The sequence below is a fragment of the Prionailurus viverrinus genome, chromosome B3 (genome assembly GCF_022837055.1).
Source record: "Prionailurus viverrinus isolate Anna chromosome B3, UM_Priviv_1.0, whole genome shotgun sequence".
NCBI classification, from domain to species: Eukaryota; Metazoa; Chordata; class Mammalia; order Carnivora; family Felidae; genus Prionailurus; species Prionailurus viverrinus.
The window spans coordinates 772,061-1,045,321 of NC_062566.1; the positions used below are offsets into that span (position 1 = coordinate 772,061).

General features: G+C 52.6%; 14 protein-coding genes and 3 long non-coding RNA genes across 57 annotated transcripts in view; 7 read left to right on the forward strand and 10 right to left on the reverse strand.

The window, feature by feature from the left end:
* The first annotated feature begins 6,315 nt into the window (after positions 1-6,315).
* Positions 6,316-21,699, forward strand: FURIN (furin, paired basic amino acid cleaving enzyme). 3 transcript variants are annotated; one of them, XM_047862558.1, is made up of 16 exons: positions 6,316-6,427; positions 13,679-14,018; positions 14,407-14,505; positions 14,617-14,712; positions 15,063-15,191; positions 15,301-15,377; positions 15,649-15,737; positions 16,254-16,426; positions 17,116-17,328; positions 17,729-17,829; positions 17,950-18,053; positions 18,142-18,259; positions 18,342-18,521; positions 18,957-19,081; positions 19,202-19,312; positions 19,527-21,699. In XM_047862558.1, the coding sequence occupies exons 1-16, from the start codon at positions 6,420-6,422 to the stop codon at positions 20,114-20,116; spliced, it is 2,553 nt and encodes an 850-aa protein (XP_047718514.1). In that variant the 5' UTR covers positions 6,316-6,419; the 3' UTR covers positions 20,117-21,699. The 3 variants fall into 3 exon arrangements, with proteins under 3 accessions (XP_047718514.1, XP_047718516.1, XP_047718515.1); XM_047862560.1 differs by lacking the exon at positions 6,316-6,427 and adding an exon at positions 9,151-9,201; XM_047862559.1 differs by lacking the exon at positions 6,316-6,427 and adding an exon at positions 9,865-10,049.
* A 723-nt stretch (positions 21,700-22,422) lies between these two features.
* On the forward strand, positions 22,423-33,107 carry FES (FES proto-oncogene, tyrosine kinase). The gene is made up of 19 exons (XM_047862561.1): positions 22,423-22,692; positions 23,179-23,394; positions 23,588-23,761; positions 25,156-25,252; positions 25,381-25,564; positions 26,974-27,111; positions 27,186-27,305; positions 27,459-27,581; positions 27,695-27,881; positions 28,003-28,086; positions 28,879-29,088; positions 29,343-29,465; positions 29,832-29,885; positions 30,563-30,681; positions 31,002-31,096; positions 31,177-31,300; positions 31,532-31,689; positions 31,789-31,911; positions 32,749-33,107. The coding sequence occupies exons 2-19, from the start codon at positions 23,188-23,190 to the stop codon at positions 32,889-32,891; spliced, it is 2,463 nt and encodes an 820-aa protein (XP_047718517.1). The 5' UTR covers positions 22,423-22,692; positions 23,179-23,187; the 3' UTR covers positions 32,892-33,107.
* An 11,204-nt stretch (positions 33,108-44,311) lies between these two features.
* On the forward strand, positions 44,312-63,533 carry MAN2A2 (mannosidase alpha class 2A member 2). Of its 2 annotated transcripts, XM_047862742.1 has the most exons (25): positions 44,312-44,466; positions 44,724-44,925; positions 45,776-45,925; positions 46,474-46,731; positions 46,802-46,946; positions 47,063-47,234; positions 47,679-47,806; positions 48,005-48,178; positions 48,585-48,771; positions 51,034-51,211; positions 51,528-51,730; positions 51,938-52,120; positions 52,279-52,393; positions 52,621-52,688; positions 52,838-53,003; positions 53,524-53,760; positions 53,984-54,106; positions 54,427-54,541; positions 54,785-54,918; positions 55,088-55,229; positions 57,256-57,389; positions 57,684-57,758; positions 59,596-59,790; positions 59,955-60,065; positions 60,905-63,533. In XM_047862742.1, exons 3-25 carry the CDS (start codon positions 45,794-45,796, stop codon positions 61,055-61,057), a joined length of 3,528 nt encoding a protein of 1,175 aa, XP_047718698.1. In that variant the 5' UTR covers positions 44,312-44,466; positions 44,724-44,925; positions 45,776-45,793; the 3' UTR covers positions 61,058-63,533. The 2 variants fall into 2 exon arrangements, with proteins under 2 accessions (XP_047718698.1, XP_047718699.1); XM_047862743.1 differs by lacking the exon at positions 57,684-57,758.
* Positions 63,038-69,679, reverse strand: LOC125167883 (uncharacterized). Its single transcript, XR_007152978.1, has 2 exons — positions 69,575-69,679; positions 63,038-63,318 (listed from the first exon to the last, which is right to left on the reverse strand). It is a non-coding gene; the product is annotated as an uncharacterized LOC125167883 (long non-coding RNA).
* Positions 69,680-69,816: 137 nt separating this feature from the next.
* Positions 69,817-74,475, forward strand: LOC125167316 (protein shisa-like-1). Of its 3 annotated transcripts, XM_047861280.1 has the most exons (5): positions 70,872-70,908; positions 72,263-72,403; positions 73,208-73,374; positions 73,579-73,789; positions 74,282-74,475. In XM_047861280.1, the coding sequence occupies exons 3-5, from the start codon at positions 73,272-73,274 to the stop codon at positions 74,457-74,459; spliced, it is 492 nt and encodes a 163-aa protein (XP_047717236.1). In that variant the 5' UTR covers positions 70,872-70,908; positions 72,263-72,403; positions 73,208-73,271; the 3' UTR covers positions 74,460-74,475. The 3 variants fall into 3 exon arrangements, with proteins under 3 accessions (XP_047717237.1, XP_047717239.1, XP_047717236.1); XM_047861281.1 differs by lacking the exons at positions 70,872-70,908; positions 72,263-72,403 and adding an exon at positions 69,817-69,905; XM_047861283.1 differs by lacking the exons at positions 70,872-70,908; positions 72,263-72,403 and adding an exon at positions 69,817-69,897.
* On the reverse strand, positions 70,195-71,818 carry HDDC3 (HD domain containing 3). Its single transcript, XM_047861284.1, has 4 exons — positions 71,673-71,818; positions 71,306-71,361; positions 70,955-71,195; positions 70,195-70,649 (listed from the first exon to the last, which is right to left on the reverse strand). The coding sequence occupies exons 1-4, from the start codon at positions 71,782-71,784 to the stop codon at positions 70,519-70,521; spliced, it is 540 nt and encodes a 179-aa protein (XP_047717240.1). The 5' UTR covers positions 71,785-71,818; the 3' UTR covers positions 70,195-70,518.
* A 95-nt stretch (positions 74,476-74,570) lies between the features above and the next one.
* Positions 74,571-88,591, forward strand: UNC45A (unc-45 myosin chaperone A). 2 transcript variants are annotated; one of them, XM_047861259.1, is made up of 20 exons: positions 74,571-74,662; positions 74,888-75,049; positions 75,283-75,319; positions 75,622-75,797; positions 78,334-78,426; positions 78,885-79,052; positions 80,281-80,449; positions 80,737-80,907; positions 82,053-82,224; positions 82,824-83,124; positions 83,935-84,029; positions 84,260-84,401; positions 84,783-84,923; positions 85,126-85,253; positions 85,440-85,506; positions 85,920-86,033; positions 86,251-86,366; positions 87,216-87,333; positions 87,440-87,595; positions 87,747-88,591. In XM_047861259.1, exons 1-20 carry the CDS (start codon positions 74,657-74,659, stop codon positions 88,002-88,004), a joined length of 2,790 nt encoding a protein of 929 aa, XP_047717215.1. In that variant the 5' UTR covers positions 74,571-74,656; the 3' UTR covers positions 88,005-88,591. The 2 variants fall into 2 exon arrangements, with proteins under 2 accessions (XP_047717215.1, XP_047717214.1); XM_047861258.1 differs by having other exon boundaries at positions 74,588-74,707.
* Positions 88,592-89,224: 633 nt separating this feature from the next.
* RCCD1 (RCC1 domain containing 1) lies at positions 89,225-124,984 on the forward strand. Of its 12 annotated transcripts, none has more exons than XR_007152756.1 (10): positions 89,225-90,608; positions 90,699-91,095; positions 91,252-91,373; positions 93,561-93,659; positions 93,981-94,148; positions 94,662-94,691; positions 95,285-95,370; positions 114,934-115,013; positions 121,863-121,960; positions 124,553-124,984. XR_007152756.1 is itself a non-coding variant. In XM_047861274.1 (10 exons), the coding sequence occupies exons 1-10, from the start codon at positions 90,428-90,430 to the stop codon at positions 121,873-121,875; spliced, it is 1,101 nt and encodes a 366-aa protein (XP_047717230.1). In that variant the 5' UTR covers positions 89,225-90,427; the 3' UTR covers positions 121,876-122,150. The 12 variants fall into 12 exon arrangements, 11 of the variants coding, with proteins under 11 accessions (XP_047717230.1, XP_047717224.1, XP_047717232.1 ...); XM_047861274.1 differs by lacking the exon at positions 124,553-124,984 and having other exon boundaries at positions 93,981-94,025; positions 94,101-94,148; positions 121,863-122,150; XM_047861268.1 differs by lacking the exon at positions 124,553-124,984 and having other exon boundaries at positions 121,863-122,150.
* On the reverse strand, positions 114,745-140,167 carry PRC1 (protein regulator of cytokinesis 1). Of its 7 annotated transcripts, none has more exons than XM_047861262.1 (15): positions 139,995-140,167; positions 130,824-130,956; positions 130,467-130,589; positions 128,222-128,455; positions 127,974-128,144; positions 127,377-127,526; positions 126,430-126,577; positions 125,536-125,672; positions 124,993-125,088; positions 122,474-122,620; positions 122,150-122,260; positions 118,817-118,927; positions 118,051-118,227; positions 117,691-117,732; positions 114,745-115,573 (listed from the first exon to the last, which is right to left on the reverse strand). In XM_047861262.1, exons 1-15 carry the CDS (start codon positions 140,003-140,005, stop codon positions 115,520-115,522), a joined length of 1,845 nt encoding a protein of 614 aa, XP_047717218.1. In that variant the 5' UTR covers positions 140,006-140,167; the 3' UTR covers positions 114,745-115,519. The 7 variants fall into 7 exon arrangements, with proteins under 7 accessions (XP_047717218.1, XP_047717216.1, XP_047717223.1 ...); XM_047861260.1 differs by having other exon boundaries at positions 114,745-116,145; XM_047861267.1 differs by having other exon boundaries at positions 118,128-118,227; positions 139,995-140,162.
* Positions 140,168-144,934: 4,767 nt separating this feature from the next.
* Positions 144,935-162,869, reverse strand: VPS33B (VPS33B late endosome and lysosome associated). 2 transcript variants are annotated; one of them, XM_047862966.1, is made up of 24 exons: positions 162,747-162,869; positions 162,028-162,270; positions 160,646-160,726; positions 160,223-160,284; positions 159,048-159,097; positions 158,527-158,594; positions 153,945-153,990; positions 152,839-152,933; positions 152,455-152,559; positions 151,952-152,048; positions 151,653-151,730; positions 151,145-151,218; positions 150,780-150,866; positions 150,500-150,590; positions 150,041-150,115; positions 149,714-149,778; positions 149,537-149,591; positions 148,257-148,303; positions 147,592-147,724; positions 146,924-146,997; positions 146,065-146,166; positions 145,800-145,875; positions 145,589-145,705; positions 144,935-145,310 (listed from the first exon to the last, which is right to left on the reverse strand). In XM_047862966.1, exons 2-24 carry the CDS (start codon positions 162,121-162,123, stop codon positions 145,231-145,233), a joined length of 1,854 nt encoding a protein of 617 aa, XP_047718922.1. In that variant the 5' UTR covers positions 162,124-162,270; positions 162,747-162,869; the 3' UTR covers positions 144,935-145,230. The 2 variants fall into 2 exon arrangements, with proteins under 2 accessions (XP_047718922.1, XP_047718921.1); XM_047862965.1 differs by lacking the exon at positions 162,747-162,869 and adding an exon at positions 162,399-162,508.
* Positions 162,870-167,151: 4,282 nt separating this feature from the next.
* Positions 167,152-173,072, reverse strand: NGRN (neugrin, neurite outgrowth associated). The gene is made up of 3 exons (XM_047862977.1): positions 172,784-173,072; positions 172,309-172,419; positions 167,152-168,255 (listed from the first exon to the last, which is right to left on the reverse strand). The coding sequence occupies exons 1-3, from the start codon at positions 172,945-172,947 to the stop codon at positions 167,652-167,654; spliced, it is 879 nt and encodes a 292-aa protein (XP_047718933.1). The 5' UTR covers positions 172,948-173,072; the 3' UTR covers positions 167,152-167,651.
* Positions 173,073-173,183: 111 nt separating this feature from the next.
* On the reverse strand, positions 173,184-185,424 carry TTLL13 (tubulin tyrosine ligase like 13). 8 transcript variants are annotated; one of them, XM_047862957.1, is made up of 16 exons: positions 184,706-184,882; positions 183,823-184,093; positions 183,427-183,467; positions 182,589-182,707; positions 180,991-181,121; positions 180,604-180,760; positions 179,612-179,755; positions 179,156-179,241; positions 178,624-178,855; positions 177,955-178,139; positions 176,154-176,339; positions 175,676-175,856; positions 175,220-175,399; positions 174,317-174,635; positions 173,693-173,955; positions 173,184-173,581 (listed from the first exon to the last, which is right to left on the reverse strand). In XM_047862957.1, exons 2-15 carry the CDS (start codon positions 184,080-184,082, stop codon positions 173,699-173,701), a joined length of 2,478 nt encoding a protein of 825 aa, XP_047718913.1. In that variant the 5' UTR covers positions 184,083-184,093; positions 184,706-184,882; the 3' UTR covers positions 173,184-173,581; positions 173,693-173,698. The 8 variants fall into 8 exon arrangements, with proteins under 8 accessions (XP_047718913.1, XP_047718915.1, XP_047718912.1 ...); XM_047862959.1 differs by lacking the exon at positions 184,706-184,882 and adding an exon at positions 184,963-185,424 and having other exon boundaries at positions 173,184-173,955; XM_047862956.1 differs by having other exon boundaries at positions 173,184-173,955.
* Positions 185,425-187,699: 2,275 nt separating this feature from the next.
* On the reverse strand, positions 187,700-197,691 carry GDPGP1 (GDP-D-glucose phosphorylase 1). Of its 9 annotated transcripts, none has more exons than XM_047862976.1 (5): positions 197,533-197,691; positions 196,895-196,970; positions 192,734-192,905; positions 190,472-190,528; positions 187,700-189,059 (listed from the first exon to the last, which is right to left on the reverse strand). In XM_047862976.1, the coding sequence occupies exon 5, from the start codon at positions 189,048-189,050 to the stop codon at positions 187,890-187,892; it is 1,161 nt and encodes a 386-aa protein (XP_047718932.1). In that variant the 5' UTR covers positions 189,051-189,059; positions 190,472-190,528; positions 192,734-192,905; positions 196,895-196,970; positions 197,533-197,691; the 3' UTR covers positions 187,700-187,889. The 9 variants fall into 9 exon arrangements, with proteins under 9 accessions (XP_047718932.1, XP_047718929.1, XP_047718928.1 ...); XM_047862973.1 differs by having other exon boundaries at positions 196,841-196,970; XM_047862972.1 differs by having other exon boundaries at positions 197,211-197,691.
* A 58-nt stretch (positions 197,692-197,749) lies between these two features.
* Positions 197,750-201,736, forward strand: CIB1 (calcium and integrin binding 1). The gene is made up of 7 exons (XM_047862978.1): positions 197,750-197,947; positions 198,090-198,124; positions 199,392-199,500; positions 200,633-200,783; positions 200,930-201,048; positions 201,125-201,213; positions 201,479-201,736. Exons 1-7 carry the CDS (start codon positions 197,897-197,899, stop codon positions 201,498-201,500), a joined length of 576 nt encoding a protein of 191 aa, XP_047718934.1. The 5' UTR covers positions 197,750-197,896; the 3' UTR covers positions 201,501-201,736.
* A 1,681-nt stretch (positions 201,737-203,417) lies between these two features.
* Positions 203,418-242,409, reverse strand: SEMA4B (semaphorin 4B). 2 transcript variants are annotated; one of them, XM_047862955.1, is made up of 15 exons: positions 242,274-242,409; positions 228,821-229,074; positions 214,732-214,895; positions 214,481-214,543; positions 211,912-212,010; positions 211,196-211,307; positions 210,782-210,895; positions 210,495-210,646; positions 209,236-209,417; positions 208,947-209,097; positions 207,836-208,046; positions 207,639-207,754; positions 207,210-207,376; positions 205,322-205,407; positions 203,418-205,096 (listed from the first exon to the last, which is right to left on the reverse strand). In XM_047862955.1, exons 2-15 carry the CDS (start codon positions 228,957-228,959, stop codon positions 204,354-204,356), a joined length of 2,499 nt encoding a protein of 832 aa, XP_047718911.1. In that variant the 5' UTR covers positions 228,960-229,074; positions 242,274-242,409; the 3' UTR covers positions 203,418-204,353. The 2 variants fall into 2 exon arrangements, with proteins under 2 accessions (XP_047718911.1, XP_047718909.1); XM_047862953.1 differs by lacking the exon at positions 242,274-242,409 and adding an exon at positions 229,648-230,928.
* Positions 242,410-255,683: 13,274 nt separating this feature from the next.
* Positions 255,684-262,775, reverse strand: LOC125167999 (uncharacterized). The gene is made up of 4 exons (XR_007153018.1): positions 262,644-262,775; positions 262,008-262,166; positions 260,070-260,188; positions 255,684-255,892 (listed from the first exon to the last, which is right to left on the reverse strand). It is a non-coding gene; the product is annotated as an uncharacterized LOC125167999 (long non-coding RNA).
* Positions 262,776-267,132: 4,357 nt separating this feature from the next.
* The window catches only part of LOC125167384 (uncharacterized), a 7,061-nt gene continuing 932 nt past the window's right edge, over positions 267,133-273,261 (reverse strand). Inside the window, exons 2-3 of the long non-coding RNA XR_007152775.1 lie at positions 271,288-271,474; positions 267,133-267,594 (exon numbers count right to left, since the gene is read on the reverse strand). This is a non-coding gene — a long non-coding RNA (uncharacterized LOC125167384). The remainder of the gene's footprint in view (positions 267,595-271,287; positions 271,475-273,261) is intronic.

The following is a 273,261-nucleotide window of genomic DNA, read 5'->3' on the forward strand; positions in this document are numbered from 1 at the left end:
CACTGCCCGAGTTTGCATTTGTGTTTATGATTGTATTGGCATCCAGCAGTCCTTTTTAATTGCTGCTGGCTAACAAGAAAAGAACAGAGGCGGATTTAATGCGTCAATGATGCGTTGAAGCCAAGTGAGGGCCAAATGATGTAACAGCCCGCTGTGTAAACAGAACCACTGCAGTAATTCAAATAGAGAAAAGTAGTGGGAGAACTGAGTCACGCCCAGCACAAGGCGGCGTCCCCTAGGCATGTCACAGCCGTGAGGAGGCCCGCTCTCATTGGTCCGTCCCACGTCCCTGCAAGCGGCCATTGGTTTCGGCCCAACGACATCATCCTTCCCTTTAGACTGATGTTCATTCTGAATTGTATTGGGTTTGTAGACTTGTTTATGTTTATCATGTGAATTTCTCCAGAGCGTATATCGCTAGATAGAAAACAAATTGTTATATGCTACCTTTTGATTAAAAAAAAAAAAGAGTACAAGCATACATATGGAGAGAGCGATAAATGTGTATGTATTTTTTTTTTTCAGGAAGAAAACACTGGAAGGATAAATCGGATCTAGTCAAAATTGGTACTCGGGTGTGGAGGGGGACTACCCAGTAGGGGCAGAGGTAGGGTTGCTTTATGTGTATTTTTCTGTACAGCCTTGACCTTTGAATCATTTTGGATTGATGGTTGCATAAGAACTGGGAAAAGGAGGGGTGCCTGGGTGGCTCAGTCGGTTAAGCGCTGGACTTTGGCTCACATCAGGACCTCACAGCTCGTAGGTTCGAGCCCCATGTCAGGCTCTGTGCGGATGGCTCAGAACCTGGAGCCTGCCTTGGATTCTGTGTCTCACTCTCCCTCTGCCCCTCCCTCACTTATTCTCTCTCTCTCTCTCTCTCTCTCTCTCCCCACTTCCCCCACCCCAAAAAAAGACCTGGAAAAAGGAACATGTACCTAATATAACAAAAATAATTTATCTCAGTCACCACTGGGGAGGCTGCAGGAGGGTCTGTCCCAGGAAGGCAATGTGCAAGGGCTCAGATTGGAGGCGCGATGTCGGTGATAAAGATCCCCGTTGCTTCCCAAGAGAACGATCTTCCTAGAATCCTATCTGGAAGTATTTCTTCTCTCTCAACAACTCGCAGGTCAGGAAGATCAGCCCCGGCAGGACTCTGATGAGAAAGCCTAGAAAGCACGATGCTGCGGCCGGTGCGGGGCCATGGTCTCTGAGGGGCAGCTAGCGGTCTGGCCCCCATGTGGCCAGATTTCCAGGTGCCCCCTGGAGAGCAGTGCCCGCTAGTGTGCCTGAAACGGCCTCTACAGCCCCCAGCCCCCCAGCAGGCATCAGGGTGTGGAGTGGCACCTGCCAGCAAGGCCCGCCGGCCTCCCTCAGCTGGTCCATTCGCCCCAGTGGGCTGCCCGCATATTCTGCGGTCCAGAAGCACTGCCTCACTATCCGCTGATCTCTGGCCTTGGAGGCAAGAGGTCAAAGGAGTAGGTGGCTTATAAAATGGGTACAAGGCACCTTGTGAGCCACCCGGGGACCAGACCACACCAAAGGCTGCTTTGAGCACAGACAGCAGTGTGAGGAGGCTAGCAGCTCTCCTGGCTAGGGGAGGAAAAGGTCATCTGTCAGCTCCCAAAGAAGAGCTGGGGTGAGGGCAGAGATTTCATCCCCAAAAGCCTGGTTTGAGGCCCATGTGGAAGCATCAGGAAAGCATTCCTGGGGCGCCTGGTGGCTCAGGCGGTTAAGCATCCGACTTCGGCTCAGGTCATGATCTCATGGTTTGTGAGTTCGAGCCCCGCGTCGGGCTCTGTGCTGACGGCTCAGAGCCTGGAGCCTGTTTCGGATTCTGTGTCTCCCTCTCTCTCTGCCCTTCCCCCACTCGCGCTCTGTCCCTCTCTGTCTCAAAAATAAATAAACATTGGAAAAGCATTCCTGCCTCGGAAGGAAAAAGGAGGCCGCTTAATCCCAGCAGCCAGTGCATCTGGCCAGATGCTGTGCAGAGCACTCTGCAGGCGTCACCTGATGAGCTGGGTAGATTTTTGTCCCATTTCACAGATGAGGACACTGGGGACCCAGAAGGTTGCGTAATTTGCCCGGGGGGCGTTCAGAGCAGGATTTGGACTGGTAATCAGCACACTTGGAAGGTCTCCTGCAATGTTTGTGTGTAGGGGCGAGGGCAGCTCAGTAGCGGTACACACATTCCAGAAAGAGCCACAGGTACTACGGGCAGGATACAGGCAAACGGGCCTCGTCCAAGAAAGAGTCAAATGTGAATCACAGCTGAGCAGCCCGCACCACCACGCTCGAGGGAACCAGCGTCTGATTCAGCCATGGTTCACCCTCTTCTAGAGGCAGATAGCTGAGTGGTTTAAGTGTGGGGGCTTTCCGTTACGGGTCCCCAGGTTCAAATCCTGGGTCTCCCTCTTCTTCACTGTGACTCCCAGCAAGCTGTCTAGGCCTGTTTCCTAACCTGTAAAACGGGCATAATAATAGCCTGCCTCAGGGTCGTTCTGAGCAGTAAATGAAGCAATTAGCATAAAGCACTTAGAGAATCAGCAAATGAGTGCTCTGTAACTTTCCAGTGTTAACCCAAAGAAACTTTTCTTTTTTTTCATAATTTTTTAAAAATATCTTTTTTTTTTTTTTTTAATGTTGTTGTTTATTTTTGAGACAGAGAGAGACAGAGCATGAGCAGGGGAGGGGCAGAGAGAGAGGGAGACACAGAATCCGAAGCAGGCTCCAGGCTCCGAGCTGTCAGCACAGAGCCCGACGCGGGGCTCGAACACAGAAACTGCGAGATCATGACCTGAGCCGATGTCAGACCCGTAACCAACTGAGCCACCCAGGCGCCCTTTCCCAAAGAAACTCTTGTTGCCAAGTCACCTGCTAGGATGCCCACGTAGGTATGGTTTAGGAGGCGGTACCTGAACCCACCCAAGTAGGTGGGCAGTGGGACCCCAGGCCTAACAACCCTGGCCAACCTGCCTAAGTGCTGGTTTCTCACGGTGATGAGTGACAGACACCCCGTCTTTCCCAGGCTTGCACCGGAGCCCACAAACCCGCTTACTGAGTTACGAAAGTCGCTCAAATTCCCCAAGGCAGTCCCCGACCTCACAGGTAACGTGGGAGGGTCACGGACAGTGCCTCCTGGGCTGGGCTGTTGTGGGGCTCCCCCTCTGAACCCCTATGTGGCTTCTGTCCCCACCATAGAGAACCTTTCAAAAGGGTAAATTAGCAAAATTCTCCAAAATCTGTCCCGTGCTCTGAGAATTCAATTCAATACCCTGACTAGCCCACCACCGGGCTCCATGACCCAGCCTGGCCTCCCCTCCCTTCTCATCTCTTCTACTCTGACTGCTCCCACTGCACCAAGAAGTGTCTGCTTTCCAAGCGCACGAGCTCATGTCCAGGCCTGTCACCTCCTGGTTTCCTTGGCCTGGGATGCCCTCTCTCCAGATCTCTACATCACTGTGTCTTTCTTGAGCCTCGACTCAAATATCACCTCCTCCAAGAAGCCTTCCCTGACTACCCCAGGGACAGCAGACCACCCCCTCCCCCAGGCACTACCGCATTACCCTTTTCATTACTTGTGTTCCAGAGTTTATGCTGCTCTGAACTTCTCTTGTAAGTGCTTACTTACCTGCTGTCTGCCTCCCTCACCACAACTGGAGCCCTGGAGGAGGTCCTGCACCCAGCACGTCCACAGTCACCATCTGAGGGATAACTGAATGAAACGCCTGGTGCACAATCAACCCTCCACACACAGGTCTTTACAGTCCCAAGAACTTATCCCCACCCCAAGCCCTCTCCTCGCTCCCTGGCCTCTCTCACAGGCTCTTGAGAACCTTGCTTGGAGGTCTCCGTCAGCTAAAAAGCCTCTCAAACTGTCAGCCAGAGGCCCCTCACTGTTTGCCCCCCACGGCTCTCCCTCCTGGGCATCTCCAGCATCTTACCCGGCCAAATGCATCCCCTCGGGCATGAGCCCTGGTGCCTTTCATGTGCAGCCGCCCCCATAACAGCTCTCGGCTCCCCCGGTGTACCGTGTGCCCCAGGGAGAGATAGCACCCACCCTCCTGCAGGTATTAACTGACTTTTTCTGGAGCCAGTGTTTGCTTTAGGGATTAAAGTTAGTGGAGGAGCCTCATCTGCTGCCTTCCTGGCAGCCAGCGCTAAGTTTGTTATTTTATTTCCCAAGCCCCTGATAATACGGTTCCAGACATGTTGGTTTGAGAGCATCGTCCAACAGAAAAACCAGTGCCTCCTCTGAGCCAGGGGACAAGCTCTAGCTGACTTCACGCCGGCTCTCCCTCCTTCCTTAGGCCAACCTTGAGGCCCGCGATTGTTTTCTCCTTTTTCTCTGTTTTCTTCTCAAGAGCTGCATTGCTCTTAAGTACCCCCCAGTTTATCTGGCACAGTCAAGGAACGGGCTACTGCACATTAGTCAGTTTTCCAAAATAATGCCTTTCAAGCCCTGAAACTTTAAACAATGAAATACATTTTAGAAGCAGATTAATTGACATATGATTGGCACACGATAAACTGCATGTATTTAAAGTGTACAACTTGATCCATTTTGACGTCTGGGTACACCCATGAAACCATCAACGCGATCAAGGTAGTGAACAGATCTGTCCATCACTCCCAAACTCCCTCTCGCCCCTCCCTGCCCCTCTTCCCCAAGCAGCTACCGATCTGCTTTCTAAACACACATTGAACGCAAAGCTGTCTCCCCCACCCCACTTCCCCACCTTAGTAAACAATGCGATCGACATTGTTGCTCTCCCTGCTCGGCGTTATCACTAACGTTCCTGAAAGCCACGGTGCAGAAATACCTGGGACTGTTCTGAGCACGAAATGACCCCATTGATGCATTCCACGCCGGACGGTTCGGGGTTTGGCAGTTTTCTCCCTTGCTGCCTGCTGTCTCGGGGTGTAATACCCACGGACAAGTCCCGCTGCCTTGCCCCCGGAACACCAGCTGGCTCCCGTGCCAGCTCGTTCCTAGCTCTGGATCCGTGGCTGTCTGCTGGGGGGGTGACTCTGCCCCTCAGGTGACCTTGGGCCATGTCTGGGGATGCTTTTGGGGTTGTCATGATGGGGTGGTGGTGCTCCTGGCACCTAGTGTTTAGAGACCAGGGATATTGCCAAACATCCTACAATACACAGGACAGTCCCCGCAAAAAAAGGAACGATCCGGTGGCCCCAGGTGGAAATAGTGCTGAGGTTGACAAATCCGATTCTGGATGACAAACTAATTGGAAAATTCAACAAGTCATGAAAATTGTTTGTTGGTGTTTTTTTTTTTTTTTTCAAATTTTTATTTAAAAAAATTTTTTTAACTTTTTAAAAAAATGTTTATTCATTTTTTAGAGAGGTGGGGAGGGGCAGAGAGAGAGGGAAACACAGAATCTGAAGCAGGCTCCAGGCTCTGAGCTGTCAGCACTGAGCCCAACTTGGGGCTCGAACTCATGAACTGTGAGATTACACCCTGAACCAAAGTTGGACAATTAACGGAGCCACCCCAACAAAAACAAACTTTTTTGTTTTTTCAAGAGAGTGCATGGGGGAGAGGGGCAGAGGGAGAGAGAGAGAGAGAGAGGAGAGAGAGAATCACAAGCAGGCTCAGCACCGAGCCTGACTCGGTTTGATCCCATGATCCCATGGGGTTTGATCCCATGATCCTGGGATCACGACCCGAGCCAAAATCAAAAAGTCGGATGCCCAACCAACTGAGCCACCTAGGCTCCCTCAAACATTTATTTAATTTCTAGTTAGTTAATTGATTGTTTTATTTTTCTGGACCAAGAGGGAGAAGGAAGGGCAGGGATTGGTGGCGACTGCAAAGCCAGGGTTGGGGGGCAGGGTGTAGATTCTTGAAGATGCTGGTGCCCTCAGGCACCTCCTTCTAACCCTCGCAGATGTCACTGGCTTCCTGAGGACAAGCTCTAAGGGACTCAGGTGCAAGGCACCAGGGCCCTGCATTCAGCAGGTGCTCAATGAATGTCTGCCAGACTAGACTGCATCCAAAGCACATATTGGGTGCCCAATTGTGGGTAGCATCGGCTGGGCACTGAAGACAAGGAAGAAGACACAAAGTAGGCAAAGGGAAGCTATCAAACCGGTAAGTGACTTCGGGACATGGCAGAGCCACACAGGCAAAGGTAAGCGCAGACCCACCCCAATAACTGGGAAAATGAGAAGGGCCGGCCATGCTGTGATCCTGTCCCAGCGTGACCAGATATGTCACCAACAAATCGTTTCCAGCTCCTCCCCCCACCCACAGACACCCTGTTTGCCACCCGTCATATAAAGGAGGTTTTCCCAAAGTGGTTTAGCCAGAACCGGATAGGCCCTGCCCTGTGACCAGATAGGAGGAACCTGGCTGTTGCCCTGGCAGCGTTCGAGATGGACCCCAGGTGTTCTGGCGCTAGATGGTGAAGTATGGGCATGCTTTATTCAGTTTTTCATGACTTAAAGGTTTAATTATTTCATTATAAGAAGTTACTGGAGACATTTCTGAAAAACGCAGGTAAGCAGAAAGGAAGAAAACAGAAAGCTCTCAAATCCCGCCCTTTCAGAGAAAATACCAATTAAATTTTGTCGTGTGCCCTTCCGTGTATTCTAAGAATGCGGTGTGGACATCTTGATTAAAACCAGGTGTGGGTGCTGCTGTCTAAGGCTTTGAGGTGCCTGAGAGTGGGGAGGAGGTTTTGAGAGGGGGGGACCCCCAGAGCATTCCAAGGGGACATGGGCGAGCCTGGGTGGGTGCAGCCAGAGGACTGAGGTTGCCCTCCAGGAGCCTGGCAGATTAGCCCCAGTTGAAAGATGAAGAGAGGCCCGGCTGCCTGCCCCCCTCCCACCCCGGAAGGTGCAAACCCGTTCACAAGCCCCTTCCTCGCTCAGGCCTTACCCATCAGGCCCTGTTCCCCCTCCCACCCCCTCCCCCACCCCTCCCAGGCCTTCCTGCTCCGGACTGCCGTCACATGGTGCTACCAGGTGTATAAACTGATAAACTGTGACCCAGAGGCCCTTGGGCTCTTAAGGCCCTAAGGGGGACTTGGGCTTCAAGGCGCAGTTTAGCTCCCTCAGGCCTCGAGGCCTCAGATAAATGGTTGGGTGTGATAAAAAGAACAATACTTGCCCCCAGAAACTTGTTTCGGGGAGATAAAGGGAGAAGTGGGCTAACAGTCACCAGCTGAGACAAGCTGGGATTCTCTCCCAGAGGGCTCTCACTCAAGGAGAGTGGCTTCTTTTTAGCGAGAGGACAGTTGTACGTGAAACTCCCAAATGCGAGGGGGACTAAGGTAAAGATGCTGGGGGCGACGTAAGAACAGGTGCTCACTGGCTCAGTCCTCTCCTCCCTCCGCCCCCAAGTGATGCACCTCTGAGCAATACCTCAGGGCCCAGGCAGGGTAGGAGAGGCGGGCTCTGCAGCCGCTGGGTCCGGGGCCAGCCCCTCCTCCCCCCTCCACCCCCCTGCTGCTCCCCTGGGGCCAGCCTCCAGGATGGGTGGGGCACCCAGAGGCGGCCGGCGTTGCTTGGTTTCTGGCTTGACCTTTCTTCTAGGCAGGAGGACAAGTGGGAAAAGGGCACCACACTGGGGGACCTCAGAGGCTCCAGGCTACCCGGGGCCAGCCCTGTCCCTGTTTCCCCTCAACAGGGTTCTCTTGCTCACAGACTGAGGAAGAATCATGACTCACTTCCTGCCTCAGTCTGACTGCACAAGTATTGTTCTCCCAAACGTGGCTGGTGCTGGTGGGGCTACCCCAGGGTGGCCCGGATCAATCTCAGCTTTTGGGGAGGGAAGTTCCCACTCCGAGAGGGAGCCAGACAGACAGCTCCCGGCCCGACTTCCGGGACCTCACGTTCTAACCCGAGTGTCCGGTTTTGGCAGCATTTGCTAGGGTAGCCGAGTGGCGCCTTCGCGCGTGAATTGAATATCATCTCCATCCTACGGAGGTCGAGGAGCAGTCTCTGCCCATCCCTCCCTGCTCCCTGTGAGATTACCTGGTAGCACAGTACATCCATCCCAGTAAATGGAGGCTCTGAGAATTAAGGAACTCGTCTAAGGTGGCGTGGCATAAAATGACTGCTGTGGAAGGGGGGGGGCGGTGGTGGCGGGGCGCCTGGGTGGCTCAGTTGGCCCAGCTTCTGACTTCGGCTCCGGTCATGATCTCACGGTTTATGGGTTCGAGCCCCACATCGGGCTCTGTGCTCTGAGCGAGGAGCGTGCTTTGGATTCTCTGTCCCCTCGCTCTCTGCCCCTCCCCCACCTGCACTTTGTCTGTCTCTCAAAATAAATAAATAAAAACTTAAAAAAAAAAAATAGTGCCTCAGGGATCTGGACCCAGGCTGACATGCCACCTAGTTACCTTAGGGATATTACTTGACCTCTCTGGGCCTCAGTTTCCTCTTCTGTAAAACGTAGACAGCGCTACATAAAAGGTGCCAAAGGAAGATGTATTGTACCCACCTGGTGGGGTTGGTGGTGAGGAAGAAATAAGTTAACACATGGAAAGAGCCGAGAATAGCACCGGGCTCACAGTAAGCGCTTGGTGGTGTATCTTTTCGTCATTACCCACCCCCCCCCACGCACCCCCCACCGTGTTCAGGAGGCCATGGGGTGACACTGAGCTGCCAGGTAATCTCAGCAGGAATGGATGGGCAGAGGCTGCTCTTCGACCTTGAAATAACCCAGCCTGGGGAGCTCTTGGCCACATTTCCCCTCTTTTCTTTCTCAGCTCAAGCAGTGGCGGCCTCAGCCAAGTAGCACAGACGTTTTCTAGGGCAGGGACCCAGGGAGGGAGAGAAGCCGGTTGGTATATTGCAAAGTAGCTCGGTTTCAGGCTCCACCAAAGCCCCAGATCTCGTCCAGGCTCTGGGGCCTGCCAGCTGGGGGCAAATTATTTAAACTCTGTGCTCCTCAGTTTCCTTATCTGTAAAATGGGATTACCAATGTCGGCCTGGAAGCATTATGTAGATTAAATGCTGTACGGAAGGAGATAATAATGTAAAGTGACTGTCCTGGTGTCTGGCAGGCGGTTGGTGTTTGAAAAAAAAAAAAAGTTAAAAAAAATTAAAAGGCGTGGGCTGACTGGTTCAGCTTATCCACCTGTCTATATAGATGCAAACAGTCGTGACTCTTCTAACAGTAGGCCTTGGGAAGGTGTGCCCCATCTCGGTGAAGTCTGACCTTAGGGGGAGCTACCCCAGGTGGGTCACCGCAGGACACTTAACCGGGTCATGCCCAAATTCAATTCGTGGCTCAGGAATGAGGCAGTCGTGGCGTGGGGGGTGGGGAGAGGGCCAGCTCCCCCACAATCCAGCCGAGACCGAGCTCCGCGTGCCTCCTCAAGCCCGCGGCAGCCCGCGCCCAGGGTTCCGAGTTCGGGTCTCCGCGGCCGCCTGCGCCTGCCCCGGGAGCTCGTGGCGCGCAGAGCCGAGCCCGGCGGCGGGAGCGCGGGCGGCGGGGCCGGGGTTGGGGGTGGCGGGGGACGCGCCCGGCGGCCGCCAGGGCTTTGGGATCGCCGGCTCCACTTCCTACCTGCCCCTACCGGGCGCCGGAGGCAGCGGCCGCCCCAGAAGGCCGCAGGGCCTGGGCTCGGGGCCCGGGGCCCGGCGCCCTGGGCGCGCGGCGCCGGCGCTCCGCACGCGGGCCGGGGCGCGGGCGGCATGGGCGGCGCGGCGGGCCGCCGGCGGCGGCGGCGGCGGCCCGGGAGCGCGGAGGTGGCGCCGCGAGGGGGAGGGGCGCGGCGGCGGAGGAGGAGGAGCCCGGGCCGCCGCAGCCGCTGACAGCCGCCGGAGTAAACAAGCCGCGCCGCCGCGGCCCGGCCGCTGCCCCCGCCCGAGCCGGAGCCCGAGCCCAGGCCGAGCCCTGCCCTGGTCGCCGGCCGGGCCGAGGCCGCCCGCCGCGCCTCCCCGCCTCCGCGCGGTGACGCTGCTGCTGGGCGCGGGGACGGCGCCGAGCCCAGGCCCCCGCCGCCGGGCTCTCCGCTCGGCCGAGGGGCGCCCGAGCCGCCGCGGCGCTCGCCTGGAAAAGTTACCCGCCCGGGCTCCCTCGGGTAAGCAGGAGGGCGCGGGGCCCGGGGAGGCGGCGCGCCGGGGCGGCCGGGGCGGCCGGGGCCCGGAGGGAGCTGGCCGGCCTGGGCCGCTGTGCGCGCGGAGCGGGCTCCGCGGCCCCGGCCGGGGAGGGTCGGGGCCGCCCTGACCCGGGCCCCCAGGCCCCGGCCGCCCGCCCGGCTTTCGGAACTGGCTCGGGGGCCGGCCCGAGGGTGGAGCCGCGGGGAGCAGGAAGGGCGCCGCGCAGCCCACCTGAGCGCGCCGGGCCCGGCTCGGCCCCCGGCCCCCGGCCCCCTGCCCGTGCCGGTACTTTTCCGCTTGGGGCCGGGGCGAGCCCTCTGACCTCAGGAAGCGTCTGCGGGGGCCCCCGCTGGGGGCGGGATGGGGAGAGAATTCCAGAGGCGCCGGGTGCTCCCGCCTCCCCGCCGGCCGCCGGGGGCCGCCGCCGGCTCGCCCACTCCGCGGCCCGGGAGGGGAGGAAGGAACAGCCGGGGCCGCGGGGACCGTTCCCGGCCCGGCCCCGCCGCCGCCCGCGCACCTGGGCGACGGAGACTCAGGTGCGGGTTCCGCGGGCTCCGGGAGGCCGGCTCAGGTAGGTTCCGGGGCTCCCTCCCGCCGAGGCCTGGCCCAGGCCCCTGCTGCCCCCGTGGGGTGGCTGGACTGCGGGGCCGCCCGCTTGCCAGACAGGTCCGACAGCGGTCACTGGTCAGTACCTGCTGTCCCCGAGCCCCTGGGGGTGCAGACCCTCGGCCGCGGGAGGGTGTTGGGATTCTGTGTTTGATTTGGGAAGTGTGAGGAGAACCCAGGTGCTGTGGGCCTAGTGAGGGCTGGGCAGCTGCGGGCCAGGTGTGTGGACAACAGCATAGGAGGGTAGCCAAAGCTGGCCGCGGCTCAGAGCAGAGCAGAGCAGCCCATATTGGACTGTTTCCTATATTGAGCTTCCACATAAAATTCGATTTTCTAAAATGGATTATATGGCTTTAAAAAAAAAAAAAAAGTTTGTAAACCTCGGATCTAGCAGTTTTTACCACCAAGGAAACTGAGGCCCACCAAGGAAACGGAGAGAGAAAGTGACTTGCTTGAGATCACACAGCAAATGAGTCGTTGAGCAGGGACTGGAAACCAGAATTTCAAGAGAGCCTTTCAAGTTGCCTGTAACAGGCCCTGGCTTGGGGTCTCTGCTGGAAAAGAGAGACTGGATCGGGTTTCCCAGACAGCCCCTGTCCACGCCAGAGCCTCAGTGCCTGAGCACCAGCAGCCCTGCCTGGGGGGTAGGCTCAGTTTGATGCTTCAGACTGGCTGTCTGTGTCAGAGGTTCCTGGGACCAGAGAAAGGGCTTTGCCTGAGACCACAGCCAGAAAGAGCACTCCCGTCTCTGTGGCCACGGCCCAGAGCCGAGTCCCATGTGAGAGGGCATCACGGGAGGCTAGAAATACAGCAAGCCTCTGGGTTGAAGCTGAACTGGGACTCATAGGGTGAGTCAGAGTCTGGGATGGGGGTGGGGAGAAGCCCATTCATTCATTGTTCTCAGCGCCTGCTGTTTGGGGAGGGGGGATCTTCCCTTCATCCAGGATGCTGAGCTAGGGCTGTCTAGGGGCTTGGGGGCTCCACGGGGAGCTATATCCATCCACCCCGTGACGAGGGATGCTGTGCAGAGGGAGGCAGGCCCTTTCCTGGGAGATTGTTTGGTTGTGCCTGAAGCCTGCTTTCTTTTTGGGTGCTGCAGGGTAATTAAATAGTTGGTTAATCACCTCTAACGTCAGCCAGCTGCAGCCCCATTCACCGTGTGCTGGAAGCTGGGTCTTGGTTTGGGGGCTTCAGCAGGGCTCACGGCACTGTGGTCGGGGGCAGCTCCACTTGCCATCTGGACCCAAGAGGCAGCTCTTGCAACGGCAAGAAGGGGGAGAAGAGGCCTTGTTTCTATCTGGCTCTGCCCCCCGCCCCCTCCCCCCATCCTCTGTTAAACGAGGGGCTTGGGATCCCTTCACATGCTGGGGCCTATGTTAGGCCACCCCACCATTGCTAAGACTGGCTTTGTGGAACTTGGAACTCCAAGGCATCGTGGGTCTGTGGCTTCCAGGCCTGTCCTGGAGCCCCATGGACTCTGCCCGGGTTGAGGAGGGGCTGCGTTGTGAGTGCCCCCTGCCATCAGCTGTCAGGTTATTTTTGTGTAAACTGAAAATACCCTGGGAATTGTGTGTTGAGTCCCTCCCAGCCTGCAGGGTGGGACTGCAGGGGGACCAGCCAGGGAGGCCAGTTGTGGCAGAGGGTAGTCAGCCCCTGGAGAACTGAGGCTTCCCGGTGGTGAGGGTGGTGAGCGAGTCTGCCCCGCTCCCCACGGCCTGGGGGAGCTGTGGGGAGCTTCCCTTTTGCCGCCTGGCAAGAGTGGCCTCCTTTGGGGCTGGGAGTGGTGGGGGCATCCGGGACCCTGTGGGCAGGCTCTCTGCTCTCTGAGCTTGGCACTGAGACAGGATACCCCCAGCAGCCCTGCTGGGGCCTCCCCCAGCTTCTCCCCACCCCAGGGGCTTGGCTTCTGGCTAGTCAGGGGCCCTTTGTGGGGACAGTTATGTGGCCCCGGGCAGAGAGGTCCCGCTGTCTGTTTGCTGAAGGAGGAAAAACAACACGCAGACTATTGATTCAGCCTCACCTTGGCGCTCCTGGCTCAGCAGCCAGTGTTTGCCCTGGCTGCCTAGGCTCGGATTACGCAAGGCCGGTGGGCGTGGAGTTCGAGGGGGCTGCTGGGGGGCCTCTGCGCCCAGGCCTGGGCAGGGCTGGGCGGCCCCAGCGTTCCCCAGGAAACAGCCTGAAAGGAGTCTGGGTCCCCGGTTTTGCTGATGGCCACCAGTCTGGAGTCTGTCCGTGGAGGGAGGTGAAGCCACTGGGATCCCCTGTGCTCAGCCCCCAAAGCCCCATCCCTCCTGTGGTCGCCCACTGTTTCTTCCCAGGGGCTGTGGGGCTTTGCAGGTAATTCTTTGTGGCTGGGTCTGCTTTGCTGAACCAAGAAACCCTGGTGAGCCGGGTAGACACCCCCCCCCCCATTCAAAAAGTTTGAAAAGCCAACATTTTATTTCTTTGTACAATGTACCTAGGTAATTTGGAAAATCTACAATGATACAAAGAAGAAAATAACAATTACTTGTAACCGTCACCATCTTGAGAGAATCATTGTTAACGTTTTTGCATGCAGCCCTTCCAGATTTTGTTTTGTGGTTCTATATAAATATACGCGTATAAATAGTTATTTAAAAACAAAATGGGGTCATGTGTGCGTACTGCTTCATAACCCATCCTTTTCGCTTTGATTGTGGTGAACATTTATTCAGTTGTTGTTTCTGATTCTGAGTGACTCAAGCTTGATACACTTCATCCCACTTCCATATTCTTGTGTGGAGAGAGGCTGAGGAGGTGTGCGCGCGTGTGTGTGTGTGTGTGTGTGTGTGTGTGTGTGTGTGTGTGTATGGGGGGCCCGTCTGGCTGGCTGGCTCACCGACCTTGGGGGGCTGGATTTTCACCCCTCTCCCCTGGGCCCCTTTTCAAGCCTAGATTGTGCCATGGGGTGGGAAGGCAGCTTTAGCACATGGCCGGGGAGGCACTGACGGTCTTCCCCTCTTCCTCCCTTGTCCCCCCTCAGGGCCGGCAGCCCTCCTCCCCTGCCCACAGCCCTGCCCTGCTCGGCCCCATGCCCCCGCCAGTCAGCCCCGGGCCACAGGCAGCAAGCAGGCACGTGGGAGCCGAGGCCCTGTGACCAGGCCAAGGAGACGGGGGCTCCGGGGTCCCGGCCACCTGTCCCCCCCATGGAGCTGAGGCCCTGGTTGCTATGGGTGGTAGCAGCAGCGGGAGCCTTGGTCCTGCTGGCGGCCGATGCCTGCGGCCAGAAGGTCTACACCAACACCTGGGCTGTGCACATTCCCGGAGGCCCAGCCGTGGCTGACAGCCTGGCACGAAAGCATGGCTTCCTCAACTTGGGCCAGGTAGGCGCCCTCACTGCCCGCTGGCCTGGGCATACGACACTGCCGGGGGTGGGGTCAGTGAGGGCAGGGGTTCAGGCACTGGGACCAGGAACTGTGGGGCTTACCTGGGTAGCAGGCGTGTTCTGGGTGGCGAGGGGGATGGGAGCGGTGGCTCGTCCTGCCTTTGGGCTTCTGACATAGGTTGTTTGGAGAGCCGGGGTATCCCAGGGAGATAGAGTCCCTCTCTGTCCTTGCACCTCCTTGCCGGGTCCTGGGCAGGCAGCAGATGCCCTACCAGCCCCTGCCGCCGTGAGCCTCCCGTGAGCAGCCGGTCATCCACCCCCATCCGCTCCCTCCCCGGGGGGCTGACAGATGGAAAGCCCAGCTCAGTCTCCCTGCTCTGTTGCAGATCTTCGGCGACTATTACCACTTCTGGCATCGAGCGGTGACAAAGCGGTCCCTGTCGCCTCACCGCCCGCGGCACAGCCGGCTGCAGAGGGAGCCTCAAGTGAGTGCGGCCCCAGCCCTGCTTGCCTGCCACCCTTCCCTTCCTGCTCTCTGGAGCCGCTCCAGTCCTCCGCCCACACCATCCCTCCCTCCCTGCCTCCCTCCCTCACAGGTACAGTGGCTGGAGCAGCAGGTGGCAAAGCGAAGGACCAAACGGGATGTGTACCAGGAGCCCACGGACCCCAAGTTTCCCCAGCAGTGGTACCTGGTACATTGCCTCCTCGGGGCCTGGGTCCTCCTCTCCCCACTGCATCCATCCAGCCCCCGAAGGGTCTCGTGGGAGGGCAAGGCTGACTTTGAAGCCTTCCCTCATTCTTCCTCCTCCTCTCTACGGAGCACTGTCTCCCTAGCGCTTCCTGCTGAGCCTGGAGTTTGCCCTTCCAGAGTTTTTTACGCTCCCATGGAGCCCAGACAGCCAGTGGCAGTGTTTCAGGAGAAGGGGGCGGGTGGAGAAAGAAGTTTTGGGGGTGGTGAAGGGATTCTTCGGGGTACCCCTAAGCTCACACGGCCAGCCGCGTCTTCTAAGTGCTGGGGTGACGGGGGTGGGTGTCCCTGCAGTCTGGCGTCACCCAGCGGGACCTGAACGTGAAGGAGGCCTGGGCTCAGGGCTACACGGGGCACGGCATTGTGGTCTCCATCCTGGACGATGGCATCGAGAAGAACCACCCAGACTTGGCAGGCAATTATGTGAGGAGGTGGGGGGGGAGGCAGTGACCCCTGTTGAGGGGTGTCTCGGGGCTGTCCTGCTGTGCCAGTGCGGTCAGACCATTCCTGACGACGGCCATGTCCTCTCCAGGATCCCGGGGCCAGCTTCGATGTCAATGACCAGGACCCTGACCCCCAGCCTCGGTACACACAGATGAATGACAACCGGTAAGAAACGGCAGGTCCCTGGCCTCCGCCTCAGTTCTCCTCTCTGGCACTGAGGAGGCAGGGCCGGGCCTGGGTTAAGACACCCCCCCTGAAGAGGCTGAAGTTTCTGTTTTGCTCAAAGCCGAGGTGGCCACAGAGTGGAGAATGTGGGAGGGGACCGTGCACACAGGCAGGACGGCGCTCTTGGCTGGAGGGGTGGGCCGACCCGTCCCGTTCCTGAGGCCTCACCTGCTCTGTCGACCGCTAACATCCTGCTCTTGGCCCCTGACAGGCACGGCACACGGTGTGCGGGCGAGGTAGCCGCGGTAGCCAACAACGGCGTCTGTGGCGTAGGCGTGGCCTACAACGCCCGCATTGGAGGTGGGTGTGGGCCTTGGCCACCCTGTCCTTTGGGAGGGCCCTTCGGGTGGGACTTTCTCCACCCACTTCCCATCTGACCAGTGCCCGTCACCTTCCGCCTGTGGATCCTTTCGGCCACATGGCTATTCCTTAGAGGGTTCTCGACAGCTCAGAGAGCCGAGCTGTGGGACAGGATGAATGTTTCTCGGCCGGGGCCTCCCTAAATCCTCTCCACCCCCTCTGAGTCCTTACATGGCAGGCCTTGGTCACCACACTCCTCCGGGAACCCGGAGGCTCGTTTTAAGCCAGGGTGTGTGGTCGAGGGCAGGGTGCACTCTTTTTGGTTTTTTCCCTTCCGGGTCTCGTCTAGGAGAGGCAGAGAGGCAGGCCAGGGGGTTAGGGGCTTGGGGTTTCCCAGCACCAGCCTCTGCCCTCCCCCTGCCCGTCCTGTGGGCACAGGGCTGGGGGTGCTCCAGGGGGTGCCCCTGGCAGCTAGACCCACGCAGCATCCCTCTCCCCACCCCCCTCTGTGGCCAGGGGTGCGCATGCTGGATGGCGAGGTGACGGACGCGGTGGAGGCGCGTTCGCTGGGCCTGAACCCCAACCACATCCACATCTACAGTGCCAGCTGGGGCCCCGAGGACGATGGCAAAACCGTGGATGGGCCTGCCCGCCTGGCTGAGGAGGCCTTCTTCCGGGGGGTCAGCCAGGTGAGGTGGGGAGGCCAGGCCCAGCCTCTCGGGGGCAAGCCGGGCGCTGTCTTTTCCATAGCTTTCTTCCTGTGTTTTTTGGTTCCTGTTTGTTTATTCTTGTGTCAAATTGTCATTTTTTAAAAAGTGTTCTTTAACGTTCATTTATTTTTGAGAAAGAGAGGGAGAAAACGCATGAGCAGGGGAGGGGCAGAGAGAGGGGGCGGGAAGACACAGAATCCGAAGCAGGATCCAGGCTCTGAGCAGTCAGCACAGAGCCCGATGCGGGGCTCAAACCCACGAGACATGAGGTCGTGACCTGAGCTGAAGATGGACGGTTAACTGACTGAGCCACCCAGGCACCCCCGATTTTAATCTTATACAAGGCGTATTTATTACAACGGCGAAGGACTAGAAGGGCAGAAAAGGGGAAAATGAGTAAAGATGACCCATCGCTCCAGCCTCTGGGATCACCACTCCGGGCACTTTGAGTCGTAACCTGGGTCTGTTTTTCTGCACACAGGGGACATACTTGCATATGTATCTGACCCGCCAGGGATCTCCCAGGCTGCGGGACGGTGTTGGGCGTGTGCAGAGACAGGCCCTTGGGAATGAAGCCCCAGCCTCCCCAGTCTCTGGCAGCACCTTCCCACCAGGCCTCCCTCCCCCAGGCCCTGTCTCCAAGTGACCCTGGCCCGTTCTGTTCACAGGGCCGTGGGGGTCTGGGCTCCATCTTTGTCTGGGCCTCGGGGAATGGGGGCCGGGAGCATGACAGCTGCAACTGTGACGGCTACACCAACAGCATCTACACGCTGTCCATCAGCAGCGCCACGCAGCTCGGCAACGTGCCCTGGTACAGCGAGGCCTGCTCGTCCACGCTGGCCACCACCTACAGCAGCGGCAACCAGAACGAGAAGCAGATCGTGAGTCTCGCCCTGGGTGGGGACCCTGGGAAAATGCTAGCCTGCTCTGCCCCGGGGCCCACTTTCCAGAACTTGTGCGGCCGGGTGGTCGTGGCGGGGGTATCGTGGAACGGGAGCTGGCGGGCTCTCTGAGACTGGGCCATGGGGCTGTCTGAAGCCCCTGAGAAGTGTAGCCTCTCCCCAAAGGTATGCGTTGCTCTTACTGGTCCCCAACCTCCAGCTCCACCCCTTGTTCCTTGGGAAACCGAGGCCCAGAAAGGGCCGGGCATTGGCCTGTTCACAGCAAGTTAGCAAGGCAGCAGCTGGGACCGTGTGTTAGTTCCCAGGGCCTGTGGGCAGAGGGAGGGCAGGCAGATGGCCCCTCTTAGTCCCTCCACCCATCACATTGTCCTCCTGGTAGGTGACCACGGACTTGCGGCAAAAGTGCACGGAGTCTCACACGGGCACCTCGGCCTCTGCCCCCTTGGCAGCCGGCATCATCGCCCTCACCTTGGAAGCCAAGTAAGTGGGTCGGGCTGAGGAGCAACCCTGTCCCCACCAGCGCCCCCTGCAGGGCAGCCTTTGGTCTGCAACTTCTTTCTGAAGAGGCTGAGCCCTGGCCTGTCCCTCCCACCTTTGCAGTAAGAACCTCACCTGGCGGGACATGCAGCACCTGGTGGTACAGACCTCGAAGCCAGCCCACCTCAATGCTAACGACTGGGCCACCAACGGCGTGGGCCGGAAAGGTGAGGACAGGGTGGCCCAGTGCTCCAGACTGGGGGAAGGTCAGGGGAGCGCCGCCTCCCGGCTGACCCCACCTTCCCTGCCCCGCAGTGAGCCATTCGTACGGCTACGGGCTGCTGGACGCAGGTGCCATGGTGACCCTGGCCCAGAACTGGACGACCGTGGCCCCCCAGAGGAAGTGCATCATCGACATCCTCACTGAACCCAAGTGAGGGTTGGATCCTGGCTGGGAGGGGTGGGTGGGGCCCAGGGGTCACAGGGGGTGCAGACCCTCCCTGCTCTCTGCACAGGGACATCGGGAAGCGCCTGGAGGTGCGGAAGATGGTGACCGCCTGCCTGGGGGAGCCTAGCCATATCACGCGGCTGGAGCACGCACAGGCCCGCCTCACCCTGTCCTACAATCGCCGCGGTGACCTGGCCATCCACCTGGTCAGCCCCATGGGCACCCGCTCCACCCTGCTGGCTGCCAGGTGCTTGCTCCCTCCCCTGCCCAGTTTGTCCTTTCTCTCACACTCACATGCGTTCCTTCACGCGTTCACACCCTTCCTGACTTGTCACACAGTCTTAGTGGCCACCACGTTCTTCTCAGTGGGGGCGCTGTTGGCATTTTAGGAGGCCCGGTTTTGTCCTATGGGGCTGTCCCCACATTGCAGGAATCCCTGGCTTCTACCCTTTCCATGCCGGGAGTGTGCCTTCCCACGTGTAGCAAGCACCCTTGCACGTTTCCAGAATCTTCTGGTGGAGGGCATCTGGCCCACTGAGAAACAGCCCCTATGGCCCCTACAGGCATTTCCAGCCCCGTGGGGTCCGCGTGTCGTGTACGGGCCATGTGTTGTGACTTTGGCGCCCCCTGGCTGGGTCTCCCCGGGGCCTCTGAGACAGCCGTGGGCACCCTTCTCCCCCAGGCCACACGACTACTCCGCAGATGGGTTTAATGACTGGGCCTTCATGACAACCCACTCCTGGGATGAGGACCCCTCCGGCGAGTGGGTCCTGGAGATTGAAAACACTAGCGAAGCCAACAACTACGGTATTGGGGATATTGGAGGGCTCAGGGGAGGGGGATGAGGAGGAGAGCTGGTGGGCTCTGGGATTCCAGGTGCCGTGCTGGTGCCCCCTAACTCTTGCCTCCCCGCCAACCCTGGACTAGGGACACTGACCAAGTTCACCCTCGTGCTCTACGGCACGGCCCCTGAGGGGCTGCACGCGCCTCCCGAAAGCAGCGGCTGCAAGACCCTCACGCCCAGCCAGGCCTGTGTGGGTCAGTAGTGGATGCCGTCGGGGTCTGGGGGCCTGGGGCTTGCGGGGGGGCAGAGGGTACCTGTCCTGAAGCCCAGCGCTGGGAGGAAAGGGGGTTTGGAGATACCCGGGCATGAGTATGGTTCCAGGGCCGGAAGCTCCCGGGGGCCCACGGTGACTGCTCGGGGCAGCCGTGTCTGCTTAGCTGACGCCCCCCTTCCGCCCCCTGCCGGCAGTGTGTGAGGAAGGCTTCTCCCTGCACCAGAAGAGCTGTGTCCAGCACTGCCCGCCAGGCTTCACCCCCCAAGTCCTCGATACACACTATAGCACCGAGAACGACGTGGAGATCATCCGGGCCAGCGTCTGCGCCCCCTGCCACGCCTCGTGTGCCACCTGCCAGGGGCTGGCCCCCACGGACTGCCTCAGCTGCCCCAGCCACGCCTCCCTGGACCCCGTGGAGCAGACCTGCTCCCGGCAGAGCCAGAGCAGCCGCGAGTCACCGGAGCAGCAGCCGCCCCGGCCACCCCCGGAGGTGGAGGCCGAGCCCCGAGCCAGGGCAGAGCTGCTGCCCTCACACCTGCCCGAGGTGGTGGCCGGCCTCAGCTGCGCCTTCATCGTGCTGGTCTTCGTCACCGTCTTCCTGGTCCTGCAGCTGCGCTCGGGCTTCAGCTTCCGGGGGGTGAAGGTGTACACCATGGACCGTGGCCTCATCTCCTACAAGGGGCTGCCCCCCGAAGCCTGGCAGGAAGAGGGCCCGTCGGACTCGGAAGAGGACGAGGGCCGGGGCGAGAGGACCGCCTTTATCAAAGACCAGAGCGCCCTTTGACGAGCGCCCACTGCCTGCCCCTTCAAGCCCATCCCCTCCTTGGGCACTTTTTAATTCACCAAAGTATTTTTTTATCGTGGGACTGGGTTTGGACCCCAGCTGGGAGGCAGGAGGGGCAGAGACTGCTTCCCGCCCTACCTTCGGGCCGCCTGGCTGCCTGAGGTGGGGCCCCAGGACCAGCTGGGAGGCAGGGGAGGGCCTCACCCCACCTCCAGCACCTCTTCCGTGTGGAGGAAGCAGTGGAACGTTTAGGGCAGCTTTCCAAGGTCCAGGCCCCAGTCGGAGTCCCTGCGGAGCGAAGCGGGTCAGCCCGTTCGGGCTTCCTGACCCGGGCTGCAGCTCTCATCCCTTCCCTGTTCCTCTAAAGCAATAATGGTCCCCATCCAGGCAGCAGGGAGGCTGGCCTAGGGGGTATTTGAAGGAGGAGGCCACCTCTCCAAGGGCTTTTGTATCCCCGACCCTGTCCCCCACGTCTGGTGAGCCTCTTGAGGAAGCGGTGATCAAAGGAAGGGACCAAGGAAGGCAGGTGCTTCCAGGGCGAGCATGCGTGCACGAGAGGTTGTGTCCCTGTGCCCACCTCCACCACAGCTGGCTGCCCACCGAGCGTGGCTGGCCCGACCAGGCCCCCGAGCCAGCATCCTGACCACCCTACCTTCTCGGGGCCCCCTCCCCTCCCGCCAGGGCCCAAGTCCCTGTTTTCTGAGCCCGGGGGGGCTGCCTGGGCTGTTGGCACTCACAGTCCCGGAGCCCCTGGGTGGGTGGTGGGGGGGGGACGGTGGCCCAGCCGGCCTCTCCCGCCTCCCACCCAATGCTGCTTTCCCCTGTGGGGATCTCAGGGGCTGTTTGAGGATATATTTTCACTTTGTGATTATTTCACTTTAGATGCTGATTTTTTTTTTTTTTTTTTTGTATTTTTAACGGGGGTAGCAGCTGGACCACCCACCTTCCCACACCCACTGTCCACTCTGCTGTTCCCCCGGCTACCCTGGCCCCAAGGTGTGGGGGGCTGCAGCATGTTGCTGAGGAGTGAGGAGTAGTCAAGCCCCCAAGTTCTGAAGAGGCAGGTGGACAAGCCAGGTGGGCCCTAGGAAAGGGGGTCATGGTGGGAGGAGCAGGCTGTCATCCGTGTTTCAGGTGGGGCTCATTGTGCCAAGGGCTCATGGGTCACTGGTTCTCCAAGTGCCAGGGGTGGGCAGGCGGTGGCACTGAGCCCCCTCCAACACTGTGCCCTTGTGGAGAAAGCACTGACCTGTTCTGCCCCCTTAAGTCCCCCTCTTCTGACGTGCCTTTTGCACCCCTCCCATTAGGACAATCAGTCCCCTCCCATCTGGGAGCCCCCTTTTCTTTCTCTCCCCCAGCCTTTCCTGGCACCCACCCACCTGCCCAGGGGTGTCCCCTCGTCTCTCATCCCCCCACCCTTGTGGCCAGCCTGGCTAATTTTGTAAGATACTGGGTTGGTGCCCAGTGATTTTTTTTTTTTTCCTTGTAATTTAAACAGGCCCAGCGTTGTTGGTTCTATTTAATGGACACGAGATAATGTTAGAGGTTTTAAAGTGATTAAACGTGCAGACTATGCAAACCAGGCCCGGTCTCCAGCGTGGTGATGTTCTTCCTAGGATCCTGAGACTGCATCTGGGATGGGGACAGAGAGTGGGGCCAGTTAGACGTCCCACTGGCCTCCTAGCTCTAGGGCCCCTTTTGGGCAGCAGTGGGCTGTGGAAGGAGGCAGCAGCTGGAGACCAGCCCCAGGGCATGGGGGGAGTGAGCCCTAAGAGGAGGACAAGCCAGCCCTTCCAGCCCCGGGGGGGCCTGGTCTCCAGCAGGGAGGAGAGTTAATTCCCGTGTGGCCCCCTTGCTCAGGTTCTCACTTAGCTGTAGGGCGGAGGTCTCCGGTGGGGCCTGACTGAACCCAGATAGATTGCTTCTGCTGGCCCTGTCAGGCTCAGGAAGCTCCATACCTGTCCACTCTCCAGCTCCAGTGGAGCAACCCCTGGCAACCTCCCACCCCCCCCCCCCCCACAACGCCAGGCTCCCCTCGGGACAAGACCCCTGCCCCCCCTCTCTGGGCTAGGGGAGTGGTTTCACCAGGACCTGTGCGCCGAAAAGGAGGCCTCTCCTCGGGGATATTTACTTGGAAATTTTATTCAAATGGAGGCTGGCGCCTGAACTCTCCTTGGGGAATCCGATGGGGTGGGGAGGCCCGGCCCAGGCCTCCCCCTTCCCCTCTGGGCCGCCCTGGCCGCGCGCCAGGCCCCCACCGCGCACCGGCCGCTACCCCGGGCTCCCGGGCGCTGCCCAGGCCCCGAGGGCGCCGGCAGGCGGCTCTCCGCGGCCATTCTTCCCCGGCCCCCTCCTCCCTTCCGTTTCCGCGGCCGCAGTGGCGCGCTGGGCAGGGGGGCCGGCAGGCGTCGGGGGCGCCGGCCCTCCCGCCCGCCCCTTCCCCTTGCAGGCCCGCCCCGGCCGGCCGACTGAAACCGCGGCAGGAGGAAGCCGAATCAGGAACTGGGCAGGGTGGCCCGGGCCCGGAGTCATCCCCCTGAGGCGTCCTCGGCAGCCCCGGAGCAGCTGCCCGCGCGGTAACTCCTGCCCTGAGGCTCGGGGGGTGTTGGGCGGGTGCCGGCGCGGGCGCGCGGTGGGGTGGTGGGGCAGGGCCCAGCCAGGGGTTCGGGGACGGGGGACGCCGGACCGGGTGGGACCTGGCGGAGGGGCAGGGGTACCGGCAGGGCTCAGACCGTGGCTGCCTGAAGCTCCTCCACCCCCACCCCTGATGCCCCCCTCCCCCCGCTCACGGAGCCCCTGGGAAGGGCGCTGGGTAGAAGGGCCTGGGGAGGGAGGGGACCCCTGGCGCCAGGCCTTGGCCCGAGACACAGGAAGCAATGAGGGCCGGTCTCAGGCCAAGTTGCCATTTTGTACCTATGGCTGCATTTCAGCCGGAGAGCACCCCACCTCCTGTGTGTCTGCAGCTCCTCTTCCCCCAGCAGCCCCCAGCCCCTCTGCCCCACCCCTCCATCTCCAGCGGCTGCCTTACCCCATGGTGGGCCCTCTCCTCTCTCTGTCCCCAGGACGGCACTATGGGCTTCTCTTCCGAGCTGTGCAGCCCCCAAGGCCATGGGGCAGTACAGCAGATGCAGGAGGCTGAGCTGCGGTTGCTGGAGGGCATGAGAAAGTGGATGGCCCAGCGGGTCAAGAGTGACAGGGAATATGCAGGGCTGCTGCACCACATGTCGCTGCAGGACGGCGGAGGCCGGGGCACAGGCCCCTATAGCCCCATCAGCCAGGTGGGGTTCCGTGGGACCCTAGTGCTCCTCACCCCCTTCCTGCCTTCGACGGAGAAATCCCCACGGGTGTCCCTTATGTCTGCCTGCCCCCTTCCTTTCCCCGAGCCCACTGGGGAGGGTTGGAGAATCGGGCAGGCCCAGGCTTGGGAGCCATTGTCCCCTTGCTCCCTGTCTCGCCCATCCCGTGTTCTAGTCCTGGGCCGAGATCACCAGCCAGACGGAGGGCCTGAGCCGGTTGCTGAGGCAGCACGCGGAGGATCTGAACTCGGGGCCCCTGAGTAAGCTGGGCCTGCTGATCCGGGAGCGGCAGCAGCTGCGCAAGACCTACAGCGAGCAGTGGCAGCAGCTCCAGCAGGAGCTCACCAAGGTGCGTGCGTGGCCCTGAATGTGTACCACCCAGAGTTTGAGGCTACAAGGGCCGGTTTTGCACACAGGACGCCCTGGATTCACTGGGGAAGTGGAAGTCCCTGACCACAGGCCTACCCCAGCTTCCGTCCCTCCTCCCTGCATTTGGGCTGGCCTGCAACAAGGCCTCTCTGTGCATTTTGTTACCTGACCACATGCCCGAGCAAAGGGCCGGGAGTAAGGGTGGGCCATCCAGCCACCACCTCCCAGGCACATGGGATCTGTGACCCACCTCTTGCCCTGCGCCGGCTGGCTCTGGGGTCTGAGAGACAGCAAGGGGAATCGGGGCTAATCTGTCTGCCCTTGGCCTAGGTGGGCTCCTCCCAAGGCACCAGAGACACCACAGGGAGCAGGGTGGCCCCCTGACACAGCGGTTTAAGACCAGGGCCGCAGAGTCAGCCTGTCAGCATTTGAACCCTGCGCAGCTCCTGGTCTGGAGGCTGTGTGATTGCAGCTATTTGTGTAGGTGCTTCAGCCTCCTGATTCAGTGTGCTGGTCAGCACTGCGGTGCCACACCCCTTCCACCTGCGCCAAACCCAGCCTTACCGTGGACCCACAGCGGCCCCTGGTGGCCAGTGTCCACCTACCGTCTCCCCAGAAGCACACTGAATTCAGCGGTCGGCCCATTTGTGTAGGTACTTTTACTGGAACACAGCCGTGCCCGATTGTTTGTTTTCACATTACCTATGGCTGTTACAGGGCTCTAGTGGCAGAGCTGAGTGATTTCAACAGAGACTGCTTAAAGAAAAAGTTTCATCTGGACTTGACCTTAAGCTGTTACAGGCGGGGAAACTAAGGTTTAGAGGAAAGGGATAGAACTTACCCAGAGGATCCCAGTGCGTACATAGGGGAGCTGGGGATAAGAACTTTGGTCTTGGCCATCCGTTGTTCCTGCACCAGGAACGTGATTTATTGGACTCGGTGCAAAATGAAAATGAAACGCGGGGCTTCTTGTGGAAAAATTGGTAAGAATTTCGAGATAGCATCAACAGAGCATCAGACCCAGCACAGGGCCCTTCTGAGGGTGGAGTTCTGTGCCGTGACTCCTCAGGCCACACGTGCCCACAGCCGGGTCCTGCCTGCCCCCAGACACCCCTCTAGGTCAAGGAGGGACAGGTGGAATCTGCCAGGCCCACCTCTCTGCCTCCCCCAGGGGCCTGTCCTTAACCCAGGTGCTCTCATCCTAATGTCAGCGGCAGAGGCTGGGCTCCAGAAGCTTCCCGGCCCCTCCCAGAGGAAGGACTTGGATGTGCTTCCTGCCTAGACTGCAGGGCCCGTGTGGGGCTTCACCTCCAGCAGGAATCTCCTGTGCCCTGGGGACCTGCCACCCCACACTGGCCTCTCCTCTCTCCCCAGACCCACAACCAGGACATCGAGAAGCTGAAGAGCCAGTACCGAGCCCTGGCACGGGACAGCGCCCAGGCCCGGCGCAAGTATCAGGAGGCCAGCAAGGGTGCGCGGCTTCCCTTCCCGGAAGAGAGGGATCCCCGAGCCAGCCATGACCTATCCACAGGTGCCCAGGGAGTGGGGCGTCCCCAGGCCTCTGGGCCGTCACCCACAACCCCTCTCCTCACCCGGCAGACAAAGACCGCGACAAGGCCAAGGACAAGTATGTGCGCAGCCTATGGAAGCTCTTTGCTCACCACAACCGCTACGTGCTGGGCGTGCGGGCCGCGCAGCTGCACCACCACCACCACCACCAGCTCATGCTCCCCGGCCTGCTGCAGTCGCTACAGGACCTGCACCAGGAGATGGCATGCATCCTGTAAGCCCGCACCCCAGCCCGCCCGCCCCCTTCACAGCCCGAAAGCCCTGCCGCCAGGCCCGGAGGCAGGGTCCAGTGACAGTGGCCGGTGACAGTGGCCGCGTCACCACGGGAGAGTGGGCCCTGGGCTGAGGTTTGGAGCCCGTCAGCTCGTATCCGGATGCCGTTATTCCAGGATCCCTTACTGCAAGGTTTGGTTAAATTTATGGAGCCCTGCTCTGGGCTCTGGGGTACAGCAGAGACCAACGGAGACCAAAAACGTCTGTCCTTTGGGATCATTCGTGTTACCGGAGAGAGAAAAGAAAGTCACTACAGTGGATGGTGTGTGGAGGCAGTAAGTGCTGTGGAGAAAAATAAAACAAGGAGAGGAGTTTGGGGGGCTGGGAGGATGGACAGCTTTCAATAGAGTGCTTTGGAAAAGCCTCCATTACTGGAGTGAACCAGGGGGATGTTTGGAGAAAGACCATTCCAGAAAGAGGGAAGAGCAGGTGCATAGGCCCTGAGGTGGGAGAGTGCCTAGAATCCAGGAACAGCAAGGAAGCCAGCGCATCCTAGGCAGAGTGAGGGGAGGGCAGAGCCGGACGCCAGCCCGGATGGGTCCAGGGGTTGGGGGGCTACTGGGTGACACGGGGTCCAGCAGGCCGTTTTGAGCACTTTGGCTCTGCTGTCTTAAGGATAGGCTTTGGGGCGCCTGAACAGGGCCAGGGCGATGAGGCGGAGGCTGCTGTGGTCATGCAGACCACGGACTGTGGCCGCTGGGCCAGGGCAGCAGTGATGGAAGGGAGAAGCCCTAAGTTCCCGGGTGCACCCTGAAGGCGGAGTGGAAGTGAGGTGTGAGTCGAGGGTGACCGCAGGATGACTCTTGGAAGATGGAGTTTCCGCCACCTTACGTGGACAGGGAGGGGAGAAACGGGTTCAGGAGATAAGAATAGGAGTTCATGTTTCAACTCGCGGAGTTTGGGTGTCTAAGAGATGTCCAACGAGACGTTCGAGCAGGTGGATGGCTGCGTGCGGCTAGAGCCCTGGGGAGGTCCCGGAACTAGACACGGAGATGTCGGGTCAGCGGCACGTCAACGGCCTGTGCATGTAGCAGAGCCCCAGAGCCGCAGCTGTTGGGCTGGCTGCCCAGGACAGATGTGATTGTGCTCGCATTCACTGAGCGCTTCGGTATACCGCCCTCTGTGCACACGCGCTCTCGTTGGGTCACAACGCCCAGCGTCCCCAGTGTCCACATCGGGAGGCGAAGATAAGAGAGACGTTGAGTAATTTGTGTGTGGTCATTTGGCTGGTAAATGATGGAGGGAGGGGTCAACCCCAGGGCTGACTACTCTAAACCCAGTGTGGCAGGTGAGCTTTCCGGCCTCACCCAGCCTGAGGCCGCACTGACCAGCGCTCCTGTTTGGGGACAGGAAGGAAATCCTGCAGGAGTACCTGGAGATCAGCAGCCTGGTGCAGGACGAGGTGGTGGCCATTCACCTGGAGATGGCTGCAGCTGTCGCCCGCATCCAGCCCGAGGCCGAGTACCAAGGCTTCCTGCGACAGTATGGGTAAGCCCCTCCTTCCTTCCGCCGGGCACCAGGGCCGCTGGCCCGTTCACTGACGGGGCACTGTCCCCCTGAAGGTCCACACCTGACATCCCACCCTGCGTCACCTTTGATGAGTCACTTCTCGAGGAGGGAGAACCGCTGGAGCCCGGGGAGCTGCAGCTGAACGAGCTGACCGTGGAGAGCGTGCAGCACACGTGCGTGGTGGCCCGGCACCGGGCCGGGCTGGCCGGGGTGGCCAGGGGCGGACGCCGTCTCCGCGGAGCCGCAGCCTGCCTTGCTTGGCTCTGCGGGGATGCCTCCGTGGGGCACGGGACACGGCTCTCACACGGCCCTTCCTCCGGGCACAGGCTGACCTCAGTGACGGATGAGCTGACCGTGGCCACCCAGACGGTGCTCAGCCGGCAGGAAGCGGTCGCTCAGCTGCAGCGCGAGCTCCAGAACGAGGAGCAGAACACCCACCCCCGGGAGCGGTGAGTGGGTTCGCCCACGCAGCCTCCCCGCCCCCACCTCCACACCCCTGTCCTTGGGCTAGAGGCTGAGCCCCGCCCCCTCTCTCCCACCTCCCACCTGGCCCCGCCCACAGGGTGCAGCTGCTGGCCAAGAAGCAGGTGTTGCAAGAGGCGCTGCAGGCGCTGCAGGTGGCGTTGTGCAGCCAGGCCAAGCTGCAGGCCCAGCGGGAGCTGCTGCAGGCCAAGCTGGAGCAGCTGGGCCCTGGCGAGCCCCCGCCCGTCCTGCTCCTGCAGGATGACCGCCACTCCACGTCGTCCTCGGTGAGCCGCCCGCCGCCATCCGCCGCCGCCAGCCACGCCTGCCCGCCCGGGGCGCGCTCCTCATGTTTGCCCTCCCCCTCCCCAAGCCCGGCCACCCGCTGACGTCTGTCCCTGGCCCCAGGAGCAGGAGCGAGAAGGGGGAAGGACACCCACCTTGGAGATCCTTAAGAGCCACATCTCAGGAATCTTCCGCCCCAAGTTCTCGGTGAGTGGAGCCTCTGCCCCTCTCCACGGGGTGGCCCGGGCCGGGCCAGGGGTCTCAGGCATGTACTCCCTAAGCCCCTTACACCAGGGTGTTTGGGGTTAGTCGCTGGGTTGCCCTAGAGAGGAGGCTCTGCCCAGAGGAGGCTGCTTTTTTTTTTTTTTTTTTTAACGTTATTTGTTTTTGAGAGAAAGAGAGCGTGAGGGGGAGAGGGACAGAGAGAGAGGGAGACACAGAATCGGAAGCAGCTCCAGGCTCGGAGCCGTCAGCACAGAGCCGGCCGCAGGACTTGAACCCACAAATGGCGAGATCATGACCTGAACTAAAGTCGGGCGCTCAACCGACTGAGCCACCCAGGCGCCCCAAGAGGAGGCTACTTTTATCGGGGAGTCCCTGTCTTCCCCGAGAATCTGGGCTGCATACGTCCCCAGATCTTGCCGGCCTGCACCTCCTTCTCCTCCACCCCCCTGTGTGCTTCAGCCTTGTTCCCCCCACCCCCACCCCCCACCCCCACCGGCTCTCCCTGCATTGGGACAAGTTGAGCAGCTGGGGCCTGGAGGAAAAGGCAGAAGCCTGCTTTGAGATGAGCCAGCGTGGGCATCCCCTCCCGGCTCTGCCTCCAAAGTCATTTGCTTGCTTCGGGGGCTCTAATGCCAACAGGTGGTTCATGAGGATGAGGGGCATATACGAGAGAGAGACCCCCCCCAAGCCCCGGCTGACCCCTGTCTGTCCTGGCGGCCTCCCCTGACAATCTGGCTGAGTGACCCTTCCTCGTTCCTCCCCTGCCTCTGCCAGCTCCCTCCACCCCTGCAGCTCGTACCAGAGGTGCAGAAGCCCCTGCACGAGCAGCTGTGGTACCACGGGGCCCTCCCACGGGCAGAGGTGGCTGAGCTGTTGACGCACTCTGGGGACTTTCTGGTGCGCGAGAGCCAGGGCAAGCAGGAATATGTGTTGTCGGTGCTGTGGGACGGTCAGCCCCGCCACTTCATCATCCAGTCTGCTGATGTGAGTGGGGCCTGGACTCCAGCCTTCCCGCCTCGCTACCCCTCTCCGCCCCCCCCCCCCCCCCCCCCCCGCCGACCGCACCCAGTCCCTGCAAGAAGCCAGACACATAAATCCTCTAAGGAGGGGCTGCGGGCCTGTGGCGCAGCATCAGAGAGCACATTTTCTGGCGGCCCTGCCTCCCGTCCCTCCCTCCTGTCCCAGGGCTCAGGCCCCCTCAGCAGTGGGGGCTGTTGACCTTGCCGCCCGCCCCGCAGAACCTCTACCGACTGGAAGGAGACGGCTTTGCGAGCATCCCCTTGCTCGTCGACCACCTGCTGCGCTCCCAACAGCCCCTCACCAAGAAGAGCGGTATTGTCCTCAACAGGGCTGTGCCCAAGGTGAGCCCGTGCCACCAGCGTCAGAGCACGAAGGGCTCCCGGGGTCCTGTCTGCAGACACGGTGCCAAGTGATTCCGCCCTCGCCAGGGGGCCAGCCGCCCTCTAGGCTTGGAATCTCAAGGCCCCTTCCGTTCCATGGGGGACACACACAGCTGACGTTCCCCTAGTCAGGGCACCCGCCTCATCTCCCGAGTCATCTGAGTGTGATCCTAATACCACCCAGCCCCCATTTTTCAGACCAACAAACCGAGGCACCAAGAAACGAAAGACATTGTGTTGGTGGGGGATGATGTCCGGTCCCTTGCAGGGCCCAGCACGCATTCCCCTCACTGACTTCGGCCCCCCCCCAACTCCTCCCTCCCCCAGGACAAGTGGGTGCTAAACCACGAGGACCTGGTGTTGGGTGAGCAGATCGGGCGGGTGAGTTGAGTATTCTACCAGCTTCCTGTTGTCTGGTGTCTCCCTCCTCTAGCATCGCTGTCTCCCAGACCTCGGGCCAGGTCAGCCCTAAACCTTGGCCTCAGGGAACCTTTCTGTCTTCCTGCCTCAGTCTGAGTGCCAGCTTGGACCCCTGATTCTCCACCTGGCCATCGCCACACACCATCCCACAGGAAACAGAGGGAAAAGTACCTACCCTGGAAACTTCCCTGGGGGGTGGGGGGGGTCCTTACACCAGAACCCTCCAACCCTCAACTCCTCCCACCACCCCCAGGCCCTTGTCTCTTCAGCTCGCTCTTATGTGCATGGGGAGACATACTTTGTTCATGTGGGCTGTAAAATACACGCTAAGGAAAAAAGTCACTTTCTTAAAACTCAGAATGTTTTTTCAACCCAAGCGGGAAGTGATTTTTGGGTTTTCTGGGTCACTGCTAGGTGAATGTGGCGAGTCAGAGGTAACCTTCTCTGCCTGTCCCCTGTGCGCCATCTGGGTTCCCCACCCAGGCAGAGAACTCCTAGAGAGCACGACTGAGCGGTCTTCAGCATGGGGACAGTGAGTGCAGGGTGGGTGGGGACGAGGTGAGGACAGGTCCCCGGGAGTGAGGAAAAGGAAGACTGATGGTCCAGGGAAGACTGATAGGAACTCGAGACCCTTTCAGGGGAACTTTGGAGAAGTGTTCAGTGGACGCCTGAGGGCCGACAACACTCTGGTGGCCGTGAAATCTTGTCGCGAGACACTCCCACCTGACATCAAGGCCAAGTTTCTTCAGGAAGCAAAGTAGGTGGTAAAAGAACGATCCCATAATTCCGCACGCAGTGGGTTCGTCTGGGCATGGCAGGGGGTAAACTTGGACTTCGATGGGAGTGTTTAATCCTCACGCCCCCATGCAGATGGGACTCCCCCCCCACACACACACACAGTGTCCGTGACCACCCGAGGTCACATCTCCAGGTCTGCTGGCCTCAGCGGCCAAGCTCTCCAATTCCGCTGCCCTCTCCCGCCCTCCCTCAGTCTCCCTGGGGCTCGGGGGCTCCCGCGGTCGGGGAAGTGAACGTGCCAGCCCCCGAGGCGGGCTCCTAAGCGGCAGTGCCCCCTAGGATCCTGAAGCAGTACAGCCACCCCAATATCGTGCGTCTCATCGGCGTCTGCACCCAGAAGCAGCCCATCTACATCGTCATGGAGCTCGTGCAGGGTGAGCCGAGGAAGCCGGGGTGGAGGCGCAGGGAGGGGGGTTGCCGGAGGCTCACCCAGGCTTCCCCTGCCCACCGCCAGGGGGCGACTTCCTGACCTTCCTGAGGACGGAGGGAGCCCGCCTGCGGATGAAGACGCTGCTGCAGATGGTGGGCGACGCGGCCGCGGGCATGGAGTACCTGGAGAGCAAGTGCTGCATCCACCGGTGGGTGAGGGGCGCCCCCCCCCCCCCCCCGCCTGGCGCAGGCCGTGCTGTCACCCTGCCGCTCCCCTCACGGCAGGCCCCTGCCCCAGGCGTGGAGTCGGCTCGTCCTCGTGGAGCAGGAGCCGCGGGGCGAGGAGCAGCTTGGTTCACGGCTGTGCCTAGAGCGGGGCCGGGCACGGGGGCAGGTGCCGCCGGGGCCCCGGCTCAGTGGCCCTGCCCTGCCTCGCCCAGGGACCTAGCTGCTCGGAACTGCCTGGTGACGGAGAAGAACGTCCTGAAGATCAGTGACTTCGGGATGTCCCGGGAGGAAGCCGATGGGATCTACGCGGCCTCAGGGGGCCTCAGACAAGTTCCGGTGAAGTGGACGGCACCCGAGGCTCTTAACTACGGTATCTGGGCCTCCGGCCGGGGGCAGGGGGCCAGGCTGGAGGGGGCCTCACTCTGGCGAGCAGACGTGGCCGGCCCACCCACGCCTCGCCTCCCCACAGGCCGCTACTCCTCTGAGAGCGACGTGTGGAGCTTCGGCATCTTGCTGTGGGAGACCTTCAGCCTGGGCGCCTCCCCCTACCCCAACCTCAGCAATCAGCAGACCCGCGAGTTTGTGGAAAAGGGTAAGACGTCCCTGCGGGATGGCAGCTCCGGAGCCACGCCCTCTTCTCCGGGCCGCGGCTGGGTTCCTCCAGGTCCCCGGGCCACCCACTGGGGCAGAGCGAGAATCACCCTGTGGCTGCCACGTGTGTGCGGGACCAGCACTGTCTAATTTACTCTTCATAACTTGGGAGGGAGGGGCTTAATGTGTCCCTCTTACAGACAAAAAAACAGGCTTGCGGGGGCGCCTGGGTGGCTCAGTCAGTTAAGCACCTCTCAGTTTCGGCCCAGGTCATGATGTCATGGTTTCCTGGGTTCCAGCCCTGCGTTGGCTCTGCACTGACAGTGCGGAGCCTGCTGGGGATACTGTCTCCTTCTCTCTCTCCCCCTTTCCCACTCTCACCGTCTGTCTCTCAAAATAAATGAATAAAACTTAAAAAATAAGTAAAAAGAAAAAAAAAGAAAACTGGCTTGCAGAGGTCACACAACTGGCACACAGTGGGACTGAGGTTAGACCCTCTGTCCTTGGAGCCTTTGAAGAGTGGAAACTCAAGAACAGTGCATCTTTTTTTTTTTTTTTATGTTTTTTAATTTATTTTTGAGAGAGAGAGCATGAGTGGGGGAGGGACAGCGAGAGAGGGGGACAGAGGATCAGAACTGGGTTCTGCGCTCACAGCAGTGAGCCCCATGCGGGGCTCGAACTCACGAATCGTGAGATCATGATCCGAGCCAACTGAGCCTCCCAGGTGCCTCGAGAACCGTGTCTTAGGCCACTCCCATTGCTCAAGGTGTGTCCCCGGGGACTGCTGGGGTCTTCACGCCTGTTCCTCGCACCCCGTGTGCTGTGCCTGTCCCCACAGGTGGCCGCCTGCCCTGCCCCGAGCTGTGCCCCGACGCTGTGTTCAGGCTCATGGAGCAGTGCTGGGCCTACGAGCCCGGGCAGCGGCCCAGCTTCAGCACCATCTACCAGGAGCTGCAGAGCATCCGAAAGCGGCATCGGTGAGGCCGGCCCTGCTTCTCAAGCCGGCGGCCTCGACAGGCAAGATCGTACCTCCTCCCCAGTCCAGCCCACACTGCCGGATGGCTCCTCGCAGCCCTGGACCGAGCCACTGGCGTCCATGCTGCGGGCATGCATGTAGTTCGCTGGGCTGTGCGGTCCCGCTCCTGCCCGGGGCTCCCTCTCCAGATGGAAATAATAAAACCACTTGTGCCCATTGAATGCTCTCAGCATGTGCGCTCCTCTGGAGGGCAGGTCTTAGGAGTAGCTGGCCTCTGCTGTGGCCACGGGGAAGGCAGAGGACCGGCAGGGTTGACGGGGCAGAACTGACGTGGTCTGGTCGCCACTGGATGTGAGACACGGGGAACGGGGAGAGAGATCAGGTGACACACAGGCTTCTGGCACAGGGCAGCGTCTTGCCTGAAACAGAGTCACAGACAGAGGAGCAGAGCTGCGGAAAGAATGGGTAGTTTGGAGACGTTGCATTTGCGGGGCCTGTGGGGATGATGAAGTTTTGGGGTGATTGGGGTTCATGGGGTCCGGAGCCGACGGCCAACAAGGAACTCCTGAAGATGTCTTTGGTGCAAATAGGTGATTTTATTAAAGCACAGGGACAAGGACCCGTGAGCAGGAAGAGCTGCACTGGTGGGGAGGGGGTCAGGGATAGAGTAAGTCTAAGGAATTTTGGAAGCAAGGTTTCCAGGGCCTTGAGGGGCTAGCTGTTGCTAGGGAAACGCCATTTATTATCATTTAATAAAACCTGAGTCCTGAGACCCTTCAGATGTATATTGGGGGCCTTAAGCTTGGAGTAGGATTGCCAACGTATATCCTGGGGCGGCTGAGATAAAGGAAGTAGACTTAACAGGATCCTTGACCGAGGTTGAATGTTAAGCTCACGTTCTCTTTTGCCCCCAGCAAAGTGTCATCATGGAGACAGCTGAGCTTCTAGAGGAAGGTCACTCTGCCGGTCTCAAGGACCTGTCACTGGGCTGTAGGCAGTAAGGGAATTTCATTTTTCATTTGCCTTAGTTTCCCTCATCGCCGTGGCAAGCACTTAAGCCCCTTTCCTTTGGTCTTGGGTAGCTGGGAGTGTTTGAGGAATATCACATACTCCACCCTCCACCTGGCGGGGGACGAGCGCCAGCCCGTATTTTGCCCTCAGCTTGCCTCATGCTCCCTCCTCAGGGATGTGGGTGTGACAAAGAAGTCTAGAAGCCCAGATGGCAGCAGAGGCTGGCAACTGACGTTTGAAAGTCATCAGCTGATGTTAGGAAGGAGCTGACACTGTGATGCGTGCAGGGGAGTCAGGCAAAGTGAATTTCCCTGAAAGGAGACTGGGGTGACTGGAGAGAAAGAAAATGCTTCCCAGGGAGTTCATCTACTAAGACGACTCTACTGAGCGGCGAGGTAGCAGAGCGGGAGCCCTCACCTCCTCCTCTAATGCTAGAAAGTCCCCCGTGAAATCTATAAAATCATCTGAAACTTCGTGAGCCCCGCGTCGGGCTCTGTGCTGACAGCTCGGAGCCTGGAGCCTGCTTCACATTCTGTGTCTCCCTCTCTCTGCCCCTCTCCTGCTCACACTCGGTCTCTGTCTCTCTCTCAAAAATAAACATTAGAAGAATTTTTTTAATAATAATTCAAAAAAAAAAAAGACAAAAAAGTACAAACTGAAAAACAGTAACCAGGAAAGGTCTCTAGCACCAAAGAACAAAGCAACAAGAACTTTGAGGTAAAACGGCCAACCCTCCAGAAAGTGAGACAGGCGTTGACCTCGGTTTTCAAAGGTGAGAAAAGCACAGTAAGTTGTGTAAACCAGAGGAAATCAAGGGAGGATGTGATTACGAAAAATACTAAGAAGTCAGACTCTATCCATGGGAAGCGGTAGAAAGCAGAACCGAGGCATTTCTGCTCCTGAGTAGGATGTGGTAGGTCTCCGCAGGCCGCTGTTCCCGTTGCAACAGCGAGGAGGAAGTGAGATGAGAATCATCACCTGTGGGAGACTGAGGCGTGGTGGAAGGAATAAGAACCTCATGAGCAAAATATCAAGGACGAAAGAGCCCCTCCAGGGGGAAGTGATGATGGCGGTCGCTTTCTTCTCCGAGGGCCTCGTTGATGTGGGGCCTCTCTGAGGATCAGCATTGCCCTGAACAGGGAGACTCTACTGGGGAAAGAGGAACGAACCATTTCTGGTACTTGTAAGGACTGTGCCCTGGGTTGGGCGCTGGAAGAGCCTGGAATGCAAAGTTAGTTTCCCCCCACGGAACGTTTGCTGAGGTCTGGAGCACTTCGGGCAGCTGAGGGGCCTGGGGGGGGGGGCTGGAAAGGCAGGCCCCACAGTCTCGAGGTGCTTAGAGGGAGGGGGGTGCTGAAATATTAACCGCCTCCCGGCTCAAGACTGGCCAGATTGTGAGCCTGGGTGGTTTGGAAGGCTGAAGAGCTAACCTCAAAATCTCTGAAGAGAATTCAAGGGACTAGAGAGATACAGGCTGGCCAGGCTTTCAACGCCAGATCCAAGAGGACAACTCCTAAGGGACAGGGACAGCCCAGAGGAGGATTGAGTTTTACCAGAACTGTAGCTGTGCCCTAACTCTGCTCAATGCTTGATTCCATCAAGGGGACTGACTCCCCTGGGGTGGGGGGTGGGGGGGTGGGGGAGAGAAATAACATAGTCTGAAGTCCCTACCCTTTTTTTATTTTTTTAAGGTTATGTATTTTTTATTTTATTTTTTATTTTTTTTAACATTTATTTATTTATTATTATTTTTTTTTTTACGTTTATTTGTTTCTGAGACAGAGAGAGACAGAGCATGAACGGGGGAGGGTCAGAGAGAGAGGGAGACACAGAATCTGAAACAGGCTCCAGGCTCTGAGCCGTCAGCACAGAGCCCGATGCGGGGCTCGAACTCACGGACCGTGAGATCATGACCTGAGCCGAAGTCGGATGCTTAACCGACCAAGCCACCCAGGCGCCCCTGTATTTTTTATTTTAATTCCAGTATAGGGGCACCTGGGTGGCTCAGGTGCTTGGGTATCTGATTGTGGCTCAGGTCATGATCTCACGGTTCGTGAGTTCGAGCCCCGCGTCGGGCTCTGTGCTGACGGCTCGGAGCCTGGAGCCTGCTTTGGATTCTATGTCTCCCTCTCTCTCTACCCCACCCCTGCTTGTGCTCTCTCTCTCTCTGTCTCTCAAAAATGAATAAACATTAAAAAAAATTAATTCCAGTATAGTTAACATGCAGCATTAAAGTAGTTTCAGGTGTACAATATAGTGATTCAACAATTCTATATATTACTCAGTGTTCATCAGTCTACCCTTCTTTTATACCCAACATGTAACGTACAATCAAAAAGTATGAAACATGCAAGAAAGGGGGTAGAAAATGGGACCAATAAACAGGAGAAAAAGTAAACAATAGAAGCAGACCCACAGATGATACAGATACTGGATTTGGCAGATGAGAATTTAAGAACAACTGTGATTAATATGTTAATTGGATAAAGAGGCAAATAGCCACAAATATAAAGAATTTTAGCAGGGTTGAATCTATTTAAGAGGGGCGCCTGGGTGGCTCAGTCGGTTAAGTGTCTGAATTTGGCTCAGGTCATGATCTCACGGTTTGTGAGTTTGAGCCCCACATCAGACTCTGCACTGACAGCTCAGAGCCTGGAGCCTGCTTCAGATTCTGTGTCTCCCTTTCTCTGCCCCTGCCCCACTCGTGCTCTGTCTCTCTGTCTCTCTGTCTCTGTCTCTGTCTCTCTCTCAACATAAACTTAAAAAAAAAAAAAGAATTGAAGGACGGGTGCCTTGGTGGCTCAGTCAGTTAAGCATGTGACTCTTGATCTCAGTTCAGGTTTGATCTCAGGGTCATGATTTCAAGCCCCAGCATTGGCCTCCATGCTTGGTGTGGAGGTGTGGAGCCTACTTTAAAAAAAAGAAAAGAATTGGGGTGCCTGGGTGGCTCGGTCAGTTAAGCATCTGACTCTTGGTTTTGGCTCAGGTCATGATGTCACAGTTCAGATTCTCTCTGCTTGGGATTCTCTCTCTCCCTCTCTGCCCCTCCCCTGCTCGCTCTCTGCCTCTCTCTCTCTCTCTCTCTGTTTCTTTCAAAATAAATAAACTCTAAAAAAAATTTTTTTAATTAAAAAAAAAGAACCCAAGGAGCAGGTAGAACCAAATACTGTCATCTCTGAGATTACACGCTCCTTGGATGGGTTTCATAGAGACTCATAGGACTGCAGGATAAAATCACAACCATAGGGATTGGACACACCAGAAGACAGAATTCACGAACTCAAAGATAGATTAATAGAAGGTGTCTAAACTGAGATATATAGAAGAAAAAAGAATGGAGAAAACAGGCTAAGAAACACGAGATTCCAGTATATGAGTGATGGAAGTTACAGGAGGAGAGAGCGGTTAGGACCAGAATAAACTGGAAATGACCCAAATGTGTCTCTAGCAATAAAAGCAGACCACTGATGCATGTACCAACATTGATAAATCTCAAAGACCTGTTGAGTAAAGAAGGCAGATGTGAAAGGGTGCATTCTTAGGATTCCATTTTATCAAGTTGAGGAAGAGGCAAAACGAAGCTAGAGAGCAGTCAGACTCAAGCTCATGTCTGAGGGGTACTGACAAAAAGGGGCGGGAGTGTAGGGGGACAGCCCCACCCTGGTAGCCTTTACAACTTTACACATCTCCATGTAAGTTTTGTAGGTGAAACTTGAGGAGTTTGACTTGAGTCAAACTTGAGCCCGATTCCTCCTGGAGCAAGGGGACAGAAGCAGCCGGGCGAGGAACCTCCCCAGCTCCCGTGTGGGGGGCTACCATGAGGCTATTCCCCTTCCCATCTTTCTAGTTTCAGTCGAGTACAGGGCTTGCCACTGGGCCCCCTCCTCCCGTAGAGTGTAGGCCGCACAACTGCTTGGCTGGAGAAGCACCTGGGTGGCTCGGTCGGTTAAGCAGTTAAGCGTCCGACTTAGGCTCAGGTCGTGATCTCACAGCTCGTGAGTTCGAGCCCCATGTCGGGCTCTGTGCTGACAGCTCGGAAGCTGGGGCCTGCTTTGGATTCTGTGTCTCCCACCGCCCCCCCCCATCCCTCCCCCACTCACTCCCTGTCTTTCTCTCTCTCTCAAAAATAAATAAACATTTTTAAAAAGTATTTAAAAACAACTGTTTGGCTGTAGTTTAGAGTTGGCTCCTTAGCCCAGAGCGACCTACCACCATACTGCGTGTCCCGGTGCCGTTCTGTGGAACTAGGGATGTGAGAAGCTGGCACCACGCTGGTCTTTCTTTTATTGTGTGAATAAAAAGCTGTCTGGAGCCCTTGGAGCTTGTCATTTCCTTACTGTGTGAGTCTATGGAAGTGTGGTGGTCTTTGAGCCACGTGGCTGCAGTCGTGGCCCTTGTGGCCCTGCACTTACGGACTGCATGACCACTTGGCCAATTTGGCACTTACTGTGGGGCTGATAAGGTCACAGTCTCTCTTTAGAGAAGAGACAGGCCTCCGTGGACTGTCAGGTCAAGTATGGGAGAAGAATTATGGTGGACCTAGGGTCCACTTCGTGCTGAGGTGTTTGGTGACACCAGAGACAAGTGGTCTTTGACCATCATCCCCGATCCCAGATAAGCTCCATTGGTGTTTAGAGTTTGGAACCAAAGAGAAAGTTCTTTGCAGGGCTGAGGAAAGCACACAGTGGTTCTTGCTCCCCCTCTTACTGTGACTACAGATGGAACACTACCGGGAATCAAGGGCGGTCACTCAGAAATGCGCCGAGATCCACTCTTACAATGAGTGAGAAAGGAGGGAAATCAGAGATTTGGGCGAAGTCCAGGGAAACCATAGAAGCATGACTCATCTGACTAGCAAATGAGGGTGCTATAAGTTCCACAGGCTTATAAGGAACGGAAGTCATTTGGGTGCTTAACAACTGACCCCACGCTCCAAGCCACCCTGGCCACAACCGTTGAGGCCAAAGCTATGGATGTGGAGAAGGAAAATATAAAGATAAGTCAGGGCTTGCTGCAATGGGCCTTTACAGCTACGACAAAATGGTGGCCTATCCAAAATGAATTCCTGTCACCGGATAAGCACCCTCAGACAGTGTCGGGAGAGGCTATCCCTTCCTTTTAGTCCACTGTACCCTTGGCCTGGATTCATGATGGAGATTGTGAATGGTCAGATAACAAAAAAGTCACCCAGAGTCAGACTGAACGTTTGCGTGACTCCCACCAGGCTACAGGAGAAATGGGGTCTTCTCTCTCTGGAGATGTCTCCAGGAAACTAGTCGGCTACTGTGCAACCATTTTTCTAGAATGGAAGCCTTGGCAAAAGCCAAGAGGATGCACCTTAGGCCAAGGTAGGAGAAGGAAAGACCAGGCCGTTTGGGCCTGGTTATTGTGCCAGGAGGTCCCTGAAGAGGAAGGTGATGATCTTCCTGTGACAAAAAATTCTCTCTCATGATTAGGCTCTGGGATGGCCATGGGACTTAAAGATTTGGGCCAGCTTTTTTCACTGAGCCAGCTTTGGTGTTTCCTGTAGGCAGACAGGAGGAATACCAAGAAAGCCTCGACCTCCCCACTGAGGTTTTGGCTATTTGGACTACAGTTTGACCCAACACTTTCAGCACTATCCCTGACCCCCATCACAGACAAACTGGACTAGGTTGGGGGGCCAAGGTCCTTTCATCCCCAGGGGAGACCAGAGGCCCTATGCAGGTCAAGGTGAATTGGAGAACTGACAGCAACTACAATCCCCAAAGCTGCCCGGCCCTCCTGGACACTGTGGCCCGGCCATTGTGATATCGGGACATTCCTGCAGGCATGGCTGAAAAGCTTACCTTTACTAGGCTTGGAAACAGCTCTCCAGTTGGACGGTGGGTTGACATCGTTTTGGAGTCGGCCCTTTTGAGCCAACACACACCCAAGTGGTTGTAACTAACACTGTTGAATGTATCATGGGGGTAGAGGTTTCGGGTATGTGTGTTACTTCTCTTGATCGTAAGATATGGTCCAGGTGGGAAATGTCACACTTAGGATGGTGGTAATAGGGCAGGGACAAGTGGTCACCTCTTCTAATGTGGCCAAGTGGTTACCATGAAGTAGAGCAGAATAGGGGGATGAGGAGGGGAACTAGTAGATTTAAGGATGCTCAAGGAAATGATATCTCCTTCTAACAGCCCTACGTGGCCACTAAAAAGGGCCACTTGCTGTGGTGACTCACAGATTATTACCTGTCATGGAGCTCACTGCACAGATTGAAGACCCCTGTCATGGGGGTGGTGGACGTTGCTTGCTAATGCCTTTTTAGCTTTCCATTACATCCGGAGGATGAAAATCACCTTGCCTTCATTGGCTGGGGTTACAGTACGCCCTAACAGCGATGCCACAGGACTACCTGAGTGCCCCTGTGGTTCCCCACCAGTCCCAACTCCTGTCGGGAGAGTGTTATGGCCACAGGTTGCGTGGAACGTGTGTCCCCTGTTCACAACCCGTGGAAAGCATAATGGTTATCTTATGTGTCAACTTGGCCCAGCCATGGTGCCCAAGTACATGGTCAGACATTATTGTGGATGTTTCTATGAAGGCTTTTTTGTTTGCGGTTAACATTTAAATGGATGGACTCTGAGTAAAAGCAAATTTCCCTCCATAATGTGGGTAGACGTCATCCAATCAGCCGAAAGAGAACAAAAGACTGACCTCCCCCACGCAAGAGAGAATTCTGTAGCAGATGGCCTTTGGACTTGAACCACAACTTTGGCTCTTCCCTGGGTCTCCAGACTGCTGGTCTACCTTTGAGATTTTTTTTTTTTTTTTTTTTTGGACCTGCCAGCTTCCATGATCACGTGAGTTTATTTCTTTAAATAAATAAACAAACAAACAAATACACACACATGCACACACACATCCATACATCCTGTTGGTTCTTCTTTGGAGAATCTTGACTAACTCAGGCTATCTACGGGAAAAGACCCTTTGATCATGAACAGCAGTGGAACCCACAAGCTGTTTAGAACTGTACCACCCAGGTAAGAACTATAGTCAACTGGATCCATTATCACACAGGACATGGCAGGCCATCTGTGACCCACGGCCTGGCTTATATGCCTGGACTAATATGCCTGGACTGCTAGCTACCCAGGAGAGTGACAGAACTCTGGGGCATGTATTCCGGGGCACCAAACCTGCCTGGTCATGACAGATAGACTAGATGGGTCTCCTACTTTCTGCTCAGTGGTTTTGTTGGGCATTGACTGCCATAGGCAGCTTTTCCCCATCTGCCCGCTAGGTGTGGCCATACTGTTTAAGGACTCCTAAATGGGCTGTGTTGTATATTTGGGTTCTCCAAACACATCCAATTAGACAATGGTGCTGCCTTTATAGCCAAGAGCGCTCAGCGGCAGGTAACTGCCTGAGGCATTTGACAACATTTCATGCCCTGTATCACCAACAGGTGGCAGGTGCCAATGAAAGATGGAATGTACTCTTCAAGGAGAAACTAAAAAAGATAAGTGCACAACCAAAGCTCAGCTCCCGCTGGAGCACACCCTTGAGAAAGGCAGTGTGGAATCTAAATGTGACAATTCCAGGAAAGGGTTGTTCTCATTCAAACGGTGTTTATAAGCTTGAGAGGGAGAAAAGAGGTCTCAACTGGTTATAAGAGACCATATTTAGTTCCGCCGTATTCTTTCTTTTTCCCTCTCGTGCCTACCTCCAGGAAACCAGACTACTGGAATCTACACTTGCAAAAAGAGCTGGGGGTGGGAGATTCTAACCAGATGACGCTTCTCCTACTGCTGTGGTTACGCCTGCGGACATTAGGCCTATACTTACCTACCAAACACTAAGCAGTAGTTTAAGTGGTGATGGACGATTCTATTACCCTGGGCTTCGTGCTGGCCAGTCAAGGCAACATATTCATGGTTGCCAATACCTCTTGCTGCACTTGGATTAATGAATAAGGGAAGGTGACGTGGGGGTCCATGGGTGGCTCAGTTGGTTTAACAATTCGGCTCTTGATTTCGGCCCAGGTCGTGATCTCATGGTTCGTGGATTCAAGCCCTGCATTAGGCTCTGGATCGATGGTGTGGAGTCTGCTTGGGATTCTCTTCCTCTCTCTCTGCCCCTCCACCCCTCAAAAATCAAATAAATAAATTAAAAAAAAAGTGGACTGATCTACTTCTCAACTTATAAACAGAGTGGTTCTAAGGTTGATCCCCAGGGGCATCTGGGACATGGTGGTTTGGCTCCGAGTAGGGAGTCTGGCTGTGGTCTAACCCCCAAGTGAGCCTGACCATCCTACTGGGAGGCAAAGCTGGGTCGTGCTCATCGAATGTTATCAAATAGAAAGGACTTGGTCCAAACTCCCGTCAGTACAGTTAGCTCTCTGATGGAGTGGCTATGCTCCTGAAAATAATTCTTAACTGGACACATGAAAGGCTGGGGTGGCAGGAAGCCTTGTTGTAGGGAACAGCTCTGACACAGTGTCCCAATGACTTGCATAGCTCCCTATAGGCCACGAAAGTCAGGCTTGACCACAGTCCCACCCAAGTTGTGGCAGAATGCATTAGGAGTCCTCCTGCAACATGCAGCCTTCGATTCCTCCTGCAGCACGAGGACATAAGCAGCCTGGTGAGGAGCCACCCTGCCTTGTGGGGACACTGCCACAAGGCCATCTCTCATCCCTCCTCCTAGGTGCATCCTTCAATTGGTCCCTCCCTCCATTAGGGGGCAGCTGCAGGCCACGAAAGTGTCTGCTTGGCTCCTTAGCCACAGAGAGTCCTACCACCACATGGCCTATCATCTGGTCCCTCCAGTTCCCTTTGTCCTCTGACCTGGGAAAGTGACACCATGTTGGTCTTGCTTTTGCTGCCTGTATGAGTAAAAAGCTGGGTTTGCATCCATTGGGGCTTGTGGTCTCCTTACTGGCTGAGTCTACGGAAATGTGGCAGGCCAACCTAGTGTCTTCAGTAGTAACTCTTGTGCCCCTGTTATAACGCCACCATGCTGTGCTTAGGGACTGCTTAACCTCTTGACAGAGGGGAACATTTTGGGGATGATGGGAATTTTTTTTTAATGTTTATTTTTGAGAGAGAGACAGAGACAGAGGATGAGTGGGTGAAGGGCAGAGAGAGGGAGACCCAGAATCTGAAACAGGCTCCAGGCTCTGAGCTGTCAGCACAGAGCCCGACCTGGGGTTCAGACCCAGAACAGCAAGATCATGACCTAGGCCAAAGTCGGATGCTTAACAGACTGAGCCACCCAGGCACCCCAGGGAATGTTTTGTCTTGATCTGGGTAGTGATTATACTAGTGTATACAATTATCAAAACTTATCCAGCTGTAGACTGAAGACTTGTGCCAGAAACTGTAAATTATACATCAGTTAAAAAAAAACTCAAAAAAAAAATCATTAGAGAACAAACGAACTCTTGAAAGTTATGATTGCCAAAACGAAAAATTCAGTAGTAGGGTTGGGAGAGAAATTTCCCAGAACACAGGGCAAATCACAGAGACACAGGGAATGATGAACCTAGCCTAAGTCTAACACCTGAGAACCAGGGATTCCGGTTCCTAAATAAATCTAGAAAAATGTCTGTGGTAATAAAAGAGACAGGAGTGAAAACAATGAGATGACAGTGTAAATCTGGCTAATCAAACAAAAAATTGTGTAAGCAATATTCACCAGTTTGTAATTGACAGCACAATCCTTCGGGGGAGCAATAGAATGCCAAGTATCATCAGGCACACGGGTCTTTACCTTTTGCCCAGGAAACCTCACTGCTGGGACTCTGTCCTAAGACAGTTAACATAAAAAGAGAGCAGATGTGGAATTCATGGAGATATTCACTGCGGTAGGGGTTTTGATGCTGCAAAAGTACGAACCACCCAGACGCCAGGTAAAAGGAGAAACACCACGAAAATGATGTCTTTCTCAAGGGGTGGCAAGTACGCATAGGCATCGTGATCGCACCCACGGGCGGCAGCACCCCTTGGCCTGAGAAGCGTAACTGCATCGGATTAAGGGGACGTGGAGCAGAACAGGCGAGTCCGGAGACCGGACTTCACTGCTCGGCGGATGAAATGGAGGAAGAATGTTTCTACTACTGCTTGGCAATGCGCTCACGCTAGTGACATCGGGAAAAATGAAGTTACGCGCCCCTCGCGAAGGTGTCGCAGCGAGCCGAGGCCGGGCCCGGGCTGCGGCTGCGCACTGCGGCTCCGCTGCCGGCGCCCGGGACCGGAAGCGGGGACCGCGCTGGAGGGGCCGGCCGGCGGGCGGGGCCGGCGCGGAGGAGGCGGGGCGGGGTCGGCGCGGAGGAGGCGGGGCGGGGTCGGCGCAGCTGTCCCCGCCCCGCGCGCTAGTCGGCGGGAGGCGAGGGGGGCCGGCGCGGGGCGGGCGCAGCAGAGCGCGCGGGCGGCCCCCGGCCCCGCGGGAGCGCGGCTACGGCGCGCGGAGCCGGCGGCGACGGCTGGGCGGACGCCCGCCTTCGCCTGCGTCGCTGCCTCCGCGCGGGCCGCCGCCCCCGGGGATGTGAGGGGCGCAGCTCGGCCGGCGGGGCTCGGAGGCCGGCTGCGGACGGTAACGCGCCGGGCGGACCCGTGGTGGTGGAGGGGTTTCCGTCTGACCCCGGGCCGCGGCCGGGGTGGGAGGCAGGAGCGCGAGCGGCGCTTGGGCTCGGAGGCGGCCCGGGCTCCCGCACCCGGCCGTTGTCGTTGCGGTCCCCGGGGTTGGGAGGGTCGGAGAGGGCCTCGGCCGGGAGGGCCGGGAGCGGGCTGGGCCGGCGGGACCCGGCGGCAGGTGCCTACCCACCCGGTGACCCAACTCCCTCCTCGCAGCTCCACCCACTCTGGCCTAGACCCAGCCTCCAAGGGCTAAAAATATTGCCCGGAGGCTCCTGTGCGGAATCAGATCGCGCTAAGTAGGGCAAACGGCGCAGAGGCGACAGAGCTCCTCGGTCCCGGGGCCGGAGCAAGTCTCCGGGGCGGCGGTTCCGCCCACGCTCGGCTCAGCACCTAGCGGCCTCCCTCCACCCAGCAGGCAAGTAGGCTTCCGCGGGCGGTGGTAGCGGGCACTGGTCTTCCGAAGTTGGACCACAGCGGGGCAGCTGTGCCCAGCCTCCCCATAGCCAGGAGACATTCGGCACCAATCACTGCTGGCTTCCCAGGGGGTTCCCTGAGTGCTGTATAAGCAAAGGCCGAAAGTTACCCACTGCAGGAATCAGAACCGGCCGGGAGAAGATGCAGGGCCCTCTTTATGTTAGAAATACAAGCCACTGCTGCTGCCTTTTAAGCTCATTATGTTTTTCTTAATGAGAGAGGTGCTGTGCCAGGCACTCTTTCTGGTGAGTATCAGTCTGATCCAAGAGGGCAGGGAGAAAGGCTTCCCTGTCCGTTTCTTTAACTGGATGCCAGTTTCTTCCTCGGAAACTAGAAGCACGTGGCCAAGGAACCTGGACACTCACCTCCTTTGATTGGCTGTATCTTTCTTGTAGGCAAGCGATGCAGAAAGCTGGTTAGAATCAGGAGGTTGTGAGGTGAACTCTGGAGGCAGAGCTGGAAAGTTTGTTATCCGGTCGTGTTTTTTATGGCATTAGCCTGGGAGACAGCATCCTCTGTACCCTAGGGGCAGAGCTCCCACCAGGACCAGGCAGGACCAGCTTTACATACTTGCGCTTTCTGTGTCTCAGCCAAGAGAGTAGGATCCCGGTTGGGTCAGGATCCACAGCCGGTGTTGGGATTTGGGGCTTAGAAACTTGCTTTTTCTTTGGAGTCAGGCAAATAGGTGTTCCTTGAGAGTAACGCTCAGGCACGCACTGGGGCATTTGGTGGAAAGACCAACAGAGATTTTGTCTGCCGGGGCTGCATATGGTGTCCCTCCCTCCTGCCAGGTGTGTGTGGAGGCCAGTATGAAGCTGAAAAAGCAGGTGACAGTGTGTGGGGCTGCTATCTTCTGTGTGGCCGTCTTCTCGCTCTACCTCATGTTGGACCGAGTGCAGCATGATCCCACCCGTCACCAGAATGGTGGGAACTTCCCCCGGGTGAGTCATGCCTGGTTGCTAATCTCTTCGTGTACCAGTCTCTGAGCTCAGGCTGAGAGTCCGTGTCAGCCCAGGACAGGAGGGTTTCTTCCCAAAAGGCAGATTTTCCAGAAGCCCAGAGATCAAAAACAGTGATGGCAAAAAGAAAGAAGGAAGGGAAAAGGCGAACTGCCGGCTTGTCCTCCTGAATTCTTGGCAGACATTGCTAATGGATTGCAGCATTCGTTCCCACTAAGCCCGGATGCAATCCTTGTCAGCACAGCGCTCCTGACAGGCCACACTGGTTGTTGAGAAGAGGCACGCAAGATGAAATCTTTGCCATCCACGAGCCAGGGAGTGGGGGCACTCCCAACCCCAGCGGATTGCAGTTCTCTGTAGTGATTTGCACATCTTTCCTCACCGGACCACAGCCATCCAGCCCCATAGGCTCGTGGTTCCGCCTTCAGTTGGGGAGGGAAGGACCACAGGCCCTGGGTGGTGGGCCCCATGCAGAGATCCTTCCTGTGGCACAAGGAGCCGTGGGTGATTGCTTTCTGGTCTTTCGGCAGAGCCAAATTTCTGTGCTGCAGAACCGCATTGAGCAGCTGGAACAGCTGTTGGAGGAGAACCATGAGATCATCAGCCACATCAAGGACTCTGTGCTGGAGCTGACGGCCAATGCGGAGGGCCCGCCCGCCATGGTGCCCTACTACACGGCCAACGGCTCCTGGGTGGTGCCGCCAGAGCCCCGGCCCAGCTTCTTCTCTGTCTCCCCCCAAGACTGCCAGTTTGCTCTGGGGGGCCGGGGCCAGAAGCCAGAGCTGCAGGTAGGGGTCAGAGCCGGCAGGGACCTCTGGTGGCTGTGGATGGGCACTGAGCTACTCTCTGGCCTGGCAGATGCTGACTATATCGGAGGAGTTACCGTTTGACAACGTGGATGGCGGCGTGTGGAAGCAAGGCTTCGACATCTCCTACAGCCCGCACGACTGGGACGCCGAAGACTTGCAGGTGTTCGTGGTGCCACACTCTCACAATGACCCAGGTGAGGACCCAGCAGGGCCCCGGGGGCCGGGCTGTGCAGAGAGCTTTGTGATGGCAGAGGAAAGGGAGGGGCAGAGGATGCTGGCATCCTCAGGGTATCCTGTGCTGGTGCCCTAGGCTGGATCAAGACCTTTGACAAGTACTACACTGAGCAGACCCAGCACATCCTCAACAGCATGGTGTCCAAGCTGCAGGAGGACCCCCGGCGGCGCTTCCTCTGGGCGGAAGTCTCCTTCTTTGCCAAGTGGTGGGACAACATCAACGCGCAGAAGAAAGCAGCCGTGCGAAGGCCAGTGCCCGCCGGGGAGGCATGGGAAGGCTGGCCTCTGGGCCCTGGACTGGGGGCCAGAGCAGCTGGGTGCCACACTGTGGGTGGCAGGGGGAGGCAAGGGGAAGCAGGGCAGAGGGGAAAGGGCATGGTGGAGGGGCCGAGAATGAGACGGCAGGGACTGGTGTGATGGCCACTGGGTCACCGGTGTCGGGAGAAATCAGAGTTAGGTGCAGGCGTACGCACAAGCCAAGAGGGAGCGTGGGGCCTGGTCCGGAGAGAGGCAGGGCCGGGACAGCATGGAGGCTGTATGGAGGGAAAGGAGAGTGCCTGTTTGTTCTGTTGGTCCCGGGTGTGGTTGAGCGGGCTCAGTAAGGCCTGTGCGCACAGATCCCCGCATCTTCTGGTTGGCGGGACTGGGCAGAGCATCCCTGCCCCACGCTGAGTGTGAGTCCTTCACTCCAGGCTGGTGGGAAACGGGCAGCTGGAGATTGTGACAGGAGGCTGGGTGATGCCGGACGAGGCCAACTCCCATTACTTTGCCCTGATTGACCAGCTCATTGAAGGACACCAATGGCTGGAGAAAAACCTCGGTGAGTCTGGGCTCAGGAAGGAGAGTCTGCCCCTGTAGCTGGGCCAGGGAACAGCAGGGGCTGGGCACAGGGATCGGCAGGGGGGTGGTTCCTCTCTAGGCCGATTCCACCAGGCATGGGCTCAGTATGATGGCAGGAAAGGAGCGGGGTCCCCAGGACCTGAACCCCTCAGGACCTCTGGCTTCCGTGCCCTCTCAGGAGCAACCCCACGCTCTGGCTGGGCCGTGGACCCCTTTGGACACAGCCCCACCATTCCTTACCTGCTGCGCCGTGCCAACCTGACCAGCATGCTGATTCAGAGAGTGCACTATGCCATCAAGAAGCACTTTGCTTCCACCCACAGTCTGGAGTTCATGTGGAGACAGAACTGGGGTAAGACCAGGTAGGGTGGAGGGTCACAGGAGTAGTGCTCACTGTGGGAGGGAAGGGCAGGGCATGAGGGTAAGACCCACGTCCTTCAGAGCAGACCAGCAAGCACTTGCACAGACCGCCAGAAGTACTGTCCTCCTTCCGGTTACATTGGGGATCGGTCACATTGACCTCTGGCCTCTGCAGAGCCCCCCCGTCTATACTGAGGGTCTGTCCCGGGAACTGTGGGCTCCAGATCCCTCCCTGTGCCCCTTGGCCTGCCCGTCTTCTGCAGCCTTAAGTCCGGTCCAGGCCTCACCTTCTGTCAGAGCTGCGCGTGGCTGGAGCAGATCCCCACCCTCCTGGCATCTCCGTGACCCGCTCCGGAGGCTGCCTGCTGGTGGCCGACTGCCCGGTGTGTCTTCTACAGACTCGGACTCCAGCACAGACCTCTTCTGCCACATGATGCCCTTCTACAGCTACGATGTGCCCCATACCTGTGGCCCGGATCCCAAGATCTGCTGCCAGTTTGATTTCAAACGCTTGCCTGGTGGGCGCATAAACTGCCCCTGGAAGGTGCCGCCCCGGGCGATCACAGAGGCAAACGTGGCTGAGAGGTATTTGCTCCCGGCCTAGGCTGGGCCATTTTCACTCCACAGGGGAGCCAGGAGACCTGGCCTTGGCGTGGGCTCTGCTGCACGGGGGTGCTTCTGGTTGTACCTCTGTAAAATGGCAGGCGGGGGCGGTGGGGCTCAGGTGGTGAGTTCAGGTCCACAGCCGCTAAGGTGGCGGCTCCTTCACTGAGCCTCCCTGGAAAGCTGGAGCAGCTCTAAGGAACCACCTTTTCCAGAATGGTTTTATTTCCCCAAATGAGTGTGTTTCCCAGCGTCCTAACAAACTGCCAGAGCCGGTTGACCGACTCAGAAGTGAATAATTCTTAAAAAAGGTAAAGTTTCTTGTACCATGTGGCCTAATATGCCTTCGTTTACTGCAGGCATCTTGCCTTAGCTTGATTAGGCCAGGATCCCCCAGTGCTTGTGGACCATTCACAACATGTTCGGTCCTGCCCAGCAGCCCCCAGCATCAGAGAAAGCACACCTGTCCCCCTGGGGGGTTGTTAGGGACCCCTGAAGATGTCTCTGTGGCTGAAGTCCGCCCCCGCCTCCGCCCACCCTGGAAAGAACAGATTACCAGTGACCTGAACCGTGGGTTGGCTGGAACCCACTAGCCTTGAGAATGTAACAAGTTGAGCTGGTTTTCATGAGGCAATACTCTGATTTCCATGATGTCCACGAGGTGAAGCATGTGACCAAAAGGGAAAGAAAGTGGTCTTTTGTTTCTGAAAGCCAGAAATCTAAATGCAGATTCCAAGCAAGAATCCAGGACTATTAAGGGGTGATTTTTCTTCAAGCAGCAGCTGTGATCAGATGCCAGCCCAGCTTTGCAGAGAGCAAGTCATGAGAGTAACTTCGTTTTCTCCTTTGAAAGGCTTACAAGGCTGATAAATTAGAGGGAAGTGGTATTCTAGGAGTCCTCTCTTGAGAACAAAGTAGGGAAGCACAAGCTGGATCAGCACAGTTAAGCAGCTTAGGGGCAGGCTGACCTACAATACCTGTAACATGCCAACGACTGGGTTGGTCTAAATGGAGAAAAAGCTTTAATGAGATGCTACAAGGTTTTGGTTCCTATTGATTTTACCAGTAACTTCGATGAAAAAGAAAGTGACAAACGTGTGTATATAGTTCCTACTGTGTACCAGGCGCTAGTCTGAATTTATTTATTTATTTATTGTGTTTTTTTTTTTTTGAGAGCAAGAGAGAGCACAAGTGGGGGCGGTGCATACAGAGAGGGAGACACAGAATCCGAAACAGACTTCAGGCTCTGAGCTGTCAGCACAGAACCCGACTTAGGGCTCAAACTCACTTAGGGCTCAAACTCACGGACCGTGAGATCATGACCTGAGCCAAAGTTGGACGCTTACCCCACTGAGCCACTCAGGCGCCCCTACCAGGTGCTGTTCTAAGTACGTAGCAAATAGTAATTTATTTAGTTCATTTTAACTTTCATAACATTATGATGGTAGGTACTGATGCTATTCTCATCTTATAAAAAACCGAGGCCTAGCAAGGTTAAGTAGCTTAACCAGGGTCACTCAGCCAGTACATGTAGAGCTGGTATAGTATGGTTCTGATTTTAGGTCTTCAGAGCTGTGCTCACTTGTGGGCAAAGTGAAGCTGGGGTGTCAGAATGAGGACCCCCCCCCCCAAAAGGATCAGGATCCCAAAAGATCTCAGTAGGTTGTGTGCGACGTGGGTCGAATCCAACCAGATAGGATTTATCGGATGTAAATGTGAAGTTCCATCCTTAGTCTCAGGAAAGAGAACAGGAAAGGGTCGGGATGGGGAGAAAGGCCCTTGCCGAACCTCTCGTGTGGGAAACCCTCGTGGTGGCCGAGGTCGGCACTGGTGTGACCGTGGGGCTGCCGGAGACGCTCCCGTACACGCACGCGGCACACCGGGCTGGCCGAGGTGTGTGTCCCGCCTTCTGTTTGCCGGTCGGCCCACCCCGGAGTCCCGCATCAGTGCCAGGCCCCTCACCCTGAGGGACGTGGGCAGAAGGGTGGCTGGAGAACCGCTGGTGATGCAGGGGGGGGGGGGGGGGGGGAGGGGGTGCCGGGCTTGTAGAGCCTGAAGGGAGGCACAGGGGAATGCGGCACGTCTGTGGTGTGTGTGAAGGACCCCGGGGCAGGGGCGTGCTGTTGTGCATGGTGTCGGCCTGGAGTCCGGGAACTGCAGCCGAGCATAGGAAGACCCGGGCCGCCCCGCTCCCTTCCTCTGCGCCGAGCCTCTGTGTCGGGCCCCGCGCCCTTCCGCCCGCAGGGCAGCGCTGCTCCTGGACCAGTACCGGAAGAAGTCCCGCCTGTTCCGAAGCAACGTCCTCCTGGTGCCGCTGGGGGATGACTTCCGATACGACAAGCCCCAGGAGTGGGACGCCCAGTTCTTCAACTACCAGCGGCTCTTTGACTTTCTCAACAGCAAACCTGACCTCCACGTGCAGGTGTGGGGGCACGGGAGGGGGGACGCTGAGCTGGGGAAGGGGGAGGCCCACGGTGCTGCAGCCTGGCCCTTCCCGAAGGCGCCGTGCTCCCCGTTCCCGACTCTTGGGCAGGGTCTCCCTTTGGTGTGAGAATTCCTTGCCGGCTCCCGGGCTTGGCGTGCGGTGGGAAAGGGTGGCGTGTAGTGATCGCAGGTGGGGCGCGTAAGCAGAATCCTTGCCCCTGGCACTGGGCTGCAGCACGGTGGCGGGGGAGGGGGGCTGACAGGTCCCAGAAGACTCCGGAACTGATGGAAGCGGGTTTTTGGGGTCCCCACAGGCCCAGTTTGGCACCCTCTCTGACTATTTTGACGCTCTGTACAAGAGGACAGGGGTAGAGCCGGGGGCACGGCCCCCAGGGTTTCCCGTGCTGAGCGGGGATTTCTTCTCCTATGCCGACCGAGAGGACCATTACTGGACAGGCTATTACACTTCCCGGCCCTTCTACAAGAGCTTGGACCGGGTCCTGGAAGCCCACCTGCGGTGAGACTCCGCCTTCCGCCTTCCTGGCTGGAAGGAGTAGAATCGGCTGTGGGATTTAAGGAAGGGCTGGATCGGCTCCGAAGGCCCTAGGAAGGCTTGGAGACCAAGGCAGGCAGAGACGTGGTGGAAAGAAGGGAATGGGGCTTGCTGAGCGAGGGCGGGCCTGGGAGTTGCGTGGGCAGGAGGCTGACCTCTGTCTCTGGGCAGGGGCGCGGAGATCCTGTACAGCCTGGCTGTAGCTCACGCGCGCCGCTCTGGACTGGCCAGCCAGTACCCGCTCTCCAACTTCGCCCTTCTGACGGAAGCTCGGCGCACCCTGGGGCTCTTCCAGCACCACGATGCCATCACCGGCACTGCGAAGGAGGCGGTCGTGGCAGACTATGGCGTCAGGTGGGGGGGGCCCTCTCCTGCTCCCCGTCGGCTCCACACCCTTGCCCGCTGTCCCAAAGAAAGGCCGGGCTGGCGGTCAGGGGGCAGGCCTACCGGTGAGGTGCGCAGTCTGTGGCCGTCTTCTCCATGGTCCCTCTCCCACCCCCTGTCCCCCGCAGGCTCCTGCGCTCCCTCGTCAGCCTGAAGCAGGTCATCATCAACGCGGCACACTATCTGGTGCTGGGGGACAAGGAGGCTTACCACTTTGACCCTGAGGCTCCCTTCCTCCAAATGGTGAGCCCCCTCCTCCATCTGCTCCGGGCGCCCTCGGGCGTGTGCGGTCCCATCCAAGAGCAGTGGTGTGAGGGTGTCGCTCTTCTTTTCCTTCCCTGCCCTGGGGTGAAGGATCTGTGCCCAGGGAAGCTGGTGGTCCACATCCGGGACAGGCAGGGGAGGAGGCAAGACTCCGAGCCAGGCCAAGGCCCGTGATGGTTCTTCCCTTGCCACCCCCTTAACTCCAGGATGACACCCGCTTGAATCACGATGCCCTGCCGGAGCGCACAGTAATCCAACTGGATTCCTCGCCCAGGTGAGCCAGACCAGGCCAGGCACAGAGGCGAAGCCACTCTGGCTCCCGCCACCGTCTCTCCCCCTCACCTGCCCAGATACTCTTGGCCTCTGTTTCTGCCTCCGTTGCCCAGGAAAAGCCTGCCTGGGTGAGCCTGCCTCTACCTGCAGGTACGTGGTGCTGTTCAACCCGCTGGAACAGGAGCGGTTCAGTGTGGTGTCCCTGCTGGTCAGCTCGCCCCGGGTGCGTGTCCTTTCTGAGGAGGGTCAGCCCCTGGCCGTGCAGATCAGCGCACACTGGAGCTCTGCCACTGACGTGGTCCCTGACGTCTACCAGGTAAGGTGGGGGCCCGGGAGGTGGGCCCCAGCCCTCCGTGCTCATCCTCGGCCTCTCCCCGGGGCCTCCCTCTGCCTCGTGACACCCGCCTCCTGCCCTCCTGCCTGCGCCCCAGGTTGGGGACAGCCGTCTTGGGGAGAGGGGTTGCCCAGAGGACAAGCACTGTTGGCATTTGGGTCTGTCCTCGAAAGGCAGGTGAAGTTTGATAAACTATGATAATAGTGAGGATGGGGCCGGGGTGTCGTGTTATTTCTTCGTTCATCAAGTGTTTATGGAAAGTTAATGTGCGATTGCCATTTCATAGTTTCTCAAATAGCATTTGAGACTCCTAAAAGTCTGACCCGAAGCAAGTAATGTCACTTCCACCTTCAGAGGAGGGGACAGAGGCCCCAGCAGGTACAGGGATCTGCTCAGACTTTATCAGTTAGTAAGAAAGCCCCAGGACTAGAATCCCGGGCCTGCATCCAGAACTGGTGCCCGTGCTGTGGGCCGCGCTTCCTCACCCTTCCTGTGCCAGCAGGTGTCTGTGCCCATCCGCCTGCCAGCCCTTGGCCTCGGCGTGCTGCAGCTGCAGCTGGGCCTGGACGGGCACCGCACCCTGCCCTCCTCTGTGCGCATCTACCTGCACGGCCGGCAGCTGTCCGTCAGCAGACAGGACGCCTTCCCTCTACGCGTCATTGACTCTGGCACCGGAGACTTCGCCCTCAGCAACCGCTACATGCAGGTCTGGTTCTCAGGCCTTACCGGGCTCCTCAAGGTAAAGGGCCAGGGCGGGGAGCCGAGGAGGGTGTGCGTGGCGGTGGGGCGGTGCTGAGCCAACACCCGACTGACGGCGGGCCTCGGAGCGGGCCGTCTTGGCTCCGGGCTGAAGGCACGGGGAAGCTGGGCTGGCTCCTTGGGGAAGTTCGTCCGTGCCCTCCCAGGGGGCAGGCCTGACATGCTGGTGTGGGGCCAGGGGTCAGGGCTGTGTTTCTTGGCAGAGCATCCGAAGGGTGGACGAGGAGCAGGAGCGGCGGGTGGACGTGGAGTTCCTCGTCTATGGCACCCGCACGTCCAAAGACAAGAGCGGAGCCTACCTCTTCCTGCCTGACGGGGAGGCCCAGGTACCCTAAAGACTCCTCAACACCCCCGCAGGCCTCGGGAGGCCCCGCCAGCGGAGGGCACGAGGAGCCCCGTGACCCGAGGCGGTGAGGCGGAGGGGCACGGGCCTTTCTCCAGGACGGTGCCTGCTGCCAGGGCCCTCGCGGGGGCCGCCTCCGGGAGGCGGGGTGGCCGAGGAACGGCCGCGGGGGGCTTGGGCCGGCCCAGCCAGGGGTCTCGGGCGGAGGCCTGCCGCCAGAAGCACTTCCGCCGAGGCTGGGCCGGTGCCCCCAGGCTTTGCCTTCCGTGCTATGGCTTCAGCTGCCACCTGCTCTTTCCCCAGCCCTACGTCCCCAGGGACCCCCCCGTGCTGCGTGTCACCGAAGGCCCTTTCTTCTCAGAGGTGGTTGCGTACTACGAGCACGTTCGCCAGGTGGTCCGGCTCTATAACCTGCCAGGTGAGCCCTGCCGCTCGGAAGGTCCGAGGGGCGGCGGGGGCTGCAGGGGTGTGCGCTGCTCTTCCTTTTGCTCACGGCTCATGCGTCTGTTCCCAACAGAGGGATCGTTTGCAGTGGGGTCACGGTAATTCTCTGAGAGAGAAGGTCCTCCAGAAATGCGGGCGTCGCCGGGGGTCTGGGCACAGCCTCTCCCTGCCCAGTCTCTCCGGCCTCTCCATGCTCGCCCTTTGTCTTTGTGCCCAGGGGTGGAGGGGCTGTCTCTGGACATGTCGTCCCTGGTGGACATCCGGGACTACGTCAACAAGGAGCTGGCCCTGCGCATCCGCACAGACATTGACAGCCAGGGTGCCTTCTTCACGGACCTCAATGGCTTTCAGGTGATTTTCGGGGCCCCGGAGAGCACATGCAGCAGGCACTGGGAGCGGTCTGCCCTGAGGGAGGGGGAGGAATCAGAGACGAGAGTGATCAGAGACTCCTTCAGACTGGGGACCCGTTGGTCCCACATGGTGCCTGGATGCCTGTGACCTGCTGGCCTTCCCCTCCCAGGTGCAGCCCCGGCGCTATCTGAAGAAGCTACCCCTGCAGGCCAACTTCTACCCCATGCCGGTCATGGCCTACATCCAGGACGCCCAGAACCGCCTCACCCTGCACACTGCACAGGCCCTGGGTGTCTCCAGCCTGCACGATGGTGAGCGGGGCAGGAGCTGGTACACAGAGTGATGGGCGGGGTGGAAGCCCATCTGTGCCCCCGGCCTCTCCCCTCAGCGGTCCCCACCCCTGCCCAGTCCACATCACCTCCATGCCTGTAGAACCATTAACAGCAAGCCGTTAACTCCCGCCAGTCACACACGGGCATGGCAGGAGGGCAGGCCACTGCCGTCACCCTCGCCCCTAGCGGAGGCAGCCTTGGAGGTGACGTGGGGGGTGGGGGGCTGGGTGCCCCATTGGATCCCTTTAAGAAGCATCACGGTATTGAACAGTTACTCTCCTGGTCAGGGATGGGAGTAGGGACAGTTGAAAAAGTGCATGTGATGTTATAACAGCAAAGAAGAAAAACATATGCTGTTTTTATTTTTTATTTTTATTTTTTTATTTTTAAAAAATTTTTTAATGTTTATTCTTGAGAGAGAGAGAGAGAGAGAGAGAGCATGAGCGGGGGAGGGCAGAAGAGAGGAGGAGACACAGAATCCACAGCAGGCTCCAGGCTCCGAGCTGTCAGCACAGAGCCCGACGTGGGGCCCGAACTCACGGACTGTGAGATCATGACCTGAGCCAAAGTCAGATGCTTAACAGACTGAGCCACCCAGGTGCCCGTATTTTTTTTTTTTTATTTTTTTTTAATGTTTATTTTTGAGACAGCATGAATGGGGGAGGGGCAGAGAGAGAGGGAGACACAGAATGGGAAGCAGGCTCCAGGCTCTGAGCCATCAGCCCAGAGCCTGACGCGGGGCTCGAACTCATGAACCGTGAGATCATGACCTGAGCTGAAGTCGGATGTTCAACCGACTGAGCCACCCAGGCGCCCCCATATGCTGTTTTTAAAAGAGAGAATGGCATTTTTAAGAATTCAAACACGGGCATGAGGAGTGCTGGCCTAGGGCTGGGCACACTGGGCCAGCTGAGGTGGCTCCTACGTCAGAGTAAAGTGAACGCTTTGCTCTTGGTGGCCTCTGAGGCCTTCAGATGGTCCGTGTTTGGGACAGAGCCTTTGTGCAGGGCTGAGCCGAGAGGCTTCGCCCCGGGGGGTTGGTGGCTGGGGCAGTGGAGGCCTGACCCCCTGCTGCAGGAGTGTGGCTCTGATCGCCCCGCTGTCAGGCTCTGCCACGGTTCTGTCTACGCTGTCGACTGCTAGCTGAACCCCACGGGATTCTCTCTGCCTTTCTGGAAAATAGCGTGCTGAGAGATTATTGTTATATACGCACGGGTCCGTTTTAGGACTTTCGGATATCTTTCCAAAAAAGGATTGCTCAAGATACAAATACGTAGGAACTACAGAAGTCAGAATGTCAGGCTGGGGAGATGGTTAGGGCCATCTGAGTGGACGCTCTCAAGAGATTCTTAGAAAAACAGGTGCTGGGAAAAATCCTCACCCCAACATATGTCTGCTTTGCGGCCAGCCCTTCCCCAAGCGTATTTTATGAAGAAAGCACAGGCGGTCATCTGCCATCCCTTTTCCCCAGGGTGACCACAAACGACACCTGATTGGAGCTTCTGTCTGATTTGCCATCTGCCTGTTCTCTCCGCACTCTCCTTGTGACGGACGAGGCGGCAGAGCTGGAGTCTTTCCCAGCCTAGGAGGGTGGGAGGGCGCGGGTTCTAGTCCCAGCAAGCTCTGCCCCAGCTGCCTGGACCGGGGCCGCTGCAGCAAGCGCTGCTGGCTGGCGATGGCAGTTTTGTGTTCGCTGGTTTACTCTGTTCAAGTGGCCAGTGCGGCTGGCGATCGCCGCCCGAGCTCCCAGGTCTGTTCCCCCTCCTCGGGCATCGAGCGTGGGCGGTAAACTGCCAGGGCCTGCTTGCTCCCTCCGGCCTCTTTTGTTTCCTCTTCTGTGATACCGGCCCTTCACTCGGTCCCCTTCCAGCTCCAGGCCCCCGCTCCTCCCCTCCTGAGTGACTCCGCTTGAGGCTGTAGCTCCCCGGGCTTTTTCCTCGGGGCCTGTGGTTGGGATTCTTCCAAAGCCCAGTATCTGCTTGGGGCTCACGGTGAACTTCCCCAGGCCAGCTGGAGGTGATCCTGGACCGTCGGCTGATGCAGGACGACAACCGGGGTCTGGGCCAAGGGCTCAAGGACAACAAAAGAACCTGCAACCATTTCCGCCTGCTGTTGGAACGGCGAACCCTGGGCAGTGAGGTAAATTCTGGGCCTCCCTCCCGGGGAGCCAGGTCAGGCTGGTCCCTTGGGCGGCAGAGCTAGAGGCGGGCGAGGGGTAGCGAGAGTAGTGCTGCTCCTGGGGTGCGGGGGGTCAGTCTGACGCTCTGCTTCTCCATCTCCGGCAGCCTGGCACCTCCCTTCTCCCACAGCGTCCTGTCGCCCGTGCCCCCGAGCCATCTCCCGCCTTCCTCTGTGCCCCCTCCCCGCCGCCATGTTCTCTGACCCTCTCTGCTCCAGCCCCGTTCATCTCATGGCTTTCTTTGCCCCCACCAGCCTGGCTTTTTCTCCAAACTGGCAGCCATGTTTAGGGGCTTGATCTTTCACAGCAGCAGGAGCGATAACCGAGAGGTAAGGGCCAGCCACGGGGGGTCGAACTGGTACTGGCCAGCGGTAGCTGGACTTCGAGCGTGCGGAGGATGGAGCCTGCCACCCAGCCTCCTTGTCTGTGGCTCAGTCCTCACCCACCAAGGAGCTACTGATCACCCGCTGTGCTTTAGGGCCCGAGAGGGACACAGACTCTGACACTGACCCTGCTCTCCAGGACTTCCCTCGGGAGTAGGGGTGGGGGGTAGGCTACGTGCGTACAAATGAGGCAGAAGTAGCTTGGCTGGTTAGTAGCGGGAGAACGTTGTGAGCCAAGGGGATCGAGGACAGGTTCTGGGGGACATGTTGACCAGGCACAGCTGTGATGGATGGGGTCTGATGTAAACACAAGGACTGGGGCGCCTGGATGGCTTAGTCGGTTGGGCTTCCGACTTCGGCTCAGGTCATGATCTCACGGTCTGTGAGTTTGAGCCCCGCGTCGGGCTCTGTGCTGACAGCTCGGAGCCCAGAGCCTGCTTCGGTTCTGTGTCTCCCTTTCTCTTTGTCCCTCCCCCACTCCCGCTCTGTTTGTCTTTGAAAAATGAATAAACCTTTAAAAAAATTTTTTTTTAAAAAAGCACAAACTAAGGCAGAGGGAGACCACGTAAACAGGGAAGAGCAGTGAGTTCACTCAGCTAGACCACAGCCGCTAGTCCAGCGTGGTAGCTTCTAGCCACATGTGGTTATTTAAGTTAATTAAAATTAAATATAGGGGCACCTGGGTAGCTCAGTGGGTGAAGGATCCTACTTGATTTCAGCTCAGGTCATGATCTCAAAATTGTTGAGTCTGAGCCCTGTGTTGGGCCCCACTCTGACAGCATGGAGCCTGCTTGGGATTCTCTCTCCCCCCCTCTCTGCTCCTCCACCGCTCACATTCTGTCTCCTTCTCAAAATAAATAGACTTAAAAGAACTAAATATAATAAGTTCAGTTCTTCAGTCATACTGGCCACATTTAAGTGCCCAGTGGCCACAAGTGGCTAGCAGCTACTCTATTAGTGCAGGTATAGCTTATTTCTATCTTTGCAGAAAGTTCTAGTGGCCGTTGCTGGGCTAGCATGGGGTCAGGGTTCGGTTGGGGCAGACTAGCGGGCCCAGAACGGCTGGCTGTGGGGTCTGGACTTTATGTTGGAGGCCAGTGCAGGATCTGAGCACGGAGGGACGCTGTCGGACTCTGCCCTGAGCTTGTCCATCTAACAATAGGGATAGGGCGGATCTCCAGGGAGCCTGGAGGCAGGTGATACTTTACAGGCTGTTCAAGCGGGAAATGTTGGTGGCTTGAACTGAGCCGCGGGAGGGAAAGGTTGGGGGTGGGTGTGAGGATACTGCCGAGATAGGGAGAGATTCTGGGCGATTGGAAGGAAGGTGGCACTAGGGACAGAAGTCCAGAGGACAGAAAAGTGGCCGCCTTGGGGGAAGTGCAGCTTAGGCCTGTGAGTGTGGCATACAGGGCAGTCACCCAAGCGGCCGCCCCCGGTCGGAACAGCTTGGGGAGCACTGGGCCCGAGGATCGGGGCTGGCACTATGGGTGTGGGGCTGGACCCGGAACCGCAGGATCACTCAGGGTACTTGCCTCGTCCGTTATGGGCACACATCTGTCTGTCACCCGTTCTCCCGCACTGAGGATCTGCGATGGGAGATGGATGGCGCTCACAGGGCGTGTGCTCACGTTAGTGTGAAAGCAGAAACCCCTAAGGTAGAGGAGACATGTCCCCTGTAGGTTGTGGGAGATGGGAGTGACCACACGTGGAGGGTGCTGGAGCCTTCCAGACGCTTCAGGGAAAGCTCTCTGCCCCTTCGCCCACATCTCGGCCGACCTTGCAGGTCCAGGATGGCCGCACTACCAGCTACCCATCCCTCCTCAGCCACCTGACCTCCACGTACCTGAATACCCCCGTGCTTGCCCTGCCCGTAGCCAAGAGGCAGCTCCCGGGCCCCGGTCTGCGCTCATTTCATCCCCTGGCCTCCTCCCTGCCCTGCGATTTCCACCTGCTTAACCTGCGGACACTGCAGGCCGAGGTGAGTACCCCGCCCCGCTCCTACCTCCAGGACCGGATTCTGGCCTTTCCTCACCCACACTCCTCCTGGTCCTGGTCCCGGTGCGGCCTCGAGGGCAGTGCCGTTGCACCCGCGAGCGCTGAGCAGCACCCGCCCCCACCACCCCTTCTGTGTCTGTCACCCAGGACGACGCCCTGCCCTCGGCAGAAACCGCACTCATCTTACACCGCAAGGGTTTCGACTGCGGCCTTGAGGCCAAGAACTTGGGCTTCAACTGTACCACGAGCCAAGGCAAGGTGAGAGGGGCCTGGTACAAGCAGGAACACGGTGCGCCGGGGCACAGCAGGCCTGGGGCTTGGGAGACTGCGGTGAGGTGGGCAGCGGAGAGAAAAGGGAGCAGCCGTTGATGAGTGATTTCAAAGCAACTGAGGCCTGGCTGGGGCACGTTCTGTACAAGGCATGTGCTCCGTGAGTAGGGGCCACGGCCAGATGCAGTGGAAAACATCAGATATAAAAATCCAGGGGCGCCTGGGTGGCTCAGTCGGTTGAGCGTCCGACTTCGGCTCAGGTCATGATCTCGCAGTTCGTGAGTTCGAGCCCCACGTCGGGCTCTGTGCTGACAGCTCAGAGCTTGGAGCCTGTTTCGGATTCTGTGTCTCCCTTTCTCTCTGTACCTCCCCCGTTCATGCTCTCTCTCTCTCTGTCTCAAAAATCAATAAAGGTTAAAAAAGTAAAAAAAAAAAAAAAAAAAAAAAAAAATCCAAAGCCGTCATGCTGCGGCTCTGAAAGCTCTGGTCATGGTTCAGGCAGGCGCTGACAGGTGCCCCCGTGTGCCACAGCCCATGCTGGGCACTGGCGATTCCGGAGTGGACCTAACACAGTCCCTGTCTTCAAGGAGTTCGCTGCTCAGTGCAGTGGTTCCTACCCTGAGGTCTGTGGATGGGCTTTGGGGTTGAGCAGAGTGAGCCCCTGGCCCGAACACAAGCTCTCGTGCACAGCTGGGCACCGTGTTGCCCAGAGGGGCCAGAGCCTCTGTGAGGTTCTTAAAGAGGCAGCAAGTCATACAGAGAAAAGAGCTGTGTCACATAACGTGTGAACACCCAGCACAACCCTGTGCCATCTTTTCTCTCCACAGGTGGCCCTGGGGAGCCTTTTCCACGGCCTGGATGTGGGTTTCCTGCAGCCAACCTCCTTGACGTTACTGTACCCTCTGGCCTCCCCCTCCAACAGCACTGACATCTATCTGGAGCCCATGGAGATTGCCACCTTCCGCCTCCGCTTGGGCTAGCACTTCCTGTGGCCTGAAGAGAAAGTTCATCCACAGAGACTGCCTCTTACATAAGGTCGGGTTGGACAAACCAGATGGGTATCCTGTCCCGATCTACCTCTCAGAACTGTGACAGACTGGGCTCTGCCCTCATTTTCTGTTTCTCGTTGCTTCTGTGTTCGGTGGCAACCCCAAACCCGGTGTTGGGTAGACAGGGCAGATGCTAGTGAGATCTTGGCCAGAGGGTCCTTGGTCAGAGTGGGCGGTGCCAGCCTCTGCTTTGGGTTGTGAGCGGCACCCATTGGGCACAGGCTCAGGCACCCACCTTTCTCCCAAAATGCGATGGAGGAGAAGCAGGGTCAGGAAAGATAGGGGAGGCTGAGTGGGTAGGAGCCCAGCGCCAGGGTCACTGGAGGTGGGAGCTGGTTCTGGGTGGGGGGGGTCCTCTGGTTACGTAGGGACTGGATGTCCTGATGTGAGCGGGAACTGAGTGATGGCTGGGTGGGGACCCAGAGTTAGCAAGGTGGAGGAAGAGGAATCTCCACTTTCTGTGATGACTCCACTGGGAGGACTCCACGCCTCGGCTAGCGGCTGTGGTGCGGCAGGAAGAGACCATGCGTCCCTAGAGACCATGTCATGGCTAGAGGTCATAGCACACTTCAGGTACCAAAACCCCCATCTGGCCCCGGGCGCCTGGTCCGTGTGTTGATGTATGAGATGGTGGCAGGGACGTGGGGGCGTCTTCCGTCCTCGCTGACGCCTCTTCTGTTCCTGTACTCTGTACACCACTGTCCTCGAGCCCCTTCCCACCCTGGGGGCATCTGGTCTGGCATACTTCCTTTCCCTGGAAGGAAAATGAAGCCTCCAGTCCACCGCCCCTCCCCATGAGCGTGAGCAATTTGAGAAGGCTTTCTGCTCCGTCCCTACGGTCAGGCCATGGAGCTTCAGCTGTGGTACATGCTTCTACAGAGGGATTTGGATCCTGGCACAGGGACTAGGGTTATGTAGAGTGAATTAGGAGGCAGTATGTCTGTTCAGCAGCCTTCATTCAGCTTCGATTAATAGAGCAAAGGTTTTGACGGTCTCTATAGATGCCGAAGCAATATTTGGTAAAGTTTAAAATCTATCCCTTGTTAAAAATCTTAGTAAGTTAAGACTACAAAGAAACTCCTAATCTAGATTAAAAATCTCTATCAGAAACCAGCAGTTAATGACATTCGAAAGAGTCAGACACCACAGGCATTCCTATAAAAGAAATTAGCCAAGGACATACTATTATTTAGCAGGGTCCTGGCACCATAAACCCCACAGTAGAGCAGGCGAAGGAGAGGAAGTTACTACTGTCGTTATTTGGAGACAACAGAATGGCAACCTATAAAATCTACGAGAATCAGCTGGAGACCTAAGACCATTCTGTAAGTGGACGTAAATGATAGACATCATGCTCCTGTAAGGATTTCGGTTCTCTCCAAATCAGTCCATAAATTCAGTGTGTTCCAGTGTGATTGAATACTTTTGGAATTTTGATGAGTTCTAAAGTTCATTTGGAAGAGTAAATACATGAGAGTACTAACAAATTCTGAATGGTGGTGAGGTGGGGGTGGGGGTGGGGGCGCCGAGGGGAGGAAAGGGCACCTGTCCCGTGGCATTGCCCCAGGGACTCTCAGGCAACCACACATGGTCCGTGTGACCTGGTGTGGGATCGGAAAGACAGACTGATGGAACCAAAGTCAGAGTCCAGAAGCAGACCCAGGTAGATGGGAATTTAGTGGGATAAAAGGATTATTTGAAGTGGGGAAAAAGATGGGTTGCTTTAAATAGTACTTGAAGTCACTGACTATCAAAGTAAGAGATCTGTAGCTCACAGTTTCCACAGAAATTAGTCCCAGAGAAAGGAACAAAAAAATTAAACTACAAAATTACTGAAGAAAATACAGGGTATTATTATACCTCTGGTGTGGAGAGCTGTTCTAAACATAACACAAAACCTGAAAGATGTAATAAGGGAAAAGATTAAACAGATTTTATTACCAAAAAATACTGAAAGTTTTATGTATGACAGAAAACATCAAGGTTAAAATACAAATGACAACCTGGGAGAAGATGTTTGCCACACCTCAAAAACCGGTGAGTTAATCATTTTGGGTGAAAGCTTGCTTTGGGGTCCTCAGAGAAGGTCCGCTGGGCCTGCTGGGCCCCTACCTGAATATCAAGAGTCCTTCCAGATCATCCAGGGCTGTTGGCAGCTTCAGGCCAGGGCACACCGAATCCTTTCTGTATCGCTATGGAAGAAATAAGATTATTGATGTGAGGTGCTCAGCAGAGTGTCTGATGCACAGAGGAGCTCAATAAATAGGAGCTATGATCTTACTAGTAAAGGATGCTAAACAGTTATAGCAGGTGTCAATTACTCGTATAAGATGGCTTATAATCACATGATAAGGGAGACTGTGTGCCTCCTCGGAAATGAGCAAAATAAAGGCTGTTTATCTTTGGATATCTTAGATGTACCATGAAATCATTTATCTGCCAGGAACAATGTTTAATGCTACACACTGGCCTTTTAAAACGACCTAGCGTTCAAGGTATGGTCCGGGATCACCAGAAATACTTGTTTCAAGTCCGGCTTTTTGGCCTCTCCTCACTAGGGCTGCTCCTTCAGCCTGGACGTAGGACTGAGGGCCTGTGGAGCAGAGACTAAGACTCGCTAAGACAGATCTGTAACAGGAACAAGAAACAAACGTTCCTGTAGAACGTCGAAGAACGTAGAAGGAAAAAGCCGATTCCTGGGCACAATTTTCTGAAGTAATTTCTGGGATGGCAGTCAAAGGATCTACTTTTTTAACAAGCTTCCAGGTGATTCTTTTGCACACATAATTTAGAAATGGGCCTGTGATTTTAAGGCACGCAGCCACCCTTTACCACCACGTGCTGGCACTGAGGCCTCAGTTCTGAGGGTTGTAATCATCATCAGAATCCGGGTGTGACACAGAAGCAACTCAACCACCGGAAATAGCATTCTGTTCCTCCCGGGAACCTTCCATGCACTTAGGACTTAAAATACAAAGTTCTAGCCCATTTCCACGAAGAGAGGACTGTATGCCCAGTTGGAACCATGGAAGGGAGACTGAAACTAAGAACCCAGTCCTCCCATGCAGGTTGAGGCAGGCGCAGGTGGTGCTCTGATTCAGCTTGCCTAGGAGGTGGGCACAGAGAGAGAAACCTGTAGAAAGAGTGACCTCTCTAACCTCCGAGTTCACCTGCCTACCCCACGGTCACCGAGGTCAGCTAACTGCACTCATGTGCTCGCAGAGGGGGGACGTCCCAGTCTGGGTAGCAGGACTGAAGCTTACCATCCAAAATAGAGCACCCTGGAAAATATGTTTGTTTTTCACTGGCAAAAATACGTACAAATAACAAATACCTCAAGGGCGAGAACAGGCACTGGAGGAGGAGACCAGATCCTTCAAACCAATTTTACATAAAGTCCGCGGGAAATAATTCAGATCTTAACAGTTATCCGGCCCAAGTGCGTCTGCGAAGAGTCTCTGTCCATTATGGGGCCTGACCTTGCACCTTCCTAACCGAGAGGAAACCTGATCTGAAAGTCCACTCCGGGCACAGGAAACCCTCGGGGTTGGAGATGAGGGCTTCCCAGCGTTTGGAATGTGACGGAGTTGAAGGCTGAAAACACAGCACCGAGTATGGAAGCCTCGAGAAGCTCTCTCAGTGGAGGGGGAAACAGTGACAGTGACAGTCCCTGTCAGCCTGCCTGGGGACTTGCACTCAAACCAGAGGAGTGAGTGCACCTACATCTGCCTCCTCAACTCCTAATGCCTACGAATGGCAAGTGAGATATTTACAATGCCAAAGCATAGAGTAAAATGGGAGGAACTCTCCTTTGACCAAGAATGGAGAGAACAGCTACAGGCCTGAGCAGACGGGAAGCTCGCAGCTCGAGACAAAGCCCAGCAAAGGGCAGCAGCACTGGCACAGACAGGGCACCAAGACTAACCCAGGAAGGCCAGAACCAGGCTGAGCAAAGAGCAGAGGAAAGCAAAGCAGAGGCTGCCAGCGAAACATGACAAAATAGAAGCGACCCCAAACAATGCTTTATGGAAATACAGTCTACATACGGGATAAACACTAGGTTCTGTGCGAATGGTATGGGGACTTTTGTGGATTTGGAAAACGGAACTAAGGAATCTACTTGACCACACCGCAGAGATAAAAGGAAAACCTAAGAGAGAGGTTAAGAAAGATGGCAGATAGGGGCGCCTGGGTGGCTCAGTTGGTAAGCGTCTGACTTCAGCTCAGGTCATGATCTCACGGTTCGTGAGTTTGAGCCCCGCATCAGGCTCTGTGCTGTCAGCTCAGAGCCTGGAGCCTGCTTCAGATCCTCTGTCTCCCTCTCTCTGTGCCTCCCCCATTCTCTCTCTCTCTCAAAAACAAATTAAAAAAAAAGAAATATGGCAGATAGATTTAGAAGCATTACCGTAATGTTTAGTAGCTCTTTTAGGAGAGACTAGTGAATAGGGAAAAGGAAGCCTTCAAAAGGAAAGCGGAGGCACTCTTCAGAAACGAAGAAAGACAGGTGTGCGTCCTTGTGGTGAAAGTACTCACGCAAGTTCCAAGAAAGGTACATTAAAAAAAACAATCCTCACCTACATATATTACAAATAAATCCCTAAAAATCAACCAGATTTTTAGGAAAGAAACTCCATAAGGAAAGACTATCAGATGACAGCAGACAGTTAGCAACAGTGAACAGGGTACCTGAAGACCAGGAAATAGTACATTCACACTTAGAGAACATAACCACTAACTCTGGATTTGGTATTAGCTACACTGTCATTCAGAGTGAGGGGGAAATGACATTTCAAACATCCAAAGGCTGAGAGTTTGCAGTGTGCAAAACTTCAGTGGAAGAAAAGACATGTACTTGGGGGGAAAAAAATCCAGGGTGCATCAACCAAGGGGGGGTATACCTAATAAGCACTGGCTATAAATTATAATATAGCTTAAAAAGAAGCAGAATGAGAATTCTAGATAGCAATAATGTTAAGTGTTATTCCAGGGGTCCTTGCTCAGAAGAAATATAAGCACACCTCAAGATTCACACGCACAAAGGAATTTTTGAGGATGAGGATGTTCACTGGAGCATTACATGGTGTAGTGAAAAGCTGAAAACAAAACTTAATTGTCTATCAGAAAGGGGAATGCATAAATAAAATACTGTCCATTCATATGGCGAAATACTATAAAGTAGTTCAAAGGATGAGCTAAACACTTATGAGCATCAACATGATACATCTCATGAGCATTGCTAAAGGAAAAGAAAGTTACAGGGGTGCCTGGCTGGCTTAGTTGGTAGGGCATGCGACTCTGGGTCTCGGGGTTGTGAGTTCGAGCCCAGCGCTGGGTACAGAGATTGCTTTAAAAAAAAAAAGGGGGGGGGGGCGCCTGGGTGGCGCAGTCGGTTAAGCGTCCGACTTCAGCCAGGTCACGATCTCGCGGTCCGTGAGTTCGAGCCCCGCGTCAGGCTCTGGGCTGATGGCTCAGAGCCTGGAGCCTGTTTCCGATTCTGTGTCTCCCTCTCTCTCTCTGCCCGTTCCCCATTCATGCTCTGTCTCTCTCTGTCCCAAAAATAAATAAAACGTTGAAAAAAAATTTTTTTTAAAGTTTACAGAGTGATATATACTTAAGATAAAATACTCCAAGTACTATAAAGACCTTCTTTTCAACAAATGGTGTTGGAAAAATTGGATAGCCACATACCAAAGAATGAAGTTGGAAGCTTGTCTTACACCATATACAAAAATTAAAATGGATCAAAGGCCCAAATGTAACAGCTAAAACTATAAAACTCTTAGAAGAAAATAGGAGGAAATCTTAATGAGGAATCTGGCAGTGATTTCTTAGGACACCAAAAGCACAGGCAATAATCCTTCTGGAAAAGATTCACACCACTCTAGATGCCATTAAGAACATGCAAGGTTCACGGGAAGAAAGCAAAATATCAACATCAACAGGATTCCAACTGGGAAATACTGATGCCAAACTCTCAGATGACTTTGAGAGGGTCAGGACTTCCGTGGAGGAAGTCACTGCAGACGCGGTGGAAACAGCAGCAAAAGAACTAGGATCAGAAGTGGAGCCTGAATGGGGCGCCTGGGTGGCGCAGTCGGTTAAGCGTCCGACTTCAGCCAGGTCACGATCTCGCGCTCCGTGAGTTCGAGCCCCGCGTCAGGCTCTGGGCTGATGGCTCAGAGCCTGGAGCCTGTTTCCCATTCTGTGTCTCCCTCTCTCTCTGCCCCTCCCCCGTTCATGCTCTGTCTCTCTCTGTCCCAAAAATAAATAAACGTTGAAAAAAAAAATTAAAAAAAAAAAGAAGTGGAGCCTGAAGATGGATGGGCCTGAGTCGTCACTGCAATCTCAGGATCAAACGTGACTGGGCGAGGAGGAGTTGTTTCCTGTGGATAAGCAAAGAAAGTGGTTTCTTGATATGAAATTTACTAGTGCGATGCCGTGACGACTGTTGAAATGACAACAAAGGATTGGCAATATTACTTAAATCTGGGTTGACTCCCATTTTAAAAGTACTACTGTGGGTAAAATGCTATCACACAGCATTGTCCACTACAGAGAAAGCATTAGCGGGGTCAGTCAGTGCGGCAAACTTCACTGTCTTATTTTAAGAAACTGCCGCAGCCACCCCACCTTCAGCAACCAACACCCTGGTCAGCAGCCATCAAGACAGATACTTCACCAGCAAAAAGATTATGACTCACTGAGGGCTCAGATGATGGTTAGCATTTTTTTTGGCAATAAAGTATTTTAAAATTAAGGTACATATACTATTTTCTTAGAGACCTAATGCTGTTGCACACTTAATATGCTGCAGTATAATGTAAACCTAACTTGTATATGCACTGGGAAACCAGAAAGTACATTTGACTCGCTTTATTGTGATATTCTCTTTATTGTCGTGGTCTGCAACAGAACCCACGATGTCTTCAAGGTATGCCCGTAATCTCAAATGGCTCAGGGGAAAAAGTTCCTTATTCTGTACTTCGAACTTTCAAGTTTCTGGTTGTTTAAAAATACATATTTAACAGATTAAAAAAACAGATACCTACTACATCGGCTCAAATCAAACATCTAGGGAGGCCTTGGACTCATCATCCATCTAGCCCCACTAGCCACTTCAGACCTGATCTTTACCATGTCCAGTAGTTGGAGCTGATCTCAGTGTGGTCACTTTTGTCTGGTTAATAAAGGCCCGGGGCAGAGGGGGGAGGGGGGGGGCAGGGCCCAGTAGGGGGCGTCTGGCTGGCTCAGTCAGCAGAGCAAGACTCTTGATTTTGGCATGGTGAGTTCCAGCCCCATGTTGAGTGTAAGGATTACTTAAAAATAAGTAAATAAACTTAAAAAAAATTTCTAAAGGCCCAGTAGTGTGGCAAAAAGAGAGGGGATTGTGGTCTTCTGTTACTGTCCCTCTATTTGATGGTTAACAAGTCTTCTCACCTCCCTGAGCCTTGCATTTTGTCTCTGTGAAAGGAGAACAGTATCCCCACCCTTCACTGTCTCATGTGGTTATTATAAAGAACAGATGAAGTAACACAAGTTAAAAGGTGTTTTTGTAAAACAGCAAGCACCTTGTGACAATTTACCCCTGCATTCAGTAGGGTGATTTTTATTGTCCTAAAGCCTTAATTTTAGGTCACTTAAAAACTGTAGATTTATTACATATGTGTGTGTATATATGTGTATGTGTGTGTGTGTATAAAGTTTAAGGGAATAAAATTTTTAAAAATCCTGTAATCCTACCCCCCCCAAACTAATTTATTAAAAAACTAAAACCAAAATTCTCCAAAACATACCACACCCCAGTCTGCCTTAAGAGGATTACATTGAACTCTGCTGATCTGTTTACTTGGGATGGTCCTGCAACTCGATTCCTTTATACTTTTTAAAAAAATGTTTATTAAAAAAAATTTTTTTTTAACATTTATTTATTTTTGAGACAGAGAGAGACAGAGCATGAACGGGGGAGGGGCAGAGAGAGAGGGAGACAGAATGGGAAGCAGGCTCCAGGCTCTGAGCCATCAACCCAGAGCCCGACGCGGGGCTCGAACTCACTGACCACGAGATCGTGACCTGAGCTGAAGTCAGACGCTCAACCGACTGAGCCACCCAGGCGCCCCTAAAAAAAATTTTTTTAATATTTATTTTTGAGAGAGACAGAGTGAGAGCAGAGAGAGAGGGAGACACAGAATCCGAGTCAGGCTCCAGGCTCTGAGCTGTCGAACTCGGGGCTCGAACTCAAAAACCGTGAGATCATGACCTGAGCGGAAGTGGGAAGCTCAACTGACTGCGCCACCAGGCGCCCCAATAAACTCCTTTCCTTTTAAAGGCCACTTTGTTGCCCTTCACCATTGTCCCCCCCCCCACAGACACTGCGATGGGCATTCATTAGGTACATAACCATCGTGGTCTAGCACGAAATGGCCTTTGACGTAACAACGATTTCCTCACCTCCCAGGCGTACCCTTTCCGAGGGGCCAATAAGCCCCAACTGCTCAGCAGTGACCAAAAATCCTCCACCGGAAGACCTCTGCCCGCGGCGCCACGAAGCGGCCCGCCCCCTATCCTAAACTCCGCCCACCCCAGGGCTCCCGGGCTGGGCCGCCCCGACCACTTCCGGAGGTGCCCGGAAGTCCATGTCTCTTAGCAACCCAAGGCACTGGCAGAAGGCTAGCGCTGAAACCCGGGATGGGCTGCGGTCTGGGACCCGCAGTCCCCCACCGGTCCTGTCATATTGCTCCTGGGGTCTCTCCAGGGCTCAGCAAGAGCAGCCAGTAAGCAGGTGGCATTCCTTTCCAAAACGTCAGTCATCTCATCCCGTTTTCTTAAGGAGGACGACGACTACCGTTTTTTGAGCGCCTATGTGTCAGGCTCCATCTGAGACGTCACATAATCTAACCCTAATAATTACACAGCCTGTCTCACTGTTAAGGAAACCAGGCTCAGAGGGGTTGAGGCGCTCAACCTGAGGAACCTTTCCCCGGGGGACACACAATTGGAACCCTGCCATGCTGAATCCCGCATCCCAGTTCCCCATTCAGGAGGTTGGGGAAGGAGCAGCAAGAACTTAAAACTTTACCCAAAATGTTTTATTTTCCATAATGACTTATGAGTGTTTATATAAGCCCAAGTCCCGGGTGGGGGGGCGCAGGGTTTTGGCCCATGCAAAATAGCAAAGAGACCCAAGGAGAAGGGGCAGTAAATGCGTTAGAAATGGATGAGCTGCATCTGATTTTCTCAATCCAGGGCTCAGCTTAGTTGGCAGGAAACACTGAGAGATATCTGGGCTGAATAAATCAGGGAGTGAGATCCAGAGGCACCAAAAGGTTGGAATATGATTCCTTTCTGGCCGGAGGAGGCTGAAGTCTGGGCCACCTGGTGGCTGCAAGCACTGCTCAGAGTGTCAGCCCCCGCTCCTTAAACAACTGCTTTAGAGCCTCTTCCAGCTGTCGGTTTGTTCCCTGAAGCCCCTTCACCACTTGCGCTGCCCACTCGAAGTATTCCTGGACTCGATGTTCAGACCATCCTGCATGAGAACGGACAGAAAACTGCTCATAGGACATCCAGGACAGTATTGGATTTTGCCCACTTCCTGGAGGGCGTGGTGCACGGCCATGAGATGAGTGCCTGATGGGATCTGTCCAGACACTTGCTCTGGGCCCAGTTACTGTTATTTCTACGGTGTGAAAGGAGACCAGAGTGGTCTAGTATTAGCTTGGGGAGTCAACAAGAAAACCCAGGCTCTTTTCTTTCCAGGGGAACTGACCAACCTGTGCCTGGGGAAGGTGGGCGTCCCTCCCCTTCCCCTCAGGGCAGGTGGGGGGAGCGTACCCTCTGGGGTGCAGCGATTCAGGTCCCTCAGATTGTACAGCTTGTCTGCCAGCTTCACCAGTTTAGCCCCGGGACTGCTGTGGGGAGCCTGCTCCACCTGCAGCCGCTTTCTCTCCAGCTTGGGCAGAGTCTTGTCATCTGTTACCTCCTCCACCAGGCGCCGCACTTGTGCCCCGAAGTGCAGCTCCACCTCATCCAGGGTGGTGTCTGTGTCCTCCACTGTGTCATGGAGCAGCGCTGCCTGGGGACAGGCTTCCACTTAGCCCTGCGGCTCCAGCCAAGGGGTGCTCAGGGCTGAATGGGGCCCCTGATCCCCACCCTAGCTCCTAGTGGAGGAACGACGAGAGTTACCTGCAACACCACAATGTCAGTGACTCCCGCCTCATGGGTCAGGATCCGAGCCACACCTGACGGGGCAAAGCAGGAAGTCAGAACTGAGGGAGTCCCAGGCTGCGTGTTGTGGATTCTGTAGAGCCAGATGTGGCTTCTCACTAGCCAGATGACCTTGGGCAAGTCCTTTACTCTCTTTGGGTGTCAACTGTGCAGAGGAACAGTGATGCCTACCGCCCCGGGCTGTTGTGAGGCTTAAACGCGAAAGGTGCCTGGCACAAAGCCTGGTACAGAGCAGGTGCTCAATGAGGTGTAGGCCCTCCGCGTTCCCGTCCCGGTCCCCACCCCCTAGACGCCGCTGCGGCTGCTCCCGAGGCGGTGCGCCCACCGATAGGGTGGTTGATGTAGGGTGTCCCTTCGGGGTCCTTCCGCCGCTGCAGTCGGTGCTTGCGAGCTGCGAAGTCGGCAGCCTCCACTAGCTGCGTGGCCTCGGAGCCCATCGCCGGGGTGGGGCAGGCGACTGAGGTCCCCAGAGCCCCTGGAGCCCGGGACGGAGCGTTCACAGCGCCCCCTGGCGCCTCGGAGGCCGGGGGGGGGGGTTCTGGCTCAGACTGGTTCTCTGCAGCTGATATCCAGGCGGAGAGTAAGGGAGTTTGGGAGCTGCTCTCAGCCTCGCAGCCCCTGGCGCAGGCGCTCCCCGGAAGGTGCAGGGAGAACATGGCGGGGCTCCCTGGGAGGCCACAATCTCGGGGAAGGAGGAAGACAAACAAGAAATAAGACAGTGTCCTCACAGTGTGCCACATCCAGGGCTGGAAGACATAGGGAGCTATGGTACCTTGGAGGAAGGGCGTTCACCTAGCCTCTGGGGTCAAAGACAGCCTCTCCCAGGAGGATCCTCTCCTCCCATGAAAAGACAACCTTCAATCTGTCAATGCTCTGAAAATTCTCAAAGTGGTCCAAAAGTGGTTTTCCCTGCAGGGATGGGACTGGTTGCTATGGGCATGGGAGCCTCACCTTTGGGCCTGATCTTCTGGAAATTGGAGCCTACACTAGAAGCCTGCCCAGTAGACTCACAGGCGGCAGTGATGTTTCTGCAAGAACTGTCTTCTTTGTTCTCAGGTGCCTGGACAAAATGTTTGCATTTCTTTCTTGTGCCATAAGTGTTCCTGCTTCAGTCCCCGGGCACCTGCTGTGGGCCCCTCGGGTGATAACTGTTGTCTTGCTGTTCTGGGAGCGTGGCATTGTCAGGCCTCAGTAGGCCCTAGGATAACACTTAACACTGCTGGCTGGTGGCCATCAGCCTCCTAGAGAAATCCCCTGTCACAGCAGATGGTATCTATGAGGTTTAAGGGGCAAGAGAGACCCGGAGACCCTGGAAGAGCTTCTCCTGTGCACTGGGACTGGCTAGTTGTGAGGTACAGTTCTCCAATCAGACTGGTAGCTTTTGTGCTTTTGGCTGGTAGCTGGGGCAGATGAGGGCTCAAGGGAAAGGTTAATGGAAGGACTTGCCCTTGTTCTTCAGCTAGTCTTGGTGGTTGTCATGATGCAGAAGTTAGGGAGGAAAGCTCCAGAGCTGTCACTGAGGTCCCTGGGGCCTGAAATGGAACGATCAGAATTCCCAAGGCTTCCACAACAGCCTGGGAGGTGAGAGTGCGTAGACAGAAACGCTTGTCTGTTCGTCAGGCTCATGGCTCAGCTTCTCTCTCATGCTTGCTTCTGCCTTCTGGTCTTCTGAGGCTTTCCCCCTTCAGCTCAGAAAACCTTAGGCAGCTTGGAGACACAGTCCCCATGTTTTCCATCAGAAGATAGAAACTCAGTCCCTTTCATCTCTCTCTAGAGGTTGGTGACAGAGAAGCTTCAGGTTTGTATTAATGGTGCCCAGAGGCCTTGTGGTTTTGATTTTTATTTCCTTACTGTCTGCAGCCATGGCTTAGAAAGAGAGATATCGGGGTTCCCATGGCCAGGACCGAGGTGGAGGTGACCGCGCATGGACTTTCAGAGGAGGCTGGGCCTTTTGCTCACAGCCCTCAGCACGGGGCTACTGCTGCTTTTCAGCTGGGTGACGCTTGCTCAGCCCATCTCTCTTTCAGGTACAGCGCTCTCCTCTCCCCTCTGCGCGTGCCCCTCTTCAGATCCCCTATCATTTCAGCAGGGGATGGGCTGCTCTGGGGAGCTTGTGGGGAGAAAGGAATCTGCGCTTTTGAGAACGGTCCTTTTCACTCTCCAGAGGGGTCGAAGTGGGGTGTGGGCAGACCATTCTTGCCCGTCTCCAGCCCTCTTGCTCCTCCCTTCAGCACTGGCCCACCACCCCCACTTGTGCCAGACTAGCTGGGATGCTGATGGCCGCCACTACCCCGGTTTTTTCTGTCCTCGGCTGTCGGATACCCCGGAGGAAGCTTACTGCTGTCACCTGCAGGCTGCAGGGGGCTCCTGCTGCACCCGGGCTGAATTCGAGGCCTTGTACCAGGTCAACCTGTCCGCCCTTCCGCCCCCACCCCTCCTCAGGTGAGAACACCAGCCCCAGAGCCACTGGGATCCAAACAGGGTGTTCCAGCATCCGGGGCTCTGTTTTTAAATTCTGGGGCGGAAGGCTTAGTACAGACTAGTGGAGGGGCCGACTTCGAACAGAAAATCACGTGAATGCATGATTACAAACAGTTGTGTGGAGGAAGTTCAGGAGGCTGTGTAAGCGGGTAACAGGGAGCCACTGCTTGCATCAAGGGGCTGGGGCGGGGTGGGACGGGTGTCTAGACTAAGAGGATTTTGTAGTCCGAGGATTACACCCGTTATGGGTGGGGTTTTCAATCCTGAATCCGTCCATGAATGGTTTCACGGCACCTGCGAGCCCTCTGAATTTCTAGTTAGGAATTCTATATTTATCTGGGGAGAGGGGTGTCCCGAGCTTTCTCCGGACTCTAAGGGGCTCAGTAACCCAAAGGCTGCAGCAGTGAAGGCGCGGCTGGGGCCAGCACCTTGATACTCTCGCCTCTCCCACAGGGGCCGGGGTCCGCTCCTAGCGCTGGGCCTCTATACCCTGCTGCTCGTGGCCCTGATGACCGCCGACCTCGTGCACTTCTGCCGCAGTCGGGGAGGGGGTCGGCGCCCAGGCAGCCTCGGGCCTCCCTCTGGGTCCTCTGCCGCGCGCCCCCTGCGGATCTCGGCTGGAACACACTAAGCGCGCCCACGGCTACTCTGCGCCGCGGACCCGAGCCCCGCCCCCTCGCCCGGCGCGCTCTCGCGTTGGCCCCGCCCCTTCCCTGACTCCCGCTCTGACGCAGGACCGGGGCGGGGCCGCCGACGCCAGATTCCGGAGCCTGATCCCACCCCGCCCCAGAGACTGCGCTTGCGCGCGCCTTGGACTCTGGCTCCGCGATGACTGTGAGTGGTCCGGGCACCCCCGAGCCCCGGCCGGCTGCCCCCGGGGTGCGTACCCGTCCCGCCCGCGCCATGGCTACTTCCCACCTGTTCTGACCGTTCCCGACCCTCCATCTCCCAAGTCTTGGCCCTCCATGGGATTTGCCCCTGACCCCCAGTCTCCTCTCTCCCAGCTCCCCGGCCCTGGCTGGAGCCCACCCCCAGTGTTTCCACCCATTCCCTCCACAGGCCAGCTCAGTGGAGCAGCTGCGGAAGGAGGGCAACGAGTTGTTCAAATGCGGGGACTACGAGGGCGCCCTGACGGCCTACACTCAGGCCCTGGGTCTGGGTGCGACGCCTCAGGACCAGGCGATCCTGCACCGAAACCGGGCCGCCTGCCACCTGAAGCTGGTGAGGGAGCCCACTGCCCTTCCTCTGCCCTGCCACGGCCCAGTTTCCCCGTCTCGCTGCTGCTTGGGCCCCGGTTGGGCATTCACCTTCCCAGGCCACCTACACTGGTCTGATGTCTCTTGGGCCTCCGGGTGGTGGTGAATCGAGTGGCTCTAGGGAACTACCCTGCTGCCCCGCTAGTGCTGGGAAAGGGAGATGACCAGCCTCTCAAGCCCCTGAACCTCTTCTTGCAGGAAGATTACGACAAAGCCGAAACCGAAGCATCCAAAGGTAGGGGACTGTGGGCGGTGGTGTGGAGCTGTGGGGCTTCTCCTGGGGGGCAGGGATTCTGGGAGCACTGCATGTTCACATTCTCCTTTTCCTTTGGCCCCTGAAACACCTCTGCTTTCTTTCTTTCCCACTTCCTTGGGCATTTCCTTTTCTGCAGCTACCCTCACCTTTTCTGAGGCTGGATTACTGAGTCCCACATCTGTCCCCCCACCTTCCTCTGGCCCTCGAGATCTTTCCCCTACCGCTCTTGCCTGGAGATTGGTGGCCTCATGGGTGCTGACGGAGCTCCCGTTTGTACTCAGCCATTGAAAAGGACGGAGGGGATGTCAAAGCACTTTACCGGCGCAGCCAAGCCCTAGAGAAGTTGGGCCGTCTTGACCAGGCTGTCCTTGACCTGCAGAGATGTGTGAGCCTGGAGCCCAAGAACAAAGTTTTCCAGGAGGCCCTGAGAAACATCGGGGGCCAGATTCAGGAGAAGGTATGTAAATGACATGGGGTGGAGGAGAGAGAGGTGGTAGAGGGACATTGGCCAATGGATCTGGGCAAAGGGTGTAAACACAGAGAAGAGATACTGATGGCAAATGAGCTTATGGAATGAGGCTCAGTCTTGCTAGTATTTAGGGAAAAGCAAACAGAAATAACAGCAACGTGCCGTTTTTTGGTTGTCTCTTTGGCAAGCTTTTTCTTCCTAATGTTTATATATTTTTGAGAGAGAGAGAGCGCAAGCGAGCGGAGGAGGGGCAGAGAGAGAGCGAGACCCAGAATCTGAAGCAGGCTCTAGGCTCTGAGCTGTCAGCACAGAGCCCGAGGCAGGGCTCGAACTCATGAACCGCGAGATCATGACCTGAGCTGGAGTCAGACGCTTAACCAACTGAACCACCCAGGCGGTCGTTTGGCAAACTTTTTAAGCTTTTACACTCTGCTAGAATTAGGGAGGCAGACACTTAAGTGGTGGGCTTGCTCACCCACTGCTGGAGTTGGTATAAATTGGTACATCTCCTTAGCATATGTCTTAAAATTTTAAATGAGCATATCTGTGATTTAGTATGTTTACTTCTTGTTGCCTTCCCTAGAGAAGCCTTGCGCATGTACACAAGCAGGCGTGTGTGTGTTTATTTCAGACTTGTTTGTAGTAATGAAAAATCAAATTGGAGCTTTGTCTTACCGCCGGCAATAGGGGAATGGCTAAATAAACTGGGTGCTGCCCTTACTATAGACTCCTATGCCGTCGTCACCAAGAATAGGTAGATCCACGTGTATAGAGGTGGAAAGAGGCTACTTGTTAAGTGAGAAAGCAAAGTGGGCTGTAACACACACTGTATGATATCCTTTATGTTAAAACACTACCCCACATACACCCTCAAAATGATACCATGTTTTTTCTGTGGGTCCGTTTGGGTGTGTAAATATGAAGAAAAATCTTTTTAAAAATAGACGTCAGAATGATAACAGCATGACTCCTTGGTAAAGGAGTAGATTGATGTTTTGTTTGAGAGAGTGCGCTCATGCGAGTGGGGGAGGGGCAGAGGGAGTCGGAGTGAGAATCTTAAGCAGGCTCTGTCCACGCTGAGTGTGGAGCCCAAGGTGGGATCATGATCTGGGTCGAAATCAAGAGTCGGACCCTTAAGCGACTGAGCCAGTCAGTTCCCCCCTCCCTCCCGATGGGGTTTTTCAAAGGAGATTTTGCTTCATCCATTACCTTTATGATCTAGGAACAGACATTGTTTGTATAGTACATACGTTTAAAAGTTACCTTAGGAGAAAAAATATCTGAAGACCATCTTGAACAATGTCCAAGCTTGAATTAATCAGATAACGTGATGTTACAACGCTGGCACAGTGAAAGCAGGAAATACCATGGCAGACACCTTACTGAAAGCTTGAGACCTGGGAAGGCACATCGTTATGTCTCCATGCCAGCTCTGTGTGGTCAGCAGGAGCTGCCTAGGGCCCTGTGTTGAGAAGGATTAGGAAGCAGATGGCCCAGGGCTAGCAGAATGTGCCATGACAGATTTGTCCGTCTGCCCTGAATGCAAAGGGGGAAGCCGGGAGTGGTGCACGGGCTAGGTATGTGCCCCTGTCCGTAACCTGGGTGGGGGGAGGGCCTAGGATGGTCTTAATCAGATTATTTTATTATTTCATTTATTATTTTTGAGACAGTGAGCAGGGAAGGAGCAGAAAGAGAGAGGGAGACAGAGGATCTGAAGCGGGCTCTGCACTGACAGCAGAGAGCCCGATGCGGGGCTCGAACTCACGAACCTTGAGGTCATGACCTGGGCTGAAGCCCGATGCTTAACTGCCTGAGCCATTCAGGTGCCCCGATTTCTGACAAGCTTTTTAAATAATCTGATTGAGGGGCACCTGGGTGGCTCAGTCGATTAAACGTCGGGCTTCAGCCCAGGTCATGATCTCACGGTTGGTGAGTTTGAGCCCCGCATTGGGCTCTCTGCTGTCAGCGCAGAGCCTGCTTCAGATCCTCTGTCTCCCTCTCTCTCTGCCCCTCACCTGCACCCTCTTTCTCTCAAAAATAAATAAACATGAAAAAAAAAAAAGAAAGAAGATGTCAGAGGAGAGTTCTGGAGCCACAGGGAGCATTAGCAACTACCTCCTGATCTCCTGGCTCCCTTGCAGCAGGCGTCAATGCCGAGTTCTGTGTCATGGGCAGAGCACCCATGCTGCCACAGCACAGAGGGTAGCAGTGGGAATGGGTTGCCTCATGGCCAACAGGATGCCCGCCCTTCTGAATGGCACTGCCTTCAGCATTGGCGCCACCTGTCCTGCCCAAGCGGGAAGCCGCTCAGAAAGGAAAACAGCCTCGGGAAGTTTGGGTGAAGCTGCCAGGCGAGTCTCTTCCTGCCCAAGGTAGCTTGGTGCCCGCCCTAAACCCAAATGTCCTAGCTGTGCCTCCCGGAGACCGGAGCCAGGCCGTGGGAGGAGCCGAAGAGAACAAATAGGGAATGTGATGTCTCTGGCTAAAAGAGTGATTTCTTCCATGCCTTGTTGGTTTGTCGTAGGTGCGGTACATGTCCTCGACGGACGCCAAAGTGGAACAGATGTTTCAGATACTCTTGGACCCCCAAGAGAAAGGCACCGAGAAAAAGCAGAAGGTATATCCATGTCTGGACTGAGTGAGTGGGGGCTGAACTCCCACTGGAGCTGCCCCTCCCTGTGTGCTGATGTTGGCCCAGAAGCTGCTGCTGTGCCTCTGGCAGCCGAGCTCCCAGAGTCTGAGCGACAGCTTACAGGGCCTGGGGCCTGAGTGTGAGGCACGGAGAGGGAACCTGTGTTCATTGAGCGCCTTGTTGCCAGGGGCTAGGGCCGTGGAGGTGACTGAGGCGGGCTCTGCCAGGGACTCGGGATTCCATTCACTCTAACCATCAATCCCGAGAGCAAGCTCTTCCTTCTACTTACAGAGGAGGAAACTGCAGTTCAGAGAGGTTCAGTTTATGGCCAAGGTCACTCAGGTGCTGAGTGGAAGCAGTGAGGTCCAGAGCTCAGGGTCTCTGCTTGCCCTGGCCTGTGCTGCATGTAGTGTCCGCATTGTGGCGCACTTCCTTTGACACAGGCTTCCCAGAACCTGGTGGTGCTGGCCCGGGAGGATGCCGGGGCGGAGAAGATCTTCCGGAGCAATGGGGTTCAGCTCTTACAACGCCTGCTGGACACGGGTGAGGCCGACCTCATGCTGGCGGCTCTGCGCACGCTGGTCGGCATTTGCTCCGAGCACCAGTCTCGGGTAGGTGGGGCGGAGGGGTGGGGTTGCTACCTCCGTCAATCTGTCTGTCCCTCCCTCCACCCACCCACCCACCCCTCATCGTATTCCCAGAAGAACTGAAGGCAGAGTTCAAGGAGACCTATAACAAGAGAGGAAAAATTAAAATAGCTCGAAAAAGCCCAATGTGATTTGGGATGAGCTGGGGCCTGAAAAGAGCAAAAGCAGCCCACCGGTACCCCAAGCCCTTGCTTTTGGTGGGCTTAAAGTGTGCGGCGGGCTCAGAGATGCCTGGCCCCAGACTCACGCACCGTCCACACAGTGAGAGAAGCTTGGTACCAGGAGAAGGGTCCCTGTCCTTCCCTAACCATCAAACTGGCATTTCCCCTGCGGGGCATCCTCCAGCGAATGATGTGGTCAGTGATGTTACCCACAGCATCTGGACCATCGAGACAGTGACCACATGTGCGGGGCCTGACCCTGAACGGATTCTCAGCATAGACGGGGCACATCCAGTACAGACAGTTCCACAAGAACAGTCCTACCCCGATGAAGTCTGTGCCCTCGCTCTTGCCTGAGCATGCTGGACCCAGGGGACAGGGACTCGAGCCTTGGTTCCTTCCAGAGGCACCCGTGATTCCTAGATCAGGGATGGAGCTGTGGGACATTCTGTGAAAGATGTTTGGGCCAAGCTCAGGTTGTATTTCTGGGTCTCCCAAGACTAAGAGTGGTGAAACCATGCGAATTGCATCTACCTCCTTCTGCCTTCCTGCCTGTGCCAGTGTGAATATCCAGCTTAGAAATGGGGTAGAGAGACCTTGCAGTCTGTTCCACGCATGTCCACATGCCCAGACTGTAGACAGAGCCTCACACTTGGCATTGAAAAGGAACTAGGTGTCCCTGGAGCTGAGTCCCGGAGCTTGTCCAGACTTATGTGACTCCTTGCTAGGGAAACACGAACCAAAGCAGCTGTTCTTGGGGCCACAGTGTTCCTTGTCTCCTCTCACTGGAGCCGAGGAGAGGAGAGGTAGTGGTGGATGCCTCTGGAATGCTTTCTTTAGGAAGCCTTTCCAGCAGAATAATGCTGGCATTACCCCTGGTCACACCCTCAGGCCCACTTTGATTCCACTTGGAGCTGGTCCTTCCACCCAGATGTTTTCTCCCCCTCTGGCCACACTCGCAACTCACACTTAGGGGTCTCTGTAGCTGCCCTTCACCAACTGGAGGCTCTGTCCCTCTCTGTCCCACACAGACAGTGGCAACCCTGAGCGTGCTGGGAACTCGGCGGGTAGTCTCCATCCTGGGCGTGGAAAACCAGGCCGTGTCCCTGGCTGCCTGCCACCTGCTGCAGGTTATATTTGATGCCCTCAAGGAAGGCGTCAAGAAAGGCTTCAGAGGCAAAGAAGGCGCCATCATTGTGGGTGAGTAGAATCAGGTCCGCGGTCCTTTGGGTGTTGCGATCATGGAGGGGAAGGGGCTGAGCCAAACAAGCCAGCTCTTTGCAGCTGCAGGTTGTTCAGGAATGTGGCTTGGGGACAGTATTTCACTCTAGGTTCTAAGCCAGGGTACCTACAGGGAAGGCTGGAGCCCAGGCCAGAGCCCAGGATGCAGGTCTCCCTTTTCTGTGTCTCCCTGGCCTACTGGGGAAGTTCAGGGGCCGGACAGGGCTGGGCCACTGTGGAGCCCACTAATGTCTTTTCATTGCCAGATCCTGCCCGGGAGCTGAAGATCCTTATCAGTAACCTCTTGGAACTACTGACTGAGGTGGGGGTCTCTGGTCAAGGTCGGGACAACGCTCTGACCCTCCTGATTAAAACAGTGCCCCGGAAGTCTCTTAAGGACCCCAACAACAGCCTCACCCTCTGGGTCATTGACCAAGGTTGGTGATCAGTTTTAAAGAAGGACAAAGATACTGAGCGTATGTGTTACATCTTGCTTGGGTGACTGGGCCGAGTTATCCCCAGTGGGGACTGTTCCCTGCCATATGTCTGCACTGAAGTGTACCCTGTGGCTGCGTCGTATCCTTAAGAGAACTCAGAATTAGACCCTTCAGCCGTGAGCATGTGCACATGCTTGTACATCGAGCAGGCGTTGCACGCAGGTTAAGGGGGAGGCTGGACCAGCTTTCTGTGTTTGAAGTTTTTTCAGTGAGTGTAAATTATTTCTATACTCAGAGAAAAAATGCTTAGAAGTTTACTATATAAATTCATACTTCTCAGGGCGCCTGGCTGTCTCAGTCGGTGGAACACACCAACTCTTGATCTTGGGGTCATGAGTTCGAGCCTTGCATTGGGCAGAGAGAGTACTTTAAAAGAGTATTACATACGTACATACATACACGCATATATTCATTAACTAATTCGTACTTCTCTTTTCCCTTAAAACGTAAGTGAGGAAGGTTTGGCAAAGTCCCTGCATGAATACATTTATCGGGGGCTCATCCTTCAGTGTCCCAGTCATGGTGTGAGCCATGGGTGTTATTTTCCCCTTCAGTTTTACAGACCAGGAGCCTCAGAGTCCCCAGAACATTTGGCCCCATGGGTAGGGCCACCATGCAGTCCTCACTTCTTTAGTTTTATTTATTTATTTTTTAATGTTTCTTTTTGAGAGAGGGAAAGGAGAGACAGAGCATGAGTGGGGGAGGGCAGAGAGAAAGGGAGACACAGAATCCAAAGCAGGCTCCAGGTTCTGAGCTGTCAGCACAGAGCCTGACGCGGGACTCGAACTCACGAACCTGAGAGATCGTGACCTGAGCTGAAGTCAGATGTGTAACTGACTGAGCCACCCAGGTGCCCCCATGCGGTCCTCACTTCTGAGTTCCTTCCCCGACCCCAGAGCCGCCTCCATAGGCAGTGGTGGTTAGCTGGCCATGCTCTCTGAGCCTGCTTTGCGTGTGGCTGTCCACGCCCTATGCCCTTGTCCCTGAGAGGTCCCTCTTCTCCGTGCCTCTCCCAGGGAGCATCCTCCCTTTGCCGCTAGGGGTTGGAACTAGCATTCTGCTGCCTAAATAGTGTGTCTTTTCAGGCCTGAAAAAGATTCTGGAGGTGGGGGGCTCTGTGCAGGACCCTCCTGGGGAACTCATGGTGACGGCGAACAGCCGCATGAGCGCCTCCGTCCTCCTCAGCAAGCTTTTCGATGACCTGAAGTGTGATGCTGAGAGGGAGAATTTCCACCGACTCTGCGAAAACTACATCAAGTAAGGGAATTGGCCCCTTGTCTCATTGCCGGGGGCTCCGACAGGAGTCCTGACCCCTCAGGGAAGGGTGGCAGAGAAAGGTTTTCAGCAGGGAGAGCAGCCTGGGGGAGGCCTAGCCGGGGACAGGGACACTTCTTTTCCCAAAGTGGCCTCCCCGGGGACGTTCTATGTTCCGTTCTACGATGCAGCAATGTCCTCGAGCACTCCCTGTGCTTCCTGAGCACTTGCTGTGTATCCGTTCCCACACGGCGGCGCAGCGTGACAGTCCTCCTACCCTTAAGGAGGCGACAGGTGGGGCTGAAGACCCATCATAAACTAAGCAGAACAATTTCAGGTCTTGATGAGTACAGGAAAGGCAATGGACGGTGGTGTGAGCGAGAGTAACCTATGTCAGGCACATAATCAGGGGAGGCCTGAAAGCCCAGAGAGAGAAAATGGGCAGCTGGCCTCCTGGGGAACGTCCTAGTCTTCCCATTGGTGGCTTTTCTTGCTGTTCCCGCCCAAGTGGTGCAGATGCCTGGCCGGTGGACGGGAAGGGGGGGAAGGAGGGTCCCGTTATGTCAGCTTTGGTGTGACAGCTGTCACCCTGTGCCCCTCAGGAGCTGGTTTGAGGGCCAAGGGCTGGCCGGGAAGCTGCGGGCCATCCAGACGGTGTCCTGCCTCCTGCAGGGCCCATGCGAAGCCGGCAACCGGGCCCTGGAGCTGAGTGGCGTCATGGAGAGCGTGATCGCTCTGTGTGCCTCTGAGCAGGAGGAAGAGCAGCTGGTAGCCGTGGAGGCCCTCATCCACGCGGCCGGCAAGGCCAAGCGGGCCTCGTTCATCACTGCCAACGGCGTCTCGCTGCTGAAGGACCTGTATAAGCGCAGCGAGAAGGACAGCATCCGGATCCGGGCGCTGGTGGTGAGACGTGCCGGCCTGGGCTGGGCACACGGGGGGGTGGGCAGGCGGGGGTATTGGGCGGCCCGTATCTCAGGGTGCGGCTCCGGCACATGCTGGTGAAAATATGGGATGTGCGGGGCCTCGTCGAGGCCGGAGGCATGAGCCCTGGCTCCTTCTACCACGCGGCTCATGGGCTCATGGTCCAGTCGGGAGATGAGCCTCTTCCTGAGAGGACTCATGCCGCCCCCTGGAGGTGGTAGGAGAAGCTCCAGGAGGAGATGGTGGAGGAGGAAGAGGACCGCCCGGCCAGGCTAGTCAAAGGGGCCGTGCGGAAAGGCGGGGCCTGCAGGCGGCCCCAGGTGCTGGTGGCTTGAGCACTGGATGGCCTCCATGCAGCTTGGGAAAGCCAGTCCTCCTCCTTGGGGAGGCCTGAAAACCCAGGGAGAGAAAATGAGCTTAGTCTCGGACTTCTCCATCCCGGGAGGATGTTGCCTTGGCCGAGGCACCTGTCTTCTCGCCACACGTGTCATAGCTCCACCTGTAAAGAGCTCTTTGTCTGACATGGAAATGAACAGAGCAAGTCCAGGGGTAGATCTGGAGGGGCTGGGATCCAGGCCTGCGCAGGGGACGTTACGCCAGTCTCTCCAGATGTGTGTCACGTGGCCACCCCCGTAGCTGATTTGCTGCCGGTGCTGCAGGTGGTAGCCTGGGGTGGATGTGCGTGGCCTCCAGAGGGCCGGGCAGAATGTCAGGGAGAGAGCCGGGCTCAGAGGAGCCCAGCTCTGCCTCCATCCCCGGAGACCGACAGCTGGTTCTCGCCGCCTCCTCCAGGGGCTGTGCAAGCTCGGCTCGGCTGGAGGGACGGACTTCAGCATGAAGCAGTTTGCCGAAGGCTCTACTCTCAAACTCGCCAAGCAGTGTCGAAAGTGAGTTATTTGGTGTTGCCATGGCTCCCCACCTTCGAGAGAAAGGTCTGGGTGGAGGGTGGGACCTCCTCATGACCCTGCTCTCCTCCAGGCAGACCCTCCTGGATCCTGCCACGTGAACTGCTTCGTGCATGGAGGGGGTGCACAAGCCTGTGGCTTTGCCCGCTCGGTCTTGGCGGCCCCTTCCCCCAGCCCTTCTGATGGTCATCCGCCGCCCCACATGTCCCTAGGTGGCTGTGCAATGACCAGATCGATGCAGGCACCCGGCGCTGGGCAGTGGAGGGCCTGGCCTACCTCACCTTCGACGCCGATGTGAAGGAAGAGTTTGTGGAAGATGAGGCCGCCCTGAAGGCTCTGTTCCAGCTCAGCAGGGTAGCTCGTGGCTTCCTGTAGTCCTCTGGGAACAGCGTCTAGGATTAGAACTTACCGAGCTCTTTTGGCAGGCCTCGGCCAAAGGCTCTTGTGGCCTCAGATGGGTGGGGAGGGCTGGCAGCCCGCGTGGGTGCTCCGTGGCGTAGACCTGCTGGGCTGCACCCGCAGCGTCAGACAGGATGGATGGTCTCTTTGGAGGAGTTCGGGGGGTCGGGTGTGTGAGCTCCCAAAGTCTGGGGCCAGCTTGGGCCTGGGAGGTTCCCACGTTCATCCCGGTGCCCGAGCGGTCCTGCTGGGGGTAGAGTCGGTGGCCTGGGCAGCATTTGTCCCATGCTCCTTTGCCCCGGGATGGCCGGCTGACCGCCCCTCTGCTGCCGGCAGTCCGAGGAGAGGTCGGTGCTCTTTGCGGTGGCCTCGGCACTGGTGAACTGCACCAATAGCTACGACTATGAGGAGCCGGACCCCAAGATGGTGGAGCTGGCCAAGTACGCCAAGCAGCATGTTCCGGAGCAGCACCCCAAGGTGAGAGAGCCTGAGAGGCTTTGGGGGCCTCTGTGCCTTTGGGACCAGTTGACCTGGGGCATCCACAGCAGCTTAAACTTCCGTGTGAGCAAGTTTCTTTCCCTTTGTACTCCTGTTCATCAGTTTGTGCTGTACGGAGGGTCCCCTTTTTCCTGTCCAGCCAGCCAAGGCTCTTCTGCTAATAAGCTGCCTCCCCATCCAGGACAAAGCAGGTTTCGTGCGGGCTCGGGTGAAGAAGCTGCTGGCGGCGGGCGTGGTGTCGGCCATGACGTGCATGGTGAAAACCGAGAGCCCTGTGCTGACCAATTCCTGCCGAGAGCTGCTCTCCAGGTGAGGCCGCCTCGGCGCAGCCAGAAGCCTCGAGACGGTCCGTGTAACTGCAGAGGAGCAGGTCCCCGGGGCTGCGGGCCTCTGGGAGTGAGGGGCCACTGTGTAGCTTCCTGCCTTCGCTGAGCCCAGACGGTGCGGTGTGAGCCAGAGCCCCGGCCCCCTCCCACCTTCACCCTCTCCCCGCAGGGTCTTCCTGGCTTTGGTGGACGATGTAGAAGACCGCGGCACTGTGGTTGCTCAGGGAGGGGGCAAGGTAAGCTTGCACGCTCCTTCCTGGTGGTCTGTAAAACGTGAGTCAGCGGCTGCCACACTGGAGACGAGGCCGGAAGGCATTACGAACGACCGGCAGGAACATCCTCCTGCCGAGTGAGTGATGCCGACGAGGGCAGGTTTGCGCCCATTCAGGTCCCAAGTTCTCCTCCTCTCCCTCGTGTCACTGACCTGCATGGTCTGGGGCCCAGCACAAGCCGTGGCTGGCCCTTAATAGGTGTTTCCCGAAGTGTTTGGGCAGCTTAAGGGGATGCCTGGGAGACATGAAGAGATCTGAGCAATGTGGTCAAGCCTGGGGGAGGAGAGAGGCGAGCACCCGGTCAGGGCTCAGGGCCTGGTGGTTTGGGCCTGACCTGCTAGGACACATCTCGGACACTCATGGGCTTGTCCCCACAGGCTCTGCTCCCACTGGCCCTGGAAGGCACTGATGTGGGGCAGACAAAGGCTGCCCAGGCTCTTGCCAAGCTCACCATCACCTCCAACCCAGAGATGACTTTTCCTGGAGAGCGGGTATGTGTCCTGCTGCCCCAGCCCTGGCCTCTCCTCCACCTCTCACTGGGTCCTGGTGGCCTCTGACCTGGGCTGTGGCTCCTCCTTGGGACTGACAGGATGTGGCAGCTTTGCTGAGCCCTGGTTTGGGGAGGGTGGCCTTCTCTCTGAGGGCGGGCTCTGCCCCTCAGGGCGGTGGGGGCGGGGCGAGTGGCCCTGACAGGTGGATGTATCACAGATCTACGAGGTGGTCCGGCCCCTCGTCTCCCTGTTGCACCTCAACTGCTCAGGCTTGCAGAACTTCGAGGCACTCATGGCTCTGACCAACCTGGCGGGGATCAGTGAGAGGCTCCGGTAAGGTCCCTCGGGACAGGGGGCCTGGGCAGGGAGGGCATTTACCCCAGGACTGCACTTGACAGCGTGAAGAGCACTCTTGGGTCATTGCTTTATTTGAGCCTCGCGGTGACCTCTGTGTATTATGTAGCTGGGGAGACAGGCCAGTTTTGACTAGGCCAGCGTTCCACGAGTGGGCAAGGCATTGGGCAGCGACAGTGCGAGCTCTAGAGTCAGACTGCCCGGGTTTATTAAATCCTGACTTCACTGGTTACCGGTGTGCAACCTCAACCTCAAACGAGTGCTGCTCTGTGCCTCCGTTTTCCTTCTGGGAAATGGGATGGTTATAGTACCCATAGGTACTACAGGGGTAGTAGCAAGGAGAGGTAAATGAGAAAACGCAGGCAAAAGCACTTAGTACACAGAACGTGGCTCCCAGCAACGTGCCCAGTCAACATGTGTCAGCTGTTACTACTAATTGTGATATTGGCCCCATTATCCACTACTCAGCCTTGGTCTCTTCTTGTGCAAAACAGTTATAATCATACCTGCACCTACACCATAGGGCCGTGGTGAGGACTAAGAAAGATAGTCCAAGTTCGGGGTCAGGGTAGGTGCTTAAATGTTAGCTGTTAGCATCACCATCACCAGCCCCCTGGTCTCCTAACTCCTACTGTAGAGCATTTTCCCCGGTCCCATGCTGTCCCCCAGGCCTGCTTAAGAAGCTGGAAAGCAGTGCCATTCATACCTGGTGCAGGAGGGTCTTTGGATACCCCCTGGGAAATCCTTGGCCTGGGGCTCGATTGTGTGGGGACGCTGGGGTGGGGGAGGTGGATGCGGAGGCTCACCTTTCCACCCTCGGCCCTACAGGCAGAAGATCCTGAAGGAGAAGGCCGTGCCCATGATTGAGGGCTATATGTTCGAGGAGCACGAGATGATCCGCCGGGCAGCCACGGAGTGCATGTGTAATTTGGCTATGAGCAAGGAGGTGAGGGCTGGTCCGGGTGGTCCTGACGGGCAGGCATGCAGAAGTACCTGTGTCCCGCCAGGCTTTGCCCCAGCCGACTCCGTCCCCTCCCCTCCTCTGGCTGCAGGTGCAGGACCTGTTTGAAGCCAAGGGCAACGACCGGCTGAAGCTGCTGGTGCTGTATAGCGGGGAGGACGACGAGCTGCTGCGGCGGGCAGCTGCTGGGGGCCTGGCCATGCTCACCTCCATGCGGCCCTCCCTCTGCAGCCGCATCCCCCAAGTGGTCAGTGCGTCGGTGCGGGAGGGAAGGTGGGCCAGGAACTCCTTGCATGCTGGCGGTTGGTGGGGTGTGGGGGGGATCCCAGGGCACGCAGATGTGCTTCTGCCGGGGTTGAGCCTGTCGCTCAGTGGTGGCACTGCCCTGTTTCCCGCAGACCACGCACTGGCTGGAGATCCTGCAGGCCTTGCTTCTAAGCTCCAACCAGGAGCTGCAGCACCGGGGTGCCGTGGTGGCACTGAACATGGTGGAGGCCTCGAAAGACATAGCCAGCAGCCTGATGGAGAGCGAAGTGCTGGAGATCCTGTCGGTGCTGGCTAAGGGCAAGGAAAGCCCTGTCACAAGGGCTGCCGCAGCTTGCCTGGCAAAAGCGGTGGAATACGGGCTTATCAAACCCAACCAGGATGGAGAATGAGGGGCTGCCTCATGCACACGTCACCTGTTGCAGCAGAGGAGTGAGGACATACGCAGCTTGGGCTGGTGGGGGCTGGGATGCTGCACACTGGCTGGTCTGTAGCTGCCCTTTGACGTCCTCTGCTAAGTCAGGGACCACCTTCAGTCACAGCCCTGCTCTGCCAGCACTGCCTCCAGCCTCACACAGCAGAGCCCTTTTCCTGTACTACTGTAGAGAGCTGGGAATGGGGAAGGTGCATCCTAACCCAGCCTGTGGGTTCCCGGCATTGGGAAAGGGCGCATCAAGCAGCCTCACCAGCTGGGAGCAACTCCCGAGCCTGCTAGCGGGACTGCCTCGACCCTCTACGTATATATAGGAAGTGAAATGTGTGCCCTGTCGCGAGGCAGGGAGGGCTGGCTGTGAGCCTGGCCTGGTTGAGTCTACAGCGGAGCTACACAGCACAGCCCCCTGGACGGAGGGAATCCAATGGCTTCTCCACCCTGGAGGCTGCTGAGTTGCTTTTTAATTCTGCTCGAGGGTCAAGGGGTAAACCTAGGAAGCTAATAAAAATCTTCCGTCGCTTGGGAATAAATGGGTTTGGACTCCTAGATGCTGCCCCTTCAATATTTTTGTCTTTGTATTGAGACTTCCCAGTGGCCTCCGCTCGGGCCTTGCTCTGGATTTGGGGTGGGTGTGTCCTCGGGGCATGCTCTTCCGTCCTGGAAAAAAACCCTTAGCTGAAACAGGTGAGGGCAAGAGCTCCCTGACCTGCCGGGGCGGGCAGTCCGCGAGAAGCCTGCTTCCGTTCTGGGAGCCCAGACTGAGGCTCATTGGTTCGCACAGATGAGTGACAGGTCTCGAGCCAATGGAAGGTTAAGCTCGCCGAGGCTCCCGCCTAGTACGGCTGCTTCCTGTCGGGCATCGGTTCCGCGCGTGTGGGTGAGCTGCCGCGGTCCCGGAGTGAGGGGAATGACAGAGAGCACGTGTCTCCGCAGTGGCTCCTCGCCAGCCCTTCGACTTGGATTCTGACCCGAGTTGCGCGGCCCCGCGCGTGGCTGCGTAGGGCGGGGCCGTCCGACCCGACCTTTGCCTCGGGCCCGCGCCCACCGGAGGTTACCTCGTTCACACTGAGGGCGCAGCGGCCCAGCGCAAGCCCCGGGGCCGGCTTGACGGAACTCGAGCTGGACAGACCGCAGCGCTGACCGCGGCCGGCGAGGTGAGCGCCGCCCCGAACGGGACGTCACCTTCATCGCCGGCGATTGGCCGGGGGAGGCTGCGGCCGCCAATGGGCGCCTCGCTCGGGGCGCGGCTCTTCAAACGTTTCCTCCGCGGCGGCTGTCAGCCGGGTCCTTCCAGGGCCTGGCAAGCCGTTCCTGGACGGCTGCCCTGCTCCCCCGCTTTTGCTTTTCCTCCCTCTAGAGTGCTGGTCGGAAGGAGCTGCCCGAGAGGATGGAGGGCACAGGGTCAGGAACGAGGTCAGAGACACCCTTGGGTTGGGACTACACGGAAGGGATTAGGAGCCCAGATCCGGGTCAAGGAGGTTTGGTCGCAGAAGGGACCCAGTAGCTGACTCACAACGCTTGAAAATGTGAAATTCTGATCAGGCCGAGCATGCTGTACGGAAGAAGCGGCGTTGCTTTTGTAACCACTGAACTGTGGATTTGTCTCCCCTTTATGTGTGAGCTCCTCGGGGACAGACAGCTGTCTTATCGGCCCCGAGCAAGGAATCAATAAGTGCCTGTAGAACGAATAAATGACTAGGTGAGGTCCAGTTGAAATTATTGTTACATAGGTCCCTGGAAAGCCAGTACCACTGGTCTTTTTTAAATCCACTCTAAGTACTGGATTTAATAGACCAATACTTCCCTTGTGCCTATCGCGATATGTGCCAGTACTTAAACCCGTTTTTCCATCTGTTCCACGCAGACGGGGTAGGTACAGACGGCGCCCTTTCCTACCCCTTGCTTTTGTAAAACTGAAGAAACGGAATCGGACTCAGAGAGCTTAATTGGCCAAGGACACAGACACGGCCACCTGCAGAGGCAAACGTGTGAACCCTGGAGCTGGTTGTAACCTGCACAGGGCACTGTCTCCCAAGCGCTCCGCTTTGCGCTGGTGGGAGGAGCACAGTGTGGTTGTAAAGGCTACTTTCTCTGGGAGTGTCCTCTGTCAAATGGGAATTCTGGTTTCCAAGATTACACGGGATAACGTGCCTGACACTGGGAATTTGGAGCTGGAGGTGCTCAGATCCTAGGCCAACGTCTAAGGGAGAGGCCACTTAAATACCTGGTGCCCACTCTGGGCGACGCCGAGCTTGCTTGAGTCCAAGGGAGGACAGGGAAAGTGCCTCCATTCTAGGCAGCCCCTGAATCTGGTAGGATTCCTAACCCTGTCCCGCCGCCCACCCCATTCAGGTGGCGGCCAGCAGAGGGCGCCGCCCGAGCATGGCCGAGGAGCGCCGAGGATCCTGGTTCGGCTTCGGTTTCTGCGGCTTCGGGCAGGCGCTGGGCTCGGGGCGCGGGCGCCAGGTGCACAGCCCCGAGCCGCTGCAGACCCCGGGCGAGGGCGAGGGCGCGGACGTCTGCCGCGTGAGCGCGAGCTGGAGCTACACCGCCTTCGTGACCCGTGAGCGTCCACCCCACCGCGCCCCCCTATCCGGTCACGACCCCGGGTGAGTGGCCTACCCGCTCCCCAGCCCCGTCTCCGTCCCCACAGGTGGAGGCCGGCTGGAGCTGGCGGGCTCCGCGGGCTGCGCGGCGGGCGGCTGCAGGGACGCGTGGGCCTCGGAGGCGCTCCTCCTGGTGCTGCGCGCCGGGCCGGGACGCGGGGCCGGGACGGAGCTGCAGGCCTGGGCGCCGGGTTCGGCGCTGAGCGGAGAGCCCCTGTGGGCCCACACCGTGGGGCCGGAGGCCGAGGGGGAAGACGCACCGGGCGGTGAGCCCCAGGCCGGGGCCCTGCCCCTGTTGCCCGGCGGGCGGGCCTACGTGAGTCCGCGGCCGCCCTTCTACAGCCCTCTGGCCCCCGAGCTGCGGGCGCGCCGGCTGGAGCTGGGCGCCGAGCACGCGTTGCTGCTGGACGAGGCGGGCCAGGTGTTCTCCTGGGGCCAGGGCCGGTGAGTGGGGGGCGTGGCCAGGTGTGGCCCGTGGGCCTCTTGCGGGGGCGGGCGGGGCAGATAAACGTGGCTCCGCGTGGGAGTGACCGTGTGGGGGCAAGCCGAGTGTGATTGCGGTAAGGAAGGGGAGACCTGACCCGGGTCTCCCTTGCTCAGGCATGGACAGCTGGGCCACGGGACTCTGGAGGCCGAGCTGGAGCCGAGGCCGCTGGAGGCGCTGCAGGGCGTACCCATGGCTGAGGTGGCTGCAGGGGGCTGGCACTCCGTGTGTGTGAGTGGTAAGTGACCTAGCGCCTCTCCAGACGAATTCCGGGGCTCCAAGGCTCCAAACCTTTCTTCTTTTCCGGTGTGGGTGGGTAGCCTAGCCGGGCCTCCTTCCAAGTTCATCCTGCGTTAATCAGTTCAGTCATTCGGGACTCCTACATGCCTTTCAAATTCAGTCCCTCTCGGGCACCTGGGTGGCTCGGTCCGTTAAGCATCTGACTCTTGATATCGGCTCACGTCATGATCTCAGGGTTTGTGAGATGGTGCCCGGCATCTGGCTCTGTACTGACAGCGTGGAACCTGCTTGGGATTCTCTGTCTCACTCTCTCCCCCTCTGTCCCCCCCCCCCCCCCCCCCCCCCCCCCCCCCCCGTACAGGAGTGCATGCTCAAGCACTCTCTCCCAGAAATAAATAAAACCCTAAAAAAAAATTCAGCCCCTCTGCCACAGCCATTACCCACTCACACCGGTACTGTGGCAGTTGTTTTCTACCTTCTGTTGTTGGCCTCCCACCTCTCCCATCCCTCCGCCTCCAGGCAGGGCTGCCTTCCTAAAACACTGCACGGGTGCGTGAAGGGGTGAGGGGTCAGCTGAGCCAAGGAGAATGGAGAAGAAAGGCTCAGTGAGTCAGGTGGCCATGAGGTGTGGCCCATAGGGGACGCTCAGGTGCCCACGGGGAGGATGAGGGTGGGGAGGGTGAGCCTAGAGTGAGGACCCTCGCTTCGGATTGTAAGTTCGCCGCCCTGGCAGGGCCCCGGCTGCAGCTGATTCCTGGGGTGTTGGGTGGGGCTGGGAGCAGATCTAGTCAAGGGTCTGCATCTGGGGCTCTGGCTGCCACTTACATCTCCGGGGGTCGGGGGCAGCTGTAACAACAACTTAGGCCTGCACCTCCGCCCCCCGTAGTCTCATGTAATGGCCCTGGGTTGGCAGCCAGACCTGAAAACTGCTGGGCCAGAGGGAAGAGAAGAGAGGAGCTGGATGGGAAGTCTCACACTTATGGGAGCTGGGAGCCTTGTTTCCTAGAGCGTTTGGAGCACAGGTGCTTCAGAGCAGACATCCTTTTGCCCCCTGTGACCTTGGGCAGGGCACTTGACCCGTCCATGCCGCGTGTCTTCTCGTAAATAAAACGGGATGTGGTCATGTGACCCTCTGTAGGGCTGTCACGAGGAGTGAGTGATTATATTTGAAAAGTGCTTGAAACACTGGCATAGATCGAACGCTTGATAAAAGCGAGCCACAGTCGTTAGTGGGTTTTTACAGGAGGGCCATTGCTCCAGCCAACAAACTGTAGTGTTGTGGGAGACGGGGAGGTGAGAGCTTCCAGAAAACGCCTTCAACGGTACCTGGGAGGGGGGAGGGCGGATTAACAAAGGGATGTTAACAAAGGGCTCAGTGGGTTTGAAAGGGAAACGTTGGGAACTTCCAAGGGCACATTTCTGAAGTGTGTGTTGTGGGACGTTCCGTGAAAGGGAAGTTTGTGCAAAATGACCTCCAAAGAAGTTGTGGACCAAAGAAAAGGCCTAGTCCAGCTTGGCGAGAAACAGTTTGTTTCCGGACGTGTGTGGTGGGCAGCTGCAAGTCGGCTGTGACCTCACCTCCCACCCCAGCCCTCGAGGCTGGGGAGTCCACGCCCGCCGGGGACCACCTGGAGGAGACTGAGAATAGTTAAGTGTCAGACTCCTTTCCAGAGCAGATCCAAAGACCTTACGCCCCAAGGCTGTTCTTAAGGGCTCTTGTGTGCGTGATCTAAAAAAGAATGCGTCAGGGGGCTGTGCTCAAGAAGGCTTCAGGCCACAGGGCTGTTGTCATGGCAGGTTTGTCCAAGATGGTGTTAGTCCAGGGGCGCCTAGGGGGCTCAGTTTGGCTCAGGTCATGATCTTACGGTTTGTGAGAGGGAGCCTCACGTTGGGCTCTGCACTGACAATGCGGAGCCTGTTTGGGATTCTCTCTCCCCCTCTCCTTGCCCCTCCCCAACTCGTCTCACTCTAAATAGATAAAAAGAAATAAAAAAGAAAGAAATAAAAGACCAGGAAACTGCTGGGGGCTGAGGGAGGCTCTGCCCCATGCTAACTTGGGCAGGGCAGGCATTTCTTGTCCCCAGGGAGCTAGAGGGTACGAGGGAGTTTGGATGGATTCAGGGGTCCTTGGAGGTTGTGGGGGGTTTATAGTCTATTTGATGGGTCCCCTTTATCTCTTTTTCAGAGACTGGCGATATTTATATCTGGGGCTGGAACGAATCCGGGCAGCTGGCCCTGCCCAGCAGGAGCCTGGCAGAGGTTGGCAAGACCGCTGCAGGGGAAGGTGAGCGTCAGTTCTATGCGTGTTTCTGTCAGTCCCGACTCCTGGCCACGTGCTGGCCTGAGACCCCACGGTGCTCAGAAGGGACACATGACAACGTGGGACCCCAGGCCCCGCTGCAGGACCCTTGGCCCCTAGGGACGGGAGCGCGGTGAGGCTGGTGCGTCAACACCACACTTCCTGCGGACCTGTCGAGCCCAGCACGTCCTGGGGGTGTGGGCGGTGGACAGAAGGTGCTCCGTGGCGCTTTTGTGTGGGTAAGGGGTAGGTCCGTGCTCCCTGTGAACCGCCATTATCCTCATCACGCTCCCTGCTTCCCTGAAGCCAGTGGACTGAAGGAAGACGGTTGTGACGTGAGGACAGCCGAGGGTGAGAGTGGAGGCCTGGCCCCCTTCATAGCCATCCAGCCCTTCCCTGCTTTACTGGATCTCCCCCCGGGCACAGATGCAGTCAAGGCCAGCTGTGGATCCCGGCACACAGCAGTGGTGACCAGTGAGTGGGGCTGGGCGGGCTGGGTCACAATGGAGCAGGAAGTCCCTCTTCCCGGTCCCACACCCGCTCCGGGAAAGAGTGTGATCACCTTAAACACTGCTATTTTCAGGGTCTTTGACGAGTGCTGAGTAGCTGCCTCACTTCAGTGACTGCGGCCCCAGCCCCCGCGGGGCGTCAGCAGTAGGTCCCCAGCCGGCAGGCCCCGAAGGTCCCCCCTCCTGGAGGGAGGCTTGTGTTGGCCTCCTTTGTCTGAGAGCAGGGCCTGCCCAGTCCAGCCTCTGAGACTCCTGAACTCGGTAGCTGTGAGATGTAGCCCCTCAGCTGGCAGAAAGGAAGGTAGACTGGTTCAGCCTGCGTCCTTTATCACCCTGAGTGCCATCACACAGTCGTTAGAGAGTATGTTTTGCTGTGCCCAGCAGAGCTCGTGACACGTACAAGGTGCTGGCTGAGGGTTGTGGTGGGCCGTGTAGACAAATGCCTTGTGACAGCCCCTTCCTGTCTTTCTGGTTGTAGGAACGGGGGAGCTCTACACCTGGGGCTGGGGTAAGTAAGGGCTTGCTCGGGTGATGCTTGAGCCAGTGGAAGGAGAAGGGACTGGGAAGGAGAGGGCAGGAGACGACAGCCATGCAGCCGTGAGGAAGCAGGGGTCTCGGCCTGACCACTGGGGAGTCAGGGACTGAACTGTGTATCCCCTTGTCCAGAACCGGCCCAAGCACACCAAAGCTCAGAGACCAGACAGGAGAAAAAGAGACGCTGTTAGTACTTCCCATTTATCTTTCTGAAAAGTTGTCTTAAGGGAATAGTTGGGCAGCGTTGATGACCCATCTGTTGGTCTGCACTGGGCAGAAAAAAAGGTTCCAACAGAAATCTCTGCTCCGAGTATCTGGGGCGAGGAGCAGGCTGCCCGGAAGAGATTCTTGCCCGGAATGGCTGGTGGCAGCTGCCCCCCTTGGGGGCCTGGGGGTTCGCCTGGCCCTGAGGACTCTGTGGCCTGGTCTCCTGATCTCCCAGAGCAGACCCCAGCGGAGTGGAGGATTAGACCCAGCACTTTGGTGCATGCACTGAATTTCCTTCCTGGAGGGGGGCAGCCCCAAGGTCGAGCGGCGAGGATGGCCAAGGGGCTCGTTTCACTTTAGGTAAATACGGACAGCTTGGCCACAAGGACACGAGCAGCGTGGATCGGCCCCGCCGAGTGGAGTATTTTGTAGACAAGCGGCTCCAGGTAAGGGCTGTGAGCTGTGGGCCCTGGAACACCTACGTGTATGCTGTGGAGAAAGCGGAGGGCTGACGGCTGCAGATAAGGGCATAAGAAACGTACAGGAAATTCTACAGTTAACATCTGTGAAACTCCCACCCCCGGCAAGGAAGCCAGCAGCCCAGATGCCCGCACCCGCCCCTCCCGCCTCACCTTAGGGCCGTGCCTTCCACTTTGTCCTCATGTTAGAAACACCTGGGAGCTTTGGAAGGGAAGCCCAAGGCCAGCACTGCAGACGCTGTGGGATCAGACCCTCCACGTGGGGAGCCTAGGCTGGGGTAGATTTTAAAGCTCCCCCACCTGACCCAAGGTGACTGAATTTAGGGTGGAGATTGGGAACCACTGGGAGTCATCTTTTGTTACTCCCTCCCCTATTCTCTCTTAGAATTGTGTCACCCTTGCGCGTGTCCTTATAGTTTGTCTGCTTTTGAACTTTATGTAAATGGAACCATTCTGCGTATGTTCCTTTGTGTTTTGTTTTTTCATTGAACACGGTATGATTTATCCATGTGGTGTCCTGTGTGTAGTTCGTTCATTTTTATTGTTATGCGGGCTTCCATCATGTGAAGCCAACACAGGGCTTGAACAAACCTTGAGATCATGACCTGAGCCAAAATCAAGAGTCAGACACTTCACTGAGCCACCCAGGTGCCCCAAAACTTTTTACCTATTGAACAATGATTCCCTACTCTCCCCTGGAAACTACCATTATACCTTCTGTCTTTCTGACTCCGACTAGTCTAAGTACCTCATATAAATGGGATCTTATATATTTTTTTGTCACTAGCTTCTATTACTTAGTATAATGTCCTCAAGGTTCATCCATGTTATAGCATATTGCAGGATTTCCTTTTTAGGCCAGAAGAGTATTCCATCTCATGTACATACCACATTTTGCTTATCCACTCCTCAGTTGATGGTCGCAGGGTTGCTTCTGTGTTTCAGCTGTTATGGATAATGCTGCTATGAACATAGGTGTACAAATAGTTCTTTGGGGCTCTGTTTCCGATTCTTTTGGGTGCATACTCAGAAGTGGAATTTCTGGGTCATATGGTAATTCTCTTTTTCATTTTTTGATAAGCCTACATACTGCTTCCCCAGAGGCTATACCATTTCTTTAACTTTTTTTAAGATTTTATATATTTTACGGGCACCTGGGTGGCGCAGTTGGTTAAGCGTCCGACTAAGGTCACGATCTCGCGGTCCGTGAGTTCGAGCCCCACGTCAGGCTCTGGGCTGATGGCTCAGAGCCTGGAGCCTGTTTCCGATTCTGTGTCTCCCTCTCTCTCTGCCCCTCCCCCGTTCATGCTCTGTCTCTCTCTGTCCCCAAAATAAATAAATGTTGAAAAAAAAAAAAAAAGATTTTATATATTTTAATATTTATTATTTTGAAAGAGAACAAGCTGGAGAGGGGCGGAGAGAGAGAATCCCAAGTAGGCTCCGTGCTGTCAGTGCAGAGCCAGACCTGGGGCTTGAACGCAGGAACTGTGAGATCATGACTTGAGCTGAAACCAAGAGTCGGATGCTTAGCCACCCAGGTGCCCTTAAGATTTTATATATTAAAAAAATTTTTTTAATGTTTATTTTTGAAAGAGAGCATGAATGGGGGAGGGGCAAGGATAGGGGGACAGAGGATTGAAGCAGGCTCTGTGCTGACAGCAAGCCCAAAGTGGGACTCGAACTCATGAACCATGAGATCATGACCTGAGCCGAAGTCAGACCCTCAACTGACTGAGCCGCCCAGGTGCCCCAAGATTTTATATATTTTTTAGGGTAATCTCCACTCCCAACGTGGGGCTTGAGCTCACAATCTTGAGATCAAGAGTCGCGCCCTCCACTGAGTGAGCGAGCCAGGAGCCCCGTATCATTTTTAGTTCCTGCAGCAGTGCACAAGCTTCCGATTTTTCCACCTCCTTGCCCGACACTTGTTTTCTGTTGTCCTTGATAATCACCATCCTAATAATGATGTAAGGTGCCATCTCCTTGTGATACTGATTTGCATTTCCCTAATGATCAGCGATGTGGAGCATCTCATGTGCTTATTGGCCATTCATGTATCTTTGGAAAAAGGTCTATTCAAGTCCTTTGGACATTTTGAATTGCACTATTTGATTTTTGTTGAGTTTTAGGAGTTCCCTATGTATTGTGGATATTAATTCCCCATCAGATATGTGATTTGGAAATATTTTCTCCTGAGGGTTGCTGTTTTACTCTTGTGCATAGGGTCTGGTGATGTAAAAAAAAAAAAAAAAAAAAAAAAAAAGTTTTAATTTTCATGAAGTCCGACTTGTTTTCCTTTTGTTGCCTGTGCCTTTGGTGTCCTATTAAAGAAATCATCGCCAAATCCAACGTCCTGAAGCTTTTTTCCTGTGTTTTCTTCCAAGAGTTTTATTGTTTTAGGAGCTGCATTTAGGTCCTTTCTTCATGTTGAGTTAATTTACAGGTCTGGTATTAGGTAAGGATCCAGCTTCGTTCTTTTGCATGTGATTGTCCAGTTTTCCCGGCACCATTTGTTGAAAAGACTGTTCTTTTCCTACGGGCTGGTCTTGGCACCCTTGTCAAAAATCACTTGCAAGGGTTCACTTCTGGGCTCTCTGTTCTGTTCCATCGATCTCTATATCTGTCTTTATGCCAGGGCCACACCGTTGTGATGGCTGTAGCTTTGTGTAGTAGCTTTTGAAATCAGGAAGTATGTCCTCCACTTTTGTTCTTCTATTTCAAGAATGTTTTGGGGGTGGGGTGCCTGGGTGGCTCAGTCGGGTAAGCATCTGAGGATTCTTGATTTCAGCTCGGGTCATGATCTCGTGGTTTGTGGGTTTGAGTCCTGCGTTGGGCTCTGCACTGACAGCATGGAGCCTATTTGGGATTCATATTTTCTCTCTCGCTCGCTCTCAAAATAAATTTTTAAAAAGGCGGGGGGAGTGCCTGGGTGGCTCAGTCAGTTAAACGTCTGACACTTGGTTTCAGCTCAGATCGTGATCTCATGGGCTATTTGCTGACAGTGCGGAGCCTGTGTGGGATTTTGTCTCTCCTCTCTCTCTGTCCCTCCCTTGCTTGTGCCCCCCTTTCCCCAAATAAACTTTGAAATGTTTGGGGAGCACCTGGGTGGCTCAGTTGGTTGAGCATCCAACTCTTGATTTTGGCTCAGGTTATGGTCCCAGGGTCATGGGATGGAGCTCTGGGTCAGGCTCTTTTTAAAAAAAAAAAAAAAAAAAAAAGGAGGAAAAAATTTTTTTGACTATTCAGGTTCCCTTCAGGAATGCATGTGAATATTAGGATGTTTTTTTTTTGTTTTTTGTTTTTTTGTCTTTTAAAGTTAATTGGGGCCCCTGGGTGGCTCAGTCAGTTAAGCATCTGACTTCGGCCCAGGTCATGATCTCACGGTCCATGAGTTCGAGCCCCGCGTCGGGCTCTGTGCTGACAGCTCAGAGCCTGGAGCCTGCTTCGGATTCTGTGTCTCCCTCTCTCTCTACCCCTCCCCTGTTCATGCTCTGTCTCTGTCTGAAAAGTAAATAAATGCTAAAAAATAAAATAAAGCTTATGTATTTATTTTGAGAGACAGAGTGCACTTGTATGCACAAGCAGGGGAGGGACTGAGAGAAGGAGGGAGAATCCCAAGCAGGCTCCACACTGTCAGCACAGAGCCAGATGCAGGGCTTGAACTCATGAACTGTCAGATCATGATCTGAGCTGCAATGCAGAGTCGGTTGCTCAACTGAGCCACCCAGGCACCTTGGGTTTTCCTATTTCTGCAAAAATATCACTGGGATTTTGATAGGGATTGTATTGAATCTGTAGATCACTTTTGGTAGTATTGACATGTTTGCTATATTAAATCTTTCCATGAGCATGGGCTGTATCTCCGTGTATATATGTCTTTTTAAATTCAGCAGTGTTTTGTAGTTTTCGTTGTACAGGTCTTTCACCTCCTACATATTTTATTCTTTCTGATTTTATTGTAAATGGAATTGTTTTTATAATTTCCTTTTAAGATTGTTCATTGTTTGGGTATAGAAATGCACTTGATTTTTGTGTACAGCTTTGGTATCCTGTTACTCTGCTAAATTCATTTACTCTGATAGTTTCCTTGTGGATTCTAGGGTTTTCTATATAAGATCATATTATCTGCAAACAGATAGTTTTGCTTCTATTTTTTCCAATTTGGATGCTTTTTATTTCTTTTATTGCCTAATGACTCTGACTAGAACCTCCAGTACTGTGTTAAATAGAAGTGGTGAGAGTGGGCCTCCTTGCCTTATTCCTGATCTTAAAGGAAAAACTTTGTCTTTGACCATTTATTCTGTTTGCTGTGGGTTTCTCATATGCAGCTTTTATTACGTGGAGATAGTTTCCTTCTCTTCCCTATTTTATTGAGTGCTTTTATCACGAAAGGGTGTCGAATTTTGTCAAATGCTCTTCATTGATTGAGATGATCATGTGGTTTTTTTTCCTCATTTTGTTCATGTGGTGTAATCATCCATCGTCCTTGCATTCCAGGAATAAATCCTCCTTGGTCTTGGTGTGTAATCCTTTTTAAATGTTGCTGAATTCCGTTTGCTTGTGTTTTGCTGAGGATTTTTGTGTCAATGTTTAAAAGGGATATTGGTGTGTAGTTTTCTCGTAATGCCTTTGGCTTGGGTGTCACAGTTATGCTGGCTTCATAGAATGAGTTGGGTAGTGTTCTCCCCACCCCCACTTCATTTTTTTTTTTGAAAAAGTTTGAGAAGCATCGGTATTTAGTTCATCAAATGTTTGGTGGAATTTACCAGTGAAGCCTTCAGGTCCTGGGCTTCTCTTTGTTGGGTGAGATTTGATTACTGATTTAATGTCCTTACTAGTTATATGTCTATTCAGATTGTCTATTGCTTTGTAATTTAGTCTCAGTACGTTTTGTGTTTCTAGGAATTTGTCCATTTCTTTTTTAATTTTTTTTTTCAACATTTATTTATTTTTGGGACAGAGAGAGACAGAGCATGAACGGGGGAGGGGCAGAGAGAGAGGGAGACACAGAATCGGAAACAGGCTCCAGGCTCTGAGCCATCAGCCCAGAGCCTGACAGGGGACTCGAACTCACGGGCCGCGAGATCGTGACCTGGCTGAAGTCGGACGCTTAACCGACTGCGCCACCCAGGCGCCCCGGAATTTGTCCATTTCATGGAGGTTATCCAACTCGTTAGCATACAATTTTTCATAGTATACTCTTCAAATCTTGTTCATTTCTGTAGAATCAGTAGTAATGTCCCCACTTTCATTTCTGATTTTAATAATTTGAGTCTTCTTTTTTTCCTTAGTCCATCTAGCTCAAAGTTTGTCAATATTATTTATGTTTTCAGAGAACCAATTTTTGGTTTTGTTTTTCCCTTTTGGTTTCCTTTATGTGTGCTGTAGTCTTTACTATTTTCTTCCCTCTGTGAGCTTTGGCTTTAGTTTTTTTTTTTTTTTTTTATCCTAGTTTAAAGTTAGGTTGTTGACTTCAGATCTTTCTTGTTTTTAAATGTGAGCATTCATAGCTAGAAATTTCCCTCTTGACACCACGCTTGCTGCCTCCCGTGAGTTTCGACTGTTGTGCTTTCATTTTCATTTGTCTCTGTTTTCTAGTTTGCCCTGTGATTGCCTCTTTGATCCACTGGTTGCTTAAAATGTATGGTTCAATTTCCACAATATTGTGAATTTTCAGTGTTGTTATTGCTTTCTAACTTCACCCTGTTGTGGTCAGAGAAGATACTGTATATGGTATCTTTATTTTTCTTAAGTTTTGAATTTAATTCGAGGATAGTCAGCCTACGGCGGTGTATTAGTTGCAGGTGTACAATATAGTGATTGGGCACTTCCATACGGCACCTGGTGCCATCGTGATAAGCTCACTCCTTAATGCCGCTGCCTATTTCGCCCATTCCCCCAGTCCACGTCTCCTCTGTTAACCATCAGTTCTCTATAGTTTAAAGTCTGGTTTTGGTTTGTCTTTTTTTTTCCCTTCCTTAGCTTGTTTTGTTTCTTAAATTCCACGTGCGTGAAATCATATGGTATTTGTCTTTCTCTGCCTGACTTCACGTCCCATCATATTCTCTAGTTCCATCCATGTTGTTGCAAATAGCAAGAGCTCGTTCTTTTTCATGGCAGAATAATAATTCCACTGTGTATGTACACCACATCTTCCGTATCCATTCATCTGGGTTTTTTTTAATTAAAAAAAAATTTTTAATGCTTATTTCTGAGAGAGAGACAGAGACAGAGGGCAAGTGGGGGAGCGGGGAGAGAGGGAGACAGACACAGAATCGGAAGCAGGCTCCAGGCTCCGAGCTGTCAGCACAGAGCCTGACGCCGGGCTCGAACCCACAAACCGTGAGGTCATGACCTGAGCCGAAGTCGGCCGCTCAACCGACTGAGCCACCCAGGCATCCCATCTGTTTGTTGATGGACATGTGGGCTGTTTCCATAATTTGGCTATTGTACATAATGCTGCAGTCAACTTAGGGGTGCATGTATCCCTTTGAATCAATTAGTGTTTTTGTATTTTGGGGGTAAATACCCAGTAGTGTGATTTCTGGATTGTAGGGTAGTGATTTTTTAACTTTTTGGGGACCCCCATACTGTTTTCCAGAGTGGCTGCCCCAGTTTGCGTTCCCACCCACTGTGCACAAGGGTTGGTTCCTTTTTCTCCCCATCGTGGCCGACACCTGTTGTTTCTTGTGTTGTTGATTTTAGCCGTTCTGACAGGTGTGAAGTGACCTCTCCCTTGTGGTTTTGATTTGCATTTCCCTGACGATGAATCGTGTTGAGCGTCTTTTCATGTGTCTGCTGGCCACACGCATGTCTTCTTTGGAGGTAGGCTGCCTTCTAGTTTTGTTGATTGTTTCCTTCACTGCGCAGAAGGTTTTTTATTTTTGATGTAGTCCCGATAGCTTTTTTTTACTTCTGCTTTTATTTCCCTTGGCTCAGGAGACCTATCTAGAAAAATGCTGCTACAGCTGATGTCAGAGAAGTTATTGCCTGTGTGCTCTTCTCAGGTTTTTTAAGGGTTTAGGTCTCACATTTAATCCATTAATCCAATCTTTAATCCATTTTTTAAGTTTTTATTTACTAAGAATTTTTTTTTTTTTTTTTAATGCCTGTTTTTGAGAGGGAGAGACAGAGCACGAGCAGGGGAGGGGCAGAGAGAGGGAGACACAGAATCTGAAACAGGCTCCAGGCTGAGCTGTCATCACAGAGCCTGACGCGGGGCTCGAACCCACAAACCGCAAGATCATGACCTGTGCCAAAGTCGGGTGCTTAACCAACTGAGCCACCCAGGTGTCCTGAGTTTATTTTTGTGTATGGTGTAAGAAAGTGGTCCAGTTTCGGGGCGCCTGGGTGGCGCAGTCGGTTAAGCGTCCGACTTCAGCCAGGTCACGATCTCGCGGTCCGTGAGTTCGAGCCCCGCGCCGGGCTCTGGGCTGATGGCTCAGAGCCTGGAGCCTGTTTCCGATTCTGTGTCTCCCTCTCTCTCTGCCCCTCCCCCGTTCATGCTCTGTCTCTCTCTGTCCCAAAAATAAACAAACATTGAAAAAAAAAAATTAAAAAAAAAAAAAAAGAAAGTGGTCCAGTTTCATTCTTTTGCATGTGGTTTCCAGTTTTCCCAATGCCATTTGTTGACGAGACTTTTTCTTGTTGCACATGCTTTCCTGCTTTGTCAAGGATTAACAGAGCATGTAATTATAGGTTTGTTTCTGGGTTTTCTATTCCGTTCCACTGATCTATGTGTCTATTTTTTTGTGCCAGTACTGTACTGCTTTGATTACTACAGATTTGTAATATAACTTGAAGTCTGTAATTGTGATGCCTCCTGTTGTGATGGCTTTGGCTATTCTGGGTCTTGCGTGGTTCCACGCCAATTTTAGGATTGTTTATGTTCCGGTTCTGTGAAAAATGCTGTTGGTATTTTGATAGGGATTGCTCCGTATGAGGTCTTTGAGACTTAATTTGTGGCCTAATGTATGGTCTGTTGTGGAAAATGTCCCATGTGTACCTGAGAAGAATGTGCGTGTTGCTCTCGGGCGGAGTGTTGTGCACGTGTCTGTTAGGTCTATTGGTTTACTATGTTGTGTGAATCCTGTTTCCTTCCTTTGGTCTGGTCTGTCCGTTATTGTGAGTGGGGTACTGAAGTTTCCACCTGTTACTGTACAAATGTTTCTCCCTTCAGTTCTGTCAGTTTTTGCCTCCTATATTTTGATGGTCTGTCATTGAGTGCATTTTTTACATATTTTCTTGTTGTATGGAGCCTTTTATTAATAATGTCCTTTGTTGACTCCTGTAACGTTTTTTTAATGTTTAGTCTGGAAAGACCGTGAGCGGGGGAGGGGCCGAGAGAAAAGGAGACAGAGGATCCAAAGCAGGCTCTGCACTGCCGGCAGACAGCCGGCCGCAGGGATCGAACTCACAAACCGTGAGCTCATGACCTGATCTAAAGTCGGATGCTTAACAGACTGAGTCACCCAGGCTTCCCCTTTTTTATTTAAAGTGTGTTTTGTCGGGGCCCTTGGTGGCTCAGTTGGTTAAGCGTCCAGCTTCGGCTCAGGTCACAATCTCCTTGTTGGTGAGTTTGAGCCCACGTCGGACTCTGTGCTGGCGGCTCGGAGCCTGGAGCCTGCTTCGATTCTGTGTCTCCCTCTCTCTCTGCCCCTCCCCCACTCACGTGCTCTCACTCTCTCAAAAAGAATTAAACATTTTTTAAAAAGTAAAATAAGTGCGTTCGTCTCCCAGATCGTGTAGAAAACGAGATTGGGAGTTATAAACCAAAGGTACAGGAATACTAGCTTTTACGTCAGTTTTCTTTTTTCTTTTTTTCATTTTTTTAATGTTTGTTTATTTTGTGAGACAGAGACAGAGCACAAGCTGGGGAGGGACAGAGAGAGAGGGAGACACAGAATCGGAAACAGGCTCCAGGCTCTGAGCTGTCAGCACAGAGCCCGACGCGGGGCTCAAACTCACGGACCGCGAGATCGTGACCTGAGCTGAAGTCGGATTGAGCCACCGAGGTGCCCCTAATTTTCTTTAAATGAATTAGTCTCTTAAATTACACAGACAACAAAAAGTACAATTGCAAGCCAGACACTACAGTAATACGAATTTTTGTCATTGCCTATGTTTACCTTTACTGAGATCTTCGTTTCTTTATATGGCTTCAAGTTACCTAATGTTAAAGACGATGCCTTGTAGGTGATGATTCGCTTCTTTCTCTCTTGCTGCTTTTAAGTTTCGCTCTTTGTCTTTTGAAAATGTGACTGTGATGTGTCTTAGCGTGGGTCTTTGAATTCATCTTACTTGGAGTTCGTTGAGCTTTCTGGATGTTGATGTTTTTCTCCAAATTTGGAAGTTTTCAGGCATTATTTCTTCAAATGTTCGTTTTGCCCCTTCCTCTCTTCTCTTTCCGGGACGCCTGTGACCTGCGCCTTGGTCCCTGTGTTGATGTCCCGTAGGTCTCTGAGGCTCTGGTCACCGTTGCCGAGTCATTTTGTTTTCTCCCCCTTCCTCAGCCTCGGTCATTGCCATCGTCGTGTCTTCAGTACCTGACTCTTGGCCCTGCCTGCTCAGGTCTGCCTTTGAATCCCTCTAGTGAAGTTTTCATTCGAGTTACTGTGCTGCTCAGCTGCAGAGATTCTTCTTGGTTTCTTTTTAGGTTTTCTGTCTCCTTAATATTTCCATTTCTCTTCACGCTTTGACTTTCTCCACATCTTCCTTTAGCTCTTTAAGCACATTTAGATCATTGTTTTATTTACCTATTTATTTAAAAATGTTTATTTTTGAGAGCGACAGCCCAAGCTGGGGAGGGGCAGAGCGAGAGAGAAAGAGGATCCGAAGCGGGCTGTGTGCTAACAGCAAAGAGCTCGACGCAGGGCTCAAACTCACGAACCATGGGATCGTGACGTGAGCGGAAGTCGGACACTCAACCGACTGAGCCCTCCCAGGTGTCCCTACTTTTTCCTTCGAATGATAGGCCATATTTACCTATTTCTTGGTATACCTTGTGACTTTTTGTTGAACACTGGACATGTGAATCCAGTTGTGTGGTAACTCTGGGAATTGGATTCTCCCACTTCCCCAGGGTTTGCTGTGTTTTGTTATTGCTTTTGCTTTATTGTAAGCTGTCTCTGTAGCGAGGATCCCCTGAGGTGTAGACTTTGTCTTCTTATGTCTTTTCTAAACCTTTCCTTGAGCGTGCGCAGCGACTTTCTAATTTTTCCCATATATGCGGATATTTGTGAATGTGCTAGTCTTTTAATGTGTGGCTCCTGAAAGGGGAAAAGTGAAAAACGAAGAGGGAACAAAAGGGCACCGGCCCTTTGAATCACCTGGAAGTCACTTGAACCGGAGTGGGGACAGGCTGGCGACTCTGAGGGGAGGTACCACAATAACGGCTGCCCGCCTCTCTGCCCCTCTGCGATCAGAAGCGGCGACCAGAACACGGACCCCTGGTGTTCCGAGGACGGGTGCCTCTCGCCCACCCTGACTGCTGTACGTCGCGTGCGGCCGCATCAGGGGGTGGGGAGCCGCTACTGTGCAAAGCGCCGAAACCGCCCAGAACCGGTCAGTTTTGACCCTCCGAGCCTTCCCCTGGAAGTTGCAAGCCTTCGGCAAACCCGCCTTCCGAAACTGGCGCCTCGGTGTGGAGCCGGGGGCTTTCCTGCCTCTTCCCGGAATCCTCCCTGCTGGGTCATGTACGTTTCTGATTTTGGGTCAGAAACCTCGCGTGCGCGGGCACAAGTTCATCTGCGCAATGCTCGCGAGCCCTGGGCGGCCGAGGCGTCTCTGCCAGCGGGTCCGGTTCGTCGCGGCCCAGACACCAGGTGGACAGGTGGCCGAGGCCGCGTTTCCCCACGTGCGGGCGATGTCGGGCGGCGTCCGTTTCATCCGCCGTTTGGAGTTGTTCTGTCTTCAAGTGGCTGTTGACATTCTCCTGCCCTTCTGAAGTTTTCTGTATTTTTCGTAGTGACTTGTTTTCCTCGTAAATGTTAGCCGCAAGTCCCTTAATAGTTAGGGGTTCAAAGTGTCTTCCGCCGCCGTTTTCTCAGGCTCCGGTATCTTTTGATGTTAGCCATTTGTTTTAAACATTTATGTGGTGCTACTCTGTGCCAGGCAATGCTCAGGGTGCTTTACAAATACCTTATTTTGATGAACATGAGTTCTTAATGTGCTCAACTTCATCCGCATTTCCTTTGATGTTAATTTGTGTGTATGTAGGTGATTTAAGAAAATTTTCTGACTGTGGGGGAGGCCTTTAAGATACTTTTTTTCTTCTTGTGGTAAAATATACTTACAGATGGTTAAGTGGTAAATCTTATGTGAAGTGTATAATTCACTGGTATTAAATACGTTCACATTGTTGTCCACCGAGCACCGTCCACCTCCAGGGCTTTTTTAAACTCTCTACACAAATTCTATCCCCATTAAACACGAACTCCTGGTACCTGCCCCCCACCCCCACCCCCCGCAACCATCATTCTACCTTCTGCCTCCTTTGTATCTTCTTTCCGATGGCTGGCCCTTGTCTCCACGTCCAGGGACGTGCGATGCCAGCATTGTCCTCTACCTAAGTTCTGTACGTGTTTGGGTCTATTTCTAGACCTTCTGATCTGTACCCCATTGCACCACAGAAGCTTTGTGTAGGATATTTTGTTCTGGTAGGGCTTGTACCCTTCCCCCTCCTGTATGTAGTCCAGCTGTTTCTTAAGTTTTGGAAGTTCTTTATATATTCTGGATACACGTCCTTTATCAGATACATGATTTGCAAATACTTGCTCCTAGTTGGCGGTTTGTCTCTTTGGTCTGTAAGTATCTCATGCAAAGCAAGTCTAAAAGTTCAAGTCCAACTTACCAATTTTTTTTCTTTTATCGATCATGTTTTTGATGTCATAACTAAGAACTTTGCCTGGCCAAATACCATGAGTGTTTTTTCTTCCTCGAAAAGGAGATTTTGTGTTTTGATCTTGGGGGGTTAATTTTTGCTTCAAGAGGAGTGAGTGAGGCATACCTAGAGCTCCCTTTTATTGCATAAGAATATCCAATTATTCAACACCCTCTGTTAAAAACACTATCCTATCTTGTCTTTACGCCTTTTTCAAAAACCATTTGACCATATTTGTGTGGGTCATTTTAGACTCGCTGTTCTGTTCACTGACCTGTTTCTGTCTTTTCACTCATCGGTAGCACAGGCTAGTCTCAGATGAGATAGGGTGATAGAACCAGCCTCCAAGTTGGTTCTTTTAAAAATCCTTTGGCTGTTCTCGTTGGTGTTTCCATATAAAGTTTAGTGTTAGCTTATCTGCTGGAATTACATGAGCTCTACAGACCATTGGGAAGGACTGCTGTCTCACTTTGCTGAGGATTCCGACCCAAGAACACAGTATGTCTATTGAAACAGGTCTTGTCTCTTTCATCAGTAGTTTGCAGTTTTCAGCATACAGATAACAGGTTTTGATTTGTACCTAGGTATTTGTTTTGGAGTTCTTTTAAATGCTCTTTTGCAAATTTTAGTTTTAATTGTTGATTACATAGTATGTAGAAATGAGGTTGATTCTGTAGGTAAACCTTGTATCCTATAGCCTTGTGGAACTAATTGGAGCTTTTTGTAGGTAGGTTCCTTGGGATCTCCACAACCATGATCCCTGTGAATGAAGATGGTTTCTTTTTTCCAATCTGTGTGTCACTTATTTCTTCTTGCCTTATCGCACCGGTTAGGAATTCCAGTATACTATTCAATAGGAGGAGTACAAGTACACAGCTTTGCCTTATTTGTAATCTTACGAGGAAAACATCCAGTGGTTAGTTTCATATGTTACCTGTAAGTTGACTCTGGTAGATGCAATTTATCAGGTTAAGGAACTCTCCTATTATTCCTCATTTTCTGGAAAATTTTATCATAAATTTTGTCAAATGCTTTTCCTACATCAATTGATAGGATCACGTGGTTTTTTTTGGTTAATATGGTAGATTACACTGGTTTTTAAAAATTACACATAATTCACATACTGTAGAATTCACCCTTTTACTTATTTTAAAAAGTTTATTTTGAGAGACAGCACGCATGTGCAAGAGGGAGGGGCAGAGACAGAGAGAACTTCAAGTAGGCTCCGCGCTGTCAGCCCCGAGCCCAACACGGGGCTTGATCTCCTGAACCACGAGTCAAGAGTTGGGCGCTTAACCGACGGAGCCACAAGGTTCAGGGGCTTTTAGTCCCTTCACAATGTTGTGCAACAACCATCACCACAATCGAATTTCAGAACATTTTCATCACCCCCAAAAGAAACCTCTTACCAATTAGTAGTCACTGCCCATTGACCTCTTGTCCCCAGCACCACTAATCGACTTTCTTTTCGTAAGGATTTGCCTCCTCTAGGGGTTTCATATAAATGGAATCCTACAACGTATGGCCTTTTGCGTCAGGCTTCTTTGACTTAGCAGTGTTTTCAAGGTTCATCCATGTTGTAGCATGTATTCCTTTTTTTTTTTTTTTTTTTAATTTGAATGTGTGGGAGCGGGAGAGAGAGAATCCCAAGCAGGCTCCACAGTGTCAGTGCAGAGCCCAACGTGGGGCTTGGACTCAGAAACCTGAGATCATGACCTGAGTTGAAACCAAGAGACACTTAACCGACTGAGCCAGCCACGTGCCCCACGTGGATTCCTTTTTATGCTGCATAATATTCTGGGTGGAGATACTTCATTTTGTTCATCTTTCTGTCAACTGATGAACAGTTGAGTGGTTTCCACTTTTTTGCTATGAGGAATAATGTAAACATTTGTGTATGTGTTTTTGTAGGAACATGTAAAAAATATATATCCTGCCACCTTTTTTTAAAGTTTATTTTGAGAGAGCACGAGTGGGGAGGGGCAGAGGGAGAGAGAGAACTCCAGTCAGGCTGTCCGTGCAGAGCCCAATGCAAGGCTCCTTCCCACAAACTGTGAGATGGTGACCTGAGGCTGAGTCGGATGCTCAACTGACTGAGCCACCCAGACACCCCAAACATGTTTTCAATTGGGTATTAATACCTAGGAGTGAAACTTCTGGGTCCTATCTTACATTCCCAAGCCGGCCTTGTCTTGCTGGGGTAAACCCTACTTTGTCATGATGTATTCTTTTATGTTTTTGGATTCAATTTGCTAATATTAAGGATTTTTGTATCTGTTCACAAAGGATATTAGTCTGTGGTTTGTTTCGTGTTTCTGTGGTTTTGGTACCAGAGTCATTCTCATAAAATGAGTGAAAAGTGGTAGGTCTATTGTTTTCTGGAAGAAATTGCATAGAATTGATGTTCCATCTAATTTAAATGTTTAGTAGAATCCACCAATAATGCTGTCTAGGCCTAGAGTTTTCATTTTCAGGGTTTTAATGATGGGTTAAATTTCTTTGATTGCTATAGGACTATTCCGATTCTTCCTTTTGGGGTGAGTTTGGTAATTTGTGTCTTTCAAGGAATTTATCTGCTTAAGTTGTCAACATTTCTACGCAGAGAGTTTGTAACTGTCACTCATGATCCCTTTCAGGTTTGTGGAGACTATAGTGATAGCTCTTGGGGTGGCTGGGTGGCTCAGTCGGTCAAGCATCTGACCTCGGCTCGGGTCATGATCTCATGGTTTGTGAGTTCAAGCCCCACATCGGGCTCTGTGCTGACAGGTCAGAGCCTGGAGCCTGCTTTGGATTCTGTGTCTCCCTCTCTCTCTGCTCCTCCCCTGCTCATGTTCTTTCTCTCAAAAATAAACATTAAAAAATTTACAGTGATAGCCCTACTTTCATTCCTGATATTAATCTGTTATTTCCTTTCTTTATCACTAAAAGTTTACTTTTTTTTTTTTTTTTTTTTTTAAAGAATCCGATGTTTTATTTATTTCCTCTATATTGCTTTGGTCTTTTCAATTTCATTGCTTCCTGCTCTTATGTTTATTTACTTCCCTTCTCCTTTTCAGGTTATTTTTTTAGTTTCTTAACAGAAACTCATTGCATTGAGACTTTTCTTCTACGATAAGCATTTAATACTGTAACATTTCCTCTAGTGCTTTAGCTGCATCTCAAACGTTGATATGTAGTATTTTTTTTTTTTCAGTTTACAATGTCTGCAAATTGCCTTTGAAAATTCCTTTCCTTTCTGTATCATTTAGATGTGTTACCTAATTGCCAAGCATTGGGGCATTTTCTGAGAGTTTGTTATAGTTAAGTTTAATGGAATTAAATTTTTCTTAAGATTTTTTAAATTCATTTTGAAAGAGGGAGCGTGGTGGTGGGGGGGGGGGGGGGGGCAAGAGGGAGAGAGAATCCCAAACAGGTTCCACACTGTCGAACAGTGAGATCATGACCTGAGCCAAAACCAATAGTTGGATGCTTAACCGACTGAGCCACCCAGGTGCCTGCATCATTTAAAGTTTTTAAAAACTTAAGGTTTATGCCCCGGACTATGGTCTATTTTCATGACTGTTCCATATGCACTTTGCAAAAGAACGTTTCTGCTGTTGCTGGATGTTGTTCTACAACTGGGTCCAACCGGTTACTGGTGGGAATCGTTTTCTCTATAGCCTTGACTATTTTTTATCCAGTTCTGTCATTACTGAGAAAAGAAGTCTAATGGCAGATGTGTCCATTTTTTCCTTTCAGTTCTATCAGTTTTGCTTTGTTATATTTCAAAGCCATTTTAGGTGTATAAACACTTAGAATTGGGATGTCACTGAAAATGGTGTAGGGAACTCCAAGGCTCTGCCTTTCCACAAAAGCAGCGAATGAACTGGTGGTGGAAACCGTCAGAATCTACTTTTGCAGAACTCTAGAAATCTAGTCAAAAACTTCCCACGACCCGGGGAAGAAAGAAGCGGATGCTTTGCGGTGAGTGTGCTAGGACATTTCCAGTTGCCTGCCTCCTACACCGCACGTGGGGGCCGTAAGGACAAGAGCTCACGGTTTTGGTGCGTGCTGTTAGCACCAGCGGGAGGAATATAGTCCTTCTCAAAGCTTCGGGACTGTGGGCTTCAACACATCTGGCACTTGCCTGAAAGACCAGCCTAAGAGCTGGCCTTTGTTTTGCCAGACCCTGTGTTCCCAAGGCTGGGTGGCTCTGGCCAAAAGTGTTCCCTGGCCCTGGAATTGGCTGCAGCAACTTGGACAAGGGACGATGGTTGGGACAAGCAACAGACCTATAAGAAGACTGGAAAGAAAAAGTTGGGAAAGGAGATACTCAGGGAAAGGCCTTTCCGAGCTCCCACAGGCATAATGACGAACTGGGGAAACGTAGCCCATGCCCAGTGCTGATGTACTCCAGGAAAGGCCTGACAAATCACTCAGCTCGCACTCTGGCTCGTCTTCAGGCTCCACACAAGCAGAAGTGGAGGCTGAGGGGCGCCTGGGTGTTTCAGTCGGTTGAGCGTCTGACTGTTGATTTGGTTCAGGTCATGAACCCAGGATTGTGGGATGGGGCCCCGTGTTGGGCTCTATGCTGAGAGTGGAGCCTGCTTAGGATTCTCCTTCCCCAAACTCTGCCCCTTTCTTTCACTCTCTCTAAAAAAAAAAAAAAAAAAAAAAAGTAGAGGCTGAAACAGAGTGTGAATAGCCTGGCTGAGCCATGAAGGAACGGTCCACCAAGCAGAGCCAATTGATTAAGAGGGTATTTTTTCCTCTTTTTTTTTTTCTTTTAAATTAAGTTTATTTCCAGTAATCTCTACACCCAACAAGGGGCTCGAACTCAGGACCCCAAGATTAAGTGTTGCATACGCCAACTGAGCCAGCCAGGTGCCCCTTATTTTTCTTTTAATAAGTGAGTTTAGCAAGGTTTCAGAATATAAGAGCAATATACAGAAATCAACTGTGTTCCTACAGGCAGGCAATAACCAGAAATTATAAGTTAAAAATCTCACAGTGGCATCAAGAAATATGAACTACTTAGGGATAAATCTGACAAAGATGTGAAAGATCTGGATATATGACCTATAAAATACTGCTGAGAGAAGAGCCAAATAAATGAATAGGTCACTTCTCCCTAAATTGATCAATAGATTCAATAACGCTAGATTCTTTTGTAGAAACTGACAAGCTAATTCTGAAATTCATCTGAAAAAGCAAAGGACCTGGAGCAGCCAAAGTAACTTTTACAGGTATAAAATTGGAAAGCTAACACTACCTAATTTCAAGAATTAGTATAAATCTACAGTCATCGAGACCATGTCGTATGGCCATTAAGACAAATGGATCCATGGAACAGAAACTCAAGGCAACTGATTTTTGACAAAGGTACAAAAGCAATACGGTGGAGAAAGGGACAGCCTTTTCAACTAATGTTGCTAGAAACTGGATATCTACATGCGAAGCAAAGGAACTGAAAGTCCTAGCTGGAGCCATATACATGGATATACACAGAGCCAAAATGGATCACAGACATAAACACAAAACCTGAGATTTTAAACTTCTAGAAAACCTTTACCTCTTGGGTTAGGTAATGGTTTCTTAGAACAACAAAAACACAATCCAAAGAAAAACGGAAGTCATCAAACTTAAACCTCTGCTCTTCAAAGACACTGTTAAAAGACTGGAAAGAGAAGCCACAGACTGAGAGAGAATCTTTGCAAAACGGGACCAACAGACTTGTATCCAAAGCATACACGCATGCCTCATCTTATCACACTTCGCAGATACTGTGTTTGTTACAGCTTGAAGGTTCGTGGCAACCTGCATCCGTCAAGTCTCTCAGCGCCATTTTTCCAACACAGTTTGCTCACTTCTGGTCTCTGTGTCCTATTTTGGTAATTCCCTCAATATTTCATACTTGGTGATCTGTGATGAGTGATTATGACTTACAGCCCATGATGGCTATTAGCTATTTTAGCAATAAAGTATTTTTTAATTAAGGTAAGTACTTTTTTTTCCCTTAGAACTAATGCTATTGCACACTTAAGGTTTCACTATCCGGTAGTAGTTTATTAAGTTCTGCATGCTCTGGGAAACGAAAAAAATTCATTTGACTTGGTTTATTGTGGTGGTCTAGAACCAAACCTGCATTATCTGAGGCATGCTTGGATAGAGAACTCTCAAAACTCAACCCAGTTTTTAAAACGGGCAAAAACCGCGACTAGGTACTTGTCCAGACAAGGTAAGGATGGCAAAACAAGCACGTGAAAAGATGCTTGACATCATTAGGGTAGCGCAAATTAAAACTACAATGAGATATTGCCTCCTAGCTCCTAAAATGGCTAAAATTATAAAAACAATACCAAGTAGTAGAGAAGAGGTAGAGGAACTGAAACCTTCATCTGTTACTGGTGAGAACATAGAATAGTTCAACCACTTTGGGAAACAAACGTAGAGCTACCATTCATCTGACCTAGCTGTTCCACTCCTTGGTATTTACCCCCCAAAAAGTACAGCTCCATACAAAGACTTGTACGTGAACGTTCACAGCAGCTTTATTTTTAATAGCCCTAAACCGGAAACAAGCCAAATGTGAATAAACATAAAAAGTGAATAAACTGTGGTCTCCCCATACCCCGGAATAGGACTCAACCATAAGAAGGAAAGAAATGTGGACACAACAGTACGGATGAAATTCAAAATCAAAGTCAAAAGAGCCAGCCCCATGCATAGGGGCACTTGTACCCCAATGTTTATAGCAGCACTCTCAACAATAGCCAAATTATGGAAAGAGCCTAAATGTCCATCAACTGATGAATGGATAAAGAAATTGTGGTTTATATACACAGTGGAGTACTACGTGGCAATGAGAAAGAATGAAATATGGCCCTTTGTAGCAACGTGGATGGAACTGGAGAGTGTGATGCTAAGTGAAATAAGCCATGCAGAGAAAGACAGATACCATATGGTTTCACTCTTATGTGGATCCTGAGAAACTTAAACCCATGGGGGGAGGGGAAGGGGAAAAAAAAAAAAAGGTTAGAGTGGAAGAGAGCCAAAGCATAAGAGACTCTTAAAAACTGAGAACTGAGGGTTGATGGGGGGGAGGGAGGAGAGGGTGGGTGATGGGTATTGAGGAGGGCACCTTTTGGGATGAGCACTGGGTGTTGTATGGAAACCAATTTGACAATAAACTTCATATACTGAAAAAAAAAAACCCACACACACAAAAAAAACAACCCAAAAAGAATATATACTGCAGGATTCTACTTAGCTAAAACTCTAGAAAATGCAAACTCCTCCACAGTGACACAAAGCAGATAAATGGTTGGTAGGGGTGGGGAGGGGAAAACTGTAAAGGGGCAGGAGGAAATTTTGGGGGTAATGGTTAAGTTCAGAAACTGGATTGTGGTGATGGTTTCACAAGTGTGTGAAACTGTGTCAAAATTTATCCAAGTGTACACTGTAAATGGGCATTTATTTTCTAATAAAAATAAAGGCTGTTAAAAAACCAAAAGCCAGGCCTATAAAAGATGTCCTGTTAGGGACAGAGAGCAGTGCAAATGGAAATTTACATATCAGGAATTGGACTTTTTCTCAAGAAATATTTAGAAATAAATGCACAGAACATAAAACCATACTCCCAACAAAAAAATCTTATATTTTCTTTTTAGTCTTTTCTGTTTTCCACAGACCAAAGCAACCAAAAAGTGATTTGGCCGGGGAGAAAAAAAACAATATATCTTTTTGAAAGGTAAGTATACACATTTTAATTTATTTTTAAGAATATATTTATATTTTAAAAACAGGACATGTATACGTCTAAGCAGCATGGCGGACACAGACCAAATCCATGCTGGTGAGTTTTGAGAACCATTGAACGTGCTGACAGAGGCAGACAAGGTAAGAATAAATAGTGCTTTGGGGAGAGCAGTAGTGATCAGTAGGGTAGGTAAAGACGTGGACGCTGGAGCAGAAACAACTCCCCAATACTGATTTGTGCAAAGTTCCAGATCTCCACAACAGAAACGGCCCAACCCATCCAAACAGCCTCCCAACTCGGCAACTGCCGGGGTAGATGAACTCGGACCTAGCGGGCAGAGGGATGGGGGTCTCAACCCAGAGGAAAACTGCAGAAACAGAGTTCAGACAGGCATGTGTTCACACACACGTCCCCACAAAGGGCATTGCACAATAACAGAACTGTACACAGTTTAACAAAGGCGCTCCCAGCCTCCCTGTCACCTCTTTGGCAGTAGGTCAGGCCATCTCCACTTCTGACACACACACATCCTCAGCAGGAGGAAGGCTGTCCTGTGTGGCGGAGACAGATCTTTAGGTGAGAGCAAAGCTACTGTAGCCAGAGCGTTAACTCCGCGTCCCTCAACAAAAAAGATGTTAACTACTAGTGACAGCCTACGAGCCAATATTGCTTCAGGTCCCTACCCCAAGGACCGGCACACTCCTTTTCCCACACCGTGGTGAAATACGACACGCCCTTGCTCGTGCTTCAGCAAGCAGAATTACGGGGTAGAGAAAAATTAGGTTCCGTATGCTAAAATTTGCACTTACTGCTATGAACTAAGTTTTAATGTATTTCTTGGGTCAAAACAAAATCAGGTCTTTGAAGACCCACTAAGCCTATGATGGACTTTGCTCTGTGACACTCATTCACTTCTGTAAGTTAGGCCCGTGGTAGTGGAACCTGTCCAGGTTCCCAAGCACACCTAAACTCAAGAAAAATGAAAGCCACATAGATAATTAGATCTAGTCTAGGCACAGGAAGCCACAGCTGGCTGACCGCTCAGGGCCTCTCAGGACTGGATGTTGGTCGAATTGAGGATTCGAGAAGTAGCATCAGATTTGGAAGCCTTTGAAAGTTCTCGCTGTTGAAAAATAAATAATGTCAGTGGCAGTACTGTCCCTCCTCTGCATGCCCCGCCCTTGTAAGCATGAGTAAATGTCAGCACAAGGTCCCCTGAGGGCTGTTTCTCTGAGACAGAGGTCCCTCTCCAGCACAGGTTGTTAGGAACACAAGATGAGAGGCTCTGAGCCCCGTTCTATTAGTCAGAGATTAAGCGTGTGCACACGTATGCCCGGGACCTCGTCCTTAGCCAGTTCGTTCTGTTACAACCTCACAGAATAGCAGTCCCTCAAGTTTCACAAAGTACTCTATTGAGTTGTCAAGCTAGGCAGGCAACAACCTTTGGTCTTTTGAGCCCTGAATAAAGCAAGGGGCCAGACCTTTATCTACCAATCCCTGGGGCCGAGGGCCTTGTAACCTGCTGGTGATATGATCTCATGCTGGAGCACATGGAAAAGAAGATAAAGCACGAATACCACTGAGAAAGAGGTTAGTAAAGGTTAGTCTACCGGCTTTGGTGCCGCCTGGTGGAGTCTGTTACCAGCCAAAGCAGCCAAAACCAGATTAGAGATAAGCAGGGTACATTTAAGCCCCACGGGGATGATACGGGGCTTGGCTAAACAAGCAAGGAAGAGAAAGTTGGACCCTCTGTCCAGCAATCAGCTAGCCAGAGCAACGTACACTTCTATATATAAAACGATACCAATCACTTAATTTGAAACAAGTGCCATAATATGAAACTGTTTCAATGCTCAAAACAAGCTCTTGCCTTGGGCAACTGCCCCGTTCTGTCACTGCAGCAGTGAGAGCGGGCACCATGGCTTTAACGCCGTATCCCCTCACCCACGGTGAGGAACAGCCTCGCTTCCCAGCAGGAAGATACGGAGGGCAGAGAGAACGCACACTGGTAAGTAAAGGGCACTGCAGTTAAGTGTTAGTAAACACGGAGTAGGTTACTAGGAACTAAAGAGCATCTGGAAGAATCTCCCAATGCCACACATATGCTTTAGCAGCTTAATGAGGTAGAAACAGGCAGAGGCAAGGAAATGAACACTGGCTAGCTCACAGAAGACAGAAAGTTGGCAATTCAGCCCTAAGGGGTTAGTAAGTCATATACTCCAGGAAACAATCAGCACACAGGCCAAGAACCTCATGATGGGCAGCACACAGCTGGGGCTCCCCTCCCCACGTGATGGGGCCTCTATTCTTTCCGGCACATTGGAGGCCTCTGATGTCACAACTGGGGAGGGTGAAGGTCTTCTGTTGTGAAAGACAGGATTAAAAAAAAAAACAAAAAACTTTGCCTGACTTTAGGTAGGGCTGAGAATCCAATTCAAGTCTGAACAAGTTTTCTTGTTAATCAGCAGATTAGTCTCTTGGGACTGAAGTCAGATATCCTTGAGGTCCGCATTAGGACTTCTGCTCCTTTGTCAAAAAAAGGTTCTGTGGTAGTACAGCTGAGATTATTGGTTAGTGTAGCCCCGTGCCCAGACGGGAATTAAGCCAGCAGATGTGACAGGTGAGTTTGGAAAGCGGACATGGGACATGCAGGGGTTGCCATACAGACCTGAAGCCCGACAGTGGAGCTGTCAGAGAGGGACGGATCCTTCTAAGAACAAAGAATTAAGACAATTACCAAGAACTCCACCAAGAGAGCACCAGGGCCGTGATCAGAGGGTCACCTCCTGCAGCCAGGGAATGGTATTTCTGAAGCAGAAGGATCCAGGCTAAACGTCTAGTTGCTGCTGCCAACTTCCTTCTTGTATGCTCCTTAAACCAGCCCACCCCATGCCATGGTCAAGGCAGGAAAGGGATTCTCAGCCTCCAAAGAACTGTCCTCACGGCCTGGGTGCCCTTGGGAAGATACCCACTCTGCCCCAACTGTGTGCTCCCCAGAGACTGGCAGATATTAGAAAAGGTGAATTACCGCAAACTCAGAATAGGTGCTGGCAACAGAATTAATGCTGAAGTTGCGCTGGAGGGGGGCCGAGGCAGGGTACCCACCACTCAGGATGCTGCCGTTGAGCTCCAGGTTCTCCTTGTTGGCTCCATGCCTGCCAGCACGGGGCGTTTTTTTCCCCGAACAAGTGGAAGTGACGACCGGCTGCAGAGAAGGGAAAGAGAGAGATCCGCACACCATCCTCATAGTGACCACACACACACACACACACACACACACACACACACACACACACACGCAAATGGCTAAAGGCTGATACCGTCTTTGTTATTCATGGGCCTATAATCCTCTACTTGTGGTTTCAAAAAATACATGAATTCTTAATGACTTGCAAAATACCTATCTTGAGCATAGTCTGTAAAATACTTGAAAGACCCACTTAGCACAGATTCCCCACCTCTCCTGATGTGAGAGTACCCGATTCTGTCTAGTGATCCAGTGTCACTGGGCTTGAACCCACACACAGGGACCTCACTCAGCAGCAGCTGAAGACCAGGCTTTGCACTGAACCTAGTTACATCCCAGTGATTCCATACTACCGGGGTTCAGAATGACCGCTGGGTGTATTTTGTTGTTGGTGGTTTCTTTTTTTGGCAGATAAGCTGGCTTACAGCATCTCCCTGAAAACCGAATCCAGGGTTCTCAGAAACTCAAACGACAAGGTGGTGCCCCTGGGTAAATGGGCTGGAGGTGTGCTGGGGATGTCCCTTGTACACAGAGCATACATACTAACCTTGCTGCCAGAAGGTGGAAGTCGAGACACAGGGGAGCGGTAGATTGTCCCCCCAAAGACAGGCCGAATGCTGCTGTTGGCCGTAGCGTTGGACATGGTGGTAGTGTTCAGCTAAGAGGAAGAACAGAGATTATGGAGGTGGGGTAACATGCCTGGCAGCCCATCCCTACACTATAGAGAAAGGAGTATGGGAAATAGTCTAAGAAAGATGGGTTTACATGGTTAAGAGCTTTGAGGAAAATTGTGACAAGTGTTGAAAGTATTTCTATCCGGACTGCACTATAAAATGGTAGCCATTTTGTTTGTAATTTTATCATATTTAGGTATTTACCCAAGAGAAATGAAAGCAAATATCCCTACAAAGACCTATACATATATAGAGAGCAGCTTTATCTGTAATAGCCAAAACACTGCCTACAAGCCAAGTGTCCATCCACAGGCAAATGGATAAGCAAATTGTGCAATGGAATACTGCTCGGTAGTAAAAAGGAGTGGCCTATTATACATGTAACAACATAGATGAATCTCAAAAAACCTATGCTAAACGAGAGAAGCCAAACCAAAAGAAGAATACATACTGTATAATTGTATTTGCATAAAATGTTAAGAGGGGCGCCTGGGTGGCTCATTTGGTTAAGTGTCCGACTTTAGCTCAGGTCATGATCCCACAGTTTGTGAGTTCAAGCCCTGCATCGGGCTCTGTGCTGATGACTCAGAGCCTGGAACCTGCTTCAGATTCTGTGTCTCATTCTCTCTCTGCCCCTCCCCCACTTGTAATGTGTCTCTCTTTGTCTCTTAAAAAAAAATGTAAAGAAAAAATTTTTTAAACGTTAGAAATGCAAACTGGGGGCGCCTGGGTGGCTCAGTTGGTTGAACATCTGACTCTTGATTTCAGCTCAGGTCATGATCTCATGGTTTGTGGGTTCGAGCCCCATGTCCAGCTCTGCACTGACAGTGTGGAGCCTGCTTGGAATTCTCTCTCCCTCTCTCTCTGCCCCTACTTGTGCTTTCTCTCTTAAAAAAAAATTTTTTTTTTAAATAAAAAAGTGAACAAACAAAACCATAAAACACTTTTCGTTCATCAACAAAACACCATAAAGAGTAACACAAACTACACAAGACCCAAATGCTGCCGGTAGACATGGCAAAAGGTTCAATTTCCATTAGTAAGGAGGGAGATACAAACTAAAATGAGACATAACTTCATACCCTCAGATGGACAAAGACTTAAAGTATGAAAGTATCACCTGTTAACAACGATCAGAGTCTGACACTTAGGCACTGGCAGCACAGATCATTAATCAGTGCAACTAGGGCTTCAGAAATGTCTGATTAGAGGAAACTTTCAGATTTTATTTTTAAGCAATCTTTATACCCAGTATGGGCCTGAAACTCACAACCTGGAGATCCAGAGCTGCTCTACCAGCCGGGCGCCCCTGACTTCACTCTCGAGAGCAAGGGCCTCTCGCTTCTCTTTCATGCTCAGCATGTAGCACAGAGGTCTGCAAACTTTTAATTAAAACAGATCTTTCTATAATTGATTTTTAGTGTTCTAGGTTTTTAAAAGCTTATCACATTTTTTTTAGGTTTATTTTGAGAGAGAGCGCTCTCGTGCACATGCATGCCAGGGAGGAGCAGAGAGAGACAATCCTAAGCAGGCTCTGCCCTGTCAGCGTGGAGCCCCATGCGGGGCTTAGACTCCTGAGCTGTGAGATCATGACCTGAGCCGAAAGTGAGAGTCGAATGCTTAATCAACTGAGCCACCCAGGTGCCCCCATCACATGATTTTCATAATAAAAAAAACTACCTATTATGGGGTACCTGACTGGCTTAGTAGAGTGTGTGACTTATCTCAGGGTTATGAGTTTGAGCCCCACGTTGGATGTAGAGATTACTTAAAAATTAAATCTTTATAATATCTAATATTGGGGCACCTAGGTGGCTCAGTCAAGCATCCAACTCTTCGTTTCAGCTCAGGTTATGGTCTCATGCTTTTGTGAGTTAGAGCTCATCAGACTTGGGATTTTCTGTCTCCTCTCTCTGCTCCCGCAACCCCGTGCCACTTGCACTGTCTCCGTCTCCCTAAAAACAGAAAGTGGGGCGTCTGGGTGGCTCGGTCGGTCAAGCATTGGAATTTGGCTTGGGTCATGATCTCACGGTTACTGAGTTTGAGCACTGCATCAGGCTCTGTGCTGACAGCTCAGAGCCTGGAGCATATTTTGGGTTCTGTGTCTCCTTCTCTCTCTCTGCTCCTCCCCCATTCATGCTGTCTCTCTCTCAAAAATAAACATTAAAAAAATTTTTTTTAATCAAAAATAAAGTAAAATCTATCAACAATAGGGAACTAGTTTAATAAATGATGGTATGCCAAGAGAATAGAATATACAGCTAATAACGAGCATGTATTTGAAGAAAGTTTGATACTATGAAAAAGAACTACAACCAATACCAACTAGGGGAAAGGCAGAAATCCAAATCATATGTGACCTCTGTTTTGTAAAAATACATTATTTAAAAACGAGGAGAAACAGGGGCACCTGGGTGGCTCAGTTAAGTGTCTGACTTCAGCTCAGGTCATGATCTCATGGTATGTGAGTTGGAGCTCTGAGTCGGGCTCTGATCTTACCGCTCAGAGCTTGGAGCCTGCTTCAGATTCTGTGTCTCCCTCTCTCTCTGTCCCTCCCCTGCTCGTGCTCTCTCTTAAAAATAAGTAAACATTTAAAAAAATTAAAAAGCAGAAAAAACAAATACTCTCAATAGTTCTCTTGGAGTTACACTACAGGTGATTTTTTTTTTTTTTTTTTAAACTCCCTGCAACGCAGGGCTCACATTCACGGCCCTGAGATCAAGAGTTGCACGTTCTCACTGAGCCACCCAGGTGCCCCTGCAGGTGCTTTTTAAAAGATCTATTGGTTATAAATATGAGCTGAGGAAAGAGAAAGGAAATACTGCTCTATTTCATTTATCAAAGGAAAAGTTAAACTATCCCATTTACTAAACATGAAAGGCTCTCACAGAATATCATTGTCACTTGTTGGAATTCTAGGATGAACCTCTGAAGGTCTTCATCATTACGGAATGGTGACAGTTATGGTCTCCCAAGATTAATCCAAGACCTCAACCACAGGCACACATCGAAGCCAGGTCCTTGACTGTCATTATCAAGTTATTACTTGGGATGAAGTACTGCCTTCTGGTCACACTTTCAGATGGACTCAACCTGGAAGGTCCCCAAAGCCCTTTCCCATCTGCAGGGCAGAAGGCGAAAGGTGGCCAAGAGCCCCAGCCTCAACAACCCCTCACAAACGGTGGTTCACAAAGCCTCACGTTCACCTTGCGCACTTTGCCCGGTGTGTTGGGTACCAGTCCTCGCCGCTTGCTGGGGGTTCGGGGAGCACTGCCATAGAGCATCTCTGTCTCTGTCTGCTTCTTGTTCTTTAGTTGCTGTATGAAAGTCAGAAGGAACAGTGAAAACTCCCAGGAAAGGAATAGGTCTGGGATGGGGCAGAAGCTGGGCCAGATATCTAGAGCCAAGTGCCTGAACCCAGAGCTAAAAGAGGTGCGGTGGGCTAGCCCTTCAGCCAACCCAGATCCCTGGGAGAGACCCTGGGCTACTCACATCACCATCGTCCTCTTGCCCACACTGTGCTCACTTACTCTCTCTTGCTTGGCTCGCTCCTTCTCCATTCGATGCATCTCCCATTGTTCTGTCACATACTCCATGAATTTCTGCCCATTCACCACAAATGCCTGCGAATGCTCCTGTTCCCACATTTCAATCCGTGCCTTCAGCTCCTCTTCCAGCTGAGACCATAAAGAAAGAAATGTTAATCACTTCAAATCCTTGGTATGAAGCCCGAATTAAAGTATTCTCCCAAAGGAAGACTCCCGCCCCAGAGCACGTAAGCCTAATTTCAGGTAGCTGGACTCACGTGGGCCCAGGTCAGAGTGACCAGGAAGCAAATCCTAGGGACGATTTATTCATAACACACATGAAGGTGGGAAACAGCAAGAACCCAGAGTCTAACTGGGTTTTGGTGCTTAAAGCTGGAGGCACTGGGGGGACGAGCAACATTAAATGAACAATGTACATTATGGGGCGCCTGGGTGGCTCAGTCGGTTGAGCATTCCACTTAGGCTCAGGTCATGATCTTGCAGTTCATGAGTTCAAGCCCTGCATCCGGCTCTGTGCTGACAGCTCGGAGCCTAGAGCCTGCTTCAGATTCTCTCTTCCTCTCTCTGCCCCTTCCCTGCTCGTGCTCTCTCTCAAAAATGAATAAACGTTAAAAAAATATATATATTAAAAAAAAAAACCACGATGTGTATTAAGAGCACCCCAATCTGGGTCCCAGTCTAGAATCTACCTCTTATAGGCTATGAAAAGTTACCTAAATTCTCAGGGCCTCAGTCTCCTGATGCATAAAAATGGAAATGAATAAAATAGAACTACCCTACAACTCAGCAACTGCACTACTAGGCATTTATCCAAGGGATACAGGTGTGCTCTTTTGAAGGGACACATGCACCCCCGTGTTTATAGCAGCACTATCAACAATGGCCAAAGTATGGAAAGAGCCCAAATGTCCATCAATGGATGAATGGCTAAAGAAGATGTGGTATATATATACAACGGAGTATTACTCGGCAATTGAAAAGAATGAAATCTTGCCATATGCAACAATGTGGATGGAACTAGAAAGTATTATGCTAAGTGAACTTAGAGAAAGACAAATAAATGACTTCACGCATGTGGAATTTAAGATACAAAACAGATGAACAGATGAAGCAAAAATAATATAAAAACAGGGAGGGGGGCAAAACATAAGACACTTTTTTTTTTTTTTTTAATTTTTTTTTCAACGTTTATTTATTTTTGGGACAGAGAGAGACAGAGCATGAACGGGGGAGGGGCAGAGAGAGAGGGAGACACAGAATCGGAAACAGGCTCCAGGCTCTGAGCCATCAGCCCAGAGCCCGACGCGGGGCTCGAACTCCCGGACCGCGAGATCGTGACCTGGCTGAAGTCGGACGCTTAACCGACTGCGCCACCCAGGCGCCCCCATAAGACACTCTTAAATACAGAGAACTGAGGGTTGCTGGAGGGGCCGTGGGTGAGAGGATGGGCTAAATGGGGAAGGGGGAATTAAGGAAGACACTTGTTGGGATGAGCACTGGGTGTTATACACATAGAGGATGGATCACTGGAATCAACTCCTGAAATCATTACTGCACTACATGCTAACTAACTTAGATGTAAATTTAAAATGAATTAATTAAGGGGCACCTCAGTCGGTTAAGTGTTCCACTTCAGCTCAGGTCATGATCTCCTGGTTTGTGAGTTCAAGCCCCACATTGGGCTCTGTGCTGCCAGCTCAGAGCCTGGAGCCTGCTTCGGATTCTGTGTCTCCCTCTCTCTCTGCCCCTCCCCTGCTCTGTCTCTCTCTCTCAAAAACAAATAAATGTTAAAAAAAATTGTTTTTAATAAATTAATAAAAATTAAAAAAAAATTTTAATGGAAATGACTAATTGGAAAATACTTTGGAATAGTATCTGGCATTTAATTCAATAAACACTATTACTATTAAAATAGAGAACAGTAACAAAGCCCACAGCACTTTCTCAAAAGTTTGTCTTTTGTTATAGGCTGAATTGCATCCTCCCAAAATTCATATTTAAGTCCCAACCCCCACCCCCCAATACCTCAGAATGTGACTTTTTTTTTTCCCCCACAAACAGGTAATGAAGTTAAATGATAAATGAGATCATTAGGGTCAATGTGACTGGTAGCTTTGTAAGAGAAAAATCGGGACATAGATACATACAGAAGGAAGACCATGGAAAGATATAGGGAGGAAGAAAGTCATCCTCAAGTCAAGGATGGAGGCCTACGAAGAAACCTACCCTACTGATACTTTGATCTCACACTTATAGCCTCCAGAATTGTGAAAAAATAAATGTGTTGTTTAAGCCAGCCAGTCTGTGGTACTTTGCTACACCGGCCCTAGAAAGCTATTAAGCCTTGATATTCAGTCAGGAGGAAGGCTCAGTATGTACTTATCCTGGCCCAAGCTTTAGAAGAGAAGACGGTTCTGGGGCAAGATGTTTCAAAGCCAAGGATATACAAAAAGTAAGGTGTTTTGTAGCCAAGCAACAAAAACTCTCAGTGGCAGTATTACCTTAGGGAGTATTTTTTGAAGTTTGGCTCGCTGCTTTTCTTCTTTTAGAAGATTTCCTCCGCGGTTTGTAAATCGACTTGGATCTGAAGCTTTTCTCTGTGAAAAACAGATTTTAATTAGAGTAAGCCCTGAGATGGTCAGACCAGTTACTTCTGCTAAGATTCCTTGCTTTCGTAAACTGATCCATACTAAGGAGACTACATACTAAGGAGAGTTCTGCATTCCATCCACTGCAGCAGAGAGAAATGATGGTATTCCAAGGCAAGGGGAGTGGGGTGTGAGCTCCGTGGGCATATGCGAGGTCATCCACTGGGGTGCGGGAAGACTATGGTTCGGTTCCTTTCTAATCTAAGAGTGAGGTAAGCTTTAATATGGAGTGCACAATGTCACTGGCTCCCTTACTTGGTCCAGATGTCAGACATGACTTGTCACCTACAGGGAATGAGGTATTTGGAGGGACAAGGGAGAGTGGACTCTGACTGTCCAGGGCAGGCCTTCTTAACACTTGATCGCACTCTAGGGAAACAGAAGCTAGGGCGGTACCTCAAACTCCAAAAAAAGCCTCCAGCTTTCTTCCCACTTCTGGACACCTTCAAAGAGTTCTTTGTGAACCTCATAGTAGTTTCTTAACCGCACGATCTCGGCATCATGGAGCTGAAGCAGATTTTCTGTGTAGTCCTCTGCAAGATACAAGCCCAGGAGATGAAAAACTTCTAGTGTTTAGTAACCCTCATCCTCATCCTCCTAGAATGGAAATCAATTTTTCTTCCATAGAGTAAAAGTGATACGTGAATAAGCATATATCGTGGATAATAAAAGCCAGCTTTGTCACATGATCAGTCTGGGAGGAGAGGAGGGGCTCAGGGATTAGGGTGCAGGCCACAGCGATGAAGATTCTCAAAGCTCTAGGTCATCTCTTGCCTTGTCCTTGGTTTCCTTCATATTCTTCCTTTGCATCCTGCCCACAATTTCTAAAACCACTGCTGAATTTAGTACAGTCTCGTCTGTCAGACTAGAATTCTGCTGAGCTCTTGGGGACAGGCTCTGTGGGCTCAAATGTGGGCTCTGCTGCCTGTGTGCTGCCTCTGGGTTAAGTTGCTGAGCATTTATGTGCTTCTGTGTGCTCATCTCTTGACATGAGGACTAAGTGAGATAATATCATTAAGGGTTTGACACTGCACCTGGCCCAGAGTAAGCACCTGACAGACTTGAGCCTCACAACCACAGGCTACAGTGATATACTGCTTCAGAAATTGAGAGACCCCTTACTTCCTAGTAGCATTTGCAAATGTCTGTTTATTCAGGAATGGCAACTGATGCTAAATGGCTTGAAAGGGGAGCCATATCTGTTGGGTAGAGGAAACACTTCCCAGCAAACGTCTGCCCTCATAAAGACAAGTGAGCAGGCCACACGAAGACCACCACTTCTGTACGGACCAGCATAGTAAGGGGCAAAAGCCTGTCTCTGCTCCTGGCTGTAGAAACACTGGTCCCAGTACTGAGCCAGCTCCACTCGAATCGCCTCAATCACTTTCTTCATGTTCTGCATCTTCAGTTCCTCCAACCGATCCACTTCCAATTGCAGCTGAAACAAGGAGCTTTGGTAAAGGCGCTTGCCACACATTCATTTTCCCCCAGGAATCCAAAAGCTCCCATGCCCCTCCCCCTTTTAAATAAAATTATAACACAAAGCAACAGAGGTAAATCAATACTCTTTGCAACAATGAGCTCATGGGAGCCAGAAATCTAAGAAAGGCACACAAAAGGACAGAAGATGAGCAGCTGTCACCACCCTCGTCTGATGCTTGTCTTTTTTTTTTTTTAAGTCATTTTGTTTTAATGTTTATTTATTTTTGACAAAGAGAGAGAGACAGAGCATGAGCAGGGGAGGGGCAAAGAGAGAGGGAGACACAGAATCCAAGGCAGGCTCTAGGCTCTGAGCTGTCAGCACAGAGCCCGATGTGGGGCTAGAATTCACGGACCATGAGATCACGACCCGAGCCGAAGTCGGACGCTTAACTGACTGAACCACCCAGGCGCCCCTTGTCTTTTTAAAAAATAAAAATTTTTTTAAACGTTTATTTATTTTTGAGAGAGAGAGCGCGCGCGCGGGCAAATGGTGGAGGGGCAAAGAGCGAGGGAGACACAGAATCCGAAGCAGGCTCCAGGCACTGAGCTGTCCGCACAGAGCCCGACGAGGGGCTTGAGCCCACGAACCGTGAGATTGTGACCTGAGCTGAAGCTGGACGCTTAATCAACTGAGCCACCCAGACACCCCTGATGCTTGTCTTTAAAAACAGGCTCGCTTGAGGCAGGAAGCTGGTAAGGACAACAGACTTGACATTTGTAGAGACTGCTGACCTAGCACCCATTGGATTTCTTACCGCTTTCCTGACCTTGGCCTTTGACCCACTCATAACCGTGGCCACAGCTTCTCTCTCTTCTGCAGGTATTTGTAACCTGTCCCAGAGCTCTCGGATTTGAGCCCGCAGACCCTCACACACTGCTTCATTTTGTGACTTTCGCATTTCCAGCTGCGGGGAGGAGAGCTGACAGTTAGGGCAAAGACAGAACAAAGAAGCCCAGCCCGCTGCCTTCCCACAAAGAAATGTCTGGACTCACAAGAAGTACTCTGACTAGATTGAGAAGAAGTGTATTTTTGTGATTCTGAACACAAACTGTATGGCTGTCATTATGGTAGGATCTCAAACACCAAGAACCAAGAATCAAATTTTTAACTTAAAAAATTAAACACTAAGCTAATTCACAGACGGATAGTATCTCATTCAAAATTTCATTTTCACATTCTTTGAGCTACATATAAATTTTTGCTTAAAAAGTGAAAATCAAAGATGTTCATATCATTTGCTATCTTTATCCTTCCCCTTTTCACTTATATGGGCTTCTTATTTAAGACTGAAGGAAGAAACTGTCAGCTTTTTCAAACTGCTGGACACGATGGAGTAGTGAGTGGCCGTTACCTGCCGTAGCAACTTTTGTAGTGTTGCGATATTCTCCAGAGACAAACAAAAGGCATCTTCATCTTCACACACCACATCTCTTTCAAAGCTTGTGTCTGGGGTGTGATCTAGTTCTTCCATACACAGTATGATCTGTCTCTTTATGTTGACGAACTCCTCACGTCTAGAGGCCTATAAAATAAAATGATTACGAGCCCCTCCAGGAAAGTCAAACCGACCTTTAGGAAGTATGAGTGCAAACAGTATACCTTTGTCTCCCTCAAAGTGGCCACATGCTGTCTGAACTGGCTCAGCTCCTCTAGGCTGGGAACGGACGAGCTGTCCACGTCATAGTGGGGCAGGCAAAGAATTTCACACAGTTCTTGATCTTGTTCCTGAAGTAGTTTCAGTTCCTGTTTTCTCTCCTTTTTCTGTTTTCGCATCAGTTCTACCTGAGTGCGCAAATCCTTCTCTAGTTGCAAGATGGTCGTCTCTCCTTCCTCCTGCAAGAGACAATGTGCCGTTGTTACAAGGTTTCAAGTGGATTTATTCATATGAAGAGAAGGACAATGGAAGAAGGCTAGAGTGACAAACTTTTTTTTTTTAATGTTTATTTATTTTCGAGAGAGAGCACGTGAGCAGGGGAGGGGCACAGAGAGAGGGAGACAGAGGATCCGAAGCAGGCTCCACACTGATGTCAGTAAGCCCTGATGTCAGGGCTTAAACTCATGAACTGTGAGATCATGACCTGAGCTGAAGCCAGACGCTTAACCTACTAAGCCTTCCAGGCACCCCTAGGATGACAGACTTTTAGTTAAACTTAACAGTACATCAACTCACGGCCAACAAAATATGGCACAAGGAGGGTCCCCTAAGGAAGGTCTCTAGTAAAGGAAAGGTACCAGGGCACTTTGGCAAGAGGTGAAAAGTGGTTGGAAAGCTTGTTTTGAGTTAGCTATGGGGTAGTCTATTTAGCTCATAACTTGATGCTCATCCTAAAAAGCCTACAAACATCACCTAACCAATACAAATCGATAGTCCTTGCTTTACTCCAACAGATCAACAGGTGGCGGGGGGTAAGGGGGAGTGGCAGTTACAGGTCTTAAAAATTTATAGAATTTTATTCCACACTGGTGAACTAATAAAAACTGTCATGTGATTTAAGGGAGATATATATTTATCACTGTATATCTAACCTCTCACCCGATTTCACATTGAAAGTTAAAAAAAAGGGGCGCCTGGGTGGCGCAGTCGGTTAAGCGTCCGACTTCAGCCAGGTCACAATCTCGCGGTCCGTGAGTTCGAGCCCCGCGTCAGACTCTGGGCTGATGGCTCGGAGCCTGGACCCTGTTTCCGATTCTGTGTCTCCCTCTCTCTCTGCCCCTCCCCCGTTCATGCTCTGTCTCTCTCTGTCCCAAAAATAAATAAAAAAACGTTGAAAAAAAAAAATTAAAAAAAAAAAAAAAAAGAAAGTTAAAAAAAAAAAGACTAAAGAAACTATTTGTTCAAAATCAATGATATATATGCCATTTCTGTAGATTCCAAAAAACTACACTGATATCACGATCTGATTGCTCTTGGCTGCCAGGTATGAATTATCATTAACCCCTTAAAGGCGGTCTCCCTCCTAGCCTGATTCCATCTAGGTACCCACGTAGTTCTTCCTGTAGCAGAGAGAGGGACCCAAGAATCTTATTGGCACCACATCATAGCCATCCTGTGCTGGCCCTGCACTCACATCTATTCTAATTACCTTGCCAAGCTCCACAGTGGTTTTCACTTTTATGATCCCAACACTACTTATACGGGATCTAACCAGGGACACGTTTTGGAGTCCTGTTATTCATTCCATCCTTGCTGGTGTCCTCATTCAAGCTCTGCCTTGTGCTGGACCACAAAACAGCAACCTGTCAGCGTGGTACAGAGATAATCATGCTCTGAATTTGACTATGCTCTCCTGCCACTCCAGCTTTTGAGACATTTCTTCCCAAGTAGCCATTCTGGCTGGTTCACTGGTGTGCAGCTACTGGGTATAAAAAAACCACAAAGGCAGGTTTTTTGGTAACTTTCCCTTGTATCACTAGTCCCTTTTGCTTCCTAGGTAGTGCTTTTAATTTTTTTTTCAAAGAAAGAATAGCATGGTACCATCTGTACTTAGCTCTTCCTTAGAATTAAAAAAGAAAAAGTACATTATATATTATTTATATTAATATCAATATTATATATTAATAATATAATAATATACATAATATGTATATATATTATACACACACCCCACAAATATAGGGCTTGTTTTTGATCAAAGCATTGTACCACTTATTAGCTAGTATCTCTCAACAGGGCAACTCTTCACATAAGTGAAAGGTACTTTGGTGAAACTAAGTAACTAGGTGACAAATTCTCCCTGCTTTCATGGCCAGGATTTCACAAGGAAACCTTCCACCGGTAGCCCCAAGTCAGAGTACCTTCCTAATCTTACACCCCAGCAGGATCCCCTGAGACTCTGCCATGTACCTGAAATGGCTCGACGTGTAACTCGCTGCACAGGGTATTCAGCTCTTTTTGACAGATGGATATGCTTTTGATGAGCCTTTCCTTCAGGCTCTCCTCTTCGGCAATCATCATATCCAGGAGGTCCTACAAAAGAGAATACAGTCCCATAAAAGTCTGAGGCCAATGGGGGAAAAAACCCCAAACCAACAAACGACACCAAAACCTTCATAATTTCAAATTCTTAAGAAAGGACTTAAATACAAAGAAAACCAGGAAGAGCCTGTGACATCTTCGTGTCACTTCTGTAGCTATGTCAGATGAGACACCAATATCCTTACCCCTGAACCACCGTAAAGAGACCAGTACTACCCAACTCACCTTGATATGCTTCTTTACAACCTCCGTTCTTTGTAACCGCTGGTCCTCTGGAATCCCAATTAATTCCCATATTTCCCGAAGGTGATTCAGAGCTTTCTGGAGACATACTATTGACTCCTCCGCCAGCACCTCACTGAAAAGCAAAAGAGAAGCCAGTAACATGAACCACTGCCTCCAGACTAAAATAAAAATTTACTGAAACTAAATATACTAGTTTCTCAGTGGCCTGAAGGCTAAAACAAATTGAAAACAAGCATTCAGCTTAACCACTCTTCTCCCCAAAACACAACACTGGCAAAGGAAAATTCAGTATTGCCTTACTCTGGAAGTTCAATCTTCTGAATAATAGAATGTGGACTTTCATCAACAATTCTACCCATGGCAGTAGAATACAGAATTATAAAAGAAAAACCAGACAGGAGCGCCCAGCTGGCTTAGTAGAGCATGCGATTCTTGATATCAGGATTGTGAATTCGAGCCCCACGTTGGGTGTAGAGATTACTTAAAAAAAAAAAAAAAAAAAAAAAAAAAAAAAAAAAGCGGGGGTGCCTGGTGGCTCAGTTGGTTGGGTGACCGACCAGCTCAGGTCATGATCTCACAGCTCATGAGTTCGAGCCCCGTATCGGGCTCTGTGCTGACAGCTCAGAGCCTGGAGCCTGCTCCAGATTCTGTGTCTCCCTCTCTCTGCCCCTCCCCAACTCACACTCTGTCTCTCTCTCTCTCTCAAAAATAAATAAACATTAAAAAAAAAAAAAAAAAGTAAAGATAAACCAGACAAAATAAAATCCCACCAACACAAGAGCTCGCTTGGTGAGAAGATCCTATAAAACAGGTGGCAATTTATCACACTAATTTCTTGTTCTTAAATTACAACTACTGACTTACAGAATGGCTAAAATTACAAAAGATAAACATCATGTTTTGGTGAGGAGGCACCTGGGTGGCTCAGCTGGTTAAGCGCCTGACTCTAGATTTCAGCTCAGGTCATGATCTCGTGGTTCCTGGGATCGAGCCCAGGGTCAGGCTCTGCACTGACAGTGTGGAGCCTGTGTGGGATTCTCTCTCCCTCTCTCTCTGCCCCTCTCCCGCTCATGCGTGCATACACGCTCTCTCAAAATAAACAAACATCAAACACGAAAGTGATGGTGAGGATATAGAAAAGCCAGAACTTTCATAAAGTTGGAGTATAAACCGGTACAACCACTTTAAAACTGGAGGCAGCACCTATTAAATCTGAACATAGCAGTTCCACTTTTACATGCAGGTCCAGCAGAAACGCACACATATGCACCAAAGGCAAGAACAGGAATGATCAGAGCAGCACTCCGCATAATAGCCTAAGAGTAGAAACAACCCAGATGTCCATCAACATAATAAACAGTACATTCCTATCATGGAATATTATAACCATGAATACACCACATGGATAAATCTCAGAAACATTATGAGAAACTATGCTAAACGAAAGAGGTCAAATGCAAAAAGACTACGTACTATATGATTCCATTTTATGAAGTTCTAGAAAAGCAAAACTATGGTGAAAGAAAGCACATTAATTGCCTGGGATCAGGGCAAGGGATCAATTGCAAAAGAGCACAAGGAAATTTCTTCAGGGTGATGGAGTGCTCCTAGATCTCAACGGTGATTACCTAACCGTATACAATGACCAAAATTCGAACTGTACATGTAAAATGAGTCAGTTTTACTGTATGTAAGTTATACCTCAAACCTAAAAGAAAAAAAAGGAAGTAAAACAAACTACTGTGGAAAAACAAACAAAAGTTGGAGAAGAAAAGGAAAAACAGTCTTGAGTGAAAAAAGCCAGACAAGAAAGCATATATCACTATGTGATTCCATTTATATAAACTTCCAAAAACAGGCAAAACTAAGGTGTACTCTCAGAAGGCAGGACGGTGGTCCATCATCCTGGGAGGTGGTGACTGGGACGGGGTACAAGGAACACTGGTTACCTACATGTGTGCTGATTTTGTGAAAATCCATTGAGTCTGCATTTGAGTTTATGTACATTTCTGTATGTCATTCTTCAATTACAAAAAGCTCATTTAAAAATTTCATTGTTTATTTGAAATACGAATTTAACTGGGTACCCTGCATTTTATCTTAAAAAAAAAAAAGTTTACTTTAAAAATGATAACCAGGGGTGCTTGAGTGGCTCAGTCGGTTGGGCATCCGGACTTTGGTTCAGGTCATGATCTCGTGGCTTATGGGTTGGAGCCCCACACTGGGCTCTGTGCTGATACCACAGAGCCTGCTTGGGATTCTCTCTCCCTCTCTCTCTCTGCCCCTCCAGCGCATGCACCCTCTCTCAAAAATAACATTCAAAGAACAGAGAAATTTTCTCTCCTTTCTTAGATACAAATGGATAACAAAGACATTGCTCTGGCACCAGACAAACTAGAATCTGGATGTGCTTTGCCACCAGTCAGCAGTGAGGCCCAGAACAAGTCACTTAAACTGAGGGTGTGCCATCTACAAATGATGGAGCTAGGGGCTCTCACTGGCCCCCTTTGTGCCTCAGGGTATTCAGTGGCTCTTATGAATCACCAGGCTAGATCTCCAAGAATAGCAGTTTCTCCATAGGCTTCAATATTTTCTAGGGTTCTACTCGGACAGTTCAGAGCCTGGAGCCTGCTTCCAGCAGAGAGAGCCCGTCTCCCCTTCTCTCTGGCCCTCCCTGGCTCATGCTCTGTCTGCCTCTCTCTCTCTCTCTCTCTCTCTCTCTCAAATATAAATAAACATTAAAAAAGATTTTTTTTAATACATAAATAAAATAAAGGTTGCCTGTCCTAGGTGAAGAGAAGTTTTGGCACAAACACCAGTTGCCTATACCAGATGGCCAGTATCAATACCCAGATAATGAATAGCATTTCCGAGAATTTATTGTGGGGCACCTGGGTGGCTTAGTAGGTTAATGTCCAACTCCTGATTTCGGCTCAGTCTCAGTTTGTGAGACTGAGACCTGCACTGGGCTCTGCTCTGACAGCACGGAGTCTGCTTGGGATTTCTCTCTCCCTCTCACTGACCCTCCCCTGCACATGCTCTCTCTCTCTCTCTCAAAATAAATAAAGATTAAAAAATATTATTCATATCCATTCATTTTAGAAACGGTAACATGTAGGGACCCCTGGGTGATTGAGTCAGTTAAGTTTCTGACTGTTGATTCAGTTCAGGTCTTGATCTCAGGGTTGTGAGTTCAAGCCCATGCTGGGCATGGAGTCAGGAAGGAAGGAAGGAAGGAAGGAAGGAAGGAAGGAAGGAAAGAAGGAAGAAAGGAAGGAGGGAGGGAGGGAGGGAGGGAGGGAGGGAGGGAAGGGAGGGAGGGAGGGAGGGAGGGAGGAAGGAAGGGAGGAAGGAGGGAGGGAGGAAAGGGAAGAAAGAAAAAAAGAAAGAAGAAAGGTTAATATGTAATTAAGGCATTTATTTCATCTCAATTAACTAAAGTTAATTATTTTAATCTCAATTAACTAAAGTTCAACTACAGAGTTTTCCCAAATAATCCCTTTGCACTCCAATCTTAAGATAAAAGAATTCATAAACCAAAAACCTAATTTTCACATTTTATTAAAAATAACCTACATGGGAATGCCAGCTGGTGCAGCCACTCTGGAAAACAGTATGAAGGTTCCTCAAAAAACTAAAAATGGAACTACCCTACGACCCAGCAATTGCACTACTAGGCATTTATCCACGGGATACAGGTGTGCTCTTTCGAAGGGACACACATATCCCCATGTTTTTAGCAGCACTATTGACAATAGCCAAAGTATGGAAAGAGCCCAAATGTCCATCGATGGCTGAATGGATAAAGATGATGTGGCATATATATACAATGGAGTATTATTCGGCAATCAAAAAGAAGGAAATCTTGCCATTTTCAACTACGTGGATGGAACTGGAGGGTATTATGCTAAGTGAAATTAAAATTAGTCAAAGACAAAAATCATACGACTTCACTCATATGATGACTTTGAGACAAAACAGATGAACATAAGGGAAGGAAAACAAAAATAATATAAAAACAGGGAGAGGAACAAAACAGAAGAGACTCATAAATATGGGGAACAAACTGAGGGTTCCTGGAGGGGTTGTGGGAGGGGGGATGGGCTAAATGGTTAAGGGGCACTAAGGAATCTACTCCTGAAATCATTGTTGCACTATATGCTAATTCATTTGGATGTAAATTTTAAAAAATAAAAAGTAAAATTAAACTAAATAAATAAATAGAAGTGTAAAATAAAAAAAATAATAATAACAACCTACGAGATCTGGGGTACCTGGGTGGCTCAGTCAGTTGAGCGCTGACTCTTGATTTCAGCTCAGGTCATGATCCCAGGGTTGTAGGATCAAGCCCCATGTCAGGCTCCACACTGAGCGTGAAGCTTGCTTAAGATTCTCTCTCTGGGGCGCCTGGGTGGCTCAGTCGGTTGGACGTCCGACTTCGGCTCAGGTCATGATCTTCTGATTTGTGGGTTTGAGCCCCGCGTGGGGCTCTGCGCTGACAGCTCGGAGCCTGGCGCCAGTTTCGGATTCTGTGTCTCCCTCTCTCTCTGTCCCTCTCCCTCACTTACACTCGCTCTCTCAAATTAAAAAAAAAAAAAAAAAAATGATCTACAAGATCCAATCTGTGGCCAATATTCAATTTGAACGTAAAACCCTGGTGTTGAGCCAGACCAGCATGGAGCACTGCTCTGAGTGAGGGTTACTACTTCAGAGAATGCTCTCCAGTCTCTTCCAGGCTGCCTGGCCCACTCCACTCTAGCCAATCTCCACAGGACAGCTAGGTTCTTGTGAAAACAAAATCCAGTCAGGCTTAACTGCTCCCTTGCAATTTTCCCATTGCCCTCAGGAAACAGTTCAACCACTTTCAAAGGAAAGGCTTTCTAAAACCTTTCTCCAGGTTTGTCTCTTAATCTCTCCTACCCCTCATTCCCTAAGACTCCAGCCAAGGGGACTTCCGGAACATTCCATAGATGTGTTGCTCCTCACTCGACCATGTGTAGCTTTCAGTTGTTGATGCTGCCATGCTTCTGCCCATTACCTTCCATCTGCCATCACCTTCTTCGGACAGCTGTGGATTCCTCACGGTCATTTCTACACCCCCCCCCCCCCCCCCCCCCGTAGACCATAGACTCAAGGACAAGGACTGCCACATCTTATCATCTTCATTTTACCAGACCCGAATGCACAGCAATTATTCAATAAATGTAATATGAATGGCCTTCAGCTCCTGCCAAAGGTTCATTACGCCTCTAACGTCTAGTTACAATTCAGAGGAGATTTATAAGCAGGGCTGCCTAGCTCTGTAAAACATCCAGAAGGTAAAGCGATCGTTTTTCTGAACGATAAAAATCTAGCACAACAGGAAAAGAATCTGAATAGACATTTCTCCAAAGAAAGATACACAGACCAACAAGCACGTGAAAGCAGACTCAACAGCACCAGCCACTAGTGCAATGCAAACCAAAACCACAGAGACACCTTCACAGGCACCAAGATGTCTGTAGTAAAAGACAATAGCAAGTGTTGACAGGGAAGTGGAGAAACCAGAAGCCTCATCCACTGCTGGTGGGAATGTAAAATGGTGCCGCCTCCTTGGAAAACAGTCTCACGGTTTCTCAGTTAAACACAGAGTTACCATATAACGCAGCAATTCCATTCCTGGGTATTTACCCAAGAGAAATGAAAACATGTCCACACAAAACTCGTATGCAAATGTTTACAGCAGCATTTTTATAATAGCCAAAAAATACAGACAACTCAAAATGGCCATCAACTAATGAATAGGTAAATGTGATTTACCCATCCAGTGGAATATTATTTGACAATAAACCTTGAAAACACGATGCCAAGGAAAGAAGCCAGTCACAAATGACAAAGTATCATATGATTCCAAATAGGCCAGTCTACAGAGATAGAAGTGGATTAGTACTTCTGTGGGCCTGGGGAGTAGGCAGGGAGGGTGGCAAAGGGGAGTGACTGCTAATGGGTATGGGCTTTCTGAAAGGAGGCTGAATATGTTCTAAAACTGACTGTGGTGGTAAGTGCAGCACTCTGAATATACTAACACCTGTTAAATTGTATGCTACACAAAGGTAAGAAATCGTTTAAAAGACCATTTGAGATCCTTTCCAGTCCAGAGACTGGAAAAACCAGACCTTTTTACAACCTTTTGCGTCTTTGGGATGTATTCTTGTACGTATCCTCAGCTTTTCAGTGATGTGCTAGAAGAAAAAAAATCTCAAATTTCCACCTCTTAGGAAGTTACCTGAATCTATTTACAGGCAGTATATAATTGCACCAAGAGAATTATATTCACAGTGAATGTGCTAAGGCATCTTATGATCATACTTTTTTGAAACGTCCAGTTATTCATTCAAATATACTACTTGAATGTTTATTATATACAAGGTGCATCCTAAGTATTGAGGATTCAGCACTGAACAAAACTGACATCCCTGCCATTTTGAAGTTTACATTCTAACAACAACAACAAGTGATAAGCGAATCTCACATTAAATGGTAGTAAGTGGTGTGGAGAGAAATCAAGCAGAGAAAGGGCACAGGACTACTGAAGGTGTAGGAAAGAGGAAGTGCGGTTTTAAAGAGATTGGCCGGGAAAGACCTCCCTGAGAAGGTGATCTCAGCAAAGACCTAAAGGTGGTAAGGAGTCAAGCCACAGGACATGTGGGGGAAGAGAGACCTGGGTGGGGGAACAACAGATGCCCATGTCTGAGGTAGGACAGTGCCTGGGGTTCCAAAACAATCAAGGACTCTGGTGTGACTGGAGTAGAGTACAACAGGACTCCAGAGGCTTTTACTCTAAAATACAGAATATTGGAGGATTCTGAATAGAAGATAGGGCATCCAGCCTTGTGGCTCCTTGTCTTGTGTTGACAATAAGCTTCAGGAGGCCAAGGCAGAAGCCGGGAGACCAGGCAAAAGATAATGGTGGTGACCTGGACCCGGGTGGTGACAGCAGAGGTGGGGAGGAGTGAGATTATGGCTGTTTTTTTGAAAGTAAAGCTAATCTTAGGAATGAAAGAAAGGGTTGTCAGAGTGACAGAACAATCAGCATGAGTGCTCTGAAGAGTGGAACACTTTTTTTTTTTTTTTTTAAGTTTATTTAGTTTGAGAGAGACAGAGACAGCGTGAGACAGGGGCAGAGAGAGAGGGAGACAGAGAATCCCAAGCAGGCTCTGCACTGTCAGTGCTCGAACGTGGGCTCGAACCCATGAAACCATGAGATCATGACCGGAGCCAAAACCAAGAGTGGAACACTTAACTATCTGAGCCACCCAGGCTCCCCAAGAGTGGAACATTTTTTAATTCCTTGAAACGTACACTGGTGTGAGAACAGTTCTCCAAGTAGAAGATTTGTAATTCCAAACACGCATTTTCCAACAGGCCCAATATTGTTAAAGTAATCAACCCCGAGGGATGGTTAACAATTACAATTCTGTCCATACTGCTTTTAGTTGGCGGCCCTAACCTCGCCAGAGGTTAGCAGTCCGTATAGTGTAGATATTTGTTTTGGTTTATATTGGATTTGCGATCTACAAAGCTCATGTCACTTAATTTTGTGAAAGTAAGGTGGCTAAATTAATTAGTAAACAGCTAAGTTTACTAATTAAGTCACAACCCCTCCCCCCCCCAAAAAGCCTTCAGATGATTGCCAAAATTTTTAAAATACCAGCTTTATTGAGATTATTTTTATTCTTTTTTAAGTTTATTATTTATTTATTTGAGAGAGAAAGAATCCCAAACAGGCTCCGCGCTGACAGCACAGAGCCGGACGCGGGGATCCATGTCACTAACAGTGAGATCATGACCTGAGTGTAAATAAAGAGTCTCACATTTAACAGAGCCACAAAGACGCCCCTACTGAGGTTACTTTTAAAGCCCTGCATGTTTTTCCAGTGGTACCATTCTTTCTACTAAATTCCCATTCTGTGGAAGGCAAGCATTTGAAAAAGAACGATGGGATTAGTAATTATGGAAGGAAAAGCCTCCTACAGCCACAAAGCAGCCAGTCTGACCAATAACTGCAGACTAGCCATGAATCATCACTGCCTCACCCACTGCTTACAGAAAGTAAGGTCAACGTTTTTATTACTCTTAACACAAAACCTGTGCCCTGGTTTTATTCTTATTTTAGAACAAATTTGGCATCTCTGCCCTTTTGGAGGTTACAGTCTAATAGCAAAAGAAGGGTGATAAACCAGCACAGCATACATTAAATGGCAGTAAGTGCTATGGAGAGAAATCAGGCGGAGAAATGGGGATAAGAGAACACGGACATTCACCGTCCTGTCGCAAGTCACAAGGCTGGTGAGTAGCAGTGTGGTGAGTCTGGTCCCAGCACTGCACGAGTTGTTGTTAAAACCACCGGAAAAGAATTCCTTAATGGAGTTTCTTTCTTTCTTTCTTTCTTTCCCTTCCTTCCTTCCTTCCTTTCTTTCTTTCCTTAACGTTTATTTATTTTGGGAAGAGAGAGAGAGACAGCACGAGCAGGGAAGGGGCAGGGAGAGAGGGAGAGAGGGAGACACAGAATCCGAGGCAGGCTCCAGGTTCCAAGCTGTCAGCACAGAGCCGGACGCGGGGTTCGAAACCGTGAACCGTGGATGACCTGAGCCCAAGTCCAACGCTTAACCGACTGAGCCACCCAGGCGCCCCCTTAAAGGAGTTTAAGTTGCAAGGAGACCCGGCTACTTTCCAATTCAAGTAAAATGTTAGCACTGCAGCCCCGACGCCGCGGAAGCCAAGGAGAAATGAGAACGGGCCGGCCTTATTTAAAGAGAACCGAGAAACCGGCCCACAAAAGAGCCGGGACTTGGAACGAGCCGCCGGGCCGAGCGGCAGCACCTGAAACGCGGCGGGCGGGGCTCGCGGACACCCGGCGCGTCGGGGCCTCGGGAGCGCGCGGCCCCGGCCGGTGAGCTTCGGGCCCGGCCTCAGCCCCGCCGGCGCCCTCGGGCCGGGCGCCAGCTCTGCGCTCCGCGGCCCTGCCGGCCGCGCCCGGGCCTCCCCCGGCGCGGGCTGACGTGACACCCGCGCCCGGGCCGAGGGTCGTCTCGGGGACCCCGCACCGGCCCGCACCCGGGACGGGTGTCGCTCCCTCCCGCGTCCCCCGGACTCCCCCGCAGCCCGCACCTTCTCCTCATGGCGGACGCTCCAAGCAGCCGGGCGTCGAGGCCCCAGACCTCCACGCAGGGCCGAGCGCAGCAACCTCCCGCAAGCACCGGCGGCCTTGCTCCGGGTCGCGGCTCCGCGAGCCGTTAGGCCCCCGCGGAATTTCAAACCGAGCCCGGAGGCGGAGCGGCTCCACGATTGGCGCCCTGACCCGACGCTCCTCGGGAAGCCCCGCCCCTGGCGGCGCGCCGCGACCGCGCACTGGGTCCCCCGCGCCCCGGGGCTGACGGCGGGGGCTGCAGGGCTGGGCGGGGGAAGCGCTCGCCCGCCGGCTTGGGTTGGGGTCTGTGTCTGCGCGTGCGCCGGGTCTCGCAGGTGCGCGGCTCCCTCTCTCAGCTTCGCGGTGGCCGGGAGTCCGGTCCCCCCCACGCAGCCCCGCCCCGGCCAGCCGCCGAGTCCCGGCCCCACCCCGTCCAGGCGCAGTTTGGATTCGAAGTGCGCGCCGCCGCCCGGAGGCCGCCGGGAAGGGGCGAGGACCGCCGGGGGCCAGGGGCCGGGAGCGCGTTCCGCGTTTTAACTCGTTTCCCAGCGCGTCCAGAAGGCGAGCCTGGAGGTGATCTTTGGTGGCGGCCTTCCCCACGTCTGGGAGCCGTGCCCTGCAGCGGAAAGGGAGGAACCCTGCATCCGTCTCACAGGCCGGCACCTTTTTAGACGGTGGTCCCATTTAATCTCCACGACCGCCCCGTTTGGTATTCTCGCATCACCATTTCACGCAGGAGAGAACGGTCTCGGAAAGCTTGAAGGGCTTGTCCAGGTCACGTAATTGGCACACAAATGGAGATCGCCTGGGCGTGGTTCTTTCAAATAACAGAGGTTATATGGTTGTATAAAAATGTTTAAACTCAAAAGTCGGGGGTGCCTGGGTGGTTCAATGGGTTAAGCATTGGACTCTTGATTTTGGCTCAGGTTGTGATCTCAGTTGGGAGTTGGAGCCCCACCTTGGGCTCTGTGCTGGCAGGGCAGGGCCTGCTTGGGATTCTCTCTCCCTCTCTCTCACCCTCCCTTGCTCTGTGTGTGTGTGTCTCTCTCTCAAAATAAATAAACAAACAAACAAAAAAAACCAACCTGAAAATGGACAGTAAAGCACTTTTGTAACCTTTTTTTCGCTGAACATATGATACATCTCTAAATGCTAATATATAGCTTGGTTTTCAGTGATTCACAGTTGCATGATATTATGGCTGGAAAGTTCTCATAATTCAACTGTTTTGCTAACAATAGTTATTTAGATTGTAATTTTTACAAATAAATGTCTTCATACATAAATCTTTGCATCTTGCTTTATTTTCTTACAGTTGATTCATAGAAGAGGAGCTACTGAATACTCCCCTTCCCATGATGGCAGCCTCCCCAGAAGCATACCTTCCTCTCACCCTCCACAGCTCCTACTGTCCTTTTAAATCTCTGCTAATTTCACAGGCAGAGAGTGTCATTTCCTCGTTTGATCCACACTTGCTGGATTACAGATGAAAGTGCACATTGTGCCTGTGTCTATTGGCCATCCATAACTTTGGTGACTCCTTTTCATTTGCTTTTCCATTAAGAAAAAAGTAATGGATGCTTGTTTGCTTCGTGTGCAGGATCATGTATCTCTCACTTTCAGAATTTAATTGGTGCTTTCAACATCCTTTAACTTGTCAGCAGCACACCAGACATTCACATGGTTCATGGAGCGAACCGCAGACACATTTAAAAATTTTTTTAATGTTTATTTTTGAGAGACCATGACAAAGCATGAGCAGCAAAGGGGCAGAGAGGGAAACACAGAATCTGAAGCAGGCTCCAGGCTCTGAGCTGTCAGCAAAGAGCCTGATGTGGGGCTCAAACCCATGAACTGTGAGATCATGACCTGAGCTGAAATCAGCTGCTTAACTGACTGAGCCAGCCAGGCACCCTGACACCACATTTTTAAAAAAGTGTATTTATTTATTTTTGAGAGAGTGTGCATGAGTGGGGGAGAGGCAGAGAGAGGGCAACAGGAGACAGAGAATCCCAAGTAGGCTCCTGGCTGCCAGCACCGAGCCCAATGCTGGGCTTGATTTCACCAACAGTGAGATCATGACCTGAGCCAAAATCAAGGGTCGGATGCTTAACCCACTGAGCAAACCCAGGTGTCCCTAGATACCACTTTTTAAATTTACTTGCACTCTCTGTTGATTAACTTGAAACTTATTCAGAAAGCTTCAAAAATTTGTGATCTTCAGACACGTTCCCGGGGCCAGCATTGTAAGTACCCAGAGATAAGGAAATGTTGCTATCATGTCCTTTACTCTGTAATTCTGAAGCCAACAAAGTCATAGGACCGTTGGAAGATAACCAGAGTATATACCCACGTGTAAAACACCATGTAATTTGTGTTTAAATAGGACCCTTTTACAGGATCATGTATTTCTGTTGGACAGCATTGTTCTAGAACAATTATGTTCCAGAACGTAAGTGTGGTGCCGCTGTCTTTTCCCTTGGCCATACAATCATTGTCCTACCACCACATATTCTTTATACAAACAGCCCTGCCGCGGTGTCTTTGATCTTGTACACTAGCTTGACATGGCCCTGTAAAAATTCTAGCTGGATACCTGAGGTATGCATTTTCCTTGGAATATACGCTGACACAGCATTCTGTGTTTTGAATAGTTTTGATGATCCAACAACACAGATTTGGATCTTTCTTCCAAGATCTTTCTTCCACAGTGGCAGCACTGTGAATTGGGGGACAAATAGGAACCAGAGCAACTGGAATGGACAGTCTTGCAAAAACCCAGGCAAAAAATATTAAGTATCTCTGCCATGGGGACAGTTAGGAAAAGATGAGTCACAAGCGTTTAGAAATAATGGAGGGGCGCCTGGTGGCTCAATCCATTAAGTGTCTGACTTCGGCTCAGGTCATGATCTCATGGTTTGTGAATTCCAGCCTCGCGTCAGGCTCTATGCTGACAGCTCAGCACCTGGAGCCTGCTTCTGATTCTATGTCTCCCTCTCTCTGTGTCCCTCCCCTGCTCACACACTCTCTCAAAAATAAACGTTAAAACAAATTTTTTTCAAGAAATAATGGGTAGTGGGACCAGCTGAATGTGGGGGATAAAAGAAAGCATCTGAGGTCTAGGATAAAATTTGTTGCATGAACAAAAACTTGGGTAGACAATGAGGATGTCAATTACAGGATTACAGGAAAAGGAGCAGATGTAGGGATTCAAAGTGAGGACAGGTTCACACGCATAGTGAACATGTTGAGTTGAAAGTGCCTATGGAAGCAGGGAGTTGGAAATACTAATGTCAAGTTCAGCAGCAAGATGAAAGCTTGAGATCTGGAAGTGGATGACAACAAAGGATGGAGAGGGGATAGGCAGAGAGATGTAATCCAAGAAGACAGAAGGACAATCTAGGAGACCACAGGAGGACAACAAAAGAGCATCATGGAAGCTGAACGGGAGAAAAGAAAGGCAGTTACCAGTGAGGTTAAGTTAGAGGAGGACCGAAAAGAGGCTCACAGATGTGGTTACAGCTCACAATTTTTAATTTTTTTTTTCAACGTTTATTTATTTTTGGGACAGAGAGAGACAGAGCATGAACGGGGGAGGGGCAGAGAGAGAGGGAGACACAGAATCAGAAACAGGCTCCAGGCTCTGAGCCATCAGCCCAGAGCCCGACTCGGGGCTCGAACTCACGGACTGCGAGATTGTGACCTGGCTGAAGTCGGACGCTTAACCGGCTGCGCCACCCAGGCGCCCCACAGCTCACAATTTTTAAATGCCGAGCCTGGCTGGCTCAGTCGGTTAAGTGCCTGACTCCTGATTTCAGTTCAGGTCATGATCTCAACATGAGATCAAGCCCCGCATCGGGCTCTGCACTAACAGCAGAGAGCCTGCTTGAGATTCTCTCTCTCCCCTTCTCTCTCCCCTGCTCACAAGTGTGTGCTCTCTCTCTCTCAAAATAGATAAATAAACCTTTAAAAAAAAAAAAAGATCAAGGGAGAGAAAGGCCACTAAAATCATCAATTGGGGAGCACTGCTGACCTTTTTAGAAGCACTGTTTGCCAATGCCTGAAACTGCTCTAACAGGACATAAGCTTTCATTCTGTAATAAAAGACAAATGCTTAAAAGTGAAGTGCCTGGGGCGCCTGGGTGGCGCAGTCGGTTAAGCGTCCGACTTCAGCCAGGTCACGATCTCACGGTCCGTGAGTTCGAGCCCCGCGTCAGGCTCTGGGCTGATGGCTCAGAGCCTGGAGCCTGTTTCCGATTCTGTGTCTCCTTCTCTCTCTGCCCCTCCCCCGTTCATGCTCTGTCTCTCTCTGTCCCAAAAATAAATAAACGTTGAAAAAAAAAAATTTTTTTTTTAAATAAATAAATAAAAGTGAAGTGCCTTCTTAGGTTAAAACAGTAATGGACACATTTTTTCTAAAAGGATAATGAATCACAAGAAGTGCCTGGCTGGCTCAGCTGGTGGAGCACGCAACTCTTGATCTTGGGGTCATGAGTCTGAGCCCTGCGTTGGATGAAGTTTTACGGAAGGAAGGAAGGAAGGAAGAGAGAGAGAGAGAGAGAGAGAGAGAGAGAAAGAAAGAAAGAAAGAAAGAAAGAAAGAAAAAGAAAAGAAAGAAAGAAAAGGAAGGAAGGAAGGAAGGAAAGGAAGGAAGAGATGGAGAGAGGAGGGAAGGAGGAAAAAGGAAGAAAGAATAACGAATTACAGATTTTTAGAATTGGAAGGGTGCTTACTGATCACCTATCTAGTCCATCCACCTCATTTTAGGGTTGGGGAAACTCTGGTACAGGGTGAGTTTCGGGGAGCACCAGACCGGCCCCAGAGCTCCTGCACAGTCCAGGCCACAGAACACACGAACCCCCAGTGGAAGGCGCCCCTGTACTCCACTGAGCAGACAGAAGTGCATGACAAGGACTAAACATGACATTTGAGAGCAGAGGTTTTATTTACAATGATACTCAAACAGGATTTAGCAAAAGGTACCTCTTCCTCCCCCTCTTTTCAGCACAAGCTGCACTTCATCAACAAAAAAGAAATTTCCTGGGGGCAGGAAGTGAACGCTCTGCTCAAGTAACTTTCTGCTAAAGCCCACACAAGTTCTGCGCTCCCCAGCTCTGAGTAGGGTGGTTGGTGGACACGACATTAGCAGCTGGGACCAATTCCTGCATCCCCTCGGGAACGTGTCCAGGGAAGACGTCGACAGCGGCAGGGAGAACGTCAGGCTTTCACCTCACTCATGGCTTCCATGAGGCGAGCACTGTTTGTGACTGCCGTGGTCAGAAAAATGAACCTGTACCCTATGGAGTCAAAAGCACCGGCGTCCGTGACTAAGAGCAGGTCGCGGGCCCCCAGCACCAGCCACGTCAAGCCCTTGGGTCCACGGTCCCGGCTGGATCAGACACAGACGCATCCGCGCCCCGTCCCGTCCCGCACACGACGACTTGTAGCACTCGGTGGAAAGGGCGCCCTGCTATCCGGCCCACAGCCAGACCGGCGAGCGGTGCCGGGGCCAGTCGAGGAGCCTTCCTGAGCACTGCCCCTTGTCCCCCACATCCCACCTTCTGCTCCCTCTTACCTTTCTCTCTGCCCAGGAAGCGGAGGGCTGAGATCTCAGAGAACGTGCAGCCACCCAGGAAGACCACCAAGATGAGGCGCAAGGACTCGCTGGAAGCCTTGTCTTCCTTGGTCATGTCTGCGAAGATCAGAGCAGACACTCGAGTGTGGCGCGGTGCCCGCCCCCACCCGCTGCCGGCGCCCGCCCCGCCCGCACGGTCAATGCCACGCACCTGTGAACGCCAACTCGCTGCAGTTGAGCAGCCTCAGCACCTCGTCCAGACCCTGCCAGCTCCGCCGCTCCAGCACCTGGGGGGGAGGGGGGGCCCAGGCACCGCTTTCAAGCCCGAGACAGTGTCAGGCCTGGGAAAGGAGGGAGGCGGCAGGCGACCGTGGCCTCTCTTGTTAGTTACCGGGGCAGCTAACAGTCGGGACAGGCCAGGTGGCCAGAGAAAGCAGAGCGAGGAGTATGAATGGGAGCGGGTCGCCTGTCCTCACCTGCTCAATGACTCGGCAGCTGAGGGGCACGTAAGCGCCACTGAAGACATATGCCATGTCCCGCGGCACTTTCAGGTCATACTCGCCATCCACGCGTGGGATCTAAGGGGTAAAGGGGACTATGTGAGGCGTGTGACAACTCATCCCTCCAGCCCTTTATGCAGTCAGGGAAAAGTAGCATATCCCCCAAAACAGTTCTTATTTCAAATAAAGGGAAAACTGGCAAAATCCCTATTAAAAAAAAGGAAAAAGACTCCATAACCAAAGATTAAAAGCTTTTGTTCAGTATCCACTGATTCCCTTGAATGAGCTCCCCACGTTCCCTGTGAAGGGCTGAAAAGAAAGATGCCCCTTTGCTGATTTCTTGGTGACATGGGACAGGTCTGTCACTGACGTGGCACTCAGCCTATCCTCTGGCATTGGCGGGTGCTTGTTACATGTTTATTAAGTAAATGAATCTTTGTGTCTTGTCTCGGTACTTTTTAATTTTTTCAATGTTTAGTTTTGAGATAAAGAGAAACACACACAGAGTGGGAGCGGGCGAAGGGCAGAGAGCGAGAGGGAGACACAGAATCTGAAGCAGGCTCCAGGCTCTGAGCTGTCAGTACACAGCCCGACACGGGGCTCGAACTCACGAACTGTGAGATCATGACCTGAGCTGAAGTCGGACGCTTAACCGACTGAGCCACCCCAGTGCCCTGTGCCTTGCTTGTCTCATTATTAAATTAAGCTCATGCTGTAACGCTACTGAACAGAAGGATCTTTGTAAGAACAAAACAACAGAGAGGTTTGTGTGAATTCAAAGCACTCCACAAAGGACTGGACCCACGGCTGCCCCGTCTTTCCTGATCCTACGTACCAAATTCAGCTTCTTACTGATGGCACGAAAATTGCTCCTCTTGGCCAGAGAACTGAAGGCATCAGTAATCTTCCCTGGGAAGGAAATCTGTGCTGGATTTCATTTAAGGTCTACAGGGTCATGACATCGCCGCAGGTGAAAGCACTCAGGAAATGACAAACGGCGGGACCGCTCACGTCTCAAGACTCTCCTCAAAGCCATTCACCTAGAATTCCCTAGACCCGATCAGGACATCACCATCCTTCTCCCCAGCACGGTCTCCCGCCTCCTACAGGGTGCCAACTATCTACTAAGCGCAATCCGCAGGGTGAACCTCGCTGACTGGCTAAGTGTGTGGGCCTTGGAGTCAAACTGACCTGGGCTCAAATCTGACTTATTGAGGGATGTTGAACAAGTCATATAACCTCTCTAAGCCTGTTGCCTTATCTATAAAATGGAGATTATGAACTTACTTTGTGAGGATTGACAAACTGTTACCTAAAGGTCTTAGTACTCAGTAAGCGGACGATACGTGGAGCCTGCTCGCGGCGGAAGCAGTGGTAATGACAGTGAGAGTGAAGAATCCCGTTCTCCTTCCCCAGCTCGTTCTCTCCCTCCCGGGGTGCTCTGCCTGGTGTGAGAAGAGGGGACTCGGGCCAAGGAAGGGGCTACCCGTGCCCTGTGCTCACCTGCAGCCTTGTCCGTCACCAGCTTGCTCACTTTACTCTCCACGGCCGTGAGGGTGTCCCCAGGGGCCTGCTCCGTCAGGAGCCCCGCTCGCCGCAGATTGGAGAAGGTTAGCAGGTGCTCGGGGCCATAGCTCTGAAGAAAATGCAATTCAGCCACTTACTGAGCACCCGCCACACCGTATCACATTGGGTGATATGGAGGTGAGGGACAGAAGGGTCATGTATTCTGTGCCCTGAAGAAATAACCAAACGGCAAACAAAAAAGAAAAAAAGAAAAAACAAAAAAGAAAAAAAAAAGCACAGAACTGAGAGAGAACAGAGAAGGCCACTGATGTAAGACTGGAGAAAGACCTAGAAGGAAGGCTGTATCAATGCCTTCCAAGGCGCTGAAGTGAGGGAGAGTCCCAGGGGTGAGAACTCAGCTCTATGGCTCCAGTTCTCCCAGCACTGGCCATCCACCAAGAGAACCGAGAGTGGGAGAGACAAGGGCGTGGGAGGGTCTCCACGTGCTGAAAGGTGACCGTCCTGAGACGCTCTAAGAGGGAGGCAGACGGGGAACAAAACGGGGACACAGACAGGAAAGGGGCCATTTCTTCTGTGTCTTTTAGGAACGTCCCATGACCTCCCTCCACCAAGTTCCCCCGAGTGCATTCTCCTGGCCTTACCTGCAGATACTGTGTTTTCAGAGATCGGTAATCCTTGGGAATCAAACCTGGTAAGGAAGAGGAGACAGGCTCCTGCAAACACCAGCTGAAGTGTCCTGAAATCTACAGTCAGAGCACCCACCCACCCACCCATCCTCTTGCTGCCAAAAAAACCCTTCATCAGGAGGAAAGGAATCGGTAAATGTTAACCTTGCATCCTATCCAGCCGATTCTAAACGGACTCTTAAATTTAAGCTTGCTCAGTGAGAGACAGAGCCTGGATCTGAGAGTTCCAAGGCAGAGTCCTGCCTGAGCCGCCAGGGCGCCGAGGGAGGGACGCGGGGAGGCGGGCTGCTCCCAGCGGGCGTGGCGGAGGGATGCGGCAGGAGGGAGGGGGCTCCTGCGCATTTCTTCTGCCGTTGTGCCACCGCTGCTGCGAATCACTTTACCGCTACCGAGGAATAGGACAGATGTTCAGATGAAGTCCAAAAGTGCAGCCTGCCATGCTTTCCTCCAGGGAGGTAGGGAGAATGGGCTTGCGACTCTGATAGTCAAAGGAGATGTAGAATAAGCCGACCACTCCTCGGGGCGGAAAGCAGCCTTGAAGACTAGTCCCCACCTGGACGGCTTCCGCCGTACACACGAGTTGCCGTAAAGGGTGAAGGGAGTGGAAGGTGCCTCCGGCCGCGGGTGAATAAGTCAAGGGGAAGAATGGCACAGCACGGGGAATAGTCAATGGCACTGTAACAGCGCTGCATGGTGACAGGCGGTAGCTGCCCTGGTGGGGAGCCCAGCGTCACGCGCACGGTGCTGCACACCTGAAACTAACGTGACATCGTGTGCCAACTATACTTCCCGCTGAAAAAAAAGCAGGTGAAAAGGCTGCATAAGCAGGTTAAAAGGTCTGCCACAAAAGGTCGCAGGATCTGAGCTTTCGGAAATGTTTGTGCAATTCCAAAAGGCTGTCCCCTTTTCCTGGACTGTATCTTCATTAGGAAACCTCGTTGAAGGCAGGAGGCCAGATGGAATAAATGCCACTCTGCGCTAAGCCTCTGCGGTCCTACGATGTGACGGGGACTATTCTGGAGGCTTGGCTGTGGTCCTGCTTAGGGTCGGGATGATAAATTAGGACGTGGGGTGTCTCACTCAGAACAAAAACTGCTTTATTTTACGGGGGAAAGAACCCAAATTACTGGGAAACGTTCTGTCTGCTAGGACATTCGTCTCCGTCTTTCAAAATGATTTCTGCCATCCCTAAGGTACAGTTTTGCAATCTGGCGTCTTCAGTTCCAGGGGCTCACCATTCTCAGTGATGGACAAAAGGCACATGAGGCGAAGGCTCTCTATAGGCGACACCTACATGGGAAGAAAGAGTCAAAGACAGTTCAAGTTTCAGGACATACGTTCTCTCCCTTCCTCCCGCTGGAGGCCAACCCCACCGCAAAACACCGTTCCCGGAACCCCGGCCACCTGCTCACCTGCCGGTCTATGTGTTCTTCAATGTAGCTGGTGCTCTCCCGGATGTTGAAGCCCTCCAGCAGCGCTGTGAGTAAAAAACAGGGGAGCCTGTTACGGGGCTGGGGTGGGGGTGGGGGTTGCCACCTGTGCTAACGGGTGTCTATCTCCCCATCTTTCTCCATCCTTGGGGTGGGTTAAGGACCCCCAGGACTTCTAGCAGGGAGCAGCACTCCCCACAGCCAGCATCAGCCGAAAGGAGCCAGAAGGCATCTCTGCCGGGTGGGACGGGGCTGGGAGCAAGGGAAGCCTTAGCAGGGGCAGGAGCCCAGCAGGACCGCCGCAGCTACCGTGCTCGGTCTTGATGAGCTCCTGGAAGTCCTGTTTGGTCTTCTTCTTCATGATGGATTCACAGGCCCCGATATCTACAGATAGGACAAAAAGCGAGCTGACGTACTCCTGGTTCTAAAAGGATGTGCCTTTATGTCCAGAAGAATAAAAACTTCTTACTGGCCATGTTGGAGACAGTTATGTGATTACGTGAGAGAGTGCGTATAAATTAGTTAGAATGATACCTGGTGCTTCAACTATGTAATAAAATTATCTAACGTTGTAATCGTTACTGCCGTTAAACCTATAGAAGTATACAAAACAAACGAACAAACAAACAAAACTTCTTAAGGCAAAATGCAGAAGCCCCTCTTCCCATGTCAGACCAAGCAAGATCACTGTGTGCTGGGTGAACAGAGAGCTCCTCTCTTGGGAGAGATCTCTGAGGCATTCCTTCGCCCTCCCCTCATGAAACCTACGGACACTCAGCAGGCGGTGCTCCTGTTTCAGTCCCTTGAGCTCCTGGGACACGAAGTTCTTCATCTGCTTGATGTCCATGCCTCTCCGGCGCTGGCGGAAGATCCCCTAACGTCAGCCTCTCCCGGCCCTCAGACATGAGCAGCCACCCCTCTCCCCCAGATCCCCCCGATGCAAGAGAAAACACAGGGGGCTGTCGTCGTATCAGAAGGGAGCCGAAGGGCAGCAGCCTTGGGAAGCCACTGGGGAAACAGAACAGAGGACCCCGGCCTAGAGCCTCACGTCATACTGAGCCTGTAAGTTCCGGGCCTTCTGGCTCAAAAAGCCAAAGACGTTGGAGAAGTGTTCATTACGAATCTCATTAAACACCTGCAAGGGGAACAAGACAGCAACGACTTACCAGAGAGACACCTAACCAGCGCCTCCTCCCTGAGCAGCGTGATGAGCGCACGAGAGCAGCGCCCAGCTGTTCTAGCAAAATCACGGAGAAAGCTGAGCTGATCTCCTAAGTGTGTGACAAATATCAGCTCCGCGCTCGGGGTGTGCTCGCTCCCGGTGGGGAATCCCTCTCCCACAGGCTCAGCCTCCCCTCCCAGAGCTGGGGCCCACGCCCCGGGCAAGCCCACAGCCAGCACCCGTCCCCTCACCTTGTCCTCGGCATTGAGTAGCACCTTTAAGCTCCTGTCAGAGGATGTGACTTCTGGGCCAAAATCGACACTCCCTTTGAGAGCAGAGGGAGCAGCTATGAGGACCTCCGCTGAGGCCTTCTTTCTCCTACCCTTTCCTGAACTGCCATTAAAAGTCCCTGAACTGGCGCAGTCGGTTAAGCGTCCGACTTCAGCCAGGTCACGATCTCGCGGTCCGGGAGTTCGAGCCCCGCGTCGGGCTCTGGGCTGATGGCTCAGAGCCTGGAGCCTGTTTCCGATTCTGTGTCTCCCTCTCTCTCTGACCCTCCCCCGTTCATGCTCTGTCTCTCTCTGTCCCAAAAATAAATAAACGTTGAAAAAAAAAAAAATTAAAAAAAAAAAAAAAAGTCCCTGAACTATCTGGAAGCTAGCAGTGGGCTCTGAGTCTGGGGCTCTCCCACCAGCCCTGCCCCACGCAAGAGGCCCCGGCCGCCGAGCACCACCTCCATCTTGCCGGGACGCCGCTCACCACACTTGATGCGGAACGTGTCATCCACCAGGCCCTCGTAAACCACCTGGGAGCAAAGTGCCGTCACAAAGTCCACGTCTGAAATGAGATCCCCACCCATGAGGGTCCTCCCGGACCTATACGTCTACCCAGTTCACTCCGCGTCAGCTCCCGTGCCTCCAGAGGGCCCAAGCGCCACGCTCCCCATCAACGATGGCATTCACAGCCCCAACCTGAGGATCCCATCTGGGCCGCCACGTTCGCCATATCCTCACGTCTCCGAGGGTCCAAAGACAACGGGAGTGCTGAGTATAACGTACCTCTGTCCAGTAGGAAGATGTGTCCAATTTCTGGCCTTCGGCCCTTGGTTTCGCCATCCTCCTCCTCTTCCAGTGTCCTCCACAATTCATACGACATCTGCCAGGGACCAGGAAATTCCCAGTCTTGTGTCCAGGTCCCTGTGACAGCCCGCACCTACTGAAGCCCTCTTTTCCACATGACACCTCTATTTGACCCCAGGAGGGAAACTAATTGTTAACAATACGAACTCCTGCACCCGCACCTGTTCCCACCCCTTACCCCTCCCCATGCCCATAGAGGCGTGTCCCTGGCCCCAAAGAAGACATGTAGGAGTGTTACCCCTGAGGCCCTGCCCTGGCCTTTCTGTTAGCCACACAAGTCCTCCTCTCTGAGGACCTATTCCAGAACAAGAAAAGCAAGCTAAAGAATATACCTCTTATCACACATGCCCATGGGCAGTCCTTGGTGGGTAGAGAACGGGTGGAATGGGGGCTATCGGGACAAGATTGCTGCCAGTGCCCACCTTGGCACATCTGCCAATTCCGTAGCAGTTAGGGAAGGGTCCGTACAGAGTGCTGAGGAGGTGTAAGGCCTGCGCCACGGTGTTGATCCAACGCTGATCTCCCTCCTGCAGGGGCCATATGGGCCACAAAGATATGGGCCAAGCCAGCAGACCCGTCTGGAGAGGGGCTAGGGCAGGAAGGCAGGGTGTGGGGACTGCTTGAAAGCTTTCATTCTGATTGGCCCCAGAGCAAGGCCTGCGGATATCAACCAGTAGCATTTGATCTAGAAACCAGTATCTCGAGTTAGAGGAAGGTTCCATCAGTATTTCCGGCCCACTGTAGCCCACTGGACTCCATGTTTGTCCCCACCCATCAATGCCAAGACCCAAGGACCCTACACTTACCAGGAAGTAGTCCCTGAAAAATTCTGGGAGCTCCATGCTCAACAGATCCACATCAAGAGGTAGCAAAGAAAAGGCCCATTCATCACAGCTCACATCTGCGGGTACAGACGGCGTGAGTCTCCCTGCCGAAGGCACGGGGCTCCACGCTGAGTAGGTCGGTCCCCACAGTCATGCCGAAATATCGGAGCACCTGCCACATGCCCAGCATGACACGAAGCACGGGACACCCAAAGATAAGTTTAAGACAGAGTCTGTGCCCTGAAGGAGTTCACGGTCTGATAACAAAAGGAGACCCGTACACCACAGCCACACCATGTGGTAAGGGGTGTGTGTGCGTGAGGGCGCCGACAAAAGTGCTGAAGAAACCTCATTCCCTAGTGGACAAACACTGACAGGAAGCCACACAGGCACAGGCACTGAGGCACTGGGGGTACTGTGGTGAACGGAACGGACACGCTCCCCATCTTCCGCGAGAGAACCTCAATCTAGTGGAAACGCACCAGACACATCTCATCACGGCTGTGCCCCACGGAGCTAGAAGAGGAATCCAGGAGCACAAATGTTCAGGGATCGAACCTCAACTATAGGGAGCATGGAAGAGTATAGGGGTGCCGGGGCAGAGGAAAGACAAGCGACATTTAAGCTTAGAATTTGAGTAAAATTTGGGTATGGGGAAAAAAAAAAGCTGAGGGTGGAGAATATTCTAGGCAACGGGAACAGCATGTGTGAAGTGCCCAAGGCAGGAGGAGAGGAGGGAGCAGCACACGGTGAGGGGGAGGGGGGAGGGAGGGAGCAACCACAGGAGGCCAAGGAGGCCCCCGGGTCCCGGCACAGGCGGAGTTCGGAGTTCCAGCCAGGAGCACGGGGAGCACTGTGCTGGATGCAGAGGCAAGCAGAATGGAGGGCGTGCTCTCCCTGTGGGAAGGAGTCTCGGAAGGTAGGCATGGCGGCACCTGGCATCCCCTTCGGCCCTCCCTTTAGGGCCCTCTCCGGCCCCCCCTCGTCAGGAGCCTCCCCTCCTCCCAGGCCCACAGGCAGACACAGGGAGCCAGCGATCATTCCCTTCTTCGTGCTCCCCGTTTCCACTCACAGTGGCCTTCTCTCACCTCCATAGACTCCCTCTTCCTCCAGCACCATCTCACACGCGTGAAACTGAAAGACAAGAGGGAGTGGCTGGTGACGGCCTTCTCTGTGCTTCCGTCTCTGGAGCTCCACTGTCGCTGCTGAGGACAATACCTACTGAACCCAGCACCCACAAGGGAACGTGGACTCGGACGGCCAGGGAGGACCACTGGGACCGTCTAGCTCAGGGCTTTGTTTCCCTCTCATCCCCTTTATTTATGTATTCAGTCCAGTGCTCCTCTCTCCCCGAGAAACTGGAAAACTGCACAAAGGAGAAGGTATTTCAGCCGTCACCGAAGGGTGAGTCCCAAAGACAGACGTGCGAGGGAGGGCACGACCGCGCCTCGGAGGAAAGGGGTGGTGGCATGGAGAGGCTGGTCAGCGCATGTCCAGGGGACCCCTGGAGTCACTGAGAGGGGTCTGGAGATCCAGCCCGGGAGTCAACGGCACAGGGTGTTTAAAGTAAGTGGTGTGTGCGAGAGAAGAGAACAGGGAGGGGCACGAGAGCTACGGGGAGGATTCTAGGGAACACGGAAATTAAAAGGGCGCACCGTGCGAGACCTGGAGAGAAGACAAGGGTGGCATGGAGGGGGGAGCAGGGGACGCAGCACCTCTAAAGGCAGGACGGTCAGAGTCTCAGGAAGAATGGGCAACAGTGTCAACGCCGGAGACATTAGGACGCGCATGAACCAGGCCTCACTGGATTTGACAACAGAGCCCTGGGAGGACTCGGCTTAAAGACCGAGGTGGGCGTGAGGGTGTGGGAGCAGCGGCGGCAAGACCTCTTCACAGAAGTGTGGACACAACAGGAGGCAGAGCCCCCGACAGGGAGAAGACACGAAGCAGGGAGGATCATCTAGAAGACACAGACACGGGGGCGCCTGGGAGGCTCAGTCGGGGAAGCGTCCGACTTCGGCTAAGGTCGTGATCTGGCGGTCCGTGGGTTCGAGCCCCACGTCGGGCCCTGTGCTGACAGCTCGGAGCCTGGAGCCTGCTTCGGATTCTGTGTCTCCCTCTCTCTCTGCCCCTCCCCTGCTTGCACTTTGTCTCTCTCTCAAAAATAAATAAACACTAAAAAAAAGTAGAGAAAAAAAAAAGAAAAAGTGGCAGACATGGTTGAAGACAGAAGAGAAAGATCTACCTAACAAAGCAAGAGGGTAGAGAAGGAGCATGGATGTAGGGCTAAGAACACAGGTGAACCAGCTGCTCAGGGAGGGGAAGAGGCCAGAGTCACTTCCTCCTTTGAGACCAGTGGGAAGAAGGCAAAATAATTAGAGGCAATGAGGAGAACAGTGAAGCAGATCATCTGATACCGACGATGATGGTACCAATGTACATTCAGCATTTTACACGTGCTAGGCACTGTCCTTAGCGTTTTATAAGGATTATCTCTCACAATCCTAGACTGACTCTACAAGATGTGGAAGATTAATGCTATGTGTTCCTTATTTTACTTTACACAGAAAAATCCTATTCATCCCTCACTTATTTTTCTTTTAAAAAAAAATGCTTATTTATTTTGAGAGAGAGCAGGGGAGGGACAGAGAGAGAAGAGAGAGAGTCCCAAGCAGGCTGCACAATGTCAGTGCAGAGCCCGACGTGGGGCTCGAACTCACTGACTGCAAGACCATGACCTGAGCCGAAACCAACAATTGGATGCCTAACCGACAGAGCCACCCAGGTGTCCCTTTCTTTCTTTTCTTTTCTTTTTTTTTTTAAAGTAGGCTCTGGGGCACCTGGGTGGCTCAGTTGGTTAAACGACTGACTTCGGCTCAAGTCATGATCTTGAAGCAGTTACTGAGTTTGAGCCCCGCGTGGGGCCCTGTGCTGATAGTTCAGAGCTTGGAGCCTACTTTGGATTCTGTGTCTCCTTTTCTCTCTGCCCCTCCCCCATTCTTGCCCTCTCTCTCTCTCTCTCTCTCTCTCTCAAAAATAAACATTAGAAAAAAATTTTTAAGAAAAATAAAAAATAAAGGAGGCTCTACACCCGATGTGGGGCTTGAACTCACAACCCCGAGATCAAGAGTCATGTGCTCTATGGACTGAGACAGCCAGGTGCCCCATCCCTCACTCATTACTGTCAGTAAAGCTGAAACTGTAGGCCTACTTTTAGGGCTGAGAGTTCCAGAGCCCAGATCGACAACTGCCAATCTTCATAATTAAGAAGAGGAGTCTCTGGGGCGCCTGGGTGGCGCAGTCGGTTAAGCGTCCAACTTCAGCTCAGGTCACCATCTCACGGTCCGTGAGTTCAAGCCCCGCGTCGGGCTCTGGGCTGATGGCTCAGAGCCTGGAGCCTGTTTCCGATTCTGTGTCTCCCTCTCTCTCTGCCCCTCCCCCGTTCATGCTCTGTCTCTCTCTGTCCCAAAAATAAATAAACGTTGAAAAAAAAAATTTTAAAAAAAAGAAGAGGAGTCTCAGGAAGAGAGAGAGATAACCTCTTTGCTATGGCTACTGAGAAAGAGGTGGTTCAGTGACAGAAAATTCGGTCAAAGAATCTGATTAGTTAGGATGTGAGATGGAGAAGATTCACTGAAATACCGATTTTGTTTTCCTGTGTAAGAGGGAGGCTTGTAGGATTATTTGAAACTATTACCAACTTGTTCTATCCTGCTTAAACAAATCTGTCCTTGGAGGTACACTTTGAAAAAAGGGGTTTTGTAAGACTCCAAAAACTGGAATTTACTGCCACAGTTCCTTTAATAACATTAAAAAGTAACCTGTAACTCTGAACAGTTATCATAGTCAATAATTTCTTGCCCTGGTAATGATGTTATACTTGAAATATCTGTATTTCTAAACAGAATAAACAGCTGTAAGACTCTTCGACAAATTTTCAAGTGATCTTCAATGGAAGATCACTGACTCTTTCTTCTTATTCCTTTCACATGATAAGAGAACAATATAAGCCTGTGATTTCACAATAAAAGTTGAAAGCCATTTAAATCAAGTGAGGTAACTACTTGCCATTTGCAACGACACGAATGAATCTAAAAAGTGTAACGCTAAGAGAAATAAGTCGGTCAAAGAAAGACAAATACCACATGATTTCAATCATATATGGAATTTTTTTATGTTTATTTATTTTTGAGAGAGAGAGAGAGAGAGAGCATGCGGGATGGGGCAGACAGAGACAGAGAGAGAGAATCCCAAGCAGGCTCCACACTGTCAGTGCAGAGCCCAATGTGGGGCTCAATCTCACAACCAGGGGATCAAGACCTGAGCTGAAATCAAGAGTCGGATGCTTACCCGACTGAGCCACCCAGGCGCCCCTCACTTCTGGAATTTAACAAACGAACGAGCAAAGGGAAAACAAAAGAGAGAGAGACATGAACTGAGAAACACTCAACTACAAACAACACGCTGCCGGTCATCAGATGGGAGGTGCGTGGGGGGATGGGGGGAACAGGTGATGGGGAGTAAGGAGGGCGCTTGCGATGAGCACAGGGTGATGTATGGAGCTGGTGACTCACTGCCTTACACACCTAAAACTAATTACGCTGTATATTAACCATACCGAAATTAAAATAACAAAAAGTGAAAATGCTCAGCCCTTTATAAAAAAGAGAGGTAAGTACTACTATCAACTCCATCTCATAGATGAGAAAACTGGGACACAGAAAACTGAGGAACCCCATTCAAGATCACACAGTTAATCAGAGCTAAGCAAGGATTCACAGCCACTTTGGCTTTATTAGTCTTAGCTACCGCTTCCATTTTCTCTAGTTTTTTGGGGAAAATTGAAAAAGAATAAACCCCTGTCCTTTCAACCTTAATTTCCATCTGCTCTACATGCGACATGCACTACTTGGTACAGCTTTATAGGCCTAGGGCAGGCAGTGCAAAGACCTGGTACATCATTCCTTCTCATCAGTAAGACGGAGGATGTACCCATGATGCACCTTGCTGACGTGGCAGTGAGAGAGGAGTTGGATGGACTCAGGAAACGGAGGAGCCACGGCAGGTCACCAAACACTACAAGTACTGAGCCAGAAAGGATGGAAGAGACCTAGCCTGGTCATGCTAACTCCTGTGGGACCGTGGGCCTTACTTCCCTCTGCTGCTCAAAGCTGGGGTGGAGTTCAATGGTCTCTAAGGTTCCTTTCTCGTGTAAAAAAAGGCTTTTCCAAAGTATATCGGTATAGTTCTAGTAACCCAGAGGCAGCTGGCCACATGCCTTGGATGAGCATGACGGGGGGGTGCGGGAGTGGGGGGGTAATGACTTATTGTATTTACTATTAAAGGGATAGAAGAAGAAAGTCACTGAAACCATAATACAGTGCACCTTACAGTACAGAAATTTGTGTGAGAAGGGATACACAGCAGGTTCTACTTCACAAGAAGTCTACGTAGAGGCCACCTCTCACAATTCCACAGTCCTTAACTGGGGCAGTTTGATGACAGACCCTCCGCTAAACGGTAAGGACCATGTCAATGACAAGACCAGGACGGGTATTTTGTTCAGTCACATAGTTTGCTTCGCAGGAGATACGGCTATTGGGCCCCGGCCCCTTCCCAGCCTTCCATCTTGATCTACCTTCTCCTATTCCCACCAGCACCCAGACTCACCTTCTGAGGGCTGAAGATCACTTTGTATTTCCGAGTTCGGCCAGCCAACTTGTCAGCATTGACGAGACCTACAGACACAAGGAACGCAATCCAGAAAGCCATGGGCCATTTGTTAGACTAGAAGCAAGGAAGCAGATATCCTCTACAAGTGGTATGGCCAACTCGAAACATCTTTTCTTTTTAAAGTGGGTTTTTTTTTTTAAGCTTATTTATTTAGACAGAGACAGAGAGAGACAGAGCAAGTGGGGGAGGGGCAGAGAGAGAGAGAGAGAGAGAGAGAGAGAGAGAGAGAGAGAGAATCCCAAGCAGGCCAAAGCCCACTGTCAACCCAAAGCCCGACATGGGGCTCGAACCTATGGAACACATGATCACCACCTGAGCTAAACGGACGCTTAACCGAATGCGCCACCCAGGAGCCCCTCGAACCATCTTTTCTTTTAAAAGGTCCTCACGGCCCAAGCCCTTAATCTTGGCCACTCCTTCCCAGGTCTTAGTTACACGCAGCACCATGGCATACTCACTGGCAACGTATCGCATGTTCTTGATGCGCGGTCTGACCAAGAAGCACAACCTGCGGGAGAGAAAGGGAAAAGAACCAGAAAGCCGCAGTGAAGGAAAGTCACGGAGGCGGTGATGGCAGCTTGGGAGAAACTGAAACGTGAACTCTCTCACCATCTGCTCGTCTTGCCGGGCCTACCGTTCTCAGCCGAGCCAAAGCTCGGCCAGGCTCCCCTGGCCTACAGAAGACTCCCTTCCGTACAACGGCTACACCGGCACTCGGGGTGGGGGTGGGGGGCGCCAGGGGCTCCTGCTCTCCCATAATTTACAATCTACTGGGCAAAATGAGATGCACGTATGTATGGAGTATATTAATAATCAAGTGTTAAAAAATAACACAAGAAAGTATACAAGACAGTGTTTTTCAAATTGGGGTATTTTCCTCTAAAGGAGGATAAATGTTACTTACGATAGAAAAACAAGCAAAATAAAAACATAGGCCAGACAACAGGCTGTATGCGACCGAGTACCAGGTGAACAGGACAGATACTAAACACCAGGGAAATGCGGAGGAGGAGAAAAGCCCCCAGGAGTGGAAGGGCGACCCAGAGCTTCATGGAGCAGGTGGCACCGGGCTCTGAAGGCTGGGTGGTTTTCGCAGGAGCAGTGAGGGCAGGAGAGAACTGCACGCAGTGAATGGAGTGGCCCGGGGCAGGGGGCAAAGGCATAGCTGGGTGGCGCGCGCGCGCGCGCGCGCGCGCGCGCGTGTGTGTGTGTGTGTGTGTGTCAAGTAGAGGCTTGAGGGGACAAGTGACAGACGAGGCTGGAAAGGCAGCATGAGCCGCGCTGCAGACAGCCTTGGAATCTGTGACGGTCACTCTGGACTTCACTCGGTAAGTAAGGGGAGGCTTGGAGGTTCCTGTGAGGAGCGTAGTGGAAATATTTTTGGACGATTAATCAGTCTGGTTTAGCGACGGCAGACTGGATCAGAGAGAGACGAGAACAAGGGAGGGAGAAAGTGCCGAAAGGGAGACCAGTTACGAGGCCACGGCATGACCTAGGCGTGAGTTGGTAGAAGTGAAGGGAGATGAACCAGAGCGCAAACATGGCACCAGGCTCCAGCCAAGGCCGGACCGGGGGCAGACGTGCGGGGCCCTCCTCCAGCCTGGGGCCCGGACGGACTCTCCCAGACACTCACTGTTCACTGGAGCTGACGGCTGGCTTGTTCTCCACCTTGTACAGCTTGTCTACTTCATGTTGCTACAGAGAGAAGCCAACAAGGCCAAGGATGTAAGTGCTTGAAACCCAAAGCATGACACAAAGGGGACTGCAGTAAGGGCTCCTGTTCGTGGTACTTTCTAGGAATCAAACTGCCTCCCTGACAACCATCCCACCGAACTTTCCTCACGCTGGCAACAGAAAAAAAATAACAAAAAACCAAGACCAAACAATTCAAAAACAATCCAAACAATAGCATCGATCCCCCTTCATCCACCCGATTCAGCTACTCTGTATTTACTAATAGGGTAGTCACTCTTTGGTAATTTGTACTGCTCATCAAAAGCAAAACTGCTTAATGAGGAAAGAGGGGCCAGAGTCCACTGGGAAGAGGGGCAGGTACCTTCAAGATGGAGACATTGGCGATACGATCCAAAGGGCTCATGAGATCTGCCTCGATGAACAAGTCTTTTTTCCCCGGGAGCTGAAGGACACAGTATCTTGGGTCACTCACAGGCTCCCTCAGCTGAGAGCCTGTCCAGCCATCCACTTAATAAAAGCCCAGACCGAGTTGGGAGTGTGGGGGGCATCATATCATCTACTCCAGCACCTTATTCATTGTCTATATCCACACTGGACATTTCTTTATATATTCACCCCGTCTGTCTTCTCATTTCCTGTACCAGTAGAAAATTATTTCACCTTCTTTCCAAGGTTAAGGCCTGTCACTCAACACATATATATATAAATATATACATTTATTAAGCACATGCCATTGCTTGATTCTTCACTACGGACTCATTGGAGACAGTGTTGAACAAAACAGATGTCCTCAAGGACCTTCTAATCTAGTGGGGAACATGGACATTAAACAAATAAATAAGCATATAACCCATTACCACTATAGCAACAACATTAGTTTCCAAGTAAGACAAGATAAAAATCTCAAGCTCAGCTTTGCTTCTCTCTCCACCTTCACGAACAATCAGTAGATCTTTGAGTCTTCTTCCGCCCCGACTGAAAATCCATCACTTCCCTTCATTCCCACTGTCACTAATTTTGCCTCATCAGTGGTCTCCCAGCTCGCGTTTCTCTTGTTGCCCATGTTACCCCACTCCACACATGGCTATGAGCCATCTTCAAGCATTGCTTCACGCAGTTAAGGGGGGAAAGAAAATCTTCAGTGGGTCCTAAAGCCTACTGCATAATTTCTGATTGCTCTCTTCCCTGTAAGTGCCTTGTCCTTCCCTGATTCCTCAACTTTGCTCCTACCAACCAGTCTATCTGCCTGGAACACGGTCCTCCATTTCCAAGGAGAATATGCTTATTCCTCACAATGCTAGAATCCTTGAAACTCCCGACCACTCCAACTAGAAATGGCTGCTTGTTCTGAATGCTTCTGACACTCTAGCTGTCACCCGTTTACCCCGTGATATCACCTATGTGGTTAATTTGCGCTTCACAGGGCTCCTACTAGAGTAAATCCCTAACGACAAAGATGTCTTAACCATCTCTCCATCCCCGGTGATGCGGGGCACAACTGGTCTCCCTTGCCTCTACGAAAAACGAGTGACTTTCATGAACTGTCCGTCAGGTCCCAAGCAGCTTTTACTGCCCTCTGGTTTTCCTCCCTAAATGCTTCATTTTTGGACCTGCTATAGAAACTCCAAGGACAAGACCAAGGGCCTGGACCCAGACCAAGGGGACTCCGCAAGAAAGAACAACGCGCGCAGCGAGCGCTAAACTGTTGATGCGGAAAAGGCCCCAGGCGTGGCGGGCACTGACCTGCTCCAGCAGATAGATGAGCTGGTCTCGGGCCAGTCTCTTGAGCATGGAGAAGTCAGGTAGCTCTGGGGCGTCCAGCCGATGGGGAAAAGCCATGGCAGCGAAAACCGGAGCCGCAGCGTGGAAGGGGGACGCCCTCCGCTCGGAGAAAGTCGGCAGCAGCCTAGGCTAAGCGCAGGGCGGCGCTCCTTCGGGCTTGGGCACCGTTCGAAAGAGCCCCCCGAAGGGGCTCTCGCTCCTGCACTGGAATGAATGGCCACCTGTCGGTCAGACAGCCGCAGCGTCGGAGGACACTCGTCCAGATCAGCAGCCCCGGGACCGACCCGCCCCTCCCCGGTCCACTCCCCCCGTCCCAGGGTTCCGGTCTACACCCGCAGGTTTCTTTCGCGGCGTGCGGGAAGAACCCCGCCTCCTGCCAGAGAGCGAAGAGACTTCCTAGACCTCCCGGAAGTCCCGTGCGCTCGACCAGCGCTTAGCGTATCGGGAAGGGGACGGCGTCCTGGAAGGGACAATTAAAAACGCGGGAGCAACGGGTAAACGTTACAGTCTCATACCTGGCCAGAGGGGAGGGTTCCTATCATAAAAGGATGACATCTTAAACTAATTTTTAAGGGTACACCCAATTCTCCCAGTTCGCGCAAGCGAGGGTTGGACACTTGCTAGATTTTGAGAACTTCGTAAAATGGGCGAGGCCGACTCGGAGTCCGGAGGGCACTGACCTCTGGGGATCTTGGCTGTCAGTCAAATCTATTCCACAAACTTGGCTGCCAACTAGGAGCGCTGTGGCTTCCCAGCTGCAGGAGGCAAGACGCGGAGAGATGGGATGCGGCGGCGAAAAGAAGGGGAACGCGTTAGGATCCAATGGAAGCTAAGTCCCGCCCCCTGTGACCTTTGGCTACCCGAGTTTGGATAAATATCCTTCTTGGGAAAACGGATAAATAAGCTGTGGCATATTCATACAATAAAAATAACGGAATAAATGAAAGAACCCAGATACAGGGTGGCATCTGTATGATGCCATTAATATACAGTTCTAGAACAGGATAACATAATCAGTGGTGGAAAATTTTTCAGAAAAGTGATTGGCTTTGGGGTAAGAATTGCCTGGGAAGAGAAATTAGGGAATTTTCAGGGGTGATAGTAATCATCCATATCCGCCTAGTTTTTTTTTGTTTTGTTTTGTTTTTAAGTCATTGTAATGGACGGATCCGCTGAGAATACCTGCACTCACTAATCAATCATAACATCACATCCTCATCTCGTGGTGAGATACATAGAAGTACAAAGCATCACTCAATACGAAAAATTGAATCTGATCAAGTCTCAAGATCCAACTACCAGTTGATAGGAAATATAGAGAGTAGTAGGGACATGATAATAGACAACATAGGAATAAAATAAACTATACCCAAAACACAGGAAATACGTAAGGTAAATAACCCATAAAACAGTGAAGGGAATAAAGTGGAAGAAACCACTTTAGAATATGATACTCCCGGGACATAACCACATCATGCAATGTTGCAAAATGTGGACCTTGTCTGGATCCTAATCCCAAGAAATCAAACGTGGAAGTAAGTCATTTATGAAACAGTAAGAGAATATTATCGGGATGTTAGCTGATATTGAATACTAAAACTTTTAAGGTATAGTAATGGCTTATGTGTCTATGTTAACAAGGAGTCCCAATCTCTTTGAAATACATATTAAAGGACTTACAGATGAAATAATATCAAGTCTAGGATTTGCTTTAAAATAAGCCAGGGGGACCTGTGGGGCAAATAATGAAAAAAGATTGGCCATATGTTAAATGTGAAACTGAGCAATGGGTACACAGGGGTTCACTGCATTACAATATTATCCCTACTTTCATATGCTTGAAAAATCCTCTAATACAAGATTAAACAAAAAACAAGAAGCTTTTCTGCTCACACTGGGCTTCAAGAGCTCATCTAGTATTTTGTACTGAGGTTTTCCTACTCCCCCACCCCTCAGGAGATTGAATCTCAGCTGCGGAGAGGTGGAAACTGCCCTGAGCAGATTAGTGACACATATACCCTCCGGGGCGCAGGGACTTAAGTCCCTTCTGTTTGTAGTTTGCTAGCCTCTTGAGCTTGGCCCCAAGGTTGCAGAGAGTTTCCATTCCACCCACAGCCGCCTTCTCTCCAACTTGGGCAGAGCCTTGTCAACTGTTGCTTCCTCCACCTGACCCTGCACCTATGCCCCCAAAGTGCAACTCCACCTCGTACGTTGTGATGTCAATGGCTTTCATCGTGTCATGAAATGGGACTCCCTGGGGAGAGGGCACTATAGAGTCCTATGACCCCAGCCCAGTGGAACAGACTGGGTGAATCCCACCTCCCCCTTTCCAGCTTGGGTTGGGGGAAGGGTGCGCAGTTTCCCAAAACACTGCAGGGCTGGTGAGTTAGGATGTGAGACATGCTGACAGAATAAAGCAGGAACCGATCAACTTGGAGAAAGCTTAGGTCTTGTTGTTGGCTGAGGTCTGGATGAGTAGGCTGGCAGAGGTAAAAGGCAGGGCTTTCTGCCATTGTGGACTGGCTGATCAGTGAGGTTTTCCAACCATTTCTTCATTCACTCAACCAATGTTGAAATCTATGTTAGGAGCTGAAACTACAGCAATGAACACAGACCGGTCTCGTGCTCCCATGGGGTCTACATTCTAATGGAGGCAAAGTATGTGACGACAGACAATACAGTAGCAATCCATTTCAAATGGCAGGGAATATTAAACATGGTGACAGAATGTGAAGGGAGTTGCTTTAGACTGGGTAATCAGGGAAAGCCTAAGAAAGTAACATTTGAGGGGGGCCTGGATGGCTCAGTCAGCTATGCATCCAACTTCGGCTAGGGTCATGACCTCATGCATCGGGCTCTGTGCTAACAGCTTGGACCTGGAACCTGCTTCAGATTCTGTCTCCCTCTCTTTCCCAATCTCTCTCCCCCCACCCTCTCTCTCTCTCTCACACACACATACATTAAAAGTATGTATTTTTAAAAAAGTAACATTTGATCTGAGACTTGAATGACACGGAACTGGCCATGTGAAAATCTGGAGACAAAGAACTAGTAAGGACAAAACCTTAGATTGGCATTTTTAAGAATGGAAAAAAGATTTAAGCTTGGTAAGTAACAGGATGGTAGGGAATGAGGTAAATGACAAACTTATCAAAGTTTTTAACAACAGCTTCTAATTTTCTGTAGCCAACTGGGGAAAGGGCATGGTCAAATGATTTACAGGAGTTAAAAATGCCCGGGGCACCTGGGTGGCTCAGTCAGTTAAGCGTCTGACTTTGGCTCAGGTCATGATCTAGCAGTTTGTGAGTTTGAGCCCCGTGTCGGGCTCTGTGCTGACAGCTCGGAGCCCGGAGCCTGCTTCAGATTCTGTCTCCTTCTTTCTCTGCCCCTCCCCCACTCATGCTCTGTCTCCCCCAAATAAGTATTTTTTTAAATGCCAGTTTAATCAAATAGCATCTTCCAAGGCGCCTGGGTGTCTTAGTCAGTTGAACACCCAAATCTTGATTTTGGTTCAGGTCATGATCCCAGTATCATGGGATAAAGCCCTGCATTGAGCAGAGCGCTTGAGCTTGGAGCTTGCTTGGGATTCTACCTCTCTCCCTTGCTCGCTCTCTAAAATAAAAAATGTATTTAAAAACTAGCATCTTCTTGAGCGCCTGGGTGGCTCAGTCAGTTGAGCGTCTGACTTCGGCTCAGGTCATGATCTCATGGTTGGTGAGTTCGAGCCCCACGTCGGGCTCCGTGCTGACAGCTCAGAGCCTGGAGCCTCTTCAGATTCTGTGCCTCCCTCTCTCTCTGCCCCTCCCCAACTCATGCTCTGTCTCCGTCTCAGAAATAAATGAACATTATAAAAAAAATTTTTTTTTTAAGTAGCATCTTCTACCTCTTAAAACTAAAAAGTTCTAGTTACCTTATGTTTTAATCATAAAAGTACTGAGGGGCGCCTGGGCATCATGATCTCATGGTTGGTGAGTTCGAGCCCCACAGGGCTGTACTGACAGCTCAGAGCCTGGAGCCTGCTTTGAATTCTGACTCCCTTTCTCTGCTCCTCCCCCTCGCTCGCGCTCTCTCTCTCGCACTTTCTCTCTCAAAAAGAAACATTAAAAAGATTTTTTTAGTGTATTAGTAGGCTAGTGACAGAGCAGTGATAATAGGACCTTATTTGCCCACTGCTGTATTACCAGAAACTGGATTCTCTTTGATTGGCAGGTGATAGGGCCTTGCTATTTATACTGAACAAATTCCCAAGTTAACAGTAATCAATGATACTGTAATGGCTATTAATGACATCTGAAATAGCAAGGAGATTTACGAACACACTCAATGACAGGTTTGGAAAATCAATTATTTTCATTAAACACCCTGCACTTAAATTCTGAATAACCAGTTTTTGCCAGGAAGTTGTTAAAATGAGGCATGGCTGAAAACTGTCATTGGGCTCTTCTGTTGCGTGCACGTGTCTCACTGAATTTTCTACTGATAACCACGCTGGTTATAATGAAAGGTCTCTAAAAGATTTGGGAAATTAACAGAAATTATGCCAGGCAGGAATGGATTCCTGGAATTTTAGAAGCCCTGAATTAAAGGTCAGACCTGGGTTCAAGTCCCTGTGCTACTGCTCAGCAGCAGCCACGTGGCCTCGAGCATATCTGAAAATGAGACTGTCCCCTAATTTTTGAAAGGGGCCGATCATCTGCTCTCGCCCCCATCACAGCTCCATCGCAAAAATCTGATGACAACAGTGAAGATGCTATTGAAGCTTCTGAAAGTAGCTAGAGATGCTGCCAGAGGCCCGAAAGCCTTCACCTTTTTTTTTTTTTTTCATGGATCAAACCCCCCATACCCTAATCTCTTTCAGAGCCCCACCAACAGAAGGAAAGAGGAGCTCCTTTAGACCAGGTGATGCAGCGAAGGTTATGATGTCCTAATTCTTAGCTGTCAACATCAATTACTAAGCACGGTGATCTGCACAGTGTCCTTTGTTGGGAACTCCTCTGGCCCCATCTCTCTCCTATGTTTAATGACAAAGGACCTCTGGTCTCTTCGAACCCTCACTCTTCCCACCCCAGAGAGCACCAATCAACACAAACTGCTACATTTTATTTTCTTTTGCACATAATGAAAACATTCTACTGATAAAGCAGTTCCAGAACTATTAGTGTTCATTAATCAAGAAGTAAATGAGATCAGAAGGCAAACTTTTCATTTTTTCCCAAACATATACCGCAAATTTCACAGAAAAGTTCTAACAACGCATGCAACACGGGCTGGTTTCAACATACAGAGAGCCCAAGCAAAAATGGGGAGTACTGAAGATCCACACGGGTCAGATCAGGAGCAGAGCTCCAGGACACTGGAGTCTACCCAGCCAGTCATTAACCCTGCCCTGCCAATACACATTGGCCCTGTGAAGTTCACTGCCCTCTTGTCAGATTCATATCTGAGCAGTTGTTTCCTCCCATGGTCCAGGCTCATCATTTCCTCCCATCCCAAGGTGGATGATCCACACACAAAAGTCCAGGCAGCTCCAAACCTACTCTCCCAGCTGCGTTTCAGGTGGCATTCTCCACAAACCAGGCTCCAGCTCAAATTCTGTACAAGAAGTTCCCGTTACTGTCAAAGAACTCTCGCCCCCTCTGGACTACTTTGCTGCTGAAGTTCTGGTCACCTGGGTCCTGCGCCTTCAACTCTTCCAGCTTCTTGGCAGTTGGCAATCCATCACCGTCAGCTCGTCTAGAACCCGCACGATCGCTGGTGGAGCACTTCTGCAGCTCTTGCCCGTGACCTAGATCTGCAACAGGCACAGAGTGCTCCCGCTGCGGATCCTGGATTCCTTTATCCCCTCCCTTCTGTCTCCTTGGTGTACTGTGAGTGTTCGATTCTATCACTTTCAAAGCTGTGCTGTGACCCCAGCCTTTGAATGAGGTTTCATCTGCTGGCATCAACGAAGAGCCTGATCCAGAGTGGCTCGCGGAGAGCGGCTTCAAGGAATCCTGAGAACCCGGGAGCTGCCTGAACGAGAGGGCAAGCCCGGGTTTCTTAAGGACTTTTTGATCCTGCTTCAGTTTCTGCTCCAATGTGGGTACGAACTTGCTCTTTAAAACCCTCCGGATCACATGAGTGCTGACACCAAAGCCTTCAGCTAATCTGGGAACTGACCAGGACTCTGCAAATTCTTTACGCAAATATCTATGGAAAAAACAAGCAGGTTTTCAAGTTGTGAAAAAGTCTGCTATCAGAGTACCTAACTGACAATACGAGTTATATTTGTGTGAAAAGAAGAGGGCTTGGAAAAAGCGCGAACACGGTCTCTATCTTGTGCCACCAAATGGCTCTGTTCCGTTCCCATACACTGACAGCAACACCCAACCACTCTTAGGTCACTTTTATTTCACAAGAACTAAACTCCTCCCAATGTGTACCGGGCCCCAGTTAGATCCTGGGGATGCACGAATACTGTCCTTCCTTTCAGAGTACATACAATCTGGCGGTGGAGACAGATATATTAACATACAACACTACTGTGGTAAGGCATAGCAGAGAATGCTGTGAGAGCACCCAGAGGACCCAGGAACAGGCTACCACAACATTTGCCGGGTGGCTCAGGAATTGCTTCAGAAGTCCCTCTAAAAGGCCTAAAAGGATGAAGAGGAGTAAGGATGAAGCTGGCAGAAAGAAGAGAAAGAAGAGATCAAAGGTATTTTTTTTTTTTTAAACGTTTCTTTTTGAGAGAGAAAGGCAGACAGAGCACGAGCAGGGAACGAGTGGGGAAGGGGCAGAGAGAGAGGGAGACACAGAATCCAAAGCAGGCTCCACGCTCTGAGCTGTCAGCACAGAGCCTGGCACAGGGCTTGAACTCATGAACCATGAAATCATGACCTGAGCTGAAATCAGACGCTTAACCGACTGAGCCACCCAGGTGCCCCCTCAAAGGTTTTTTTTTTTTTAAGTCTTATTTATTTAAGTAACCTCTACACCCAATGTGCGGCTTGAACTCACAAACCCTGAAATCAAGAGTCGTACTCTTTTCTGACCAAGCCAGCCAGGCGCCCCTCAAAGGTATTGATGGTAGGGAGAGCAGCACGTAAAATGCAAAACAGCACATCACCATTGTTGGCAACAGCTCAACTTGTCTAACAGTGAGGGCAGAAGCAAGATGATGTCATGCTTCCGACTCTGAAGTTTATCCCAAATCAACAGTGAATCAAGGGAGGATTTTTTTTTTTTAAGTGGGTATATTCAAAAATAGCAGAAGGCAGGGGCACCCGGGTGGCTCGGTCGGTTAAGCGTCCGACTCCTGATTTCAGTTCAGGTCATGATCTCCTGGTTCATGGGTTCGAGCCCCATGGCAGGCTCTGTGCTGACAGTGCGGAGCCTACTTGGGATTCTCTCTGTCCCTGTCTCTGCCCCTCCCCCGCTTACGCACATGTTCTCTCAAAAATAAATAAATGAACGTTAAAAAAAAGAAGAATTAAAAAAAAACAGCAAAAGAATTGCCGTTCAGGACATCCAAGCTATGGCAAACCACAAGCAGATCCAGGAAGGAGTTTAAGCAGTGGAATGCCATGAGCAGCTTTTCCTTTTTGAAGCTCAGTCTAGGGGGTAGTTTTCAGTGGCAACACTAGAAATGGAAGGATCAGCCAAGAGGCTTTCATGGTAATCTAGGCAGTCTGAACTGAGGCAGCCGCAATGAAAGCAGAGAAGGAAGAGAGTTGAGGAATATTTTAGGAAGGCCAAACGGAAGAACTTGGTAAGGACTAAATAACTGGAGGTAGAAGTAGGCAGAGATTCCAGATTTCAGTTTGAGTGTTTGGTGGGAACATTCAGGGGTACGGGGAAAACAGGAACAAAGTGAAATTGCCAGGGGACAACAATAAATTCTCTCTTGTTGAGTTTGTGATTATGTTCAGTTTGAAGAACCTACGTGACACTCAAACAGGGATGGGCTAGCGCACAGTTGAAGATACACAAGTCAAAAGATAAACACAGACGGGAGACGACAGACTTGGAAGTCACAAGCCAAGACCAATGGTGGCTGAAGCCACGCGAGTGGCTGGCTTTAGGCAGGGAAACATGGGGAGATAAAATGACCCAGGACACAACTCTAAGGGTACCCCAGGAAGGAAACTGAGAAAAGGAGTCCTAGAAAGAGAAGTGAGTAGTACCGAGGTCAAGGGAAGAAAGAATCTCAAGAAAGCAGACTACAGGGTCACACGCTGCAAAAAACGTTAGGGAGGCTAGAGGCTGGAATGGCAGGAATGCCTAGCACTGAGGAAGTCTGATAAGATTTGTGGACAATAGTTTCATTGTTGTAACAAAACAACAAAGGGTAGGCAGCCAAGGACCAAAGGGGTGAGGGAGAACCTTAAGTTGCCGGTAGGTCTCTGGGGAATTAGATACATCTAAGACTAAGTGCACACAGAGGATGGGTCCTAGACAAATGAAGGGCTACCACTTCCCCTGGGATGTAAATAAGGGTGTTAACATCGAGCAAGGAAAATAAGGAGGAAGGCCAAGAAGCTTTAAAGGGCTCTAGGGGTGCCCGGGTGGATCACTCGATTAGGCACCCGACTTCACCTCAGGTATGATCTGAGTTCGAGCCCCACATCGGGCTGGCTCTCTGCTGTCAGCACAGATCCTCTGTTGCCCGCCACCTCCCCCTTCAAGCTCTCTCTCTCAAAAATAAAGAAACATTTAAAGAGCTCTTAATTAATGGCCAATTTTTTCTCTGAAGTAAAAGGACGTTTATTAGCCACAGAAGGGGAGGTGACAGGAAGATGTGGAAGAGCAGTCGTTCCAGAAAGGGAAGGAAGTGGACATGAGAGACGTACTACAGGCTCACAAAATCTCCTTGCTCTATAGAATCCCCTTCATTCTAAGTGTCAGTTTCAGAGTCACTCTGATGGGAACGGGAAATGACACACAACTCACAGAAGGCAACTTAGCAATATTCATCAAAAGGCAAATCCATGTGTCCTTCCACGCAGCAACTCTACTTCTGGGAATGTACACAACAAATACACGTGGAAGGTATGTGGAACGAGGTGTACACGAAGTTACTCATCAGAGTACTATCTGTGATAGCAAGTGAATGCAAACAACCGAAACACACTTCATAAAAGACTGGTTAACTGAATTATGATGTGCTGGGGCGCCTGGATGCCTCGGCCAGTAGGGCATGCAACTCTTGATCTCAGGGTCCCGAGTGTGAGCCCTACGTTGGGCACAAAGATTACTTAAAATTAAAAACAAAAATTACGATTTACTATTACTTCTTCAAAAAGGAGCTTTGTCTTCTGAAGAGGAAAGATCTATGAAATGTGTGAAAAGGGGCACCTGGCTGGCTGGGCCAATGGATCACGAGACTCTTAAGCTCCGGGTTGTGAGTTCAAGTGCCGTGTTGAGTGTAAAAATTATGTGAAAATAATATCTTAAAAAAAAAAACAAACCAAAAACTATATGAAAAAAGAAACGTGTAGAACAGTATTTACAGTATTCTGTTTGTGCTTAAGAAAATAAAAGTAGGGGCGCCTGGGTGGCTCAGTTGGTTAGGCGACCGACTTTGGCTCAGGTCGTGATCTCATGGTTTGTGAGTTGGAGCCCCATGTTGGGCTCTGTGCTGACAGCTCAGAGCCTGGAGCCTGCTTCGGATTCTGTGTCTCCCCCTCTCTCTGTCCCCTCCCCTGCTCACACTCTGTGCCTCTCTGTCTCTCAATAATAAATAAACATTAAAAACAATTTTTTTTAAACATGAAAAAAAAAAAAAAGAAAAGAAAACTTAATCTACATTCACAGTCGCTTGTATTTGCTTAAGGAAACCTGAAAAAAGGCACAAAAATTCATTAAAAATAGTCTCACTGAAGACTGGCAGGGATTAAAACTTCTCAATGTGTACAAATAATGTTCTAATTTTGAACTATATGCCACGCATTGTTATTCAAAACAAACTTAAAACTTAAGGGAGCTAAGATTTTAATGATATGGGTTTGCTCTTCCGAAAAACGTACGTAATCTTGTAAGTCCCCATCCCTGACATTAGCTTAAGAACGTCATGACAACTATTTTGAAGTTAAAGGCTGTGAGGTCTACAGCTTACTATTCTAAAATTTCAGCAAAAACGAACCGCGTCCTCATGTTAAAAACTACTAAATTTAGATGACGGGCTTATGCAAATTCACCTATTCTCCTTTTCATTTAGAAAACTTAAAATGATAAAAAGTAAACTATTACAATGATTCTCACCGGATCTGCTCCATGGCTTCCCACGTCAGGGTCCTGGGCGGGGCACCCGGCGCCTCCATTTGTCTCCGAATTTTCTGGAATCGGGCGGCTTTTTTCTGCTGTTTCAGGGTGCTGGGGGAGAGAACCAATGGCAGAAGCCAAGCGTGGGAGCGAAACGGGTGGCTGAAGAGCCTCGCGCTAAATCACAGGCCCAGCCCTCTTCTTTTTGTTTGCAAGGGAAACCAGGCCACGTCTGTAACCTCCCCAGAAATCTAATCCCTAAAACAGCCCGTAAGCATGCCGAACTTTCTAAGCGGGTGATGAAACACGTCACTGGTGAAGAAACCTGCCGTCCCAAAGGAGCCGCACACCTGCCCCTGCGCCCCCTGACAACGGGTAAGAAACAAGGGCTGCGGCGGATGCGGCGCTACAACGCCCGGCTCCAAGGGGGCGCGAAGCCCTGCTTCAGGCTGAGGGCCCGGGAAGCAGCCGGTACCTCTCCACCTCCTGCAGCTCCCGCTCCTCCGGCTCCCAGTCGGAATCGGGGTCTGGCTCCCGGCCGAGCGTGCCCGGGTCTACCATCCCCCGGGTCGCGAAACCACAGCGAGCCACGGCAGCACGAACACGCGAGCCCAGCAAAAGGTTCAGAGCCACCGCCATGTCGACAAAAACAACCCGGGACAGTCCGACAGGGGCAGAGAGACCGGAAGCCTGGGGGCGGGGCCGGAAGTGGGAGGGCGCGGCGAAAGCCAGGATGGTCGTGCGTGGTTTCCGCTTCCGGCTGAGGGTGCGTTAGCTGGGATTGAACCTCCTTGCGGTTCACCCTTCCGGAGAGGAGCGGTGGCGAGCGTTTACCCTGGAACGCAAGGGCCGGAATGAGCTAGAGAACGCTCCTGGAAAACGCCATAAACTTTAATAAAAAGTCGGAGTCATTTGCCAAGAGCCACCCCTCCGCCCCAATGGCTGCCCAGGCCGGCCTGTCTCCGCCACGGCAGGGGGAAGGGCGTCTCCTTGGCGGTCGTCCGATGGCGACTGCCCCGTGCCTTGGGCACTCGGCTCCTCTGGGAAGGGGGCCCCTTGTCGCCAGGATGACCTCCAGCCCCGGGCTGCACCCAGCGTTCAGACCCATCTCCTAGCGATAAATCCAGCCTAAGGTTTGAAGGGCGGAGATGCCGGCCCTGGCTCCTCTTCATCTTTTTAGTCTTTACGGATCTGGAAATAGTCTTAGGGTATTGAGGAATTCTTGATATCTTTGTGTTTTGCCTTGTTCAAGCAGGGTTCCTGGCCAGGACTTTTCAAACTGAAGCCTGGTGGCAGTCTTTCATTTAGCGAAGATTGAAGGCCCTCTGCGCCTTCGGAAACTTGAGGGGGTTCTCCAGGAGAGGTGGAGTGCTGGGCTTCCGTCCTGCATTTACCGGTGGTGGCTGATGTCAAGGAGTGGAGTGGTATGCTGCATCAGGGGCGTAGAGGCAGGGCAGAGAGCGAGATCCTGGGCCTTGGGTGCACTGTGTTCGGTGTCTACCACCGAGGGCAAGGTGCAGTGAGTCCATGAGCTACTTGCCACTCTTTCCGGTTGCAGAAGATAGCCCTGCTTTGGGGTTAAAGAAGATGGCACTGATCCTGCCAGGGCTGTGTTTATGGCTTCTAGCCTTCTGCTGGCTTGGCCTTCTGCAGTGGAAACATGGGTCCCCCTGAGTTGGTATTCACAGGAGATTCACTCCCTCTTTACCAACTGTCACCCAATTACCAACACAGAAGAATGGCATCCCTTGCTTCCCTCCAGCATCGTTGCCACACTGTATCGTAATTGTTTACTTGTCTGTTTCCCTGTTGTGTTTGTTGAGTGCTAGGACTGTACTGCCATTTCTCCCAGGGTCCAGTATGTAGAAGGAGGTAATGGGTCCACTACCCATCCCATTCCCACACTGGTGGAAGTGCCCTGTGGTGTTTTGGGACTGTCCCAGCTGTAATGTTTGCCAGTGGGAATTTACACAAGTCAGAGTGACCAGAGCTAGTTTTGCGTACTTACGGCTACTGAGCCTGACTCTGGCACTGGGAAAACAGTGCCTTCCCGATGCTTTCATTGACAACGAAGAGGGGCCGATGGCTGCTCGATCTCCTATCCAGTTGAAGTTCTTGGGCTGTAGATGGCACCAGGAATGATGTGGAATTGCAGCATTCATGCTTGGCCGTGGCCCTGGGATCCTGGGGATCAATTCGTGGGGCCGAACTGGATGCAGGAAGTGAGGAGGGCCCTGCTCTTTGGTGGCCCCTCTCAGGAGGACCAGTGGGACCAGACTCACAGATTGCAGTTCTTGACTGCCCAGCCCGTCCTGGTGAAATCTAGGCTAGAGGAGAAGAGCAGCCCCTTACCACACTTCTTGTGAGGCTGGATGGACTGGAGGAAGAAAATAGGTAACCGAAACGTCTCTTCTAGGCCGTGGCCGCTATGTAACCAATTACTCCTTGGGGGCTCAGCAAAAACAGAAGACCCAACAGGCTTGACACCTGCCCAGGGAACAGTGAATGCGGCAGCTGTTCTCTTGGCCCAAGTCTGTTTGCTTATCTCCCATTAGAGCCACGGCACTGGCAGGGCTAGAGAGAGATTACACAGAAGCCACTGAGGGTGGTGGCCTTCTTATTCGTCAAGCATGAGTTTGGGGTTATTGCAAGACTGGAATAAAGAGAACACATCTCTTGCGAGTAGGTCAGGAGCTGCACTTTGCCGGATGTCATTACTGAACACCAGGGAGCGTGGGAGCAAATGCAAAAGCAACCAAGAGACCCCTTCCCAGCGCCCAGCAGGAGCTGCTCTCCCAGGCTCCGTGCCTGCCAGACACCATCACGTTAGCCTTCTGGGCCGCGGCCACCCCCGTGTGCCGGTGCAGCCCTTGTTCCCTGGTTCTGCGAGATGCTGCGCAGGGACCCTCACCCGATACTCGTGAAGCCTTCTGTGGCCCTGGTGGCTGGGGTGCAGCATGTGGCTGAGTTGCTCTATGATACCGAGGCTTCGGATGAGATTCTCCCTTTGTAGCAGGGCCTTCATCCGCTCCAGCTCCTCCTCTTCCACGATTTCTTGAGGATGCATGGTATCCACGTGTACGGGGAGCAGCTGCGAGGTACATGAGGGCTGAACGCAAGATCTCCGAGAGCGAGTCCCAAACCATCGACGACGATGGCTGCGGGACTCCTGCCTGCTCTGCCTCTGTGCATTCCCTGACCCTAGTGGAAGGTCCCCTTTGCTGTCCGTTCTCTTCCCCCCGCCCCCAGCCCCCGTTCCGCGAGGTCAGATCCAACGTATTCATTAGGAACTCCTCTCCCTCTCCCTCCCTTCTCTAGACCCAACCTATTTCCTGTTGAAAGGCAAGAGCTACCAAAACCCGGGCACCTCTTTCTCCTGGTTCCGGTTCCTGTAAGCCAAGTGGGCGGGAAGTCCCCGGAGCCCGGCCCTGCATCGGCTCTTCTCTCCCGCGGATTCACCCTGGTTCTGGTCCCGGCTCTCCTTCCGCCTCTTATTTCCTGAGGTCTCCTGCTGTTCCTGCTTAAGGCGGATCTCTTCCCGTTGCTGTCTGACAAGACACAGCAGCTTCAGACACCGGAGAGATTATGTTGGGGGGAAGCAGGGTGAGGGGAAGTGGGGACGGGGGAGTGGGAAACCAGATCTGTCTGGGAGGCAGACAAGAGAAGAATGAGGGGGGAAATGGGAAACCTCCTACATGGAGTTACTGAGTCCGCAAGAATTTATGACTCCATTCCTCTTGGCTCAAGTGTCTGGCTTCCTCTCTACCCTGCTGGCGAGCAGTTCAGCTTCAGGATATGGCCCCCCCCCCCCCCAAGTGGACAGAGGACAAGGCAAGGCAAAGTACCTGGCACACTCCTCTCTAGCCTTGGAAGCAGCAGTCTCCTGGAAGAGGGAGCCGTTGTGCTTGAAGAAGGGCGCGTACTTGTCCGTGTTAGGCCCAGGATAGATCCGCCGGTACCCCCCGAGGTGGGAGTCCTCATGGCGCTCCTGGTCCAGTATCGCTGCGTGCGACAGTTCAGTTTGTTCTCGCCTAGGGAAACCAAGCTCCAGAGTGAGTCGGGAGGGCTCTGAGAATGTTCAGTGGGGAAAAGAAGGCCGGCCAAGGCTTTGAGAACCTTCCGTTAGCTTCACGGCCTTTGTGGCCTCTGCCCACGTAGCGAGGGCTGCGAAGGCCCTCTGGCCAATCCCGCTTGTGTGTAGCCACGGAAATCTGGGCTTGACTTCCAGAAATCTGGTTTTCATCTTAAGTGCAAGCTAGCACTCCAAGTTCTCACAGTCTTCTAGGTTTCTGATCATAGAGTAATCTATGTTAATTACAGAAAAAAGAAGATAAAACCTCCCATAATCTTACTGTGCAGTTAGCATATTGGTCATGAGCTTGGACTCGGGGGCGGGACCCCCGAGTCTGAACCCTGGCGTTGCCACCGACTACCTTCCTTTCTGGTTTCTGACAAAAATGGGATCATACAGCCTTGCTAAATGGCTTCCTAGTAGTCACGTGGTTCTGTGATTGTACTTTCATTTATTAAGTCCAGTCGTTGTGAACCCTTTTCCCCACTGAAAGACATCACTCATGATATAATAGGCACATGTGCAGCCCCACTGTGGGAAGAGCCAGCGTATTTCCAGTAACAGTCCTGCTTCCCCTCCATTCACACATGAGAGCGCCTACTATGTGCCAGGCCCTCAGGATGTCCTAGCAAACCAAATACACACGGGCCTGCATATGGCAACCCAGGTGGGGAAGAGAGCACTGTAATAGGAACGCTTCCAATTCCACTCCATTTGTATGTGTTACTAACATTAATTTAGTATCGGCAGCAAATCACCGTGTTGGTAACCCATCTTATAATTAAAACAACAGTGGGTGAAAGACGCTGATTTAAATAACCTCTTATTGTTGCATGACTAGACTGTTTTCTGTTTCATTATTATAACCTGTCTAGAGGACCTTTGTTAAAAACAAAAACAAGGGGCCCCTGGGTGGTTCAGCTGGTCGAGCGCCTGACTTCCACGCAGGTCGTGATCTCGTGGTTCGTGGGTTAGAGCCTCACATCCTTGCTGACAGCAGCGAGCCCGCTTCGGATCCTCTGTCTCCCCCCGCCCCCCCCCCCCCCCGTCTGCCCCATCTGCCCCTTCCCCGCTCACCCTCTGTCTCTCTCGCTCTCAGAAATAAACATTAAAAAACAAAACCAAAAACAAACAGCCAATCAAACAGCAAAGAGCTTCTTATGAGCTAATAGAAAATAGCTCTAAGCTGTGTTGCTACACGTAGTAGAGAGAGTGTGAAGGTTACACTACTGTCTAGGTAGGTAAAGGGAGAAAAACATCTGTATAAGTTATTTCTACAGGTATACATTATACGCACACCTATGTATGTGTGCGTGCATTAACTGCTAAAGCATACACGTGGCATAGGTTGGCTCCTCCGGGGGAAACTGAGTAGCCGGAGAACAGGAAGGGATTCTTCACAGGATCTTTTGAATTTCCAACATACTATCTGTGATACGTAATGCGTCATCTACGCCAAAAAACCCACAATTGTGTTTCACAGCTAATCATTACCCCCAGACTCTCTTCGCCACCTACAGGAGCACTTTTCCCATCAGGAAAGTAATGACAAAGAAGACAGACACGTGGCCCACCTGGCTTCTCGTGGCTGCTGGTGGCACTGGAAAAGGCGCTCCTTGACTCGCCGCTTGTCCTCCTCTATCACCTTCCTTTTGTCACAGCCCCGGAGGTTGACAAGGGTCATGGCATCACAGAGAAGTGCGTCCTTCACTTCGCGATCAAGGCGGGAGTCAGTGGTGAAGCTCGGGGAGTGGTTTACCTGCCAGGAGGAGTCATCATCCCACCCTTCCTACACTGCCTGAGCACGTGTGGCCTCGGGCAGGCCGGACTGGACAGTCCAGGCAAGACATCCCCCTCCAGAGGCCTCGGCCGAGGAGGCTGGATGTTCTGACTTCCAAGGCCACGGGACCCCGCCATAGAGATCCCTCCGGTACACAGGCTGCTGAGAGCAAACCAGACAGCCTGACTCTACAGATACAGTGTCCCTAAAGACAAAAAGATTCCATGGGGGAACACTTGGGATCCAAATCCTGGATCCCCATGGTGGAGGCCAGAGATCACTAGGCTTGGACTCAGCAGGTCAAGAGGGTAGACACCTACTGCCTTCTGCCATTCCTACCCACCCCAGGGCCGCCATGTCCCCCATTCTCTGTTCCACCACCTGACTGCACTCCTAGCCCAGGCGTCCTGCTCAGGGAGGCCTCAGGCCCCGGGTTTTGCAAAGCCCAGAAGATCATCCTCACCTCCAGCAGCCAGGGTTTCAACTTGTGGTCCAGCAAGATGTCAAAACCAAGGATCTCAAAACAGGCACCGGTACCTCCGCTCAGATAGTGGGGGAAACAGGTGCGGTAGTTGTGGCGAAGAACAGAATGGGCTGAGATGATGGTTTTGACGATGATGTCCTCGATGTGCCCCCACAGCTCTCGGGGGTCGTAGCCGTGTTCTCGCAGCCAGGCGTTGAGCGTCGACAGCTTCCTGTGAGGCCCAGGGCTCAGAGGAGGACCAGTTTCTACACCGCTGGGGCCAGGCCGAGGGCAAGAGGCTCCCTATGGCTAACCCTAATTCTGTGCCTAGATTCCTTACACTTCAAAGGGCTTCTGACAGCTTGGAGCCCGGCTTGCTCCTCAGGGTGGGGGCAGGGCTGCATTTAGAGGTCAAGCACAGGGCAGGGGTCTGTGAAGGTGGTTTTCCTGAGTGATCGGCCTCCCAAGAGCCAGCTGAGTTTCAGGGGCTGCTGAGACTATAAGGCTAAGGCTCAACCAGAGCCGGGAGTACCTTTTACTGCCCGCAGCGTCATCTCGGACAAAGTTCTCGTTGTGTTTGTTGATGGCATAGTTGGTCAGATGCATGCAGACATCATCCTGGGAAGAGAGCGGCCCGCGGCGCTCGGACTGCTTCCCCGAAGCACTCCTCTCCAGCCCTTCCTTGCCTTTTCTACGACCTTCCCCTCCCCGGGACAAGGGCTCCTCGGCGGGCCCTCTTCACCTAAGAACTGTCCTGTGAGCTCCTGGGGAAGGGGGTGGGCCGGCGTCCTCCAGGGAGGACCTTTCAGCGGTCACCACCCACCGAATGCTCTCCTCCCAGCCACGGGGTTAGGGTGCTCGCTGGTTCCATTGCTTGTTCATGGGTGACGACAACAAGCCTTTCTACCTGGTCCGCCACAGAACCTCAGCACTCAGGAGAAGAGGGCGCCGCCCTGTCCCCCCCCAGGGCCACCGTCTGGCCCCTTACCAGGTTGCTGTTGTTGGGCTCCGCGTAGGGCATCGTGGCGAAGCGGGCCAGGCCCTCCTCGTACATGAAAATCCGAAGAGGGTCGCAGGATGTGATGAGGACATAGATTCGCATATCGAACTTGAAGCCATCAATGAGGAAGGGCTGAAAGCACACAAACCCGCCGGGGAAGAATACTTCTGAAGCGCTCATTCTATACCACACGCTGTTTGAAGTGTTTCGGATGCACAACCGGTTTGATTGTCGTAATAACCATATACAGCATAAAGTAGTTACTGTTATTTTTCCCATTCAACAAATGATGACATTGAGTCACGGAAAGGGTAAGAAATTGCCCAAGATTTGGGGCACCTGGGTGGCTCAGTCCTTTAAGCGACTGACTCCTGGTTTGGGCTCAGGTCATGATCTCGCGGTTTGTGAGTTCGAGCCCCAAATCGGCTCTGCACTGGGGGCAGAGAGCCTGCTTGGGACCTCTGTCTCTGTCTCTGTCTCTCTCTCTGCTCCTCCCCCACTCATGCTCACTCTCTCTCTCTCTCTCCCTCTCCCTCAAAATAAGTAAACTTAAAAAAAAAAAAAAAAAAGAGGGGCGCCTGGATGACTCAGTCCATTGAGCATCCAACTTCAGCTCAGGTCGTGATTCCATGGTTCATGGGTTCGAGCCCCGCATCTAGCTCTGTGCAGTTGGCTCGGAGCCTGGAGCCTGCTTCAGATTCTGTGTCTCCCTCTCTGCCCCCGCCCCTCGCGCTCTGTCTCTCTCTGTCTCTCTCTCAAAAATAAACAAACATTAAAGACATTAAAAAAAAAAAAAAAACTGTCCAAGATCACATATGTAAGAAGTGGAAAAACTCAGATTCAGACCGAGGCAGGCTGGCTCTGAACCACGGCTCTGATAAGAGCAAATAGGAAGTAGGAGCCGAAGCCTGGCTTCCCCCTCTGGCAGTGGGAGAGATGAGGCCGGGGCAGGGCCCTGGCGGTCCGGAGGCACCCTTCACCTTGGAGATGTACTGCTGGCAGATCATGTGCTCTCCTGGCTTGATCTCCCGGGGACTTCGGGTGATGAAGATGCCGCGTCCCTGACAGCCGCTGTCCGGCTTGCAGATGTAAGTGCGGGTTTTTCGCTGACGACCGTAGGACTGGAAGTCCCCGTAGCTGTGTGCAGAGGGGGGCTGGTCAGAAGGTTTCTGCGCGTGGCAGCTGTCCCAGGGCCCCGGTGGGGTTCTGCTCTCCTGTCCGTGCTCTTCCTGGAGCGTCAGTCTCCCACCTACTTTCCTGTGACCAGCTGAAACCTCCCAGGTGACAAGGCCAGAGCCTGGAGGGAAGTGAGATGGCGAAACCTTTCCTCCCCCAGCACATCAGCCCCGGGGGCCGGGCTCACTCACTCTGCAGGGAGGCACCAGGTGCGGGGGAAGATGTTGTACTCCGTGGGATAGAGTTTCTGCATGCGGTTGAGGTTCCGAGCCAGCAGATCTTTGCGGCAGATTTCTGTCATGCCAGGGAAGTGGTTGATTTTCTGCAACAGAGCCAGGTGGTGACCTACCCCCACGAGCAGAGTGAGTGGCAGCCCCTGGGGTCTGGGGCACACCAGGAGGACTGGGAAGGTCAAGGCAGAAGTCACAGAGGAGGAAAACACTATACCTAATACCCTAAGGGAGAAAAGGAAGGTTCCCTAAGGCAGGTGAGAACCTCCTCCTTGGCCTCTCCCAAAACACACGTCCACACCGAGGTCGGGAGACGAGGGGCAGTGAGAAGGACTCGCCAGGACTTCGGGTCTTCTAGCCACCTTCTAACGTGCCCCAGGCCACCAGCAACTAGTCCTGTAAGGATAACTGGGGCATGGGAGTGTAAGCCAACGAGAAACCATTTTCCAAGAGAGAAAAGGAAATCGAGAATGAGTCCCAGGGAGCGCTGGGTCATGGCGCCCCCAGGGTATGACGTTTCCAGGGTGACCGGCTGGAAGCCCGGTGCTGGGAGGCAGACTCTCCCATAGGTTCTGGGCTCTCTCACTGGCTTTACCACACCCTAGCTGCAGGAACTTAGTACTTCTGAGCCTTGGTGTCCTCTTAACGAGAGTATCTGCCACTCGGTGTTCTTTTTGAGGATTTAATTGCGGTAAGAACATAAAAGCAGATAACACAGGGTCTGACGTACAGTGAGCCCTCAATGAGCGCTGTTAACTGTGCCTGTTTCACAGCCGCCACCTGCATGCCCCTTTTTTTCTTTAATATTTATTTTTAAGAGAGAGACAGAGACGAGTGGGGGTGGGGGTGCAAAGAGAGAGGGGGAGAACATAGAATCTGAAGTAGGCTCCAGGCTCTGAGCTGTCGGCACAGAGCCCGACGCGGGGTTTGAACTCAGGGACCACGAGATCATGACCTGAGCCAAAGTCGGACGCTTCACCGACGGAGTCACCCAGGCACCCCTCTTTTTTTTTTTTAATGTTTATTTATTTATTTTGAGAGAGAAAGAGAGTGAGAATGGGGAGGGGCAGAGAGAGAGAGAGGAAGAGAGAGAATCCCAAGCACAGAGCCCAACACGGGGCTCAACCCCACGAACGAGGAGATCATGACCTGGGCCAAAATCAAGAGTTGGATGCTCAAGTGACTGAGCCACCCAGACGCCCCACGCCGACTCTCAATGGATGCGGATGCGGGACTGAGCTGTTTAGAAGCCGGCTCACTCAGCTGCCCCTGCGGTTAGTGCTGAAGTTCCCCTCAGGTGGGCTCACCGGCCCTGGAGGGGGTCAGCTGGGCACAGATGCTTCCAGGCGAGCAGTGCCCAGCATATACCTCCTTCCTATGATAGAAGCTCCAGGAACCCAAGAGGAGAGTTTTTCCAGTGGAGCGGAAGCCCCTAGCCGCGGCCTTTCCTGCTCTGCCCAGAGGGACAACTACAAAGGGTGTGGCGTTGGGCGCCTGAGCAGAGGGCGGGAGTAACCAGGGCCGCAGCCCCTTGGGGCTCTTGGGTCAGGAGATTGTACCTGAAACCTCTTCATGTCCATGACTCGTTCAAGTGAGACAGAGCAGTCCGTCCAGTACACAGTCCACTCTTCATCCTCCCCCACCTCCTTTAGGCCACACATTTGAGCTGCCCGACGCACTGTGGAGAGACGGGGGTCAGCGGGGCCAGCCTGGCCACCGGCAGTGAGTCTCGGGAGGGCAGCTGGCTCGGGTAACTTGACCAGAGAGTGGACTGGAGATGAGGTGGTTCTTACCTCCGCTCCGCAGTTTAATTACCATGTGACAATTCCAAGTTCATGAAGCTGTCAAGGCCCTTCCAAAATCTGTGACAGAGAAAACTAGAGCCTGGCTCTCTACTCCCGTCAACCCTCTCTCTCAATTAGGATGGTTTCTGACCTGCAGAGCTGACCCTCTCTCCGTAGGGGTCACATCTCACACTGTGGGTGGCCCCTTGCATAGATGACGGTGGAGATAAGAGGAGATGGAGAGATGGCTGACCCAGCTGGTGATTTTTTTCTTTTAATTCTCACACCTCCCCCTCCCCCCCCCCGAATCTTCCTTGGAAAAAAACTCTATTAGCCTGTTCTCATCTCAACTCTGGTGAAATCTGGGAAGGGTGGGGGCAATGGTGACTTCCGGTCACTTTTTTTTCTTGTTAGCTAACTGTGGAGATTCCCACCCTAACCCCAAGACGAACTGGAACAGAGATGTCTCAGCTGCTAGTAGCTCAGCCCAGGTTGTAGGCCAGCCTAACGAGATCCAGGGGCTGGGAGCCCGACGGGGGGGACCATTCCCAGAGTCAAAGCTGCAGGTGCCCTCTTATGCGCAGTGTTGTGAGTGAGTGAACCAGGTGCTTACCGCTCTCATACTTGCAGTTGGTCAGGTTGATGGCCAGGGGTCTGGAATGAAGGAACAGTAGAAATCAGGCAGAGTGGGATGAAGGACAGACCCTGGGCTGCCAGGCACCCGGAGGAAGAGACACCCAACACATCTACAATGCAGTTCGTTTTCTCTAAAAGCCACAGAAGACCAGGATGATAGAGACATGCTAAGTCTGCAAACCAGGCCAGCTCAAATGGTTCTGGATTTTGTGTTTTTCTCGTTCCAGAAGGTTAATGATGTTCCTGTATTCCCGGTCCTCTTTCGCAGATTAAAGGGAAGACCCCGACTGCCGAAGGGAGGCTGGGGGTGGCTCTCTTCCGGAGCCAGGCAGGTGGCGGGGGTGGAGGGGGGTGTCGTCCAGGGACCCGTTACCTGTGTTTCCGCCTTCTCTTTCTCCTTCTAACTTCTAAGTCATCTGAGTCAGTTGGGGCTATGATTTTCTTTGGAATTTTCTTGGCTACAACAGATAAGGGAACTCCATCCCTAAACTCCTTATAGTCAGCCTTTGGAAGTTGCTGCTGAGAAGAGTTAGAAGGGATGGTAGCTTCCTCTTTAACACACTCCTCCCCAGAGTCCTCTTCTTCAACGTAGTCTTCCTCTGATTCACTGGTCTTACAGGTATCTGGCTCCATCCTCTTAGATTCTGAGGGGAGGGGGTGAGAGTGAAATGTATGTCAGAACTTCCTTCCTCCAGGCCGTGCAGGAGTCACAAAAAGCCCCTTCGTGTTATAAGGGAACATCGTTGCCCTTCCGAACAGGACAATCCCAGTGCAGAATGCGATGTGTTCCTAGTAGGTAGTGGAGGCTTGGGGTGGGGGTGGGGATGGGGGAATGCCTGTGAGATGTTGGATTCCCCGACAAGCCCTGATCATCCAAGATCACTACTCCATACAACACATTGGGTTGCAAGTAGAAGCTGGACAGAGCTGGCAGGGATCGTGACCATGGCTTTTTTATTTCTGGGAAGGGGGATGGCTGGGCCCTGGAGCGGACCTTCAATTTTAAAATAGAGCTAAAAACCAAAGGTCCCCTAAGCCGGCGCTTTCCCTGTTCCGTGACTCGGTTTCTCCAAGTGTACACACTGGGGCCAGGCCCTCGATGGCTAAGTCCCCTTGGGCTCTGACGGCGGAGCGGGAGCCCCTGGCGGACACCGCCCACCCGGGGTTTCGAGGACAGCGGAGGGGCTGCCGGGTCCACCCCTAGCTGCCCGAGGCTGGGCTCAGCTGGTCGCTCATGTCAGCCCTTCGCGCGACACCTGCTCCTTCCCGGGCGTCGCTGGGCCTCCGGGACAGCCTCCTTGCTCCACAGGACTGGCAGCCTCCGCCGATCGCGAGGGGGAGCCCGCTCCCCTCCCACCCCGGGGTTCGCTCCTAGCTGGGAGATCCCGGCGGCGGCGGCGGCGGCGCCTCCTGGAGCTAGCCGGCGGCCGCCGCCGCCGTCGCCATGGACACGGGGGCGGGCCCCATTGGAGCGGCGTTCTGGGGGCGGGGCCTCCCCGGGAACCACACCCACCTGGGCGCCCGCCGAGGCCATCTTGCTCCCCCGCGCTGAAGGCCTGTCGCCGGCGCTGGCGGGGGAGGTGCGGGCCGCCTGCGGCCTCTGGGGGGCCCGGCCTCCGCGGCCGCCGACGGGGCGCACCGGCTGGGACGTGGAGTCCTTCCGCTTTCGCGCCGATTCACGCGCGCCTCACCCCAGGCTATCTCGAGCCCGCGGGCCTAGCCCGGAGCTTGGTTTAACTCTGTGCTCGGGAAAAGTACCTGCTGGCCTTCCCTGAGCTTTAGCAAGCGTGTGTCGCGCCGTCCCCGCCCTCCGGAGGGGCGGCCGTGCTTAGTGCCCACCCTGGCGGGCTGAGCCAGCTCCGCCGAGTGACAGAACGGCCTCCTCGCCGTAGCGCTCCTTCACTGCTCTTCCTGGCGTCCTCACGCTGACTTCTGCTCGCCACCCCCACCGAGCCCCGTCCAACTTGTCACTGTAAGGCTGTCCCGTGTGCCTAAATCTGGGGGACACTTCAGTCTCCTTCCCTTAGAGAGACGTGGACATTTTCTGAATGACACATTTCTTGCTGTTCCTTCACAGAATATTCTATTACTCCCTTCTTGAAATGATTTGGAGGCTCTTGGCTTCCAGGACTATCATTTTTTCTCATTCTTTCCAAATATTTAGCGTTCCAGGCACTATTCTAGGACTTGAACGTGTCTTCCCTGAATTGCCACCAGGCAGCACCTTTTTTTTTTTTTTCTTTCTTTTTTGAGAAAGCATCACAGGAGGGACAGAGAGAGGGAGGCACAAATCCCAAACGGCTTCTCACTGCCAGTGCAGAGCCCACGCGGGGCTCAAACTCATGAACTGAGATCATGACCTGAGGGGGAGATCAAGAATCCATGCTCAACGGACTGACCAACCACGCAGCAACCTCTTAATCGGACTCCCAACTGTTCTCCGGCCCCCCCCCCCCCCCCGCATCCATCCGTTCCAGCTTAAGTATTCTTGCTAAAATGCAAATTTGTTACTCCCCTGTTTAAAACTCTTCAAGGTTTCCCATTAGATCAAATCCCCAACCCCTTCATTACACAGGTCATCAAAAAGCAAGCAGAGATGGAAGTCCTGGGCTGGACCATCCCTTCCTATCTATGGTGTGCACAAAGCCCAGGGCGGAGTACAAAGTGGCCCCTAAGTGCTCCACACTTAAGCTGAGAAAAAGCTTCTAAGTCCCTTCCCTGACAATTCATGAACTCCATAAAACAGCTGAGAAGTACCGCCATAAAGAAACCTATTTGACTTTCTCCCCCCTTCTCAAGGAAAAACTTGGTTTGGCCTGAGAAGGCATTCCTCTGAACAGCCGTCCTGGGGGAAAACGCTGGTATTTGGGCGCCATCACCTGGGACACAAAATCCACTCTGCGCTAACGGTCATCTGTACTTCCTTCAGACTGGGCAAGCAAAGCAAGGTGGCGCTCTTGGAGTTTGCACAGGCAAAGGCTTGCAGAAAGAAGCATAAGCTAAAATTACGGCAAGGTGCTAAAAAGAGGAAGCCGACCCAAATTCTGTAGGAATTCAAATGTTAAACATGTAATATTTCAATTTAAATGTTAAACGGTTCTTTCACAAAATTAAAAAAATATGTATTTATTTATTTAGAGACAGCGAGTGAGCAGGGGAGAGGCAGAGAGAGGTGGGGGGACAGAGGACCCGAAAGGTGCTCTGTGCTGACAACAGACAGCCCGATGTGTGGCTCAATCTCACAAACTGTGAGATCATGACCTGAGCTGAAGTCAGATGCTTAACCAACCGGGCCACCCAGGCGCCCCTAAAAAAATTTTTTTTAATGTTTATTTTTGAGAGAGAGAGAGAATGAGCAGGGGAGGGAGAGTGGGAGACACAAAATCTGAAGCAGGGTCTAGGCTCCCAGCTGTCAGCACATAGCTCTACGCGGGGCTCGAACTCACGAACTGCGAGATCATGACTTGAGCTGAAGTCAGACGCTTAACTGAGTCCCCTAGGCGCCCCTAAACTGTTCTTCTTACGAACTTTTACTTGTACATATTCTGCCTTATCTCAATGAGACTTTATAACATCCTTTGGGATATAAAACACCTAAAGTTCTACATAAAAGCTTCATACAGGCCTGAACAGGGGAAGCCAACTATCCAGGGACGGGAACCTCAGCTCAGCGCCTGGCCTGGCAACTGCTAAGGACGACACCATTAAGGGAGCAGTTGCCTAGAGAGGCAGTCACAAGGGCACAACCCGAGCTTCTGACACCTGACCGCCCATGCTACAGTCCCCACTCCAGTACTTGAGAGCTGTCTGGCCTTGGGCAAGCTGCAAAACCTGTCAGCCTCCAGCTCCTCATCTGTTAAGTGTTAAATGGCGGTACTCAAGTTGTGAGGACAACTTATGATGTAGATGAGGAATATTCAACTCAGGGCTGAGGGCTGGAGGAAAATTCAAGGGTGGCCTGGGAGGGGAAGGTGCTGTAAGCAGGGCCGAACAGACGGGAGGGATGAAGAAATGATAACCAGTGGGGGGTGGGCGACGGGAGAATAAGCAGAGGCGAGAGCAGAGGAAACGGGGGCACAGTGCCAGAGGCACATGAACTATCACGCTGCCAAGACGTGATCCGAAGGGAAAAGTCCAGATACAAAGTCAGGAGTACGGAACTCTTGCGCATACTCCCTTCTCAGTGACAGGTTTGACATCCCTGAGGCTTGTCCGAGACGGAAGGTGAGAAGCAGATACATGCACGGAGGCTCATTTGTTCGATTTATTCTAACGTTTCTTCTCTTTAAAGAGGCCACTTGTCAATTCTTTACCCGTCCCCTTAGGCTGAGACAGGTAAGAAGGCAGTCACAGAAATGCCCAAACGACCCCTGTGGACCCTGTGGACGGCTCTCTGGAAAGGGACTTAGACCGGGTAAAAAATAAATACTTCCGGAAGGATTACTGCTCGTCCTGGGCTATCAAGGCCACTAGCGCTGCCTGGACCTCTTCTGCCTGGGCGGGGGGCAGCAGACAGTCTTGAATGAGGGCCAGAGCAGCCGCCTCTGTCAGACTGCTGAAATCCTGGGACGTCTTGACAGGGAGGTGCCCGGCCAGCTCACAGAGGGCGACATTGAACGCCTCGCCTTCCTTTACCCCAAAACTGGACTTCCGGGCCCACAGAATCACTCGGACCCCCGTGAGAGCCGAGGAGGGTGATGTCTTTCCAGGTGGGGCCCCCCGGGTCACAAACAAATTATGGGCGATCTCGCGGTCAGTCAGATAGTCGGTGGCCCGACATACCCTGCCTATCAAGGCTTCCAAGTCAGGCCCCGGCCCGCTAGTGTAAAAGAGGAAGGCGGGCGCTGGGACGGCCTGGAGGAGGTGCAGATGCCCCCCGGGGTCCAGGGGCTCGCTCGGTGCTCCCTCCACAGGCAGTCTGTGGGCCAGGTAATACCCGTGCAGGTGGAGGTGGTTCACTGAGGCCAAGCCACCCAGGCTGTTGAAGCCGACGCGGAAGCCTGGGTGTGAGCTCAGCAGCACAGCCTCGACCCCGGCCCGCAGCGCACCGGGCAGCAGGCGCTGGGGGAGCCCACGGGTGGGCTCGGGCACCAGCAGCACGTGGCCCCACTCCAAGGGGCTGACATTGATCATTACGAGGATGTCCTCTTGCTGGAGAGCGCCTGGCAGATCGGGCTCCCGGAGCAGACGGAAGAGGACTTCTCCTGGCCGGATCTTGTTGAAGTTAAACAGTGCAGGGTCAAACGCCTGCTTCACACTACTGATGCTCTGGGGGCGCCTCCTCTGCGCACCTCGCTCCACGTTCAGCTGAGCCACAAAACCCACGGCACCGGGGAGGGTTTGGGTCTGCAGCTCCCCCAGGCGGTAGCGGAACAGCCCCAGCTCCATCCGCTGCCTCCAGGCGGAGCAGAGCACAGAGTCGAAGCGAGACGGTGGTACGGCGTCCTCTGGGAGGCCGGGCGCGTCCCTCGGCCACTGAATCCCTTCCAGCACCAGCTCCTCCTGCCCGTAGACAAAGTCAGGAATGCCATGCCCTTCCCAGTCCTTACTGTTTGGAGGCAGCAAATAGGAAGTCTCGTGTGAATAGTGTGGAACGGCCATGGGGCTGACCTGTAACAGTCATAAGAGGTGAAAGATACATGATGCTAACCCATCTCCAGAGATTGTATTTTTATTTTCAAAGAAATTTCACTTTTTGTTCTGATTACAAAACTAATAGATGCCTTTGGGAAAAGATGTCGAAAACACGAAATCACTCACGATTCCATCGCCTACACGTTAGCATTCATTTTTGCTGCATTAAAATATACATGTTCTTTCTAAAAGTTACGTATATTGAATAAACTTTCTCCCTCCCCACCCCCCTTTTTTTATGTTTCTTTTGTTTTTTATTTTTGAGAGAAAGAGACAGAGTGTGAGTAAGGGAGGGGCCAAGAGAGAGAGAGAGACACAGAACCCGAAGCAGGCTCCAGGCTCTGAGCACAGAGCCTGACGTGGGGCTCTAACTCACAAACTGCGAGATTCATGACCTGACCCCATGTAGGAGGCTTAACCAACTGAGCCACCCAGGTGCCCCTCTCTTTCTCTCTTTCAAGTCCCAATGTGGGAGTTGGACTCATGACCCTGAGATCAAGAGTCAGATGTTAACTGACTCAGCCACCCAAGCGTCTTGTCAACTTTCTTGAGTGGAGAAGCAAACAGAGCTAAAATACAACACTTGAGGGGCGCCTGGGTGGCGCAGTCGGTTAAGCGTCCGACTTCAGCCAGGTCACGATCTTGCGGTCCGGGAGTTCGAGCCCCGCGTCGGGCTCTGGGCTGATGGCTCAGAGCCTGGAGCCTGTTTCCGATTCTGTGTCTCCCTCTCTCTCTGCCCCTCCCCCGTTCATGCTCTGTCTCTCTCTGTCCCAAAAATAAATAAACGTTGAAAAAAAAAATTAAAAATAAAATAAAATAAAATAAAATAAAATAAAATAAAATACAACACTTGATTCCAACACCTGGGGGGAAAAATCACCATTTACATTCAGCCTTATTTTCATATATAGATGAACTTCGATTTTTAACCAATCTTAATTATACATATAGGTTGTTGCTAATTTCATACCTGTTGCAATGAACATCCTGTGTATCTGTTTCCAGACATGTTTTTATTTTCCTTTAAGATAAAATCACAATAAACTACTGGGTCAGAGTAGGCCCGTGCATGGCTCAGGCTTTTGATACATTATCAAAGGGCCCTACAGAAAATTGAAACAGCATTCTTTTGTATAAGAATGCCCAAGGTTTCAAAGCTGACCACTCCTTTTATAAGAACAGCCTTTCCACTGTTTCAGTAGTGATTCCAAATGGCCACGCAGAGAGCCATTTGGGTGTGGACGTGCGTAAGCACCAGGGTTGATTCTTCAAGGGGGAAATGCATGGTTGTCTCCCATCTCCCACGCGGCCCTTGGAGCCCTGTGGACCCAGGTGTCCGGGAGAAGGGCCTGCTGTTGGCTCAGACAGGACCTCACAAGGAGGCTTACCTCAGTAGAGTTGCTTCAGCTCAAGTTTGGGCTTCCTCAGCTCTTCCGGTCCAGAAACTTCATATTAATGAAACAGAAAGGAAACATTAAAAAACATACAAAATCACACACCAAAGGTCTAGTTCAGGGGCGCCAGGGTGGCTCAGTCAGGTGTCTGACTCCTGATGGCGGCTCAGGTCATGATCTCACAGTTCAAGGGCTCTGAGCTGATGCAGAGAACCTGCTTGGGATTCTCTCTCTGCCCTTCTCCCGCTCTCACAGATGCACACGTGCACTCTTTCTCTCTCTCAAAATAAATAAATAAACTTAAAAAAAAAGGTCAAGCTTAATAGGTCTAGAATTTCAATTTTGTAGATGAGAAAATTGAAATCTACCCCAGAAACCAAGAGCACACTTTACACACTGTATGTTAGCCAATTTGACAATTAAAAAAAAAAAAAAGAAATGGTTAAGATGGTAAATCTTATGCTGTTACCACAATAACAAGTCTTTTTCTTTTTTTTTAAGTTGATTACTTTGAGAGAGAGAAACATAGCAGAACCTGAAATGAGGCTAGAACCCATGAACTGTGAGATCATGACCTGAGGTGAAATTAAGAGTCAGAAGGTTGGGGCGCCTGGGTGGCTCAGTCGGTTGGGCGTCCGACTTCAGCTCAGGTTACGATCTCGCGGTCCGTGAGTTCGAGCCCCGCGTCGGGCTCTGGGCTGATGGCTCAGAACCTGGAGCCTGCTTCCAATTCTGTGTCTCCCTCTCTCTCTGCCCCTCCCCCATTCATGCTCTGTCTCTCTCTGTCTCAAAAATAAATAAAAACGTTAAAAAAAAAAAAAGAGTCAGAAGGTTAACCAACTGAGCCACCCAGGCCTCCCACCACAATAACAAATCTTTTTTTTTAAATTTTTTAAAACAATTTCCATTAAAATTTTTTTCTTTAATGTTTATTTATTTGAGAGGAGAGAGAGAGAGAGAGAGAGAGAGAGAGCAAGAGATAGAGAGGGCGCATGAGCAGGGGAGGGGCAGAGAGAGAGAGGGAGACACAATGTGAAGCAGGCTCCAGGCTCTGACCTGTCAGCACAGAGCCCGATGAGGGGTTCAAACTCATGGACCACAAGATCATGACCTGAGCCCAAGTCGGACACTCAACCAACTGAGCCACCCAGGCACCCCCGTTTTAATTTATTTTTGAAAGAGAGAATGAGCGGGGGAGGGGCAGAGAGAGAGGGGGACAAAGGACCCTAAATGGGCCTCCAATTCACGAACCATGAGATCACGACCTGAGCCCAAGTCAAACACCACCCAGGTGCCCCTGGAGCATGTGATTCTTGATCCTGGGGTTGTAAGTTTGAGCCCCACATGGAGTGTAGAGATTACAACTCAAAGTAGAGGCTCAAACAGATTATTTGTACACCTGTGTTCATAGCAGCATTTTTCACAGCAGCCAAAGGCAGAAACCACCCAAGTGTCCGCTGACAGATGAAAGGCTAAACAAAATGTGGTACATTCACACAGTGGAGGATTATTGAGTCTTACAAAGGAAGGAAATGCTGGCACACGTCACAACATGGATGAACCTGGAGGACATCACGCTCAGTGAAATAAGCCAGGAATAAAAAGGATGAACACTACCATATGATCCCATCTATATTAAGTACTGAGAGCAGTCAAATTCAGAGAGACAGAAGGTAGAATGGTGGCTGTCAGGGGCCGGGAGAGGGAAGAGGGAGTTTTTTGTTGTTTAATGGTACAGAGTTTCACTGTTGCAAGATGAAAAGAGTCAATAATGTGGCATATTTAACACTACCGTACGATACACTTAGAAACAGTTAAGACATCGGGGCACCTGTGGGGCTCAGTCGTTTGAGTGTCTGACTTTGGCTCAGGTCATGATCTCAGGGTTCATGGGTTAGAGCCCCGCATCAGGCTCTGTGCTGACAGCTCAGAGCCCAGAGTCTGCTTCGGATCCTGTCTCCCTCTCTCTCTGCCCCTCCCTTGCTTGCACTGTCTCTCTCTCTCAAAAATAGAAATTAAAAAAAAAAAAAAAAAAAATTAAAAAAATAGTCAAGATGTGAAATTTTATGCATATTTTGCCACAATTAAAAATAATTTTAAGTGAGTCTCAGAAGAGATTTAAGAAATCCAATACTTTGCTATTTATTTGAGCTATACTTAAGACTATTCGCTTACTCTCTCCTTCATCCATTTATTCAGGGTCAACGGCCACCTCACACCCACTCCCGATATTCTGGGGGCACCTCTTCCACGCACCTGCTCCATGTTCAGCTGAGCCACAAAATCCAACTATTTAAAGTAACCACTACAGGGGCACCTGAGCGGCTCAGCTGGTTAAGTGTCCAACTCTTGATCTCAGCTCAGGACTTGATCTCAGGGTCCTGAGTTCAAGCCCAGTGTTGGGCTGCACGCTGGGCATGAAGCCTACCTAAAAAAAAAAAGTAACTGCTACATATGAGGCAATGAGGACACAGGAGCAAATAAGGTAAAAAGGGTCCCTATTGTCATAGAACTTATATCCTGTGGTAGAGTCAGACAACAAGCAAAATGAACACGGTGATAGTATTCTGTGGGAAATAAAACATGATACAAGAGACGGTAACCAAAAGGTGGGATCAGGGCATCGGACTTCAATAATAGGGCAGGGCTCAGCTCTTTGAGGTGACAGCAGAGTGAAGACACGCAGAATGAGAAAAACCCTGCAATGAAGAGTCGAGGAGAGTGTATTCTAGGAAAGGAAATAGCAAGTCCCAGGTCCTGAGTCAGGCAGGTGCTTGGTCTGTTCAAGAGCAGAAAGGAAGCCACTATTAACTAGAACATGGCCAACAGGTGGTGGTGGAATGAGGCTGGAGAGGAAGGCAGGGGCCAGATTAGCTGTAGGGCCTTAGGCATCACGGTCAGGAGCTTGGGTCTTATTCTAAATGGAAAAAGAAATCCCTGGGAGGTTCTAGGCAGAAGGACCATCTGATACTTTATAAACCTTTTTCCCAAATGCCGTGGGGGAAGTGGCTGCAGGGGAGCAAAGCGGAAGGGGACCATTTGGGAGGCGACTCTGACGGCCAGGCGGGCGAAGAGGCAGAATGGCCGGCACAGGTGGCAACAGATGGAGAGGAGCAGGGGACGTGGGCCCTGCCTGCAGGGCCCAACCAACAGGGCCCGCGGACAGGCTGGCTAGGGGCACTGAGGCACGGGGAAGACGCAGGAGGGACCTAGCTTCAGGGACAAGGTACACTGCAGTGGCATTTACAGAGCTGGTGGAGCTGATGGTGGGGTGGGGGGTGGGCACAGGCTGATTAGAAAACGGGAGGACTGAAGAGGAGGAGCCCAGGAGGGAACCTGGGCATCCGAGACATGGTGTAGACAGCTGACAGTCAAACCTGGAGGTCAAGGGTAAGGAGTGGGCGAGATACAAATCTGGAATAACATGTAAAGCCAGGGGCTAGGACAAAGGACCCAGGGCTAAGATGACACCAGAGGGCTAAAAATACAAGTAAAGATATACTGATCAGTTGAATCAATAGAAAATGCATGTGGTCATATTTATACTAAAGTGAACCAGTAGGCAAAAAGCATTATGGACGAATAAAGAAGAATAATTTAGAGTGATCAATTAGTAGTGAGTGTGTGACAGGATCAAACCTTTACAGGAAAACCAGGAGAAAGGGGACACCGGCTGCACGTCTATCTTGCGCCAGGCACGTTCTAAGTTTTCTCTAGTGACCTGGACGGGTCTGTGAGGTGGGTATCATCCTGGGACAAAGGTGAGAGATTAGGTTTTACAGGCTGACGAGGTGCTTGAATTCCAGCCCTAGCATTCACTAGGAATGTGACCTTGAGCCCTGAGAATGAAGTCCATTTCCTCACCGCGGGCTCTGGGCTCTCAAGCCTTAGCTGTGCCTCTCTCCCTCACACCTCTCTCTGCTCTTCACTCTTACTGGACTTGTTCCTGCTCAGGGCCTTGGTGTCCTCTGTGCTTCGTGCCTACAACACCCTTTTCCCAGATTTTCTTCACATGGCTGGCTTTTTCAGGTCTCAGATCAAATGTCACTGCCTCAGAGAAAGCTTGTGTGGCCATCCTACCTAATGTCCCAAGGGAAATAGGAAGAAAGAAATAGTATTATAAGCAGGGAAATAAATGTCCTGGAAAACAACCACAACAACAAAAAAATGGAATTCAAATCCATGAGTTAGTAGTTGTGAACATAACTTTAAAATTTTTTTTTACTTTTTTTCAAATTTAGAGACAGAGCATGAGCAGGGGAGGGGCAGAGACAGAGGGAGACACAGAATCTGAAGCAGGCTCCAGGCTCCGAGCTGTCAGCACGGAGCCCGACGTGGGGCCGGAACGCACGGACTGTGAGATCATGACCTGAGCTGAAGTCGGATGCCCAACCGACTGAGCCACCCAGGCGCCCCTGAACATAACTTAAAAAAAAAAAAAAAAAAATTCAACTAAGGGGAGCCTGGTGGTTCAGCTCAGGTCATGATCCCAAGGTCATGAGATCCAGCCCTGCATCGGGCTCTGTGCTGGGTGTGGAGCTTAAGATTGTCTCTTTCTTGGGGCGCCTGGGTGGCTCAGTCAGTTAAGCATCTGACTTGGGCTCAGGTCATGATCTCACGGTTTGTGCGTTCGAGCCCCATGTCGGGCTCTGTGCTGACAGCTCAGAGCCTGGAGCCTGCTTCGGATTCTGTGTCTCCCTCTCCCTCTGCCCCTCCCCCACTTGTGCTCTGTCTCTCAAAAATAAATAAAACATATAAAAAAAATTGTTTAAAAAAAGATTCTTTCTCTCTCATAAATAAATAAAAAAATAATTTCACAGGAAACACTAGAAGCTACTTTTTTTTTAATTTATATTTTGAGAGAGACAGAGAGAGAGAGAGCACGTATGTCCGTGCAAGCAGGGGAAGGGCAGAGAGACAGGGGGACGAGGATCCAAACTGGGTTCCTCACTGACAGGCTGATGGTAGCAAGCCCAATGTGGGGCTTGAACTCATGAACCATGAGATCATGAGCTGAGCCAAGAAGTCGGACTTTCAACCGAGCCACCCAGGCGCCCCTAGAAGCTATTGTTAAAAGCATTATCAGCAACTCAGGTTTTACACTGTTTCAAGAGTTGATCAGGCAAGGCAGGACGGTATGCTAACCAGGCTCAGAATGCCTATTTAATAACTTACAATGAGAAACGTGCCAAACGGCACAAAATGTTCATATTGGCTAATCAGTATAGTCCCTCCTCTATATAAAAATGTACCAGGAAGCAACATTATAATCAGAAGGCTGTTCAAAGAAGGGCTTAGCACCAAGTGAGGTGGCTGGGAGATCTATGTCACTGATGGTCACCACGGCACAGGGCCTATTTCCACATCTTCACTGTGAAGAGATAGTCTCACCATGAAGTCCAGGGACTGGCCTTGGAAGCCAGTACTCCCTCCCCTCAGTCTAGTACAGGAGACACTATGACAGCTTCCTGTTTCCTGTCTATCCTTTTACTACCCAAAGATGAATCCTTTTTTTTTTTTTTTAATTTTTTTCAACGTTTATTCATTTTTGAGATACAGAGAGAGAGAGAGAGAGAGAGAGAGAGAGAGAGAGACAGAGCATGAGTGGGAGAGGGGCAGAGATGGAGGGAGACACAGAATCCGAAGAGCACTCCAGGTTCTGAGCTGTCAGCACAGAGCCCAATGCAGGGCTCAAACTCACAGACTGCGAGACCATGACCTGAATTGAAGTCGGACGCTTAATGGACTGAGCCACCTAGGTGCCCGAAAAATCCTTTCTTGCACAGGAAGAGCCAGCCTATTGTCAGGATGATCAGGTTGGGACTGGTCTACACTCCACTCACCTCGACTGGTTTTGGTTTTCTCACTGCTCTGCAGCCCCCGCTTCTTGGAAGAGAACATTTCCACAATGGTGGGACTCACACGCTGATATAGTGAGTCTTACTAAAGTCACTCTCAGATAGATGAAGGCCTTATTCAGTGCTGGGGAAGTCACTCAGCAACATTTACTCAACAACTGCCACCTCTCAGATCCTGTAGATCGCAATTCTCCTAGCTCTTCACGGGGCTTACAGACAAGTAAGCCAAGTCAACATAAACTGCACTGGGGATTCTGTAAGTATAAGACTCCTAACCTAGTCTAGGGAAGCAGGAAAGGCTTCCCTGAGGCTAAGACGGAAGAGGAACTGAGAGCCAAGAGAAAGGGACAGAGGCTGAAGTCAGATTTCAGAGGGTCCTAGACTGGTTTTTAATCATTAGTTTTAAGCTGAAATCAACATGATCAGGCTTAGACTTCACAAAGATCAGCAAGCAGAATAAATCAGGAGAGTCAAGAACGAATTCCAACAAGTGTGTCAATTATACCTCAATAAAGCTGAAAACTCCCACCTCCTCCTCTCAGGAACCTGTAATCCTCACCTTCTGGACTAGTGTAGGTTCGTTCATGCATGCATGCATCCAATTCGTTGAACCTTTCTACGTGCCAAGCGTTTTCCTAGAGATTGAGAGGGGACAAGAGCAAACAGGTCACCCTCGGTCCTTACCGCCTCTGGAAGCGACGTGGGTCAGAAGAGAGCACGTCGGCTGGAGTAAGCAGTATGGCCATGGAGAGCCATGAAAAGAGACTTAGACTGGGGTGACCTCTTTCAAAATGGAGCTTAGACAAGTCACGGACCCCCCCCCCCCCCCCGCCGGCACCGGACCTGTTCTCCCCATTTGTAAAATGGGAACCTACCCTGCAGGGCCCTTGTGAAAATCGAAGATCACTAAGCACGGCTCCCGGCACTCTGCGTACAGCGTCAGTGGGCCGCAAGGTTCTGTGATTTCTGGAGGTGGCATGCGGGCTGCAACACGTGCGGCGAGGGCACAGTGGTACGTGCTGAATGAAAAAGCCCTCGCCGAGCGGATGCTTGGCCGGCAGCCTTCGGCCACGTAGCGATTCTCGAGGTTTCCCGGATATCCAGGCACCAGGTACTTCCCTGATGCCCCTACCGGACCGCGCCCAAAGCCTCCGCCATCACCGACTGCAGCCGAACCGGACGCAACGCGACACTCACCGCAAGCTCCTATCCCAGCCATGGCGAGGCAGTGGCGTGTCGAACGCATGCGCAGTCTGCACGCCCGCGCGCGGCGGGCCACGCCCCGTCCGCTTCAGAGGCGGGGCCGTACGGGCTGGGCTCCGCCCCCAGAGCGTCCGGCCCCGCTCCGGGCCCCGCCTCCAGCTAGCCGCGGACCTCCCGAAGCGGGCCCGCTGAACCCGGCCTGGAGCGCCTGGGCGCTTTAAGGAGGGGGCGGGCCCGGGGGCGGTGGCCCCAGGAGCGGTTGCCGCGGGAACGGGGCGGTGACGCGGCCCGAGGGCGGAAGTGAAAAAGTTGCCGGCGCCCCGAGACGAGTTGGCGGAGTTCTGCGTGCGGCGCGGCGATGGGGGGCTCGGGCAGTCGCCTGTCCAAGGAGCTGCTGGCCGAGTACCAGGTGCGCGGGACGCCGGTCCCCGGGGAGTTTGCGCGCGGGCCTGCGCTGCGGAGCGGGGTCCCGGGGCTGGGTCCCGGGGCGGGCGGTAGGGCGGGCGCGGCCTCCGGGAGGCCCGCTGAACCCCTCCCGTTTTGCTTTCCAGGACTTGACGTTCCTGACCAAGCAGGAGATCCTCCTGTAAGTGCCGTCTCGAACCTCAGCTCCCGGATCTTCTAGAGGCGACTTCGGGGGGCTCTGTCCACAGACGAGTTTAACAAAGGGTCCCCCAGGGGGAGGGACGGGGCCCGCGGCCGAGCAGGTGCCCGCACCCCGGCCGCGAGCCCTCCCCGCCGGCTCGGGGGGCCCCGATGCGCACCGCAGAGCCACCTCGGAGCCTCCGCCCGGGCTGGGCGCTCCGGGGCCTGCGCTCCCTGGCTCCTGCGTTATCGAACTTCCTGCCCCAGCCCGGCGGGGGCTCGGCGGACTTCGCCTAGCGGGAGCCCGGCCCCTCGTAACTTGACCTGAATATATACAGTAACCGTTAACGCTTACTGAGCACTCGTCGTGCGCCAGCAACTGTGCGAAGTGCTTGCCTATATTACCTAATTCAATCCTCAGGAGGGAGGTGCGGGGACAATGAATCAGGTTTCCGAAAAGTTTGTTTACTTGCCTAAGAGTACGCTCCAAGTGAGAGGATTTGAATTCGGGCTGGAAACCCCTTCCTAGCCGTGTGCCAGCTTTTTGTGGTGAAGGCGCTTGAGTGAGGCGATTCCTTGGCTTCTCTTGGCAAAAATAATCCCAGTGGGAAGGAGCTGGGGGCGGAGGAAGAGATCGTTTAGGTAGCTGCTAAAATGGAAGGCTTTGAGGAGCTGGAGATCCCTGGAGTGAAATGAAAGTGAGGTTTCGACTTTACTCTTTTCTCACTGTTTTTCAGGGCCAACTGCTGGCTCCTTCTGCACCCTCTCCATCCCTCTGGGAGCTCTAGAGCCAGCCCCAGTACAGTGCCTGGCACACAGTAGGCCCTCAGTAAATACCCATTGCATGAATGGACTCCCAGCCTGTAGTCTTGTGACATATCTCCCTTTGGCTTATGCCTGATGGCTGAGAAGCTCTGTGTATGTGGCTTAGCTTGTCACCTGGTTTATTATTTTTTTTTTTTAATTTTTTTTTTCAACGTTTATTTATTTTTGGGACAGAGAGAGACAGAGCATGAACGGGGGAGGGGCAGAGAGAGAGGGAGACACAGAATCGGAAACAGGCTCCAGGCTCTGAGCCATCAGCCCAGAGCCCGACGCGGGGCTCGAACTCACGGACCGCGAGATCGTGACCTGGCTGAAGTCGGACGCTTAACCGACTGCGCCACCCAGGCGCCCCGTCACCTGGTTTATTAATGGGTAGCAAGGCAAGGAGTGGGGACGTGATACACACAGGAAGGTTTGCCAACAGGTTCCTCTCCTTCTGCCAGAGCCCACAGGCGGTTTTGTGAGCTGCTTCCTCAGGAGCACCGGAGCACGGAGGAGTCACTGCACACACGAGTGTCCTTGGAGCAGATCCTCAGCCTTCCAGAGCTCAAGGTGCCAGTCCCCCACCCTGCCTCTGCTATTCGTCTTGAGATCATGTGGTCACTAGTCCCCCATTCTGGTCTTTCCTCCATTTAGTCCCAATTTCCTGGGGGCAAGGGCTTTATCAAAATCACCCAGTGGAATTAACTAGAATGGTGTTTTTCAAACTGGGATTCTTGGACATATTATTGGAGAGTCAAGTAAGTTTTGTCCTTTATTATATTTTTTAATTTTATTATTTTTTAATGTTTATTCATTTTTGAGAGAGAGACAGATAGAGTATGAGCGGGGCAGGGGGGCGGGGGGGGGGGTGCAGAGAGAGAGCAAGTCACAGAATCCAAAGCAGGCTCCAGGCTCTGAGCTGTCAGCACAGAACCTGATGCGGGGCTCGAACCCATGGACCGTGAGATCATGACCTGGGCCGAAGTTGGCCGCTTAACCAACTCAGCCACCCAGGCACCCCTAAGTTTTGTCCTTTAAAAGGAGTTGAGGGGCGCCTGGGTGGCTCAGTTGGTTTAGCGTCCGCTCTTGATTTTGGCTCAGGTCATCTCACAATTTGTGAGTTCAAGCCCTGCACCGGGCTCTGTCCTGACAGTGCAGAGCCTGCTTGGGATTCTCTCTCTCTCCCTCTCTCTCTCTGTCCCTCCCCTGTTCTAGCTTTGTCTGTCTGTCTCTCTCTCTCAAAATAAATAAGCCTGAAAATAATAATAAATAAATAAAAGGAGTTAAGTTACTGTATTAAGGTTTGAGAAGCTCTATTCCAGAGGCCATGCCTCTCCACAGGGTTGCTGTAAAAATTTTTAGGCAAAGGGCCCGGCCTGGTGCCTATAACACAGTGAGTGTTCAAGTAAACGTGTTTTATAGTAACCAGCCCATCTTGTTCTCTGCTTAGGATGCTTTCATCTTCCTTCTCTGCCCCTAGGCCTGCTGTTGGGTCAAACTGACTCGGTTACAGCCGTCCCTGTCCCTTCCTCAGTCAGTTGGCTCTCCCACCCTCCATGCTGGTCCCAAAACACTGAGCATGCTCTCCCGTGAGCCCAAGCTCATGGTACCGTGACCTGCTCCCTCCAGTTCCTGGCAGGGTTTGAGGAGTGTGTGACCTGGGCTACATCCCATGGTGTTCACAGAAGGCTCTCTTGCCTAGGCCAACCCCTTCAAGGAGCGAATCTGCAGAGTCTTCTCCACATCGCCAGCGAGGGACAGCCTGAGCTTCGAGGACTTCCTGGACCTCCTCAGTGTGTTCAGTGACACAGCGACTCCGGACCTCAAGTCCCACTATGCCTTCCGCATCTTCGGTGAGGGCCAGGAGCAGCCTGGCCTGACACGGCCTGCTCCCACATGGTCCTGGTGGTGGTGTTCCTGCTCGGGAGCCGGGGGTCTCTGTGGAGCCTTGGAACTCACACTGACCACATTCTTTCTGGCTTCCTGCGTCTGTCCATAGACTTCGATGATGATGGAACCCTGAACCGAGAAGACCTGAGCCAGCTCGTGAACTGCCTCACGGGCCCGGGCGAGGACACGCAGCTTAGTGCTTCAGAGATGAAACAACTCATTGACAACGTGAGTAGCCGGGCCGGGCCGGGCCAGGGAGCGGGAGGGGAGGGCTAGGACTTGGCCTGAAGCTGTCCTTTCCCAGATCCTGGAAGAGTCCGACATCGATCGGGATGGCACCATCAACCTCTCAGAGTTCCAGCACGTCATCTCCCGCTCACCAGACTTTGCCAGGTATGAGGTCACGGTCCCCCTGCGTTCTGGTTACCCCTGGGTCCCCGCCTGCTGCAGCTGGGCCTGGGATGTTGGGATGGGAGGTGGCAGCCGGGCTGAGAAGGCCCCAGTTCCTCTCAGCGTCTCAGGGCAGCTCTTCCAAAGGGGACGGACAGACGTGGGTCAGCCCATTCCAAAGGGTCTTAGGGAAGATGTGGGTAAGTTTGGGGTTAGTGTCTCCCCTCCTCTTCCAGCAGAAAACCCGAGCCACTTTTCTCTTGTTCAGCTCCTTTAAGATTGTCCTGTGACAGGAGCCACAGCCATGTGTCCCAGCAAGCACCCTGCCCAAGAGCCTTTCCACTGCTGAGCTGTGGCCGAGGTCATGCCTGTGTTGCCAGGGCCGGCCGAGCTGGCCTAGCCCAGAGCTGGCACTGTGCAGTCCTGCTCCAGGCAGGGGAAGGCCCTCCATGGCGGGGCCTCTCCTGCCACTGTCATCGCTCGATTTGTGTTCTACTAATCTATAATAAAGGTGTAGATGTTTTGACCCTTTGCGTGATACTAGAAACACAGGTATGGGACAGGACTGGACTTCCAGGAACCTTTGGTCATACTGGGAACAACAGGATTTAAAGGGCCGGTGGGGGTGGGGGCGCTGGGTGGCTCAGTCGGTTGAGCTTTCGACTTCAGCTCAGGTCATGATCTCGCATTTCGTGGGTTCAAGCCCCACATCGGGCTCTGTGCAGAGCCTGGAGCCTGCTTCAGATTTTGTCTCCCTCTCTCTCTGCTCCTCCTCTGCTCTCTCTCTCTCTCAAAACTAAACAGACATGAAAAAAAGTTTTTTAAAGGGGCAAGAGGAAGTGAGACTGTAGCTCGCCTGGCCCACCTCCCACTGAGGGTGTGAGTATAAAGGGTAGCAGGACAGATGGAACCCCTCTATATCCTCATGGTGGTGGTGGTTACATGAATTTCTACACGTGTGAGAATTTACACAACTGTGTGCCAAAAGAAAAAAAAACATCAGTTTTACTGTATGATCGTTCAAAAAATAAAATTTTGAGGCACTGGGTGGCTCCATCGGTTAAGCGTCCGACTTCGGCCCAGGTCATGATCTCACGGTTCATGAGTTCCAGCCCCGCATCGGGCTCTGTGCTGGCAGCTCGGAGCCTGGAGCCTGCTTCGTATTCTGCAGTTCTCTCTCTCTCTGCCCTTCCCCCACTCGCACTCTTTCTCTCTCAAAAATAAAATAAAAGGGGCGCCTGGGTGGCGCAGTCGGTTAAGCGTCCGACTTCAGCCAGGTCACGATCTCGCGGTCTGTGAGTTCGAGCCCCGCATCAGGCTCTGGGCTGATGGCTCGGAGCCTGGAGCCTGTTTCCGATTCTGTGTCTCCCTCTCACTCTGCCCCTCCCCCATTCATGCTCTGTCTCTCTCTGTCCCAAAAATAAATAAACGTTAAAAAAAAAAAAAATGTTAAAAAAAATTTTTTTACACAAAAAAAAAATTGTAAAAAAATTTTGAAAACTAAGAAAATGACAAAACCCCTGATCCCCTGTGCTGTCACCCTGAATGGACTGGGGAAGGTGCAGAGTAAAGGGGCTGAGGGAAAGCAAATGAGTTCCTTGCCCCCAACCCATCAGGGCATTACACTTCCCACCTTAAGGACCATACTCCACTGAGAGATGGAGTTAGCCAGGCCAGGCTGGTTCTGGCCCACTAGCCCCTGGAACGAGGAGGTTCAGAACCTTTCAGAACTCAGAGAACTAGACCAACCTCAGAAAATAACAGTCCTTTGGGGTGCCTGGGTGGAGTGTCCCGACTCTCCATTTTGGCTCAGGTTATGATCTTGCAGTTCGTGAGTTCGAGCCCTGCATCAGGCTCTGCACTGACAGGGCAGAACCTGCTTAGGATTCTCTCTCTGTCCCTCTCCTTCTTGTGTGCATGCTCTCTCTCTCCCTCTCTCTCAAAATAAACAAACATTGAAAAAAAAAAAAAAAAGTAGAATCCCCTGGGTGGCTCAGGTCATGAGCCAGGTGATGATCTCACCGTTCATGAGTTTGAGCCCGAGTCGGGCTCTGTGCTGACAGCTCAGAGCCTGGAGCCTGTTTTGGATTCTGTGTCTCCCTCTCTCTCTCTGCCCCTCCCCTCTCACACTCTGTCTCTCTCAAAAAATAAATAAACATTAAAAAAAATTTTTTTCAGTCACAGTCCTTTAAGAGGAAAGGCCATGATTGTTTCTATTCTTTAGATTTTATTTAAAAAAAGAAAAAAAAGTAAAGTGCATCTCATTAAAAAAAATATAAAACCCACATAAACTCAGGGCCCCTGTGTTGGGCAGTGTCCATATACCTTAGAATGGGGGCAGGCAAGGTACAGGGGATGGACTCTGGGGAGGACTAGGTTTAGGGGGGAGTCTGGGGTAGATGTGGGGAAAAGGGACACAGGTTTGCAGGCTGGGGTGGAGGAAGGCAGGCTTCCGAGAGAAAGGCGTCCATCGTCACAAACTCTCTCCCGGGCTCGCGCTGCCCCCTCTCACACGTGGCCACAGCCTGATACAGGCTGGAAAGGTCCAGCAGGTGAGCCGGAGCCCAGGGCCTTGGGAGGGCTGCGGGGGCGGTGTGGCACCCCCCCCCCCCGGTCCCTGAGGTGACGGGATGATGGCTGTAATGGGCCGGCCAGCCGTCGAGGCAGGACGCACGGAGCCCGAGCCGGCCCTTGCCTCGGCAGAGACCAGGGGCAGCCGGTGGCGGCAGGCTAAGGCAGAAGGTGGAAGAGGCCAGCCGGTGGGGGTGCCCAGCTCTGTCTCAGACAACCACTTTGGGCGAATTCCCACGCCTCCGAGGCTGAGGCTGCGGGAGGGGCTGCGTGCGTGCCTGGGGCTCCGGGCTGTCTCCTCCTCACTCCTGTTTCACATTTTCCGTTGTTTAAACAAAGGGCTCAGTTTACACAGGGAGCGCTCTTCTGTCCATCGAGACAGGCCCCCATCTTCGGCTGGGACCTCCGGGGCCGCGGCTGTGGGTCGGAGGGGGCCTCGCTACGTGGCCCGCTCCATCGCTCCCGAGGGTCGGGCGCCACAGTTGTGTTCCGCGAGAAGCGGAGGCCCGGCTGACCCCCTCTGAGCACTCACGGCCTCTGAAGCCAAGGTGGAGTCCTCTAGAAGTCAGCTCTCACACCACGGAGTCCCGGATCTCAGAGCCCAGGCGGACCCGGGGCCGGGGGCACACCGGGGACACCTCCACAAAGCTGTCCTGGATGCTGAGCGGCCTCTTCTCGGACTCCGTGAAGACGCGGGGCCCCGGGGGGCTGTCTGACAGGGCCTGGTAGCCTCGGTGGTCGAGAGGGGTGCTAGGGGGGCCTACGCCGTTAAGCGGCCGGGTCTCGGGTGGCAGCGCCGTAGGGCGGGTCTTGGGGTGCACACTGGCACACTCCCCCTGCTTCAGGAAGACTTTCATGCCGCCCCGGTGCCGGTAGAGGAAGAATAAAATCAGGAGCACCACAGCGAACACGAAGAGCGCGCACATCACCAGGAACTCGGTCCAGTAGGACTTGTCCGCACCCCAGCTGGCCTTGCCGCCGGCCGGCGCGCTCACCCGCGACGTGCTGATGACGACGGGCACGCCGCCGCTCCGGTCTGCTCGGTCCGCGATCATGTCCTCTACTACCTTTGGGCAGTAATTGGCCACCAGCTGCCAGAAGCCCTCCTCCAGCGACCAGCACTGGAACACCCCCAGTTCCTGCTGGCTGCCCACCAGCAGCAGGTCCCCAGTAGGCAACACGCGGCAGGAGGCCGAGGCGTTGACAGGGGCCCCGTCGTGGAGCCAGAGCCGGGTGGCCAGGTTGGAGAGGAGGGGGCAGGCCAACGTGTTCACCGCGTTGGGCTGAAACTGGACCCGCTCACACGGCTTCTCGCCTACAGACAGAAGACGCACGGGGTGAGGGGGGGCCCGGCATCCACGGTGGCCCCGAGCTCACCCGCCTCTCCCTGGACTGTGATCCTTGTACCATGATGGAAAACTCGGGGGACTCTGAGTCTGGGACGTGGACAGAAGGAAGGACATTTATACCCACCGTCGCCTGCAGAAGGCTTCTCAGCGGACTTGGCCCCCACCTCTCCAGCTCGGACAGGGCAGTTTACCTGTTAGTACAGGAGCCGGAAACCGGGCTGAGGACGTGTTGCAGAGGCCCCTGGCGTTCGCCCCCTCAATGTCCTGGATCCACGGCCTGGGGACCAAGAGACAGTCTGGGATAAGCCAGGAAACCACTGTGAGCCTGCATCGCCCTTCCCCGCACCCCACCCCCCACCCCCCACCGCCCTCCTCAGTGCAGCCAGGCCATCACGTGGCCCTGCAGACCCAGGCCTGGCCAAGGGCCTAGGGAGGCTCAGGGACCACCAGGACCAAAGCAGGAGTAAAAAGGCAGCTTCCCCATGCTGATTCCCCACCTGCAGGTTCTGAGCCAGCACCTCTTCTGTTTATACATTATCTATTCTAAATACAAGTTACCGTCACACTCCCCTGAATTACGAAAGCAATATGAGCTTTTAGAAAACATAAAACGTAATAAAAAATAAAAGTCATTCTTTTTTCTAAACTGTTATAAAAATTTTTAATGGTTTTATTTATTTTTGAGAGACAGATAGAGACAGAGCACGAGTGGGGGAGGGGCAGAGGGAGAGGGAGACACAGACTCTGAAGCAGGCTCCAGGGTCTGAGCTGTCAGCACAGAGCCCGACACGGGGCTTGAACTCGCAAACCTTGAAATCATGACCTGAGCCGAAGTTGGACGCTTAACCGACTGAGCCACCCAGAAGCCCCTTAAAAGTCATTCTTGATACACTCAGAAAACCTAAAAACTCAACCAAGTACAAAGGCTGAAAACACTACGGAAGCCACACACAACCCACCATCTGGTAACCGTGACGGGGAGTATTTGTGGTGCATCCTTCCAGGTGGACATGTGTGTACTCGTATGTGATTCTCTGAAATATAAAATCGGCACCAGGTCTCCATGTGTGTGAAGCAAGGTCACTACAAGGGGGACAGATTCCATCTTTATTTAAAATACATGTAGGGGCACCTGGGTGGCTCAGTCAGTTAAGAGCCAGACTTTGGCTCAGGTCATGATCTCGGGTTTGTGGGTTCGAGTCCCAAGTTGGGGTCTGTGCTGACAGCTCGGAGTCCGGAGCCTGCTTCCGATTCTGTGTCTCCCTCTCTCTCTGCCCCTCCCTCCCTCACTCATGCTCTGTCTCTGTCTCTCTCAAAGATAAACATTAAGACATTAAAAAATAATAATAATAAAATAAAATAAAATACATGTATTTTGGAGCGCCCGGGTGACTCGGTTGGTTGGGTGTCCGACTGCGGCTCAGGTCATGATCTCACAGTTTGTTGAGGTTGAGGCCCACGTTGGGCTCTGTGCTGACAGCTCGGAGTCTGGGGCCTGCTTCGGATCTTATCTTCCTCTCGCTCTCTGCCCCTCCCCCACTAGCGCTCTCTCTCGCCCTCGCGCGCTCTCTCTCTCTCTCCCCCTTGCTCTTAAAAAAACATTAAAAAAATTAAAATAAATAAAACACATGTATTTGTATTTTACATATATAGAGAAAAGTCTGGGAGGCTATATTTCCATCAAAATCTCACTGGGATTCTCTCTAGGTGGTGGGATTAGCGACAGTTTTTATTTTGTTTACGCTTCTCTCCACTTTTCAGGTTTTCCGTATGAACATTTTACAACCTTAGTTCTCTTGAAAGACATTTTTAATGGGTTTTGTTAACGGATTGTTGCGTAGCCCTTATTTTTTGTTAAAGAAAAATTTGCACGCTAATTTTTCATTGCTGCGACACTTCACACTACCGAATGGGTAAGGCAAACATAATTTCTTGCCTAAGCCAGAACCCTTTTGAGAGTCAGAAGGGTAATGTTTAAAAAAAAGAAAAAAAAAAAGGAGGGCCTGTGGAAGGTGCTCTGAGGCCAAGGGCACAGGATGGACAAGTGGGACAATGGGAAGGGCCTGCAGAAGCTCTCACCTGGAGGCCACCTCAGGTTGGTAGAGGCTGACGTGTCTGCAGCTGGAACCGCTCCAAGCACAGTAGGGGTCCCGGGCGAGGACACAGTCCCCACAGCTCTGGTACAGGCTGCAGTTGGCCACAGGCACCTGGACTACGCCTGAGTGGGAGGCAGCGTAGAGCAGTCCCTGCACGGACACGGGGCGGGGGGTGAGAGGCGGGCACGGGCGGCCGGGGCCACCTCGCACAGCTGCACCTGGCTCGCGTGCCCACCAGAGCCACTCCCCAGGGGGCCTCCTCTTACGCCCCCGGGCACCCCACTTTCCGGTGGCTCATGCCACGAGACTGGAACTTTCCATCCTGCAGGCGCCAGGGAGAAGCTGGCTGGGGCCCGCTTATCGGTAATGAGGGGCACCCGGGCGTGCTCCCCGGGCTCCTCCTCCAGCTCACCCTGCTGGCGTCCAGCAGCAGGTTCTGCACGGGCTGTCCTGGCGAGAAGATCTGGAGCTCCTCGACGATGTGCACCCTGGGGCCCACGCCCACCGCCTTGTGCAGCCGGCCATCGCCTGGAACACGGACAGCGCTCAGGCCCACAGCCCCACAGCCGCGTCCCCCGAGCCCGAGCCCGCCCCGCCGCGGGCACTTACCGGTGCCCAGGAAGAGCACGTCGTAGGTGTGGTGCAGGCCGGACACGCGGTGCACGGCCACGCGCTGGTAGCGGGCGCGGGGCTGCAGCAGCAGCAGGCGGCTGCGGACCTGCCCGTCCATCAGGAAGTGGTCCTTGAGGAAGTTCAGCACACGGTCTGGGAGTTGCAGGGACGAGCTGATCTTCCTCTCCCGGGCACTGTCGGTGATGCACTGAAGGAGAAGGCGGCGGCGTGAGGCCGGTGCCGCTTAGAGCGGCCAGCAGGGCGGGAACCGCGTGGCCGCCGCCAGGATTGCCAGGCCCTGCCCTCGCGGTGGACGGCAGGGCCACCCGCCCGCCCCGCAGACGCCACTGCACGTCACCCGCGGTGCTGCAGGGAGCCAGCACACCGATTGGGAGGCCCCGGGGCGAAGCCTGGGTGTGGGGCGCCTAGGGGCCCTGGCCGGCAGGGTTCCCCTCCCTGCCCAGGCCCCTCGCCCTCCCCCAGGCCTCAGGAAGCATGCCACGCTTCAGCTGCTTCAGCAACCTTTCACCAGTGCCGGAAGGAAGCCTAGGCTGACCAGGGTCTCCTAGTGCGGGGAGCATGAAGGTGCCCTCCCAGGGCCCCAGGTGCCCACGACGGTGACAGCTCGGGGACGCCCTCCCTTGGCTCTGCTTCCTCCTCTAGCTTTCCTATTCCCTCACGGTGCTTCCTGAATCACCTCCTTTATGAACCCCCGGCACTCAAATCCCTGTTTCAAGGTCCAATGCCAATAGGCTGCCATTATGGGCAGCCTATTAAGCTGGATGGAAAGAAGGACCATATCCCCACCGCCGGGCTGCGTGTCACTCAACAGCTAGAGGAGGAGCTCACAGCTGGGCAGGGGAGAGACGCGGGTGCAGGGACAATGACAGAAGCGTGCACTAAGTGTCCCGATGGGCACACACCTGCTCACTCTAGATAGGGCTACGGCATTCCAGCATTCGTAGCCACGTGTAACCCAGTAAGACAAGCAGGCCTGGCTCTTGTCCCCACGTTCAAGAAAACAGGCTCAGAGAAGCCCAAGGAGCCCAGCACGGTGTGGGGACCTTTGTCATCCGCACCCCACCCGGGTGCAGAGAGCAGCACTTACCGCTCCGGGACGGGGTGTGGGCACTGGGTGGGTCACAGTGTACCACTGCTGTGTCTCCCGGTTCACCTCCTTGTACAGGCCGTTGAAGGCCTTCTGCACGTCTTTCATGGTGAAGACACACAGGGCGGAGCCCTCCGTGGTCCCCCTGTGCCTACCGTGGAAATGGCTGGATTAACCCAGGAGCCCCGGGGCTCCGCATGAGGCTGGCTTAGCCCCAAGGCTGGCTTTGGGCCCCAGTCCCGTCACCCCCCAGCCGTCCCATCTCTGGTTAGGTCCCCAGGGGCCGTACCACTGGGATGTGAAGACCCCATAGAAGAGGGTGTCCCGCCAGTCCTGGGGGCTGGGGCTCAGCGTGAAGACGTCCTGCAGCACGTTGAACGGGAAGCCGTCGTCGGGCCGCGAGCAGAGCAGCTGGGCCTTGAGGAAGGACGTCCAGCGTTGCTGCAGGACCCGCTCGCCGCCCTCGTCACCCTGGGGGAGGCGGAGAGACACTGGGCTCAGCCTGGGCAGGGGCTGGGAGGCAGGGGGAGCCTGGTGCCCCTTGCGGCCCCTCCCCAGTGGTAGTGGTAGCTGACCCAGACCCTGGGAAGGGCAAGCCACGGCTGGGGCCGAGTTCCATTTAAAAGCGAGAAGCGGGGCGCCCGGGGGAACTCAGTCGGTTGAGCGTCCGACTTCGGCTCAGGTCGTGATCCTGAGGTTCGTGAGTTCGAGCAACGCACAGGGGCTCTGCGCTGACAAGTGCGGAGCCTGCTTGGGATTCTCCCTCTCTCCCTCCCCCACTCGTGCTGTCTCTCTGTCTCAAAATAAATAAACTTTAAATATACAAAATAAATAAATCAAATCAAGAGGACTTGACGGCAATGTCCAGGAGGTCGGCCGAGTAAAGGACAGTTCCCTCACTGTGGAACAGCCAGAAACAGAGAGGGGTCTGCCTACACACAGGGAAAGAGGTCACGATTCCCAGCAAACACCTAAATACCCGCATTACAGTAGAACTCTTGCTTTGTAAGCCGTGTTTTAATAACGCAAATACGTATATATTTATGCATATACAAACAAAGATTCCCAAGGGGCATTCTAAAACATTAACAGCGTGGTCACTTGTGGTGAGGCAGCAGGGTTCTAACGCTGACCCGGTCCACATCTAGTTGTTGCGTACCACGCTCCTGAGAGCTTTCTGTGGGTGGGTTTTACCCACGCAACATCACTGAACAGACGAGGATGCTGACTGAGAAGGCACGGGACTTGCCCAAGGTCACAGGACCCAGTGGGGTTTGAACCGAGGCAGCCTGGTTTGAGACTATGCTCTGGATCGCGATGGTCCGCTGCCTCTTGACCTTGTAGGTGACTGTTGTGCGCACTTTTCTGTATTTCCACATTTTCTTAAATAGGAAAAAAAACATTAAGAGCTATTCTCATTTAAAAGGAGAGAGAGGAAAGCAGTTCGCCAAGCTGTTCCTCCTGGAGGACAGGAGATGCCATCTCCTGGCGTTTCCTGATCCTGTACCCGAGGAGCCTTTGGGGTCTCCGGGGCGGCCCGTCCCTCACCTTGCAAATGCGGGCGATGCGGGACACGATGGTGTTCTCGAAAAACTCAAACTCCTGGCCAGTCTCGCTGAAGAAGAAGTAGATCTTGTCATCGTCCCCTTGCAAACTGCCCAGGCTCTCGGGAACGTAGGCTGAGGCCACAAACGCTGGGTCTGGGGGCCGACGGGGAGCACGGAGTCAGCCCGGGCATCCCGGACAGGCGGGAGAGTGTTCTCGGCCCTGCAGGGAGAGCGCGCCCCTCCCTGGGCTCCGGGGACTGCCCACCGGGTGCGTGGGGAGGACTTCACCTTGGAGCCAGTTGAGGGAGCTCTCGGTCTTGGTCGGGCGGAGGCTCTGGCTCCGGGAGATGGCCGGGTCATTGCCTTGGAAGCTGCTGACTGTTCCAGTGTATAGCTCACCGTCTGCCAAGAGAACGTTCCCATGGGAATGGCCCCTCAGCACGGCCCCTTCCGCCTGCTCAGGGCCCGGAGTGACCCCAGCACTGCCCACCGCGCCTGAGGTGGGCAGGGAAGAGAGCGGCAACTGGGAACAGCCAAAGCAAGGGCAGCCAAGGGTCGCCCCGTGCCCCCTGGGAATCAGCATGGCGTGAACCCACCAGCTCAGGCCTGGGGCCACCCCCCCACCCCGCTCACCGCCCCCCCGCCCACCTCGCACATGGAGCCTCAGTGAGCCCATCCTGCCACTCTGCCCCCAACACTCACCAACCACCAGGGCCGTAGACTTGAAATTGGGGTCAAAGGGACATCGGCCCTTGCCATCTTCCAGGAGGATGTTCCCCGCCTCGTCCTGTGCCAGAGTGAAGTTCTCCACACTCTGCAGGGAAGCAGACAGGAGAGCTCAGGGGCTCACCAAGGAGCCCCCGGGCCTGGAGGGAAAGGAGGGAGGTGTGCCCCAGAAGGCAGCTCTGTGGGGGGAGAGGTGGGAGGCAGACCACCCTCATCTCTGCACCGGGGGCACAGTGCTGGCACCGCCTGGCAGTGGCCCTGTGTGGTGGGCCCTACCGGCCCCAGGGGCCACAGAGGAGACTAGACGGGACTCGAAGGGGCAGCAATGCGATTCACACCCAGGCATGTCTGACTCCCGAGCTGCAACCCGCTGCCTCAAAGTGCCGCCCTCCACCACAGGCGGGTGAAAAGCAGAAACGCAAGAGTGTGTGCGAGGAGGGGTGCGCGAGGTGGGCTCCGGAGCCGAGTGAGGGCAGGGGACAGCTAGAGGAAGCAAGGGGTGGTGTCCTGGGTCAGCCAGGGTGTTCACAGGCACCCCTCCTTCCCCCTGCAGGCCAACCCAGCCACCAGATGTGGGGCAGGGCCTCAGGGCTCTCAGAGCCCACTGTTCCCTAGGAGCTTGGCCCTGGGTCCTGCCCTTGACCGGGGATCGGTGCTGGAGAACGGCTCCTGGCGCGGAGGGGGACACTCACGATGTAGGTGCACACGGGGCTGAAGGCTGCTGTGCCGCAGGTGAACAGGTGGCTGCTGTTGAGCGGAAGGAGGATCTTGACGTAGTTTTGACAGTCGCGCTGGGGGAGGGAGGAGGTTGTCAGGCCCAAGCAGGCCACCAGGGGGCACCGCCAGGCCCTCACCACCAGTTGGTGGGGGCGGGGGCGTGGTGGGTAAAGCCTCTGCTCTCCCGTGCGCCTCAAATCCCAGAGCAAAAGAGAACCCAGCAGCCTCCCAGGGCAGGGTAGACTGAGGACCACGGACAGTGTGCACTGGAGGGGAACCCAGGGGCTCCACTAGATCTGTGTTCCGGAAACTTCTCTCCAGCCCGAGAGTGAAGGCACAGGATCCCTCCCTCTTGCGCTGTCTTGGCCCCTGAGGGTCTTCTTTGGAACCTCGGGGAAAACCTCTGGTCCTCCCCACCACCTCGTGAGGAAGCCACAGCCCAGAGCAGGACCCTGGACCCCAGACTCATGGATTGCCTCTGTAAGGGTGTCTGACGGGTGTCTCCGACCAAGCATCCTGTCGTTCCCCCAAAACTTCCTCCTCTCAGACCTCTCCCCCTCAGCTGTTCAGGCTCCAAAGCTCACGGCCGTCAGCCCCAACTCATCCCTCACACCTCCCATTTCCCCACCAGGAAATCCTGGTGGGTCCATCTTCAAAATACATCCAAAATTTGACCATTTTTCACTCCCTTTACTGGTACCACCCTGGTCTGGTCTCCCTCCCTCTGCCCCTGCCCCAAAGAGACCACTCTCCACCATGGCAGCCAGAGGGACTCTTCCTTTTTTCTTTTTTTTTTTTTTAAAGTTTATTTACTTTGAGACAGAGGGAGAGAGAGCAGGGGAGGGGCACAGGAAGGGAGAGAGAGTCCCAAGCAGGCTCTGCACTGACCACGCGGAGCGTGACACGGGGTTCGGTCCCATGAACCGTGAGATCATGACCTGAGCCGAAACCAAGAGTCGGATGCTTAACCAACTGAGCCGCTCAGGTGCCCCCAGAGCAACCCTTTCAAAACAGATGTCACCATGTCACTCCCCTGCCCAGCCCTTTGGTGGCTCCCCAAACACCTCGCTCAGAGTAAGTCCAGTCCTGCCCCTTCTCCAGGAATCCCACGGCTAACTCCCTCAGCACTGTCCAGTCCTGATGCAAATGTCCCTTTCTTAACGAGCTGTGGCCTGACTACCTGTTCAAGCGGCTCAGTTTTGCCTGTCGTTCTTTCTTCTTTTTCACTGTTACGTTGCCAGTGTCTAAAAGTACTTGGGCGCAGGGGCGCCTGGGTGGTTCAGTCTGTTAAACGTCCGACTCTTGATTTCAGCTCAGGTTGTGATCTCAGTTCGTGAGTTCGAGTCCCACATCGGGCTCTGTGCTGACAGCACAGGACCTGATTCTGATTCTCTCTCCCTCTCTCTCTCTGCCACTCCCCCGCTCATGCTCACTCTCTCTCGAAATAAATAAATAAATTTAAAAAATAAAAAAAGGGGGGGCCACCGGGGTGGCTCAGTCGGCTGAGCATCCGACTTCGGCTCAGGTCACGATCTCGCGGTCTGTGGGTTCGAGCCCCACGTCGGGCTCTGTGCTGACAGCTCAGAGCCTGGAGCCTGCTTCGGATTCTGTGTCTCCCTCTCTCTCTCTCCCTCAAAAATAAAAATAAACATTAAAAAAACTTTAAAAAAAAATTTTTTTTTTTTACGTTTATTTATTTTTGGGACAGAGAGAGACAGAGCATGAACGGGGGAGGGGCAGAGAGAGAGGGAGACACAGAATCGGAAACAGGCTCCAGGCTCCGAGCCATCAGCCCAGAGCCCGACGCGGGGCTCGAACTCACGGACCGCGAGATCGTGACCTGGCTGAAGTCGGACGCTTAACCGACTGCGCCACCCAGGCGCCCCAAAAAAACTTTTTTTTGAACAAAAAAAAGTACTCGGGCATGGACCAAGTGCTTAATAAGTAAACGTTTGTCAAATAAAAGAAGTCACGGGCAGTCAGGACTTGAACTTGTGTCTGAACTCCACTCCAGTGCTCTCTCCCCTTCACCTTAGCCACCCTCTGCTGCACGCAGGGTAGGGAGGTCTCTGGGAATAGTGGAGAGCCCTCCAGGAGAACTCCCAGGCTGGACCAGACCCCATACGCAGTGGTCTGGCCAAAACCCCACCAGGATCTGTCAGCTCTGCTCCATCACACCACCTGTGGGGGGACAGGACTCCCACCCCACCCAGTCGTTGCTCTTGCTGGAAGCTGACATTTATTTGGCACTGATTAGGTGCCAGGTGCCTCGTATGTATCAGCTCGCTGAATCCTCACAGCAAGACCTGAGATAGGTAGGCATCACTAGCCCCACTTTACAGGTGGAGACACTAAGGCTCAGAGAGGCAAATCTCCTCATTCAAGGTCACGGAGATAACAAGGACAGGGCCAAACCCAGGTGCGGCCACCTCGGAAGCCTACGTTCTTTCTATCACAGCGGCTCCCACATCCTCCCTCCGTGCCGGGTCCAGTGCACCTCTCCAGCCTTCCTTCAGCCCAGGTGGCCTCCAGGTACAAGCTCACCTGTGGGTCCTTGCCCTTGAAGCTGCACTGCTGTTTCCTGTCTGCATCTGCGCTCCACAGCAGCTGCAGGAAGAAAGAAGGGGAGTGTGGGAGGGGGAGTGTGGGAGGGGGAGTGGAGGATGTACGTGCCCAGCACCACCACCACCACCCCCCCACCCGTCTGCATCGTCTTCACACCCAGAGGGTCAGTTTTTCTGTTTTCCCCTCTGCCATCCTCTGCCCAGCCTGGCCAGCCCCCGGCATCATCTCACCTCCTGGTACTCCCCGCCTGGCAGGAAGCTGGAACTACTGTTGAGAGCAAAGAGAGCCTCTCGGGCACCCACGTACAGAGTCCTGCCATCCCTGCTCAGCAGAAGGGCCGTGTAGTTGGAAATGTTTTCAGCTTCAAATCTGAGGAATGGCCGCTTTTCAGAGCCTGGGAGAGGAAGACAGACGTAAACCTGGGGGCCACACCTCCCACGAGAAACCTCTTCTGCCAACCTCTAGGACGGGCCGATCTGGCGGTGAGTGAGCAAGGCAACGCACGGCAAGAGGCTGGGGACAGGGGGTCAGGCTTAAGGGGGAACGCCATTCCTGGACTCTCCAACATCATATAAGAAACAAAGGCACGGAGATGAATGTAAAAGGACATTTATCATGGCACTGTCCCTATGAATGAAAAATTGGAAACAACCTAAGTGTCCAACCACAGGGGACTAGATGAAAACACATCACTATTAATACTCCACTCAATGGAGTATTATGCAGCTGGGAAAAAATGATGTCGTGTTAGAAACACCAGGAAAACAAGCAAACAGAAGCATACAAGAAAGTCATGGTCAGATATGAAGCAAACGAAGATAGAGCACGTAACAGAACAAAAGAGAGGGAAGAGAGGTTGAACACCCGCCTTTGAGTGGCATCACACCCAAGGAGAAGGATCTACAGGGCACAGCCCACCCCTACCCCTGCAGCGAACCTGCCCCCTGCCCCTGCAGCGAGCCTCATTTAAAATGGCAGAGGGATGCAAACATGGGGCACCGGTCTTTACCTCTTTGCTCCCACTCAGTCACTCGTGGGAGATTCGGGATTTTAAATGGAATGTAAATTGTCACTGACCCTGACCTCGGGAACTTGAGTGAACAATAGACACACGGTGATGCTGGCTGCCAGGGGAGTTAAGGGAAAAGTGGAGTCTCTATCTTCTTCTGAGAGCGAAGAGGGCCTCAAGATAATGCCAGTGGTTAATGCAACAAGAAACTGAGGCTCAAGTATAAAATTTTTCGGGGCGCCTGGGTGCCTCAGTCGGTTGAGTGTCCGACTTTGGCTCAGGTCATGATCTCGTGGCTCCTGAGTTCAAGCCCCCACGTGGGGGCTCTGTGCAGACAGCTCCAGAGCCTGGAGCCTGCTTCGGATTCTGTCTCTGTCTCTCTCTGCCCCTCCCCCACTCATGCACTGTCTGTCCGCCTCTCAAATATAAAAAACATTCTTAAAAACAAATTATGTGCACATGTCCTGGATATAAACTTTAACTCTTTTTCATTGTTATAAAGCATGCAACACAAGGAAAGATTCTAATGATCTCCCACCAAGTGAAGATGAAGGTTATAGAATAGTATGCCTAGTTAGATCCTATTTTTTTTGTTGTGGGAAAAATATAAACAGAAAAAAAAAAAAAATCCAGAAGGATGAACCACACAGGGTGCTGAAAACTGGTATCCCTGGTGGGAGTATAGGTAATTTTCTTTTCCTTTTTCCTTCTCATTTTTTGGATTCTACAACAAGCCGGTTCCTCTTGTGTAATGGGAAAGAAATAGAAGAAAGAAACACACATACCTATCCAACCAGGGTACCGTTTGTGCTTTGAGTGACTCATGGATTTGACGAGAAATTATTCTAAAAATTCTAAGCAGCTGATAAGAAAAATAGGCAGAACTCAGCCACCCTGCCCAAGCTCAGGTATCTCCTAACTGACCAGTCGGTTATGACCACGCACGCAAATATCGTCTCGTGAAGCTGAGGAAGCAAAAAATGCAACATGCCAACAAAGCAGTTGTGAAGATGGCTTCACGTGCTTTCACGTGGTGAGTGTTTTTACATACCCCCGGCCTGGCTCCACAAAGGGCAAGAAAATAAAGAAAAGGACACAGTGAAACAGAAACACTAAAATCAGGAGTAGGGAGAACACACACATCTGAAGAAAACACCTAAGCCAGAGAGTAAGGGCATAGTCACATAAGCAGGTCCTGAGAGATCTTCACAACAGCTACTAGGGATGGGGTGCCCATTTAAGGCTGAGCCTCCCGGTGGCCAGGGAGAAAAGGGAAATGAAGTTACCTTGTTCTCACTATCCAAGAGGAGGTACACATAGCAGCCTTTCTGGAGAAACTAAGCTTTCTGCCTCACCACTGATGCTAAAGGAAACCCTCAGGTGGGACGTTCCAGCAAAGCTCATGGGACATGGGATGGATAGCAGCCCGCCAGCAAACAGGATGACGGAGTTCCCAAGGCTGCTCCTCACAATGGCTCCTGGTGAGGGAAGGTGATGACACAAGGTGGCCAGTGCAGGAACGTGTGTGGCTCTGCAGCTAGGAGTCTTGTCATACAGCAGAGTCTAAACTGGGGCGGCACTGGGAATTCATGGGGTAAGTCCTGCCTCACGTCTGGTGTCCAAACTCTGGCACTGAGACCGCAGGACAGCTATGGTCCGGAGAGGTCGGGGCCTCTCTTTGAACTCTTAAGTCCAGATTCGCCTGAGACTCTAGGTTTTTTGCCTCAAATGCCCAACTCCTCATCACTTACCAGCACTCTACACACTGGGAGACCCAAAGAAAGTTTCTAGTCCTAATCCCCCAGTTCTCCCAACCATGAAATTTCCAAACGCAACAGGGTCCAATCATGCGGCTTGTATCGTGCGGTGATGAGCCTTTAGGAGCCTGACATTTCCACGCTCTGCTCCTAGGAAGTCACGCCGGTAAAGGGACCCCTCCCACTGGCCAGCAGAGGCCTGCTCCCACTCCCGGGAGGGTGCAAAGTCGCCCAGGTCTGAACTCCAGGTCCAGGCCTGCCCCAGAGGTGCTGCCGCCGCTGACCTGGGATGGCCTGAGAACGTGCATTTACGAATTGACTCCCAAAGACCATGAAGGATACCACGTAGGTCCCCTGTCAGGCGGCGTAGGCGGCCTGACCTTTAGCGGTCCCCTACATTTCATGGGGATAACAAAGAAAATACAACCCCCAGCGGTCTCACGAGGAGTCAGAGAGTCGAGGGCAAACATCTTCCACGTCCCCTTCATGGTTTTCTGAAAGCAAGGGCTGGCTCAAATTTGCCAACGCTTATCTGCCCTCCCAGGAGGCTCGTTTCCCGTGGGCGGGGCCTGGAAGTCTAGGCAGGAGGCTGTGCTTGGAATCCGTCCAGAAACAGAAACACCAAAGGTCAGAGATAACGTTGCCGTCCAGGTGGCAGCTCGGCCCCGCTCCGGCCTGGAAGGGAGAGGAAATCTGCCAAGGGTCACGTAGACAGAGCGCAGCCAGGTTGGAAGGACAGCCAGGGCGCCAGCTGCTCGAGGACCCGCCGGGCTGCACCTCCAGTCATGTGGGGAACACGGTCATGGAAATGGCAGACAGAAAATGCCTTGACATGTGGGTGAGGGGCCCCCTATACTATCCATTCCCCTTCTGGGCATTCTCCTCCTTCGTCCCCCGCCCTGAGCCTCTCACACTCAAAGCCATGGCGTCCTGAAGGCCTTGCTTTCTGACGACCTCCCACTTGCCCTGTGGACTTCGCCAGGGCTAGTCAGTGGGGCTGCCTCCCCAACTGGGAGCCTCGACGAGACAGAGATGAAGAGGACAGACTCAGGGGCGCCTGGGTGTCTCAGTCAGTTAAGCGCCCAACTTCGGCTCAGGTCATGATCTCACGGTTTGTGGTTTTAAGCCCCACGTCGGGCCCTGTGCTGACAGCTCGGAGCCTGGAGTCTGCTTCCGATTCTGGGTCTCCCTCTCTCTGCCCCTCCCTGCTTGTGCTCTTTCTCTCTCTCTTGAAAATAAATAAAACGCTGGGGGGCCGGTTATATTATTAAGGCCAGATTCTTGCCACAAATAGTGTAGTTTTAGCTACAGACTAAAGTCTGCTCTAGTATTAGTAAGGGATATTATTTTAATTTAGGAAAAAACAATTAAAAAGAGAAAAATAAATAAAGAAAACATTTCTGGGGCGCCTGGGCGGCTCAGTCAGTTGAGCGTCCGACTTCGGCTCAGGTCACGATCTCACGGTTCGTGGGTTCGAGCCCCACGTCGGGCTCTGTGATGACAGCTCAGAGCCTGGGAGCCTCCTTCGGATTCTGTGTCTCCCTCTCTCTCTGCCCCTAACCCACTCACACTCTGTCGCTCTCAAAAATAAAGAAAAACTTTTTTGTTTAATTGAAAAAAGAAAAAAAAAAAAGCACAGACTCAGGACTCAAGAGACCTGGGTGCCAATACTGCCCCTGTCACATAGGAGCCACCTGCCACCAGGACAAGCCACTTAACATCTTGGAGCCTCACTTTCCTTATCTGGAAAATGGGGATAATAACCCCTTTCCTCATAGGGTTGTTACGAAAAGAAAGGAGACCGTGTGTGTAAATAACAGACATAATAACCCACGTCTACCGAGAGCTTTACTCAGAACAGCCCTGCACACGTTAGCTGAGTGTTGGCACGGCGTCTGGCACGCGATCAACACCTGAGTGGGTCAAAACCAGAATCCAAAAGCCCTGCAGGAAAATCCAGCCCAGCGAGAGCTGCCAGAGGAGCAGGGCTGTTTGGAAGAGTTGGGCCTCCCTCGTCCTCGAGGGTAAAAACAACTCACACGGGGTGGTTTCTAACCTAGGTCTGTCGCGGTCACTTGGGGGGCTCACCAGGGACCAAGGGCTCTGTAACCGGACCGGTGTACGTGTTGCATGCATGAGCTGGTTCCCGCCCAGGTGCCTGGGGTCACCTCCAGAGTCACCGCACAGACGTCTGTCTGTGTGGGCCCTGCCTGGGCTTGCCTGTGTGCATGTGTGTGTGCGTGTGTCTGCGCACCCGACCACAAGGCTTGTCCGTGCTTGTGTGTTCGCTCCGGGCTGCTTTTGGTGTAGAGGTGACTGGCAGGGTGTTTGTGTTCTCCTTTCCCTGGAAGCCTTAACCATACCTCAGGGTCAGCCTTAGCTTCCAGGCTGTTCTCTGTGTGGCAAAGAGAGCGTCCCGTGTGCTCTCCTCGGCCGCCTGTGCTGCTCAGACATCCTCTGCGTCCTCTACCCAGCGGGCTAGTCCAGGACGGAGAAAGCTGGGCTGCCTGAGGCTGTGGCCGGTCTCCCTGGACGGGGTGAAACCTCTCCATCTACCCTGGGCAGGCCCGAGTTGGTGGCTTCTCCAGGACTCCAGTAGGATGCTGGAGAGGGCATGCTGGACGGGGCCTGAGGGAACTACCTGCAGGGCCCCCGCTCCCCTACCCCTGGGGCCTGGGGCTCTCAGCAGGAAGTGATGCTGGAACGACTCAGCCCCCAGCCTCAGCTAGAGTTTCTTCCCTTCCCTGTGACTCAGCCGGAAGCCTGGAGCTCTCTGAGGTGAGACGGGAACAGGGTTCGGCCCCGTCCCCACCTCCCCACCCAGTCCAGCCAGCGAGCTGCAGCAAGGCCATGACTCAGAGCACCACCCTGTCTTTCTCTCCACGGTGGCTCCTGGCACCACAGCTGACGCTGACCTGGCCCTAACATCCTGCCCTCCACAGGCCCCGGCAGGATCAGGCCAGGGGACACCAGCTCCTCTGCGGAGTCAAGAGCCGGGAAGGCGCACCCCCCCCCCCCCCCCCCCCAGTGCAGGGAGGTGGCTGGCTGCCCCTCAGCTCGAGTCACAAAGTCCCCAGAAAGGGGTCCGGGCCCCGGGCAAGTCTCCGAGAGCCTCCTAAGAGGCTCTGCTGGAGCATCTCCTCCCCAAGACGTCACACTGGACCCTTGGACCCGGTTCCAGTTGTACCCGCGGGGGCACCACCCCTAGGGCGGGAGCGCTGACTCTGCAGCAAACTGGGGCACGTCCAACGCCCTGGATGCACATCCTCCCTCCCTCCCTCCCTCCACACCGCCCGGTGCTGTGCCAGGGCTGCCTGATGGACTGGAAATGGAGGGCCCAACCGCTGTCACCAGGCCAGTGCCAGGGCAGAGTCCCCAACCAGGGAAGGATTCCTCTCAGCAGGGGAAAAGGGGTCGTGTGCCAAAAGTTCTCCTCATGCTGAGGAACTAAGAAAGAGGTAAGAAGTCAAGGGAACCCAGCCTAGAAGCATCCCATGTCCCTGGAGCAGGCACTTAGGGAAGCCCACTTCCCAGATGGCCGCTGCTGTGGCTTCAAGCGAGTAAGCCAAGAGCTCCTGCCAGAATCACCGGGTGGCCCCTAGCCCCTCACAGTCGACCCCCCCCCCCCCACTCCGCCGCACCCCCCTTGGACCCATCTAGCCACCAGAGCCCTCACCCAGGACCTGTCTGAGCTGCCATCACCTGGGGAGCTTGACCTCCGCCAGGACCAAGGTCAGCTCCTCCAGGCCTGGGCTCAGGGACCGGCTCTTCTGGAACACCCCTCTCTCCTGACTGCTCCAGGGTCCGCCTTCCTCCTTCTGAAGAAGCTGGGACCACCAGGTACAGACAGCCTCAATCTCCCACTGCCGCCCCATCTCCTCAGAGGCCAAGTCCTGTGTCATCAACCTCTCTGCCTCTCAGAAAGCAGATTTTGTTCCTTCAATATCCCTCCTAAAAATCTTTGTGCCTCCCTCCTCCCTGTCGCGGCCAAACTCCTGAAGGGAAGAGCCACCCAGTGCTCACCTCCCACTCACCCCTTGACTGGGAGCCAGGCCTCAACCAGCTCCACGCTCGCCAGGGCCCAGTCATCACCTCACTGCCAAACCTCAGACACTGAGGGGGCACGGCCTCCGCAGCCCCCCGGCCTCACGGAGGTCCCCTGTTCCCCTGGTGTCAGCCACACCGGCCTCAAGGGTCACTTCCTGTCTCCCTCACACTCCTTCTGGACGCCCAAGAGCTAATTTCCTGGAGCACCTACTAAGCATTTCAGACGGATCAGTGCATGAGATCCTGGCAAGGCTGTTGTGACGTCGGTCTCACCATCTGTGGCTTTCAGATGAGGGTTACAACTGATGTGACTGGCCCGCGGTCAGCCGGTCACAAAGAGTGTGGAGCTGGGATTTGAACCTGGACTAGCAGCTCTAGCGTTTGTGTCCTTAACCTCCCTTCAGCCCCTCCAGGGTTTCCTCTTGAATGTTCCTGTTCCCTGGGGTCTGCCCTTGGCCTCTAGGTCACACAACCACACCCATCGCTTCAACAACCCGGACCCTCGCAACCCCCAAATCTCTCCACCCAGGGCAGATCTTCCTCCAACACACCGGAGCCCGCTGTGTGGGAGCCCCGCCGTGGGCACCGTCCACCACTGCCCCCTTCCAGACGCACTCTTGGGCCTGGCGTCTTGAATCTCTGTGGGCATCACTCACCCAGGGGAAACCCGGGCAGGTTCCTTCCTCCCTCTCCCATGGACATCTGATCCATAATCGAATCCTGCCCATTTTGACTCCTCAATATTTTCCAAATCTATCCCCCTTATGATCCTTGCTCCCATGGTCCTGGACCAGGCCACCACCCTTTCCCACCCAGGACACAGCAGCCCAGCCTCCATGCTGCAGCCAGAGGTCTCTCCGGGAACTGTCACTGTCCTGTATAAAACCCTCAGCTGTGCCCCACTGTCCAAGCCCCTAATCACCAGCCCTCACCACGTCTCCTTCCCCTGCTGCAACTCAAGGTCCTGTGTCTCCTCTCTCAGCCAGCCCCGCCGCCTGGAATGCCCTTCCTTCTCACCAACTCCTTCTCTTCCTGTGAGACTCAGCCGGGTTTCACCTCCTCCGGGAGGCCTTCCCGAATCCCCCGCTGGGCGAGGGCCCCTTCTCTGTGCCCATCATTTCCTCTTCCCACCTCTCAAGGCTCCACCGGTCACATCGTTTGCTGATGGGCTTTCTGTGCCGGTCTCCTCCACCAAGTTGAGAGCTTCCTGAGGCTCAGGACGGTCTTAGTCATATTTGTATCATCTGTCCAGGCAGGTAAGGCCCAAGCTGTTCAATGAACATGCGACTGAACAAATGACTGACAGAATGCTAAGATCCGATTCAGGGTACTCTGGTCCAGGGAAAGGCCCTAGATTCAAAGAGGGCAGCCTAGAGGGCCTGAAGCCTCTCGCTCACAGGAGTGCTGTCTGCGAAGCACTTGCCCCTGCTCTGCCCCCTCCCCAAAGCACTGACCACTCAGTCCTGCAAGCTCAGGGCCCGGACAGAAGTGTGGCGGCTGAAAAGTGCCACAGGGAGACAAGAGAGAGGTCACAAGGGCTGCATAGGGAGCCTCGATGCCCACGTGGGAGCTCTGACTTTCATCACTGACCAGCTGTGCAATCCGAACAGGGACCCGCCGTCTCTGACAGGGAGCCCTCACCGCGGCTGCTGCAAAGACCACATAAATGCAGCACGTAGAAGTGCCAAGCCCTGCTCCCAGGTTAGGGGGTCACAGTCAGGACTGACCCTACCCGTGCCCCCAGCTCTTCCTACCGTCTTCCTTCCTCCCCACCCCTGCTCTGACTAAACAGCCAGCACTCTGGCCACCTCAGACGCCCACTGATGCAGGAAAGAGGGGACGAGGGCAGGTGGGGCTGCAGCCGCCTGGAGGCAGGAGTCCCTCTGACCAGGTGGCTCCAGCTCAGCCCCGGGTGCATTTCACTAACTGGAATGCAGGCCCAGCCTTGCCAGATCTTCAGAAGAGCTGGAAAATTGGATTTTTACTTAAAATGTCCTGAGCTTTAAAGATCAGCACTAATTAAAATTTCCTACAACACTTGGAGGCCAAAGAAAATCTATCTCCAGGCTGGCTCTGGCCTGCTGCCCCCCACCCCCCACCGGTTTGCAAACCTGTGTCTCAGATGTTTACACCGCCCTCCCCCCCCCCCCCCCCCCCCCCCGCCATCTCCTGCACACATTCCTGGCCAGGTGTGCTAAGCGGGCTGTACTTGCCACTGTGGCCACGCCATCAGGGGCTCAGCCCGGCCCCTTGCTCCCATCCAGGGAGTGACCTCAATATATCTCTTTACCAGATGGAAATACATAACCTATCAATTATTCCAGGGCTGAGCCTGGGCCATTTTGCTGCTTTTGTACACTTCACAACTGAAATACGAGGCGCTGTTCTAATGGAGAGAATGTGGTTCTCGAGTCAGAGAGCTGTGGCCCAAGGCTTGACCCCAAACCTTTCTAGATGCGTGACCCTGACGACGTGAGTTGGCTTCTCCAGGCCTCAATCCCCTCATATGTGCGAGATGGAACATTACCACCTCCAGAGCCCGGCACACAGCGGGTGCTCCGTCCCGGGAGCATTCATCAGTGGATGAACAAGGCAGGCCAAGAAAGAGGGGGGCTCATTTGGCCCCTGTTCAAGAGTTATGATAACATGAGGGGTTTCTGTCTACCACCCCCACTGAAAAGCCCTCACCACGGGCCGCCAACCTCTCCGGACCCTCCTAAATGTCAAAATGGTCTTTTCAGAGGACCCATGAGTCAGACCAGAGAGATCCCATGGAGAACAGGTCAGATTCCAGGGGGGCAGAGCCACATGCCTTGGACAAAATACTTCACCTCTCGGAACCTCAGCTGTCTTATGTTATAAATAGGGATAACATCACCTATTGTGTAGGTGACACAAGAAAACTAAAAGCCGGGTGCCCACAGTAGCTCTATACTTATTACCTTCCACCTTCTGCTAGGCACTAAACTCTGCAGCATACACATGAGGACGCCAGCTGTGCCACCTGAGGGTGGGAGGTGGTCCTGCCCCATACCGTGGAGATGGTCACATAGGAGTGGCAGCTAGAAGATGACCAGGGAGACTGCACAGGGCTAGGCAGAGAAAACGCTTGCCTGTGGCTTTGAGAATGGCTGGAGATGGAGCGGAGCCTTTATGGGACCTCGGGCATCTGTCCCAAGACAGCTACCACAGTGTAAGCCACGCTCCATCCTGGACAGAGGGGGGCCCGGCCGGGAGGACAGAATGCAAGGAGGAGGGGTGGGGAGGGCTGAGGAGGGTCCGGAAGAAGCTCCTCTACCCACCAACCCCAGGGAGGGCCCCATCAGAGGCCTCTCGGCCAATCCTGAGATCCTGGGCACCCATGGCGGTGTGGGGGTCGGGCCACGGCCTCTAAGAAGGGGACAAAGGAAAAGAGTGATTGACTACCTAACCCGAGTCCAGCCTTTTCTCCAGGCTTTGCGTCATCCTGCCTCCCTTGTGTGGAGGATGAACGTGCAGGTGTCTCCAGATGTGCCCCCAAAGTTGTGCAAGCTTAGAGTTTTGCTGGGCTGGCATACAGGCATTGCAACACTCTGCTGAATGTGGGTTATGCACAGGGCAGCGTGGAAGCGGTGAGGGGCAGGGGGCAGGGAAAGGTGCGGTCCGGCCCCAGGCAGGGGAGGCGCTTGGGGCAAAGAAGAATTTCAAAGAGCTGAACCAAGACACTTGAAAAGTGCACCCAATTCAGCAGGAACCCCCCGGCCCCACACCAGAGGGTGGGATCTGCACTATCCCATCCCCTGGCGAGGATCTGCGTGTAGGCCGAGCTCGGGGTCAACCAAATTGATGCAAATAACCTCACCAAGCAAGGCAGGCGGGGAATTTCCACCAGAGAAGAGAGGCCGCTACCTTCTTACCGGGGACACAGCACGTGCCAGGCATGGTGCCAAACGCTTTCCACACGTTAGTTCACGGAACCCTCCCAGAGCCCCGTGAGGAGGGTCCTGCCGTTACTCCCGGCCTGCCCCAGGTGGTGCAGTGAGGAGCCAGGCCAGGCTTCGAGGCCGGGCTATTAGCGCCCATAGTGGCAGCTCTTTCCACTTGGCTCCGAAGGGCCATGAACACGCCAGGCCACAGGCCACAGCTGAAGACAAACGCTCATGTGGAGCTGAGGCCACATCAAGGAGGGAGGCCGGTAACCGGCTGGCGGGACTCTGATAGCAGCCTGCACCGGGGGCTTCTCAGGGCAGCCATGCCCCTGGGGGTCCGCTCCAGGGTCAGAGGGCAAATGCCTGATCTGTGCCAATGCCCAGTTCCTCGGCTCAATGGCGTTTTGTTGAGCGCCGTCTGCAGGCCTGTGGCTTTATTTATTTCCAATCTGGTTTGGAAACACTGTGTCCAGAGCTTTCCAGACAGGCACTTCTGGGGCAGGAGGCAATTAATAACTCCTTTTAACTGCCCAAAGAAGGGAACTCAATAAGACTCGCGTGGGCCAAAGGAGGAGGTTTGCTTTGTTCCTTTCCACGTGGCCAGGCTGCACTGGCCTTGCAGCTCACACACCGGGGCCATCATTTCCACTCAGCATCTCTCCTCTTCTGAGCCTTCGGTCTTGGAACTCCACACCGCAGTTTCCAGCGCAAGAGAACCAAAATTCCACACCCTCCTCTGAAGCATTCCTTCCACAGAGACAAGTAACTTCCTCTTGAGCCCTCTCTGCTCGTCCAGCTGGCCCTGGAGCCCCCGGGCCTCCTCCCCCTCCTGACCACTGGATGAGACCACAAATGGGGTATCCCCTCCTTGACAGTCCCAGGAATCCGCTGTAGATCAACAGTAGTGAGGGTTCCGTCATCAACTGGATGCTCCACTTCTGGAGATTTGGTTCCAAACCATAGACATAACCCACTGTCTCTAGGCATCTGGGCCCTCGGGAGCGTGGGTGGGAATTCAGCAGGAGAGGGCAGGTAGCAGGGTGCGGTCTCTACTTCCATGCCTGTCTCCCGGTTCCGTGAAGGAGTCCCCACGGTCACCAGGGGCCTAGCCAGGATAGGCACACCGCCAGGAACATCTAACAAGCCCCCGGGGATGAGGCAGGAAACTGCCTACGGCCATGCTCAGAGGGGGAGTCCGTTCAGTCACCGGGGCATTCCTCTCTGGGGCTTCCATCCCGGGTGGGGTATCAGGGGCCAGGAGGACGTCTAGGGAGGCCAGCGCTCCGAGCTGTGGTGCACATCGGTGAAGTGTGGATGTGTGCTCACAAATTCAGGTGTAGAGGTGCTGCTAACCTATTCCAGGGCTTTGGAGGGGGGCTAGAAAAAGAGGTCCCCTCGGGCAGACCCAGCCTCAAGAACACAGCAGGACGTCTTTTTCTCTAGGATCCGCAGCTTGGAGAGCAGAGTATCGACTGCATATCTAGGCCCTCTGAACTTCTCACGGGGGCACCTTTGTGCGGTGCGTCTGCGCCAGTCCTAACAGGTGAACCTGCGTCTCAGTCCCCTGGGAGTTCGGACTTTTTAAACATACGGGTGTGTGTGTGGGGGGGGGGGGGGGGGTGACACAGACATTCCAGACCGGAGCACCGAGTGACCTGCGTAGGGGGTGCTGGTGTGTGACAGGAGCCTGGCAACAGTCAGATTTGTGGAAGTGGCTCAGGGCTGGGAGCTACGTGGGTAACAACCACCAAGTGTTCTAGCTGCTCTTCAGACGCAGATTCTCTCGGTTCCCACTCAGAGCTCACCGATCCTGCCTCTCAGTTATCCTCTGAGCGGTCCCCGTCCAGTTCCAGAGCTGGACACCAGACCTGCTGCAGTTGATATGACTCTGTGAGCTAGCTCAGGGCCATAAGCGGAGTCCATCAGAGTATTTGTTCTAAGGGTAAAGGCAATTGTGGCCATAACCCAAAGTGGCAAGGCCGTAGGCCTGGGTCCGGATACACCTGTTTATCCTCACTTAACGAGACAGAGCACCCAAGGGACTGTGGTCAAACTAACAAACCAGCGCCGCCCCCACCGCAGGCAGTCACCTGCCTCTGTGCAGCGTGTACAAGAATGAAACCTGTGCTTAACACTTGACAATAACAACGACTAACACTTACTGAGCGGTTTCTATGTACCAAGCCCTGTCCTGAGGACTTTTCAAACATAAACGTATTTAAACCTCACGACTGTGAGGTACGTGCTTTATTATTATCCCATTTTAAAGATGAGGAAATCAAGGCCCAGAAAGGTTCAGTAGCTTGCTCAAGGTCATATGGTTACTAAATGACCGAGAAGAATTTGAACCCAAGCTATCTCCTGGATACCATCTTGCAATGTTTCAGACAGGGTTCCTGAAGGCCAGGAGACCCTGACTTAACCTAAGTGCTGACTCTGCTACTCTTCCCTTTTGTACACAGAATGTTTTCAGGGGTGGGGGTGCCATAAAGAGAAGAAAGTCTGGTACGCTTCCAATCTGTAACCTCTAATTTATATGCCTTTTATTCAAATTCTTCCAATGTGACAACAAGCTAACGGGCTTAGAGAAACAACATTTACTGAGCCCCTATAAACCTTGTGCCCACAGAACTCACCGAGTATTATGAAGTCTCCAAGATAACCTTGCAAGGTACCTACGACTGTGCCCATTTTGCAGATGACATAACCCGAGCACAGGAATAAGGGAATTATTTGGCCAATAGTAGAAATGAACTTAGAATCCAGGTCCCTCTGATTTCAAAGAGGAGTTGGCGAAGGAGATCCAAGGGGATAAGAAGAGGGAACAGCCATGGCTGGAAAGGGAGGGGGCTACTGAAGCAGGCGTGAGCACCAGGTGTGGGACCCCACCAATGAGGATGGTACTCCCAGAGCACTCCAAGGAGGAGTCTCTCCCTGGGTTTGGGTATCTCAGAGCTGACCCCATCCCTGGGGTTGCTCTCAGGCCCCCGGAAGGGTTCCCACCCTGTTGGGGGCCGGGACTGCGCGGGTAGGCCAGGGTGAAAGGCTGGGAGTGGGGACGGGACTCCCGTCCCGCCGCAGCTCAGGAGTCCTGCTGCGACTTGCTGGGAATACCAGAACCCCAGTGTTTATGGGGCGGCAAGTACGGCCCCCTCCACCCCGCGACGCCCTCGGGGGCGGCCCAGCGGCTGGCTCTGGTCAGCATCAAAGACAAGCAGATGGGCAGGCGGACCAGCGGGTAGCCAGCACCGGGCGAGGGGGGGCGGGGAGCGAAAGGGTTGGCGGGGGGGGGGGGGGCGCCACCGCCGAAAAGGGCGCCCTACCAAGGGGCGAGCTGGGACAACAGAGCTGGAGAAAGACCCCCTCCCCGCCCACCAAAAGGGAAGAAAGGGGCCCGCGGCCCCACAGCTGCCCTCTCTGCTCTCTCCCTCCCCGCAGCGCTCCGAAAGGAGGAGGGGTCGTAATGGACCCCAAGCCTCCGACAGGCCCCCTCCTCCCTCCCTCCTTTGTCACGGCAGCCTCCGCACGGGCACCTCCCGGCCGCCTCCCCTCCCTCCGACCCCAGCCCGCGCCCCCGTGGGGTCGCCCCAGCGCTCACCCAGCGGCAGGCTGATCCGAGGGGCGAGCGCCCGAGTCGGCGGCGGCGGCGGCAGCAGCAGCAGCAGCAGCAGAAGCAGCAGCGGCGGCCAGGGCGGCAGCGCTCTCCGCTGGGCGGGCGGTCGGCTCCCCCGGCCCATCGCGGCGCTCCGGACAGCGGGGAGCAACGGCGTCCTCGGGGCTCCGGCTCAGGTGGCTCGACTTGACTCGCGGGTGGCGGCCCCGCCCCGCCGTAGACGGCCCGGGTCTCTCGACCTGGGCGGGGAGCTGCGGTCACGTGGGCCGCCAGCCCCCTCCCCCCCAACCCGGCCCCTCCCGGACGGAGCCAGCCCGCGAGCGGAGGGAGGGGCCGAAGGAGGAAGTCGGGCGCCCGGCCCGGCCTCTCCCGCGCCGCTCCCGGCCCAGCCCGCCCCGCCTCCCTCCTCCCACCTCCCACCTCCCCGTTCCCTCCTCCCTCCCGGCGCGGGAGGCCCGAGCGGCGGCCGCGTGCTGCGCCCTGCTCTGTGCGCCCCCGGAGCGTGCTCCGCGCGCGCGCGCGGAGCAGAGCGGCCCCCTCGGTCCCACCCGGCCCCCACCCCGCGGGCCCTGCCGCCGCCGCCCCACCCCCTTCCTGCTTTTCCACGACCCCCTGAGCGCGTGGGGTTGGGAAAACGCGTGGGTCTCTCCCTGGGCGCCTCCCGAGGGTCGAGCCTTGGTCTCTCCTCACCCCCCCACCCCCGCGCTAGTGCTCCGAGCACCCACTTGCCCGTGACCAAAGGAATCGGCCGAGCTCGTGCTGACGACCAGGCTGGTTGCTTCCGAGTCTAATTTCTGCACCGGTCAACCCACCTGGGGTCTTGGCAGGGCGGTCACTACAGGCTCAGCGCCCGCTCTAAGCACCCTGCGCGGCCATCCACGCCTAGGATTCTGCCCACACGAAGCCGCGTCTCGGATGAGGGGGGGGGGGGGGCGAGGCAAGATTAGCCTAAGTGGGGTAACGGGGTATAAGGTAGTGCCAGGGGCGTCTGAGCTCCTCCACAGCCTGCACGTTGCCTGGGAGGGGAAAAGACTCCCTCAGACTGGAGTGGAATCCTACAGGCACCCACTTGGAAGAGGCAAGGTCCACCCACCCGCAATCCTCCTGGCTCCTCACATCCTCAGGGATGGAGCTTAGTTCTGCCGGGACCAGGGCGGTCAAGCTGCAGACTGGACCTCCCAGTGGGTCCTGGAATCAATTTAAGGGCTCCCTATTAGCATCAAAAAAGAAGCGGATGGGGCACCTAGGTGGCTCAGCTTTAACTTCTGACTCTTGATCTCAGCTCAGGTTTCGATCTCAAGGTCCTGAGTTCCAGCCCTCTTTGGGGCGGGGGGGAGGGGGGAGAAGAAAAGCAAATATGGAAGTGCAATGATGACGGAAGGGATAAGAAGGTGTGGGGAAACGTGTTTCACCTTTTCCTAAATGTGCACAGGATCACAGTAAAATGGAATTCTTCCTATACTTCAGGTCAAAGGGAGTTTGAAAACCTCCGCCAGGCTGGTCATTTCCAGGGCAGTGGTGCAGGTTTCTCCAGGAATTAGCTGGAAAGTTCCTCTTCACCCCCTGCCAAAACTAGCTTCCTCAGAGCCACCAGCTTTTGCTCTCAGCCCACCCCCAGGGCTCACCGCACCCTCTCCCACAGGGTGGCTGTCAGGAGATGGGCACAGTACTCACACAGCACCAGGTCTCCTCTCAAAGGCAGCCCTTCCTCATGCTCCGTGATTTCTGTACCTCCCATCATCCCGCCACCCTTCTGTGGACATGGTCCAGGCTAACAGCACCCCTTTATAAAGGGGCTTCCAGCACTGGACACAGAATTCCACACAGGGCGTGGACAGCACCTACCACTCGGGGCTCTAGCATTGCCCAAGCCTTGGACACTTCACCTCTATTAATGGTGTCAGTCTGTCTGTAGCCAGTTATGTTATGTCCAAGCTTCTATCTGCAGCCACGACCTCTGTCCCGAACTCCAGATGGCCTCAACATTTCTACGGGGCTGTCTTGTCTGACAGGCATCTCATATCCAGCATGTCCTACACTAAGCTCCTGACCTCTCCCCTCCCCCTCCCCAAAGGGGCCCCTCCTGTATGAGCTTTCTCCATCTCATTAAAAATTTTTTTATATTTATTTATTTTTGAGAGACAGAGACAGAGCACAGTGGGGAAGGGGTAGAGAGAGAGGGAGACATAGAATCCCAAGCAGGCTCCAGGCTCTGAGCCATCAGCAAAGAGCCCAACGCAGGGCTCGAACTCACGAACCATAAAATCATGACCTGAGCTGAAGTCGGACGCTCAGCCGACTGAGCCACCCAGGCACCCCTCTCCATCTCATTTAAAGGAACTCCATCTTCAAGCTGCTCAGGTTAAAAACCTTAAACTACTTTCTTTCCTCTGGTTTCTCACACTTGACCCCCTAGCAAGTCCGTAATCTGACCATTTACCACCTCCCCAGGGGGTGGGGGGTTGCAGTCAGCACCCTCTTTCTCTTGGTTACTCTGAGGTCCTCCTAATGGCTGCCTCTGCTTCCACCCTGGTTCCCCTGCAACCTGTTCTCAACTCAGCAACGAGAGTGAGTCTTTCGAAACCACAGTCAGGTCATGGCACTCCTCTGCTCGACACCCTCCAGTGAGTCCCGTCTCGCTCAGACTAAAAGCCCAAGACTTAACAGTGGTCTCCAAGGCCGTGAGTCATCCTCACCCCCACCTCGCCACCATCTACACCAGGCCCGCCCCCAGGCCAAGCACTCAGGGTAGGACCTTGGCCCTGGCTACTCCCTCTGCCTGGAACACTCTTCCCCCAGACAGCCAGTGACTGAGTCCCTTGCTTCCTTCACATCTTTGTTCAAAGATCACCTTCTTGGAAGAATCTGAACTTCTCCCCAGATTCCCTTGACCCTGAGATTTTTTTTTCCAAAGCGCCGATCACTCTTGTTTAGTGTTTCCTCATTGTCTGGAATCCTCAGCTGCCCCCACTCCCCAGCACCAAGAATGTTGCCTGAGGAAGGCAGCGGTTTTGCTTATTGAGCTAGTTATTAACTAACACGGCCCAAGCAGTGCCGGGCATATGGGAGACCCTCAGTAAGTCGTGGCTACGTGAATGAATGAATGAATATGACCTAAGAGTCACGGAATACTGCTGGCTCATGTCAACAAACCACCAGAGCTACTTTTTTGATATCAACTTTGCTCTAGTAAAGAGTTCCCCCCAAACCTCAAATTACACAATTTAACATTTTCAACCTAAGCACAGGACTTCATATGGATCTCCTTTAATTGTTTAAAAAAATTTTTTTAAGGTTTATTTATTTTTGAGAGAGAGAGAGAGAGAGAGAGAGAGAGAGAGAGACAAGAGTGTGAACAGGGCAGGGGCAGAGAGAAAGGGGGAGACACAGAATCTGAAGCAGGCTCCAGGCTCCGAGCTGTCAGCACCGAGCCCGACGTGGGGCTCAAACTCATGAACCGGGAGATCATGACCTGAGCTGAAGTTGGATGCTTAACCGACTGAGTCACCCAGGCGCCCCTCCTTTAATTTTTTAAAAAAGTTTATTTATTTATTTAGAGAGAGAGCACGAGCAGGGGAGGGACCGAGAGAGAAGGAGAGAGAAAGAGAATCCCAAGCAGTCTCTACACTGTTGGCGCAGAGCCTGATGGAGGGCTCGAACTCAGGAAGTGCAAGATCACGACCTGAGCCAGACGCTGAGCCAGACGACCGAGCCACCCAGGCGACCCACACTGATCTCTTTGAATCTACTGGTTCTGGTCCAGATTTCATCCTATTGAGGTCATCTTGAGCATTAATTCTGTTATCACACATTTGGCTTCTCTTTTCAGTTCGCAATCATCTGTAAATTTGATAATAACTTCTTAGCCTTTATTCAAGTCATTGATAAAAAATATTGGGTGTCGTGATGCCTGGCTGGCTCATTTGGTGGAACATGAGGCTCTTGATCTGGGGGTTGTAAGTTCAACCCCCATGCTGGGTGTAGACATTACTTAAAAATAAAATCTTAAAAAAATATATTGGCTGAGCAATCCTGGCACCCAGCTCCTGGTTCCTAAATAACACTCATTTATAAAAGGTACTGGGACTCCTTGGGGAAATGAATGGGAAAGTACAAGGCGAGCCTGGGACATTTCGTTGGGCTAGAAAGCAAGGAAGTTATTAAAGATTAATGGGATAGCGTCAAAAAAACTTTGACCCCGCTTGATGACTAAACTTGAGATAATCTGAAAATCAAAAAGCATACTGAAGTAATGGGTTCTAATGCATCAAAAGAAAACAATCCATTAGTCCACAGTGAAACTGAGGAAAACACACAGAGAGAAAAAGAAAGGAAGCTTGTCTTTACAAAGGAATGTTAGCTGACGAAGAAGAATAGACTTCAGAAAAATCTTGATTCAAGCGAAGGTAATCAATGGATGCTAAGCCATCGGGTGGAAGATTGTTAGGAAACCGCGGGTTAACAAGGTCTCAAAGTCTGTGGTAACAGCGACTTTACTAATTACGGAAGGGAAATCGGATCTCTGAGGGACAGCACTGGCTGCCACCATCCTAACCAAGCGGTCTAAAGTAGCATCACCAGTAAGGCGACTAGCTGACACAGTTTCCCACCCCCCCCAGCATGATGCGGTAAGACATGCAAAACATTAGCAGTCCTCGGAGCACATCGGTCAATGCTGATACATTGATGATACATCCAGCATCTACATTCTAGGTTGGACTCTTCCAAAAGGTCAGTCTGGGGACACCTGGGGGGCTCAGTTGGTCGAGCTTCCGACTTTGGCTCAGGTCATGATCCCATAGTTCATGAGTTCCAGCCCTGCGGCTGTCAGTTAGTTCAGGGCCTGCTTCAGATCCTCTGTCCCCTTCTCTCTCTGCCCCTCCCCAGCTCATGCTCACTCACACACACGCACTCTCTCTCTCAAAAATAAACCTTAAAAAAATTTTTAGGGGCACCTACGTGGCTCAGTCAGTTAAGCGTCCAACTTCGGCTCAGGTCATGATCTCATGGTTCGTGGGTTCGAGCCCCGCGTCGGACTCTGTGCTGACAGCTCAGAGCCTGAAGCCTGCTTCAGATCCTCTTTCCCCCCTCTCTCTGCCCCTCCCTTGCTTGTGCTCTGTCTCTCTCAAAATAAACTTAAAAAGTTTTTAAAAATGACGTCAATCTGGTGAAAGACAAAAAAGACAAGGGGACTATTTTAGATTAAGAAACTAACAAGACATGGGAATGCAAACTGGTGCAGCCCCTCTGGAAAACAGTGTGGAGGTTCCTCAAAAAATTAAAAATAGAACTACTCTATGACCCAGCAATTGCACGACTAGGAATTTATCCAAAGGATAAAAAAAAAATGCTGATTCAAAGGGGCACATGCACCCCAATGTTTATAGCAGTGCTATCAACAATAGCCCAAGTATGGAAAGAGCCCAAATGTCCAACAACTGATGAACGGATAAAGACGTGGTATATATACAATGGAACACTACTTGGCGATGAAAAAAAAATGAGATCCTGCCATTTGCAACAACATGGATGGAACTGGAGGATATGATGCTACGTGAAATTAGTCAGTCGGAGAAAGACAAAAATCACTCATATGAAGACTTTAAGAGACAAAACAGATGAACATAAGGGAAGGGAAGCAAAAGTAATATACAAACAGGGAGGGGGACAAAACAGAAGAGACTCATAAATACGAAGAACAAACTGAGGGTTACTGGAGGGGTCCTGGGAGGGGGGGATGGGCTAAATGGGGAAGGGGCACCAAGGAATCTACTCCGGAAATCACTGTTGTACTATAGGCTCGCTAATTTGGGTGTAAATTAAGACAAATAAAAAAGTAAATAATAATAAAAAAAAAAGAAACTAACAAGGCATGATAATCACATGAAATATGTGAAACTGATGGGATCTTGAAAGAGAAAAACAGAACGCCAAACAGAATCGGGAAAATGTTACGAAGCACCGTGTGTCAGATATTACGGCACTAGTGGTCACTTTCGTAGGGATGATAAAGGCATTGTGGTTTCAGGAGAATATTATCATCCTCCAGAAATGCCTGCTGAGGTTTTGTAGAGGTAAAGTGTCATGATGTCTGCAACCTACTTTCACATGATTCAGCAAAAATAAGTGTGCTGTGTGTGTATGGGTGGGTGTTAGAAACGGTGTGACTGCAGCTGTCACAAAGTTTTAACCACTAATTAATATAGAAAAGTTACAGGTGTGGGGCGCCTGGGCGGCTCAGTCAGTCAAGCATCTGACTCTTGATTTCAGCTCAGGTCATGATCTCACAGTTCGGGAGGTCGAGCCCCATGTCAGACTCTGTGCTGACAGTGCGGAGCTTGTTTGGGATTCTCTCTCTCCCTCTCTCTCTCTCTGTCCTTCCCCCCGGAGTGCTCCCACACTCTCTCTCTCAAAATAAATAAATTAAAAAGAAAAGAAAAGAAAAGAAAAGAAAAGAAAAGAAAGGTTACAGGTGTTTGTGTATTAGTGTTTTGGAAGTTTTGGGGGGGGGGGGGAACTGGGTAAGATGGGGCCAAAAGCAGAGCCCAGCGCCACTAGAGACCTCTATCAGGGTGAAACTGATCAACATCCTTTGAGGGCTGAACAAAGAGCTGTGTCCTAAGTGCCCTCCTTAGCCCACACTTCTCCGTAGTATCCACAAGAGTATTATGAAAAAAAATTGCAAGAAATCTTGTTGACATCAAGGTACCAACTACCTTGGCGCAGCATTTCCTTCTACCGTCTGCCTACCATTCTAACCCGGAACAGGGCCTGGGCAGCGGCATGTGCTCAGTTGGTATTTGTTGAGTGCCCAAATCCCCATGTCACCTAGCTCCCCAAATGGCGGCACGGCTGGTTTGCCCTAGTGTCTTGGCAACACAAGGGTTGTCTGCCTGTTCTGCTCATCCCCGAGGAGAGGAGGCAGGGGCTAACGAGGCCTCGCCGGGTGGTTAATTATGCCCTGCTCACGGCTGCCGAAATGCTTCAAGTGCGTCTTATGCCAACTGGGTGGCAAGCCTCTTGGGGAGAGTGACCAGTCTTGCCTTTGGAACCCCCACCGCCTAGCACGGCGCTCTGGTAGGGCTGACAAAATGAGGGGCCCAACTTTGGCCCGGAGATGTGTCCTCCAATCCACACCCCACCCTCGGCTCTCGTGGGCTTCCCTGTCTTCCGTCAGCGTGCTAATTTGTTCTCCCCAGGCTGGAAAAAACAGGAGGACGATGGACTGAGAAAAACCTCATTTGAGCTGACTTCCTGTGGGCTCAAGAGTGGTTCCCAAGCCAACGCTGTGTCTCCTGCTCCCCTATGCCACTCTTGGACGTAGGCAAGTCTTTCTCGGCCAGTACATCGGTGTTTATAAAGAGCTCAGGGGCGGCTTGGAAAGACAGCATAAAAAGAGAGAAGAGAAAAGCAATGCTTCTGTGTAGGCACCCCCCCCCCCCCCCCCCCCCCCCCCGCCCACTGCCAGCAAGATGAAGTCGTCAAGCCTGGACCTCTCTTTCCCCATCTGCACTCACACAGCCCTGGCCCTTCCTCTTCCCATCCTGACCCTGGTCCCTTCTCTCTGCTTCTGTGTTTCTCCCTCCCTCTCAATCTCTCCCTTTCTCGCCCCCTCTCTAGCACACAGACACACACACACATACACGACAAGGACAAAAACGCACAAATGAAAGGTAAACTGTGCGTGGGAATACACACAAAGGGGCCAAACAAAACTCCTCTATGGTGAGAGATGTTCGGACAAGGGGGCACGTGCCTAGTATAGGCAGGCGAGGAAACTTTAGGGATGACCCAAATATTCTCTGTCTTAAGCTGGGTGCCGGTATCCCAAGTGTATACAAATGTTAAAATGTTTTGAGTTGTACACTTAAGATGTGTGTGTTTTCCTGTATGTAAGTTCATATCTTACACCTGTTCTCATGGGGGAAAAAAATCACAAAGAGGCCAAAAGGTTAAATAAACAAAACAACTTGGGGGGGGGGCACCTGGGTGGCTCAGTCGGGTTAAGTGTCCAACTCTTGATTCTGGCTTAGGTCATCATCTCACAGTCATGAGATCAAGCCCCGAGCTGGGCTCCACACTGGGCATAGAGCCTGCTTAAGAGTCTCTCTCTCTCTCTCTCTCTCTCCCTCTCTCAGAAAAACCCCAAGTCACCTGTAGAATCAAGTGGGGGAAGAACAAAGTGAGAATAGCGACAGAAGAGGGAGAAAATGAAGAGAAATAAGAAAGGCTACAAGAGAAGGAGGAAATAAAGGGAAGCCCGGGTAAAAACACAAAGCGAACGAACCCACGTGCCCACCGCCTCTCTAACCCGCTCAGCACAGAGGGAAACGGCAGGGGACGCAGGCACAGGGCAAGCGCTGGCAGTGGGGTGGTCAGCCCAGGGCACAGCCGGCTTCCCCAGCGATCACTGTTCATTAATCATCTATCGGTACGGCCCCTGCGCAGGTGCAGGCGGTCCACGACCTGGGGCACCCCCGCCCCCACCGCGGCCAGGCCCGCCTTCTCTCATTCCCACCCAGGGCAACCTTGCTTTCCAGCTCCCACAATTCTACCCCGGGAGTCACTGCTTTGTTTGCTGGCCACGGGGAGGGGCCTCCCGCCAAGCCCAGTGGAGCCTGAACCCAGAGGTCCCATCGGCCCCTCCCGGAGCGGCACCGCGCTCCGCCCCGTCCTGGGTTCCGCTGGCAGGCCGCCCGGCCAGGCCTCACAGACACGCACTGGCTGCGGCCCAGCTCCCCGGGGCCTTGGCCCCCCGCCACCAGCCCCTCGTAGCCCTGGGCCCTCCTCTCGTGCCAACCTGCAGCTGCAGCTTCCCCACCCCCCACCCCTGCCGGGGCTGGGCACCTCCCCGGGGGCTGGGCAGCGGTTCAGCTGCGGCATCAATACGTTTGGATGAGGAAGCGACACCAGCCGGCACACCCTGCGTGTGCTTTCAAATCTGCCAACGACTCCAGCTCCTGGGGGCTGGGAGCGTCCTCCGGGGCCGCAGCCTCTGCGGCTGAGGCCACTCACAGGGTGGGCGCCAACACTGCCTTGGGATCCCCTAGGCAGCCTTTAACCAGAGTCTGGCAAAAAATGCCGGTGGGCCCGTGGCCGTTCCCCGCTCCAGTCGGACCCCTCCACCGGTGCCTGGGTCTCTCTGGCTCCGGTTAGGTGCTAGAACCCAGTGGCCAAGCACGCCAGCTCTTCTGTCCCAAGGAGAATCTCGGCCCCACCCGTTACCCTGTGGGCTGTGGGCACGGCCACACCCCACGCCGACGTCTCTGCACCTCGGCTTCCTCCTCTGTGAGACGGGAGCACTAGCAGAACCTCACGGGGCTCGGCGGGAGAGCGAGCACACGGAGTGACCGGCAGCGCGGCACTCGGTGAATAATCTGCGAACACAGCCAGGCCTCTTATGGGGGCAGCTCGCCTCGCTCTACCTGAAAGTTGGCACGACCTCGGTCACTTTTAACCACCTTATGTGCCCAGGCCCGAGGACCCCCTTTCTGGCCTTTCCCATGGGGCTCAGCTGCCTCCTGCAAGCCCAGAGCCGAGGCTGCACCTCTCGAAGGGGGAAGGAACTGGCCCGCCCAGCCCAGGCCCCGGCCGCGCGGGCTGTGGCAAAAAGCCTGCCACCCGCTCTGGTGCCAGCCCCGCTGGGGCCTGTTGGGGCCTGAGTCGGCCACTCCCTGGGAGGGGATCCCCTGCCCCACGGGGCTGTGGTGCAACCAGCAGGGCTCAACCTGTCCCAGTCCTGACACGGTAGAACATGAAGTTGCCACTGTCGCTGCCCTACCCCCGACAAGTTCAGGAGGGGCTGTGCGCCTGTGCCTGCGGGCCTGCTCACACAGGGGGCCCGGAGGGCCTGGGGGACGCTTGGTACCTGCCACCCGGAAGGGGCACAGGGACCCTCCTTCTCTGAAACCACTGTGGCCACTCATAGGTGGGAGGTAGATGTTCTAAAGATCTAGGGAAGTCTGGTTTCCAGTTTGACTTGTCAGGCCTGGGGCCCCTCCCTTCCCCAGATCCCAAGAAGTCAGGAATCCATTTCCCCATTTGCAACCAAGTTCTTCCTCCTTGAATCCCACTCTGGGCTCCAGACTCCTGGCCACCGGCCCACGAAGGGAGAGAACGGCCCGGGCCAGCGCCCTTCCTCCACCCCAGGGAACTAACCTCCTTTCCAGAAGCCTAAGGCTCTCCCTTCCCAAAGATGAGGGGCTCTTTGACCCCTGTGGTCTCCGGGTCGCCTCAAGTCACCCAGTTATCCCCCAGAGAGACAACCTTGCTCTTGGTTCCCGTGCTTCCTGCAGGGTGGACCGAGGCAGGCAAGCCCACCAGGGTGAAGCCCACCAGGGTGATGCCCACCAGGATGGACCGGTGGCCTCCACGGATTACCTGCAGTTCCAAAGGCCGAACCATTGCCTTGCTTTGCCCGGGGGGAGGGAGGTGGACCCACCCACCACACCCTAAAGCAGTGGTGTCAGGAGACAGCATCACAGAAAGCAAAGATCCGCGCTTGGACAGTTATCTTGCATACCAGTCACCCGGCCCATGACCCCGGCAAAACCACTGATGCATTGTGAGTACGCCCTGGGCTAGAGTACGCTATGAGGCTCCCAGGGGGCCCAGCTTGTCCCAAGCAGAGGAGGGCTTCTGAGGGCCCTGGGCCTGGGGCCTGGACCACCCAGCTGCGTAGGCATTGCCCCAGCTCCCCCAGCTGTGCTTTCCACAGGGACCCCATAAACCCCCTGAATGAGAGCAAGACCCACCTTGATCTTCCCAGGAGCTTGTTCTATAAGTGTTGCCTTAGTTCTTTCATTACAGCCTATGAGCAGCAAAGCAGAGCGGGGGGCCCCTTAACCCCAAGGGTGGGCCTCAGGGAGCTGAGAACCCCAACAATGAAACGTCGTTTCTGGTGAGAGGGATCAGAGCTTTCCTCTGATTTTAAAAAGATCGCTATTCCCTTGGGGCACCTGTGTGGCTCAGCTGGTTGAGCCTCCGACTCTTGATTTTGACTCAGGTCATGATCCCAGGGTCGTGGGATCGAGCTCGGTGCTGGGCTCTGCCCAGAGCATGGAGCCTGCTTAAGGTTCTCTCTCTCTCTCTCTCTCTCTCTCTCTCTCTCTCTCTCCCTATCCCCTGCTTATATTCTCTCTAAAATAAAACAAAATATAATAATAAAAAATCCCACTCCCCGCACACAAAAAAGAACCATTTCCACGAGATGTGCTAATCTGCAGACACAGGGACCTTCCAAAACCAGCCTTTATCGGGTAAGAAGAAATTATATCTCATTTTGAAGTAGTTTTATAACCTTGACACGAATTGTTTGGCAAACTATTCCCACGTGAAGCCAAGTTCTACCTATAGTTAGAATTGCAACCAGGGTTTTGTCTCAAGGTACAGCCATCCTCCTCTTGATAATATAAGCCACTGTCCCTTTCCCTTCCTCCTCTCTCCCCTTTTCCTTCCCTCTTCCCTTCCCTCCTTCTTTCATTCACTCAACAAAGTATTTCTTGCGCACGTGCTACTTGTCAGCACTGATGACACTGAAGGAAACTGACATGGTTGCTGCCTTCATATTGCTTACAGTTTACCAGGATCCCTTAAACTGTTCTTTCCAGGGAATACCCATCCTGGTCCACATCTGTCCAGACACTTTCACTCGCTCCTTCCTTTGTCTCCCAACAAAGGTATCAGCCAGGGCCCCCTTGGCAGAGCCCCAGAAGTGCTCCCAGGAGGCGCAGGCTAGACTCCTGGATATTTTCAGCTGATTTCCGGAGCGGCCCCTCTGGGCTCGGGCTGCACTGTGCTCACTTTTCCAAAAAGGCACTCACTGTGCTATGGTGAAACGCTCACCGACACATTGCATCCCTCTCTCGCCACCTCTTCTACAAGCTTTTTGAACGGAGGGGCCAGGCCTGCCTAACTCAGGTTTTTAATCTCGAGCCCCAGCGCAGAGCTCAGAAGCAGCGGGTACCCAGTAAATGTTTAATAAATGAACAAATGAGTATTCTGCTCTAGCTGACTGCCTCGAATCACTTCCAAATGATTCATTCAAGTGTTCCTTCCTGGATCTCTTTTCCCACCCTCCTCTCAGGCTTTTCAAAGGAAAAAGCACCTCACTGATGTGGGAAGTCTTACTTCCCTGCTTTAGGGCAGCCAAAGGGTTTCTTCCTCATCTGTCTGAACAGATTTGTTGGCTTCAAAAGACATGGTATTTTGGAGAGCTGCTGAATGCTTGGCTCCTGGAGGTTTATTTCAGGCAATCGTGTCAGATATCGCATTAAAACAAGAGCCCAAGGCACAGGACCTACATGCACGAGGTAGAGAGCAGCTCTTTCCACTCTCCCCAAGGCTCCAGCCTCCGTGGTCCGTCTTTGGATTACCTGTCAACAAAAGCTTGAGCCCTGGGTTGCAAAGATTTCCCCGAGCTTCAGTAAAATAACCACCAAAGGCGACAACCACGGGCCTGCAAGTCAGGATACTGGGTTCAAACGGTGACCTTCCCAACCCACTGTCATCCTGGGAAGTAGTTTAACTTCTCTGGGTCCAGTTTCTTTTATGAAAATGAGAAGATGGAATCAGATGGATTCCTAAACCTCTTCCAGTTCTAAAGCATCAACGGGGATGGGGGGCGCCTGGCTGGCTCAGTCGGTGGAGCATGTGACTCCTGATCTCAGGGTCATGAGTTTGAGCCCCATGTTGGGTATAGACATTACTTAAATAAACAAAACGTAAAAACATAAAAATAAAAAAAATAAAGCATCAATCGGAAACATAACTTTTTTTGAATCACGAGCTTCACCGCTCTTGTGACATTGGACGCTTACAAGAATCCCGTGACTCATAAATCAAATTACCTACTCACATTCGTGTTAGGAAACGTGAGCAGTGGGCTCACGACCTTCCCCAGGTGATCCAGAGCTCCTGGGTCTTTTTGCCAGACCAGAATGACGGCACAGTGGCCACCAGAGCCGCCTCATTTCCAGGATCCCAACCAACCGTCTTTCCTTCCTAACCCCCACATCCACGTGTCACTCAGAAACAGCCATGACAAAAACCCTAACTCAAAGGTCCCACGACTTCCATTCTGAGGAGGGACCCGGGCTTTTTCCAAATCCCAAACGACTTCCCTCCCGCCAGCGCTCCTGCCTCTCTTTCCATTCCAGACTTGGGAGCAGGGAGCAGGGGAGCAGGAGTAAGACACCGATTAAAAGGCCTCCGCGCTAAGGCCCCGGGGTGGCCATGGGAACGAGGGCCCAGCCTCCGGCGCTGCCATGGCAACGCGCTCCCCCAGTGGCCGGCGCCAGTGCCCATCAGAGCGTGCAGGTGGCGCCCTCTCGGGAGAGGGGCCCGGCGGGAAGCGGGGGCGGCGGCGGCCTCTCGGTCTCGCCCGGGCCCGCCCCCTCCCGGGCCCGCGGCTCCCCGCCGCCCCGCCCCCTGCGCCTACCTGCGAGGGTCACGGCCCCCGCGCGACCACCGCCCACGGCAGGGCCACCTCTGTGCCGCGGCTCCTCTTCCCGAATCGCCCTCGGGCTCGCCCCGCCTGCCCGGCCGGGCCGACGCACTGCCCGCGGACGCGGAGTGACCCCCCGAACACCTCCGTCCCGCGCGGCGTCCCCGGAAATGCGGGGCCGCGGCCAAGCCCCGCCCCGCCCCGCCCCTGTTTATGGGAACTGTCCGGAGGCGCCCTCGGGGGATCGCCCGCTGCCCAGCGGGGCCCTGCCACTGCCACGCGCCCCGGGGCGGGGGCGGTCACTCTAGACTCGCCGCTGTACCCGTCTCCCCCGGTCGGGATGCCTCCACTTACAGCTCGTCAGCCCAAGGAGGCCGCGGGGGCTTCGGGGGCCGCGGAATTGCGCCCTCCCTGACCTTGGGAAGCCAGGCCTCGCTTGTCCTGGGCCCCGCCGGGGACGGGCTCACTAGCTAAACCGACAGGCGGGAGTTGGGGTCCTAGATCTACTACCAGCTAACTGGCTGTGTTACGTAGGACGGGATCCTTAACCTCTCTGAGTGGGCATCAGTACCGCAGAGACCTCACAGGGTTGTGGTGAGAAGTGCATTTATGTAGGCACACACCTGGCGCATGGTCAGCTCTCAATAATGGCAGTATTGTTTCCAAGGAGAGGCAAGTGAGAGCCCGGCGCAGAGCCACCCTCCACGAAACCACCCACGTCTCTGCCCGCGGTACATTCTGCTCGCGGCGTCCCTTGACCTGCCTTGGGCCACGCTGTGACAGGGAAACGAAAAGAAACGAGATCTGCGGGAGGGGTGAGAGATACGGTTATAAATATCCAGCATTTATCAAGTGACCTTGGCTCGTCCCTCTCCAGCCCTTGCATCCTGGCTGTCCCGTCTTCCAGGAAAGCAACAGCAGTTCTCAGGGCGGTTCCTGAAATAACCAGTTCTGGGAGTGTAAGTGGCTGAGCCGGCCAGAGCTGGCTGGTCAAGGGGATGGGGAAACAGGAAGACAAGTGCCAGCCTTTCCCCCTTCAGGTGAGGCCAGGCCAGGCCTAAGTGCCTGCGCACTGCTCCTCTGACCTCTTCCCTTGTCTTCCCTCAAAGGGCCAGCCGGACTCCCGCCGACAGTGCTCCCCCCCCATAAAAAGATAGAGTGGTTATTTGGTTGTCTGTCTACAAAAGTGAACACATATTTACTGCAAAAATGATGGAAAACAGAAACACAATGAAAAATACCCATAATTTCACCTGCCCGGAGACCACCAGGGTTAATATTTTCTAAAGATTTTTTTTTTTTTAAGTTTTAGAGTGAGAGTGTAAGTGGGGAGAGGGGCAGAGGGAGACAGAGAGGGAATCCCAAGCAGGCTTGCCGCTCAGCCCTGCGGAGCCAGACCCGGGGTTCAATCCCATGACCTTGGGATCATGACCTGAACCGGAATCAAGAGTTGGTCGCTCAATCGACTGAGCCACCCAGGCTCAGATTTAATTTCTATGTAATAAAGATTTAATTTGTGTGTAATAAAGTGCACAAATCTTAAGTCTACTGGTGTTCATATTTTGGTGACTGTCCTAGCTCTTTTCTATGCACAGTTTACATTTCAAACTTTTAGTAAAAGGATTATTCCGTGCATAGTCTTCTGTGATTTCTCCTAGGATGAAAGTATATCACAGACACTTTTCTCTAACATTAAAAAAAAAAAAATCCTTGCATATTTTTATTTATTTTTTAAATGTTTTTTTTTGAAGGAGAGAGAGACAGAGTGTGAGTGGGGGAGGGGCAGAGAGAGAGGGAGACACAGAATCGGAAGCAGGATCCAGGCTCCGAGCTGTCTGAGCACAGAGCCCGATGCGGACTCGAACCCTCGAACCGGGAAATCATGACCTGCGCCGAAGTGGGACGCTTAACCGACTGAGCCACCCAGGCGCCCCGACATAGCTTTATTTTTAATGTATTCTATCATGTGAATGTAGCATACGTTTTTAACCAGGTCTACTACTGGGTATCTATCTCCTTTCCAATGTGTTCATTTTGGTAAGTTATGTGCTATGAGCATCCTTGTCAATAAACCTCTATATACTTCCTCAATAATTTCCTTTTGTCTTGTATTCTTCCTTCCTCCTCATAGTCTCCACTTAGTAGTAAAACGTGCTGCATTTATAGCGAAGGTAGCGCAGTTCATTTGTGCAAGACCTTAAACCGTGTTCATTAGTCTTATGAGTGCTGCCTTCCCAACAAGCTGGGGGGGGGGGGGGGGCAGGAGGAGGTGCTAAAATCCCACCACCGGCACCAAGGGCACTTTGCATCCTGCTGAGCCAGGGCGCGGAGGGGAGGAGTTCCTGGAGTCTAGGCCTCCCCCATGGGGCCTCAGAGCCCCAGAGGGCTTAGGCAACGGTGACCCATTTGGTCCCCAGACCAGCCCTGAGCCCTCAGGAAAGGGATGCTCCCCACCACCTCCCCTCCCTTCCTTTTCTGTCTCTACCATCCCTTCTAACTTCCTCTCCCTCCTCCCTTTTCTGCCCCTTCTCCCCATCCCCCTTCCCCGCCTCCTCATCTCCAACCTTCTTCCAGCCTTCTAATGAAAAAAAGGGAAAAATCTTTAATGCATTGAGAAAAGACCTTATCTGTAATGTTAGTGATCCGCCTGCCCCGCTCCCACTCCCTTTCCTGGCTGTGGGACCTCAGGTGCAGAAAGCCCTGAGTTAATCACCTCGGTTCCCAGCACAAGGTCCCCATTGGTCAGCACATGGTCCCTTGATTAATGTAGCTGTTCATTTCCCTTTATCCGCTGCACTCCTCCTCCCCCTCCCCCCCCTCCCCAGCCCGCAGGCTACTAAGGTGTTTAATATACATGCCTTTGTTCCTATGCATTCTTGCAAAATGTATTGTAGAATGGCATGCATATGCTTTGTAAGAAACTTTTCGTATTTTGAAATAATCATAGACTCACAGAAAGTGACAAAAGTAGTACACAGGGTCCTGTGAACACCTCCCCCAACTTCCCCCGATGGTGATGTTATACAGCTGTAGTACAAGACCCAAACCGAAGAAACTGACATCCATACAATACTGTTAAATAGATGACAGACCTTACCATTCAGTTCTCACCGATTATTATAACGATCTTATCTGCGTGTGTGTGCGTACGTGTGCATAGTTTTTACACTATTCGACCCCACGAATGCCTTTGTGTAGTCACCACCACAGTCAAGATACGGAACTGTTCCAGCACCGCAGAGGATCTCCTTTCGTAGTACACCCTTCACGGTCACATGCCCTCCCCCACTTGGTCCCTGAGCCCTGGCAACCACTAATCTCTTCACCACCTGTACAGTTTTGTCATTTCGAGAATGTTCTATAAATGAAACCTTTTTAAGAATGGCTTTTCTTACCAACCATAATGCCCTCACAATACATTCAGGTTGTTTTATATATTGATAGTTCTTTCCTTTTTCTTGCTGAGTAGTAGTCCACGGCATGGGTATTCCAGGGTGCAACTATCCACCCCCCCCGAAGGATAGTTGGGTTGCTTCCAGTTTGGGGCTATTACAAATAAAGCTGATTTGAACGTTCACGTACAGGTTTTGTATGAACACTTGATTTCTTTGGGATATATGCTCCAAGGCTGCCACTGTCTTGTGGTAAGTGCACGTTTAGTTTTATAAAAAATTACCACGTTATTTTCCAGAGTGGCTGTACCATGTTACATTCCCATCAGGAATGTATAGAGGTTCCAGTTTTTCTACATCCTTGCCAGCATTTGGTGTTATCACTGTTTTATTTTTCAGCCATTTTAATGGGTGCGTGGTGACAGCTCGTTGTGGTTTTAATCTACATTTCCCCGATGGCTGATGATGTTGAATGTCTTTTCATTACTAATTTGCTCTCCATATCTCTTCTTTGGTGAAATGTCTATTCACGTCTTTGGCTCACTTCCACTTGGATTGGTTTGCATTTTTAATTGACATAAATGACATTTTGTTATATACCTCATTCAGTTTCTTAGTTTTTTTATTTCTCAGACCCACCCATGCTGCTGTGGGTACATCTAATCGACTGCTCCTAGCTGCTGCGGGGTACCCCAAAGTATCCATCCACCTTTTATCTGTGTATGTCCCCAGGAATGGACACCCGAATTGTCTACAACTCCCCAACCCTGAAAATAACTCTACGGTGAATGTCTTCTTGCTTCTCTACCTTACAAGAATTTCTTTGACATCATTCATAGGGTATGACTTGCTCTGGGGTCACAGGCCACCCTCTCCACAAGCTCACCAGCTGAGGACCCCTGAGACCATACAGTATGTCCTCATTTGTGTGGGACTGCTTCTACTCAGCATAATATTTTCGAGAGGTCCAGGGTTGTATCAGTAATTCATTCTTTTATATCATTAAGTAGTATTTATTGTATGAATACTAATTTGTTTCATCTATTGATGAGTATTCGGGTTGTTTCTTAGTTTAGGAGGTATGGGCTCCTATGACTAACATTGCTAACAACTGTTTTAACTTGTATTTCTTTTTTTTTTAATGTTTATTTACTTGCTTGTTTATTTTTAACATTTATTTGTTTTTTGAGAGAGAGATAGAGAGCACAAGCAAGGGAGGACAGAGAGAGGGGGACAGAGGATCTGAAGCAGGCTCTGTACTGACAGCAGGAAAGCCTAACACAGGAGTTGAACTCACAAACCTTTAGATCACAGCCTGAGCCAAAGTCAGACGCTTAACCGACTGAGCCACCCAGGCGGCCCTGTGTTTCTTGGATTTCTAATACATCTTAACATCTCCTATGTGTATTGCCTTTTATATTTCTCCTTGTGTAAATCACCTATTTACATCTTTGTTTTCCCCCATTTGAGTCCCATCTTTTTCTTATTGACTTGCAGAAGTTTGTGGCATGTTCTGAATCTAGACATTAGTCCCTTGTCAGCTTTACAGATTTTATTTTTAAGTAATCTCTAACCCCCACATGGGGCTCGAACCCAACCCCAAGTTCAAGAGTTGCATCTCTACTGACTGAGCCAGCCAGGCGCCCCCTCTGGTCAGCTTTAGATGTCACAAACATATTCTCCCAAACTTGCCACCTGTTAACCTTGTCAGTGTATCCATCATCGGGCAGAAATCTTTAATTGGGATTAATCGAACTGATCCATCTTTTCTCTTTGCAGTTTCTGCTTTTGAAATTTCAAGAAGTTCATTCCTGCCCCAAGGTCACAAACATATTCTTCAACATTTTACATGGTTAACTTCAGAGTTTTCTGGACACATTTAGGTTTTTAATCCATATGAGGTCCGCTTTTTTCATGTGATGCTAGGTTTGGAATTCAGTTTTATTTTTTTCTGCCAAGGGAACCACTTTTCCCAAAGCTGGAGTCCCGTGGGCCTCAAACTTGAGCCTCTATCAAAATCAGGAGAAAGCTTGTTGAAGCACAGATTGCTGGGCCCCACCCAGCTGATTCAGTAGACCTGGGGTGGGACCTGAAAATCTGCATATCTAGTAAGTTCCCAGGTAATGAGGTGACGCCACTGGTGGAGGCAGAGGAAGCACACTTGGAGAACAACTGCCCTCGACAAAAGACCTTGAACCTCATGGATTTTGTTCTCCAGCTCAGTGACATCCCCATAGTGGCCTACTTCTCGACTATGTTCCGTCCTGCACTCCTCCCCTACCTTCCCCAGGTCTCCCCGGACGTGGGACTCCATCCACACATGTTACGACCACATCCCCGTGCTCCTCCTGAACCACACTCTTCCAACCTCTGGCAAAAGCCTTAAGGTTGTCCGCCTCCTTAAGGTTGGCCGCTCCCTTGTAGTCGCTGGACACCTCGGCACATGGCTCCCCATCCTTGTTTCCAACTAAAGCCCTGTCTCTGTCTTGGGTGACTTCGGCGTCCACATGGAAGATACGTCCTACGTCTGGTTTCTCAGGTCTCCAGGGACCTCCCCCACCTCATCCCGACACCACCTCCCTTTTACCATCAATAACAGCTCCATCACCAAGATCCCAAAGCCAGGCATCTCTCTCCCTGGCCACAATCTCTGTTCCTTCCAACTTTCTGCTTCAACACGCTCCCTCTCACCTTTTTGGGACCTCACCAGCATCTCTGCCTTCTCCCGACCCATTAGCCTTTCCCTTTTTCCATTCCCTCCCTACCCAACTTAGATTCACCATTGCAACAACTTCCCCAAGCTCCCTCGCTGCCATATTTTCACCGCTGGGCCAAAGCCCTGCATCGGCTGTGGACCCTACCTTCCTGCTACCTCTTCCTGAGCGGTAGCCAGGAGCTTCATTCACAGGGGAGGCTCCGCTGCCAGTCCAGGGGCAAGTGCACGCTGCCCTCTGTCCTGCTGGGTTCTCTGCTCACTTCTCTGTGCCGCCGTCTACAACGACACCTCTCCCTCCTCCCCCTGCTTCCAACGTGCAAAACAGAAGTCAGCAGAGGGGGTCTCCCTTATCTCTTTCCTATTTGCAGAGAGCAAGACCCAGACCACTTTCACGAAGAGGGTGATGGTCTTGGGACAGAGAGCACGCCAAAACCAGGTTACGAAAACTGCAGCTATTTTAAATGTTCAGGCACAACAGTCAGTGCTTTTCAACACGACCACGCAAATCCAATGGCTATAGGTACAGATACACTCGACCGTAATATGCAAAGTCTAAAGCTGAGGCCCTTCCTGAATGGGAGAACCAGCTGAAGGGCCCTCCTGGACGCTGGGTAGGCTCCCTCTTCCTCCAACCTTCTTCAGGACTTTCTCTCCTGGCCTTTACCCCACCACTGCGGAGGAGCCCTACCTTGGCTGCACTTTGCCATCATTGGAAAGCTGGCTACACCTGCAGTCTGCCTATCTATCTATCTGCCTACATATCATCTATCTATTATCTATCTGCCTATCTATCTATCTATCTTTCTATTTATAATCTTTCTTTCTTTCTTTCTTTCTTTCTTTCTTTCTTTCATCTACCCTTCTATCTATCTATCTATCTATCTGTGTGTTTGTCTATCATCTATCTATATTTCTATTATCTATCTATCTATCTATCTATCTATCTAAAGTAAGCTTTAAGGCCAACATAAGAGCTTAAACTCAAGACCCCAAGATCAAGAGTCATATGCTTTACCCACTGAGCCAGCCAGGCACCCCACCTGCAGACCATTTAAATATGATTCCTCGGGGGCAGGCCCACATCAGTCTTGTCTCAAGCTCCTGGGTGACCCCAGCTGACAGCTGAGATTGACAAGCTGCCCTATAGGAAATGCTCCTCCTCCCGGCATCCCCTCCCCTGTTCTTTGTGTCCCACGCCTACTCTCTCCACTGGTTTGTTCCTAAAAGCTTTTCAATATGCTCAAATCCCTCCCATTTAAAAAAATAAATACACACACACACACACACACACACACACACACACACAAATACTCCTTGACTTCCACATTGCGCTGTGAGCCCCTTCCCACCCCAGGACTCTTACCTAGAAGGTTCTCTTCTGGTCTCCAGCTGGACCTAGACTGGTAACTCCTCGTTCAACCCTTAGCACTGCTTTAGTGTGTGCACAGATCATGTGGGAGAATTCGTGTTAAAACGCGGGTTTAGGCACTGCAGGTCTGGGGTGGGAAGGCTCTTCATTGTGCTCAACTTCAAGTGGCAAAGCTTCGACCCCTGCTCACATCCTCTCCTCCGGAAAAGCTCCCCAGACCTCCCTAAATTAAATCTGCCCATCAGATGGGATTAAATCCGCTCCCCCCCGCCCCCCTCCCCCGTCCCGCTCTGCTGATCTGTTTCTCCCAGCACTTATCTACTGCGTTTGGTAATTGTGCTTGGCATTGTTTGTTCACAGTCTACTCCCCCATGAAACGAGCATGGGACATACCGATCTGGGTATGCTGGTGTCACCAGAGCCTCATACAGTGCCTGGCACATGGCGGGCCCCCTACAAACCTCTGTAGGATGAGTGAAGGAATACATTAACCAGTCAGTCAAAGCGGGGACAGAACTGGGGTGCCTGGGTGTCTCAGTTGGTTAAGCATCCGACTTTGGCTCAGGCCATGATCGCACAGTTCGTGCGTTCAAGCCCCACGTCGGGCTCTGTGCTGACGACTCAGCCCTCTCTCTCTGTCCTTCCCCCCCCTTCTCTCTCTCTCTCAAAAATAAATAAACGTTAAAAAAATTGTTTTTAGTTAAAAAAAAAAAGTGCAGAACTGCTCCTGCTCTCACGTGGGGCGTGGGGGCCTCCAGGGGGCCTTTTGCCCTGAGCTTGTGGGGCTGCCTGTTCCCCCTTTCAACACCCCTCCTCTCCCTGGGCCTCTTGTCCCCGAGACCAGGAACTGAGAAAATGGGCTACATGTCTACGTCTCCAGGGGTGATCTGCCCATTACTGACCCCCCAAAAGGAAAACAGGCGCAACAAATCCTTCTAGTTCCTTGAAGACGGATCTGTTTCTCTGTTGTTGTTCAGTGCCGTGTTCAAAGGGTTAAAGCATTTACAGAAAGGGAGGGACCTCCCTCTGGCCCTCCCTGACAACTCTTGAGATGCTCTGCAAAAGGTCAGATGTTTCCAGCATCTCAACAGACAGCCTGTGTCTGTTTAAAGGGAAGACAACGAGTTCCCGGCCCTCCGCCAGCCTTCGCGGGCAGTTCTTGCCTGGTTCTGCAAGGCAGCCGGCCAGAAAGCCCTTCCTCCCCCTCGAGATGGCCATGGGCAGACCAGAGTTCTCCAAACTCCGGCCTGGAGTCCCGCCAGCCTGCCGAAGGCTGGCATCCGACCAACAGGGCACACACACCAACTGCTTGGGCCTGTGATGCATCGGGCATGATGGGGGCAGGGAGGCAATTTCCTGTGGACATTGAATATTTTCAGTGGGAAGGACTGTATTCTGACCCTGTCATTTAGCGACGAGGCTCGGGCAGTGGTGGCTGTCATGTCGTATAGAAGATCCTGGACCGGGAATCAGAAAACCTGTGTTCAGGGGAGCCTGGCTGGCTCAGTCCGTGGAGCATGCGACTCTTGATCTCGGGGTCAGGAGTTCAAGCCCCCACAATGGGTGTAGAGATTGCTTAAAAATACTTTATGGGCGCCTGGATGGCTCAGTTGGTTAAGCATCCAACTCAGTTTTGGCTCAGGTCATAATCTCACGGTTTGTGGGTTCAAGCCCTGTATTTGGCTCCAAGTGGGGCATGAAGCCTACTTAAAAAGAAAGAGAGAGAGGGAGGGGAGGGATGAAGGAAGGAAGGAAGGATGGAAGGAAGGAAGGAAATCTGTGTTCAAAATCCCAATCCAGTTCTGGGACCATGAGCTGTGGGCTCTTGGACACAGAGTGGGTCCTTTCTATGTATCTGTGTCCATTAGTAAAAAGTGGGTACAAATACCCTCTCACTCCTGATAGCTTGCTAAAGGTCACACACAATACAACAAAGGTTTCCTGACTCCTGGCCACCGATTCCAGGTCCCTCTAGAGTTGAGCAGATTACTTTGAGCATTGATAGAAAATAAAAAGTAGCTAAAGGCACATCTAAATGACCTTTGGCTTTTGTTACTTAATCATATTCTTTTGTAGAAAAATTAGCATACAAAAAATTCATATCTCCATTCCCTAGAGTTAATAACTACTACTCATATTCTGGCATTCGTTTGTTCATATTTTCAATGTATAGAGTATATACTTTCAGGCTTTTTTCAACAACAAGATCATAGAATATACAGATTTTTAGATACGCATCGCTCTTTTCTATACAACATTTCATTGGACAATTTATACCATTTTTTGTCGAGACATAGTGAGACAAACAAAGCATTCTATGATTTGTTTAATCCCCTCTAGCTAGACATGTAGGCTGTTTTTAATTTTTCGTCATGAGCAACAAAATTCTACCTTTATTCACTTGTTTTATTTTCTCAAGATAAATTCGTCTCAGTGGACAGTGGAATCAAAAGGTCTATTTTTTTTTTTTCTTTAAGTCATCTCCACCCCTGGGACGCCTGGGTGGCTCAGTTGGTTAAGTGTCTGACTCTTGATTTGGGCTCAGGTCATGATCTCACGGTTTGTGGATTTGAGCCCTGAGTCAGGCTCTGCTGACAGTGCAAAGCCTGCTGGAAATTCTCTCTCCCTCTCTCTCTCTCTCTCTCTCTCTCTGCCCCTCCCCCCAATAAATAAATAAACTTAAAAAAAAAAGTAATCTCTACCCCCAGTGTGGGGCTTGAACTCAAGACCCCAACATCATGAGCCCCATGCACCTCCAACTGAGCTGGCTAGGTGCCCCTGAAAGATCTATATCTTTTTATTTTTTTAACGTTTATTTATTTTCGAAAGAGAGACAGAGCATGAGCAGGGGAGGAGCAGAGATAGAGGGAGGCACAGAATCCAAAGCAGGCTCCAGGCTCCGAGTTGTCAGCATAGAACCTGACGCGGGGCTCAGACTCACAGACCAAGAGATTGTGATCTGAGCCAAAGTCGGACGCTTAACCCGCTGAGCCACCAGGCGCCCCTATTTTTAAGGCTTCTGAGGCATGCTGCCAGATTGTCCTCTAGAAATGTCACGATTGTTGTATCTCAAAACAACATATTTATATATGAAGACTGCTCCTTTCACTAGAAAACTGTTCTCTTTAGGGGGCCTGGGTGGCTCAGTCAGTGGAGCATCCGACTTCAGCTCAGGTCATGATCTCACGGTTCATGGGTTCGAGCCCCACGTCAGGCTCTGTGCTGACAGCTCGGAGCCTGGAACCTGCTTCGGATTCTGTGTCTCCTTTTCTCTCTGCACCTCCCTCGCTCACGCTCTGTCTCTGTCTCTGTCTCTGTCTCTCTCTCTCAAAAATAAATAAACATAAATTTTAAAAATTTAAAAAAAGGAAAGAAAAGAAAACCGTTCTCTTTAACAGGACACTCAGCTTGGAAAGACAGAGTAGAAAGGAGCAGAGCCCAGATCAGTTGACGCAGGGCGGCTGTTTTGCACCTGACCCACGGCTCTCTCACTGGCAGCCTCTGCCCGGCTGTAAAGATGCCCCCCCCCCCCCCCGCTTCAGTCTGCATTCCCCAGAGTTAATAACTACTACTCATATCCACAGCTGGGGCTGTGGATACAAGAGAACCTCCAGATACCGCCCTAGAAAACTCTGATGGAGGGATAAGTGCTTTTTCTCCCCCCATATTGATTTGTGCATATTGATATCTCCAGTCTTCTAAACAACCACCCTGCAGCACTCCTTAGTGCTTCGTTAGACATGACTACTTTTGTAAGCCACCGCTTATTAAGGGTTTGATTCACACTAGGGCATTTCATTGCTACATTCATCCAGGAAGCAGGTGCTAATGAGAAACCTAAGTTTTGGGTGGATCAAGCATCTTATCTCAGGGAACACAGCAGGTAGGTAACTTACTTAGGATTCAAACCTAGGTCTGTCTGACCACAGAATCTGCGTTATATTTTGAAATGACTGCAAAACTACTCCGTGTATCAGTGTGAACAAGGCCTGGAAGGGTGCAGTCGGTGTGCCACGGGCGGTGGACGTCACCAGGGCTCACGGACTCCTCCAGCTCTCTTCTCTTCCGCGTAGACTTCCGAGGATCATACTTCCTCCGGAAGTTAGGTGGCCATGTGACTTGCTTCGGCCAATGAAATGTGAGGAAGGGTGACATGTGCCCCTTCTGGGGGAGGCATTGGAGAACCCGTGTGTGGTTCTTAGGCTTTCTTCCCCTGCAGTGGTGAACCCTGAAGTCTCACATGGAGACAGTGACATCATACAATGACAGTGGGGCTCTGATGACTACAAAGAGATGAGCCTTTGAGAGCCTTGCTGGGAATGAAGCGTGGGCAAGAAATAAGTCTTTGTTATTTTAAGTCACTGAGATGTTCAGAGGTGTTTGTTACTAGAGCATAACCTGGCCTGTCCCGATGGATGTGGGTCCTGATGGGGGCTTTTCAGGTCTTTGTCTAAATTTTTCTGGAGGTTTTACCTTTTTACAATGGGAAGATACCCACTTTTTAAAATGAGTCATAATACGGGGCGCCTGGGTGGCTCAGTCGGTGAAGCGTCTGACTTCAGCTCAGGTCATGATCTCATGGTCTGTGAGTTCGAGCCCCACGTCAGGCTCTGCACTGACAGTTCGGAGCCTGGAGCCTGCTTTGGATTCCGTGTCTCCTTCTCTCTCTGCCCCTCCCCCGCTCATGCTCTTTCTCTCTCTGTCTCAAAAATAAATAAAAACATTAAAAAAATTTTTTTTAAAAAGTCATAATACAGATTCACACGAACAAGAACATCATGTACACATGGCTGTGCCTTAAAACTGACCATTTTCTTTTTCTTAAATTATTTTTAAAAGAATGTTTAATTTAATTTTTTTATTTGAAGGGATAATATGAATGTTTTGATAATATTTTTATATCTATGCAAAACCATAAACAATTTTTCTGGTTTATAATATTTAATTTTGTCCTACCGTATATGACATTTCATTTTTGTGAAATGACTATGTATTTCTTTAAAAACACTTGTGAGGGGTGCCTGGGCGGCTCAGTCGGTTGAGCATCCGACTTTGGCTCAGGTTCTGATCTCACCGTTCATGAGTTCGAGCCCATCAGACTTGCTGCTGTCGGCGTGGAGCCCGCTTTGGATCCTCTGTCCTCTCTCTGCCCCTCTTCTGCTTGGGCTCTCTCAAAGATAAATAAAAACATTAAAAAAAAAAAAAAGAATGTCTAATTTTATTTTTAAGTAATCTCTAATCTCCCCACCCAACATGAGGCTCAAACTCACAACCCAGAGATCAAGAGTCGCATGCTCTCCTGACTGAGCCAGCCAGACACCCCCAAAATGACCATTTTCTATGTCACTTTACATAATCTACTTCACTCTTTTTAGTACCTCCATAGTATTCTGTTCTCTGGATACAGACCACTAACGCCAGACATGTGGGTTAATTCTGATTATTCACAAAATACCTGCCATAAGGGGCACTTGGGTGGCTCAGTCAGTTGAGTGTCCAACTCTTGCTTTCTGCCCAGGACATGATCCCAGGGTGGTGGGATAGGAGCCCCCCCCCCCCCCTCGGGCTCCACACTGAGCATGGAGCCTGCTTAGGATTCTTTCTCTCTCCTGCTCTGCCCCTCCCACCCCCCAAATAAATAAATGGACTTAAAAAAATATACGCTCTAAGCTACAGCTAGACTGTTGCAACATTTATGGGAAAGGAAGTACTAATATTTATTTTTCTTTTTTCGGTTCGTCTCTGGCCGTGCAGAGCCTGAGCTCGGCACCCAAGGGGCCCGTGCACACCCCCCGGGGGTGAGTGAATAAGCCGGGCGCGCCTGCACCCGCACCCTCGCCAGGACACGCGGCAGGGGACGCGGCCGGCCGGGCGGGTGTGTGTGCACGCGTGAAGGCTGGGATGGGGCCCCCGGAAGAGCAGGGCAGGGAAGCATGTAGGCACCACACACAACGGGGGCGAGATGACCCTGACTCATAGGTCCAGGCGTGGAAGGTAACGGCCGGGAAACTCCGGGGCTTTGAATGAGTTCTGACTCACTGACGTCTCACTTCTCGGTTCTCCTCCAGCGTCTCGCTGCACAGTCTCCGGGAAGGGCTTGTGACGTTAATCACTGGGATCCTGAGAAAGAGGAGCGCTGCCCAGAGAGAGGGGGCCGAGGGGATGATAATGATGGGCCTCATTCATAGAAGAAGTCCAATCAGCCCTTGTTACGTTAATATTTTGAACGCCCCCCCCCCCCCCCAGCGGCTGACTCCGATTGTACCTGCGGGACGTCCCCCCCGAGTGATCCGACTGAAAACACCGATCACGCACTTCATAAGCACTCTTCCCCTTCCTTTATTTCTATTCAGGGGCTGTCTTCCATTCCTTTTCAAGATGAAAATGACTCTATTTATTTCTTTTTCTGATTATAAAGGAAATGCTTGCTCATTATAAAAAAAAAAAAAATCAGACAGTTCCAAAAAGCATAAAGAAGAGACTGAAAGATCACTCAGAAGGCCGTCCCCAGGGACGCCACTATTGGCATTCTTCTTTTTTTTTTTTTTTTAAGTTTATTTATTTTGAGAGAGACAGAGACAATGTGAGTGGGGGAGGGGCAGAGACAGAAGGAGGCAGAGACTCCCGGGCAGGCTCTGCACCCTCAGCGCGGAGGAACCCGATGTGGGGCTCGAACCCACGAAGCCGTGAGATCATGACCCGAGCCGAAACCAAGGGTCAGATGCTTAACCGCCTGAGCCACCCAGGCGCCCCATGTCCCTGCTGGCATTCTGAAGCACATCCTTCCAGACCGTGCCTAGGTGTCCCTGCACACCCACGCAGGCTTATCTTTGCCAAGTTCCCAGTCAGTATGGATCTCTGCTGTCCTTTGAGGAGTTTCCATGCACGCCATCACATGGGCACAGCTGGGAGCCTCGCCTCCCTCTCCGGCTGCAGGATCCAGCGGAAAGCCAGGGCAAGACCTCATAAGCCCTTAATGAGCTTAATAAAGGCACCTAAAGATGCCATTACGATTTTAACAATTTAGACCATGAAGAGCTCCACCCCCCCAGGCAGCTGGAAGTGAATCCACATACAGATGCGCGTGGTGAGCCGGGCCCTCGGGTTGGAGTCCGACCGGAGGGTTCTGCAGCGGAGTTCTAGACCCGCCTTCGCCACTTTCCTGGCGGCTGGGTCCCTTCGCCTCCAAGCCTCACCTGCCGCCGAATATCCGTGAACCTGAGAGGGCAGAATGCTAGGTACTAAGTACTCTGTGCTATTTAGAGGTCCTGCTCTAATTCCAAGGCCCGAGAGCAGAAGAGAAAGTGGGATGTCCCAGCCATGGAAGAGAGCAAGCGTTTTAGAGTTTCCCTGGCTGAGACCTAAAGGTAACACCTGCATCAACAGAGTCCTAGAACAACCCAGAGCCTACGAGAATCTCGGAGATTAGAGTGCTACCGCCCCACACCCCAATGCAGTGAGTCTGAATATACGCACATCTGTAACATGACCCAGTGGAACAATGGGTTTGAGTTGTGAGATGAGGTACCAACGAGGCAGTGCATTTATTTGAAAGTGCTTTGGGAATCTGAAGTGCGTTCATACCCGCAAAGCTGCCTCCACAGAAGTGTGGACGGGAACAGACTCCAAGACCTTCATCCCAAGGCGGGCCTCACGGTTGGTGACAGCTACAGGGAGTACCCGACTGTCCAGTGCTAGGCCCAGCTCTGGAGACGGTGGAAGGAAAGACAGAGAGGCCCTCCCCTCAGGGGGCGTAGATTCCAGCGGAGAGGCGGACAAGAAAAAGGGAGATAGGGGCGCCCGGGTGGCTCAGTCAGGGTTAAGCACCCAGCTTGGGCTCAGGTCATGATCTCGCGGTCCATGAGTTCGAGCCCTGCGTTGGGCTCCTCTGCTGTCAGCACGGAGCCTGCTTCGGATCCTCTGCTCCCTTTCTCTGCCCTTCCCCTGCTTGTGCACACACGCTCTCTCTCCCAAAAAATAAAAAAACATTAAAAAAATTAAAAAAAAAAAAAGGAGTCCATTTGCAACTACGTGGATGGAACTGGAGGGTATTGTGCTAAGTGAAATTAGTCAGTCAGAGAAAGACAAATATAGGACTTCACTCATATGAGGACTTTAAGAGACAAAACAGATGAACATAAGGGAAGGGAAGCAAAAATTATATAAAAACAGGGAGGGGGACAAAACATAAGAGATTTTTAAATACAGAGAACAAACAGAGGGTTACTGGAGGGGTTGTGGGAGGGGGGATGGGCTAAATGGGGAAGGGGCACCAAGGAATCTACTTCTGAAATCATTGTTGCACTAGATGCTAACTAACTTGGATGTAAATTTAAAAAATAAGTTAAAGAAAATACAAAAACAAAAAAAGAAGGGAGATAAATCAGAACAAGAAACTTTGAGAAGGGCGCTTGGGTGGCTCAGTCAGTTGAGCGTCTCACTTTGGCTCAGGTCATGATCTCACGGTTCATGGGCTCGAGCCTCGTGTCGGGCTCTGAGCTGACAGCTCAGAGCCTGGAGCCTGCTTCAGATTCTGTGTCTCCCTCTCTCTCTGGCCCTCTCTCATCGTGTGCTCTCTCTCGCTCTCTCTCTCAAATAAATAAACATTAAAAAAAGAAAAAAGAAACTCTGAGGGACGGAGGTGAGTCCTCTGAGGGTTAGAAAACAGGATGAGGTTGAAAGTGAGGGACAAGGCAGGGGCTGGTTCAGAGGGTGACAAAGAAGGCCTCTCTAAGGAGGTAACATGTAAGGGCTCAAACCTGAGCGACAAGGACAGCCACATGGACACCTGGAGCACACTGTGTTCCGGGGCAACAGGACAGCAAGTGCAAAAGCCCTGAGGCAGGAATAAACTCCCGGTCAAGGACCTTTCTTTAAGGTTCTGACCGAGAGCTGCCGTGCAGGGAGGGGGGTGGGCAGCCCGGGGTTGCGGTAGGGGTGAAGCAGAGGGAGACAGGCCCCAGTTTGTGTTATACCAGGATCACCCTCCACCGGGTCTGAAGCTCCGTCTCCTACAGGCAGTGTTGGGGGCCCCAGGGAATTGTTAGGGCTTGCAAGGGCTTTCTCCATGAACCGGCACAACCTTCTGAACATCCTTGCCAGGAAAACCGAGAGGCAGAGAGAAAGACAGGTTGCCTCGGGTTGCGGCTCCATTCTTGGGCTGGCATTCAAGCCCCAGGCTCTACCCCCAGGGCCACCCCACCTAAGGAGGATGGGAGGGGGGCTCACTGAAACCACAGAGCTGGAGGGAGGGCCTGGTGTCTCAAGGCTTCCTGCTTCGGCCAGCCAAACTCCAAGGCTGGGCTCTAAAAAGGAAGTGCTTTGCCCAGCTGGGCCCCGTCCTGCATCACCAGGCCCGGCCCTCAGCCCTCGGCTGGCAGGGGCAGCGGCAGGGGCAGGGGCAGGGGGGAGGGGTCAGCTCCCGGAGCCCAGCCAGCCAAGAGCAACCTGATCGAGCAGGAAACAGGCCTTGAGCCAGACAAAGCTTCGGCCGAGCACCTGGAGCCTTTGTTCCCTTTATTCCTGTCGCAGACGTTCCCAGGCACCTGCGGCTGGGCCTCAGGAGCACCTGGGCCCGGAGGGGGCTCCCACGGGATCTGGTTCTCCCGCCACAGGGAGTGGTCCGACTCGTGATCCTGAGGGAGGTCTTGCAGTGCAATAACAAAAACAGTGACAATAGCGTCCACTTACAGAGCTCTTACTGCAGGCCGGGTGTCATTTTTCTTACCCCCCCCCCCCAACACCATGAGGTACGTACTGTCATCGCCCCCACTTTACAGATTCGGCAAATGGAGGCACAACAGAGACCAAAGCCACAAGTGTAAGGAAGCGAAAATAGTAGAGGGGCGCCTGGGTGGCTCAGTCGGTGAAGCGTCCGGCTTCAGCTCAGGTCATGATCTCACGGCTTGTGAGTTCGAGCCCCGCGTCGGGCTCTGCGCTGACAGCTCGGAGCCTGGAGCCCGTTTCGGATTCCGTGTCTCTGTCTCTCTCTGCCCCTCCCCCGCTCACACTCTGTCTCCCTCTCTCTCTCAAATATAAATAAACACTAAAAAAAAAAAAAAAATACTAGGGACTTGGAATCAACAAATCCCAGGGCTCACTGGCCTCTATGACCTTGGGCAAGGCATTTACACTTTAGCAAGCCTGTCACCTGCTGTGTAGATGAAATGATCGGAGGCAGGCAAAGCCGCTGGTGCACGCTTCCTAATCCAGACGCGTCTTTCTGTCCTCCCTACTTCCTATAGCTCCGTGACCTGGGCGTGTACTGCTGAGCCTCAGTTTCCTCATCAGAGAAACTAGGTGAATAGTGTTACCTAAGAGGGCTGTTGAAAGCCTGAAGCGCCTCTGGCAGGAACGCCTGATTTTTCAAAACAGCCACACTCCTGGGACCGTCCGGGGAAGATGCCATCGTCCAAAACTTCCCTCTTGCTCTCTACCGAAATAAACAACAACAACAACACAAATAGAAAAACCAGCCTTAGAGCCATTCCCCCTGCGAAACAAAAAGCCAGTATTACGCTGCTGGGCTCAGAAGATTTTCTCAGGAGGAAATCCAGAAGCGACAGCTTAAGCCATAATTCTCTCTAGATCCACACCCTGAACAGACGGCCTCACCCACAGCAGCCGGGACAAGAAGGACAGTTGTAGGTTCCTGCAAAGTGCAGGGGAGACCCACCCGAGATTCCACCACCCAGACACACACACACACACACACACACACACACACCCCTTCCTTTCCTATAAATCAGCCTGTATTCATCAAGTTCTTGTCTTCAGCAAGGGCACCATGGGCATGTACCGTCCTTGTCCTCAACAACAGGGAATAATCACAAAACGTATGTGCGGCCACTGTCATAAACACACATCAGGGTGGTGGCCCCAGCTCTTCTGAGTGGCCACGTCTGTTTCTCTCATCCACATTTTGGGGCTCAACTGCTCCTTCTCTCGTCCAACTCTGCCATTCAGGTACGAGCTGCCGATTATTCCACGTGTCTGCCTCTGGCCACGGTGGTTGGTGCAAGAAAAAGGCATGAGATCCAGAAAAACCAAGCCCTATTGAAGTTTTTGTCAGGATTTTAAAATCGGAGCTGGAGGGGTGCCTGGGTGGCTCAGTGAGTTGAGCGCCCGACTTCGGCTCTGGTCACGATCTCACGGTTCGTGAGTTCAAGCCCTGGGTCAGGCTCCGCGCTGACAGCGCGGAGCCCGGACGGAGCCTGCTTCGGATTCTGTGTCTCCCTCTCTCTCTGCCCCTCCCCCGCTCACACTCTGTCTCAAAAATGAACAAACATTAACAAAAGAAATAAAATAAAATAAAATAAAATAAAATAAAATAAAATAAAATAAAATTGGAGCCAGGGAGGAAAATCCTATTCTTCTTGGACTGGCGAGCGCAAAGGATGTGAATCTGGGCTAGCTGACAGTCATTTTTTGGGTGGAGAAAGCCAGTTTGCAGAAGCAGGGATAAAGACATCAAAGAGAGAAGCCATGATGAGCGGCAGGGCGTCCTGACATAATCCCAGGTTCCTGTTGTCCCTGAAGCAGGCTCAACCCTTCCTGCCTATCCCCTGATGGTGTGGTTCAATGAGCCAATAAATTCCTTTCTGGCCCTTCCAGCTCGAGAGCCCTGCCTAATCCAACCAGCAAGCATCCAGTGGTAATAAACACAACAGTTCAGTAGGACAGATGTCACAGGCGGGACTTGACGATGTGCCAAGTGAAAGTTTTGGGCAATCATAGGTGTCAAATCAGGGGTGCCTGGCTAGCTCAGTTGGTGGAATGTGGGACTCTTGATTTTGGCTCAGGTCACAGTTTCGCAGTTTGTGGGACGGAGCCCTGAGTCTTCTCGTCGTGGAGCCTGCTTGGGATCTTCTCTCTCCCTCTCTCTCTGCCCCTCCCCTGCTTGTGCTCTCTTTCTCTCTCTCTCAAAATAAATAAACGTAAAAAAAAAACAATAAAATGGGGCGCCTGGGCGGCTCAGTCGGTTAAGTGTCTGACTTTGGCTCAGGTCATGATCTCGTGGTTCATGGGTTGGAGCCCCTCATCAGGCTCTGTGCTGACGGCTCAGAGCCTGGAGCCTGTTTCGGTTTCTGTGTCCTCCTCTCTCTCTGCCCCTCCCCTGCTCGTGCACATGCATTCTCTCTCTCTCTCTCTCTCTCAAAATAAATAAATAAACTTAAAAAAATAAAATCTTTTAAAAAAAGCTGTGATGTCACACAAGGTCGCCTCATTCCTTCAAGCGAATACATACTTACGGAGCCCCCACTAGTGCCAGGCATAGTATTAGGCGCTGGGGATATAACCGTATATGGGGCCGACTAGATCCTTTTCCTCACTCTGGAGTAATCAGAGGGGGCTTCCTGGAGCTGGTGAGGCTCCAGGGCCTCACTGAGGCATGGTGAAACCTGGACGGGCTGAGAAGGGCGGGGAGAAAAGCATGAGTAAAGCCACGGAGGCGCAAGACTAGCGGCTACAGCGGGCGCTCACCAGTGTTGGGTGCGTGGACGAAGTCCCCCGGGGGAGGAGCGGGTCACCGGGCAGGAGAAGAGCTCCTCCCAGAGAAGGGAATGCTGAGGAAGGGAGACCAGACCAGACCAGGGCAGACCTCGCCGCAAAGCATGGACTTCGCCCGGGTGGCACCACACGATGCCCCCCACCCCCACCCCCGCGTCTCTGTTGTGGTTGCCACACCCACGCTCTCCGTGGCCTCGCCGGTGGGACTCTGCCCAGCGGCCCATCCAGCACCACAGCCACCCGAGGTCATGCCCCAGACACCACCGCCTTCCTGGCTCCTGGGCGAAGCCGCCAGCACAGCACTCCCGCCCAGCCTGTAATTTAACGTGACCTCCTCCCGGCCTGGCCGCTCCCGGCCTTCTGCACCCCAGACATACCCGCTGCAGGAAATGCCCAAGTGGGAGAAGAGGCCTGGTGCCCACCTGGATCCCCGGGCCCGGGCTTCGCGGAGGGGGCTGCGGGCCGCGTGACAGACAGTGCGGGGCGGGCTGCGGTCGCCACGGTTGGCTTTGCAGCCGAGGACCGGGGGGACCACGCCCCCTGGTGGCCAGGAGCCACCCCGCGCCTTGGTCTTCCCGCGACCTCTACAGTTTGCGCCCTCCCTTCGAAGTCGGTGTTTTTCGTTGTTTTGTTTCAAGAAATACCTTTCCGAAAAGCTGACAACCCGAATAAATCCTTTAAGTTGGACGGGTCGCCATGTCAAGGAATCTCATAGTAAGAAGCTGTCTTAGATTTTTACTGGATTGTCTGGGAAAAAGCTGCCTTAGATTTCGCCAAGCCATAGCTAAATGTTCTGATTCTAATTTCTTGTGCACTGATCTGCTATGGCAGGGTGATGTGATGGCTGGCAATTGTCGTTCCCGCTATCGGCCAGGTCTGTGAAGAATCTTCCCAGGTGCACGTGTCCCATGAGGCTATGGGACACGCCTCCCAATTTTTTTTTTTTTTTTTTTTTTTTGGTAATTCTGACAGCCCTCTCGGGGCAAATAGATGCCTGGTCTGTTCTTAACAAAGAGCCCCTCTCTACATGTTCCTCGGCTCTGGGCCTCAGCTTTTCCCTCCACAGTGTTGGTTCACAGTGGGGGTGAACCTCGGACTGTCAGTAATGGTAACTTATTCACAAGCATTTTTGTCTGTGTTATGCAATGCCCCGTAGTAGGTCCTAGCTCTTATTGGTGGTGGTGGTGGTGTGGTTTGTGGAGGAGGGGGATGGTGATTCACAAAAACTAGAAGACAGACCTTGGTCTCAGGGGCCTGTATCCAGGGTAGACATAACATACACACATGACACAACCTGCAAACAATCACAAATGAACAGCAGGGGACAAACTAAATATACGTGTGCTGAGAGCAGTGATCGGAGTGCGTCTGACGCTGGTGGCGGGACGCTTGCCGGAAATACGGCTCGAGGGGAGTCTGGACGATTGCCACGCCCACAGACTGAGCCCTTCTGGGGGCTAGAAGGATGCCAAGGAAGAGGCCAGCATCTACCCAACTTTGGAGATACAGCCACCACGCCCCCAAGGCATGGTGGCGCTCTTGGCACCTGCTTTCTGTTCTGTCCTTGCGGAAGACCCTGCATTCCCACCCACCTCCCTGCTCCTGTCGGGCTGCCACGTGATCACACAGGAACCCCACCAGGGATCACACTGGCCCACTTACCCACCTCTTACTGCCCCTAGCTGTGGGCATCAGAATGTCCGTTGGCAGTATGACCTCAATGAGGTTTTCTTGGTTATGCCTTTGTTCTGGCCTTGACTCCACCTTAGAAGGGAACAAACCAAGTCCTTTGGATCCCCAGGGCCATGAAGTCTCCCATCCTCAGAAGCCAGGTATCCTGGCTCTCGCCTGCCTGACACCTGGGCAGAATTGGTGCAGGCCTACACATGGATAGGGCTTCACGAGTGGCTACCATCTACTCTGAATATCCTGGAAGTTTGTCCCAGTCATTGGTGTTCAGCACAGAGGGCATGGATTTTGAAATGCAGCATATGAAGCGGTGTAGCCCGAGGGCACGAGCCATCCGTCTTTAACCGCATCTCAGACTAGGAAGGTCATTAGTGAGGAATGTTGGATGGGAGGATGAAGGGATTCCACTGGGCTTGTCCATTCTTCGCGAGCAATTTTTCAAAAGACAAACAGAATCCTAATTTCTTCACTTGCCACACAATTTGGGAATACTCAGGAACCAGGAGGTTGCCCCGTGAATAAGAAATGCAAATAAAGGCAATCCAAGAAACCAAATAGCAAGCTAGGACATCGGGTCAAGCAAGACCAAGGCAGCCCTCTCACCACCTCAAGGTCTAACTCCTTAGGGCATTCCCTACAATTTGGATTCCAACAGGACTTTCAACCACTCAAGATACAGCCCCTCTCATGACCACACGGGTTAGATATTACCTTAGGCACTTACCCACCCACTGATTTGGGAATAGGCTCAGAGCCCATTCTCTGGGAGGATTCTTCTGTCAGCAATGAGCTCAGCTTTTGGATCCGTACCTGCTTGGGTTTGGCTAGTCACTGGGTGACCCAATGAGATTCCATGATCTGGCTTCTGGCCAGAATACCTTTGCTCCTGGGCTTCAGGTGGGAGGCAGGGGCATCATTTGGGATATCGTGGGTTCTGGGTAACAAAAACTCTCCTCAAACGGGCTTAATCAGTGAGGACATTGATTGTGTCACTTACCAGGAAGCCCCACAGGAGGCTGGGCCCCAGGTCAGTTGATGTGGCATCTTGGTGAGGACGTCAAGACCCTAGTTCATGCGTGCCTTTATCCACTCTTTTGCCACCACAGGAGATCGTGCTATTTTGCCCTTCACGCAGGAGAATGCCTGTTTCCCCACAACCTTATGAACAGAATGTGTTGTCAAACATTTGGATTTTTGCCAATCTGATAGGTAAAAAGGTAGTTTCATGGTGTTATTTCGATTCTAATTGCTTTTATGAGTGAAGCTGGGCATTTTTTCACATGCTTGAGGGTTACTTTTTCCTTTCTCCGTGAATGGTGTCTTCACCTACTTTGCTCACTTTTCATCTGGGCTGTAGGTAGGTTCCTTCTATGTCTCTGCTCTGGCCAGAACCAAGATGGCAGCAGGTGGTTCCAGACACCAGAGGCTTGCTTCCTGGGTGTAGCTAACCTAGTCCCACTTCCCAACCCAACGTCCTCTTCATTTCCTGTTTCTTCTATAGACAAGAAGAGCCAAAAACTCACCTTCCCAGTCTGCCTTGCAGCTAGAAGTGGCCAGGTGACAGTCCTGTCCCAATGAGATGAAAGTGAAAGAAAGCCAGGGCATTTCTGGGAAAATGTTGATTAGAAAAGGGACAGGGTTCAGTCCCTGACAAAGTTCCTTTCTTCCCAGGCCTTAACATGGACATAACGGCTGGAGTGGCAGCCTTTTAAACACCATTAATGAAAGAAAAAGAGAATCACAGAGACATTGATCCTAATATTATTTGAGACACCAATGCCAGGAACCACCTACCTCCAGACTTTTATACTGAGCTCGTTAAATATCTTCACTCTTAAACCGTTATTTGTCAGTGTGTGTGTGTGTGTGTGTGTGTGTGTGCACGTGCGTGCGTGTGTGTATGGGGGGTGGTTCCGTTACCTGCTGATAAAAACATTTCTAACTGATATACTATGGCCTTCTCTTAGGAGGGAGAAAACTTCCCAGTCCTCCCTGGACTTCTCAGGATATTTGTCAGACTGGGTCATATGCCTTTGCCTGAACCAACTGCCCTCAAGGGGAACAGAATTTCCCTCAGGCCAATGGGGTGACTCTTGAGGTATGGGGGTCAACTTTCCCTGAGACAAATGGATGCAAGGAAGAAAAGTGCTCGGTGTAGGGGGGAGATGTGGTACTCGTAGAAAGGAAGAGGTGAGGGGCGCCTGAGTGGCTCCGTTGGTTGAGCATCTGACTCTTGAATTAGGCTCAGGTCATGATCCCAGGGATTGAGCCCCACATCGGGCTCCACACTGTGCATGAAACCTGCTTAAGAGCCCCTCTCCCCCACTTGCACTCTCTCTGTATATAACATTTTAAAAGGTGGGGGGCGCCTGGGTGGCTCAGTCGGTTGAGCGTCCAACTCTGGGTTTTGGCTCAGGTCAGGATCTCACAAATCGTGAGTCCCAGCCCTGCGCAGGGCTCCGCGCTAACAGTGCGGATCCTGCTCGGGAGGCTCTGTCTCCCTCTGTCTCTTCCTCTCCCCTGCTCACACTCTATCTCTCTGTCTCAAAAATAAATAAACATTAAAAAAATAATGAAACAATAAAATAAACTAACAACAAAATAAAATAAAGAAAGGAAGAGGTGAGAAATGGCTGCTGGGGAGACACCCAGCAGGGAGCCCCGCAGTGACCGAGTGCCCTACCTGTGGGCCAACAAGGTCATCAAAACCACTAATGGACGGTGACAAGAGCTACTCCTCTCTCGATCGGGTCCAAGGAATAAGTTTTTTCCCTTTAAGATAGAAATAAACTTGCTTTAATGAATGAATAGATGACACTAGAGTATCAACTCCATGAGGGCAGGCGTATATTTTTCTTGCTTTCCACTTCATCCCTAATCCTTAGCGATTGATAAGGAACCTTGAACAGGACAGAAACTTTCCACACAGACCTACAGACCTGCCTCCCGTTTGGCACTGATCCCCTGGTTTTGTGGTCACGGTAACTCAGTCTGCTACCATCTGACCTAACTGTGCTAACGGCTGCTCCATATTTCCCCATCTCGACTCCAGGGTCACAGCCGACCCTCATCTGGAGCTGGTGAACCCATTCTGACTCCCAGGAGTCATCACTTTCTTTCCAGGGCGTCCATATCCCCCCCCCCCCCCCCACGCCTTTATCCGTGTTCAGCTCTCTGGCCCAATGTCTGAAGTCTCCACGTCCTTCCCCTTCAAAGAAACGAGAATGGCCTTTTGACCCTCGTCCACCTTCCAGCTTGTTTCCACCGCAAGTTTCCAAAGACCACGGGCAGTGACTCGGCATCTACTTCTCAGCAGCTGGGATATAATTGGTCCAGACCAAAGGACTTTATTTTAAGTAGCCAGGAGCTCATTTGCACACTCGCAAGCCACCTTGCACGGGCTCAGAGCTGGCTTCTCCCTGTCACGCGTGCACTCTTCTCTGCCACGTCCGAGAGGCACAGGGCCAGCGACCCGGAGCGCTTCCGTCTTCCCCTGTGGCCCCCGCCAGCGTCCCTCCCTCGGCTCCTGTGGCAGCTGGCTCCCTCTTTCTTTCCTCCTCTGGCTCTGAAAGGAGCTCGAGGTTCCTTTTGATCGTCCCCTTTGGCAGTGTTCTATTACAGTTCTTTATTTCTCCCGTTCTAAAAAGTAATATAAGCTCATTAGAGAAGATGTAGAAAATCCAACTAAGTAAGAAGATGAAGTGAGAAAAATAACTTTCTGCCCCATTGCCTACGCTCAAGCCTGGTTAACGTGTCAGAAGCCACTCTGACGGGTCTCGTTTACTTAACAGCGCCTCCTTTTTAGAATTTCCTAACACAACTAAGGGTGCGAGAAGAGAGCAAAAGAAGAGAGAAACGGAGAACTGCAAAAACAACCATAAAACAAGTAACAAAATGGCATTAAATACATCACTATAGAATTTCCTTATTTAAAAAAAATTTTTTTAATGTCTATTTATTTCTGAGAGAGAGACAGAGTGCAAGTGGGGGAGGGGCAGAGAGAGGGGGAGACACAGAATCGGAAGTCAGCACACAGCTGTCAGCACAGAGCCCGACGCGGGGCTCGAACTCACGGACCGCGAGATCGTGACCTGAGCCGAAGTCAGACGCTTAACCGACTAAGCCTACCCTAGAATTTCCTCTTAAATCTGAGCTCTAATTGTTCACATTTTGTGGAGCCTTCAAGAAAACAATTGAGTCAGTGCGAAGGTGCACAAGGACTTAATTCACAGCACAAGAGGTGTGCTCCCTAGGAAGCCAGCATGAACAGGTAGAGGGGTGTGGGGACAAGGACGTTCCCGGAAGCAGCTTGTGCAAGCACAGAAAAGGTTTGAATGGACATGACCCTATTATTATGAAACTTCATGACAGCTGTTCTTTGGGGAGGAGGCAATGGAACTGTGGAAAGAGAGGAAAGTTTTCACTTTTTTTTTTTTTTACTGTACACACTTAGACAAAGAGAATGATTTTTACAGAGATTCTTCCATTAATTTCTCCATTTCTGAAGTTTCTACATTTTCTACAGGAAACGTGTTATTAAAATTTTTTTAACGTTTATTTATTTTTGAGAGAAAGAGAGAGACAGAGCATGAAGAGCAGAGGGGCAGAGAGAGAGGGAGACATAGAATCCGAGGCAGACTCCAGGCTCTGAGCCATCAGCACAGAGCCCGACGCGGGGCTTGAACCCACAAACCGCGAGATCGTGACCCGAGCTCAAGTCGGTCGCTCAACAGCCTGAGCCACCCAGGTGCCCCTTGTGTGTTACTTTTATAATCACAAAAATGTTAACATATGTGTTATGGGATAAACTGTGTGCCCCCAAAATTCATATGTGGAAATTCTAACCCCCAATACCTCAATGTGACTGTATGTGGAGACGGGGTTTTTAAAGAGGTGATTCGATTAACCTGAGGACATTAGGGTCTGTGCTAATCCAGTATGTCTGATGTCCTTATAAGAGGAGATTAGGACACACAGACACCCAGAAAGAAGACAACCATGTGCAAGCTAAGAAGGACCCTGTGGACACCTTGATCTTGGACTTCCAGAGCCCAGAACTGTAAGGAAATAAATGCCTGCTGTTTAAACCACCCAATCTACGGTTCTTTGTTAGGCAGCCTGGCAAACTAAAACACCATATAATTAAAAAGACACAGGCAAGCAGATACAAGCTCTTGGTATTTCTTTTTTTTTTTTTCTCAATGTTTTTATTTATTTTTGGGACAGAGAGAGACAGAGCATGAACGGGGGAGGGGCAGCGAGAGAGGGAGACCCAGAATCAGAAACAGGCTCCAGGCTCCGAGCCATCAGCCCAGAGCCCGACGCGGGGCTCGAACTCCCGGACCGCGAGATCGTGACCTGGCTGAAGTCGGACGCTTAACCGACTGCGCCACCCAGGCGCCCCAAGCTCTTGGTATTTCAAGTTTTCACACTGAAACTTTTTGCTGGCCGCGAGAAACCCAGGGGTTCGGGAAGGAATTTGTAACCCCCCTCCCCTGCTCTTTGCAGCTAGAACTTGAGCGCCAGCCTGTGGGGCAGGGGGTGAGCAGAGGATAGGAGCCAAGGCCAGGCCTCTCTGCCCTAAGCTGCCACCAGCCACCGCTTACACGAGGGAAGAACGAGGGGAGGAGTCAGAAGGGGTGGTTCTTGGCCAGAAGCGTCTGCGAGGGAGCAGACAGTGCAGTGTCCAATCGGGGGGCCATGCATGCCCAGCACGTGCTCTAGGCGGGTCCCTGGCCCTTTTGCAAACGGAATGAAAATAAGCAACCTCTCCCTGCAAGGATGCACACGCATAGATTTCGCACGCTCCTTCGGGGCTTTGTGTCCTCGCCACTCCCAACATTTGTGGACCCTAAATTAAAAACCTCTGCTCCAGTTGAAAACGTAAAAAATTAATTTATGGGACTGTGTCGGTAGGACTCGTGCAGGGCAAACACGACGCCCCCAGTAAGAGAGAAGACCGAACGGAAGGTAAAAGGACAGATATAACCTGGGAAGAAGCCAGGAACCTGCACAAACATTTCCACGAAGCAGAAGGGTGAAGACTCCACGGGGCAATAAACAGGACTTTGCTGAGAGCAGAGGCCAGACGGAGGAGCTGAAGCATCTTGTTGGGGCGACTGGGTGGCTCAGTCGGTTGGGCACCTGACTCTTGGTTTAGGCTCGGGTCGTGACCTCAGGGTTTGAGTTCAAGCCCCTCATCGGGCTCTGTGCTGACAGTGCTGAGGCTGCTTGGGATTCTCTCTCTCTCTCCCTCTATCCCTCCTGTGCTCTCTTCTCTCTCTCCAGATAGATAAATAAACTTAAAAAAAAAAAAAACCTTGTTGCATAATCGTGCCCAGGAGGGTCAGCCCCAACCAATTGGTGTGGCCTCAGAACTGTTTCTTCCTGAGCAGAGGCTCATCAGAGGGCAGAAAGATAGGTGGAACCGAGTGTTGGGTGCAGATGAACTTGGCCCGTATGACAAGAAAGTGAACATATGAACCTAAAGCACCAGGGTTTAGGGGGACCCGTTCAGGGACTCTTCTCTGCAGTTGGGGTCAGGCTTGGGGGTATTTGCCCGCTCTCTCCTACACTCTGTTTTTTTTTTTTTAATGTTTATTTATTTATTGAGAGAGAGAGAGAGAAGGAGCAGGGAAGGGGCAGAGAGAGAGGGAGACACAGAATCCGAAGCAGGCTCCAGGCTCTGAGCTGTCAACACAGAGCCGACATGGGGCTGGAACTCACGAACCGCGAGATCATGACCTGAGCCAAAGTCAGACGCTCAACCGACTGAGCCACCCAGGTGCCCCTCTCCTATACTCTTTGAACACCAGACAATAAAGTGGCAGAGAATGAAAACTTCTTGGCTGTACATTGAATTACTGGAAACAATAATTTGCAAGAATGGTCATTGCAGGGCTATTTATAATAGTGAAACATTGTCCTTGCTTTGGGACTGCTGAAATGAATTACGATGTGTTGTTTCAGAGACTATAGAGGCTCCGGGCTGGCTCAGCCGGTAGAGCACACAACTCTTGATCTCAGGGTTGTGAGTTCAAGCCTCACGTTGGGCATAGAGTCTACTTAAAAAAAATAATAAATAAATAAAATAAGATGCTGGTTGTAGAAGATGGTGCAAACACCTCTTTCCCCTCCCAGTTCGAGCTTTGGGGTCATTGTTCCTTTGAACTCTTCAAAGTGGACCTAACCTTGAGTGTGGGATGCAGGTCGCCGTGCGCAGCCCTTCCTGGCACTCACTGAAGTATGAGATGGCCACCCAGTTTTCACTCCACGTGGGTTCAAATCCCAGCGGGACCATCTACCGGGCAAGTTCTTTTTAGCTTCTCTTACCTTCAGTTTCTCTTGTGTCAAACAGAGGATAGCTATAGCAGGTGGACTTTTTCAAGGGAGCGGAGCCCTATAGTGGTGGCAGCATGGAGTGGTGGTTAGGAGACCAGATTCCGGACCCACGCTTGGCTAAGCTCGGTGGTTCAGACCCCAGCTCAGACGTTTTCTTTCCGTGTTTAAGTTTTCTCATCTGTGAAATGGGGATACCAAAAGCATGGTTATGGGGTGCCCGGGGGGGGGTGGGGCTCAGTCGGCTAGGCGTCTGACTCTTGATTTCAGCTCGGGTCATGATCTTACAGTTTGTGGGTTTGAGTCCCGTGTTGTGCTGACCCTGCTTGGGATTCTCTCTCTCTCTCTCTCTCTCTCTCTCTCTCTCTCTCTGCCCTCCCCTGCTGAAGCATGGGCAAACAAGCTCTCTCTCTCTCTCTCTCTCTCTCTCTCTCAAAATAAACATTTAAAAAAACCCAAAAGCATATTGAATTAATATATCTAAAGTGCTTATACTTACCTTATTTTTTAAATTTTTATTCAAATTCTAGTTAACATACAGTGCAACATTGTTTTCAGTCCTTTTTCTTCAATGTTTATATTTGAGGGAGAGAGAGAGAGAACAAGTGGGGGAGGGGCAGAGAGAGGGGGACAGAAGATCGGAAGCGGGTTCTGTGCTGAGGGCAGAGAGCCCGACGCGGGGCTGGAACTCACAGACCGTGAGTTCATGACCTGAGCTGAGGTCGGACACTCAACTGACTGAACCACCCAGGCTCCCCTAAAGTGCTTACATTTAGAATTAATGTGTCTAAACTACTCTAATAGAATTGCCATCAGGCACATGTACCTAGAGTGCATCTGAAATGTGGCTCATCCAAACTGAGGTGTGCATTAAGTGTAAATTCACGGCAGATTGTGAAGTCTTAATATGGAAGAATGTAAAGTATCTCACCAATAATTATATGGGTTACATGTTGAAATAAAAATTTGCATCTGTTAGGTTAAATAGAATATATTTTATAATTAATTTCACTACATATGTATATTTTTTACTTTACTTAATAGGTTTTTATTTTATTTATTTATTTTGCGACAGAAAATCCCAAGCAGGCTCTGCACTGTCAGCACAGAGCCCGACGCGGGGCTTGAACTCACAAACCCCGAGATCATGACCTGAACCGAAGTCAAAAGTCAGACGCTCAACCGACTGAGCCACCCAGGTGGCCCTATTTTTTTTTACTTTTTAAAATGCAGGAGTTACTCATTTCTCCCTGGACTATCTCCCATGTTACATTAGGTATACATGTAATGCACTTGTGTTTGTTGGTATCTTACTTCCTTCTTCTTCTTTCTCTTCTCCTCCTCCTCCTCCTCCCCCTCCATCATTAATTTGGGAGAGAGCATACACGAGTGTGTGTGGTGTGTGTGGGGGGGAGCAGAGAGAGAGAGAGAGAGAGAGAGAGAGAGACAGGATCTCAAGCAGGTTCCATGCTCAGTGCTTAGCACGGAGCCCGAGGTGGGGCTGAATCCCACCACTCTGGGATCGTGACCTGAGCCGAAATCAAGAGTCGGCCACTCGACCAACTGAGCACCCAGGCACCATTCTGTTTGTTAATATCTATATTTTAATAAATATTCTGTATTTTAATAAGCAAATAAAATACAGCGCAGCTCCTAGAATATTCACAATTACGTATGTGGCTGGCACTGTCGTGTTTACTAGAGGGTGCTGGCATGTAGGAAGAGTAACTAACGACTATCAGCATCGAGTGCCTGGCACACGGGAAGTGCTTATCTGGTGGCAGTTTTTGTCCGGAAGGCTCCTGGCTGTGCCCTCTCCGGGCTCTGCACGCAGATCTATGCCTAGAAAGCATCGTCTGTTTCCCCGCCTGCCTTGTCATTCTTATTCACCCACAGTAAGAGCTCCTGGCCTTGCCTTTCATCTTCCCCAGCTCTGAGGCCTCCCTAGACGCATCACACACGTGCACC

What these genes read in the sequence shown, in the direction of transcription:
- TTLL13 (XM_047862959.1), bottom strand. Translation starts at nt 184,082, where the DNA reads ATGGAGCCAGATACCTGTAAGACCAGTGAATCAGAGGAAGACTACGTT. An exon ending in TGAAACCCTGGCTGCTGGAG is followed by an intron (nt 178,140 to 178,623) that starts GTGAGGATGATC and finishes TCCTCCTGGCAG; the next exon opens with GTAAACCACTCCCCGAGCTT. An exon ending in ACCGGAACCAGGAGAAAGAG is followed by an intron (nt 175,400 to 175,675) that starts GTGCCCGGGTTT and finishes TGTACCTCGCAG; the next exon opens with CTGCTCCCCGTACACGTGGA.
- FES (XM_047862561.1), top strand. Translation starts at nt 23,188, where the DNA reads ATGGGCTTCTCTTCCGAGCTGTGCAGCCCCCAAGGCCATGGGGCAGTA. An exon ending in GGCTTCCTGCGACAGTATGG is followed by an intron (nt 27,112 to 27,185) that starts GTAAGCCCCTCC and finishes GTCCCCCTGAAG; the next exon opens with GTCCACACCTGACATCCCAC. An exon ending in GTGGAGAGCGTGCAGCACAC is followed by an intron (nt 27,306 to 27,458) that starts GTGCGTGGTGGC and finishes CTCCGGGCACAG; the next exon opens with GCTGACCTCAGTGACGGATG.
- RCCD1 (XM_047861268.1), top strand. Translation starts at nt 90,428, where the DNA reads ATGGCCGAGGAGCGCCGAGGATCCTGGTTCGGCTTCGGTTTCTGCGGC. An exon ending in GCACTCCGTGTGTGTGAGTG is followed by an intron (nt 91,374 to 93,560) that starts GTAAGTGACCTA and finishes TCTCTTTTTCAG; the next exon opens with AGACTGGCGATATTTATATC. An exon ending in CAAGACCGCTGCAGGGGAAG is followed by an intron (nt 93,660 to 93,980) that starts GTGAGCGTCAGT and finishes GCTTCCCTGAAG; the next exon opens with CCAGTGGACTGAAGGAAGAC.
- GDPGP1 (XM_047862971.1), bottom strand. Translation starts at nt 189,050, where the DNA reads ATGGCCGTTCCACACTATTCACACGAGACTTCCTATTTGCTGCCTCCA.
- LOC125167316 (XM_047861281.1), top strand. Translation starts at nt 73,272, where the DNA reads ATGGACTTTCAGAGGAGGCTGGGCCTTTTGCTCACAGCCCTCAGCACG. An exon ending in TCAGCCCATCTCTCTTTCAG is followed by an intron (nt 73,375 to 73,578) that starts GTACAGCGCTCT and finishes TCCTCCCTTCAG; the next exon opens with CACTGGCCCACCACCCCCAC. An exon ending in CCGCCCCCACCCCTCCTCAG is followed by an intron (nt 73,790 to 74,281) that starts GTGAGAACACCA and finishes CCTCTCCCACAG; the next exon opens with GGGCCGGGGTCCGCTCCTAG.
- PRC1 (XM_047861260.1), bottom strand. An exon ending in CCACTTTGAGGGAGACAAAG is followed by an intron (nt 128,145 to 128,221) that starts GTATACTGTTTG and finishes TTTATTTTATAG; the next exon opens with GCCTCTAGACGTGAGGAGTT. An exon ending in GCTCCACTGTCGGGCTTCAG is followed by an intron (nt 116,146 to 117,690) that starts GTCTGTATGGCA and finishes ATTTTTCAACAG; the next exon opens with CGAGAACTTTCAAAGGCTTC.
- UNC45A (XM_047861258.1), top strand. Translation starts at nt 74,657, where the DNA reads ATGACTGTGAGTGGTCCGGGCACCCCCGAGCCCCGGCCGGCTGCCCCC. An exon ending in CCCGGCCGGCTGCCCCCGGG is followed by an intron (nt 74,708 to 74,887) that starts GTGCGTACCCGT and finishes TTCCCTCCACAG; the next exon opens with GCCAGCTCAGTGGAGCAGCT. An exon ending in AGAAGGCGCCATCATTGTGG is followed by an intron (nt 80,450 to 80,736) that starts GTGAGTAGAATC and finishes TTTCATTGCCAG; the next exon opens with ATCCTGCCCGGGAGCTGAAG.
- FURIN (XM_047862558.1), top strand. An exon ending in CAACGGCGTGGGCCGGAAAG is followed by an intron (nt 18,054 to 18,141) that starts GTGAGGACAGGG and finishes CCTGCCCCGCAG; the next exon opens with TGAGCCATTCGTACGGCTAC. An exon ending in TCCACCCTGCTGGCTGCCAG is followed by an intron (nt 18,522 to 18,956) that starts GTGCTTGCTCCC and finishes CTTCTCCCCCAG; the next exon opens with GCCACACGACTACTCCGCAG.
- NGRN (XM_047862977.1), bottom strand. Translation starts at nt 172,947, where the DNA reads ATGGCGGTGGCTCTGAACCTTTTGCTGGGCTCGCGTGTTCGTGCTGCC. An exon ending in GAGCTGCAGGAGGTGGAGAG is followed by an intron (nt 172,420 to 172,783) that starts GTACCGGCTGCT and finishes TCTCTCCCCCAG; the next exon opens with CACCCTGAAACAGCAGAAAA. An exon ending in GAAGCCATGGAGCAGATCCG is followed by an intron (nt 168,256 to 172,308) that starts GTGAGAATCATT and finishes TTTTTTCCATAG; the next exon opens with ATATTTGCGTAAAGAATTTG.
- VPS33B (XM_047862966.1), bottom strand. Translation starts at nt 162,123, where the DNA reads ATGGCTTTTCCCCATCGGCTGGACGCCCCAGAGCTACCTGACTTCTCC. An exon ending in TCATCTATCTGCTGGAGCAG is followed by an intron (nt 160,727 to 162,027) that starts GTCAGTGCCCGC and finishes TGTGTCCTTCAG; the next exon opens with CTCCCGGGGAAAAAAGACTT. An exon ending in GAATTGGCAGATGTGCCAAG is followed by an intron (nt 152,049 to 152,454) that starts GTGGGCACTGGC and finishes GGTCCCTGGCAG; the next exon opens with ATGTCGTATGAATTGTGGAG.
- HDDC3 (XM_047861284.1), bottom strand. Translation starts at nt 71,784, where the DNA reads ATGGGCTCCGAGGCCACGCAGCTAGTGGAGGCTGCCGACTTCGCAGCT. An exon ending in CTGACATTGTGGTGTTGCAG is followed by an intron (nt 71,196 to 71,305) that starts GTAACTCTCGTC and finishes GCCTGTCCCCAG; the next exon opens with GCAGCGCTGCTCCATGACAC. An exon ending in GAATCGCTGCACCCCAGAGG is followed by an intron (nt 70,650 to 70,954) that starts GTACGCTCCCCC and finishes GTTCTCATGCAG; the next exon opens with GATGGTCTGAACATCGAGTC.
- MAN2A2 (XM_047862742.1), top strand. Translation starts at nt 45,794, where the DNA reads ATGAAGCTGAAAAAGCAGGTGACAGTGTGTGGGGCTGCTATCTTCTGT. An exon ending in GTGGCAGACTATGGCGTCAG is followed by an intron (nt 52,121 to 52,278) that starts GTGGGGGGGGCC and finishes TGTCCCCCGCAG; the next exon opens with GCTCCTGCGCTCCCTCGTCA. An exon ending in GCCTTACCGGGCTCCTCAAG is followed by an intron (nt 53,761 to 53,983) that starts GTAAAGGGCCAG and finishes GTTTCTTGGCAG; the next exon opens with AGCATCCGAAGGGTGGACGA.
- CIB1 (XM_047862978.1), top strand. Translation starts at nt 197,897, where the DNA reads ATGGGGGGCTCGGGCAGTCGCCTGTCCAAGGAGCTGCTGGCCGAGTAC. An exon ending in TCAGCCTTCCAGAGCTCAAG is followed by an intron (nt 199,501 to 200,632) that starts GTGCCAGTCCCC and finishes TCTCTTGCCTAG; the next exon opens with GCCAACCCCTTCAAGGAGCG. An exon ending in CGCTCACCAGACTTTGCCAG is followed by an intron (nt 201,214 to 201,478) that starts GTATGAGGTCAC and finishes TCTCTTGTTCAG; the next exon opens with CTCCTTTAAGATTGTCCTGT.
- SEMA4B (XM_047862955.1), bottom strand. Translation starts at nt 228,959, where the DNA reads ATGGGCCGGGGGAGCCGACCGCCCGCCCAGCGGAGAGCGCTGCCGCCC. An exon ending in TCAAGGGCAAGGACCCACAG is followed by an intron (nt 212,011 to 214,480) that starts GTGAGCTTGTAC and finishes TCCCTCCCCCAG; the next exon opens with CGCGACTGTCAAAACTACGT. An exon ending in CGTGCTCTTCCTGGGCACCG is followed by an intron (nt 207,755 to 207,835) that starts GTAAGTGCCCGC and finishes TCCGTGTTCCAG; the next exon opens with GCGATGGCCGGCTGCACAAG.